The sequence below is a fragment of the Rattus norvegicus genome, chromosome 1 (genome assembly GCF_036323735.1).
Source record: "Rattus norvegicus strain BN/NHsdMcwi chromosome 1, GRCr8, whole genome shotgun sequence".
Taxonomy (NCBI): Eukaryota; Metazoa; Chordata; class Mammalia; order Rodentia; family Muridae; genus Rattus; species Rattus norvegicus.
Window position 1 is genome coordinate 214,197,566 of NC_086019.1, and position 288,358 is coordinate 214,485,923.

Genomic DNA, 288,358 nt, shown 5'->3' on the forward strand with positions numbered 1-288,358 from the left:
CCTGCTGACAGGAACCGGATATAGATCTCTCCTGAGAGACACAGCTGGAGCATGTCAAATACAGAGGTGAATCCTAGCATTGAACTGAGAATGGGACCTCCGTTGGAGGAATTAGAGGAAGGATTGAAAGAGCTGAAGGGGCTTGCAACCCCATAAGAACAACAATGCCAACCAACCAGAGCTCCCAGGGACTAAACCACTACTCAAAGGCTATACATGAACTGACCCATGGCTCCAGGTGCATATGTCGCCAAGCATGGCCTTGTTGGGCACCAATGGAAGGAGAAGCCCTTGGTCCTGACAAGGCTGGGCTCCCCAGTGTAGGGGAGTGTGGGGGCGGGGGGAGAAAGGGGGTGTGGATAGGGAGGAGGAACACCCTTTTAGAAGAAGGGGAGGGGGGATGGGATAGGGTGCTTTTCTCTGGGAAACCAGGAATGGGAATAACATTTGAAATGTAAATAAAAAAAATCCAATTAAAAAAAAAAAGAATGATGTAGGCAAACTAAAAAAAAACAACAACAACAAAAAAACCCCAAAAAACAAAAAAAAACCCCAAAAAACAAACACAAAAAACCAAACCAAAACAAAAGTAGATTCGATAATCTACCCTTTATTCCTGTTGTTCCTGTATCCCCCATCTTTCTTTTCATCCCTTCTCCCTGTCCTCTAACACTAGATAGGAGAGAAAGAGGATAGAGAAAAGAAAAAGAGAAGGAAATTCCTGAGTCTAACCTCCTATATTTTGTTTTTCCCTGATCCAAGACCATTACAATTTGTGAACACCCCCACTTCAATGATGATAAACATTAGTCATCCATTGAATGACCTAAAATCACTCCCCCTGCCTCTTGCAAGTGGGGCCTCACTCTCTTAAAATTGCTTCCTGTTGACTTAGGCCTCACTTTTCTTTTGCTTGCCCCCTCCCGCCCCCGCAAACATTTTTTGGGATAATGGTCAGTCTTAAGAAAGCTAGCTGTAGTTTCTTGATTTCTTTCCTCCTGTCTGCAGCCAAGATCTTTAGGGAGGTCTTCCCCAGTCATATCAGATTTTTATCAAATTGGAAGGAGTCTATAGCTTCTTTATTCTTGTGGAAACATGCATAACCAGTCCTCCGGCATGGCATGTTTCCTACTTTCCGTTCTGAGGTTGAGACATCCTGATATTAAACAGGCTGATTTAGTGCAGCAGTGTTTCCCATAATCTATTATCTTACAGCAGCTGCTTTTGTTTCTTTGTTAGCGTTTACGACTTTGAAGCCAATAAAGCGCTGTGTAATCTGTCTCTGGGGTCTTTGTTACCCCTTCCTGCTGGTTAGGCATCTCCTTTAAAGTATGATTGGATCTCTATATTTGCGCGTCCTGTGGGATTGTGTGATATGTCTGTAATATGCTTTATCTTATAATACACGAAAAGTTGCTTCACCTTAATAGAGACATATGCTGAAGCGTTGTCAGTCTTAATTTGTACAAGTATTCCCATAATTGTTACAGCTTCTAATAAATGTGTACTCACTGAATCAGCCTTATCAGAATTTAAAGCCCTTGCCCACTGAAATCCTGAATATGCATCTATGGTACGGTGCATGTGCTTAATTTTCTACTCTGCAAAGTAAAACACATTCATTAGCCAAATTTCATTTCTTTGGGTACCTTTTGGGCTAGTCCCTGCAGGTAATGGAGTTTGGTTATATAGAGAACAAGTAGAACTTTTAAAATAATTTCCTTGGCTTGTTGCCAAGTGATAGAAAAATCCCTTTTTAAACCATTGTTGTTATTATGGTGTTTCTTATGAAATTCTGAGGCTTCTATAACATTTCCTATTAGTAGTTGGTCAATTTCATCATTACTTTGTGTCAGAGGGACTAGTAGGCCCATATAGAATCTGATATGTGCTATGTGCAATGAATGATTTCTCTTGCTGATACTTGTAGTTGAGTACATAGTGAAGTTAATTCTGAATCATTCTGAATAAGTTCAGTGGTTTCTATAAACAAAACAAATCTTTGTGCATATTGAGAGTCAGTTACTGTGATGGTTTGTACATGCTTGGCCCAGGGAATGGCATTATTAGGAGGTTTGGCCCTGTTGGAGTAGGTGTGGCACTGTGGGTGTGGGCTTTAAGACCCTCATCCTAGCTGCCTGGAAGCCAGTATTCTGCTAGCAGCCTTCAGATGAAGATGTAAAACTCTCAGCTCCTCCTGCACCATGTCTGCCTGGATGCTGCCATGTTCCTGCCTTGATAATAATGGACCAAACCTGTAAGCCAGCCCCAATTAAATGTTGTCCTTTATAAAACTTGCCTTAGTCATGGTGTCTGTTCTCAGTAGTAAAACCCTTACTAAGACAGTTACTGGGGCTGGGGATTTAGCTCAGTGGTAGAGCGCTTACCTAGGAAGCGCAAGGCCCTGGGTTCGATCCCCAGCTCTGAAAAAAAGAACCAAAAAAAAAAAAAAGACAGTTATTATATAAAAAGATTCTGAAAAATCTTACAATATGATAAGAATTGCATATAATCTAAAATTTTAACTGAATCATAAGGATTCTGAGTCACTTTACTTGTCTTTTCTGCCTTATATTCTGCATTTCCTGATTTATTTGTATCAGTGTAAAACACAGAGGCTTCAAGAAATTGGAGTCTCTTTTACTATATGAGGGAGAATCTTTATATAAAATGGAGTCACTTGCTTTTGGAGTATTGTTAATCCCCCACCCCCAAATTTCTGCAGTCTCTTTGCCAATATTCACTTTCTTCCCATAATGAGGCAATCTCAGCATTAGTAAAATGTACCATAATCTCTGCTGGGTCTGTTCCTGCTAATTGACAAAGTCTCATATTTCCTTTCAGGATCAATTTAGAAACCTTTTTTTAATAGGTCTTTATTTACTCTGTTTTTTGGTAAAAATATCCATTCTAAGATATAATCTTCCTTCTGCATTAGAATTCCTGTGTGAGAATGGGTAAAGGTAACTAAAATACAGGCCATTTTTGGAGCAAGACAAGCTATATGTGCTTCTTGTAGTTTCTTTTCTACCAGAGCCAATTCTTTTTTCCAGCTGATAATTTCTTGGACTATTTAAGCCTTTATCGCCTTCTACGGTTTGAAATAAGTTACTTAGCTCTTGATTAGCTAACCTAATTATGGCCTTAGCCAATTTGTGTCTCCCAAAAATTTTGAAAATCATCAAGAGTTCTTAATTGGTCTCTTTTAATTTGTATTTTCTGTGGTTGAGTTTTTTGCAGACTTATCTTATTTCCTAGATAATTAATAAAATCACCTTTTAAAATTATTTAGGAGAAATTTGTAATCCCCAGCAAGGGAAAGATTCTTTACTTCATCAAACGTTTTTCCTAAAATATTTGTATCTGAGTCATCCAGTAAGATACAATTCGGATAATGGTAACTTATAGATGAGGAAATTGCTTCCAAATTATTTCTATTGGCTGCAGTATAAAATATTGGCATAAGATAGGACTATTCAACATTTCTGCGTCAAGACTTTCCAGTGACACCTTTTTATTGCTTTTTATTGATGACATTTTTTATTATACTTATAATAAGTATTAAGAAAGCAAACCTTTCACTATTTTGTTCTTGTAAAGGAATTGTGAAAAAGGAATCTTTTAGATCAATCACGTGAGAAGCCATTCCTAAGGTAACAAGGAAAACAATGGGATTCCAGGTTGTAAAGATACCATTGGCTGAATAATTTTATTAATTGCTCTCAGATCTGTCAACACCCTTCATTTGCCAGATTTCCTTTTGTGTGACAAATACAGGAGAATTCCAATGGTTAGTGGACTCCTCTATGTGTTGAGCCTACAGCTGCTCTTGGACTAGCTGTTCTAGTGCTTGTAATTTTTCTTTTGTCACAGGCCACTTTTCTATCCAAATAGGTTGGTCAGTCAATCACCTTAGTGGTAAGTCTGTTGGTATTCTGTTAGTAGTGTCTCCCCCATACATAGTTGGAAAACCAGCTTCTGTTGTGACCTGTTTATGGACAACATGGATAGTTCATGACTGACCTTGATAAGACTTTTTGATACCTTCATCAGGAACATCTCTTATTTTATGGCTTGTTCCTTGAGTTGGAGGAATGTTAATCTGTGCCACACATTGTTGCAACAGATCTGTTCTCCATAAATATATCAGCCACACATGGCTTTAATTTTTCTGTTTGATCTTCTGGCCATTTTACATTAAAGCCGTTTTAGATTTTGTTTTACCTGGGATAAAGTCCTAACTTCTGGAAACTGGAAACTATCTCCTGAAGAAGTTAATCTGGAGACCAAGATCTTGGTGAGGTTATGGTTACTTCTGCTCCAGTGTCCACCATTTCTCCAATTTCAATATTATCTATAAACACCGTCAGTTTCGGCTTCTGATCATCTACAGAAGTTTGCCAAAATATTTGTTTCTTGGCCCCTTCTGTTTTTTTTTAAATCTGCTGAAGTTGCTTTGACATTGATATCTGTTTTTAATGTCTGTCTTCAGAGCAGTGTTTGTTTTGCAGATGAATATCTTTGCTGTTGTCCTAAATTGGCTGATTTGAGTTTGGTATCGGGGTCTGCAACAGGCTTCCCCGGCAGGCATTTTTTGACAAGAGGTTGCCCCATTTGTCTTTTGTTGGTCTACATTGATTAGTTCAGTGATGGCCTTTGTCACACCTTTTGCATATTCAGGAAAGCATAGGGCCTCTTTCAAAATTAGTTTGGTCCTCTTTATAATTCTTTTTGAAATGATCTTGTTCACCACAATTTAGACATTTTCTCGTAGCCTTCAGAGATCTCTTATCCTATTAAGTTCATAGCATATGAATGAGATCCAATGCCAACTGTACTTCTAATTCATTCATATATTGGGGCTGATCTTGTCTTTAAAGGTCTGATCACCTAAAGATTCCCTTAGTGCTTTCCTATCTAGTGTCTCTGATACATTTCTATCTGAAGCTGAAGTCAACCTTGGTAAAAAGTCAGTGACCATTTCTTTTGGGCCTTGCATAACTGGAGTAAAAGTTCAAGTCTTTTTCCTGATTCTTCGACCTTGTTCCAAGCATTCAAGGCTGCCATATGACATGATGCCAAGGCTGGCCCGTCATATACCAACCACTTGCTTCAGTACCTCAGCATATGGGCCTCCCCCTCATAGCTGAGAGACATTGACACCTCTGGCCCTATCTCCCTGTTCTAGCTCCTTAGTCTTTGCTTTCCACCAGGAAAGCAATCATGATTGGAGACCAGGTTCTAATATTTCTCTTGTCTTATCTCTCCAGACTTGGGGGATTATACTGTTTTGAATTACCCAAGAATTTAATGTTTGTTTCATGAATGGTGAATGCATCCCATACTCTGTGACACTTTCTTTAAATTTTCTCAATACAGCATATCTATGGGTTACCTCCCATATTGTTAATAAATTGTTGATTTTTCAGCATCTGCTGGTATCTGCTGTATATTAACCAGACAAGCTAAGATTTGTTTTCTAACAACCCTTGGCTGATTTTCCTGAATTTTATAATGTGGTGGTGCACCAGGCTCTGGCTTTCTTTCTTCTGTCTCTATTTTAGCATCTTTTTAAAAAATTCAAATTGTTCTTTTAATGTTTGCCTGTATATCTTTATTATTGTAGTATCTTCCTTATTTCTAGTTATACATTTTTCTAATTTTTTTCTGTTTGTCTCCATATGTCATTTTTTGTGTCTTTATTATTTTAGTATTTTCATTTTTATTTATAATGTATTTTTAAAAAAGATTTATTTATTTTATGTACATAAGTACACTGTAGCTATCTTCACACACACCAGAGAGGGCATCAAATCCCATTACAGATGGTTGTGAGCCACCATGTGGTTGCTGGGAATTGAACTCAGGACCTCTGGAAGAACAGTCAGTGCTCTTAACCACTGAGCCATTTCTCCAGCTTATAATGTATTTTTAAACTTTTCTTCTTAGGCCTATATTAATTGTTCATATTTCTCTTCTTATATCTCTATTAGTATTTTCCTTATTTTGATTCATAAAATTAATTTTTTTCTTCTAAGGCCTGTGTTCAGTTTTCATTATTTCTTTTTATATTTCTAAATTTCTCTTCTTTGCAGAAGTATAAAAAGCCATTATGATTATTATGGCTAGGATAATATATTCCAGCATAGTAATAATCATAATTGGTAATACATCAATTTCAATTAGCTCTATTATCTCATTCTCTTTTGTTCCTATCTTTACACTACTTCAAATGGCATTATATAAAGTCCAAAAGTTCTGTGTTTTTTTTTTTTTTTTTTTGTTCTTTTTTTGGAGCTGGGGACCGAACCCAGGGCCTTGCGCTTGCTAGGCAAGCGCTCTACAACTGAGCTAAATCCCCAACCCTAAGTTCTGTGTTATTGTGCCTTTCATCTTTATATGCCTTATTTCTTTAAATGTATCAATTTCAAATTATTTGTATTTATTTGTGAAATTCTACATCCAGATTCATTTCCTCTTAAACGTTAAGACATAATTTCAGACCCTTTTTGATGGGTCAGAAGTTTTGGTGCGTTTGGTTTTGTGTGTGTGTTTTTTGTCTTTCTCTGCCATTCAGCTCGGGGCATTGCAGCAGTTAGTCCTGTCCCAGCTGTCCAGCTAGCTCCTCAGATTGGCTGCTGGCTCTGCCTGCCTGGGGCCAGTCCAGCAGCTAACTGGAAATTCCCTGAGTTCCCTGCTTTTAGACCTATCCTTAGGCTGGCGTGGCTTTTGCAACTGTCCTGGGCCCACCTGCCACCCTGGGTCGGGCCATTCTTCTTCATCCTGTGGGTCAGGCCTCTGCACACTTGCAGGCTTTTCCTGCTGGGCTAAATGACCTGAGTGGGACGTACCCCAGGCTTTGGTTGGTGACTGCCACCTCTTAACTGGATCATGCTCTGAGACTAAGTAATGTGGATTGATCCCCAGAATAGCCATTTAGCAAACATGAGATTGAGACACCAGCCTGGTACGCTGACGAGGGTAAATGTTGTACAATGCTCTTCTGAGGGGGGTTTGTGCTGCACATTTATGCATCGATGGGGCATTGACCTCTCTCATGGGTCCAGCAGCTGCAGGAAGTGTATGTTTGCTAGGGAACCATCACTTCTCCCAAACTGTGGCTTCCTGCCTAGCTTTTTGTCAGACTCCCGTGTGTCCCCCAGCCATGCGTCTCAGTCACCCCCATCCTGGCTAGGGGAACCCGGGCTGAGATTCTGGCACTCACAGGAGTGCAGGGCTGACCCAGCATTGTAGTTTGGTCAGTTAAGGAGACTGTGAAATACATCTGGCTTTGGTTTCCAGTATTTATCTAGGAACCTGTGCAAAAAATCAGCATTTGAATAATAGAAGGATAATCTTCCCACAGTACACAATAAACATTATGCCTTCACACAGTGGCGGGGTGGGGGTGGGGTGAACAAAGGTCTAACACTTGGGGGTTGTTGTCACTGCCTTAACTAGTGTTAGGTCCTGAGTAAGGTGTGAGGGCCAAATTGTGACTTCCCTTTACTGCTGACAATAAAACAAATCCATTTGAATGGGTGCCTAAGTACAAAACTGACACCAGGCACTGGAGCAAAACCTCCTCAGGCCTCTTATCACTGTGCAATTACCTTCTGTGGCAGTTTTCCTATATCCCTTTAGGGAGGCTGTCACAAATGGCTCTAGTTGTATGTCATCATATTAAATGTCGCCAGAGGACATTTAAAACAATTTTAAAGCCCCTGTTTATTAAAAAAAAACATGTTTATCTCCATTCCAGAGAAGGCTTTCAGTTGCTGTGGCTTGAGTCACACTCTTTGCAGTCGACACTAGCCCAGAGGCTAAGGCTTAGGAGAGTCAGACCCAGGTCACGGATGATAACTTGTAGGCTGCTCCAATTAGGGTCATCAAAGGAAGGACTGGTGGCCGGCCCAGCACAAGAACCCATTTCATTCCTTAGATCCCCAGAGTAGCCGTTTAGCAAACATGAGATTGAGACACTTCAGCCTGGCACGCTGACGAGGGTAAGCGTTGCACAATGCTCTTCTGGGGAGGTTTGTGCATCGATGGGGCTGTGCTTCACGCTCTCTCACCAGGGATTTGTTCTTTGGTCTCCTCAGCAATACTTTGGGGGTTTCAGAAGGAAGGAGTCTGGAAGGGACACTTCACTGTTGTGTATCAGAAAAGCCCAGCAAACGTAGAATTGGCATATTCACTGAGCATTACCACACATGTAAAAACCCTGTATTCAGTTGGCTAAAGGATCTAATCCTCGGAGACTGTCTGTGAAGCAACACAGTCCCTCGTGCCATCCGGGAGTCTCTGAGACCTCACGCATAGCCCCGCTAGCTCGACCCCTTCTCTTATTCTATGGTAGCCCCTTCTTTATCTGTTCAGCCTCCGTCTGGGCTCTGCGAATCCTGCTCAAAGCTGGAACCATTTCCTCAGAAGGCAGAATGAAAAGACAGCAAATTCTTAGAAAGTTGCATTGCTCTCTGCTTTGTCAGAAGCCGAATGGGTTTGCAGAAAGGCCTGGCAACCAGTCAAGGTACAAGTTGGACCTCGTCTACCTTGTCAGGTGCTACGGTTTAAATGTTCCCTAGAGTTCATGTGCTGGAAACGGAATCCCTAGTGCTAGATTCTGAGGGCATTTAAAGGTGGGAGGTGACTGGGGCAGAGCCCACACTAATGGATCAATCCCTTCCTGATTAGTGGGTAGTGGAAGAAGAAAGGTCCATCAAAAAAGCTCTGTCTACCGGGATAAGAGAGCTGTCCAAGAATCAGCAGGGGTGACCTTAGCTGTAACTCACGGCATTGGGGATAGGAACCTGAAGAGACCACCTCCTGTAGCCAGGCAGGAACCCCAGTGGAACAATAGGGGCACCAACCCACCCATAAAACTTTCAACCTAAAATTTATCCTGCCTACAAGAAATGCAGGCACAGGGGACGGAGCAGAGACAACCAATAACTGGCTCAACTTGAGACCCATTCCATGGGCAAGCACCAATTCCTAACACTATTAGTGATACTTTGTTATGCTTGCAGACAGGAACATGTCCTCTGAGGGGCTCCACCCAGCAGCTGACTCAGACAGATACAGACACTCACAGTCAAACAGTAGATGGAGCTTGGAGACTCATGGAAGAATAGGAGAAAAGATTGCAGGCCCCAAAGGGATAGGAACTCCACAGAAAGACTAACAGAGTTAACTAGCCTGAACCCTTGGGGCTCTCAGAGTCTGAACCACCAACCAAAGAGCATACATGGGGTGGACTTAGGCCTCTCTGCACATCTGTAGCAGATGTGCAGCTTGACCTTCATGTGGGTCCTGAACAACTGGAACGGGGCCTATCCCAAAAGCTGTTGCCTGTCTGTTGGATATGTTCTTCTAGCTGGGCTGCCTTGTCTGGCCTCAGTGGGAGAGGATGCTCATAGCCTCCTAGAGACTTGAAGTACCAGGGTCGAGGGATACCCAGGTGGGCCCATACCTGCTCAGAGGAGAAGGAGGGTTGGGGATGGGGGAAGGATTGTGGGTGGGGCGGTGACTGAGAAGGAATACCAGTGAGCAGGATATAAAGTGAATAAAAAGAAATACAATTAAATTTTGAAAAAAGAAGGCTGTGTCTAGCATCCTGGTTCTGTGTTGCTATGCAGTGCTGCTGTCACATTATGGTGCAGCCCAAGTACCTTACCAGATGTTGAACAGTTTCCGGAGTTGTGAACCAGATAGAGCCTTCCTGTGTCAGTTGCCCTGTCTCTGACATCAAAACAGTTTCTTATTGAATATCACAGACTAGCACGAAAGGTAAAAATTTGAAGCTCTCTGACTAGACTAGACTGTTTCCATACTATTTGTTTTGTGTCTGGCACAGTATTAGGAATGATAGGCAAGGGGGTAACATCTGGGCCCATCTAGAAGAAGAGGATGAGGAGAAGCAGAGGCCAATGTGGGCTCCCCTAAATATTCTTGGGCTGGGGATACAGATAGTTTCAGTGTTAGAGCACTTGCCTAACCCAGAGTCACTACTACACAAATATCCTCTGTCTTTGGTTTGTTTTGTTTGAGAGAGAGAGAGAGAGAGAGAGAGAGAGAGAGAGAGAGAGAGAGAGCACATTTGTGCAGGTGTGCAATTGAGAGGACAGCTCGCAGGAGGCAGTTCTTCCCCACCATGTGCCCTGAGGCTCTACCTCAGGTTGAGGCTGGTGGCAAATGTTTTTACCCACTGAGCCATCTCGCCCCATTCTGGGTGTAGATGGCCTTCCAGTCACTGGCCCAGTGCGCTCAGCCGTGGATTGGTTGGGTGACAGAGCACACGAGACAATGGCATTTATTAATGCTGACTGTCCTTATCAAGAAGCAGCTGAGTATCCTGTGATGTGGACGGCCATGTGCCTCTCATGTTACTAACGCCTAATGCATCCTGAGCAGAGACTCACCATGTGGCAGACAGTGCTCAATAGGTTAATGAGCTCTTCCTTTGGGAAATGTATTCTTGTACATTGTCTGATGAATGAACAATCCATTTTACAGATGAGCAGAATGAGGCTCAGGGGAGCTACACATTGTGGACGATTTTTTTTTTTTTTGCTTTTTTTCCAAGACAGAGTTTCTCTGTTCTCTGGCTGTCCTGGAACTCACTCTGATGACCAGGCTGTCCTCAAACTCACAGAGATCCACCTGCTTCTGCCATCCAAGTGTATCTGGCCTACACTGTAAACTTTTAAAGTAGCAAGGGCAAGGTTAGAGTTTAGCCTGAGCAGCCTCACTTCAAAGGCTTCATTTTGGCAGGGAGTGGAGGAAACGGATATGATTTAGAATTCACTTTAGCCTTTCCTTAGCTGCTACCAATGTGCTTAGTCCTTCTGAGGAAGCCAAGGCCACATTCTGGTAAGGGCCTTACTTCATCAGGTGACTAGTACCAAGCTGGCAGTCCTAGACGTGCCCTCCATCTCACCAGTATGGACTCTACTGGCCACAGAAGGTCAGTTGAATGCCCTCATTAAAGCAGCTGGGGTCAGTGTCAAACCTCTCTGGTCTGGTTTGTTAGGAAAGGCCTGGGCCAATCTCAACATTAGGAGCCTTATTTGCAATATAGGAACTGGTGGGCCGGGTCCAGTAGTGGGAGCCACACCAGGTGGTCTTGCCCCATCATCCACTGCTGCTGCCCCAGCTGAGAGAAGAAAGCAAAAAAGGAAGAATCTGAGGGTGACATGGGCTTTGGTCTTTTTGACTAAACCTCTTTTGTTAACATGTCCAATGAAAAGCTGAATGTGTTTTGTTTTGTTTTAAAGAAAGGAAGAAAGAAAGAAGGAAAAAAAATAATTCATTGTATTTCTGTTGAGTCAGAGCCCCGCACAGAGCAAGGGACTGTGTCCAGGCATTTATTCACTCCTAAAATGCTAACTGGGGATATATATGAAGGCATGGGGATATATTATGACTTAAGGGACAATAGTTAAAAGCCCTTTCTGCTCTACAATTCCTAGCTGTACCCACCATTCCCATGTGTACTGAGTTGAGCAGGCTGGTCTAGAACGGTTGGGCTCAAGTGATCTTCTGTCTTAGACTACAGTTGGATGCCACCAAACCTGTCCCTTGGCTGGCTTGTTTGTAAACACAAGAAGATTCACATAGATTCGTAGGGAGAAGCAAAAATCCAACTCTACCGATCTGATCCTGGTTGGCTTTCAGAATTAAATCGACTTGAAATAGATGAACAGGAGGAGAAGCACACAAATGTCTCTGATACGAGTCTTGCATATCATAGGGGGCTGCATGGAGATATGAAGACTATGGACCTGTGGCCCCGTTTCAATGGCTAGTGTCCATGAGGCCCTAAGTCTCACTCCCAGGATCAGAAAGAAATAGGGAGTGTGAGGAAGAGGAGGGGACAAGGACCGCAGAAGCAGGTAGGGAGGAGAGTCAGTTACATATATACTGTGGACAAAGGATACTTAAGCTTTGCAGAAGTGCTTATGCTAAGTGTGAAATCTGAAAAGACAAACTATTGCTATCTTTTTTGGGATGGTGGACTTCAGGACCTCTGGGTGGTGGTTTCTTTTTTGTTACAGTGAGAGAAGCCATCACATGGGAATTTCGATTCCTGGTTTGTTTGTTGTTGTTGTTTTGTTTTGTTTTTGAGACAGGTTTTACTGTGTAGCCCTGGCTGGCCTTGAAGTCATAGAGATCTTCCTGCCTCTAACTCCTAAGTGCTAAGTTTAAGGGTATGTGCCACCATGCAGAGCCTCATCTCCTGCCTTTTTTTTTTTTTAAAGTAAAGTTATTTATGTCTGTGTTTGTTTATTGTGTCTGCAAGTGTTCGTACTGAGATTGGAAAACAAGCTCCAGGAGTCACCAGTGGGTCCCAGGGATTGAACTTGGGTGGCCTTCACAGCACTGCTACCCACTGAGCCACCTCTGGCTCCGTTCATCTCCTGCTTTTAAGAAACAGAAAAGGGCACTGCACAGAAGTGACCAGTAGCCATGTTGGTCCACAATGCTTCTTTTTCTTTTTTCATTTGTGCTATGATCATACCCTGTTTTAAACACCTAAGCTTTTATTGCTCGTGGATTTGATTACAGAAACTAATAAAGTATTCTCTGAATATTGAAAAGAAAACCAAAAGAGGTTACATATTTCATGTTCCTTAATCAAAATGCCAGGGAGTGTATTTTTTAACTCCTTCCATTACAAAAATGTTTTGAGATTTATTTTATGAGTGTAACAGGGCCCCAAGACTTCAGCACAACTGAGCCCACGATGGACGTATCATTTTGACTACAAAACTCGGCATGCAGACAGCACCGCCTACCAAAGCTAAGGCAGAGGCCAGGTATATTATTAACATTCCTTCCTTTTGGCTTCTGTCAGCCTGCTTTTGGCTAACTGTTCTTAACTAAAGTATGGCAATCCAGAACATGGTTTTCGTGTTTAAAAGCTCACCCTGAGAAAAGGTAAGTGCTACACTGGAATCCTGAACACCCACTGTAGTTGACAGCCAGGCAAAGAAAGACTTTCTATTGGCTTAAACCCAAGTCTGAGCAGTCTTCTCTGGTGACTATCCCGAAGTGACAAATATGTGTGCTTTGTCAGCATGTATGCATATGGTATGTGCCTCACGGGTAACGTTGTCAAAAGAAGGTATCAGATCCCCTGGAACTGAGTTACTCATGGTTGTGAGCCACCACGTGGATACTGGGAACCAACTGAGGTCCCTTGCAAGAGTAGCAAGTACTTTTTTTCCCCCTTGCGATCACATTGTCCTGTTTTTGGTTTTTTTTTTTTTGTTTTGTTTTGTTTTGTTTTGTTTTTATTATATATATTTCTTTACTTACATTTCAAATGTTATTCCCTTTCCTGGTTTCCTATCCATAAATCCTCACCTCCTTCCCCTCCCCCATACGGGTATTCCCCCCATCCATCCCCCTTACTGCACCCCCCATATTTCCCTGCACTGGGGGTCCAAACTTGGCAGGACCAAGGGCTTCCCCTCCCACTGGCGCCCCAACAAGGCTATTCCCTGCTACCTATGCAGTTGGAGCCCTGGGTCAGCCTTTCAGTAGTGGTTTAGTCCCTGGAAGCTCTGGTTGGTTGGCATTATTGTTCTTATGGGGTAGTAGCAAGTACTCTTAACCTCTGAGCCATCTCCTCATTTACCGTTGTTGTTCTTATTTTTATTTTTATTATTATATTCTGGATTTTTGAGGTAAGGTCTCTCTCTACATAGCTCTGGCACTCCTGGAACTCACTACATAGAGCTAGCCTCACAGAGATGAGCCTGCCTCTGTCTCCTGAGCGCAGGAAACAAAGGCATAAACAACTATACCTGGCTATTATTATTATTGTTGCTATTATTATTGTTGTTGTTATTGTTGTTGTTGTTACTACTACTATTATTATTTTGGAGACAAGATCTCCAACCGTAGCTCAGGCTAACTTTAAACTCATGGCAATCCTCCTGCTTCAGCTTCTCAAATGCTAGATTTCAAGCATGTGCCACTCTTGACAAATAGCCCTTTGCTGTCACTCATGAAAAAAGATTAAATGTAACTCCATGTGACATGTTCTTATATGTTACAAACTGACCGAGGGTTGTGTATGAGCTGTCAAGGGCCTGGGAATCTGGGGCAGAGGAGCAGAGAGGCCAGGAACGCAGCGGGAGGGAGGCATCTAAATGAGAACAGAGTAGCAGGCCCTTGGCGCTGCTCTCATTAGCCAGTTACGGGAGGAGGGGCGGGGTGACCTGGCGCGGCCTGGACTCTGGGGCCATTAAGCCGGCCCCCAATGCGCCGGCCTCCACTTGCCTACTTGGGGCGTGAGGAGGTTGGAGAGTTTTTTCTGGGACCTAAACAAAGGTGAGAAGCCCGGGTGCCTCTGCGGGTCCCCGAGGGCTGTCTGGGAGGTGGAGAGCGATTCGGCAGGCGTAAACAAGTCGGGCATAAACAAGTCAGGCGAGTAGCTGTCACCCGCCTGGCATCCGCCGTGCGCGGAAAAAAGGAGCCAGGGGCGCGCGAGTGCCTGGCCAGGGACCCTGCGGGAGCCCAGGGAGCCCAGGGATCTTGTGAGCCGCTTCTGCCCTACAGCGAGGGATTTGTCGATTCAAGGGCAAGCGCAGGGCAGAGCGGAGGAGAGCGAGAAAGTTTGGTGGGCGTTTCTGGAGAGCCCTGCTAAAAGCGTTTCAGCTCCTGGAGACTTGGGGACCCTGCTTCTTTAGTTAGAGACATAATGAGCTCTGATCCTCTGTTCCTTAGGCATCCACGGCGCTGCTAAGCTGAAGTTGAGCCTCACATATCCTGGAAAGGAAAATGCCCATAGTAAGTACAGGGTGAGAGGACAGGGAGAGGAGAGAGGGTGGGTTAGGGATGGAGGTAGTGTTTTAATGGTGACTCTTGTCTTCTCGGGGTCTGACTTGCTGTTTTGAAGAGAAGAGCTTTGTAATGAGGGAGCTATACTTTCAACCCTTCGGGGATCCTGTATGAGCTGCGGGGTCAGTTGCCACCTGTTGAGCGTCAGTGCTTGTTGAAGTGGGCAGGTTGGAAGCCACCCTTGTAACAGGCTCAATAGGAGACTGAAGAGGGAGGGAAGTTGGGGGTTGGTCTTCCTGTCAAACCAGGACCCTGGGCAGGTTCCTGGGTCGAATGTCTGAAGTTGAATCTGCTGGATTTTTGTCTTGTCAGCTGACTCACAGCCATCCCTGCTGCCAGCAAATACTCAGCTCTGGCCGTTCCTTCTTTCTTCCCTCCATCCCCCCTTCTCTTAACTTTCTGATTTTTGTTTTGCTTTTGCTTTTGTGGCCCAGGCTGGGCCTCAAACTTGCTATTTAGTGAGGACAGTTTTTTACTTCTGGTTTCCCGGCCTCCACCTCTTGAGTGCTAGAATTATAGATGTGAGGCACCATACCCAGTTTTGTGAAGCCCTTCTGCATGCTGGGCAAACACTCTACCGACCAAGCCACACCCCAGCCCAGGACTCTGTTTGTTAACCCTTGATGTCTTGAGATGTAACCAGGCAAATGTCTTCTTCACTTTAACAGGGCTCTGTTGACTTGGTTCAGGTTGTAGGTTTTTGCAGACTGGGGCTTGTGCTCCAGCTAAGTACCTGTTTAATCAAGTTCAAATTTATTCTGTTCCCACGTGAAAACACCACTTAGCAGTTCTCATAACAGCCCAAGGGTCTAGCTCTAGGCTGCACTTTCTGTTTCTGGTATTGTGAGGCCAGGCTGTTTTGTTTTCTGTTTGAACCCAGGAAAACCCAAGACCACAGAAGTTAGCACTGTAAACTGTGTCTAAAGCTTGAACTCTGCGGAGCCATGAGGAACTGACTCTTAGCAAAATACATGCGTGTCTCAGTTGTGTGTTTTGATTGTGCAACTGTGTGTTCTTTGATTTAACTTTCTTGTAGTAGACAGTTTAAAAAGCATATTTGTATATATGTATGTGTGTGTGACATTTGAGTGTGTGTGTGTGTGTGTGTGTGTGTGTGTGTGTGTGTGTTTTGGGGGGGGCATGCATATGCCATGGCAAGCATGTGGAGGTCAGAGAGCTATTTGCAGGTCTTCACTATTTGGGTCTTGGGATTTGAACTCAGGTCATCAGGCTTAGCAGCAATCTCCTTTACTTGATAAGCCATATCAATGCCCCACCTTTTTTTTTAAATTAAAAGAGTAAGAAAAAATATGCACTAATTGCAGGCTTATATAGAAGTTATTAGATCTCATTGATGGTTCCTCTCTTCTCGGGCTAAGATGGAGACTCACCATCCTTTCTCCTGCCCTAGCTCAGTACGTATTGTCATTTCATCTACAGGGGTGTGAAGGAAGGTGGGCATAGTGGCACATACCTGTAACCCTGCCACTCGGGATGCAGAGTTGGAGGCTATCCTGGCTATGTAGAGAGACCTTGTTTCAAACAAAATAAAACATGACTGCTAGGTAGTGGTGGTACATGCTTTTAATCCCAGCACTAGGGAGGCAGAGGCAAATGGATCTCTGAGTTTGAGACTAGCCTGAAACCAGAATGAGTTCCAGGACAACCAAGGCTTTGCTGAGACACTTTGTCTCACAAAACCCTAAACAAACAAACAAGCAAATAAATAATAAATGTGGGGGGGGGGAGAAAACAGAGCTGAAGAGATGGTTCAGTGGTTAAGAGCACTGGATGCTTTTCCAGAGGACTGGATTAAATTTCCAGCACTCATATGTTAGCCCAGCTAAGAATGGGCTGTAATTCCCATCCCAAGTGACCTGACACCCTTTCCTGACATCCAAGGGTGCTGTACACATGGGATCCACAGACCTATGCAGTCAAAACACCCATACGCATAAAGTAGAGGAGGAAAAAAGTTTAAAAAACAAAGCCCTAATCCAAACTAAAAATGCACAGCTGGTGGTGGGAGGCAAGAGTGGCCCGCTGGGCAGGGCTTTATGGGAGGAGGTGGCAGGAAAAGTTCAGCCTAGTTCTCTCCTTGCCCTCAACTTTCTAACTGGCGAGGAGGTTTGGATGAAAGTTCCTTTCATCTCCGCCCACAGTAATGAGTGTTTCCTGGAAATGAGAACTAAAACTGAAACCTGAATTCTGAAAGGCCAGCGTGCCAATGGTATCCAGTGGTGACCCAGTGGGCCACTTGGGCCTCCCACCATGAGCCGTGCATTTTTAGTTTGGGTTAGGGCTTTGTATTTTATTTATTAGTTATATTATTATTATTATTATTATTATTATTATTTTGAGACAGCACCTCTGTGTAGTCCTGGCTGCCTCAGAATCTACTGTGTAGACCGAGTTGTTCTCAAACTCAAAGAGATCCTCATGTCTCTGCCTCCCAAGTACAGGCATTAAAGTCATGTGCCACCAAGCCAGGCCTTACTGCCTCTTGATCTGAGCTTGACAGCTGGGACTCTCTTAGGAGCTAGTTAGGGTGCAAAGAAAGGAGAGAGAGAAGAGGATGCTTCTCAAGCAAAAGATGCTTCTGGCCCTGCAGACTGCATCTTCACTCCTGAAGCTGAGAGGGGCTGGAGGAGTAGACAGTGTCCCTCTCCCCGGGCTGTCAACCTCTGATATGAGACTCTATAAGTGCCAGGCTGGATGCTGCTGGAGTTGCTCCACTCCCTGTCCATCAGCATGCTGGGCCAGCCTAGATGTCAGGGTAGGTGTGGAAACGGTCACTTTTATTTTGTTAAAGTCATTTTGTCTATGAGAACTGTAGAGCTAAGCACGGCCAAACATACTCTTGGAATTCTTCCACTGGGGAGGAACAAGACTCCCAGCTCAGAAATAAATAAGTGAAGTCCATTACTACCAGCCCTACCAATAACGGCAAAACAAAACAAACTACCACCGACAATGAGAACTAAATCAAATCCAAAACCCAAACAGAAACAGCTGGGCCGTGACCATGGAAAAGGGAACTGCTTGCTCTGCGGGTTGTGAGGGAGGAGGCCCGCAAGGTCTTTCTCTTCTACTTACCTTATCTATTACTAGACCTTGAAGCTGGTTTCAGTTTAGAAGAGGGAGCCAGTACTAAAGCCGAGGCTGGACTTTGCTGTGTGAGAGACTGGCAGGCTTTCTCTGGGCATCCCACAGGAAGTTCCTGTTCATGCCCCACTGTCTGTCTTACCATTGGGACACTCAGATCCAGGCAGGGCTGTGGCAGAGTGCTGTCATGGCTGCTGGACAACCTCTGAGGCCTTGGGTGAGTTCACTGCCACCTCGGGACTCATTTTTCTCATCTATAAAAAGATGCTGTTATAAGGATTCCAGGTAACTTGTGAATGCCCCAGTAAGGCTTGCTGTTGGTGTGTGAGTTGCGGGTGGTGGGGCTGTTCTGACTGCACGAAAGGGCAGGTTTACCCCGGAGGAGAATAGGCCTGGTTTGGTGCTGGTGAGCCTAGGCAGGCAGGGAAGTTTTCCTTCTTTCTCCAGGATGCTTGGGACATTGGTGCTTCTGAGGTGGGTGCATGCTGGAGTTGTCAATCTGACTGACTGGGCAGCCTGAGCTGGGGCATAAGGAAGGCTAATATGTCAGGCCAGGTCTTGTCTTCCTTTCTCCTTGCCCCGAGGCTGGGAAGTCAGGGCTTTCAGACTCTTCCTTATTCCTTGCACCCCTTCCCGGCACCCACCTAGGCTACAGCATAGGCTAGCGTTTCTCCTTATAGTTTAAGTGGTTTTACAGTACTCAGCCATTATCACAATTATTTCTTACAGAAACCCTACTTGGGTAGGTATTAATAGTCCTGATTAATCAGAAACTTCCCAGAGATCGATTCCGGAAGTTTCCCTGAGTTTCCACGGGTGCCTGGTGTGTTTCTGGGGGAGCCCTTAGCTCCTTGGATTTTCTTTTCTCAAAACCTTGTCACGTAAATTCTCCCACTTCTCACTGATGGTCCGTTCTTGGCGAGACCCAGACTTCTTTTGTTTCTCACAAGTTTCCAGACCTTTTTCTCAATATCAAAAGTGAGAGTCCTGGTCAGGAATTTTTTATATTTACTGGGTCTACAGGAACAGGGAAGAGAATTCTCCCAGGCTGGGTTTTGTAAGTACCACAGAGTCCTTGCAGTTTCTGCATGAAACAACCGCACAGCAAAGCTGCTGACTCCTAAGCATTTCCTCTGTGCAGGTCGTGTTTGTAAAACCAGTGCGCATGCGCACATTCATGCAGCGCGCATCCAGAGATCTTGTCCGGAGGCAAGAGGAGAGTTTTGCTGTCCCTCTTTCATTTTTTTTTAATTTAATTTAATTTTATTTTATTTTATTTGACTTGTGTGGGCGTTCTGACTGCATATATGTCTGTGTAATAGGTGCAAGAAATGTACACAGAACCAGAAGAGAGCTTCGGATCCCCTTGGGACTTGAGTTACAAACGGTTGTGAGCTGCCATGTGGGTGCTGGGAGTTAAGCCTGAGTCCTCCCTAAGAGCAGCCAGTAGTGTTCTTAACCACTGAGGCGTCTCTCCATTCCCTATGTCTTTTTTGGAGGTGGGGACTGGGATTTTTGCTGGTCTGGAAAACCCCAGTTAGGTATTCCTGGCTGGACACGTGGCACACGCACGGATGGAGATCAGAGACCTGCCTTTAGGCAGGACTTCCCACCTGCTACCTTGTTGAGGCAAACTCTCTCTTAGTTCCTCTCTCATGCAGAGTACTCCAGGGTAGCTGGCCTATAGGCTTGTGGCACAGTCTCCCTCTGCCTCCTTCTTGCTTCAAGAGTGCTGGGCTTCGATGTATGCTCGCTCTTCCAGCTTTTTGCATAGGCTCAGGTGAACTTGGTTCATTTGCATAGCAGGTGACTTACTCCAGTTTGCTCTGCTTTTCTGTATGGCTCTGGTTGGCCTGGAACCCACAGAGATCACTGTTTCCCTCTGTTCTAGAGAGATAGGATCAAAGGCATGTATTGCCACCACACCATACCACACCACACCACCACACTCTGGCTTCTATTTCTTTTTGCTTTTTAAAAACTGGGTTCTTGAGATCAAATTCAGACCTTTGTGCTTGTGTGGCAAACGCTATCAATTGAGCTATTTCCTCCTCCACCCAGTGTTTTTTTTATAGATTTGATCTATTTACTCTTTGGAATAAACCTTTGAATCAGGTTCTATATAACTGTGCTCTTTTTATGGCTGAAGAGAACGAGGCCTAGGGACAGTTTGGATAAAGTTGCCCGGGGCTCTGTGGTAAGTAGTTGAGCCTTGGTTTGAACACAGAGCCTTAAGCGTTACCACTGTGCTGTTTCTGAAAAATCAAATCCAGCTTAAGTTAAACAAACAGCCCCAACAGGTCTAGTAGCAGCTCGTGACTGTAATCTAGCGCTCAGGGAGCTGGGGGCACTCAAATGCCTGGCACATTTAAAAGCCATTATTGACTAAAAAGCTTGCAGTTGGTTGAGTGGAGGAAGAGAAATAGCCATACCAGTAAATCATAAAAAAGAATAAATGAACTGTTGCTAAACCAATCCCTCCTGACAATTTAAACATTATTCTCAGATATCCTGGAGGTTTTTCTGCCTCTTAAATTTCTAAATAGTTCAAACCAGTTGGTTTACTTCATATTGGTTTAGAGATGATAGTTTATATCTTGGGACTGGCATTACTGATGTAACTGTTTATTACACTGGCCACATGGCCACACTATTTAAATGCCATAACCTTTTGGAAAAGCCAGTTGGCTGTTTTCAATGGGTCCAGCCTGCATTTCTCACTGTCTGTTGTATCCTGCCTGGGCCATCGATGTCTCTCTTGCTTTCTCCAGTACCCTGTGTATGACCACTTCCTAGTGTAGCAGTTGGGGTATCTGCCCTAGAACAAGCCTCTTATGCACCCACATCTTAATCTTGGCTGCTGTCAGTCAAAGTCAGTGTCAAAGGCTTTCTGTTGTCTACAGGTGATAACCTGACTTCTTCCTCTCCTGCTGTGGCAGCTTTGACCTTCCAAACTACCATGATCTCCTCTCATGTGCTCTAAGTCACCACACCAGCTTTCTTTAAAAAATATTTAAAATATTTACCCTCCATCTCCCATATCCCACTTCTCTCTGAGCCTGTGTGCACACGTGTAGAGGTCAGACAGCCTTTGGGAGTTGGTCCTTTCCTTTTTTTTTTAAATTTATTTATTTATTATGTGTAAGTACACTGTAGCTGTTTTCAGACACATCAGAAGAGGGCATCAGATCCCATTACAGATGGTTGTGAGCCACCATATGGTTGCTGGGATTTGAACTCAGGACCTTTGGAGGAATAGTCAGTGCTCTTAACCACTGAACCGTCTTTCCAGCCCTCTTTCCTTCTATAATGGGGTCTGGGGATTGAACTCAGGTCATCCAGTTTGCATGACAAGTGTTTTTAGCCATTAAGTCATCTTTCAGGAATGTCAAGTCTCAAGGTGGTTTCTTTCTTCTCTGATTTTAAACTGAGTATCATTTATCCTCCTCTCATCCAAACAAAACCAAAATCAAAACAGATATGTATTTATTTAAATATTTTTTGAGTAGGTTTCTCTGTGTATCCCTGGCTGTTATGGAACTAGCTCTGTGGGCCAGACTGGCCTTGAACTCAGAGATTCTCCTGCCTCAGCCTCCCGAGTGCTGGGAGGTGTGTGCTACCACTGCCCAGCTATTTTAACAATTTTAAAAGCTAGAAAATCAATAAATTAAAAAAATGAATACCTCGAAAAAGGGTCTCATGAGGGGTTGGTAACAGATGGTATCTACGTTTTTCAGTTTAAAAATCTGAGTATTCAATATGTGAGCATTTTCTTCTCACTTAAATTTTCTTTCTTTCTTTCTTTCTTTCTTTCTTTCTTTCTTTCTTTCTTTCTTTTTTTAAATAATGGGATTGGAGAGATGGCACCGTCAGCAAAGCTCTTGCTGTGGAATCTGAAGGCCTGAGTTCAGATCCACAGAACCCACATAAAAATTGGTTCCTATGGCACATGCCTGCATCCAACACTGGGGAGGTGGGGAGAGAATTCCTGGGGCTTGCAGGCCTGCCAGCTAGGTAAATCAGTGAGCTCCAGGTTCAGTGAGAGGCCCTGTCTCAAAAGATGAGGTGAGGAAGATATCTGACAGTGACCTCTGGGCTCCATACACACATGAACACACACACACACACACACAAACACACACATAGACACACAGACATACATATAAGTATGAACACATACACAGACACACACAAACACATACATATATGAACATGCAGACACATACATATGAACACACGTAGGCACACACATGAACAAACACAGGAACACACACATGAAGATGCACATGAACATTCACAGAGACACACTCACACTCACACAGACACAGATACACAATACATATGTGGCCTCACACACACAAATCTTTAAAATTTTTATTTTCAAAATAATTTATACTAAGAAAATTTCAGAGTCAAATAATAGTTCCCACATTTCTCTCAGTCACTGTAGTGGCTAGCCCATACTTGGCGTATTTTCCTCGGATCATGCATAATATGTAATTAATTTTTTTCCATCTTTATTAAATTGGGTATTTCTTATTTACATTTCAAATGTTATTCCCTTTCCCAGTTTCCAGGCCAACATCCCCCTAACCCCTCCCACTCCCCTTCTACATGGATGTTCCCCTCCCCATCATCCCCCCATTACCGCCCTCCCCCTAAGAATACCGTTCACTGGGGGTCCAGCCTTGGCAGGACCAAGGGCTTCCCCTTCCACTGGTGACCCTACTAGGCTATTCATTGCTACTTATGCAGTTGGAGCCCAGGGTCAGTCCATGTATAGTCTTTGGGTAGTGGCTTAGTCCCTGGAAGCTCTGGTTGGTTGGCATTGTTGTTCATATGGGGTCTCAAGCCCCTTCAGCTCTTTCAGTCCTTTCTCTGAATCCTTCAATGGGTTTCCCGTTCTCAGTTCAGTAGTTTGCTGCTGGCATTCGCCTATGTATTTGCAGTATTCTGGCTGTGTTTCTCATGAGAGATCTACATCCTGTTCCTTTCAGCCTGCACTTCTTTGCTTCATCCATCTTATCTAGTTTGGTGACTGTATATGTATGGGCCACATGTGGGGCAGGCTCTGAATGGGTGTTCCTTCTGCCTCTGTTCTAAACTTTGCCTCCCTATTCCCTGCCAAGGGTATTCTTGTTCCCCTTTTAAAGAAGGAGTGAAGCATCTGCATTTTGGTCATCCTTCTTGAGTTTCATGTGTTCTGTGCATCTAGGATATAATTCATTTTTATTATAAGTGTATATAAAAGTGTACATTAAGCAGAAATAGAACAATAATGTCTTTTTAGGGGGAGATGGTGATTCTGGCACTCAAACCCAGGACCTTAGGCATGCTAAGCCAAGTGCCCTACCACTGAATTATACCCCCAACCTCATCATGTCTCGACTTACTTTTTTTTTTTTTTCTTTTCTTTTTTTTCGGAGCTGGGGACCGAACCCAGGGCCTTGCGCTTGCTAGGCAAGTGCTCTACCACTGAGCTAAATCCCCAACCCCTCGACTTACTTTTTAGTGAGAGGGGCATTTTTGAGATTGGGTCTCATAAAGCCCAAGCCGGCCTCCAAGGTACTGAGTATGACCTAGAACTTCTGCTCCCCCCGCCCTCATCTCTCAGATGCTGGGTTTATACGCTGAATCATCATACTTAGGTTTTATGCAGTGCAGAGGTTGAACCTATGACGTTGTACATGCTAGACAGGTGCCCTCCAATTGGGCCACATCCCTAGCCTTCAACTCTTTACCTTTCTTTTTTTTTCTCTTTTATTTTCTTCCCGCCTCCCTCTTTCTTTTTTGAGACAGTGTTTCTTTGTGTAGTCCTGGCTCTTCTGGACTTGCTTTGCAGACCGGGTTGGCCTTGAACACACAGAGATCCACCTGCCTTTGCCTCCCAGAATGCTGGGACCAAAGGCATGCACCACCACCACCCACCTCAACTTGCATTTTAACAGTGTCGCTCTGGCTGTCCTGGAACTCACATAGCAGACCAGGCTGGCCTCAAACTCATAGAGATCCACCTGCCTCTGCCTCCTGTGTGATGGTATTAAAAATTTACCACTTCTGGCTTCAGTTTGCTTTTTCGAAAGTAATTTTTTTTTTGTTTCTGTGCCTACTAACGTAAATTCATAGTGTTCTCTTCAAAGATCTGATGTACATTTATATATAGGATATGTTTAATCTGGTCCTACCAATGAGGTAATTGGAGTTGTTTTTCAAAACTAATTTCAGAGGCTAGAAATTCCGCAACTTGCTTGCTAAGGAAAACGGCTGCTTGCAGCTCTCTTTTGTGGGAAATAAAAGTGCTTTGTTCTGAAATCCTGTGGGCATATAGTATCAGCTTTGTCCGTGTTCCTGTTCTGTGCTGCGTAGGGTACTGTGATGGCTAGGGGTTTCCTGAGCCCCATTCTGGAAAAGGCAACCCTGTCCATGCATCTGAGCGGTCTCTGCTGATCCAATCCATGTTTCCTGCGTCGAATGCAACAGCATTCAGCTGGGTTCCTGGGATCACTGTGGTCGCTTTATAACGGAAATCTGTTGATCTCATTGAGCAAGAATCAGAACCACAATCTGTTTTGTAATCCGATTATGATTTTTAATTTCCCCTGTAGCTTCCTGAACTTCCATTGTTCTTTCATTAAGGGGTTCCAGGGACTTCCGTAATACAGAATAACGCTTCCTTCTACCAGGAGGTTTACAGTTCGCCTCTGATTGAGAAGGTTACCATAGGCTTCCAGAGGCCTAATTTGAAGGAGCCATGCCCGTCCTACTCTTCCAGAGTCAGGATGGGAACTGGCTGAGGGACGACCTGTTTCCGCTGGGGGCATTCATGTCTCCAGTGTCTCAATTCCTTGCAGCAAGCACGTGGGTCCGTTTGTAGGCTTGTCCAGGGCTGCCCGCAGCATGGAGTGCTGCCGCAGTGGCCTTATTTATTCATTTTTATTAGCAAGTCTTCCTTGTTGTCTCTCTTGATAAACACGTTTTGGGATATTTCTAATAATTCTGACCTATTTTTCCCTGAAAATCTGTTCATCTTTTGCATTTTCTTACACATGACTGTGGTCACCTGAGTTACAAAGGCCAACTTAGTCACCCCGAGGATTGGTGTGTCCCCTGGATCTATAGGGGTAGTATAGAAGTATGCCTTCAGGAGGAGCTCAAGAGCACTGAAGGCAGTTCATCTGGGCCCTGTTTTACATCAGCTATTTCGTACAGATTACAGTCTGCGAGCTGCCAGACTGAGCCTGGTGGTAGCCACGGAGTGACCTCCCACCTCCTTCTGTCACATAGTCCCAATATGCTTTCCTGGGGAAAGCCTTGTCAATCGCCATTCTCTGGTTGTTGTCAAGAGTGTCTAATCCAGGCAACACCACAGTTGCTTCTGCTAGGATTTTTCTCTCTCTTCCATCATGAAGAGAGCAGAGAATTTGCTGGCAGTGCCCCCAGGTTGGGAGACAGTTAAAGAAGACAGAATCAATCAGGGAAATCCGAAGACTACGGTCTGTGCCGAGAGTGGGATTCTGGTTCCCAGTTGTAAAGATCTGTGGTAGTAAGTGGAACAAACATGCAGGTATTGTCTTTCAGGGGCCTGGCATAGAGGAAGGACAGGGACTGGAGTCCTTCTGCTTCAGGGATCAAATGAAACAGAAGCCGCAGGTTGACCCGGAGACAGGGAGGTTGGATCTGCTTTGGGGATAGGAAACAAGCTGCAGGGTAGAGGAAGGAGGAAACTCAAGTCAGCCCCAGGCTGGCTGGGAGAAGAAACCAAATCTGGCTGTCGTTGTGACAACCCTAATGGTTATGGGGAGGAATATGACTGAAGCCAGCTCCACTGGAGAACTGAGGCAGAAGGAGTAGTTGAACGGGGTAGGCAGGAAAGGCTGAAGGGAGGGGGAGGCAGGAGGACGCAATGGACTCGGGAGAGGTGGGGGTAGTGGAGGGTAAAGAGGAGTGTATGGCAGAAGGCCCCCCAAGAGACCTATAGTACAGGAGTTTTGGAGGGCGTTTGGTCCCCAGCCTGGGGCCTCTAGGGAGTCTTTTTTGCTATGACCAGGGTGTGGCCACTTTGCCCATTCTGGACCATGCAAACCTTCATCCATGGAGGCAGATCAAGCGTTGCTTCTGTCCAGGTTAGAATATACCCAAACTGGTCTTGGTGGCCAGGAATATCAAGGGAGGTGTTGGTCACTTCCCAGGCTACCTGGGAGTTGAAGGTGCCCTTTGGGGGCCATTTAACTGTGAATATAAGCCACTCCAGTTCACAGGAAAATTGGAGGCCATTCTTGGTGATAAGAGACTATAATCCTGCTTAATGATAGGAGGGTAAATTTTGTCCAAGTTCCTCAAAACACAACTTACAGGAGAGTCAGGTTTATTAGTCTTGTTACCTATTCTATCTGTCTGTCCAGTTGCCCCAAGTTCAGACCACGGAAGACTTAGATAAAGAAGCAGAAAAGACAGGCAAAAATGCAGAACAAGATAGGGAACTAAGAACAAGGTGGCAAAAGCCCAGACAGGCAAAGAAATGTCTTGTTTGTGCCCTGAGCAGGAGTTCCACATCCACCTTGTTAGGCACCTTGCTGTCTCCAGATGGGATCCCACCAGACCCAGGACCAGACATCATAGAAGAGGATGCTTTTCTATGACCTACCAATGGCGGCCTCCTCAGACAAGTGCTTGCTGATTTCGTTTTGTCTCGGCCCCTCACCTCAGTGTTTATAGAACTGAAAGCATGTCCCTGGGCTTGGAACTTCATCAGGGTGTGCACCCCGAGGGAAAGCAGTCCTAGAGGACTGGAGGGAGGGGGTCTGTGGATTGGGTTTGGGGGCCTAATCTCGCTGGGGTCTCCAAGAACGTTGATTTCACCAAGTGAGAATAAAAACCTCCACCCAAATTAAAGCCAATAAAGGGAGCTTTGTTTACTATTCATAGGGCAGACTGACTCCAAAGAGGGATTTGAGAGAGAGGTGTGGGTTAACTTTTCAAGCCTCTTTTATAGGTAAGAAGTGTAAACTGGAGAATTTCAAAAGAATTTAGTGACATAAGGATGTGGCAAGCAAATTTTACAGAAGCTGACCGCAGATTAGATTGTTTGACAGATCAGCTCACAGATTTTTTTTTTTTTTTTTTTTTTAGACAAGGTTTTTCTGTGTAGCCCTGACTGTCCTGGAACTGTAGATCAGGCTGGCCTCAAACTTGAAGAATTCCTCCTGCTTCTGCCTCTCAAGTGCTGGGATTAAAAGTATATACCACCACCACTGGGCCATTTTAATTTATCAGGATAGACTGTGTCTGAGATGTGAGTAAACTCCATAGTGTGGGGAGCATGTCAAATTCCAGAAAGAAATGAACTTATTTTGACCTTGTAACAAAATGGCTTTTAACTTTAAGATGAAGGAAGGCTGGTCCATCAAATTGGCATTCTTTTTTTTTCTGTACAAGGCTAGATAAAAACACTTTAGGTTACTTTTTTTTTTTTTAAGATTTCTCTTATTTTTAATTGTGTGTGTGCATGTGATGTGAGCTGCCTGGTGTGGGTGCTTGGGACTGAACTTGGGTCACCTGCAGTAGCTGTATTCACTCTTAACTGCTGAGCCGTTTTGTCAGCCTCTTTATTTATCTTTTAGATGATTGTCTGTGTGTGTCTGTGTGTTTGTGTGTACAGTTCCCAGGCCAGAGGAGAACGTAATGTTTAAGAACTAGGTCCACTTGAAACTGGGTTTCAAACTAAGTTACTGTGTGCAAAATGAAAAACCTAGGGGTTGGGGGACCTTACGCCTAACCGAAGGACTGTTAACCACAGGATGTCTAGACCATGACCCATCGGCAGCTGAATCTTGATAGCAATCTAAGAGGAAACTGATACCAGAGACGCCTGATTCATAAATATTAACCAGACGACTCATTCTGTTTTTTTGTAATCTTGCTTAACTGCTGCTTGCTCAAACACACAGCAAACAAACAAACAAAAAAAACCAACCCAAACACCACCACCACCATGATAGAACTTCATGTAGTAAAAGAAATCCCTCAAGTTGAGACAATGGTGATTTGTGCCTTTAAAAACTCCACAGAACCTTGTAATAACTTTGGATATTGTTTCTTTGATGTCAAAAATTTTTTTCTTCTTGAGACAGCATCTCTCTGGCCTGGAGTGGGCTGCCAATTATGCTCCACTGCTTAGACAGCAAACCCAAAATTCTCCTGTCTCCTCCTCTCCGCCCAGAGCTGGTACTGTGAGCACACATTGTTGTGTTTTATAAAAAAGATAAGAAGGGGAATATGTTTGCTGGATGTGTGGCAAGGTATGGGGGAAGGGCGTACCTCCTTGGGCTCATGCTAAGGCATCCCTTCACCCCGAGAGACCAGCCCCACATTATTATATACAATAGAGTTTATTTAGGGCATGGGAAGAATTAAAAAGGTGGTAGAGAGAGAAAGGCAGAGAGAGAGGAAAGGAGTGGAGGAGTAGAGGCTGGCCTTGAGCATGTAGAGAGAAAGAGGGGAGGGGAATGGGGAGAGAGGAGAACGGGAGAGTGGAGGGGGCAAGCAGCCCCTTTTAAAGTGAGTCAGGGACAGCTGGCTATTGCCAGGTAGCTGTGGGGCGGGGCTTGGACAAAATGCTAACACACATTACCATGTCTGACTCTTTCCTGTGGATGCCGGGGATGAAGTGGATGAAGCAAAGCAAACACTTTACTTACTGAGATATCTTCTAGTCCCAACACTTTAGGATTTGCAGGCTACATAGTCTGTGCTGCAGCTCCTCAATTCTGTTGTGTCAGAGAGAGCACGATTATTTACCAAGTGTGCAAACTTGTTAACTTGCAGATTAGAGCCTGTGGAGTCAAGAACACTCTGCTCCCTGAAGCTGTAGTTACGGGCCACTGTGAGCTTCCTGATGTGGGTGCTGGGAACCAAAATTGGGTTATGTGCAAGAGCAGTGGGCGCCTTTAACCACTGGGCCATTTCTCCGGTTCCTTTTTATTACTATTTCTTTCTGTGTTTTGCTGTCTGTCTGCCTATCTATTCATTTTATACCTTGATCACAGCCCCCTCCTCTTCTCCCAGTCCCACCCTTATATACCCCTCTGCCCATCTTCCCCTCCTCTTTTCTTTAGAGAAGGGGAAGCCCCCAGTGGGCACTACCGTGTCCTGGCACATTGTTGGACTAAGCATATTCTCTCTCAGAGGCCAAACAAAACAGCCCAGCTAGGGGAAGGCGATCCAAGGGCAGGCAACAGAGTGAGACACCAATTGTTAGGGGACCCACATGAAGACCAAGCTGCACATCTGCTACATGTGTGGGCTCTTTTGTTGGTGGTTTAGTCTCTGTGAGCCCAGTGGGCCCAGGTTAGTTGACTCTGTAGGTATCCTTGTGTTGTCCTTGACCTCCCCAGCTCCCTCGATCCTTCCCCTACTCTTCCACAAGATTCCCACATTCTCTGCCTGAGGTGTGGCTGTCTCCATCCACTGCTGGATGAAGCCTCTCAGAAGACAGTTATGCTAGGCTCCTGTCTGCAAGCCCAGCAGAGTGTCATTAACAGTGTCAGGGGTTGGCTCTCTCCCATGGGGTGAGCCTTATTGAGGTTCAGGAATCGCCACACAAACCATATGAAAATTGACCTCAGTTAAGCAAGAATAGTTTAGTGAACACACACCCCAAGACTGATCAATCAGGGTCACAAAAAGAGACTCAGCCTAAATGTGGCACCAGTCTGTACACAGGGCAGGGTTTTTATATGAAAAGCCATGTTCAAGGCAAGAAGTGAGGTGCAGTGAAGTGGTACAAAGTTTTGGCTAACTAGGTGATCTTGGGTGAAGTAAGAGGGGAGACACAGGTAAAGTACCAGAGAGTTCCACTACTGAGATGACAGAGTAGGATTAATTCAACCATAACTTTTTGACTTATTAATAACATTCTTCAGTGTCAGTTAAAGTAATAAAAAGTGAATGAACTTAATTTCACTTTGTAAGTAACAGGGAGAAGGAGACTACTGAATACAAAATGGCTACAGTGTTTTTAAAAAGAGCAGGCTTCAACAGGTCTCAAGTTGGGCAGTCATTGGTTGGCCTTTTCCCTCCATCTCTGCTCTATTTTTATCCCTGCACATCTTGTAGGCAGGACAAATTTTGGGTTGAAGGTTTTGTGGGTGTGTTGATGTCCTCCTCCCTCCTCTGGAAGAAGGAGGTCACTTCAGACTCCATAATCCCAGCTGCTAGAAGTCGCTCCTAAAGTGTGTAGTTCCATTTTGATAAATGCATACAAGTGACCCATTGCCCCAGTCAAGGCCCAGCATATTCACAGCCTTAAGTCACAGGGTGACAAGCAAAGCAGAGACTCATAACTGGTCAAAGTGCTGAGGATAAGGGACTATTGCGTGCACAGTCCAAAGTGAGACATCTACATCACTCACTCCAAAGACCAGGGATCATTGAAGATGTAAAAGCCAGAGGATGGGGAGGAGTTCTGTGAAGCACTGCCTTTTAGACATGCCATGGCCACGACATCATGAACACAGAGCTGCCGCGTGACACCTGCACAAGACAAAGACATGAAGATAGGAAAGGACTAGCGAGGAGGGAAGGGAGTCATCGGGAAAGTGTGGGCGGGGGGCAAGAGACATCAGCGAATGTGACCACATTACATGTATATAAGAAAGAAACTAAAAGTCAGGAAACTACAGAACAGTTTAATGCCCTTAATGCCCCCATGTTCCTTGTAGTGCCCCGCCTCACTCCAGCCACCCAGGGTTGCTGATCGGTTTTCTGTCCTGTGTTTATGCTAACTTAGGAATGTCATACGAAGACGTGGAGCTTTGGGAGTATGACCTTTTATTATTTTGTAAATAACTAAGTATTTTGCAGGCAGGACTGTTATATTTATATGACTTTTTGCTGTTGTAATACATTTTATTTTGGCCGGTGGGTAGGGGTGAGGGTGAGGAAGGAAGTTTGAGACAGAGTCTCATTATCTGGTCAGGCTAGCATAGAAGTAATTAAAAATTATTTACTTATGTGTATTGGTGTTTTGACTGTATGCTTATCTGTGTACCATATGGCTGCCTACTGCTTGAGGAGGGTCAGGAAAGGGCATTAGGCCTCCCTGAACTCAGGTTACGAAGTTGTAAACATCTTTGTGGTTGCTGGGAATTGAACTGGGGTCCTCCAGAAGAGCTCAGTGTTCTTAACTACTGAGCTAATTTTTTTCTTTCTTTTTCTTCCTTCCTTGTCTTGTTCTCTCTCTCTCTCTCTCTCTCTCTCTCTCTCTCTCTCTCTCTCTCTCTGTGTGTGTGTGTGTGTATGTGTGTGTGTGTGTGTGTGTGTGTGTGTGTTTCCTGGCTTAGAACTGGCTCTGTAGATCAGGTTAGCCTCAAACTCAGAGATCCACCTGTTTCTGCCTCGGGAATGCAGGGAATAAAGGTGTGTGCCACCATTTCTTTAGTCCTAACCTGGAATTCTTGATCATCCTGGCTCAGCTCCTTGAGCAAGAACTCAGTAAGTAAGTTTTGTAGCAAGAGCACTAAATAGACAAAGCTAACTAAGAGACCTTGTAGGTTTGCAGTTTAAAAAAAAATCTTTAATAGTTTCATACCAATGTATCTTGATCATATCCAACTTCCACTCCCCCTGGACATTCCCCCAACATGACTCCTTCTCACGGTCATGTTCCTTCTCTCTGCCTCCTCTCTGTTTTTGCTAACCCACTAAATCCAGTTAGTGCTGCCTGCTGGAGTGCTGACTGATCTGCTTGCTCTGGTAAGTCTTACACAGGTGACCATAGCTGCAGTGCTTCTGAGTGCTGTGTGGCCATGTCATGTCCAGACGGCCTCTCACAACACTCTTCTCCATCCTCTGGTTCTACTGTCATATTCCCTGAGCCTTGGGTGGGTGGGCTGGTGATGACACAGATGTCCTATTAGGGATGGGCCCTCATAGCTACTTACCCTCAGCACTTTGTCAGTTTAGCAATCTCTTCATTAACTTTTGCCCACTGCAGAACAAGCTTCTATCTATGTGCACAAACATTAATTATTGGAAGGAAGTTGGACGACGTGTCTGTTTATTAACACTGTGGTAGTAGGTCCACTGCTAGAGCCAGTGGCCTTCTGAGCTGTGCAGTTTGACCAGGTTTACAGTATCATGCATGTCACAGGTTTCTTTTTTACAGTTATTTTATGTGCATTAGTGTTTTGCATGTACGTATGTACGTGTACCAGCTTCATGTATTACCCATGGAGATTAGGAGAGGGCATTGGGTGCTCTGAAACTGGAGTTTCAGATGGTTGTGTGCAGCTGTGTGGGTGCTGGGAACCTACCTAACCTGGCTCCCGGGCAAGAGCAGTAAGCACTCTTAACTGCTGAGGTGTCTCTTCAGCCCTTGTTTTGCAATCTTTAGTTATAGCACATACAGGGGTTGGGGTGAAGTTGGGAATGGGGTGGTGGCATGTTCCCTAAAGGCCTGGGTCGTGGCTTTGTGAGGTAAGCCAGCATCACCTGGATCCACAGAACCTGCATCCACATAGATCTGCCTACTGGAGCTGATGGTGTGTGTGTGTGTGTGTGTGTGTGTGTGTGTGTGTGTGTGTGTGTCTTCCGGCTGCACCTTCTCAACCCAGCCTGCCCTGGTCTCAAAGTTTCATGCCATCACTAATAGTTCTGTTCTTGGTTTTGCAGCCAGAACCCAAGCCTGGAGATCTGATTGAGATTTTCCGCCCTATGTACAGTCACTGGGCCATCTATGTTGGTGATGGATATGTGATCCACCTGGCTCCCCCAAGTAAGAACCCCAGTGTCTTCTTTGTGCTAGGCCTAGTGACTTGGAAAGGATGTGGGAGCTGTGGGCAACAGGGTGCCCCTGTGTTCTCCATACTTCTCAAGCGACCATTTGTTTCTGAGTGTATGTGAAGGCGGTCTGGTGTGTCATGGTGCTTTCTGCGCTTTATTCCTTAATGCCAGTGTGTGAGCCCCTCAAGGTGAGTGAGCATCCAGACCCTGCCCCTAAGCACCTTCAGCTTCCAGGCTCCACCCACAGAACGGTCTAACGCTGGATCCAGCGCATCTAGATGCAGATGGCCAAGCTCTGGCCCACAGAGTAAAAAGCCCGAGCCCAGAACTTGAAATCCTACCAATCCCCACCCTGGAAATCTCCATCCTAGAAAGCTACACCCCACAAGAAACCCTGTATAAAGCCTGCCTTCCCCTCCATTCCCTGCTGCTTCCAGCCTGAGTTTCCCCATCTTGTGTGAGGTTTGTTGTGCAGTGTGACTTTGTAGCATCCTTGGCTCCTGATTGCCAGGATACCTTTCCCAGCAGAGGTGTAACACTTTTGCTGAGGAAACTTTCCCTTACTGGAGCAGAGCTATTACACTTGCACTGGGTGAAAGACCCCTGAAGTAGGGAGACCCTCACTCAAGTCTTGGGATGATGCGACCCCCCAAGGACTCACGAGAGACTGATCTTGATGCAACCAACAAGAGGTTTATTGATAGGGATGACAGAAACCAGTGCAATGGGGTCGAGACTCATATCCCATGCAGGGGTAGAGGAGTTCGACCTCGAATGACTGGGAGAAGGGGTATTTAAAGGAAAAGGATTCCTCCGAATCACAAGGAAGAACTTCCTGTTTCTCATGATTGTTCTTTAAGATTTTAATCTAACTTTATGGTTAACCAGTTCCTGCTACTATGGTCAGCTGCTATTATGGTTAGCTAGTTCCTGGAACAAAGTGGCTGAACCAGCTGGTGCAATTACTCTTTCTGTGATCAGCTGTTTCTGGAACAGGCAGTTCCAGGGCTTGCTTTTGGCTTCAACTTTTGTCTGGGGGCAATTTTAAACTTTTTCCTTTCACTGGGGAAACCTTTCCCCGCTGGAGCAGAGCTGTTACACTTGCACTGGGGAAGCCTCCCTGCCTGAGCAGTGCTGGTAACACTTCCATTACAGAAGCCTTTCCCTCAGAGCCATAACACTTACATTTTGTGCCCTAACTCAGATAGGCTCTCCTGGTGTCTGTGCTCCCCACTGGGGTCTGAGCCGTACTGGGACCCTCTCCCTCATCTCCTTCCAGCTCACAAATCACCCAGCATCCCCATCCACCAGGAACAATGAGGTACGTTTCCTCTTTGGTCACCGCAAATGTTTTTCTGAGTCCAAGGAAGCGATCCACACCTCTTTGGTACTTTTGGAGGTGAAGGTACCCCAGACACAGAGGGCTACAGCTGGCCCTCTTCACCTGACCCCATTCCCTCATCCTTGGACATTTTCAGCCACAGTCCTCCCTAATCAAATCCTCCCGGCACTCACTTTCAGCCCATTAGCAGCCCTCAGTCCTCCCAGAACTCATTTCTCCTCCACTACAGAACTCCCTTCTATCTCCCACTACCTGGCTTAACTCGGCCCCAGTTCTCCCTTTACAGGACGTTGCTAGGGTGTAAGGCATAGTATGTTATGTGTCCCTTTCTTACTAAGTGATCTCTTTCAGATAGAAGAGAGGTTGGGGTCTCACATCACGAATTCCTCCACTTTCGGTAAAGAGTTCCAATGTATCACCTTCTATGACATTTACACGATCCTTAACCAGCAACCGCTATGAGGAGTGCAGATGAATCTGAGACCAAGCTAGGGCACATGTAGATGAAATCTACCAAACCAATGCTGCCCATCCAACTGGGGCAGAGGTGGCCCCCGACTGGGATCCTGAATAGAACTACAATACTGGGGGGTGGGTTTCTAACCAGAGACCAACTTATTACTTACCTCCTGGCCAGCCTGCGCAAGGCTGCCCTTAAAGTGATAAACTATTGAAAAATCCAAGAGGTTGTCCAGGACAAACATGAAAACCCATCTCAATCCCTAGACTGCCTTAACAATATACCAATCTGGATTCTAACCCCAAGATGGAGAACAACTCTTTATGACCCACTTCTTTGTCCTTGATATTAGGGCCAGACTTAAATGTCCTAGAGAAAGGATCCCCGACTCCAAAGGCAGCAGTCTTAGTGGTGGCCTTTAAGGTCTACAGTGGGAGAGATGAAAAATTCTGGAAACAAAACTACCTGATGCTTGCAAAGGCCTTTTGACTGGCTATACCAGTGGGCTCTCAGGCTCCCTGGTCTCCCAAAGCCTGAGAACCTCTGGGTCCTTGTTTCAGATGTTGTCAGGAGAATCACTGGGCCCTGGGCCTGTCTAAAGCCTTGTAAACTACCCAGAACATGCCCAAGGTGCCATCAAGAAGGGCAGTGTAGTTTTGACTGCACCTATGTCCCTCATAGCATGGGGACATCAAGTCCAAATCATCCTTCAGCAAATTTTCTAGGTATTGCATGGACAACTGAGGGGGTCTTGGGCTCTCTTGTCCTGACCACTGCCATCCCTAACAGGGAGCCTCAGGTAGACATCACAGTACCAGGGTGATCTATCTCCTTTCTGGACACCAGAGCCACCTACTTAGTCCTGAAGGAGTTTTAGGGACCCATATCCTTCTTGTTCCCCTACTGCCAGGGTAGGGGGCAGCCTTACTAACCTCACCAAACTCCTCATCTTGCTCACTCCTTCCTAGTGGTACCAACTGGTCCCATCCCTTTGCTGGGAAAGGACCTCCTAGTCAAAGTGGGAGTCTCTATTTCTTTTGCACTCCCCTGTAGTGAGACTTGTCAGCAGTATAAATAATGACACAGGCTTTAATATAGTTTAAAGCTTAGGCCTTTGCTTAGGCAGTCTGGTTAATTTAACTTAATCTAACTAGCCTATGACCCACCATGTGGCTAGCTCTATGACTTTCTCTGCTCTGCTGTGGTTCATGTATCTTTCCTCAGTGTCTGCTCTCGAGTTTCCTGCTTCTTCTCTCTTCTCTTGCATCGTTCTCTCTCTCTGGAAGTCCCGCCCTCCACTTCCTGCCCAGTGATTGGCTGTTACAACCAATCAGCAGTGAGATGACCTCTGATACAATTCTAGATTGTCTCTAGGTTTAGAGGGCTGCCTGACCTTCAAGTATTGAGTAGAAGGACAAATATTTACAAATATAAGGCTGGTGATGGGCCATTGAAATGACAATGCCAACACCATGCCAGCATTTAGTTCTCTGCTGGTACAGATTAACTATTGAAAATACAGAGGCACACCATCATAGTGTGTAAAAGAGGTTACCCAACACTCGGCATTCCTTGATCCTCGGTTCACTGACCATTCCCCTTCTCCTCCAAATCAGACAGTCTGATGTGCCTTTTCCCTTGCTGGCCTCCCAGTGCATCACAGAGTCTAGGCCAAATCTCTCTCCTTGTCATGTGGGCCACCTGACTTTAACAGAGAGAGTAGAGCAAAGCAAAACAAAAGGATTTAAAGGAACTTGCTTTGCAACGACTGCTCCTGGTAACAGCTACTCACATCCTTGGTAAATGGTTGGGTGGAGGATGTGAAAGCTTCAGAGAGTTCTAAAGGCAGAGGAAATGGATTTAAGGTGATAAAAAAATGCCAAGATTTGACAGCTCCAGACAGATCTCCAAAAACGTAACAGACAGCTCCATGCCTTTGGCCACTGACTGTCTAGTATGGAACACAATACTCTCTCTTTTAACCTCTCTTTTCCTCCTTTTTCTTAATCCTACTAATTGCACCCTGGCTCATAAATTTCTTGTCTAGATTTCTTCAACAACAGATCCAGAAGATTTCTGATCACTTTTAATCAGTTGTCACTACAGAAGTGTTAGCTAGAGAGCCAGAGGCCTGCAGCACCCAGTCACACCCAGATAGAAAAGCTCAAACGTGCTCCAAGGACTCACTGCCTAGTCAGCAGGAAGTAGTCTGATAACAACACTACCCCCTTTTCTGACCCCTGACTGGTTGTTAATAATATAAAAAGGGGGGGCATGTAGGGTAAAATGGCCAAGGAAAAACACCCTGACCCTGACTTTTGGCCCTGAGGCCAGGGCCAAAGGAAAGAATTGCTCCAAGACCAAGACCAGGACCAAGAAACAGAACACTACCAATTCCTGCGTTCACCTTAAGATCAGGCCACAGAATCCCATCAATCCCTCAGAATGAAATCCCACCAACCCCTGAGCTTTCCCCAGAGTCTAACTACACAATCCCACCAATCCCTAAACTTGCCCCAAGATCAGGTCACAAAAATTCCACCAATCCCAGGCTACCCTGGAAAGCTCTGCCCCACCCCAAGCCCTGTATAATAAAACCTCTTCTCCGTTCCCTGCTGCTTCTAGCTGAACGGAGGCAGCTGACCTTCTGGGCTTTCCCTTCCCAATAAGTCTCTTGTGTGAGGTTTGTTGTGTGGTGTGGCTTTATGGTATTGCTTGGTTCCCGATTGCCAGGAATTGCCAGGGTACCTTTCCCAGTAGAGCTGTAACAGTTGTATAGGGGGAAATCTTCCCCCACTGAGCAGAGTTGTAACACTTTCATTCGGGAAGCTTTCTCCCTCAGAATTGTAACACAATATTTATGTTTGTTTCCTTCTCCCTGTTCCCTCTTCCCCTCCCTCTTTCCTCTCCTTCTCCCCTCTCCTCTCGCCCCTTTCTTCCTCTCCCTCTCCCCCCTCCCCCTCCCTCTTCCCTTTTCCCTCTCCCTCTCCTCCCCTCCCCTCCCTCCTCCCTCTCCTTCTCCCCTCTCTCCTCTTCCCTTTTCCTTCTCCCTCCTTCCTCTCCCCTCCCTCTCCCCCCTCTCCCCCCTCTCCCCCTTCCTCTCCCCCTCCCTCTCCCTTTCCTTCTCTTCCTCTTCTTCTCCCCCTCCCTCTCTCTCTTTTTTTTTTCGGAGCTGGGGACCCAACCCAGGGCCTTGCGCTTGCTAGGCAAGTGCTCTACCACTGAGCTAAATCCCCAACCCCCCTCCCTCTCTCTCTCCCCCCCTCTCCTTCTTCCCTCTCCCCTCTTCCCTTTTCCTTCTCCCTCTCCTTCTCCCATCTCTCCTCTCCTCCCCTCCCCCTCCCTCTCCCTCTCCCTCTCCCTCCCCCCTCTCCCTCTTTCTGACCCATTGAGTTAGCCAAAGTCCTCTGTAACTATCTGATGGACCGATGGGCTCGTCAGTAGGTACACAACAGAAGACAATGACTGTCTTGCCCCTAGAATCCTTCAGTAGCCAATAGTTCAGGAGGAAGGGGGATGAGACTTGTGAGTCCTTCCCCAATCCATCAGTGACTGTTGCTAGGCAAATCTTATGTCAGGCCTGTGGTAGATGGCCATACATAGCTGTTTTCACTTTTTTTGTATTTTTAAGACAGGTCTCATGACTGGTTGGGTGTGGTGGTACACTCCTCTAATACCAGTACTCAGGAGGGGAGGCAGAGGCAGGCAGATCTCTGTGCTGTGAGTTCAAGGCCTGATCTATGTAGTGTCTCAGAACAGGCAGGGCTGCATGGATCCGGTCTGAAAACCGAACAGAACAAAAGACTGAGTCACTCTATCATTCTAGATGGTCTAGAACTCCTTATGTTAATTCCACTGAGTGAGAGTAAAGACCATTACCCACAATTCTTTGGTCAAATAAAGCCAGCCTTATTTTCTGTCAGGTAGGGCTATCTCCATAAAGTGGGGAGAAAATATCAAAATATCATGGAAGACAGGAAAAAGTAGGGTTTATATAGCCACAAAACTGCAGTGCTGGGGGGATTTCAAGGGTTGGGAGATTTTCAGAGGCATTTCGGTTACATAGGAACTTGGTTGAACATTTAAACATTATGTGGCAGAGTGTCCTATCGTATCATGGTGGATATCAGGGTATAGGGTGTGGAACATGTTGAATTCCAGAAAAATGGGTCAACACCTGGCCAAATCCATGTTTTGCAGAAAACAGGGATGAACTTAATTTTGATCTTATAACAAGATGGCTTTTAATCTTATTATGGAGTCAGGCTGGTCCATCACTTATGTAAACCAGGGTGGCCTTGAACTCACAAAGATCTGTCTGCCTGTCTCATGAATTCTGGGGTCAAGAGAGCATGCCACTATGCTGGGTTCAAACGTTTTATGTTCTGGAAGAGTTCAGCCTATTCTAGAACCTCACGGAAGGGAAGAGGGGTCACATGGCCTCTGCTCTTGTCCTTCCGGCTATTGCTTTTTGCTGTGCCAATGTTACACTGAAAGATTGGCCGTGTCCTGGTTACTGGGGTGCTGTTGCTGCTCCTGGCAGGGAACCAATCTTGTGATGCTCCCTGGGTTCCTGGGTCTCCTTCTTGGACTCATAGCTCCTTTCCAGCCTTCATATCCAGTGCATGCTCATTCCCTGTGGTATAGGTTAGGATGCCCTGGCTTTATGCTGTGTCAGCTGATGCTCACTGCCTTAGCCTGGATTTACAGAACCTAAGTTCCTCCACTTCTAGTCACTTCATTGTTGACTCTTCTTGCCTGTGGATCTTGCACAGGGCTGGCACTGCATCCCCTGGGTCTCCTTAGCATTATCTCTAGGGGAACAGCTCGAGGGTTGGTCTCTTTTTTCTGGAAGGAAGACCAGCCTCTCTCCTGAGATCATTGGCCTGGTGAGGTCAAGGAATTACCCAGATGGAGTCAGTAGTTAGACGCTGTCCCCAGAAAGATGAGAGAGCTCCTTACACATATCTGCAGAGTTAAGAAGCAGTTACAGTACAGAAGACAGCTTCTTCTGGTTAGAGAAACACTTGAATAGCCAGGGGTGGGGGTGTGTCCCCATCACCCAGTAGCCAGGGGTGGGGGTGTCCCCATCACCCAGTAGCCAGGGGTGGGGGTGTGTCCCCATCACTCAGTAGCCAGGGGTAGGGGTGTGTCCCCATCACCCAGTAGCCAGGGGTGGTGGTGTGTCCCCATCACTCAGTAGCCAGGGGTGGGGGTGTCCCCATCACTCAGTAGCCAGGGGTGGGGGTGTCCCCATCACCCAGTGGCCAGGGGTGGGGGTGCATGCTTGACATCACAGATAGTCGGGGTGGTGGTGAGCTCATCATCCCAGCGTATGGACGGCAGAGGCAGGAAGCTGTTGAAAGTTTGGCATCAGGCTGGACTACATAGTAGTTTCCAGATGAGATCATCCTGGATTACAGAGTGAGACCCCCATCTCATCCCTCAGCTGATCACCACCCTCGCCACCATGGCTGCCACTAAAGCATCATAGAAATCATGGTACTTTACTAGTCTCTATCTTGATAAGGATTCAAGGACCACAAGAACCTCACCGTGTGCATCTTCCCTGTTTCTCTCTTGCCCATCCCTTGTGCACCGTGCTGAGCCTGGATGCCCAGCTGTGGGCTAGCACCAAAGTCCTGTGGCCCCTCCCAGGATCAACTCCTCTGTTCTTTGTGGCTCCGTAGGTGAAATCCCAGGAGCTGGGGCAGCCAGCATCATGTCTGCTTTGACGGACAAGGCCATAGTGAAGAAAGAGCTGCTGCGTGATGTGGCTGGGAAGGACAAGTACCAGGTCAACAACAAGCACGACAAGGAGTACACTCCGCTGCCTCTGAACAAGATCATCCAGCGAGCTGAGGAGCTGGTGGGGCAGGAGGTGCTGTACAGGCTGACCAGTGAGAACTGTGAGCACTTCGTGAACGAACTGCGTTATGGAGTCCCTCGGAGTGACCAGGTGCGTCCTCAGTCCCTGTACCTGACCTCAGGTGCCAGGTCATTTTCCCAACTGCCAGTGGCTGGACTTCAGTGTGGCTGGAGACAGAATTACAAACCGGGTGATAATAGTCTAAGCATATGCTTCCTTGGCACGCTCAGAGGCGGGCGGGGATGGGGGAGCCAGGCAGGTGAGACGGCGGGTCAGATTCCCTTCCTTTTCGGTGGTAGGGATTGAACCCAGTACAGGTCATGATCATTCCACCCCTGTGATGATGCTCCCCGAGCCCTGGAGGCAAGCTCTGTGAGCCCCACTTTGTAGATGAGGAATCAGGAGCTTCTACAAGCCGTCTGACTATGGCCACTCGTTTCAGCCAACAAATCCTTCTGAGCCTTCAGGCCTGTGCCGTGTTTTTCTGGCAGTCAGTTGTAGCCGTGTGGGTGGGAGGCAGAGAGGAGGTTTGATGTGCAGGTCCATTGAACCACCCTCCCTTAGCAGGCTACAGATGGCAGGGCACTCATGCTGGAGGTGGGCCGGCCCTCTTCCCGCTTTCTTTTCTGAGATGGATCTCTGGGTAGCTCAGGCTGCTCTGGCCTTGGATCCCTAGTCTTCTTGCTTTAGCTTGCCAAGTGCTGTGACCACACTCGCTCCGCTTTGCATGGCGAGAGGTTAACTATTCACATTCGTGTTTTGAAATCCTTTCTCTTTCTCCCTGCCTAGTGATGGACAACAGGGACTCCCTTCTTTTCTAGTGCTAGGGATTCAATCCAGGGTCTTGCCTATCATAGGTAGGCGCTCTACCACTGAGCTAACCACTCCACTTCTAGCCCTTTGGGCCCTGTTTTGACCAGCTATGCGATCTTCAAGGATGTATTTAGTCAGGGCCCCCTGCCACTTGGTATAGTGCCTATGAGAACTGATCTTGGAGGATTTCATGTGAATTAGAGAGGAAAATTTCTATTTATTTATTATTTATTTATTTATTTATTTATTTATTTGTTATTTAACTACATTCACTATTCCCTATTTCCCCCTCACAAAGTCCCTCCCTCACACCCCTTCCCTTCCTTCCTGAGAGGGTGGGACACCCTCTCTGGGTATCTCTTCACACTGGCGCATCAAGTCTCTGAAGGGTTAGGCACTTGAGAGGAGTATTCTTGGGATCCTTACAGGGCTGACTGAGAACATGAAGCTGATAGATTACAGTGGCAGAGACAGTCTTCCAAAGCTTGTTCCTTGGTTCACCAGGGCTTTGACTGCTGGCCTCTCTGGGCCACCGTGATTTAGATGGGGAGACATGTATTGACAAGAACAGTCTCAAGTTCCTCTTACACTGCCTATGTTGACTGCTGTTTGGTTGTTTGGTCACTGTCTCCTCAGTGAGACATGAGGTGTCTTCCAATGGGCAGCATCTGGGTCCTTTCCTCCATTAGCTGATCAGTGCTCATCAGCTATGTAATATACCCCTGTCAGGGGCAAGGGACATAGAGACTAAGCAGGTGAGGAAGGCAGTATTACTAGTGTTTGCTAAACTCTCCTGAGGATCTGGGCCACAGTCTGGTTTTAGTGAGTATAGAACAGCTGCTCTCAGGAAGGAAGCAGGCAGAGATATGAGAGAATGTCATTAGCTCCTGGGTGACTGCAGTGACACTGGCAGCATACTTTTAATTCCAGCACTCTGTAGACAGAGGCAGAGTTCAAGCTAGTCTACAGAGTGAGTTCCAGGATAGCCAGGGCTACACGGAGAAACCATGTCTTGAAAAAACAGACAGACAGACAAACAAAACAAACAAAAAACCCAAACAAAGGATAGAAATTGAGTACTCAGAAAGTCTGTCTATTTGCACAAGGCTCAAGGCCCTGGATTCAATGACTGGCAACCCTACAATAGTTGTATTAACTGCTTTTCTCATCACCATGACCAAATACCCAGCAAGCTGCAAGTTAAGGAGGGACCTTTGTTTTGGCTGATGATTGGCGGCTGCCATTCCTCACAGTGGGAGAAGGTGTGGCAGTGGGAGGTGCTTGCTGGCACAGTGGCAGGTCAGGAAGTGGAGGAAGGGGAATGCTGGGGCACACTTCTTTTCTCCAGGACTCAGTTAATGCAATGGTACTGTTGACATTCAGGGTAATCTTCTCATGTTAGTCCTCTCTGGACATGCCCTCACAGCCATACCCAGAGGCGTGCCTCTTGAGTGCCTTAGGCATTTCTTTCTTTTTTTTTCTTTTTTAAAACATTTCTTTTTTTTTTTGGTTCTTTTTTTTTCGGAGCTGGGGACCGAACCCAGGGCCTTGCGCTTCCTAGGCAAGCGCTCTACCACTGAGCTAAATCCCCAACCCCCTTTTTTTTTCTTTTTTATTGTTTTTATTCTCTGTTTTGTTTTGGCAAGGCCCTACAATGTACCTTTATTTTATTTTATTTTTTTAAATTTGTTTTCCTCTTTTTTTTCCATCTTTATTAACTTGAGTATCTCTTATTTACATTTCAATTGTTATTCCCCTTTCTGGTTTCCGGGCCAACATCCCCCTAACCCCTTCCCTTCCCCTTCTATATGGGTGTTCCCCTCCCCATCATCCCCCCATTACTGCCCTCCCCCCAACAATCACGTTCACTGGGGGTTCAGTCTTGGCAGGACCAAGGGCTTCTTCCCCTTCCACTGGTGCTCTTACTAGGCTGTTCATTGCTACCTATGAGGTTGGAGCCCAGGGTCAGTCCATGTATAGTCTTTGGGAAGTGGCTTAGTCCCTGGAAGCTCTGGTTGCTTGGCATTGTTGTTCATATGGGGTCTCGAGCCCCTTCAAGCTCTTCCAGTCCTTTCTCTGATTCCTTCAATGGGGGTCCCATTCTCAGTTCAGTGGTTTGCTGCTGGCATTCACCTATGTATTTGCTGTATTCTGGCTGTGTCTCTCAGGAGATATCTACATCTGGTTGCCTTAGGCATTTCTTAATCTGAAATCAATCATAATAACAGTTCATTAAGAAATGTGGCCCTTAAAAAGATCGTTTATGTGTGAAATGTTACCTGCACATAGCATGATGCAGCAATAAACAGCTTTATAAGTCCTGACTTGTGGCCATCGGTTAGTGGCCCCTGGGCTCTCTAATCACTAAAGGGAATTTAGTTAGGTGTGTTTACAGGGATACAAATCACAGGAACAAAGAGATTTTTGGCAAAAATAAGGTTCAAACATTTGGCAGATAACAGACCTGTATGCCATGCAAATAGCAACAACTTTGGTCTGTGAAAACGTTCTTTCAACATATAGAAATAGAACCTGTAGCAGGATCTTGGTCTACTGTGATGCCCTTCCCTTCAGGCAGTTGTGAACAAGTGTTAATTTTCCCTGGTAACAGTAGGGACTTCTAACCAGCAGGAAGAACTCGGTCAACCTAAATAAAACCTCAATTTATTTGTATATAACCCGTCACCAAGCTAGCATAACATGTTCTTAAGTACATATAGGAAGTTGTATGTATGTATGTATGTATGTATGTATGTATGTATGTATGTATGTATGTTTGACCTGACTGTACCATTTTCTTAGCACCACCAGGACTATAAGATACTATATTCATATCCTAATCACTGTCTCTGTGCACAAAGTGTGACCACGAACAGTGGAGTCATTGTTGCATGCCTTGACAAAGTCTCTTCTGTCTGAACCAGCAGTGTTAGCATTTGTTCTCACTTTATGGGTTTCAGAAAAGAATAAGGGTCATGTTGTGCCTCCTCCATTACCCACATTTTACCCCTCCCGATACAGAACTCAGCAAGGAAAACACTGGATAGAAATGGTGTGTGTGTGTGTGTGTGTGTGTCTGTGTGTGTGTGTGTGTGTGTGTGTGTGTGTGTGTGTGTGTGTGTGTCTGTGTGTAGTCCTGTGTGTCTGGGTGTATGTAGAGGCAAAAGGTCAACTTCCAGTGTCATTTTGCAGGCACTGTCCCTATTTTTTAAATGAATGAACAATCAAACAAACAAAAACAGTATCTCTCATTGGCTTAGAATTTGTCAACTAGGATAAGCTGATTGACCAGTGGCCAAGGAAACTTTTTCTCATCTCCCAGCTCTTGGATTACAAATGCATGCACTCATACTTGGCTTTTTCTGGGAATTCTGGGGGGCCTGAACTCAGGTTTGTGTTTACACAAACAGTGAGGCAAGCACTTACTCACTGTTCCACATCCTCAGTTCCAGATGCTTAGCAAGGTGACCCCATAACACCATGGCTTAAGGCCAGCCAACAGTCAGACCTCTCTGGTTGATAGTACCATTCGAACTTCCATCCAAACTAGGTTAACAGTGAGGGAAAACAGCGGGTACAGAAGATAGGCACTAGGTAAGGAGCCAATGGGGTTCATTAATGTTAGTTTCACTGTGAGATGAGCCCAGTGGGTTGTTTGAGAGTCTTCAGTACCCATATCTTCTACTTGGCGTGGTCAGATTCTCCAGAAAGGCCTTCCAGACTTGAGTGGAGGGTGACATTCTGGGAACAGCAGAGGGATCTTGGAGGCTCACACTGAGCATGCTCATAGTCACTCAGTGTCCTGTTCGTGGTCATGGTACACCCTAAAATACATGTCTAGACTTGTAGACCCAGAGAGTTTCTGTTTTACTCTATCCAGAGAACATTCACGCCTCTGCTGGGCTGAGGGGGGAGGTCCAGGGAACTGGAGGAAGTGCTCTCTTTCCATTCACTCCCAGAGGAACCTGGGTGTGTCTATCTGACCCTTTCAGGAGTTTCCTTCACTAACTAGGGTTACTTCTCAGCTTCTTTGTCCTCATTGAATTATGTTTAAAACAAATGTTCTGAGGGCTGGAGAGATGGCTAGGCCATAAAAGCTAGGTTCACACAACAACAACAACAACAACAACAACAACAACAACAACAACAACGAACGTCCCTAATTAGAAAGAAAAATCGCTGTGGTGCTGTGTAGTGAACTCAGGGTACTCCCCACAGTAGGCCATTGCTCAACCACAGCTATCTCCTATCTTGAACAAACAATGTCTTTTATTTCAGTTGGCTTTTAGGAGGGAGTGGAATTTGACATGTTTAGCTTTTCCCTGCACCCCTCTCTTTTGCAATGCTTCCTTCCCCCACCCCACCCCGAGAGCAGCACAAATCAGATAGTCTCAGATCTGCATTATATGACTACCATTCCTAGTGGAATTTATTTAAGAATAGACTGATGGAAACAGGTGCAGAGACCCACAGCCAAACATTAGGAGGAACTTGGGGAATCTTGTGGAAGAGGGCAGGAAGGATTATGGGAGCCAGAGAGGTCAAGGACACCACAAGAAAACCCACAGAATTAACTAACCTGGGTCCATAGGGGCTCACAGAGACTGAAGTGCAACCAGGGAGACTACCTAGGACTGACCAAGGCCCTTTGCACATATGTTACCATTGAGTAGCTTGGTCTTCACTTGGGACTCCTAACAGTAAGAGCAGGAGCTGTCTAATCTACCTCAATAGGAGAGGAGTCTTACTGCAACTCAATATGCCAGGGCTGGTTGATATCCATGGGAGGCCTCCTCTTTTCTGAAGAGAAAGGGAAGAGAAGTGTGTCCAGGGGGTGGGGTGGGGGACAAGAACTAGGAGATGAAGGAGGGGAAACGATGGCTGAGGGGTTAAATAAATAGATAAATACATACGAATAGAGAGGTTCAGTGGCTCACACCTCTCCTGGAACCCCAGTGCATGGTGGGTGGAGGCAAGAGGACCAGGAGTTAAGGCCCAAAGATGCTGGCATCTTTTGTGAATCAACTTGGCACAAGCTAGAATAATTTTGGAATGAGAGAACCTCAACTGAGAAAAGGTCCCCACCAGATTGGCCTGGGAGCAAGATGCGTTTTCTTGATTGATAATTGGTATGGAAAGGCCTGTTTCACCCTAGGCATTAACACTCCTGGGCTGGTGGCCCGGGTGTTAAGAAGGCAGGAGAAAGCTATGACAAGCAAGCCGGAAAGCAATGTTTCTCCATGGCCTCTGCATAGACTCCTGCCCTGCCTTCCCTCAGTGATGGCGCATTACCTGGAAGTGTAAGATAAAACAAACCCTTCCTCTGTAAGTTGCTTTTGGTCATGGTGTTTTATCACAGCAATAGACACTGTGACTGTGACTGTAACTGTAACTGTAACTGTGACTGTAACTGTGACTGTGACTGTGACTGTGACTGTAACTGTAACTGTAACTATAACTATAGCTATAACTGTAGCTGTAACTGTAACTGTAACTGTAACTATAGCTATAACTATAGCTATAACTATAACTATAGCTATAACTATAACTATAACTATAGCTATAACTATAACTATAGCTATAACTATAACTATAGCTATAACTATAGCTATAACTATAACTATAACTATAACTATAACTATAACTATAACTATAGCTATAACTAAGTAGCTAAAACTATAACTAAGACACTTGGCTACATAGTGAGCTCAATTTGAGGCCAGCCTGGGCTACATGCAACCTTTTCTGAAAAAATAAAAATAGACCTGGAATAGGGGCAACTATACTTTGCCTCTGGTCTCTCAGTGGACACCAGAGTCCATTCAAAGAAAGAGCTGGCTGTGGTGTCATGCCTTTCACCCTGGCACTCAGGAGGTCAAGGCAGGAGGTCTTGAGATCAAGGCACTAAACAGCAAGATCATGACTCCAAAAGAGAAAAACAAGCAAACAGCAACCCAGCCCTTTAAAGGGAACACCTCCAAGCCTGGCAGGCCAGACACTGGAAACATGGCATGAGGTGAGGCCCTTGCTCTCGTGGAGGTCAGATTGTTTTGAGTTCTCAATTGCAATTCCTTCCTACACTTGCCCATTGGCTGGCCATCTTGACTATCCTGCTGTCATCCCTCTGTTCTTTCCATGGATACCTTACAAAGATTTACAGGCTTTAAATAGTCCAGGGCCGCATTCAGGTTACCACATTGGGTCCATGTTAGATCCAGGTCAGCTGGTTCTGCCCACTCCTTTCCTCACCCATCCCTCTCCTTCCCACAGCCAGTATTTGTTGACTCTCCAGTTTGGGCTTGGAAGCGAAGGGGGCATGTGAGGTGCCATGAGCAGAGTGACCCTAGTCAATGAACAGCCTGTTCCCACACTCTTTTCTTATTCTTTTTTTTTTTCCTTTTTTTTTCTCAGAGCTGGGGACCGAACCCAGGGCCTTGCGCTTGCTAGGCAAGCGCTCTACCACTGAGCTAAATCCCCAACCTGTCCCCACACTCTTGACACAGAGCCTGACTCACCCCCTTTTCTGTTGCAGGTCAGAGATGCCGTCAAGGTGGCGACCGTCACTGGAGTGGGCTTGGCGGCCTTGGGCCTCATTGGAGTCATGCTCTCAAGAAACAAGAAACAGAAGCAGTGAGCTGAATGACTATCCAGCTTTAGGGCTCTTCTTTTGCTAGAGGGTTGGAGTTTGATTTATAGATTCTACTGCTTTATAATTAGGTATATTTTCACAATATACAATAAACCACAAGAAGGGAATTTTCATGGAGGATGCTGCAGTAACTACCTGGTGTGACGTCTCTGGAGGGAAGCTCTGGGCTCCGTTCTGAGTAACACCCTTTCCTGGTTGGTCTTGGTCTTTGCTGTGGTACCCTTTCTATTGCAGAAAACAGAGTCCAGCACTGTTATCTCAAGTGAAGCGCATTGCTGTGTGTCAGATACTGTGGAATGCCAAAGTACACAAAGTGTGCCCGGGTACACAGAAATAGAAACCTCAGATAGCTAGGGATCTTGGCTTAGAACTTGATCAAACATGGCCCTTTGAGACTCAGGAGCTGGAGTTTATGGATATTCAGTGGAGTGTGAAAGACAAATCCTTTAGGGTTGGGGCTTTAGCCCAGTGATAGAGTGCTTTCCTGGACTGCATGAAGTTTTAGGTTCAATCCCTAGTATAATCCCTTTCCACAGAGAAACCCAGGATATACTTGGCTGGCCTTCCGATTTCCTTCTGCATTACTGGTCTGCTCTAATTAGGTTTCTATTGCTATGATAAAGATCTGAAACAACTTGGGAAAGGAAATGGCTTATTGGCTTACATATCCCTGGTCACAGTCCACTGAGAGAAGCTGAAAGAGGAACTCAAGGCAGGAACCGAAGTAGAAACCATGAAGGGTGCTGCTTATTGACTTGCTCTCCGTGGCATACATCTTGTCCATTGGAGCCCTGGTCAGGATTGACACCTTGCTCTGTGACAGCTTTCTCCTGCCTTATATACATCTTGCATAGCATACACATGTGATGTCTGAGTTCTAGCATTGAGAGAATAGTTTTCTTCAGCACAAGCTCCTTAGTGTTTCATGTCAGTGCTCAAGCTTCTCAAACACAAGGGACCCAAGTTCAAAGCATCAGTATCTTGATGCTTCCACCCCCCCAAATGTGGCAAAGGTGAAGGGGATGCACAGTACCTATGATATTTAGATAATATTAATTTATTACCCAAACTAATAATGGGTGGGATAAAGAAAAGAAGGGGAAGAGAACTAAACAAATACGTCGCTGTCAAATGAGGAAAAGCAATCCGGGGCCATGGAGAGGGCTCAGAAAGTAGAGGGGCTTGTGGCCAATTTTGTGGACTTGAGTTTGATCCATGGGATGCACATGGTGGAAGGAACAAGCCTACCCCTAAAAGTTGTCTCCTGACCTCCACTCATGTATGTATTGGTGCACACGTGTCTGCATGCAGTACATATGTAAACATGACAAAAAAGTTAAAGAAAGAAGAAAATACAGACTTTAAGGCAAACATGACTTACTATACAGAGCTTGTGTGTAGCAGATGATTATACAAAATGATTACGACACCAAGAGAATAGATCAGTCTTGATTAATGCTTCAAGTCAGTGAAGTATATACTAATTCTAAGTTAATTTGCGTTTAATAGCCTCAAAGTAGATCATGAATTCTTGGCCAGTTAGTTGACAATTTACCATTGTAGTGGGAGGTCAAAATGTTATGGGGGTCTGCTTAGATCTAACGTGGCTCAAACACCAGGCCAATGCAAATGACAAAAATTTGTTGTGATCAAGCTGCTACTGATTGATCAGGGCTGCGCAGAACAGGTCGAGAGCTGAGCTGCGACCTGGAGCCAGAATGTTATGGACCTTTAAAGCCACAAACCACAAACATCTGTGCCAAGTTACAGTTACATTTTCCCCCCAGTCAGGAATTAGGGACAGGATTTTCTTAGGAACATGTCTTTGTGATACACTTATCCTGTTCCCATCGGTTATTCAACTGTGGCAGGGTCCCTTACCTAACATTCATGTCTGAACTTGTCAACCAGATGTCAGTTACCTATTACATCTCTCTGCCAAATTGGATGACAGTTACCCAGGGAGGTCTTGGGAACTTAAACTTTATTTTACCCCTATTTCAAATGAAAGTGTTATTTAAAATGGCTTCATTTTGCTTCCTTCTTACAAATGTACATATTTTTGAGGCTGGAAAGATGGCTAAGTGGTTACAAGCACTGGCTGCTTTTCCAGGGAGCCTGAGTTTTGTTCCCACACACACATGGCTGTTCAAAACCATCTGTAACTTCAGCTCCAGAGGATCCAATATCCTTTTCTATCCTCCATGGGCACCATACACACAAACATACATGCAGGCAAGACACCCACACACATATAAAACCTAAAAAAAATTATATCTTCTAGGACCTAGTAAAGCAATATAAAGATGTAGAAAATTTAAAAAGTTGTCAAGAAGCAGTTTCAATAGACATGTAGTATAACCATGGAACACAAAGTCTAACTACACATATAGGCACATTTATAAAAAATCGATGATACACTGGTGCAGTGTTAGAATAAGAATGGCCCTCATAGGTTCAGACAGGGTCTCTCTGTGTAGCCCTGGCTGTCCTGGAGCTTGCTCTGTAGACTAGGCTAGCTTTGAACTCCCAGAGATCTGCCTGCTTCTGCCTTCCGAGTGCTAGGATTAAAGGGATGTGCCACTACCACCTGGCTAGGTTCTTACATTTTAATGCTTGGTTATCAGAGAGTGGCACTACTTGAGAGGGATTGGGAGGTGTGGCCTTGTTGGAGGAAGTGTGTCACTGGGGGTGGGCTTTGAAGGTTCAAAAACTCAACCAAGCTCAGTGTTGAAATTTGAAGGTTCAAAAACTCAACTAAGCAAGATATAGAACCCTCAGCTACCTCTCCTGCACCATGTCTGCCTATATGCTGCCATGTTTGGGTGAGGATAACAATGGACTGAACCTTCAAACTGTAAGCCAGCCCCAATTAAATGCTTTCCTTTATAAGAGTTGCCATAGCCATGGTGTCTCTTCACAGAGTGCCTGGTGACTTGGTGTTACCAGTGGCTGGCAGGGGTGAGGTGGGATGGGGGTGGTTCTTTTCTTCTTTTCTGAAGGCAAGATCTAACTCTTGATGTTGGGGATCCCCAGATTCGGAGGCTCATAGGCTGAGTTTTCAAGCCTAGAGGCAGATAGTTCTAACCTCTGGGAATCAGAAGCTTATGACTGCAAGCTTCCAGAGCCAGAGACTTGCTGTTCTCAGAGAGGGTCACTGCTGTGCTCTCAGTGGGCCACAGCCAGCGGCTAGTGCTACAGCTTCTGAGTGTTAGTACTTGTGGCTCCACTGAACTCTCTAGCAGTTAAGAAAGATCTCGAAGGCGCAGCTTCCACAAATGACTCATCAAAACCACCCATCTTTCCAGTAGCTTCAGCTTCTCTGATGCCTCGTGCCCTTTCAACACTTCTAACATCTGTAGCCATATTTTTTTGTTTTTTGAGACAGAGTCTCACTATATAGCCCTGGCTGGCTTTGAACTCACAGAGAGCTGCCCTCCTCTACCTCCTGAGTGCTGGGATTAAAGGTGTGCACCACCCTGACCAGCTGTCTCTGGCATTTTGAAGTTTCTGTCTTCACTGGAACTCTTCAAATTCTTCTGCCCACTGGTGTCAGATCTCAGGACTTTGTGTGTCAGGGCCCTAAGGTCAGTCTCCTGGTGTAGAGCTCTGAGCCACAGGTGTAAGAGATCTCTATTCCTGGTGACTCCACAGAGTTCTTCAGCGGCCTCCACACTCTGGTAGCTTTTGGTGTCACTGGAAACCCCAGTGTTCTGCTTGTTTTTGTAGCCAGCCCAGCTTTCATTCCCTGTATTAAAGACCACAAGTAGACAAAAAGTCTTATCTGGGAGACTTATTATGGAAAGAGGAAAGGCCTCCCAACTATCCTGAAAAGACAGGGAGAAGCCATTTTTGTAGCCAGAAAAGGGGCAAGGCACATTTGTGGATGCTTCAAAATTCCCATCCATCACTGAATGGTACCTAGTCCCAGTCACTGGTCCTGCATAAGGACCAGTCACAAGATTTCTGGAAGATCCCTGGGGCAAGGCCTGCAGTGGCAACTGTACCTCCAGCAGCCAAGGTTGCTGGAGTGTAGTTTCTTCAAGTCGCCATAAGCCTGGGCTGCCATATTGTGGTGACTAGTCAGTCACCCAGAGAGATGTTGCTCAACATGCCACCCAAAGTAGCTGGTACACGGAAGTATCTGACATTTGCTGATTAAAGGCTAAAATATGACAGGCTGCCAACAGCCTAGCTTATCTGAGAGAAGTAGATGTGAATGGTGCGCATAATAGCAGCTTATGACTAGCAACATTCCTAGCAATAGTTGACAGTGTCTTAGCTCATAGTTGAATAACCTTATAAAGTACAAGTTTATCCTGTCTGTCTTGGATTGGTAACATGGTTTAGAAGTTAAAGGCACCTGCTCCCAAGCCTGCTGACTTGAATTCAGTCCCTGGGACTGTTGCGTAACAGTCTTCTTTGAAACTGGAATACTCCATCCTGCAGGAAAACTTTTTAAGCAGGGAGGTCAACTATTTAAAATAGCTTCAGGAAGTCCCTGAAACTGATCAGACTCACTAGGCCCCTTCCTCCAAGAGTAAGCAATAAAACTGCTGAGAGTGACTCTCAAACAAGTCAAGGTGCAAAGAGGAGTCTGACAAGCAAAGCTAAAAAGAAGACTCAGATCAGAGCAGCTGCCTGGAAGGAGCAGAAACCAACTGAGCTGCCTGGAAGAGGTTAGACAAACGGAGTCACTTGGAAAGGACACTTTACAACCTGGTAAGATGATTGCAGGCTGTGGAGTGAGCTCCAGGTTCCCAGCTTTTGTGAGCTATCACCAATGCTGGGATGGGCCTTAGTGATATGGCTGAGTCATTTCTGCTTCTTTAAGTAACCTTTTACTCATATTCCTGTAATCGGTTCACCAAGTTGGACTTCAGTGGTATCTGTATTTCGGTCTGCTGTGGTCTCCCTAAATGGGATAAATGGACATGTGTATAGCATCTCCCCAGAAAAAAAAACATGATGCATGTAGGAGCCTACAGGATGAGAGGAGAGACTGACTCCCAAAAGTTGTCCTCTGACTTGCCCTTGTGTGTCATGGCAATATACCCACAGATTGTCAGAAGCCCCAGAACTGTAGTCACAGACAGTTGTGACACTTCCTCCAACACACATGGGTTCTGGGAAACAAGAACTGCAAGAGCGGTAAGTGTTCCTAACCACCAAGCCATCTCTCTATTCCCTGTACACGGCATTTTATTTCATAAAGTCATTGTTTTTGATAGCTGAGTAATATTCCATTGTGTAGATGTACCACATTTTCTGTGTCCATTCCTCTGTTGAAGGGCATCTGGGTTCTTTCCAGCTTCTGGCTATTATAAATAAGGCTGCGATGAACATAGTGGAACACGTGTCTTTTTTATATGTTGGGGCATCTTTTGGGTATATGCCCAAGAGAGGTATAGCTGGATCCTCAAGGCAGTTCAATGTCCAATTTTCTGAGGAACCTCCAGACTAATTTCCAGAATGGTTGTACCAGTCTGCAATCCCACCAACAATGGAGGAGTGTTCCTCTTTCTCCGCACCCTCACCAGCATCTGCTGTCACCTGAGTTTTTGATCTTAGCCATTCTCACTGGTGTGAGGTGAAATCTCAGGGTTGTTTTGATTTGCATTTCCCTTATGACTAAAGATGTTGAACATTTCTTTAGGTGTTTCTCAGTCATTCGGCATTCCTCAGCTGTGAATTCTTTGTTTAGCTCTGACCCCCATTTTTTAATAGGGTTATTTGTCTCCCTGCGGTCTAACTTCTTGAGTTCTTTGTATATTTTGGATATAAGGCCTCTATCTGTTGTAGGATTGGTAAAGATCTTTTCCCAATCTGTTGGTTGCCGTTTTGTCCTAACCACAGTGTCCTTTGCCTTACAGAAGCTTTGCAGTTTTATGAGATCCCATTTGTCGATTCTTGATCTTAGAGCATAAACCACTGGTGTTTTGTTCAGGAAATTTTTTCCAGTGCCCATGTGTTCCAGATGCTTCCCTAGTTTTTCTTCTATTAGTTTGAGTGTATCTGGTTTGATGTGGAGGTCCTTGATCCACTTGGACTTAAGCTTTCTACACGGTGATAAGCATGGATCGATCTGCATTCTTCTACATGTTGACCTCCAGTTGAACCAGCACCATTTGCTGAAAATGCTATCTTTTTTCCATTGGATGGTTTTGGCTCCTTTGTCAAAAATCAAGTGCCCATAGGTGTGTGGGTTCATTTCTGGGTCTTCAATTCTATTCCATTGGTCTATCTGTCTGTCTCTGTACCAATACCATGCAGTTTTTATCACTATTGCTCTGTAATACTGCTTGAGTTCAGGGATAGTGATTCCCCCTGAAGTCCTTTTATTGTTGAGGATAGTTTTAGCTATCCTGGGTTTTTTGTTATTCCAGATGAATTTGCAAATTGTTCTGTCTAACTCTTTGAAGAATTGGATTGGTATTTTGATGGGGATTGCATTGAATCTGTAGATCGCTTTTGGTAAAATGGCCATTTTTACTATATTAATCCTGCCAATCCATGAGCATAGGAGATCTTTCCATCTCTGAGGTCTTCTTCAACTTCTTTCTTCAGAGTCTTGAAGTTCTTATTGTACAAATCTTTTACTTGCTTGGTTAAAGTCACACCGAGGTACTTTATATTATTTGGGTCTATTATGAAGGGTGTTGTTTCCCTAATTTCTTTCTCGGCTTGTTTCTCTTTTGTGTAGAGGAAGGCAACTGATTTATTTGAGTTAATTTTATACCCAGCCACTTTGCTGAAGTTGTTTATCAGCTTTAGTAGTTCTCTGGTGGAACTTTTGGGATCACTTAAATATACTATCATATCATCTGCAAATAGTGATATTTTGACTTCTTCTTTTCCAATCTGTATCCCCTTGACCTCCTTTTGTTCTCTGATTGCTCTGGCTAGAACTTCAAGAACTATATTGAATAAGTAGGGAGAGAGTGGGCAGCCTTGTCTAGTCCCTGATTTTAGTGGGATTGGTTCAAGTTTCTCTCCATTTAGTTTAATGTTAGCAACTGGTTTTCTGTATATGGCTTTTACTATGTTTAGGTATGGGCCTTGAATTCCTATTCTTTCCAGGACTTTTATCATGAAGGGGTGTTGAATTTTGTCAAATGCTTTCTCAGCATCTAATGAAATGATCATGTGGTTTTGTTCTTTCAGTTTGTTTATATAATGGATCACGTTGATGGTTTTCCATATATTAAACCATCCCTGCATGCCTGGGATGAAGCCTACTTGATCATGGTGGATGATTGTTTTGATGTGCTCTTGGATTCGGTTTGCCAGAATTTTATTGAGTATTTTTGGGTCGATATTCATAAGGGAAATTGGTCTGAAGTTCTCTTTCTTTGTTGGGTCTTTGTGTGGTTTAGGTATAAGAGTAATTGTGGCTTCATAGAAGGAATTCGGTAGCGCTCCATCTGTTTCAATTTTGTGGAATAGTTTGGACAATATTGGTGCAAGGTCGTCTATGAAGGTTTGATAGAATTCTGCACTAAACCCATCTGGACCTGGGCTCTTTTTGGTTGGGAGACCTTTAATGACTGCTTCTATTTCCTTAGGAGTTATGGGGTTGTTTAACTGGTTTATCTGTTCCTGATTTAACTTTGGTACCTGGTATCTGTCTAGGAAATTGTCCATTTCCTGCAGATTTTCAAGTTTTGTTGAATATAGGCTTTTATAGTAAGATCTGATGATTTTTTGAATTTCCTCTGAATCTGTAGTTATGTCTCCCTTTTCATTTCTGATTTTGTTAATTTGGACACACTCTCTGTGTCCTCTCGTTAGTCTGGCTAAGGGTTTATCTATCTTGTTGATTTTCTCAAAGAACCAACTTTTGGTTCTGTTGATTCTTTCTATGGTCCTTTTTGTTTCTACTTGGTTGATTTCAGCTCTGAGTTTGATTTTTCCTGCCTTCTACTCCTCCTGGGTGTATTTGCTTCTTTTTGTTCTAGAGCTTTTAGGTGTGCTGTCAAGCTGCTGACATATGCTCTTTCCTGTTTCTTTCTGCAGGCACTCAGCGCTATGAGTTTTCCTCTTAGCACAGCTTTCATTGTGTCCCATAAGTTTGGGTATGTTGTATCTTCATTTTCATTAAACTCTAAAAAGTTTTTAATTTCTTTCTTTATTTCTTCCTTGACCAGGTTATCATTGAGTAGAGCATTGTTCAATTTCCACGTATATGTGGGCATTCTTCCCTTACTGTTATTAAAGACCAGTTTTAGGCCGTGGTGGTCCGATAGCACGCATGGGATTATTTCTATCTTTCTGTACCTGTTGAGGCCCGTTTTTTGACCAATTATATGGTCAATTTTGGAGAAAGTACCATGAGGAGCTGAGAAGAAGGTATATCCTTTTGCTTTAGGATAGAATGTTCTATAAATATCTGTTAAGTCCATTTGGCTCATGACTTCTCTTAGTCTGTCTACATCTCTGTTTAATTTGTGTTTCCATGATCTGTCCATTGATGAGAGTGGGGTGTTGAAATCTCCTACTATTATTGTGTGAGGTGCAATATGTGTTTTGAGCTTTAGTAAGGTTTCTTTTACGTATGTAGGTGCCCTTGTATTTGGGGCATAGATATTTAGGATTGAGAGTTCATCTTGGTGGATTTTTCCTTTGATGAATATGAAGTGTCCTTCCTTATCTTTTTTGATGAATTTTAGTTGAAAATTGATTTTATTTGATATTAGAATGGCTACTCCAGCTTGCTTCTTCCGACCAGTTGCTTGGAAAGTTGTTTTCCAGCCTTTCACTCTGAGGTAGTGTCTGTCTTTGTCTCTGAGGTGTGTTTCCTGTAGGCAGCAGAATGCAGGGTCCTCGTTGCGTATCCAGTTTGTTAATCTATGTCTTTTTATTGGGGAGTTGAGGTCATTGATGTTGAGAGATATTAAGGAATAGTGATTATTGCTTCCTGTTATATTCATATTTGGATATGAGGTTATGTTTGTGTGCTTTTCTTCTCTTTGTTTTGTTGCCAAGACGATTAGTTTCTTGCTTCTTCTAGGGTATAGCTTGCCTCCTTATGTTGGGCTTTACCATTTATTATCCTTTGTAGCACTGGATTTGTAGAAAGATATTGTGTAAATTTGGTTTTGTCATGGAATATGTTGGTTTCTCCATCTATGTTAATTGAGAGTTTTGCAGGATACAGTAACCTGGGCTGGCATTTGTGTTCTCTTAGGGTCTGTATGACATCTATCCAGGATCTTCTGGTCTTCATAGTTTCTGGTGAAAAGTCTGGTGTGATTCTGATAGGTCTGCCTTTATATGTTACTTGACCTTTTTCCCTTACTGCTTTTAATATTCTGTCTTTATTTTGTGCGTTTGGTGTTTTGACTATTATGTGACGGGAGTTGTTTCTTTTCTGGTCCAATCTATTTGGAGTTCTGTAGGCTTCTTGTATGCCTATGGGTATCTCTTTTTTTAGGTTAGGGAAGTTTTCTTCTATGATTTTGTTGAAGATATTTACTGGTCCTTTGAGCTGGGAGTCTTCACTCTCTTCTATACCTATTATCCTTAGGTTTGATCTTCTCATTGAGTCCTGGATTTCCTGTATGTTTTGGACCAGTAGCTTTTTCCACTTTACATTATCTTTGACAGTTGAGTCAATGATTTCTATGGAATCTTCTGCTCCTGAGATTCTCTCTTCCATCTCTTGTATTCTGTTGGTGAAGCTCGTGTCTACAGCTCCTTGTCTCTTCTTTTGGTTTTCTATATCCAGGGTTGTTTCCATGTGTTCTTTCTTGATTGCTTCTATTTCCATTTTTAATTCCTTCAACTGTTTGATTGTGTACACAGCATTTTAAAGGGGGGTGCATTTGAGTTTCTTTTGGGAATAGCTCATATGTGGGCCAAAGATTTTTTCTTGTTTTAGATAGACTTTCATGTAGTCCAGGCTGGCCTCCAACTCATTGTGTAGCTGAGAATGATCTTTAACCGCTTCTGAGCCTCCTATCTCTACTTCTCAAACACTGGGATTATAGTATATGCCACTATGCTTTGTTTTGGGGGGTCTAAGGGATGGATCCAGGGCTTCAAACATGTTATGCAAGCACTCTACCAACAACGTGACACCCCTGACCCAATAAACTTGTTTTCAATCAGATGCACAAGACTACTTTCTATATCCATTCAATTATTTATCTTTACACTTATTTACGTTTGTGTTTACCTCTCTCTCTCTCTCTCTCTCTCTCTCTGTGTGTGTGTGTGTGTGTGTGTGTGTGTGTGTGTGTGTGTGTGTGTAACTTCTTGGGGCTCCTGTGGATGTCCAAGGACAATTTTTGAGAGTTACTTTTCTAACTGTGTAATTCGTCTTGATGCTGGGACAAAGTACTTGACAGAAACAACTGGGAATTCAGTACACAGTTGCTGAAGGTGTGGCGGTTAGAGCAGGAACATCGTCCCATTCTGTCCACACTGAGAAGCTAAATTGAGAAGTCTCATTGCTTTAGCTCTCATTTCCTCATTTTAATCCAGTCTGGGACCTTGTCCATGGAATGGTGCCCGCTACATTTAGGGTTGGTTTTCTTACTTCAATTAACCTAATCTAGGTAATTCCTCACACACATGCTCAGAGACCTGTTTCCATGGTGATGCTATATTCTATCCATCAAATCCCCCAATCAAGACTAACCACTGTATCAACAAAACGCTGCTATTTATAAGATAAAATGTTTCAATCCAAGTTTTTAAAATTTGTTTGTTTGTTTGTGTGGTTGTGGGAGCAAACCCAGGGCAAGCACCTGAGCAAGGTAAGTGCTCTACCACTGAGCTACATCCCTGGCCCAGCCTGTTTCTTTCATGCCTCAAATGCTCATGTCACTGGAAACAGAACCAAACCTGCCTCTCAGCCCCGCACAGGGCCTGTAGTGGGGAGTGGGAAGACAGCTGCCCCTGGGATGGCAGAACTGAATTTGACCTCTGCAGTCTGAGCCGTCGCAGTCAGAGCTCTTGAGTTTCTATTTGGTCATAATGACAGTTGGTGGCATTTCTGAGGTAGTCTAGCTTAGCTGCCCTGCAGGTAGCAGTGGACGTCCATTTCAGAGTGATTTCTGACACATGCAGAGAACCCATAAATAAGTGATTGCCATTGGGACACAGAACTGAGTGTGTCACTGTGTTCTGGATGCAGAATGAGGACACAATCCTCAGTCTTTTTGAATGCTCCACAAAAGGTTTGCTCAAGGCAGGGCTCTATTGCTCATATGGTAGCACCTTGAAACTCGAAATCCAATGCAGAGGCTGGCCTCTGTTAGAATCCGGACCAGAACGCTGCTTGGGCTGTGGAAACCAGCAGCCTGCCCTTTCCCCAGTCTTACAGGATCTGGCAGGCATCCTTCTCAGGACACTGTCTGCAAATCTAATAGGCTGTCCATGGCACGAATAGTTCTTGAAATAAACTTCGGATTCCCAACATTCCAGCTCAGAGTCCTCCTGGAGCCTCATTCAAGTGAGTCTGTAAAGACACAGCCCCTCATTCCCACACAATCTGTTCCCACAGGGGTGGAAAGGTTCGTTATTATTTTAGCCAATCCCCCTGGGTCGTCTTCATTTCACCAGCAGAGTTCATTTCTAGGCTCCAATTGGGAAGATTATCAAGGCCTTAATTTTTCTTAGGAAAATCCGTCTCTAGCATTCAGTGTACTAATTAGAAAAATGTCTGTGACCAGAGATAAAGATTTGCTTTCTAGTCTCTACCTCTGTTAGCGGTGGCAGCTGTTTGCCCCTCTCACCCTCCTCCCCCACCCCATGTCTGTGTGGAATCTTCTCTGCAGGCACCTGGGAGTTCTCAGGGACCCATGGAAATGCTGCACATCTGTGCATCAGGCAGCAGGGGACGTAAGTTCTGAAACGTTCCAAGGAAGGAGGCCAGCTGAGTCTATCCAAAGAACAAAGTAAACAGGGAGGGTGAAAATTGTTCTGTGCGTACAGAATTATAAAATTACTTGTTTTAGCTGCTCAATTACGTAAGCCAAAATCTCTCCCTACATTCTTCCCTCTTCTGTTGGCATCTGAACAATTTCCACCATCACAAGCAACCATGGTTAAAACACACCACTTGCTCACCATTCCACACCACATGTGTGTTTTGATTTTGGTATTCATTATTTTTTAGATGTCACCTAATTGAAGCTCCTTTGCAAGGAAAAAAAAGCAGGACTAACATTATTTATGTGTATGTTTGTGTGTGCTTGTAACAGAGTTTATATGCACCACATGTGTGTGGGTGTCTGCTGAGGTTAGAGGTCATCAGAGTCCCTTGAACTGGAGTTGTGGGCTGCCTGATGTGGGCTCTGGGAAACGAATCTAGGTCCTCTGAAAAAGTGTTTCGTGACTTTAACTGTTGAGCCTTCTCTCCAGCCTATCCTTCTCAATTTTTAAAAAACACAGTTTAGCAACCAGTACTAGGCTTACAAAAACATTATCAGACTTTTCTATGCTCTGAAATGTCGTACACCTAGGTTGTGAAATTGTGTCTCTCTGCCCTAGACTGCAGGCTCCTCATATCGCTTTGAGTTGAACCTGAGTGAATCCTTTATTAGTGTCTTTCATTTAGTGACCCAGCACAGCTCTGGGCGTGTTGTCGGGATTACAGAAGCATTATCAAGAGCGTTTACGTTTGACACGGTGTGGTGTGGGTATGGGAGGGATGCCTTCCCCTCGCCTACATCACCTGACACAGGCAGGAGAGCTAGTCCTGAGGTCGTGAGAGCAGGAGGGCTTGTCCCACTCCTTGCCCTTGGCTGCAGCACTAAGGAGAGTGGGCCCTGCACTTCACCACGGCAGCAGAGTGGGCTGGTCCTGGTAGCATGGGCAAGGGTGAGCTGGACCCCAGGGATGAGAGTGGGAGAGCTGGCCCTGCCCCTTGTCAGCTGCAGGACTGGATTGGGTAAGCTCGCCCTGGTGGTGTGGGTGCAGGAGAGTGGGCAGCTGACTAAGCTTCTGCTCAGGCCAGATCTAAGACGCTGAGTTGGCTCACCCCAAAATCTACCCCACCTATGAACTGCTGGACTGTATGAAAGGGCTTGTCCTGCAGATCAAAAGCTGGAGGATCTTCATGACATAGGGCTACAACAGGATATCCCAGAGGAGTTCCTGTGAGGATCCAGTGTTGACAGTGTAGCAGAAGCCAGATGCCTCCATTGCAACAAACATTTGCAAACAAAGAAGTGTGGACAAAGGATCTATTGTGGGACACACTGTGACACCCTGCAGCTTTCACTGCAAGATTTTTTTTTATATTTTTGGTTTCCTTTGGGGTGTGTTACAGGGGTGGAGGGTGGATATGAAAGGAAGGAGAGATGAGTAGGATTGGGTACATGATGTGAAAGTCATAAAGAATCAATAAAAATTTTTAAAAAGGGGATAGAGTCCAAAGTCCATCTTAAGGTAAATCCAGAGGTTTATCTCCAGCCCTAGTACAGCTGATGGGGTGTTGAGCTGCATCCCTCAGATCCTGCATCCCTCAGATCCTGGACCCCTCAGATCCTGCATCCCTCAGATCCTGGACCCCTCAGATCCTGCATCCCTCAGATCCTGCATCCCTCAGATTCTGCTCATCCTTGGAGCAAGAGTGTAGACTGATAGAAGAGGAATTTCAGAGTTCAGAGAGCGAAAGTTGCACTGCATTTTTATTTCCTAAAGATGTCTTTTTATATTATGCATATGTGTGTGCACCTGTCATGGTTATGTGCACATTTGTGCACTTGTTCATGGAGGCCAGAGGCATTAGATCTTCCGGGGCTTGTGTTACAGGTGGCTGTGAGCTGCCTCACATGGGTGCTAGGAACTGAGCTAGGATCGTCTGCAGGAGCAGGAGCCCCCTTTGACCAGAGCCACCCCCTTTAGCCCTAGAGTTCACTTTTAGTGATTTTTAAAATTATTTTTTTTGAGATAGGGTCTCTCTCTCTCTCTCTCTCTCTCTCTCTCTCTCTCTCTCTCTCTTTCTCTCTCTCTCTCTGTGTGTGTGTTTGCAGCCATGGTTGTTCTGGAACTATGTAGACCAGGCTGGCTTCAAACAGCCAGAGATCTATTCGCCTCTGCCTCCTGAATACTGGGATCCTGGGATTAAAGGTGTGCACCACTATGTCTGGCTACTATGAACTTTTACTGGAGGTCAAATGTGTTGGGAAGAAATAGGAGACAGACAGGATCACAGAGCTGAGCAAGCCTGGAACTCTAGCTAGCAGGGTTACCTGAGTCTGTGTACCCCATAGTTCACTACCATGTGCAGGTCCCAAGTACCTCTGCCTTACCAGCCACAGGGGTAAGCCTGACTCTGCAAACACCAGTCCAGCAGCAAAAACAAACTTCTCTGAAACAAGTGCGGTTTTCTACGAATGTCTTCTAGAGACAAACTCTGGAGCTAGGTGTGCCCAGAGGCATTTATAGAAGGAGCTGTGTCCGAGTACTGTAGATGCTAGCCTGGAACAGATCGGATGACTTAACGCCTCCATCCAAGGCAAAGCAGTGTTTATGAGCCGCTGTTCTTTTGTGGCAACTTCTGAGCATTCAGTTTCAGCTTCCTCCGTGCTCTGTTAGGATGCATCTGGAAGATAACTAAAGCATGCTTCCCGCTGTGTCTGTGAGGATTTACTAAGCGGGAAAGACCTGACCTGGATGTAGGCACAACCGTCTGATCGGCTGAAAGCTACAGGAAAAAAAAGCAAGAGTGAGAGAGAGAGAGCGAGAGAGAGAGAGAGAGAGAGAGAGAGAGAGAGAGAGAGAGAGAGCGAGAGAGAGCGAGAGAGAGAGCGCGAGAGAGAGCGAGAGAGAGTGAGAGAGAGCGAGAGAGTGTGAGAGAGAGAGCGCGAGAGAGAGAGAGAGAGAGTGAGAGAGAGAGAGAGCGAGAGAGAGAGAGAGCGCGAGAGAGAGCGAGAGAGAGAGTGAGAGAGAGAGAGAGAGCGCGCGAGAGAGAGCGAGAGAGTGAGAGAGAGAGAGAGCGAGAGAGAGAGCGAGAGAGAGCGAGAAAGTGAGAGAGAGAGCGAGAGAGAGAGCGAGAGAGAGAGCGAGAGAGAGAGCGAGAGAGAGCGAGAAAGTGAGAGAGAGAGAGCGAGAGAGAGAGAGAGAGAGAGAGAGAGAGAGAGAGAGAGAGAGAGCAAGAGAGAGCGAGAGAGCGCGCACAAGAGAGCGCCAGCGCTTGCTTCCTGGCTGTCATGATATGAACAGCTGTCCCGTGTGCTGTCTACCATGATGTTTGTAAAGCTCTAAAATCGTGAGCAACAAATTCTTCTCTCCCTAAATTGCTTATGTCACGAAGCAGGGGCAGGTAGATCTCTGAGTTTGAAGCCAGCCTCTCTACAGAGTGAGTTCCAGGACAGCCAGGAAACAAGGTGCTACAGAAACAAACAAACAGCCTACACAGAAAAATCCTGTCTTGAAAAAACAAACAAAATTATGGTAAATTGTTTAAGCCATGAAAGACTAACTTGTGCATGATTTGGTGGCTGGAATGTGCATGTCGCCCATAGTTCAGATGTTTGAGTACTTACCTGTGGGTGGAGGCTTAGGAGGTGTGACCTTGTTGGAGGAAGTGTGTCACTGGGGAACAGCTTTGAGATTATAAAGGCTCCTGCCATTTGGTTTGCTCTCCCTGCTTTCCCTTGCACAGTTCAAGATGTGAGCTCTCTCTCTCTCGTCTTGCCTTCTATTTCCTTGCGGTGAGACTTGCCTCTAGAATTATAAACCTAGATAAACCCTGCCTTCTCTAAGCTGTCTTGGTCACAGTGTTTATCACAGCAACAGAAAAGCAACTAACATAATATGAGTAAGTAAAATGACAAGCCAACTTAATTTATGAACATAATGCAAAATAATACATAATGCATTTTTATTAAGATTCATCAACAGCAAATACATTTTACTCCCCAAACTTTAAGGCAGTATATTAGCATTCTCTCAGAACAGTTGATTTCATTAGAAGGTTAAATGAGCAGATGTGACTATGTCAGTGAGTGCCGAGGTGTGCAAGCTTCACACTCTCCACCTCAGCACACCGACCTGCCACCTCCTCTTTGACACAGATCCTCCCCAGAACTCTGGGCCTTGCTATCTAGGGGATGCCTCTCAGCCATCTTTTTTTTCTGAATTCTAGCTTCCCTAGATTACAATAGAGACATATATTTGCAGTAAAAGCTTTCCTCTTGGATATTTGAGGTTTTTTTTTTCCCTTCATGAAAGGCACATGATTAATCTTAGTAAATGGACAGGGGAAGAAAAATGGCTCTTTGCATAGAACATAACATTCTAACATAGCAAATCCTTCTACCAGTGACCTGGCACAGCTCTGGGCATGTGGATGGGATTGCAGAAGCATTCCCAAGAGCCAGAGTCTTAAGTCCATTCGAAGGTGAGCCCAGGTTTTGTTTCCAGGAATAGTCCAAATCGAACACTCTACAGCGTCCTTCTTACTGGTCTACCTAGATATAGTCACGTATCACTTCCTGTCAAGGACAAATTCTGAGAAATGCATTATTCAACCATTGCCATTGTGTGAACATTACAGGGCATGTTACAGAAACATAGATTGGATAATCTCTGGCCCGCCCAGACTATATCATAATCTTATGCAAGATTATTGTTAGGTGACCAGAATGTGGCCTCATTATCAGTGTGTTTTTCTGGGATGTGGCTGGTTCCCTTTGACCAAAACCATGAAAGCAGCTGTGATATTTGTTCACTTTGGGCAAAGGCTCCACAATCTAGTTGAGTGACTGTAGATAACATGAGTGCAGACGAAAAGGTGGGTGTGATGGTGTGTGTTGATCACAGATTTGGGGCACATCTTATTCACATTCTATTTGCCTTCTCAGTGGCTGGGCCCAGATAGAGTTTCAGCTCCATGTCACCACAGAGTGTTGGAATGAAGACCAAGACAGAATTTGAATGTGGAAGACGGGTGCAGAGACACATTGACCTGGGCCCTTATTTTCAGAATTGGTAGATTAAAATGCAATAAGTGTGTGTGTGTGTGTGTGTGTGTGTGTGTGTGTGTGTGTGTGTCCTTTTAGATTCAGGCCCGTGACCCAGATGTGAACTAGGCCTGAAACAGTGATGCCAGGGCAAGTTCTCCAGTGAGAAAGGCAGGGTGGGGCTGTAACTGTGGAGCCCTGGTCGCAGCTGTCTTTCCCCTTCTCTGGCTGAGGTGCTCAGAGCCCTTAGCAGTGGACACAGTAGAGATGGACACTTCCACTGATCCTGAGGTCCCGCAGCTGCTCCAGGGCTTTCTGATCCAGGCTGGTGGCCCCCAGCCCATGCCCATTGAGTGCCAGCTTCAGCCCTCCCTCTTGGCACAAAAGCAGAACCTGGTAAGAATAGCTTGACTGGGTGGTGGGCTTCCCGACAGACTTTTCCTGGTGTACTACCACTGGGTTCCTCCTTCACTGAAGGGGACACAATTATAAGAAATAGACGGGTCTAGGAGTTAAAGTTCACCATCTGCAACATGCTTTCCACTGGGAAATATTCTCAACCACAGCTACATACTGGAGCCATAGAGAGAGCTTGAGACTGGATCTCATGTAGCTCAGGCTGGCCTCAAGGTTCCTATACAGCTGAGACTGGCCTTGAACTCCTGCTCCTTCTGCCTCTGCTTTCCAAGGGCTAGATTATCGATGTAGATAGTGCTGGTGACATCACTCCTGGTCTTTAGAAGTTTAGGGGAGCATTTAAAGACAATGCCTCATCTGCATTCATTATGCCTGTATTTCTGGGTACAGGATCTCTGGCGTTAGCCTAGAGGGCTGAAGGCTAATATCTGAACATTCTCTCTGCAGAGCTGGCTCTGGCTTCCTAGCCCTGGGCTATTGGCCTGCTCACTGTTCCCAGGATCTAGCCCATAGTCTCCCGATTGTTATGAAATGGGCTCAAGGAGAGTTGCGACTACTTGGCTCAGACCTACCTCGAAGAATCGCTGGGGATAAAAGAGGAAGGGGGCTGAGATCAGCTTCTTTCGTCCCCAGGAGGAGACCCAGGCCAGTGTTCTGTCTGTGAAGGAAGCCCTGAGTGTCACAGGAACATGGGTGGCCCCATCCCTCAGGCTCAGGGTGAAACTATAGGAAGCAGGCAGAGAAGTGGATCAGGCTCTGTCACCTTCAGGCCATGGTATCTCTGAAGAGGAAGGGTTGAGGCAGGAGAGACACTGGGAGACTGGATAGCTTCTAAGAGTTAAGTTTGTTTGGCAGGCTCTGGGCAGAACACTTGGACATAGAACAGTACAGAGGTATAGACAGCACACGAGAATCATACTTGAATCCCTGACTGGAAGACTATGCAGGTAGAATAATTGCCTATCCCAAGCCTCAGTTTATTCCCCTGAAAATGGGGATGCTGTGACTGTAACAGCAATTAACATTTATTGTTATGTGTCAGACTGTGGCTTTGCAAAGAGCTGGTGGTCAGGGTCAGGCTGCAGGGGCTTATGCTCTGTCGCTTTCTAGTCCCATGGCCTCGGGCAAGTCACTGAATCCCTGTGTGCTTCCTCAACTGCAAATTAGGGAGGAAGAGCACTGTTCTCATCTCACAGGGCTGTTAGAATGAAATGAAAGAATAGGTAAAGTGTGTGTGTGTGTGTGTGTGTGTGTGTGTGTGTGTAAAACAGTAAATAAATATAGAAACGATACTCTGCTTAGACGGTATTAGTACAGAACACAGCATCTATGTCTTTTTAATTACCTGTGTGTATGTGTGAGCATGTGTGTATGCTTGTGTACTTGTGTGAGTGTGTGTTTGTGCATGTATATAAATGTGTGTGCATGTGTGTTAGTGTGTGTGCGTATTTGTGTTTGAGTATATGTGAAGGTATGGGTGTGTGAATATGAGTGTGTGTTTGTGTGTCTGTGAATGTGTGTGCACATGAAAGTGAGTGTGTGCAAGTGCAAGTATGTGTGTGTGCATTTGTGAGAGCATGTGTGTACCAGTGTGTGTGTATTTGTGTTTGTGTGTGAATGTGTATGAGTGTGTTTTTGTGTGGATGTAAATGTGTGTGTGTGTGTTTGTGAGTGTAAGCATGTGTGTGTGAGAGAGAGAGACATGTGCACCAGGGACTAGAGGAGCGTGCCCTGTAGTCAGCTGTCCTCCTCTATTTCTGCTATTTCTTTGAAACTCCCTGAGCTTGGAGCTGGAGCTTCTCAGTGAGGCCAGAGGCCAGCAAGCCCCAGCTCCTCCTGCCTCTGTGTCCAGGGCTGCTGAGTCCTATGAGCGTACGCAAACGCCTGGCCTGTTACCTGGCTGCTAGGATCTGAACTCCAGCCCCCTAGCATTCGTATTAGGAGCACTTTTAAATGCTGGCCCACCTCTTCAGCCCCAGAGTTTTGATGGACATTTAGAGAGAACTTCTCATCAAGTGTAGGGCTCTGTTGGATGGGGTCAGAGTGACATGAGGGAACACTGGAACATCTGGTCTAAACAAATTTAAGCTGCAGGTCTTGGTTTGAGTGAGCACTGGAGGAGAAGCCAGATTCTGGCACCCAAGCATTTTGTTTCTAGGCAGCTTGACTATTTACTGAACCTAGCATTGTGATAGCCTAGGGAGCCATTTCACCTCTCAGCTGTAAAGGCTCTTTTCTAGGACTTGTGATGTGAAGCTAGTTTACCTGACAGGGAAGCAGCGCCCACAACTGGGGCTGCTGTGCCCAACCCCAACCCTATTCATAAGCTCTGAAACCTGGGTTAACTAACTTACTTCTCTTTGCTCTGCTGCAAGAGGGGGCTAAATGGCAGTGTTGCCCCCCACCCTCTCAAACTAAATACTTACTCTTTTGGCTCTTTCAAGACCAGTCCTCGAACTACAATGACTTGCCCAGGCCAGAGACCCCGAGGAAGAGCTCGAGAGCAGGGCACCTCCTGATAGAAATGGGAGAGGAAGGGATGGTGACCATTGTGGTGTCAGGGTCCCTCACAAGCAGGATACCCCCCAGGGACCCAGGGACCCAGAGTAGGTGAGTTTCTCTGTAGGCTTGAAGCCAGGAGACTTGGCCCTGCCCATGTGTTAAGCACCCACTGTAAGCCTGCTGAGAGCTTCTTCAGGCTCTCTGGGCTGTGCACAGGTCCTTGTTCCAGAGTGTGCTCTGAACTGTATGTAGCAGGTATACAGTGGTTTGTCATTCTGCCACCGATGAGCAGCTGGAGGTCTGGGGCTGGATGGTTTTCCTGGCCTGATGCTTGGTACTGGGTCAGTCATGGAATGTATTAAATACCCATTTGCAGAGCAGGTGAAGAGGATGAGATGGAATGGTAATTCAGCCAGGGGCTGCTTTGCCCTCCCATTGCTGCAGTTTTCCACAGAGGAATCGAGGTGGAACTACACCTTCAGGAGCAAGGGTCACTTACCAGCCTGGGGCTATACAGCAGGAGGGGCTGAAGGAAAGAAAGAGGCAGGGGGAGGCTGTTGGTATTTGCTTGGGCAAAGAGAAGGTCTTCCTACTTGGCTTGCATCTGGGAGACACAAGGAGTTTGTGCCTCTCCCAGCAGTAGGTGAGTGATTGGGCTCCCAGTGGGGGATCCTTTGAGTCCTGAGATATCCCCCATCTCTGAGTAGTTGGGAGGAGCTGGAAGGACAGTGGAGCTGTCATTCTTCACCCCCAGCAAGATCGTGGGTCTCATCTTCCTTTTTTGTCCTGTGGCATCAACCATAACCATCTTGTAGGACTGATCTGAGGACCTAAAACTCAGCAGAAATTATCTCCGGATGGGAATCATGGGCCCTTCCAGGGAGTCAGTTACCTCCACCTATCTTCCCAAGCTTGCCTTGGAGATAGGAGGGGAGAGGCAAATCCAGCCTCCCCATCCTGGCAACTGCAGCAGGGAGGAGGGGTCGGCTGAGCCTTGTACAGTCATATGCAGGGAGGAGGGGCCAGCTGGCTTCTAAGCAAGATTGCCCAGCCTCGCTCCCAAGAGATTGAGACATCTGGGCTGAGGAGCCATCAACTTTGATGACTAAGTTCTGTCCCTGACTCACTTAGTGGAAGGAAACTCCTGCAGACTGTCCTCTGATCCCCCACACAGACATGCTCCCCCACTGTGTACGCACAGACACACACTGTGCATTCACACACAACAAATAAATAAAATTAAATTAAAAAATCAAAGAAAGGGGGTTGGGGATTTAGCTCAGTGGTAGAGCGCTTGCCTAGGAAGCGCAAGGCCCTGGGTTCAGTCCCCAGCTCCGAAAAAAAGAAAAAAAAATCAAAGAAAGAAACTCACATATCCAACTGGATACTCTCTGCTACCCTCCACGAATGGCTGTTAAGAAAGAAAGAAAAAAGAGCTGGAGAGATGTTTCAGTGGTTGTTCCTCTAAACCACCCAGGTTTGGTTCTCAGCACCCACAGTTTCAGTGAGCTGGATGCCTTCTGGCTTCCATGAGCACCAGATAGCACACAGTGCACACACGGGCAAAACCACTCATACATATAACATAGAAGGAGAGAAAGAGAGAGAACGAGCTGCCAGCCTTTGGGACCGCTGTAAGCCCCTGACTGCTTCCCACACAACTTTTTAAAGCTGGTGTGTTGAACATCCCTGCTGTAGGCCCCACCTCAGGTTTACTGAGTCAAGCCAGGAGTTTGCCAGGGCAGTGTGCTACCACTGAGTCCCATATTTAGCTGTATTTTAAATAAGTTAATTAGGTAGCTATGATTCATCTACCAAACTACGTGCTAAGTCCTTTGCTCCTCAGTGCCAAGCAGACTCCACCACCAGGAAAGGTTCCTGTCCACGGCTTCTGGGCTTCCTAACTGTGGTCACCTTGTCTTCTTCCTGACCCCACTCATTTCTGACACATCTTTGCACTTCTCTCTCTTGGTCATCCCAGGCATATAGGCATCCTCTATCACCCAATCTGGGGTGAGTGAGTGAGCCCCAGACCTGTCCAGATCAGGGGATGTCAGAGGCCACTACTAACCCAGCCTTGGCTCCAAGAGAACTTACACTGATGTTCAGGAATCCAACAGCCTTTACCAAGATGTCGCCAGATATATCAAGAGTATCCACCCGTGACAGTGGGAGCCGATAGCGGTAGTGAAGAAAGTGCTGTCCGTTCACACTCACCTGGGGAAGCAAACAGCATGCTGAGGAGCAAGGGCACGGACTGTATGCACAAGCCATCCCGGGCACCAGCAGGCCAGCCTCCCAAGGCCTTGCTTATTCTTTTCTAGACTTTGCAAGGCAGGTGCACTGTACAGATAAACTCATGTAATCTGTCCAACGCCGTGGAGCTGACAGGTGGCAGAGATGATCCTGGGACCAGAGCACTGTCCATGTTCTCTTTCCCTATGATGAAACTCTCCCTATCTTAGCCAGTCTGAGTTGTTGCCATTGTATTGCCATTGCAACTACCACTGACAGCATCATTACTACCATCACCACCACTACCATCATCACCACCATCACCCCCCCACCAACCACCACCACCATCATCATCACCACCACCACCATCATCATCACCACCACCACCATCACCACCTCCACCACCATCATCATCACCAGCAGCAGCAGCAGCAGCAGCAGCAGCAGCAGCAGCAGCAGAAGCAGCATCCTTCCCCTCCTCCTATCTATACCAAGGAAACCAAGGCTCAGGAAGTTGGGGATAATTTTTGTCCATTAGGGCTTCCTTCCACCAGCTGCTTTGTCCAGTGGAGCCAACTGAATATCTCATTATTATCTTTCTGTTAGGATCATATTGGAGGTCAAAGCCTGGATATTAAGTTCTCTCTCCCTGTCCCCTGCTGCCCCAGCTGTAAGGGGATTGTGACAATATCCACCTCAGACCTCATGTGGAGGATTTAATGGTCACATTCACAAAAAGGGTTTAGCATACTGCCTGCCACCCAGCATGGGTCTTCTAAATGCTTGCTCTGACCTCGCATACTGGATCCCTCTCCCTACTAGATCAAAGGACTTTTGCACTTTCTTATTGCTATACAGGCCCAGAGAGTCTTACTCCCCTCTCCATAGGCAGTTTATCACAGTGCAATGGAAAATTGGACAAGAGAAGGAGTCATGTGGGGTGCCAGCACCAGACTGCTTGATGCGCAACCTTTCCACTCACCTTCACCTCTTCATTGTCAAAGAGAAAGAGGATGAGGAAGCTAGCCCCTTTCTGCAGGGCGATTCCTGGCCACCGGACCTCTTTCTGCCAGAGTCCACCTTGGAGGGTGTTGCAGATGACATGGGGCTTGACAGTGTAGAAGCGAGGGCTGAAGTGGAAGGCAACATCTGGCCGAGGATGCAGGCAGCACCCACACTGGAAGTCCACCTGAAACCTGGTAGGGGTGTTGTGAGGTTCTGAGTGCCCACAGAAATCCTAAGGTAGAGAGGAACTCCAGATCGATGTCCCTAATTTTGGGCTCTACTGAGAGTCCTAGCCAGTTCCCCTTACCTCCGTGCATGGCGAGGGACCACACCCTGCAGCATGATCATCTTGCCTGCATACAGGCCACCGAAAATTGTTGTGACATAAGGAATCACCTGAACAAGGGAGAGAAATCAGTTATGCCAACCAGATGTGGAAACAAGGACTCCTATGGGTAGGGGTGGCTGTGGATAGAGAGGAAAGACCAGGAAAACATCTTCCCCACTGTGAAGTTGATCTTGACTATTAGCTTGGTGAAATTTGCAAATATCATGGGAATGCACCTTGGGGAACATCTGTGAAGGCTTTTCTAGAGAAGGTTAGTTGAAGTTGCAACACCCCATCCTAAATGTGAGCAGACAGTACCTTTTTATAGGCTGGATTCCAGACTGAATAAAAAGATGATTCATGTCCCCTTCTTACCCCAGCAGAGACAGGGTGTCTCTGTGTAGCCAAAGCTATCTCAGAATTCAATCTGTAGAGGAGGCTGGCCTCGAACTCAGAGAGCTGCCTGCCTTTGTCTGTCTCTGTCTGCTTCTGGGTTGCGATTAAGAGTGTGTGCCATCACATGTCAGGCCTTTGATTCTTTTTTTTTTTTTTTTCTTTTTTTCGGAGCTGGGGACCGAACCCAGGGCCTTGCGATTGCTAGGCAAGCGTTCTACCACTGAGCTAAATCCCCAACCCCAGGCCTTTGATTCTTGATCGTGGAGCTGTGAGAGTGGTCTCCTGCTACCATCTTCCCTGCCATGGTGGAGCCATGGTGGAGCCATGGTGGAGCCATGGTGGAGGGATTTCCTATGGCTGTGAGCCAAAATAACCGTTCCTTGCCTTAAGTTGCTTTTGCTGAGTAATTTTTCTTTTCACAGCAATAAGAAAAAATAACTAATACACCCTCAAGAGAAAATGTCCTTGTAGGGAAGGACCAGTTTTCTTTCCAATATTCCTGGATTAGTTACATTTCTTACTGCTGTAACAAGACACTAGACAAAAGCAACTGAGGGAAGGAAGGGTTTGTTTTGCCTCATGGTTCCTGGGCATCAAGGCAGAAGGCATGGCGACAGGAGCTTGAAGCAGCTGGTCACATTGTATCCACAGTCAGGAAGCAGGCTGCAGTGGAAGCTGGCGCTTATCCTGATTCAGCTCCTGGAGTGGTGCCACCCCACATTTAGAGTGACTCTCATTACCTTGATTAATGGGATCTAGATAATACCTCACAGACTTGACTGAGGCTGGTTTCCATGGCAATTCTACATCCCATCAAGTTCTTACTCCAATGACCCATCACAGTTCTCCCCAAAGCTCTCCTTTCTTGGGCAGACAAGCCTAAACCATATGGCCCAGGAAATCCTAATTCAGCTACACTGCCCTGTCAGAGCTGAGGTACAACAGGTCGCTGTGTCCCAACTGAGATTTGTCACCCCACTGGATGTCACCTGGGAAGGAAGCTGCTGAGGACTGGTGAATGTCCAGGGTTTAGGAGCTAAGAGGAAAAGAATGGAGAAGTTGGGAGTGGGTTGACCCTGATGTGGACTCTCTTGGGAGATACCTAACAGTGACTAGATACCTAACAGGGTCATCTCCTGGAGCCCATCTTTCCTCACACAGAGGTTATCTGGCCTTCCTAAAGTATGCATACACTTTCAACTCTACTTTTGCTGGGTCTGCTGCTCCCTTCCACTTTTTCCTGTTCCCCATCTTGACACCTTTTTGCTTTCCCTCTTCTGAGTTCTCAGAGCCTTAGCTCACAATGCTTGCTCGGTCCATGGCCCCAGTATAGAGGATCTGCCCGGCTGTTTTTCCATTCTGATCACTGTATAAGAAAACTGGAGCCATGTCTTTCCCTTCAGCAAGCTCAGCACCCACCTGGGCACAGTGGGAGCTCCACAGAGGGCAGGCCTATAAGCTGGCAGGTGAACCTGGGGCAGTGTCACAGGTCAGCCTTTACATGTTGCTTGGCAATCAGAGAGCCCAGATCACTCTAAGGAGCCCTTCCGGTGACAGTTCTTAGTTTGTGAAGAAACAGGCTGTGGGGGACCTAGGTTTCAGGTGCTTCAGCCCCATTACTCAGTCATGGGAGGAGGTGCCAGAGGCCAGGATCTCTATAGGTCCTGGCAGCTTGGCAGGCAGCCTTCCAGTTCCCAGGCTCTTGACAGAATGTGTTAATTAATTGAGCTGATGGAAACCTCTAAGGAGGAGAGGGCCAAGCAGGGGAAAGTAATAATTAGTGCTCGTTAGTAGTAGTGCCTGCTGGGAGTTTGGCTTTCTGCAGAGCATGGTGAGGCTTCAGAAAGTCTCCTGGGCACTAAACGGGGGTTGGGGAGTGGGGTGGGGGGAGATCCACACAATCCCTGACTGGGAGGGCTCCCCTCCCCCCAGGCCCTTCCCTCAGGCTCAGAGAAGGGGCTGCCCTTAGTCATTAGTGTCCCTCACTGCAATCTCCATTCTTCTAGCCACCCATCCCAGAAGAGGTGAATTGAATAGGCAAGGACCCTGGAAACCTGACCAATCACTTGCAAGTTGGGATTTAGCTGATTAGTCGTGTTTGTTTGTTTGTTTGTTTGTTTGTTTTTGTTAACCTTACTCACAGGGTGGAAGACTGGCGGCTGCAGGATGAAGCTGTCAGGGATCGGGTCCAGGTGTTCGTCAGTTGACATGGGGAAGAGCAACTCCAACTGGGCCTGATCCTGATTCCAGCCGCGCGATTCCCCACTGAATTGACTCACGTTTCCCAGCCAGGGTCTTCAGCTTCTGCAACAGCTGTCCAAACTGTTAGTCTTACTTGCTCCCTATGGAGTCCTAATGCTTCTAGGAGCTGACCTGGGAAGGGCACTGGCCACCTCTAGGACCCTCACTAACCCCGCTCTGGTCGTTCACAGCAGCAGCTTTGCTGGACTGGGTTTGCTAGCAGAAACTCCTGCGTTCAGGGACCGGTAGCTGGCACTCACTCCCGGACCTGTTAACTAGCCCATCTGTGTCAGAAGCATTTAGCCATTTCAAAGGCAAGCCTGGGGCCGGCTCATTTCAGCAAGGGCTTTAGTTTCCTGGGGGCTCACCTGGGCCTTCAGCCAATAGCAGGAAGAGAAGGTGGTGCTGCTGCTGGTGGTGGTACACGTGTGCAGGTTCCTTGAGAGGCCCCGCCCCCAGGTTCCTGGCTCCTCCTGCCTTCATTCCCTGGTCTCTTTCCCCTCACTTCCCTTTACCCCTAAGTTGCACAGTCCCTTGAGACCATTTCAACATTAGCTGCAGATGTCAGGGACCAGCTGGGGTCACAAGAAAGTGGAGTGAGTAAAGGTCAGGGAGAGGAGGGTTCCCTTGGACTCAGAGGAAGCAGCATGGGCTAGAGGGAACTCAGCTTCTGCTCTGATGTGTTCTGTCCTTCCACAAACCATTCTCCCTGAGCCTCCCTTTGTTCACCTGGGTGTCAAGAGGGAGACCACAGCAGGGCCTTGTGTTTGAGCATGGGCCTGTATGGCCTGGCCCAGATTCTAGTATAAAGTTCCCCTTTCAAAACAGCGTAACTTCTCAACTTTAGCCTAAGTTGGGAGGCTTCCTGTTCTAACATGGGGTCAGACTTGGCAGCAGGGAGCTCCTGGCAGGACCAGGAATGTTAACTACACAGGGTGTTGGTACTGTCTTTCCTGGGACAAGAGCACCCGTGAGGGCTCTGACTGAGGGATGTTGCAGGGTTACCTCACCTGATCTCCCCACCTAGAAGTTTGCCAGAAAGGTGACTTGTGGGGTCTCCACTCCGGGGCCTAATGAAGAAAACTCTTTGGGAGTGAAGTCCAGGAAGTGGCCTTGCAGGCAGTTCCACTGAGCATATATGTTTGAGAAACCCTGACTTGGGTCATAACTAAAAGCACTTTGGGTGCCAAGCCAAGGAGTTTGTTCAGCTGCTGCTGGGTGGGTGGAGCAAGGGAGCTGAAGGTATCGCTGGGAAACCCAAACCTGGGTGTGTCCAGAAGGACAAATATTACCCACAGTGGGGAGGAGAAATGGCAGGTGGAGAGACCAGTCGAGCCAGGATATAATAATGTAGTAGATGGGTCCCCAAGGTCAGCGGTGCCCTTCCCCCACTCCACACTCAGCCCTACTAGGAAATCAGGAGGGAGGAGGATGTACTCATTCACTTGGGTTGCCACAACAAAAAACAACAGACTGGGTGGGGGTGTAACTTGTTTCTGTTCTGGAAGTTCAAGATCAAAGTGCTGTCTGGTTTGTCCTGGGGCCTCTGTTCTGGGTTGGCAGACAGCCTCCTCTCATATAGTTCTCGTATAGTTATGTCTGCTGGGAAGGTCTTGGATGATCGGAAACACCCCAATGAGTCCATTCCCCAGAACAAGAAAGGGACCCTTCTTCACCTGGAAGTCAGATTACCACATCTGGAAACCTGATGGAATAATTAGAGGGTGTGAACATTAGGAGAAAAACTAGTCAGGACAAACGGACAGGACTCGGCAGCTGGCCCCCCACCATTTAGCTTAGCGGGAATTATTTGTAGGTATGTGCGAGTTGGGTGGTCCAGTTTCATTTTTCTCACTATGAATAGTAATTTCTCTCATTACGTCCTTTTCCTTTACAGTGATGAACAAAGCCGTCCACGTCTTATGTTGGGTTTTCATGATGAACAGGAATGTTACCAACTGCATTCCATCCCACTGTTCTTGTGGTATTCATTTATTATCATTTTTATTTATGTGCAGTGCATGCTGTGTATTCCACTTGAGTGCAGATACCCACAAAGGCCGGAGGAGGAGGGCATCGGATTCCCTGGAACTGGTATATTGCCAGTTGTGAGCTGCCCAGTGTGGATGCTGGGAGTCAAGTCTGGGCCCCTTCTATTAATAGCTGAGCCACCTCTCCAGTCCCATAGCAAAATACCTTAACAAAAATATTTTACAGTCTTTTATCTGGAAAAATAAACTGTGAAAGTATTAACCATCCATGAAAACACAAATCAATAAGATCTCTAACATATTGTTGGTAGAAATGAAATTGATACTGTCAGTTAGAAGAGGTCCCAGGTTTTTAAATGAAAGCTGAACATTTTATGCACCCCTGGGTATTAAATCTCATGGATCCTCATGTATGAACATACCAAGACACAATGGACCCTCATGTATGAGTGTACCAAGACACAATGTAAGCTCATGTATGAACATACCAAGACACAATGGACCCTCATGTATGAATGTACCAAGACACAATGGACCCTCATGTATGAGTGTACCAAGACACAATGAACCCTCATGTATGAACATACCAAGACACAATTCAGGTTCCTTTCCCATTGCTTCAATCAAGGGCAGAAAAGCATACAATCAAATCTATCCGCCCATTATTTTTATCACTGGCTCAATAAATCACGGTCTGAGCACACAGTTTACAGTCTCTACCATAATATTAGGGTGTGTATGGGTCTTGGTAACCACCACAGACAGTGGAGTAACGATCCTTAGGAAGCAAGAAGGCAATTTGGTTCAATACTACTAAGTAGCTGGTGTTGGTTCAAACTTTGTGAGTCTGACTCTGAGTAGTTTATTTTTAGGCAAATTTAAGCACAATTTGGTAAAAACGTCCCTAGTGATAATTAACTCAATCCTGTATGCACAATAAAATACAACGTAAGCCAAATAAAGATCGGATGGGACCACATTGAAAGTCTTTGTAAGGTACATGTGATACCTTGCTGCTTTCTAGAGCTTGATTGAGAAAAACAAGCTCATTAGATAAGAGTCTGGAGAGAGGATCTGATATGGTCTCAGCCACACCTCGCAAATGTCACCAGGCTATCAATCACGGTGGATAACAGGTTATAAATCTCTTCCTTTGAAGAAACAATCCTGTGTGTCTAACATTAAAGGTCCCCTAGTATTTACCTAGAACCTCCTTGTCTCCTACATATGAGCATGTCCTAGAAAAATGCTGGAAGAAAATGACAGTGGCGTTTGTCTCAGTGTCTTTGCTAAGTGTATTAGTTGCTTTTCTTCTGTTGCCGTGACCAAAACACCACGGCAGCTCATAGAAGTTGCATCTTATTTGGCCTTGTGTTCTAGAGGAATGAGGGTTCATGATGCTGAGAGAGCCTAGAAGCCAGGAGCAAGTGTGGAGGCAGGAGCTGGACACTGAGAGCTTGTACCCCAACCATGCCCTCAAAGCAGGGCGCATATTGGAAGTGGTGCAAGGATTTTCTCTCTCAAAGCCCATCACCATCAGCAAGTCCACACACTCCCTAAACCTCCCTACACTAGTCAGGGTACTCTAAAGGAACAGAACTGATGGAATGGATGAATAAACGCCATGGGTTGTCCTACAATGGCTGTCTCATGATGGAAAGGCCAAGTCTCCAGTAGTCAGTTAGTCCTCCAGAGTAGATATTTCTGCAGTCCTGACCTGGTGCTGGAGTCTGGAAGGAGCTCTGAAGAGCTGCCGGTCTTTAGTCATGAATCTTGAAGAATCAGGTTCTAATATTATGGAAGGAATACTGCAATAGCAGGATAGATGAACTTGCCAGCAAGAGTAAGGGCAAGTAGGCAAAAAGCAGAAGCTTCCTTCCATGTTTTGTGTGTGTGTGTGTGTGTGTGTGTGTGTGTGTGTGTGTGTGTTACCAGAAAGTCTGTTCCAGAGTTAAGGTGGAACCTCAAAAAAAAAAAAATCCCTCACAGGTGAGCCAGCTGCCTGTGTTTTAGCTGATTTCAGATGTAGTCAAGTCAGCAACGGAGATCAGCCATCGTATTCCCCAAGGAGAACCATGAACCAGGGACTAAAGTGGTCAAATATCTGACCCTATGGAACATTCATTCAAGCCATTATAGCATTCTCTAACAAAGACCCTCGTAGATAATAAAAATGTCTCAAAGTTCTCCAGGCTGAGATGTTCAGGACTTGTGCCAACAGATTCAGGGTCTGATGACAGCTGTTTTCAGGGTCATAGAGGGCAATGCCATGGTGAAGGGGACTTCTAGCTCTGTAGGGGCTTTTTAAAAATAAAAACACAGGTCCCATTCATAAGGAGATTGCCTTTGGGGTCAAAGTTCTCAAAGTCTTTCACCTACTCAGGGTTAGAGTTTCACTGTATGAATTTTGAAAGGACACAGATATCCAGGCCAGACACCATTTTAAAAATAAAGCTTCAAGCATGAAAACCAGACAAGGTATTAGGTATGCAAAAGGGTTTGGAAAAAACAACTTAAGAGGCAAGAGGAATTCAATGGATAAAGAAAATATTTTATTCAACCACAAAGAATGACTTTTCATTGTTTGCAGGACCATGGAAGGAACGAGGGATCAAGTTAAAGAAATTAAGCCAGACCCAGAAAGACAGGCAGCCTGCACGTTCTCATGCGTGGACTTTAGGAATAATAAGAGTCAGGCCATGAATGTCCAAGGGGCACTGTGAAGGATGTGGAGAGAAAGTGACATGAGGTGCTCTCGAGGGAAGGAGACTTGAATAGTGAATTTGACCAAAGCACGTTAAACACATGGATGAAAATATCACATGACTTTGTAGAGGGCAAATCTGGGTTGGCAGAGTCACTCACTGTATGCATGAAGTCCTGAGGCCGAAAAAGAAGATCGTTTGAGGCCAAGGAGTTCAAGGCCTGCCTGTTCAGCAAAGCGAGGTCCCATGGTAAAAATCTAAGCAAAGGACAAAAGGATACCTTAGCCGCCTCAGAACGCAGGGTGAAGGCGAAGAGGGATGGAAGGCAGGGGATGCAGGTGGAGCTTATGTACTGGGTGTGTTCCGAGGGTTCATCTCTGTTTATTACATTATATATTTATTTTACTTTAATTTCAAAAAAGCTTTATTTGATGTGTATATGTGTTGTGCACCTATGTCTGTGAACTATGTACATGCCTACTTCTAGTGGAGGTAGACGCCAGAAGAGGGCGTCAGATTCTCTGGAACCTTTGTGCGTTGCCAGGTGAGCGCTGGAAGCTTAATCCGGGTTTTCTGCGAGAGCAACTGGTGCTCCTAACCCTCGCCATCACTCCAGCTCCCATATTTAGCTTTTGTGTCTCCTGCTAGCGCAGGCTTGCCTAGATTCTACTGTGCTGGGAAACGGAAGTGTGTTCCCCAGCCTTTATAATCCAGTCTCAAAGCCCTCTGTGTAACTCTGGACTCCTCCGGCGGCCTCCGGTGCTCCTCCCAGACTTTGAAACCGGGTCTCTGTGTGACTCATGAATGACCTAACTCCTGCGTGGACCGCCTGCCTTTCTGCTGAGTTGCTGGCGCGCCTTCCTTCGCGCCAGTGTCCACGCATACGCTTACTGAAGAGGTGCAGCGGGCCGGCACCCCACCCGCTTCCCCGCGCGCCCTCATTCCGCGTGTCCCGCCCCACGCGCTCTCGCCGCCGTTTGACGCGCGCTCCCTGGAGGCGAAGCCCCGCCTCGCTCACCTCCTATTCTAGCCCCGCTGGCCCCGGCGCCCATGATCCCGGGGCACCGCGGACCCTGGTCCGCGCCTCTCTGTCGGCGCCTTGTCCCGGCTGGCCACAGCGGGATGGGCCTGAGCCCAGCAGCCAGCGGGGAGTACGGGATCCGCCTTTTCAGGGTCCCATGGCCATCACGCCCCAAGCAGATCTCGAGGACCGCAAGTACTGAGTCAAGTGACACCCAACCTACAAATGGTCAGTCAACTTTACCCCACTCAGGTCTGTCCCAGGAGTGGGGTCTCTTCCTCCGGGTGGTTCTCAGCGATTGGCCACCAGAAATGGCTTGGCAGTTGCTTGTGTCTAGACAGCCCCCATACAAATTTTATGGAGGGCAAAGCAAAACTGAAACAGTTCTAATTCTTATTTATTTAACACACACATCTGTATATATGTATATGTGTGTATATACACATACATACATACATAGTTCTGGCTGGCCTCGAACTCTAATATATAGATCAGGTTGTCCTGGAACCCACAGAAATGCATCTGCCTCTCTGCCTTCAGATTAGTGGGATTAGAGGCATTCACCACCACCCCTGGCTTTAAACACCATTTTAAATCAACAGGCAGCCCACTTTTGGCTCCAGTTGGTCTTTCATGGGTCTCACTTCTTCCCCCATAGAAGGCAGTTGTATATTAAATCACACCCCTTCCCTCCTGAATTAGACTCAGCGAGTTCTCAAGCGCTGGTGGTCCAGTTCTTGCCGAAGCTACCCAAGCAAGACCGCGGATTAGAACAGGCCCGAAGTTTGCGGCAGGGGTAAGATTCTTACTATGAGGAATGAGGCTTTGAGTGCCAGAAGCCTTTTTGAAGCTCTGACTTAGATGTTAGTTTTGCAGAACACTGTCCACCCCCGCCTCCCCGCCCCGCCCCCGCCCCCTCCCCCCCCCCCCCCCCCCCCGCCTCCTTCAGGTGGGTTCTGTTTTAATCTGCCAACAATAGAGCCGGTGAGTAGCATCTGCTGGGTAGGACTGATGGCTGTTTGTTGGCAAATCTTGTTGAAGTTTTTACCCATAAGGCTACTCTCCAGACTCATGAAAGTTGAGTGGGTTTGTAGGAGTACAAACCAATGAAAAATTTAGTAGGCTTGTGCCTGGGCCTTAGGTTGGGGCAAGGAGAGGAGGTTCGAGTCTTTTTGCATTTTTACTATAATCTATTAGGCACTGCCTTCGCTCCTTTTAGAATCAGTGTGTATCACTCACTGATAGAGATTTAAAAAGAATAATGTACAAACTAGAAAACAATCAGAAAGCTCTGACCAGAAGGGGAAGGGAGAATGAATAATAGAATTTATTTGGGAATAAGTTCACAGTGCAGTGCAAAAGGTACATACCTCGTGGAAATCGACAGCGCAGTCCAAGGAATAGGGGGAGAAAAGAGAGAAACATTCAGAGTTGAAACCAGGAGAATGGAAATTGCTGTGGGTATGCCAATCCACGATGAATTGTTGCCGGACAGGTGTGTCCCTGAGAAGCAACTTTGTGTAAAATTATGGCTTCCTGGGATTTCTCAGGGTAGCTCTTGCCAGCACTGCATGCCAGCACTCCCTCTGGCTTCATTTTGTCTGAATTTGAGACCAGGGACTCCATTTTGAATGTGACACCTCTCACCTACACACTCACTCTTAAGCAACTGGAGAAAACCAGGGCGAGGCAGTCGTACTGCATGAAGGTGAGTGTCTTCCTGGAGTCAAGTTTGCAGGTGTGTGAGGGATATCTCTTTCAATGACAAAAACTGAAAGGTGTCTTAAGAGCATAGATCTGATTGGTCATGCAGCCTTTCAGATCAACAGCCGTGGAATGACGTTTATAATGTGATTACAAAATCACTTTATAGACAGAAGCCAGAAATTAATTTGGAGCTCATACCCAGCAAGAAGAGGACAGAGATGATTCCATCATCAGATTCAGAGATCGAAGGCAACCTAAAGAACCAAGCAGCGGAGGTGCGTATCCTAGGAGCTGATAGGATGAGTGTTTTCGTTTCTCGGTCAGCTCACTGCATTGTTCTCCACTTTAGGTTTGTCTAATACATATCTGCACCGACAGGAGACATTGGTTATGAGCGTCTCAAGTAGCTTTCCTGGGGCACTTTTAGCACATATTTACATTCTAGATGTTCAAAATCTGCAATTAGACATGTTTTGATATTGTTAGAGCGGAAAAGAGAAAAATGGCAGGTTCTTGGGAAGGAGCTAACATGAGCTTACCTTACCCCCCCCCCCCCAGAAGATCTTTATTAGGAGAGAGAGAGAGAGAGAGAGAGAGAGAGAGAGAGAGAGAGAGAGAGAGAGAGAGAGAGAGAGAGAGAGAGCGCGAGAGAGAGCGCTTCACAACATGGGGGAGCATCAGGTCTTAGAATCAGAGAGTGAGAGAAAGAGTATCTTAACAACCACAGGTCTCAGAGGGAGGGAGAGTGCTGCCCCTTCAAATCCTGAGAACAAAGGGGCTTCTAACTCTCACAGGTTTTGGAGGTGTGTGTGTGTGTGTGTGTGTGTGTGTGTGTGTGTGTGTGTGTGAGCTTCATAACACATGATCTATCTTGGCCATGTCACTGTGCCAAACAAAGGGTACAGTGACAGGCACTAGGTAGGACCATAAATATATCCTGCAGCTCCAGGGGACGGGGCTGGTGAAGCATGGTCTGATTTCTGAGAGGGGTGAGGGAGAACAAACACAGGTGAGGCAGCAAGAAGGTCTGTGATCTCATAGAGACCCATATTGGACTGTGGCATAGCCACGGCAGAGACAACATAACCATCAAGCATGTTTTTAGAGCCTGCCTGTTTGTGATCTCTTCCCCGTTGCCACCCATGCCGCTGTCTCCAGGCAGTAGCCAATCTGCTTTCTGGCAGCTTTAGATTGGTTTGCGTTTTGTCGAGATGGGTGCGTTTACCGAGTTTTAAGACATTTTACTACACTGATTGATTGTGGATGGATGGGCATGTGTGTAGGCCAGAGGACAACTTGAAGGAGTTGGTCCTCTCCTATCACGTGGATCAAACCCCAGTTGTCAGATTTGTTTGCAGCATCCTTTACTGCCTGAGTCATCTCTTTTCTTTTCTTTTCTTTTCTTTTTTTTCAGAGCTGGGGACCAAACCCAGGGCCTTGCACTTGCTAGGCAAGTGCTCTACCACTGAGCTAAATCCCCAACCCCCTGAGTCATCTTTCTGGCTACCCAGCCATCGTTTTAGTGAGATGTTCAGGGTCTGCTGGAGACCTCGGCTGTAAGCTGCCACTGGCTTTCACTATGACCTTGTGATCCTGTTCATTTGAATGATCTCTTTAGCAGAAGAATCTTGATAGCCATGGGTTTTACTTTCTTATTACCCAGCAGAAAAGTGCTTGTTGAGCCTGTACGTCAATTACTTAGGGTTACAGAGATGTCAGCCATCCTGACATTTTTACAGGACTAATGCAAGTGTCTCTAGTGCTGCAACCAAAGAGAATTTCTGGCTTTCCTTAAAGGAAAGGGACTGCAAACATTTCTGTCCGTGTCAGAGGTCTGTTCAAATGATACTTCCAAGGAATAATTTATATGAGCACTATATAAACAATTCTATAAACACTAGAACTAGTTGGCAATAGTTATGAACATTTATAAGACCTTCATACTGCACAATTCTCAGTGGATGCTTAACCAGTCAGATTTGTTTTTCAGTGAGTTTTGCAGGGCAGGAAGATGCTGCTGCCTCTGTAGCTACAGGACAGCCATTGCTTTTAACACGTAAGACCCTTCTGAAACAATAACCAAGACAAACAATAACAAAGATCTGTGCTGTGAAAGGTGAGCTCTGAGAATTTCATGTGGCGATATGTCAGGGCCTTGGCATTCCATATGGTCGACAGAACTGGAGTCAGAGCAGGGGACGGCTAAGTGGACACTGTGGTAAGGAGGTCACAGCCTTGCTTGTCTGCAGTGCTTTGCCCAACAGAGTCCAAAAGAGTTGCCTTGTTCTTTCCCTGATGCTACTTAGCGGAACCATTGGTTAAGCTGTATGATGTCGGCTCTCCATGTAGCTTTTATAAGTTCATATACAGTTCTACTCAGGTTCCTATGTTTAGAGAACTATGAGCATGTGAGGAACACCAGATTCTTCACTTTTTCTTTAAAAAAAAAGTCTCTGTTCTTGAGAATTTAACTGTCTTTTGGCAATATCTGCATTCATTTTTTTTTCATAAACGCACTGAACCTAGTTAGTACTGCTTCGTGGGGCCATCCACTGTAGCATGGGCAGCCTGCTAGGGGCCGTGTCCCTGACTCGTGGGTTCTGGTGGAGGGAGAATTGGTTCTTTTCCTGAAACAAGGTCTTGAGATTTGCTGGACACATATGTCTTCCTGCCTCTACCTGCAACCCCACTTTTCTCTTTCCATTTCCTGTCTCTGTATGTCCATTCTATGTTTACCCCTGCTCACTCTGCACAGGGATGGATGCAATCCCTCCAAAGTCACAGGCTGAAGCCCTAACCCTTAGTGTTTGGAATAAGAGAATAGTTAGGGTTAAATGAGGTCATGGGATGAGGCCCTGAGTTGCTATGATTGGTGTCTTTGTGAGAAGAAACCCCAGGGAATCATCTTCCTCTTTATCCTCACCCCTGTTCTCTGGGAGAGCACAGAGTGGGGAAGTCAAGTGAGGTGACAGCCATCATACCCTGAAGAAAGGGACTTCAGCACGACACCTGCCTTGCTGACGGTCTGGAGAATGCTGTGGAGGTTAGCAAGTTTGTTTAAGGCATCCAGTCAGCTCTGCAGACAAATGCAAACAAACAGTTAACAGTTCTTCCCTTGAGAGAGGCCCTCTCTCATCTGTCCCAAGTGTTATTCCTAGGTGCACTCATCACGGAGCGTCTGAAGGACCCCATCTGGAGTCAGTCAAGCTTCGACCCAACAGAGACAGGCTAGAATCTCACACCAGACACACGACCAACAGTAGAAGTTCACATGCTCAGGTCACGTAACAAATAGTACAAAAGCCTTCACCCTCTCGCCCAAATCCTCTAGTCCCATAGAAGAAATATCCTCCCACGAGAGTTATTGAGCTGAACCCCACAGCACAGAATGAGTGTAATCTAAGAATCTACAGAGTTTAGGCCAGACCTCAGTGCCTCAGTGAACTTGAAACAGCTAGGGGTAAACAGAGTGATGCCCAGGAAAACAGACAAACAGCTGAACGAGGCAAAGACCACAAGGCAAAGATTCAGGATCTAAAACCAGAATTCATCAGAGAGAGAAACATGCAAAAGGAAACTCAAGCTGAAACAAAGATGTGATTGAAAACCCAAAGGCTCTACCCCCTCCTCCCCGTGCGCTTCATCTTGAGCCCTCCTGCCATCATTTCTGGGACTACCTGGCTGGTGATTAACCACCACTGACTGAGAGCTGAGAACCTCTGTGAGAACTTCACCGTGAGAACTTCCGTGTTGCCGTTGTCCTTCCTTCTGAGGAAAGTCCTTTTGAGCCCCCTGCCTTTTGTAACCTGTATCTTGAGCCATGTCTGCCTACCTTGTCTCTGGTTTCTCACATTCCATGAAAGGTCTCCACCTTTACCCACCTTCTGGGTAATCTTCTCCCAGATTGCCCCATGATGTTGTTCTTGCCTTTGAGATCTCAATCTGTATCTCGTAAGAGATCTCTCCTCACCTAGAATGACAAATGGTCACTGTCTGCTGCATCGCAGTGGGATTACCAAACTTCTTCATGACTGCTGTTAGGTGAGAGCTGAGGGGCATTCTCCAGAGCTGGGCAGTGCTGGGCCCTTTTGGGGCGTATGTCTGTTGTATATACATGTGTATCTATACAGAGGTACACTGTCTTGTTTCAAGGCCTCTGCCCATCACTCTACAGCAGTTCCTGTTTGATTTTCCTATCGAGTTATTAACAGGCAGGCAGCATACATAGCATGGACATATGAGCAAGTATGCATCCCAGGTGGGGCAGAACAAGAAGGTACAAGACTTCACCACAGTCCTCAAATCAGCAAGAAATACAAAGTTTAGGAGTTGTTCATTTCTAGCATTTTTTACTTAATATTTTTGTACCACAGTAGATGGTTGTAGATAATTGAAACTGCAGAAGGTAAAGTGAAGACAAGAGATATAGGCCTTGCCTCAGAGGAAAGGAGAGTTTATTCTGACCCAGGAGCACAGAGGCGGGATCCCCAAATCCTGTGCTATACGGTGGAAGTGCTCACATGACACTTTATTAGTTGCAGAACAAAGAAGAGGATGAATTTACCACATACAGTGGTAGGATCTATGGGCTAGTGGTTATAGCCGCTCTGGGGACATCCTGCTAGAGGCTTTGGATGCTGTCTGACAACAGTCTCAGCATTTGAATGGGTAAAAGCTATAGTTCTGTTAGGAGTGCATTGTAAGGTTTTGATGGCCACAAGGGCATTAGATCAGACACGGGCTGGCTTTCCAAAGGGACTAAAAGTATTCTGGTTTGCATTTTAACTCCCTGTAACCATGGAATTTCCTCATTCGCCTTATAGAATCTTAGCACAGGTGCAGCTCCCTTCCCTCCTCCATCTCTCTGTTTTTCTTTTGGAAGCTTCCTCTCACATTCCTAAGTGATGATGCCCCTCTCCCAGCTCCTCATGACTACTCTGATGTCTGGTTATATACCAGCTATAGCATTAGCATGCTTTATAAATGGACCAAGCCCCTTGCATTTGGTTCTCCTAGAGTTGAAAGTGACACTCTTACTTTGTGACCCAAGGCAAGAACAAAACCTTCTACCCACTTCCTTGTTCTGTGCCCACTTGATTTGATTTATGATGCCTTTAGAATCTGTTTTTTTTTTTTTTTTTTTTTTTTTTTTTTTTTTTTTTTTTTTGCTTTGGTGCCTGCTTCTGCTTCTGGGTTGCCAGCCTAAGCCAAGAAAATAGGCAGCAGATGCCTGAAAGGCTTTGCAATGACAGTGTATTCCAGAGCCTGGTGGAATCAGACAAAGGGTTGGGGGGAAAGTACTCATAAATTTAACACTGGCGTATTGGTTGTGGTTGTAGGCCACTGGGATGGTAGATATAAGTTCCTGCTAGTCAGAAAATTTTGAGGAATGAGAGAGCTTAAGGAGAGGAACCTTGAATTTAGCATCAATAACTCCGCTTTACTAGACTTTACTTTCCATTTTACTAAACTGTTTAGTGACAAAGTTGCAAATGCATATTCATATATATACACATATGAACTAACATATCTTAAACTAAAAGCAATTCAGTTTTTAACCTGCATCAGTATATGAAAGTGTTCAACTTGTGTTGATTTTTAAGAGACAAATAAAAAATCAGAAATATAGACTTCCTTATAGACATTTAAAAATATTGCTGTTGGGGCTGGAAAGTTGGCTCAGTGGTTAAGAGCACACGTTACTCTTGCAGGGGATCCAGGTTCAGTTCCTAGAATCCATACTAGGTGACTCATAACTGCCTGTTCCGGTTCCAGGAGACAGTTCCCTCTTGTGGCTGTTTCAGGCACTGCATGCACACGGTGCACATTTCTTACTGGCCTGTATCGTTCTTTGCCTGGGTTGAGGTCTCCTGGACTTTTCTTTTTGCCCATTAGTTTGCCTATTGGGGACCCCTTGTTCAGGTCATGTTTCAGCAGCCATGTTGGTGAGACCATGATTCTGAGCATTAGGTGCAGAACTTGTGTTGCAGACGTATCTGTTGTAGATGTATCTGTTGTAGATGTATCTGTTGCAGACGTATCTGTTGCAGACGGATCTGTTGTAGATGTATCTGTTGTAGATGTATCTATTGTAGACGTATCTGTTGCAGACGTATCTGTTGCAGACATATCTGTTGCAGACATATCTGTTGCAGACGTATCTGTTGTAGACTTATCTGTTGTAGATGTATCTGTTGTAGATGTATCTATTGTAGATGTATCTGTTGTAGACATATCTGTTGTAGATGTATCTGTTGTAGATGTATCTGTTGTAGATGTATCTCTACAATGTTACATTTTGATCATCAGTTTTCTGTTGAAAAGAGACACTTCCTTGGTGATGGATGAGAACACTTGTCTGGGTATAATTACATTTAAAATGCGATTAGTGATTGTGCTGGTTTAGGAAAGTGACAGTTGTAGCTTTTGGTTCAAGATCTGATCTGAAAGCCTCCCCCTGAAAAGGATTTCTTTTCGTGGTACCAGAAGGCACTGTGCAAGCTTTTAAATGAAGTAAAGAACCAACAGTCCTATCCAGCTCGATGCCCATGAGTCACAGTGAGCTGTATGGTGTACTAATCCTAAGGGTGAGGTAATGGCACTCATACTTTGGAGATAACCAACAGCTCTACTTAAAGGGAGGTAATGGAGCATGAAATCCACATTTTTAAATGTTTTCTTTAAAAAAGTTTTTCTTTTATCAAAACTAGAGCCTTTTCTCTTACACTATATGCTGGTTATGGTTTCCCTCACTCTACTTCCAGTTCCTTCTCCCTTCCCCTCTCCTCCCATCTGGATCCACTCCCTCTCTGTATTTCATTATAAAAGAAACAGGCTTCTAAGAGATAACAACAAAACATAACACAGTACAATATAGGATAAAACAAAACCCAACCCTGTCAAGTCTAAAGTTGCACAACTGAAGACAAGCCAACAGAGGGAAAGAGCCCAAGAGAAGGCATAAGAATCGGAGGCCTACTCTTTCACACACTCAGGAGTCTCATGAACACACGAAACTAGAAAACGTAATATATATTCTGAGGATCTGGCGCAGACCTGTGTTGTCCCTGCTTACTGCTCCAGTCTCTGTGAGTTCATATGGCCTTTGCTCCTTGTCCTCCTGTTGTGCTCCGTACTCTGACTCTTACACTCCCTCCTCCTCCTCCTCTTCCTCCTCCTCCTCCCCCCTCCCCTCCCCCTCCCCTCCCTCCTCCTCCTCCCCCCCTCACTCCCCTCCCCCCCCTCCTCCTCCTCCTCTCCCTCTTCCTCCTCCTCCTCTTTCATGGGGTTCCCTTAGCTCTGAGGGAGGGGATTTGATGGAGACATTGAAAACCATTTTTAATTTTACAATAGGAATCTGCTTTCTGGATGCGAAGCCTGGTTTTGGCTGCCCTCTAGTGGCCAGTCATTTGTCACTGCATTTCCTCTGCAGGCAGAAAAGGAGAGCAGGTTCTACTGGGAACTAACTGGTCCTGTCTGGGACTTGTTGGTGAGGAACCTTGTAAAGCTCTTTGAATCCCTCAGCTCTGGTTCCTTCAGTGAAGAATTGCTGTGTAGACTGTTTGCCTTGTGCCTAGAAAAAAGCATTGTTCCAGTGAACAGTGTTTGTGAAACAGATGTGTAGGCCTTCATATAGTCTCTTCTGCCAAAGTCAAGGAGGGACTGCCCAGATAGCACATTAAAGTGTCTGAAAATCTGATCAAAAACATGCAAAACACTGTGGAGGATCTCTTTTTAATTAAACATTATTTTATTTTATTTTACATATATGGTTGTTTTGTCTGCTTATATGTTCATGTACCATGCATGTGCCTGGAACTCGAGGAGGTCAGCAGAGGGCATTGGATCCCCTGGAAGTGGAGATATGGATAGTTATGAGTCTCTGTGTGGGTGCTGGGAATTGAACCTGGGTCTTCTGTGAGAACCAAGCGCTCTTAACCTCTGAGCCATTTCTCCAACCCTGTGAACAAAGTATTTTTTTAAAATTTTATTTTATTTATGTATATGATTCTTTGCATTTATGTCTGTATATCACGTGTGTGCCTGGTGTCCTCATAAGTACTTTAGCCACAGGATGCCAGAAGAGGGTACTGGAGTTATAGACAGTTGTGGGGCTACTCTGTGGATGCTGTCAGCAGAACCTGGATCCTTCGATCCAGTGCTCTTAACTGCTGAGCCATCTCTCTGGTTCCCACAGTGAGAAATATTAAAGCTCAAGATGGACACTGGATGGCAGGCTCACTGTGGACATCCATTGTGCTTCAGAGTGCCCTAGGTGTATGGGACTCACTAGAGGATCTGTTGACCATGGCATCAGAGGGGCTTATTTGGAGCACAGCGTGGATAGTTCTATTCCCAGGGATGTTTCTGAAGGCAATGGTTATTTCAGTGGCACAGAGGCATGGCCCAAGGCTGCAATACTGACTGGGATGGGCAGTGGCTCAACCAGTCAGCCAGGAATGTATACTGAGAGATAGCTAAAGAGGACCTTAAGAAGGCCATACATCTCAGCTGCACTGGGTGGTGTATACGAGGCCGGCACACACATTCAGGAGGTTCCCAGGTACCCTAATGCATCTCTTACTTCTGGGTGAATGGTAAGGCTTTTGAGTATAGATAATGTGTTGGCACACTTAGAGCTGAGTCAGTACGCTGGTCACCAACACTGACACCCCAATATTGGGACATCCTGTGGCATTCTGGTGGTGAGGGTTCAGATTTCTTTTTGTCAAGTGATGGGCCGCAGAGAAAGGATCTACATACAGGCTGAGCTGTGGCTTGGGTGTTCCTAGGACACGTGCAGTTTATCTGTCTCTCTCTTTCTTCCCGTCACAGAGCAATCAAAAACCCAGACCTGGAGACCTGATTGAGATTTTTCGAATTGGCTATGAACATTGGGCCATCTATGTGGAAGATGACTGCGTGGTCCACCTGGCTCCCCCAAGTAAGAGTGGATGGATACACTTCTGAAATAGTGATTAGAAATCGGCAGAGTAAACGGAAGGATGGTCAACCACTGCTGTCCTCAGCCACCATCCTTTAGAAGAAAACATTCCTGGGCCTTTATTTGTTTATTAGCAAGCACCAAGTGTCCAGCGTTTTAAGAATGATGGGAATTTAGAGTATCCCTAAAATCCCTTTCAGCATCTGTGTCTGATGCAAATCCTTTAGCGTCCTTCATCACCTGAAGACACCGAGGAATGATGCTCACGCTACCTGGTTCATACAGTTCTCATGTTATGCTTCTCACTTCCTTATTGTCACCTCCCTGCCCAAAGTGAAAGCCATTGTCTTCCACATATCTCAGTGTGCTCTAGGCTGCCTTTTCATAAATCAGTTGTTCTAACTGCCTTTATGAGGGCATTTTCCCACTCACCTTCCCACTCCTGCCTCATCTACCTAGTGTTCCCCTATCTTGGGTCATCAAACCTCCTCAACACCAAGGCGCTCCACTCCCTGTGATGCCAGATAAGGTAATCCTTTGCTACATATCTGGCTGGAGCCAGGGGTATCCCTTGTGTACTCTTTGGTTGGTGGTTTAGTCCCTGGGAGCTTTGGGGGGGGGGTCTGGTTGGTTGATATTGTTGATCTTCCTATGCGTTTACAAACCCCTTCAAACCTCTTCAGCTCCTACAGTTCTTGCCCTAACTTCCCCATTGCGGTCCCCATGCTCAATCCAATATTTGGCTGTGTACATCTACATCTGTACTGGTCCAGCTCTGGCAGAGCCTCTTGGAGGACAGCTATACGAGGCTCCTGTCAGTAAGCACTTCTTGGCCAACGTCAGCAATAGTGTCTGGATTTGGTGTCAGCAGATGGGATGGATCCCTAGGTGGGGCAATCTCTGGATGGCCTTTCCTTCAGTTTCTGCTCCACTCTTTGTCCCTGCATTTCCTTTTGACAAGAGGAATTCTGGATTAATGTTTTTTGGTGGGTGGGTAACTCCATGCCTCAACCGAGGGCTGTGCCTGTCCACTGGATATGGCCTCTATGGGTTCTCTTTGTTGGGTATTTTGGCTAAAGTCCTCCCTGTTGGGTCCTGGGAACCTCCTTTTATTTTATTTATTTACATTTCAAATGTTATCCCCTTTCCCTGTTTCCCCTCAGGAAACCCCCTATCCCATCCTCCTTCCCCTTGCTTCTATGATGGTGCTCCCCCACCCACCCACCCACTCACACCTCTCTGCCCTGGCATGTCTCTATACTGGGGCATCAAGCCTTCCGAGGACCAAGGGCTTCTCCTTCCATTGATGTCTGACAAGGCCATCCTCTGCTACATAGGTAGCTGGAGCTATGGGTCCCTCGATGTGTGATGTGTACTCTTTGGTTGGTGCTGGGTCCCTGACATCTGGAACTTTCTAGTGGCTACTCCCAGTTCCCCCTCCCCCACCACTACACACCTACTTTCAAATCCCCGATACTCTGTACTTCTCCTCCATCTCCTCCCATATCTGAATTGGCCACCCTTTTCCCTCCCCCTCCTCTCTCCTCAGATCTCTTTCTCCCTCTACTTTCCAGAGATTATTCTCTTCCCCCTATTGAGTAGTACTATATTATCCACACTGTGGTGTGATCTTCTTTTTTCTTGAGTTTCATATGGTCTGTGTGTTGTATCGTAAGTATTCTGAGCTTCTTTTTGGCTAATTTCCACCTATCAGTGAATACATACCATGTGTGTTCTTTTGTGACTGGGTTACTTTACTCAGGATATTTTCAAGTTCCATCCATTGGTCTGTGAATTTCATGAAATCATTGTTTTTAATAGCTGAGTAATACTCCACTGTATAAATGTACCACATTTTCTTTTTCCATTTCTCTGTTGAAGGACATCTGGGTTGTTTCCAGCTTCTGGCTATTATAAATAAGGCTGCTATGAACATAGTGGAGCATGTGTCCTTGTTATATGTTGGAGCATCTTTTTGGGTATATGCCAGGGGTGGTATATCTGGGTCCTCAGGTAGAACTATTTCTAATTTTTGGAGGAACCTCCAGACTTATTTCCAGAGTGGTTGTGCCAGGTTGCAGTCCCACCAGCAATGGAGGAGTATTCCTCTTTCTCTACATCCTCGCCAGCATTTGCTGTCACCTGAGTATTTGATCTTAGCCATTCTGACTGGTGTGAAGTAGCATCTCAGGTGTTTTTGATTTGCATTTCCCTGATGACTAAGGATGTTGAACATTTCTTTAAGTGCTTCTCATCCATTTGAGATTCCTCAGTTGTGAATTTTTTTAACTCTGTACCCCATTTTTAATAGGGTTATTTGGTTCTCTGGAGTCTGACTTCTTGAGTTCTTTGTATATATTGGGTATTAGCCCTCTATCAGGTGTAGAATTGGTAAAGACCTTTTCCCAACCTGTTTGTTGCCATTTTGTCCTATTGACAGTGTCCTTCACCTTACAGAAGCATTGCAATTTTATGAGGTCCCATTTGTTGATTCTTGATCTTGAAGCATAGCCATTGGTTCAGGAAATTTTCCCCCGTGCCAATGTGTTTGAGGATCTTTCCCACTTTCTCATCTATATGATTCATCGTATCTGGTTTTATGTGGAGGTCCTTGAACCAGTTGGACTTGAGCTTTGTACAAGGAGATAAGAATGGGTCGATCTGCATTCTTCTACATGCTGACCACCAGTTGAACCAGCACCATTTGTTGAAAATGTTTTTGGTTCCTTTTTCAAAGATCAAGTGACCATAGCTGTGTGGGTTCATTACTAGGTCTTCAATTCTATTCTATTGATCTATCTGCCTGTCTCTGTACCACTACCATGTGGGCTTTTTTTTTTTTTTTATCACTGTTGCTCCATAGTATAGCATGAGGTCAGGGATGGTGATTCCCCCAGAAGTTCTTTTATTGTTGAGAATGGTTTTTGATATCCTGGGTTTTTTTGTCATTCCAGATAAATTTGAGAATTTCTCTTTCTATCTCTGTGAAGAATTGTGTTGGAATTTTTATGGGGATTGCATTGAATCTGTAGATTGCTTTAGGTAAGATGACCATTTTTACTATATTAATCCTGCCAATCCCTGAGCATGGGAGATCTTTCCACCTTGTGAGATCTTTTTTGATTTATTTCTTCAGAAATTTGAAGTTCTTGTCATATAGATATTTCACTCGCTTGGTTAGAGTTACACCAAGATATTTCATATTATTTGTCACTATTGTAAAGGGTGTCATTTCCCTAATTTCTTTTTCAGCCCATTTATCCTTTGAGTAGAGGAAAGCTACTGATTTGTTTGAGTCAATTTTATATCCAGCCACTTGCTGAAGTTGTTTATCAGCAGTAGAAGTTCTCTCCTAGATTTTTTTGGAGTCACTTTATACTATCATATTATCTGCAAATAGTGATATCTTCATTTCCTCCTTTCCAATTTATATCCCTTTGATCTTTTATTAGCCAATTACTATGGCTAGACCTTCAAGTACTATATTTAATAGATAGGGGGAGAGTGGGCAGCCTTGTACTTGATTTTAGTGGGATTCCTTCAAGTTTCTCTCCACTTAGTTTAATGTTGGTTACTGGTTTGCTGTATATTGCTTTTATTATATTTAGGTATGGACCTTGAATTCCTCTTCTCTCCAATACTTTTAGCATGAAGGGGTGTTGTATTTTGTCAGTCTTTTTCAACACCTAACAAGATGATCATATGGTTTTTCTCTTTGAGTTTATTTATATAGTGGATTACATTGATGGATTTCTGTATATTGAACCATCCCTGCATCCCTGGGATGAAGCCTACTTGCTCATGATCGATGATCATTTTGATGTGTTCTTGGATTCGATTTGTGAGAATTTTATTGAATATTTTTGCATGGATATTCATAAAGGAAATTGGTCTGAAATTTTCTTTGCTGGGTCTTTGTGTGGTTTAGGTATCAGTGTAACTGTGACTTTATAGGATGTATTAGGTAGTGCTCCTTCTCTTTCTATTTTATGAAATACCTTGAGAAGTATTGGTATTAGGTCTTCTTTGAAGGTCTTATAGAATTCTGCACTAAATCTATCTGGTTCTGGGGATTTTTTGGTTGGGAGACTTTTAATGACTGTTTCTATTTCCTTAGGGGTTGTGGGACTGTTTAAATGGTTTATCCAATCCTGATTTAACTTTGATACTTGGTATTTGTCTAGAAAATCATCAATTTCATCTAGATTTTCCAGTTTTGTTGAGTATAGGCTTTTGTAGTAGGATCTGATAATTTGTTGATTTTCTTCAGTTTCTGTTAAGTCTCCATTTTCATTTCTGACTTTGTTAATTTGGATACTGTCTCTGTGCTCTCTGTTTAGTCTGGTTAAGGGTTTACCTATATTGTTGATTTTTCTCAAAGAACCAGGTCCTGGTTTTGTTGATTCTTTGTATAGTCCTTTTTGTTTCTCCTTGGTTGATTTCAGCCCTGAGTTTGATTATTTCCTGCCTTCTACTCCTCTTGGTGTATTTGTTCTTTTTGTTCTATAGCTTTCAGGTGCGCTGTTAATGTGCTAGTATATGTTCTCTCCAATTTCTTTCTGAAATCACTCAAGACTTGTGAGTTTTCTTCTTACTGCTGCTTTCATTGTGTTCCCTGATTTTGGGTATGTTGTGCCTTCATTTTCATTAAATTCTAAAAAGTCTTCAAATGCTTTATTTCTTTGTTGACCAAGTTATCATTGAGTAGAGTGTTGTTCAGCTTCCATATGTATGAGGACTTCCTGTTGTTTTTGTTGTTATTGAAGACCAGCCTTAGTCCATGGTGAAATGATAGGATACATTGTATTATTTCAGTCTTCTTGTATCTATTGAGGCTTGTTTTGTGTCTGATTATATGGTCAATTTGGAGATGTTACTGTGAGGTGCTCAGAAGAAGGTATATTCTTTTGTTTCAGGATGAATGTTCTGTAGATATTTGTAAAGTCCATTTGTTTCCTAACTCTTGTTAATTTCACTGTGTCTCTGTTTAATTGTTCCCACGATCTGTCCATTGGTGAGAGTGGGGTGTTAAAGTCTCCCATTATTATTATTTAAGGTTCAATGTGTGCTTTGGGCTTCAGTAATGTTTCATTTATGTATGTGGGTGCCCTTGGATTTGGGGCATAGATGTTCAGAATTGAGAGTTTATCTTGGTGGTTTTTTCCTTTGATGAATATGAAGTGTCCTTCCTTATCTTATTTAATAACTTTTTGTTGAAAGTTGATTTTATTAGATATTAGAATGGCTACTCCAGCTTGTTTCTTGGGACCATTTGCTTGGAAATTTTTTTCCAGCCTTTTATTTTGAGGTAATGTCTGTCTTTGTCACTGATATATGTTTTCCTGTATGCAGCAATAAGGTGGGTTCTGTTTTTGTATCTAGCCTGCTAGTTTATGCCTTTTTATTGGGGGAATTGAGTCCATTGATGTTGAGAGATATTAAATTCCAATGATTGTTGCTTCCTGTTATTTTTGTTGTTAGATGTGGAATTATGCTTGTGTGATTTTCTTTAGGGTTTGTTGTGAGACGATTAGTTTCTTGCTTTTTCTTTAGTGTAGTTTCCCTCCTTGTGTTGGGGTTTTCCTTCCAATTATCATCTGTAGGGCTGGATTGGTGGAAAGATATTGTTTAAATTTGGTTTTGTCATGGAATATCTTGATTTCTCCCTTTATGGTAATTGAGAGTTTTGCTGGATATAGTAGCTTGGACTGGCATTTTTGTTCTCTTAGGGTCTGCATGACATCTGCCCAGGATCTTCTGGCTTCTATAGTCTCTGTTGAGATGTCTGGTGTAATTCTGATGGGTCTCCCTTTATTTGGGTCTCCCAAAATATATTGAAATATATTTTGTTCTGTGTATTTGGTGTTTTAATTAATATGTGATGGGAGGAACTTTTCTGGTTCCATCTGTTTGGTGTTCTGTAGCTTGTTGTATGTTTATAGGCTTCTCTTTCTTTAGGTTAGGAAAGTTTTCTTCTATAACTTTGTTGAAAACGCTAGCTGGCCCTTAGAGTTGGGACTCTTCACTTTCTTCTATATCTATTATTCTTAGGCTCAGTCTTTTCATTGTATCCTGGATTTCTTGAATATTTTGAGTTAATAGCTTTTTGTTTTTTTGTATTTTCTTTGACTGTTGTGTCAATGTCTTCTAGTGTATCTTCTATGCTTGAGATTCTCTCTTCTATCTCTTGTATTCTGTTGGAAATGCTTGCACTTGTGACTCCTGATCTTTTTCCTAGGTTTTTGATCTCCAGGGTTGTCTCCCTTTGTGTTTTCTTTAATGTTTCTATTTTCATTTTTAGATCCTGGACAGTTTTGTTGAATTCCTTTACCTGTTTGATTGTGTTTTCCTGTATTTCTTTAAAAGATTTCTTTGTTTCCTCTTTAAGGTCTTCTACTTTTTTACCTGTGTTCTCCTGTAATTCTTTATGTGAGTTATTTATGTCCTTCTTCAACTCTTGTATCATATTCATGAGATTGGATTTTAGGTCTGAATCTTGCTTTGCAGGTGTTAGAATATTCAGGGTTGGTGTGGTGGCAGGACTGGGTTCTGATGTTGTCAAGTAGCCTTGTTTGTTGTTGCACATGTTCCTGCATTTGCCTCTTGCCAAACACTTATCTCTAGTGCTAACTGCCTTTGCTGACTTTGACTAGAGCCTGTCCCTCCTATGATCCTAGTTGTGTCAGAACCCCTTGGAGTACAGCTGTCTCTGTGATTCTAGGATCCTTTGATCCTGAGATCCTGTTGTGTCAGAGTTCCTGAGAGTCAAGCTTTCTCTGAGTGTTGTAGTAATCAGTGATGAGCCAGAGCACTGGGTCTATAAGGGCAACAGGTGCAAGCCAAAAGGAACCTGTGCCTATGGCAAGGCGGGGTTTTGTGTTTCTCTGGTTCCTGGGGGGCCCCCAGTTACACCAGGTGTTGGGAAAGATGTTGTGCCCTCAATGGTGATCTTGAGTGTGTCAGAACTCCAGTGATCCTGGGTGTGTCCAATCTCCTGGGAGTTGAGAGCTTCTTCTGTGATGCTGTGGTCCTGGGCATTTCAGAGCACCTGGGAGTCGGGATCTCTCTGGGAGTTGTAGGAGTGAGTGCAGAGCCAGCACACTAAGTCTCCTCTGGGTACAGGTTCAAATCAGATGGCTTTACAAATATTTATATAAGATATAAATAAATATCAATAATATAATCAATATAACATTAACATAAAATATAAAAAATACAATATGTAACATTATCTAATATATGTAACTCATATTCACTAAGATTTCAACTGCAGATATTTATCTATAGTATAGATTAGAAAATTAGTTTTGAAGCTGTGGCCATCTTGTGTGCACATTGCATTATAGGAAATGGCACATGCAAATTTTACCTGTAAATATTCCTGGTCATAGATGGAAATGTATTAGTGGTATATTAAATATAATATAAATGTTATATTACTATGCATTAGCATATTTCATATATGAATAAATAACATAATATTATATCATAATGATTATGATGTAATATAATAATATTAATACTGTACATTACATTAAATATATATGTACTGTGTACCATTATATATTATATATAAAAACTTATCCCTATAATATTTCTGTGTTGTTTAAAGAAACCAAAAGTTTAACTGTACCGACATATTGGTTGGATTACTTTCTCCATTTTACTGATTTCTTTTCTTCCTTCTCCTTCTTTCCCTCTTCTTCCTCTTCCTCCTCCTAACAAATACATGGCAAATTCCATGGGCTGGTAGGCTATTCATATGTTGAGCCTCCAGCTGCTCCTGTGCCAGCTGTTCAAGTACCTGTGATTTTTTTTTTTAGTCAAGGGATTTCTAAGTCAACCACTTTAAGGGAAGTGTCATTGGTACTTCAGCAGTGGCCTGCCTTTTAAATTTGGAAACTCAATCCCTGTAATGTCCTATTGAAGTGGACAGTTCTTTGGAAAGTCAGTTGGATGGTGTTTTGCTGGGGCAAAACATGTGAAGGAACATTTTGCTGAAGTGAAGAGAGGATGTCCTGCTAAAGCAAACACGTGAAAGGGCACATGATGATTCTTTGATAACAACGCTCCTGTGTTGGTCGGCATTACGTTGTATAGTTGAGCTGCATTTGTTGGGATTCCATAGAGAGAGATGCACCAAAAGACTTATGGTCATATGCTGCAGTTTGTTGCTGCTTCCATGGACTCGGGCTGATTGGATGCATGTGCTGAGGCAAGATCCATACTGAGGCGAGGCACATGGAGGACAGGTGACATTTGGAGGGTATAAATAAGACTCCATGGGGTGATGGAGACAGAGCTCGGCTTGCTGGTACAGCTAGCTTTGTAGTGCTTGTGGGTCTTGTGTCTTTGCTGATCTTTGCTTCCATGAGGGAGGCACAGCTGAGAACTTCTTGTGTTCCTGTTGGTTCATCTTGCTGACTAGAGCTAAGGCTGAAGCCTGGCTGTCTCTGCTAGGTCGTGTCACTGCTGTTGCTAACCCTACTAAACTGGACGGCTGGTGTATCCGTGAAATGTTTGCAAGTGGATTGAGCCACCACTGCCTGCTGACCTGTAAACGGAACTGCAGATTTCCAGACAACACAGATGGGAGCTGCTCCAAAGAATCTTTCTAAACAGGCCCGCTTCCCCCATATCCTTTCTATTCCACTACCTCTGCTGCTGGTGGGTTACAAGGAAGGTTAAAGAGTTTAAGAACCATCACCAAAAAGTAGAATTTGAAAAAAATTAGTTATATCCTTATGTTGTTTTTAAAACAAAATCCCAAATGTTCTATTTTACTAAGTGAAGACTCAGGAGCCATACACTGTGATAAAAGCCTGTTAGCTCAGAGAGGCAGAGAAAGCACCTAGATGACCTTCCTCCTCATCCAATATTTCAGAAGGAGAAAAACCATTTCTCTTTCTCTACTCAGTCTTAAAAGCCCTCCAAATGGAATGTCCTTTCTTTCTACTTCCTGTGCATCTTTTTATCTATCCTCCGGACTTTCTCTCACTCTCTATGGATTGTTTCCTAGGATCACTCCCTGTCAACTGGTTGCCTGCTCCATCTGCCTCTTGACCTATAGTTGACTTTATTCACTCTTGTTTACAATAAACAGAAAGCTCTTACATTAAAGGTGTATGCTAGGCCTGAGCCACATCACAATTAGGAACAGATTTTCCAGTAAACAATCTCAGAGTTCATAGTGTGGTCAAATATTCTGCAACATTCCCTCCCCGTTTTTTGTCTTAAGTAAAAGACTTTCTCTAACATCAATGAGCTATATACTATCTGGTATAAGAACTGCATTCACACTTTCTGGTCTATTGACTCTTTATAATACCAGTGAACTACATACTATCTGGTGGTATAAGAACACAGTCACAATGTCTAGTCCATTTGCATTTGGCAACTTTGGAGAAAGTACTCTACTGTCCTATCTTGGTGAGTCCAAAAGTTCTGTACCCAACTTTCTATCATAACTTGCATTTATAGACATAAAAAGATCTTTTTAGACCTAAAAACAGTTTCTTAAATCCTAAACAATGTAAGCTTAGTTGGGAGACCATAACTATCTAACCTTCAACCTCATCAAAGACCTGAGAAGCATAAATATTACCTGAGTAAACAGGAAGTAGAGAGCAAAGTTCCAAAACTATAGAAATGACAGAGACTGTTGCTTCCTGGACAGTCACCCAAGATTCCTCTGCAACGTTGGAGCATACATCTTCTCAGCTTATTGCCCAGAATATCTGACAGATTTTTCTGTGAAGCAGGAATTATAAAGGACTTGCCTACCCTGTTCTGGCAGAGTTCAGCAGTCAACTTTCTTTGTGTCCTGCTTGTCTACAGCTTGGAGAGCAGCATACTGTCAGCAGTTGAGCCAAGGGTAGTCCCCACCCCCAACCCCCAACCTCAGTGGCTAGCTTTGCCACATTTGAAGCAAAGTTCAAGACTCTAGAAGCTGAATATTTACTTCCTGAAGAGGCCAAGCTGGGTGCCGATATTTTGGTGAAATCATTGTTACATCTGCTCCTGTGTCTATTAGCCCTCAATTTCAACGTCATTCATTTGTATAAATGTGACCATTCACATCAGTTTGACAAAATACCTATTTTTGGTCTCTTCTGAATGTTTTGTTTTATCTACTAAAGCTGTTCTTTCCTTGATTACATCTATAGCACTGTTGCTTTTAACAGCAGACATTAAATCTTTTAATTGCTCTATGGTTAAGTTTCTCTGACAGGGAACGATTGGATTGGATTGGATATCCAGGTCTGCAGGAGTCCCCCCCCCCAGTGCATTTCCTTGCCTATTCTTCATTGATCTGCAAATGTTTCTGTCGTGTCAGTCTCCTACAAACTCAGCAGTTGACTGCGCTGAGCTGTTTGCAGTTGGAAGCTGATCTTTAGGTGACATTTTTCAACTTGGTGACAATCATGGCGACAATCATGGTGACAATCATGGCTAGGTAGAATACTTGCTTCTTTTTTTGTTTGTTTTTTTTTTCTTTTTAATTTTAAATTTTTTATAAAGAAAAAATTAATTGGGACTGGCTTACAGTTCCAAGGTTTAGTCCATTATCATGGTGGGAAGCATGACAGCATGCAGGCAGATATGCTGCTGGAGGAGCCAAGAGTTCTACATCTTGATGGAAGGCAGCTAGGAGTCTGTCCAACTGGTCAGAGCTTGAGCGTAGAGTCCTCAAAGCCCACCGCCACAGTGACGTACTTCTTTCAGTAAGGCCACACCTACTCCAACAGGGCCTCACCTCCTAATGTGCCATTCCCTGTGGGTCAAACATTCAGACACATGAGTCTACGAGGGCCAAAGCTATTTAAACCACCACAATGTACTGCCTGGCCCCCAAAGGCTTGTAGATATAACACAATGCAGAATGCGTTAGTCTGACTTCAGAAGTCCCCATAGTCTATAATAGTCTCAACAATGTTTAAATGTCCAAAGTTCAGAGATCCATGCAATCTCTTAACTGTAATCCTCTATGAAACCAAAATAAAAGAGCAGATCACATACGTCCAACATCACAGGATATATATTACCATTCTGAGACATCATAGTGAGGAAATACTGGGCTGCAAACTCTGTATCTCCATGTCTGATGTCCAATTCCTTTCAGCTTTGTAAACTGCAACACATTTTTTTTCTTGGTCTGGTTCCACTCTCTGCTTGCAGCTTTCCTCCATAGGTATCCCCTGGCTCTGGGATCTCTAACATCTTAGGGTCTCCAAGACAACCTCAACGTCACAGCTTCTTGTTCCAATATCTGGGATCCAAATATGATCTTCTGTGCTCCTCCAAATGGCTTTGGTCATTTCTGCAGCACTGCCCTCTGTAGCACTCTGGGTTCTGATTGACTCCACTCCACTGCTGCTGCTCTTTGTAGTGATCATTCCACGGTACTGGTATCTCCAGTACACTGGGGTCTTCCACTGCAAGTAGGCTTTACTTTCACCAATAGCCTCTCATAGGCTTTCTTCATGGTGCCAAGCCTCAACTTCTTTGTATAACCACTTCTGTTCTGGGCCTTCAAGTGCCACTGAGGCTGTTCCTTCACCAATAACCTTCCCTGGCCTCTCACAATGCCAAGGCTCAGCTGCTCTCCATGGGTTCTTCATGACTTCAAATCCAGTATGGCCTGGGTGATTCTTACACATTGCAAGTATGGTTGCCAGCACGATGTCTCTCTCTGGAACACAGCTTCTTCGTTCTCCCTGAATACACTTCCTAGATTTGACTTTAGAGATGCTGGTCTCTCCTTAATCATTACTAATTTCTTAACTCCAGCTAATCAGCATCATCAATAATCCTGTAATCCCTTCTATTCTGGACTCTAAAGCTAGAGCCACATGGCCAGAGCTGCCAAGTTTGACTGCTTGCTGGGGCTGGAACCTGGTTCCCTCGTTCTATTACATCTTGACCAGCTTTCTGTTCTCAGTGGTTTAGCTTATTGTCTAAGCTTTGCTGTCTTGGAACTTGCTTTACAGACTTGACTGACTTTGAACTCAGATATGCAGACCTCTGTCTCCTGAGTCCTGGGACTAAAGGCATGTACTACAATGCTTGGACCTAAGCTTCTCTTAATTCCTTCTCATTACAGATCTTTATAAGCATAGCCACTATGCATCAAGTCCTGGATTAAAGGCAGTCTTGTATTTGGACAATTGGCTCTGTCTGGGGTTGTTTTTGATGACATATATCAATACCTTCCCTAGGAGAATCTACCATTTCACCCCTTCTTTCATCATGGACTGTGTCTGTGATTGCAGGAATATTAATCTGAGTACCCCACTGTTGTAAAAGATCCCTTCCCCATAAATTTATGGAAATGTCATCTGCATAAGGTCTTAACTTTCCTATTTGACTTTCTGGTCCCACACATTTAACCCACCACACACTGTCTACAGCAGCATTAAATCTCCAATGCTGAGTGGACATTTTTTGGTCTACATGTTATTCCTTGGCCCACAAGAGGCAAACAGCTCATACATTTTGCTGTGGGGCCTCGAGCTAGGCGCCCCCCCCCATTTCATTTCCTGATGGCAAGAAATTGCCTTAGATATCTTTTTCAGACCTACACTCCTAGTCCAATGGAAACCTTGACACATCATCTGCATACCCTTGGAAAGCCTAGGCCTTCTTCCTGGTTTATATTTAGAAAAAAAAAACTTTGCCCCTAGAGCTGCCTTGTTCACAATTTTGTTGCAAATGATGGTGTTTCCCACAATTAAAGTACAGGGCATTTTGAGATCTGAGATCTTTGGTGGTTTTGTCACAGTCTATTTGCAATGAGCATATTTCCTGCAATTGAAGAACCAGACATTTTGATATCAGAGACTTGTAGCCATAGCTTGACCTATGATATTAGTATGGGACCCATTAGACCAAATATTGGTCGTATCCCTTATCTACTCATCTAGGTGCTGCTTATGCCTTTAATTGTCTAATAACTTTTTACATTTAGCTTTAATATTTTATACTCTGATGTCTCTATTAACACTTTTCTTTCATCAGGATCCCATACAGTTTTGTTTACAGCTAAAACTCATCTCTGTAAAAAAAAAAATCAGTGAAGACTTCTCCAGAGCCTTGTATAATCTTTGTAAATGAGGTGGATCTTTTCTCAGCCTCCTCAACTTTGTCTGAAGCTCTTAGAGCTGCTAAAGGACATTGTTCTATAGTAGTATCATCAATTTGAATCTGCTCTTGTAGATCACAGTCCTGCCCTTCACCTAGCAGCTGGCCTTTGACTATATTCATTCCCCTTGCTCTACTGTTCAATATTCACAGTTTCTTCCCTCCACCATGTTAACCACTGTAACTGTGGACTGGCCTCTAGTACAGCTATCACCAATCCCTTCCAGCCTTGAGGAATAATTCTGTTTTGAGTAGCCCAATTATCTAGAACTTGTTTCACATAAGTCTTGTGCATCCCATATAAGACCAAGGCCCTTTTAAAACACCTTAGATTTATCATTTGTAGAGGACTCCATCCTATTTCATCATAACCTTGTTCCACACCATTAGCAGGCACATGGTGTGTGACCACTGGGAAAGCTGATAGTGTTTTAGTAACCCAGGGCCACCCCTTCTCCCACTCTGGCAGCATGGTTGGTTTGATATTAACTCTGTTTTGAAACATTCTCCCACTGTTTCAGCTTTTTTTCCTGATCTGATTGCTCTTACAGTTACAGTTTCTTTCCCTCTAGCCTTCTGTGGGGAACTGTGTTTTCCCTTCTGTTTGTTTTTTTACTCAGTTTTGTTCTCTTCAGATTCTCCCGAGTGCTTCCACGTTCATCCAAAATTTCTCCATTTGCACAGTCAACTCTGTAACCTTTTCAGAAAGGAGAAAGCAGAGTGAACTCCTTTGTTTTCCCATTTCAGCCTTTTATCCCCCTCTCAGGTCCCTACATTTCCACCTGCAATTTTTCCAATTGCATAACCATTGTCTGTGTCTTTTTTGAAACAGAATATAGGAAGAAGAAAAAGAAGAAAAATCAGAAAATCCTAACTGGGAGGAATCCAGGGGATATTCTAGCAGTAGCACCCACATTAAAAAATTTGCTGGTCTCTTGAAAAGAAATATCCATTCCTTATCCCCTGCTATCTCCTCTATGGTATTTTAAATCAAATCTTCTGTCCTTCCTAGCCCCACGTCTGGGCATCACTTATAGCATTCTTTTGCTACTTTGTGGGTTCTTCTTTCTTCTACCCTTCTCCACCATTTTTCTATTCTTTCAGCCTCTTAATATTAGATAAGAGAGAAAAAAAGGATAGAAAGGAAAGGGAAGGAAAGAGATCCTTGAATAAAGTCAGGGACCAGAAAGGGATGACATTATTGTTAAACTATTTCCTGCTGATTAGGGCCACGGAGTTCCTTGGGGCAAGTTTGATTTTTGCTGTCAGGATATTCAATTTCTTCTTTGCACACAATTACTTAATAAATCACAACCAACAACCTTGCTTTAAGCTCCAGGTGGATTGCACTACTAGCCCTTTCCACATTCCCTCAGATCTGAGGATGAAAGACACACACACACACACACACACACACACACACACACACACACCCTTGTCTTGATATGCTTTAGCTCAATGGCTTGGCTTTTCTAAGCCTCTCTTGGCTGCCAGCCCTTCTCTTCACTCCCAGCTCAACACCTCTACCTTTTCCCTCAGCTCAGTTGCTCAGTTACCCTTAGTCCTAGGTCAAAACCCTAAATCTCCCCTCAGCTTAATTATGTTTCTAATCTCCTGTCTGCTACCCCAGGCCCAGTCAGAGAAGTGGCCAATGGCTACTCCACCATAGATCTCACATGGCAGGTGCCTCCTTCTCTCTCCAAAGCATGGCAAACCTTTTTCTCCTTTCCTGTGTCTGCTAGTCTGCCTATGGGGAAAACTGGAAGTCCTGCCTATTCTGCCCAGATCATTGGCCACTAGCATCTTTATTGATCTATCAAGAACCATTTGGGAAACAGGACCTTCAGTGTTCACATGCAGATTCCTAATCAAAACATCGGAATTTTCCCCTACATTCAGGGGCCAAGCATTTATGTACCCTCTAAAAAGTCCCCAGAGTTCCAAACGTCACATAATCACAGAAACTATCTGCAGCTGGCAAAATCACGCCCCTGCTAGAGAACGAGGCAAATCGTAGTCAGTTGCTGTGGACAATCTGAAGCAGCCCCATGTCCCACACCTGGGTTTAAAAAGAAAGTTAGTTTTATAATATTTCTGTTTTTTTTAAAAAGAGAAACCAAAACTCCAAAGTTGTCACTACAAATCCTACTTGTATAACTAAAGAGATGGCTAGCAGTGATCCCCTCCCTATCATCTTTAAATGTCAAGTAGGCCATCTCTGTGCCCATTCATGATGACAGTGGTTCCATAATGTACCATCTGTGTGTGTGGCCATTGCAGGGGCAGAGTAGGGTCACTAGAGCAGCCAACTAGATTTTGTGAAACCAGTAGATTTTCTTGGAACACATGGGAATAGAATAAGAGACCTTTTTTTCTTTTCTTTTCTTTTTCTTTCTTTTTTTCTTTTTTTTGTTCTTGAGCAGCTTAGAAAGAAACCTATGTACTGTGTGCAGCCATCCAGCTGGCTCCCGATGAGACAGAAATAATAAAACATTCTGTTCTTAATTGATATGATGGTAGCTATTTGTGGGATACAGTGCAGCAGCTTTGCAAAATTTTAATAACAATATACAAGTTATTGGCATATCCATGTCCTCCAATATTGGTTTTTCTTTTCCTGTGTAAGAACATGTAATGGTCTTGGTATGTATGCATGTTTTTATACACTCACAGGTGTGGAGGCTTGAAGTTGACATCATGCGTCTTTCTTGATCAATCTCTGAACCTTACAGCTTACCAATTCTGTCTAATCTAGCCAGCTGATGTCTAGTCCTGGGGGTCTCCATCTCTTCCTCCCAAGTACTGGGATTATGGTTGGTTACCTTTCTTGCCTGACTTGTTGCTGTTGTTATTGTTGTTGTTTTTAGATAGGTTTTCTCTGTGTATCCCTGGCTGTCCTGGAATTCTAGAACTCACTCTGTAGATTAAGCTGACTTTGAACTCAGAGATCCACCTGCCTCTGTTTCCTGAGTTCTGGGAACTTTGATCTTCATGCTTGTTGAGCGAATTCTCTATCTATTGAGCTTCACCCAGTCCTATCATTTATTTTTAATGAGATATTGGAAATCAACCCTCATAGCTGGTTTTTAGTGACTACCCATGTGACCTCAGACAGGTTCCTGACCCTCTTGGAACTTCCATGTTTTCTAAACATTGATTGTGAGCCAATACAGTGGCTTTCAAATGTTTCTTTTTCCCATTCTTGGTGGTAAGCCTTAATGAAAAAATCCCCAATATATGAATAATCACAAACAGCAAGGGTCTCTGAGTAGATGGTGGTAGAAGTGACAAATACTAGTTCTACTATCCCCGGCAGTGGCCAAGAGGGAAGCATGATACGGAGCCATTTTATGCACAAGACAGAGCCTTACCAGGGGGTGACCCACAGACATTGGATATTAGTGAAATCTGCTTACAAAATAAGACTCAGCTTCTAAGACAGAATCAGGCCAATGTAGTGTAGTCCTGGGCCACGTGATAAGTTATTTCTATAGTTACTAACAAAAGATGCTTATGGAGGCAAACAGATCATGTAACTCAGGGCAAAAGTTACCCTTGCCACGAGGTGAGGTAGTGGTGGTGGTGCCTTAGTTGGTAATGTGTTTTCCGTACAAACATGAGGTTCTGAGTTCAGATCCTCAGCACTCATGTAAAAAAATCTGTGTATGCCCCGGTAACTCCCAGAGCCCACGGGCCAGCCTATCTAGCCAATAAATGGGTGATATGTTGATTCAGTGAGAGACCAGGTCTCAAAGAAATACAATGGGAGAAAGTGATTAAGGGATGTTATTTTGACATTGATGTCTGGCCTCCACGCATGCATGTGTATTCACACGTGCATTCCCTACTTCCACCCCCAAGAAAAGTATCTCTCTGGAAAGTTGGTTCTCCATGGTACAACTAATACAACACTCTCTCCTCCAACACACTCTACATTGACGTGCAATCGAGAATCTCACAGAAAGAGGCTTTACAAAGGTCTTGGGCAGAGCCAGCGTATCCCATCCCTTGGCTCCCTGAGCATTTCCAATGCTTGTTCTTGTTCCCAGGTGAGTTTGAGGCGGGCAGCATAACTTCTATCTTCAGCAACCGAGCTGTGGTGAAGTATAGCCGGCTGCAGGATGTGCTGCATGGCTGCTCCTGGAAGATCAATAACAAGTTGGACGGGACATACCTGCCGCTGCCGGTAGACAAGATCATCCAGCGCACAAAAAACATGATAAACAAGATAGTTCAGTACAGCCTGATCGAGGGGAACTGTGAGCACTTCGTCAATGACCTCAGATACGGTGTGCCCAGGAGCCAACAGGTATGTCCCCGAGTGTCCCCAGGGGCTCCTCACTGCCTGCCAAGCTTATCCAAGATGGCCAGACAAAGCTTGGTAGGCACAGGTTCCAGATGCTGTTCGTTGTGCTGTGCTAATGATGTGAAGAAGCACTACACCATCAGGAACATCACCCACTGGCAGCTCAGCTCTTGACCAGGGGTAGCCTCCTTCAGTTGCTTTCCTCCGAAGCTCCTCCTTGCTTTACAAAATGGGTATAGGCCAGGGTAGATACTTGGCTGTCAGAGCTGAGAAGCTGTAACCTGTGGACCATGATGGGTGTGAAGACAGAGTTTTTCCTCCCTGGCCCCAGGCTCCCAGAATAACAACTCGAGACTTATATTTATCTACAGATCCTTAGGCCATAAGCTTTAGCTGTTGTTCCCTGGTTAGATCACAACTTAATATCTCATTTATTCTAATCTAACTTCTGCCACGTGGCTGGTGGTCTCTGCTCAGCTCCCATGCTCCTGACTTCCCTCATCCATCCTTCTGAATCCTCCCATCTTGGCTATGTCCCAGAATTCAGTCTCCCTACCAACCCCACCTTCTCTTTCCTGCCTAAGCTTATAGGCCAATCAGCATTTTATTGGCAGGTGCTGTATCCATATAGTACAAAAGAGATGATTCTGTACAATCAGTGCTATGTATTATTATTTTAAAAGTTGAATTAGTATCTGACTCTGCTAAGGTTCTTAGTCTTTCTCAAAGCCATTAATCAGATCACTGAGCTGGCAATTCCTGTCCACCGATCCTCTGTTGGGCCAACTGGTGGCTGTGTTCTATGTGTTGAGCATAGATGTGCCACTTGCCAACTCTTGTCTCATCTCCTGCCTGGTTCACACTGTGCTGGGCACAGATATGCCATGTTCCAACTCTTGTCACATTACCTTCCTGGCTCACCCTGAATTTGGCTCTGTAACCCTCCTCCTGCCCCACTGGCCCCAGACAGGGCAATGATAAATATATAACACATGTGAAAGAGCCCTGAAGCCTAAATATTGTAGCATTTTAAACTGTTCTCATTAATAGTTGACCCTTAATAAAAAACATTATGAATAGAAGAAATGTGCAATATATATATATATATATATATATATATATATATTCCCCAAGTTATAAAGGTGAGACATCATTTTGTGTTTTTGCCTGTCCTGAGATTTTTATCTTATCTGCAGACAGTGGGGCCCAATCTCCCTATTATTCACCTCTCAGCAGCAAGCCCTTCCCCCGGACTCCCTTTATCCACTCTGTTTTCCACACCCTCCTCCTCTCTACTTTGTACCTTCTGCTTGCCTGTGCTCTGTTCTTGTGAGGCTTTGTGCTAGAAGCTTGGTGGGCTCCAGTATGAAAGATCTCCCAATCCCATGAGTGCTTGTTGAGGAGTCATAAGACATGAGCTGAGCATGAATATTAATTTATGTGCAGTTGTGCCCAAGTGAGTTCCACTCCCTGGCTCTCAGAATCCCTTTTTGTTCAATGGCTGCAGCCTATCCCATGGGGCCTTTGCCTCATATATAGTACGTGTGAGGCAGACCTTATGATGAATAGCTTCCAGGAAAGAAAAGCTAGAGGCTTCATGACCTGGGGAAAGAAAGACTGTCCTTCTTTGGGTGCCTGTCTTCAGATGCCCCTTTGCTGAAAGCTTTAGAGATTTGGTAGATGTAGGATAATACAGGTCATCTCCTTCCTTAGGAACCTACTCCAGTTAGATTGGATCCTGAAAAGGAAGAGAGGGGAAAGGAGCAAGAAGAGTGCCAGCCTGCAACTGGTACCTACTATATCATGAACCACTGTGCTTTGCAGGTGGAGCACGTCCTGGTGGAGGGAGCGAAGGCTGCAGGAGCTGTCCTCTCAGCAGTAGTAGATAGCATAAGACCCAAACCCATAACTGCTTGAAGGTGCTGCGAATTCCAAGCGGAGGAAGAGCTACCAGCAGCTGCGGAGCGAAGACTGCCTTTCTTCCTCCTTGCCTTTCTCACTCAGTGGCCCTGTTAAACAAGATTGTGAGTTTCTGGAAAACTGGAATGTGTTTTGTTACTTCCTCTGGCATCCGTCTACTGTGGCTGATGTGGACCCTGACACCATCAGCATGGGAGGACCTGATATCTGCTATGAGTCTTGTATGTGTCAGGCCCTGTTGGAGCCGTTTCATGTATTTATTTAATTTTAATCCTTTGCTTGTTCCTCAGGCCAGCTTTACTCTGTGGAACTGGGAAACCATCAGAAACATTCAACATTCTGGAAACCTCCTTAGAACATTTCCAGTAATGAAGAGCTCCCCCCAGGAACCCTTCCTATTGTTCTCAATTGTCTCTACCTTCTTCCGTTTATCTCAGTCTTGCCTTTTCAGACTCACTGTGTGGTTAGGGGGAGGAGGGGTGGAGAGGGCATCAAGGAAAGCTGCTGCTTTAGGGCCAGCTGTACCTTGATCTGGCTGGAGGGGTGGCTCAGTGGTTATGTGCACTTGCTACTCTTTAGAGGACCTAGGTTTGGTTCCCGGGACCCGTGTTGGTAACTCACAACAGCTTGTAGCTCTAATGTTATCCTCTGGCCTCTGTGAGCACAGCACTCATGTGCACATACCCACATACAGACACACATACATATACATGCTTAAAGATGGGAAAAAATTGCCAGGTGGTGGTGGTGCTGGCATTGGTGCACATCTTTAATCCCAGCACTTGGGAGGCTGAGGCAGGCAGATCTCTGAGTCTGAGGCCAGCTTTGTCTGTAGAGTGTGTTCCAGAACAGTCAGGGTAGCACAGAAAACCCTGTCTTGACAAAAAACAAAAAGAATCTAACAAACCAATTTTTATTATACGTCACTTCTTTAACAACCACAGCTGGACTCAGCATCATCCTGGACATACTTCTGTGCCAGACAAACCACTCCATAATCTTTTAATTCAGCTTCACCCAGCTTCTCAGGACATGGTCAGAATGAAGCCAGATCCTTGTTCCAAATAACACACAAATGGCCCCCAGCTCAGTTCCTGATCAAGTCCTTCTTTCTCTTTGAAACCCCAGGGACTGGGCATTTCTCTCCGTATTCTTTTCCACGATCCCACAAGAATTGTCCACTAGGCTCTACTTTCTAACCCCAACTTCCAGCTCTTCCACATTCCAGCCTCAAAACAGTACCAGAAGAGGAAAAAAACCACATGGGTGAGGCTCATTACAGCAGTGACCTCATGTCTTAGAACCGATTTTTGTCTTAGGGTCTGTCTTTGTTGCTATGATAAAATACTCAGACGAAAGCAACTCAGAGGAGAAAGGATTTATTTACTTAGTTCACAATTCAGGGTTGTGGTCCATCAGGGCGAGGAAGCCATGTGGCAGGAACTGGAGGAGGTGGGCACATTATGTCTGTGGCCAGAATAAAGGAGCAGTGAGTGAGTGCATGGCTGCTGCTGGAAAGTTCCCCTTTCTTTATTCAGCCCAAGGCCAGACCATGAAATGGTGCTATCAGAATGAAGTCAGAATGAAACCAACCAGGGTTCGCTTCAGTGAACCCAGCTAAGAACATCTAGCCATGCTTGGAGGCCCGTCTCCTAGGTGATTCTAGAGTTTAAGTTGACAATTGACCCTGACTATCACATGTATCAATGTCATTCTTTACTGTTTAAAATTTTTGAATTTATGCTGGGTGTTGGTGGCATGTGCCCCTAATCCCAGCACTTTGGAGGCAGAGGCAGGCAGATCTCTGAACTATAGAGCAAGTTCCAGGATAGCCAAGGGTACGTAACACAGAAAAATCTGAAATTTCCATTCTGACTGATTTAAGATGAATACTTAAATCAATATAAGTCAAGTGTGTGGATGAAGGGATGATTTTGATGGAAGGTCTGAAACTGTTTCCATGGATCTTACTCTGTGGAGAGCTGAAGTCACCCCAAGGAACTAGAGATGGTTTCTCCCATGGCTCTGGAAATGCCTGGGAATATGGAGGAAGTGGAAGGCATGCATTATGAGCAAGATGGAAGCCTCAAGGTGTTTAGATTGCTTGCTTAGGGGCTGTTTTTCCTGTTGGGAGGAAACAGACACAATGAACCACCTTGGTTTTTATCCTTTAACCCTTTCTCAATAACCCAAACTTGATGTCTCACTCTTTGTTGGAATTTCCTTTCCCCAACAACCTATGCATTCTGTGCATAGCCTTTCTGGATGTTTGTAGTCAGGCAAACCCGCATTTCTGCTCATCATGACTGCCATGAAGCCAGTATACCTGGTTCCCTTTCCCTGTCTCCCTGACACCTGGAAGATCAGCTGAACTCCCAATAATTCTCATTTTAGTCTCTTAGCTCAAAATATTGTCTGTGTCAAGACTTCCTTTGAGGCAGAGCCTAAACACCAGGCCTTTATGAGCACACTTCCTTTAGCTTTAAATGAACAGTCATGTTTTAGTGGACTCTTTAATGATTCTGAACTCTTGGACCATTTGATATCTAGCAAGCAAACAGCTCCCCTACAGTAGTTTAGTAACTCTTAATAGTGAACTCACCTACCTCTCGCTCACTGGTTCTCTGGTATGAACTCCATGGGTAAAATATATCAGAAATTATGTTCCCTCATCCATTAAAACCATTTTTGAGGTGTGTCAAATTCCATGTGCTGGCTAATTGCATATTTGTCAGCCTTTAAGGATCAAAAAACTTGTAGCAATTTCTATATCATAGACTAGAAGTTGAGATGTCTGCTTTGAGTGAGTCCTGTCATGGCACCACTCTGAGTGGGCAAGTGTCCTCTGTTAACAGCAGGAGGGCAAGGGGAGTAGGAGGGTCTAAGGGAAAGAGAACTGAATTCGATCTGAGATTCTGAATTCGCTTCTGAGATTCAACATTGGAGGGTGAGGAGGGTACAGTGGTGGTGATGGTTTACTTGGCATGGCCTGTGAGAGTGATAACATGGGTCAACCTAGATGTTTTACCTAATGTAGACAGGCTGACTTTAGGAGGCAATGTTGCAGAGGTTGTTATAGCCATGGGGATGTGGTTTTGCTAGAAGAAGGAGAAAGGTACTAGAGAATGTCAGGCATGCCATGTGCGAATGTGTGTGTGTGTGTGTGTGTGTGTGTGTGTGTGTGTGTGTGTCTGTGTACATGTGTCTACTTCTATGAGCACTGAAGCCAGAGGAGGACTTTGAGTGTCCTACTTTATCACTTTGTTCAGACAATCTCTTGGTGGATTTGGAGCTGGGCTGGCAGTCAGCTGGCCTCAGCAAGTCTCCTGTCTCCACCCCTGATATTCAAGGATGGGATTACAGGTGTGTAGGACCAACTTTTTACATGGGTGCTGGGGATTTGAACTCAGGACCTCAAGCAGGCACAGCAAACACTATCACCTACTCAACCCTTAGTCTCAGGCATGCTGATTGCTAGAGGGGAAGACCACAGAATAAAGGGCCAGAGAGGACCCTTTGTGAAAATAGGAACAGAGACAAGCTGTCCTCTCAGTTTATTTCTCTCATAACTATGCCTTGATATTGTAAAGCTTTGTTATCAGTTGTGCTTGGGGAGTAAAGGGGGAGGAGTCAGGATCCATAATTTATAGACACCAAGAAGTTGTAGGCTCGGGGCACAAGCAATGCTGTTTATGTAGAATGTTCCTAGGGAGATGTACAAACCACCTATAGAGGGACACATTGACAGATCAAAGTGAAGTTCTATCACATTCCAACCAGGATTTCCTTATAGGGTTTCCTTACAGAGCATAGATGAGAGGACACTTACAGGAGTATGGGTCACCATGAAGCAGCTGTATCACCAAAGTCAGCTTCTTCCCCACAACAGCGTAGATAGAGCCCTCCCTTCAGTTCACTTTCCACACTCTGTATTTTCCAGTGCCTCCTGAGAGGCCATACCATACCCCATGCATCTGGGACCAAATTATATATAGCCTGGAGAGAGAGAGAGAGAGAGAGAGAGAGAGAGAGAGAGAGAGAGAGAGAGAGAGAGAGAGCGCTTTGGCTCTACTTACAGGAGAGAGCAGTTGAGATCTCTGGTGAAGTCTGATGATTTTCCTCCCCATACATCAGTAAGCTGGATCTTGAGGTTGCCTGCAGATACAGTCAAGGCTATTTTGCTTAAGCTGATAATGACTGTATGCTCACAGGAGAGAGTTCTAGAAGGAACAGCCCATGGGAAACAGGAAGAACACAGAGGTTCCATGCGAGTCTAAAAGTGACCTCTTGGAGTCCTCTGTATATGTGTGTCTGTGTATGGACATATATGTGCCACATGTGGAAATCAGAGGATACCCGTTGAGAGTCAACTCTCCTTCTGCCACGTGGCTTCTAGGGAGTAAACACAGGACATTTAAGCTTGGAGGTGGAGGTGGGTGATTTTAATATGACCCAGCCCTGAGATATTTCACTGGAATTCTTTTTTTGAGAGTGAACTGACTGAGAAGAAAGTTTTCTTTCTTTTCTTCTTTTTCTTTTTCTTTTTTAAGGGAAGGATGATTCTGAAATCTTGTCTACACATAAACAAGAGTTAGGGGAGTAAAGACTGAACTCAGGGCATTTTAGTGGTCAGAAAGCATTCCTCATACCCCTCATACCATTCCCATGGAAATACTTTGTTATATTAGCAGAACAAGCTTTGGTCGTTTGGACTCTAGGGGAATCAGAGCCACTGAAGGTTTTGCCCTAGGGGATCTCTTAAAAGGCTTCCAGCTGGGAAAGACCTATGAGCTGGACAAACTGCCTAGATGTTTTTCTTTGCTTTTTTTATGGTAGGTTTTATATTGTGTTTCAAAAATAGTTTTATTTTCTCAAGTAACTCAGATTTTTAGGAGAAACATGAAAAGATGAATTCCTTTCATTTTTTTGCTGTATATATTTGTAATGACTATGTGTGAGTGTGGATACACCCTCATTATGTGAGAACACACGTGGAGGCTAGGAGTCAACACTGAGTGTCTTCCTCAGTCATTCTCTATGTTATCTTTAAGGCAAGGTATCTCATTGAACCTGGTCCTGGACTGGCTAGACTTGCTGATCTGTGAGCTCCTGGGATCCACCTGTCTCTGTCCCCATGCACTAAGGTCACAGCTGTGTGTGACCTTGCCTGGCATTTTTACATAGGTGCTGGGAGGCTCAAACTCAGGGTCTCTTGCTTGTCCAGCAGGCACTTTCCCAACTGAGAAACCCTTCAGCCCCTAATGTTTTTGAAGCAGGAGCTTGCTCTATAGGCAGGCTGGCCTTCAACAAGACATCTTCTTTCTCAACCTCCATAATTCTGGGGTTACAGGTGTGTGTCACCACACCTGACAAATGATTCATTTTCTCACTTAACCTTTGGAATGATCGTTTAAAGTTCAACTTCAAAGTTAAAGCATCTCTGAGTTTATAGTGATGCAGGAGGTGTGTTATAAGTGGTTAATTTTTCCTATTTCCAGTTCTGTCCACAAGCTACCCTGTCTTTTTCTAAATCCACCAGCAAAAGGTCAGAGAAACTCTGTCACAAACATGAGAGACCCTGGCCTTGACTGATTTCCCAGAGCAATGACACCTATACTTCCTTTCCTTTCCTTTCCTTTCCTTTCCTTTCCTTTCCTTTCCTTTCCTTTCCTTTCCTTTCCTTTCCTTTCCTTTCCTTTCCTCTCCTCTCCTCTCCTCTCCTCTCCTCTCCTCTCCTCTCCTCTCCTTTCCTTTCCTTTCCTTTTCTCTTCTTTTCTCCTTTCCTTTCTTTTCTCTTTCTTTGTTTCTTTGTTTCTTTCTTTCTCCAATGTTTTTCTTCAGTAGCAGGCACAGTATCATTGAGTTAATTAATGGAAAAGAGGAATTAACCACGATTCATGAAGGTAGCTAGAGGTATCTGCTAGGCCAGAAGCCTTTGATGACAGTATCTTCCAACAGTTGATGGGAATAAAACAACAAAGACAATAACATTAGCTAAGCATTCTTGTTGTTCCAGGTACTGCAGATTGTGCTCCCCTTGCCCCATGGTTGTGTGCTCAACTCTATTACTTCTACCACAGACACAATGGCCCCTTTAGACATATTGGCCCACTCCACCAGCTTTATTCAGTGCTTTCCCTGAGAAAAAAAATGATTGTGGTCATGTTTCCATGTGATGGAGTAAGGAAATTGAAGTAAAGATCTGATTTATAATAAACCCAGAGATAAATGGGCAGAGGTATTAAAGATCAAAGATGCATCAGTTGGGGGGAAATGTGGGTACTGGCAAATGGCTGTGCAAGTGGTAACACTAAGTTGCAGGGGCAGAATCAATGTCACATGATCTTACTATCTAAGATCGACTGTTAGGTGAGCAGTAAGAAACAGTGTGCAGGCCTAGGTATGTGGTGAGAGCATAGCCTCAGCACCTTGACTTGAGATCTCGGCCTTCATATCTGGTGGGCTGACAATACTTTCAAAACAAAGCATGCCCCCTTTGGGATTGTCTTTATGGTTTCTATAAATGTTGCTGTGGTTTGGGGAAATGCCTCCTCTAAAGGTCCATGGTTGCCAGTCTCTGGCTGGAGATGGTGGTACCGTGTTTAAGAAGTCTAGAAATGAATGAGATGTTGGGACCTGGTACCTCCCTGTTGTTTTTGTTTTCTGGTTGCTGTGAAGTGGGTAGGTACCCCTGCTAGGTGTTCCTATTTTGATGCTCTGCCTCCCCATAGGCCCTAACACAATGGAGCTAGGCAACCAACAACTGAATCCTCTGAAATAATGATTCCCTCCAGATTTCCTTCTATTTTTTCCCCAAATTTCCTTTTATAAGTGGATTCTGCCAGGTATTTCATCTCTGATACTGAGGTGAAGTGATGCCCGCTCAGTATCAGTTCACAAGAGCCAGAGCAACAAGGTGCATAGTCTTTATGAAAATGAGATCTTAGTGCAGGGAGTAGCCAGGGGTCCCCGGGAGGGATGGTCAGCTCAGGAGTGATACAGTAGTGAGAACACCAATGCCTTGGCTATGGCAGAGTCAACATACCAGGAGGACAGCTTTGGTATTTCAGGGAACTGAGTTTGGTCTCACTGTAGTATGTGGAGGAACTGGTATAATTTCAGGTCAGGGGTATACAAGAAGTGTCTCTATGCCTTTCTCAAATATCAACACTCAGGCTCTACTCTACACTTCTATCTATGGGTGAGTGTCCAAGGCAGTTGAGAAACAGTCCTCCTCCTACCCCAGATTCCTCGCACTTCACAGGAATAAGGAAACAATAATCTAGCAAGTGCTTGTAGGTAATTGATGGAACAGCCATCTGAGGCACACAGGCTGGGCTTGGGAGGTGTGGACTGAGAAAACTGCTTAAGGCTTGTGCATGAAGATTGTATACCCAGACTCCTCATGGTGGGAGCTCAGCAGATGCATGCTATTAAGAAGTGTATAGAGAGATGGGCTGGAGAATTGCTCAGTCAACAAAGTACTTGCCTTGTGAGTATGAGGACTTGAGTTTAACCCCAGGAACCTAGGTAAAAAATTATGAGCATGGTGTTAGTGTGTGTGTAATCCTAGTGCTGGGGGAGTAGCAACAGGGGGATCCCTGAAGCTCAGTGGCCAGATCGTCTAGACAGATTAGTAAGCTCTCAGTCAATGAGAGACCCTGCTTTGAAGGAGATGATCCCTGAGGATAAAATCTGAGGTTGTCCTTTGACCCTCATATACATATGCACACACATGTATGCACAACCCTTCCATACAGGGAACACACACGTGTATACTCATGCATTAAAAATGAGAAATATATGGTTATAAACACCATACATGGCATTGTTGATCTGTCAATCTTTAAGTATGGGAAGAAATCACAAGTAGACTTGGGTTAGGACTCTGAGTTGCTCAGAAAACTCAGCAAACTAGATTAATCAATAAGAGGAATTTACTGGTTTAAGTGACTGTCAAATCCTGTATGGCAGTGTGTCTGGGTGTTAGTGGTTATTGTGGCTAAGGAGAGGCCTAGGTGTGTGGTGAGAGCATGGCCTTAGCATCTTGACTTGAGATCTCGGCCTTCATATCTGGTGGGCTGACAATAGACTATGATGCGCTAAGCTCTTATTCTGTCCAGATTAGCACCAGAGAAGCTTCACAGTTGTTGAGGCCCATGGGTAGTACTCAGAAACAGATGTCACTTCTCTGGTTATTCCATAAGAAGTATGTATCCTGGGGTTTATGGGATCTGTAGTTCTGCTCCATTCCAGCATTATGGCCTGCCATTGTAGGCCAGGCTCCTTGAGAAACAGGTACTGAAACTAAAGCTTTTGGGCAGAAAGTTTACTGGGGGATGGGGAGGAAGCAAGATTGGCCGAGGGAGAAGCCGAATGATGAGGCAGGCACAGGAAAGACATGAGCCATCCTATTGGGAGCTCTGGAGCTGAGTGTTGCCAGGAAGTGGTAAGAAGACCACTTCCCCTCACACCCTCCATGTTTGTTGATAAGGAAGATGAAGCCACTCTCCCAGAGAAGACTCAGTTGAGAACTCTGTCATCTTACTTTACCTTTCAGTGTTGTAGGTGTGAAGGGTGTGGGGGTAGGTAGCACACAATGCAGTTCACTATGCCTACCATTCTCTAGGTGGCGTTAGTTTTGGGGAATTTGTTTATTAAAAAGACTTTCACTTGAAGGACACAATATTGCCTGTCTTTCATTGATGTTATCAGTACCACCCTACAGGCAAATCTGATATCAATTTCCCTTTTCCAATGTTATGTGTAAATATAATGGATAGAATTGTGTTTAAAACCAAGTAACTGGGATGTGGAAAAGATAACTTAGAAAAAAAGAAAACCCAGAATTCTGCCTGATGTAAGGCAGACAAATCCAGTCATTTCAGATTTCAAGCGAATGTACCTATTTCAGAGAAATTTCTTTTCCTTAACATTGGTGCTGACTGGTAATGAGAAAAGCCAACTTTGGCCTACTATTTCTCTTGGTCTTTGTCCATGTCTATCCCAGGACAGCCAGCTCATCTTCTCATGTCTATAACTGTGTGGTCTGCCACCTCACACAGGTACCCAAAGACACCTTTGCTACAACATCCCTCTAGGATCTGGAGACTTTGAAAGCTGTTATCTTTAGTGCTTCTCCAGGCTGGAGAAGTTTGCTTAGGCATGTGACCAGAGGTGTAAGCCAATAGCTTCAAACTGGCAGAATCCCTGTTGGGAATATGTCTAGTTTCCCAGTTAATTAGTTTATAGAAGTAATACCTAAACCTATCTGTCATGGATGGGTCATATTTTAATTCTGCACATGACACTATTATTTTCAGTAATAGTTATGACATGAACGGAATCAGCAGCAGACAGTTTTATTTGAATCTCGTAGACACGATGATACAAAGCACAGTGGTTTAATTCTACTTAGGTTTTGATTTATCCCCTGAATAAGACTGCAAATGCGTATCTGTGATGATAAAATGAAGCATGAGTCCTCTTAAGTCTTTAAATGTGGTGCCAAGGGCCCAGGATAGCTCAGTGGTTAAGAGTGCTTGCTGCATTTTCAGAGGACCACACTACAGTCCCCGGCAACTCTTTTGAGTGGGTGACTCACTAATATTGCCTTTAACTCCAGCTCCAAGGGGATCTAATCAATGCCCTCTTCTTGCCCACTTGGGCAGGTATTCGAGTGCTTGCACACACATACACGTGTGTGTGTGTGTGTGTGTGTGTGTGTGTGTGTGTGTGTGTGTGTGTGTGTGCATACACACTTTGTTTTCAAATTCACTGTATAAACGCACATCTTCATGTCCTTAGGGCATGAGTGGGTGGGTCTGTTCTGAATGTCCAGGTACTTTCATGACCAAAGTTCTTGAGACATGTTAGTAAATTTTTGTAATACCTGAACATTTTTTAATTTGAGTCCGGAGTCAAACATTGTCCTGTTTCACTTGGATAGTTTCCTTCTCATGGCCCGTTGACTCCTGGTGAGGAGGTGTAACCATTCACTTCTAAATGTGTTGTCTGGAAAGAAAAGCTTTGTCAGGATAATTCTTACAATCTGGAGGAAATTGATATAATTAAGCCTAGGTCACAGGTACAAATCAGGTGAGATGAAAATGGCATATTATTAAAATATTATCTTATTCTATGTAAAAATTAACAACACTGCTTAATGCTCCAGATTTTTTACTTGTTAATGGCATGATGTTTTTGTTTAATGTAGTTTCAAAAACATTGCTTTAACACTCTGGATATCATTTAAAATTAAGCTCTTTATTTAAAAAGCCCTCCTCTTTTTTGAGTATATTAGCTTTATTTTTTTATATTGTGTGGCAGAGCACCAGATAAGAACACACCAGAAGGATTTATTCCGGCTCATGGTTAAACATGGCAGGAAGTCTGTGCTAGCAATAAGAGAATGAAGCCATCACAAGGCAGAGTCAGGTAGGGCCGGACCCATAACCCCTGGCCAGTGACCTGCTTCCTCTCACTAGGTCCCACCCCTTATAGGCTCTGCGGTCCTCCAAGACAGTGCTAAAGCTGGCACACCAAAGGCATGAATCTATAGGGGATTCACTGTGCATTGTTGACTAAGTTACTAGACTGATTTTTTTTGTAACTTTTACCTTAAAACCCACTGGTGAATTTAAAAAGTCTCTAGACTTTAAAAAATGAAATGAAGAGAAAAGTAAGATTTGAAAGGAATGGAAAAAAGAGGAATAGAGAAGAAAGAATAGTATTAGGCCTAGTGTTACCCAACCGAAATCCCAGCACTTGGTAGGCTGAGGCAGGAAAATTCTGGTCCTTCCTGGGATATATACCTAGACAGACTGATTTAACCCCCACTGAGGGGAAAGGGAACTAAGAAAGGTTTGAACTAGGAAGGGAGCAAACAAAGGGAATCGGGAGACCTGCAGGTTTGGGGCTAACAAGATGTGACGTATGAAAGGATGGGAGAGAAGTAAGGCCAACCAATGTGAAGTAACCAAACAAGCACTATTCTGAAGACTGAGCATATGGCCAGACAGAACCCAGAACTTTATTTCCAGCAACATCGTAGAGTGATCCCTCTGGACATTGATAGACTATTAAATAATTTAAAAAAACCTTTATGTTAGTTCTCTGTGAGTTTCACATCATGCACTCCAGTCCCACTCCTCTCCCTGTCCTCTCCTATCTGCCTTCTGCCCTTACAACCTCACCCAGCCCCAAATAAACACAGAAACAAAATAACACATAGAAAACGTCGTCGTGGAAACTGAAGTGAGTCACAGTGTGTCCCACAGTGTGCCCCTCTGTCTACACATCTTCACTTGCAAAGGTTCATTGCAAAAGTCACTGGTCTGGTTTGAGGTCTCTCGGCTTCTGTGGATGCTCACTGGGACTCCTCTGGGTAATCCTGCAGCTTTGCATCTATAGGACCCGCTCTTTCATGCACCCCAGAAAGTTCACAGATGGTGTAGATTTTGGGGTGGGCCAACTCAAAACCGTGGATCTGTGCCTGGGTGGTCATCCTGCTGGCTGTCCCCTTACCGGAACCACCAGGACAAGCTCCCCAGTGCTGCTCCAGCTGGCCTACCCAGTGCCACCATCAGCAGGTGACAGGGTCAGCCCTCCTGCTCTTGTGCCCCAGTGCTGGCTCACCTGTACCCATACCTCCAGAGCCAGCTCCACTGTGTTGCTCAAGTGAGGCATGGAGTTCAAGTGCTGCAGCTGGCAGGGGCTGGGCCAGCTCTCATGCTCTCACACCCTTGGGACTGGCTCACCATCAGGGCTAGCTCCCACTGTGTTGCCCAGGAGAGGTTCAGGGCCTGCTCTCTCAAGGACTACAGCCAGTGAGTAGTAGGAGTAACTCTTTTGACCCCCAAGGTCTGCTCCCTAGACTGCCCCAGGGGATAAGGGGTGAGGGAGTGGAGGCCATCACTCCTGTGCCCAAGCCAGATTCGTGGCAGACGAGTGGTGGAGTCAAGTTCTCCAATGCTCATGCCCTCAGGGCTGACCCATCTGAGTCTCTACCATCAAGATCAGCTCCACAATGCTGCCTGGTGGATGAGCAGGGTCTGCTCTCCTGAATGCTGCCACAGGTAAGGGGTGGGGCTACCTCCAGAGCACCAGAGACCATTCTGCACATCCCTGCACATCCATGTGGTCCCTGGCTGCTGCCCAGACCAGAGATGGCCTCATGGCCTCTAGTAGTAATATAAGCCACAGACAGCAACACTGACCCCTGCTACTGCATGCCATGAACATGGCCTTCAATGACAGCACAGGCTGGGACTTCGCCATGGCCTCAGGTGACTGGACTGGTTACTCACAGCAGGTGGTTCTTTTCCACCTTTGAGTCTCCAGTTCCATCTCTCTTCTTAATGGCCAAATGGGTCTGCCGCTTTTCTCTTCCATCAGTCCACCACATAACTTGTACATTGTAGTGGCCTCTGCTGCAAGAGGGTCACATGGCTGGTGGGCCTCTGGGCAACCTCTCAGTGCTGCATCGCATGGAGTGTCAGCAAGCAGCAAGCAGCAGGCCTCTAGGTGTTCTATAGCCCAGTTGTGTGTGTTATGGAGGAGGGAGGGTCTCTGGATGTCTTGTTCCTCCTGTGCTATGCTGGGTGGCATCTGGAGGGGCTCTGTACGTTGACGGCCTACCCTGGCCATGTAGTAGAGGGCAGGTCTGTGGGTGTGTCTCCCCACCGGAGCTGCATCTTTTCTCTTAAAAATTTTTTAAGCATCGGGACAGCAGTTTTTCTTTCCAGCTCTTCACCAAGCCCCCCTCCCCTACCCTGCAACTCCCCTCTGCCCCATGCCACTCCCTACTCTCCCACTGTTTCTCTTTAGAAATGGGTAGGCCTTCCATGGTTATCAATGAAATATGGCATATCAAGTTATGGTAAGACTAGGCACCACCTCTAGTATTAGGGCTAGATGAAGCAACCCAGTAGGAGGACAAAGGTTCCCAAACCAGGCAAAAGTATCAGAAAAAACTCCTGCTTCCTCTGTAAGGAGTCCCAGAAAACCACCAAGCTACACAATTGTAACATATACAGAGGACCTACGTTAGACTCAGGAAGGATCACTGATTGACAGTCCAGTCTCAGTGAGCCTGTATGTGTGTCCTTGACCCCCTTGGCTTCTATAATTCTTTCTCCCTGTCTACAGCAGGATTCCCCAAGTTCTACCTAATATTAGCTGTGGGTCTCTGCATCTGTTTCCATCAGTTGCTGGGTGAAGCCTCTCTGATGACAATTGGACTAGGCACCAATTTTTGAGTATAGCAGAATATCATTAGGCATAATTTTATTGATATTTTTGCCAGTCATGCTTGGTTCTATCCTAGGTCTCTGGGCCATCCCACCTCTGGTTTCTGGTCCTGCAGGCAGTGTCAGGGGTGGACTCTCATGGCATGGTTCTCAAGCTGGACCAGTCAGTCATTGGTTGGCCACTCCCACAATTCCTTTGCCACCTTTACCTCAGCACATCTTGGAGGCAAGGCAGACTGTAGGTTGAAGGTTTTGTGCCTGGATAGGTGTCCCAAACTCCACTGGAAAATTGTCTGATTATAGGAGATGGCCAGTTCAGGCTCGGTATCTCCCATTACTAGGAGTAATTAGTAGCTAGGGACATCTTAATAGATTTCTGGGAGCTTTCCATTTGTACCAGGTTTCTATCTTACCCCTGAAATGTCCCCCTAAGCCCCAGTCTGTCCCAGTGCTCAGCACCACTCTCCCCTCTCCCCACCTAATCACATCTGTTCCTGTACTCATCCACACCCAGTCTACCTGTAATATCTGTTCTATTTCCTCTTCTCAGGGAGATTCATGTGACCCCCAACCCCTCCCCCGCCTACCAAGCCTTACTTATGACTTAGCCTCTCTGGGTCTGTGAATTAGAGTATGATTATTCTTTACTTTACGTACTGTGTCTTTCTGGGTTTGGGTTAACTCACTCAGGATGTGTTTTTTTTCTAGTTCCATCCGTCTGCTTACAAATTTCATAATATAATTGCTTTTAAAGCTGAGTAATACTCCATTGTGTAAATGTATCAGATTTCCTTTATCTGTTCTTTAGTTGAGGGACATTTGATTGTTCCTAGTTCCTGGCTATTAGGAATAAAGCTGCTGCGATCACAGTTGAGCAAGTGTCCTTGTGGTGGGTTGGAACTTCCTTTGGGTATGTGCCCAGGAGTGGCATAGCTGGGTCTCAAGGTAGATCAGAATCCAATTTTCTGAGAGACTGCCATATTGATCTTTACAGTAGTGAGCAAGTTTGCAACCTCACTAACAATGAAGAAGTGTTCCCTGTGCTCCACATCCTTACCAGCATGAGGGGTCACTAGTGGTTTTGATCTTAGATATTATGACAGGTGTTAGGATGGAATCTCAGAGTCATTTTGATTTGCATTTCCCTGATGTCTAGAGATGTTGCACATTTCTCCAAGTCCCTCTTGGCCATTCGAGATCCCTCTGTTGAGAATTCTGTTTAGATATGTACCACATTTTTTAATCGGATTATTTGGTTAATGTCTAGTTTCTTGAGCACTTTATATATTTTGGAAATTAGCCCTCTGCCAGAGTTGGTGAAAATCTTTTTCCATTCTGTAGGCTGCTATTTTGTCAAATTGATGTAGGTTTTCAGTTTGATGAGATCCCATTTATTAGCTGTTGATCTTAGTACCTGTGCTATCAGTGTTCTGTTCAGGGAGTTGTCTCCTGGGCCGATGCATTCAAGTCTATCTCTCATCTTCTCTTCTTTCAGGTCCAGTGTACCTAGTTTTATGTTGAAATCCTTGATTCACTTGGACTTGAGTTTTGTGCAGGGTGATAGATACGGATCTGCTTGCATTCTTTTACATGCAAACATTCAGCTAGTTCAGCACCATTGGTTGAAGATGTTTTCTATTTCCCGTCATATATTTCTGACTTCTTTATAAAAAGAACAGGTGTCCATATGTGTGTGGACTTATGTCTAGATATTTCATTCAATTCCATTAATCAACTTGTCTGTTTTTATGACAATACCATGCAGTTTTTATTACTATATAGCTCTGTAGTAGGACTTGAAATCAGGAAGTTCTTTTACTGGACAATTGTTTGAGCTATTTTTGGCTTCTTGTTTTTCTATGTGAAATTGAGTATTGGTCTTTTAAGGTCTATAAAGTTTGTATTAGAATTCTGGTGGGGATCAGGTTCAATCTGTAGATTTCTCTTGGTTAAGATGGCCATTTTTATTTACTATGTTAATCCTACCAATTTATGAGCATGGGAGATCTTTATATTTTCTGATCTTTTCCTCAATTTTTTTATTCAAACACTTGAAGTTCTTGTCACACAAGTCTTTCGTTTGCTTGGTTAGAGTTACATGAAGATATTTTATATTATTTGTGGTTACTGGGAAGACTGTTATTTTCCTGGTTTCTTTTTCAGCCTGTTTATCCTTTGTATAAAGGATGGACACTGATTTTTTTAGTTAATCTTATATCTATCCACTTTGCTGAAGATGCTTATCAGCTGTAGGAATTCCTTGGTATAATTTTTGGGGTTGCTTATGTATACTATCATACTATCTGCAAATAATTATACTTTGCCTTCTTCCTTTTCAATTTGTATCCCCTTGATCATCTTTAGCTGTCTTTTGCTCTAGCTTGAACTTCAAGCAGTATATTGAATAGATATTTTTGTTTTGGATTTTAGTGGAATTGCTTTATATTTCTCTCCATTTAATTTGATATTGGCTATTGGCTTGCTGTAAATTACCTTGTTATGTTTAGGTATGCCCCTTGTCTCTTGTATTCTTGATCTCTTCAAGACTTTATCGTGAAGGAGTATTGGATTTTGTCAAAGACTTTTTCAGCATATAATGAGATGATCATGTAGTTTTCTTTCTTCCAGTTTGTTTGTATAATGGATTCCTGCATTATAAAGCCTACTTGATCATGGTAGATGATATTTATGGTCTGTACTTGAATTCAGTTTGTGAGTATTTTATTAATTTTTTCTGCATAAAGCTTCATGAGGGAAATTGGTCTGTAATTCTCTTTGTTGAATCTTTATGCAGTTTGGGTATCAGAGCTAATAAAATAAATTTGGTAATGTTCTTTCTGTTTTTATTTTTGTGGAATAATTTGAGGAGTATTGGCATTAGAAAGTCTGGTAGAATTCTGTGGTAAAACAGTCTTGACTTGGGATTTTTGGTTGGGAAAGTTTTAGTAACTGCTATATTTCCTTAGCTGTTATAGGTCTATTTAAATGGTTTATTTGACCTTGATTTAACTTTGGTAAGGGGTATCTATCTAGAATATTTTCCATTTCTTAGGTTTTCCAATTTTATACAGTATATATTTTTGGAGTATGATCTAATGATTCTTTGGATTTTCTCAGTATCTGTTGTTATGTCCCATTTTTCTTTTCTGATCTTGTTAATTTTGATATTTTATCTCTGCCTTTTAGTTAGTTTTGATAAGTGTTTGTCTATCTCGTTGATTTTATTAAAGAACCAATTCTTTGTTTCATTGATTCTTTGTATCGTTCTCTTTGTTTCTATTTTATTGGTTTCAGCCCTGATTTTGATTATTTTCTGCTATAAGATCTCTCTTATTTTCTTATTTTCTGTATGAGATCTCTCTAGGTACCAAGAGGTGCTGAGAAGAATATATATATTCTTTTATGAATATATATTCTTTTATGAATATATATTCTTTTATGAATATATATATTCTTTTATGAATATATATATTCTTTTTTATGAATGTGGGTGCCCTTGCATTTGGAGCATAAATGTTGAGAATTGAGAGTTCATCTTGGTAGATTTTTACTTTGATGAGTACAAAGTGTCCTTCCTTGTCTTTTTGATAACTTTTGGTTGAAAGCCAATATTATTTGATATTAGAATGGCTACTCCAGCTTGTTTCTTGGGACCATTTACTTGGAAAATTGTTTTCCAGCCTTTTACTCCAAGGTAGTGTCTGTCTTTGTCACTGAGGTGCATTTCTTGTATGCAGCAAACTGCTGAGTTCTGTTTACATATTCAATCAGTTAGTCTATGTATTTTTATTGCGGGAATTGAGTCCATTGATATTAAGAGATACTAAGGAAAAGTGATTATTGCTTCCTGTTATTTTTGTTGTTAGAGGTGGAATTATGTGTGTGTGGCTATCTTCTTTTTGGTTTGTTGTAAGGAGATTACTTTTTTGCTTTTTCTAAGGTGTAGTTTCTCTCCTTGTGTTGGAGTTTTCCATCTATTATCCTTTTTAGGGCTGGATTTGTGGAAAGATATTGTGTAAATTTGGTTTTGTCGTGGAATATCTTGGTTTCCCCATCTATGTTAATTGAGTGTTTTACTGGATATTGTACATTGATGTCATTAGGCAGGTAAAGGCAGGTACAGGATAGAACAATGCCTGTCATTGGATGAGAAGGAAGGATGGGCAGGAGAAATGTTTTAGAGAGGTGGAGGAGGCCAGAGTGAGGAAAAGGCAGCTAAGAGAACATGGTGGCCAACATTATGATTCTCCTCTGTGCATAGTTACAGTTGTTATGACTATTCTTTTTTTTTTAAAAAGATTTATTCATTTATTATATATAAGTACACTGTAGCTGTCTTCAGATACACCAGAAGAGGGCATCGGATTTCTTTACAGATGGTTGTGAGTCACCATGTGGTTGCTGGGAATTGAACTCAGGACCTCTGGAAGAGCAGTCGGGGCTCTTAACCACTGAGTCATCTCTCCAACCCCCGACTATTCTTTTGCTTTTCAGAGCTGAGGACCGAACCCAGGGACTTGCGCTTGCTAGGCAAGCACTCTACCACTGAGTTAAATCCCCAACCCCTGTTATGACTATTCTTAAGGCATGGGTGTGTACAGGACTTTGCGTTATCTAGATGGGTAAATTATATTTTATCAATTGGATCAGAGGATATTGTGTGATGTGTTCTTTCATGTGTTGACTTAATTGAGTTCAAGAGAGTATATGGTGGTAGGATGCACCAGGCCTGTCGTGGAATTGGGATGTGTAAACCTGGCATGGTGGGAGAACTGGGTTCTGATGATGCTAAGTTGTCTTCATTTCTGTTGCTTAGGTTCTTGTGCTTGCCTCTTGCCATCTGCTTATCTCTGATATTGGTTGGTCTTGCTGTGTCTGACTGGAGCTTGTCCCTCTTGTAGGCCTACAAGCCTGTGAGCCTGTGATCTTAGGAGTGAGAGTGTTCCCGGGAGACCATCTCTTTCTGGGCAGGTTTTGGGTCTGAGGGGCGAGGGACAGCCACAGCTCTGGGCACAGATGGAGACCAGAAGTGTCCTTTCCTAGTCCACCTTGAGGCTTCTGCACCTGTGTACTCTTGGTAGGTCTCTCCTTGGGGAAGACATTTTTCTTGCTCTCAGCATTTCTTAGTCACCTGTAGTTCTCTGTTTAGGGTTGAGGCCCCATGAGATATCCCTTTTTCATGTGTAGAAGGATTGTAAAGTCAAACTAAGTTAAAAACTTCCTTAGATTGTAAAGTCAGACTAAGTTAAAAACTTTCTTATTCCATGAGGGAATAAATAACCAGGGGCACAGTTAGTCACAAATCTGAACAAAGCAAAACCAAACTTCAACAGTGTAAAAAGTTCAGTTACTATCTCATGATCCTCTGGGCTACAAAGGGCTCCATTTCTCTAGTCCTGCTGTTCATAGCACACGAGGAAGCCCAAGCCTGCTTCACTGTATAGCTGCTGTTGCTCTTGGCAGTCTTTTGATGGTCCTGACATCTTCAAAATGCTGTGGTCTCCACTGCAGCTGGACCGCACCTTTACCTGTTGCCTCTACTAGGTTTTCTTTAGGGTCTTAGTCCCTGTCATGTGGTGCCATGCCTCAAGTTCTCTCCATGATCCCTTTATTCCTAGGACTTCTGCTTCAACTGTAAGTACACACTAATATCCTCTCCTAACTCTCATGGTACCAAGCCTCAGCTGCTGAACATGACCCCTCTATACCTTCAAAGCCAGTAACCCTCAGGAAATGCTTATATATTACCAAGTTCAGGTGGCAGCACAAAGTAGATCCTTGGTCCCTTCTGACTACAGGTTTTGTGTGCTGACTCTGAGAAAACATTTCCTAGGATTTCCTTTCAGTGGTCCTGGTACCTTTTCCATTACAACTGACTCTTTAGCTTCATTGACCAGCATTGATTGCCCCAGAAAAGCAGAGGTTGCATTTTAGTGGTTCTTAACCCAAAGTATCAGTGGCCCGGTTAGAGTCTTTAAGACATTTTCAAAACTTTCCTCTCAAATTTCACAAGCAAGGCCTCCATTAATCTGTACAGATCTCAGCATTATTATCTAAGTTCTCACAATTGTTCACTAAACTCTCAGTGGCTTTTCCAGCCAGAGATTCAAATATCAGCATAACTTTCTTCAAAACATATGGTCAGATCTGTCACAGTGATGCCCCACAACTTGGTACCAATTTCCATTTTAGTTAGCTTTCTATTGCTTTCACAAAATGTTATGACCAAAAGCATGTTGGGGAGTGTCTTAGTTAGGGTTTCCATTGCTATGAACAGACACCACAATGAAGGCAACTCTCAATTTAATTGGGGCTAGGTTATAATTTCAGAGGTTGCCAGGAGCCATCCCCGGCGGGGGTCTTCTTTCTTGTCAGTTCTTCTTGAGGCAGCAGAGAGCATCGACAGAGGGTAAGACTTTGTTTTATGAGATATTTAGGGTTGCTGTATAATAAAAAATGTTTACCTTTTACTGTATAATAAAAAGTCTAGAGCTTCCTCTCCTTTCCTGGCTGGAACCATGGAGACTGTACCAGAAAAGAAAAAGAGGGCTGCTGCTGTGCCAGGAACCCTTAAGCAAAAGGTTCCCGCTGAGCTAGAAACCCTTAAGAAAAAGTCAAGGAATTTCGAAGTGTTGAAGGTGAAGCACCTGAGGAAGAAGTTTGCCCTGAAGACATTGCAAAAGGCAAGGAGGAAGCTCATCTATGAGAAGGCAAAGCACTATCACAAGGAGTACAGACAGATGTACTGGACTGAGATTCACATGGCGAGGATGGCAAGGAAAGCTGAGAACTTCTATGTGCCAGCAGAACCAAAATTGGCCTTTGTCATCAGAATCTGAGGTATATCAGTGGAGTTAGCCCAAAAGGTGCACAAGGTATTGCAGCTGCTTCGTCTTCGGCAGATCCTCAATAGCACCTTTGTTAAGCTCAACAAGGCTTCAATTAACATGCTGAGGACTGTGGAACCATACATTGCATGGGGGTACCCCAACCTGAAGTCAGTAAATGAGCTCATCTACAAGTGAGGCTCTGGCAAAATCAATAAAAAGCAGATTGCCTTGACAGATAATTCCTTGATTGCTTGATCTCTTGGTAAATTTGGCATCATCTGCATGGAGGATCTAATTATATACACTTGGGACAAGCTTCAAAGAAGCAAATAACTTCCTATGGCCCTTCAAACTATCTTCCCCATGAGGTGGAATGAAGAAAAAGACAACTCACTTTGTAGAAGGTGGAAATGTTGGTAACAGGGAAGACCAGATAAACAGGCTTATTAGACAGATGAACTAAGGTATTGTTTGTGGTATTTTTACAGTCTGGTCAGTTAATAAACAGTCACAGCTTGGCAAATTGAAAAAAAAGTCTTAAGTTACTATGCTACTGTAGCTGACGTACTTATCTAAGTTACTATGCTACCATAGCTGACCTGCCTTTTGTGTTCCTCTGAGGCCAGGAACTGCAGTCTCTGGCACTTAGCACCTCATTCTTGAACAGCTGGAGATAAAGTAAAGGGTTAATTGCTAGAGCCTTTTCCCTTTTGCCCAGATGTCTCTTGTTTGTGGGGCTAGGGGGAAGTTTGGAACAATAAACTTCTATTGAATCAAGAGAAGTGAATAGCACTTGCAGAAGGAAAAAAATTTACATAGGCAAGTATGCATAAACGCATGTAAGTTCCTATACAGATTCATGAATGTGCATTTATGCATTTCCACTCACAGCAGTTGGGTCCAGCTTGCATGCATTCTCACAATTACATTTGTATACACACACACACACACACACACACACACACACGCGCGCGCGCGCGCGCACACACATTCTCACAATTACATACTTATACACACACACATCCATACTTACATATGCATATGGAGCAAAAGACCAAGCACCAGTGCAGAAAGAACTCACTCATTCTGGATGAAAAATGAGCTCCAATCTTTGTTGCATAGAGAAAGAAAAAGCTTCTACCCTTTTAATGCTAAATGAATTAAACTCAAGTTTGTAAGAAAAAAGCTTGTTCCTTTTAATAAAATTAAGCCTGCCTTGTTATTAAGAGGGGACCTGTTCTGTTCCATGGTAAGGAGAAGCCTGCCTGCTCCTTCTGCTCTCTGCAGCTGCTTCTTTCCTCTCCCTCTGCATTCTGCACATTGCTCTCTTTGTACTTTCCACTCTGTATTCTCTTCCTAACCTTGCTCTCTCCTCCTGCTCTGAGGCCACAGTAATGCTTTCACTCTCAATGCCTTTTCTCCCAACACCGTGCTTATACTTCTAAGTTCTTCTTGAGTTCAGTTCTGTCTAAAAGGTGTTCCATCTAAAAACTCAGCTCAGTTCCTCTCTCAGCTTGGCTCTTCTCAGCTCAGTTCTGACTCTTCTCTTTGTCCTTAGCATTTAAACATCTTTCAGAATACATGATCACATGTTAAAAAGTTTATCACAAGTTTACACGAAGAATCAAATCACAAATTGAAATAGAAGTTTACAACAGAGAATGTTTACATGCATATCCATCAGGAGTAATTATCTGGCAAAACATCTATCACCTGTCACAGCTCCACAGGTTCACTGAAGGTTTAAAACCATAACTAAGTTATTAGTGAAATTTTGTATAGATAAACCCAATCAATATTTTATCCTCTGTCTTAGCACCTATAACAAATCATTAGTTCTCTTCTTATGCCCTATGGTTAATTGTTTTACAGCCTCTTGGGATGTGCTCTGAGTAGGAGAAAGTAGGATACTATCTAAGAGCAGTTAACTGGTGACACTTGGGAGACTGGCAGAGTTCTCATTGCAGTTTTGACTGTCAGAAAAGGACCTAATAGCAGTCCCACTATAAAAGAGCTTAATAATCACTGTTATAATTTTAGGAATTCTTATAGGATCATCTTAAAGACTTAAGAAGTCATCTGTGTAGCATCACTACAAGACAGTACATCTTGTAGATCTGCAGAGATCTTCTCCAAAGGGTTGGGCTATTTATGATCGTTACATATGTTTAATAATAACAGGAAAAGCATATTAATAGCAGAAATCGTTCCTAAAATGAATTCCCTTACAGCCATGCTGAATAAGGGTGAACCTGTCGCAGATTATATAATAATCTGAAGCAGGCCATCTCAGTGAGATCACCTGCTAGTTTTTATCTTGTCCCATTATGGCTCCTGACAAGAGGTTTAGTCCATTATTGTCATGGGGGATGGTGATGGTGGCAACATGGCAGCATCTAGGCGGACATGGCACTGGAGCAGGACCTGAGAGTTCTACATCTTAATCAGAAGGCAGCCAGGAGAAGATTCAGACAACAAAAGGAGGTAAAAATGTTACAAATTGGAAAGAAGTCAAAATATCACTATTTGCAGATGATATGATAGTATACTTAAGTGACCTCAAAAGTTCCACCAGAGAGCTACCAAGCCTGGTAAACAACTTCAGCAAAGTGGCTGGGTATAAAATTAACTCAAAGAAATCAGTAGCTTTCCTCTACACAAAAGATAAACAAGCTGAGAAAGAAATTAGGATAACAACACCCTTTATAATAGCCCCAAATAATATAAAATACCTCGCTGTGACTTTAACCAAGCAAGTGAAAGGTCTGTATCATAAGAACTTCAAGTCTCTGAAGAAAGAAATTGAAGAAGATCTCAGAAGATGGAAAGATCTCCCATGCTCATGGATTGGCAGGATTAATATAGTGAAAATGGCCATTTTACCAAAAGTGGTCTACAGATTCAATGCAATCCCCATCAAAATTCCAATCCAATTCTTCATAGAGTTATTCAGAACAACTTGCAAATTCATCTGGAATAACAAAAAACCCAGGATACCTAAAACTATCCCCAACAATAAAAAAACTTCTGGGGGAATTACCATCCCTGAACTCAAGCAGTATTACAGAGTAACAGTGTTAAAAACTGTATGGTATTGGTTCAGAGACAGGCAGATAGACCAGTGGAATAGAATTGAAGAACCAGAAATGAACCCACACACATATGGTCACTTGATTTTTGACAAAGGAGCCAAAACTATCTAATGGAAAAAAAATAGCATTTTCAGCAAATGGTGCTGGTTCAACTGGAAGGGCAGCATGTAGAAGAATGCAAATCAATACATTCTTATTGCCCTGTACAAAGTCCAAGGGGATCAAGAACATTCACATCAAACCAGATATACTCAAACTAATAGAAGAAAAAGTGTGGAAGAATCTCAAACACATGGGCACTGGAGAAAATTTCCTGAACAAAACACCAATGGCTTATGCTCTAAGATCAAGAATCGACAAATGGGATTTCATAAACCTGCAAAGCTTCTGTAAGGCAAAGGACACTGTTGTAAGGACAAAACAACAACCAACAGATTGGGAAAAGATCTTTACCAATCCTACAACAGATAGAGGGTTTATATCTAAAATATACAAAGAACTCATGAATTAGACCGCAGGGAGACAAATAACCCTATTAAAAATGGGATTCAGATCTAAACATAGAATTCACAGCTGAAGAATATCGAATGCCTGAGAAGCACCTAAAGAAATGTTCAATATCTTTAGTTATAAGGGAAATGCAAATCAAAACCCTGAGATTCCACCTCACACCAGTGAGAATGGCTAAGATCAAAAACTCAGGTGACAGCTGGCGAGGATGTGGAGAAAGAGGAACACTCCTCCATTTTCTGTGGGATTGCAGGCTGGTATAACCATTCTGGAAATTAGTCTGGAGGTTCCTCAGAAAATTGGACATTGAACTACCTGAGGACCTAGCTTTACCTCTCTTGGGCATATACCTAAAAGATGCTCCAACATATAACAAAGACACATGCTCCACTATGTTCATAGCAGCCTTATTTATAATAGCCAGAAGCTGGAAAGAACCCAGAAGCCCTTCAACAGAGGAATGTATACAGAAAATGTGGTACATCTACACAATGGAGTAGTACTACTCTGCTATCAAAAATAATGGCTTTATGAAATTCATAGGCAAATGGATGGAACTGGAAAATATCATCCTGAGTGAGGTAACCCAATCACAGAAAAACACACATGGTTTGCACTCATCGATAAGTGGCTATTAGCCCAAATGCTTGAATTACCCTAGATGCACAGAACACATGAAATTCAAGAAGGATGACCAAAATGCGGATGCTTCATTCCTTCTTTAAAAGGAGGAGATAGGGAAGCAAAGTTTAGAATAAAGACTGATGGAACACCCATTCAGAGCCTGCCCCACATGTGGCTCATACATATACAGCCATCAAACTAGATAAGATGGATGAAGCTAAGAAGTTCAGGCTGACAGAAATCAGATGTACATCTCTCCTGAGAGACACAGCCAGAATATGTCAAATAGAGAAGTGAATGCCAGCAGCAAACCCCTGAACTGAGAACAGGACTCTCGTTGAAGGAATCAGAGAAAGGACTGAAAGAGCTGAAGAAGCTTGAGACCCCATATGAACAACAATGCCAACCAACCAGAACTTCCAGGGACTAAGCCACTACCCAAAGACTATACATGGACTGACCCTGGGCTCCACATTCATAGGTAGGAATGAATAGCCTAGTAGGGGCGCCAGTGGAAGGGGAAGCCCTGGGTCCTGCCAAGGCTGGACCCCCAGTGTACGGGGTTGTTGGGAGTGGTAATGGGGGGTGGATGGGGAGGGAAACACCCATATAGAAGGGTAGGGGGAGGGGTTGGGGGATATTGACCTAGAAACTAGGAAAGAGAATAACATTTGAAATATAAACAAGAAATACCCATTTAATAAAGATGGAAGAAAAAAAGAGATGGATGTGTATAGGGCTTTGTGTGTCTAGGTAGGCAATTATATATTATCAATTGGCTGTAAGTTAATTGTGTGGATGTATTGTACATTGAGCATTTAACAAATAAATCTGGTTGTTCGGTTCCAAAAAAAAAAAAATGACCCAGAACGTTGCCTCTCCAGTGGTGGTGGATCTTGTCATATTTGTTATAATTGATCCTAATAGTTTATACCAGCTTAACCAGAGCACCCTTGTCTTCTGAGTTAACCTGTGTGAAGGCAACAGTGGTGCATGTCTTCTTGTGGACCAGGTGCTCCAGCCTGGCCTTTCCCTTGATGATGCAATAGGGCACCCCCATCTTTCGACACAGAGCAGGCAGGAAAACCCCAACTCAATGGGGTCCACATCATGGGCAATCACCAACAGCTGAGCCTTCTTGTTCTCCACCAAGGTGGTGACTGTATTGACCCCTGCTCAGAGGACAGGTGGTCTCTTAGTTGGGACGTCCCCTTTGCCTGTAGCTTTCTTCTCAGCATGGGCCAGCAGCCTTTGCTTCTTCTCTTGCTTTGTCTCTGGCCTGTACTTGTGGGCAAGCTTAAGCAGCTCAGTCGCTGTTTGCCTGTCCAGGGCCTGGGCAAACTGGTTAATGACAAGAGATATTTTGAGCGGCTTATAGAGGATGGGATGGCTGTGGCCTGATGTAGCGGGGTCATTTGACGAAGTGCATTAGATCTCTTTGGGGCTGGATGTCCTGCCAAGTGCTGAAGTTCTTGGGCCTTTTCTCAAAACAGAGGATAGACCACCTTTTTGGCCTCCTGTTTCTTGATGGCAGTGGGGGCTGGAGCCACCTTCTTCCCCTTGGCCTTCTTTCCTTTTGCATCTTGCTCGTCTGGAGGAGCCTGAAACTTCTTCAGATAATTTCTTTGGTCATCTTTGAGAGGTTTCACTGTGTAGCTCTGTTCGGGAACCATGTAGGCTAGGCTGACCTGGAACTCCCAGAGATCCACTTCCCTTTCAAGTGCTGTATTAAAGGTGTGTGCTACATCTGATCCAAAAATTTTTTTGACAAATTTTTTAAGAGTTTGTTAAAGAGCTTACTCTCTTGTTAATCCAAACAAATTATTTAGACTCTCCTTGCTCTCTTATAGTTCCCCCATCTATCATTAAGAAAACAAATGATATTAAAACAGAGACTGAAGGAACACCCATTCAGAGCCTGCCCCACATGTGGCCCATACATATACAGCCACCCAATTAGACAAGATGGATGAAGCAAAGAAGTGCAGACCGACAGGAGCCGGATGTAGATCGCTCCTGAGAGGCATAGCCAGAATACAGCAAATACAGAGGCGAATGCCAGCAGTAAACCACTGAACTGAGAATAGGACCCCCGTTGAAGGAATCAGAGAAAGAACTGGAAGAGCTTGAAGGGGCTCGAGACCCCATATGTACAACAATGCCAAGCAACCAGAGCTTCCAGGGACTAAGCCACTACCTAAAGACTATACATGGACTGACCCTGGACTCTGACCTCATAGGTAGCAATGAATATCCTAGTAAGAGCACCAGTGGAAGGGGAAGCCCTGGGTCCTGCTAAGACTGAACCCCCAGTGAACTAGACTGTTGGGGGGAGGGCGGCAATGGGGGGAGGGTTGGGAGGGCAACACCCATAAGGAAGGGGAGGGGGGAGGGGGATGTTTGCCCGGATACCGGGAAAGGGAATAACACTCGAAATGTATATAAGAAATACTCAAGTTAATAAAAAAAAAACAAAAAAAACCTCTAAAAATTCTCTATAGAATAAAACCCATTTCTTATCTAAAAAAAAAAGAAAAGAAAACAAATGATAACACTGGCAGTGATGTAGAGCCCTTATAATCTGGTGGTTTGATTATAAGATGGTGCAGCCAGTATGGTGAGATTCTTCAAAAATAAACCAAAAGAAAGAACCTTTAGCTATTTATTCTCCGACCTAACTATACTACTTTTGGGTATACACCCGAATGAATCTATATCAGCATGCCAGAGAAAAACTTATATATCCCTATCAATGGAGACCATATGCACAATCCCCCAATATAACCAACCCATGTACTAGTTCACAGCTCAATATATAAAGAACACATGGGGCCGAAGAGGTGGCTCAGTGGTTGGTCACTTGCTGATTTTCCAGGGGTCCAGACTTGGTTCCCAGCACCTACATGGTGGTTTACAATCAACTATAACTCCAGTTACAGGGGATCTGATGCCCTCTTCTGACCTCCAAAGACATCAGGCACACTTGAAGTACACACACATACATTCAGGAAAAATACTCACACATAAAACAAATAAACCTAGAAAAAAGAAAATGTGGCAGCTAAATACACAATGAATATTTATTCAGCTGTGAAAAAATGAAATTATGTCACCTGCAGGAGAACAATCACATTTATTTTATTAGTTGCACAGAGGAATGTATCTAGAGTTTACACTGTATTTCAGAGAGGTCTTTAGAATTGAGCCTTAGAGAAATGGGGGAAAACTTAGGGGCTGTGGTGATCCTGTATTAGAACAAGGACATTTAGTTCCTGTGAGATTGGCTAAAGGGACAGACTGTTATACTTTGATGTCCTAAGCGGACGGCACTCTTTGGAGGTGTTGGAAACTGGACAGCTGTGAAATCGATGTTGAGAGGTTCCTGGTAACCTGTCTTCTTCCTCTTTTTTGTTTTCCCATCATGACACCAGCAACTTATCCACAGCATGGGTGGTTGCCCATTGTGGTGCTCTGCTCCACCACAGGACAAGGCAAGAGACAACACAGCCTGTGGTGGTTTGTATATGCTCACCCAGGGAACCACACTATTAGGAGGTGTGGCCTTATTGGAGTAGATGTGTACTGTGGGAGTGGACTTTGAGACCCTCCTCCTAGCCATGTGGAAGCCACTCTTCTCCTGTCTGCTTTTGGATCAAGATGTGGAACTTCTCTGGCTCCTCCAGCCCCACATCTGCCTGGATAGTGCCATGTTCCAGCCTTGCCAATAATGGAATAAACCTCTGAACCTGTAAGCCAGTCCCAATTAAATGTCCTTATAAGAATTACCTAGATAATGATGTCTCTCCATAGAAATGGAATCCCTAAGACTCAGCCATACCTGGAATCCTCTGAAACCATCAGTAAAATCCACAGTTCTCACTTTTAGCTTTTAAACTATACATTTTTTTCAGTACAGCACTTAGCAGGTGTCTACACTATTATTTTTAATCTTCATATAATGTTAAACTAGTTTTTAAGGCATTTCACAAATCTGGTGTCATCTGTTACACTATTCCACCAATTATTTTCTCCATGAAGTCTGAGAGAAGCCGTGTTGTAATCTAGTCTATCCTCCTGTTGTAACTTAGCTCTAGAATGTCTCCCACAGTCTCATCAGTTGAAAAAGTTAATACTATTTCAAAAGAACTGGTAATTTTCAGGGGCTCGTCACAGAGGTAGTAGACTCACAGGCGTGATTTGCAGGGTATTTTATTTTTGGATCTATCTCTCTTCTCTTCTCTTCCTCTTTTCTTTCTCTTCCTCATCCTGTACCCTCTTCCCCCCGATGTGTTTCTCTCTGCTTCTGTCACTCTCTGTATTTCTTTATTTCTCTGTGTCTCTGTCTCTTTGTCTGTTTGCCCACTCCTGTCTTTTTAGCTGCTATGAAATGAGTAGCTCCCCTTCAGCACGATCTTCTCTTTCACATCATGTGCTACCTCACACAGTCACTGAAACAGAGGACTAAAGTAGCCATGGAATTGAAGTCAAAGGAACAGGAACCTGTCAGGAACCATCTGGGAAAGAATAAAGGCTAACAGATTTCACCATGGACTATAGACGGCGGTACCTTGCAGGCAAGTTGAAAGGACAACATTTTTAGGATTTGATTCCTGCTATTGACATGCCTTTCTTGTCATTATTAGATTAAATTAATATATAATCTCCAGACAGTAACCCACCCTATTGGGCAGATTTTCTACAGATCAATAAAGATGTACTGTCTTGTAGTGGTTCTACACAGATAAACAGATGATTTTTAAATTCCTTACGATGATTCTATAAGAATTCCTGCAATTATACTAGTAATTTTTAAGCCCTTTATAATAGAACTGCCATTGAAGCCTTCTCTGATATGAAATCTGAAAATGGAACTCTGCCAGTCTTCCCATGTCAGGAGTTAATTACTTCTGAGATAGAAAGAAGGCATTTATAACAGAATACATTCCTTAGAGCTGTAAAATGGTTAACCAAAGGTCATAAAAGGGAATGAACAATATGTTGTAGGTACAAGAACAGAAGATAAATTATCGACTAGGTTTATTTATACAAAACTTCAATGCTAACTTAGACACAAAACTTATAGTTTTAGACTTCTCAAGAAGCTGTGGAGCAACTGATCGATAATGTCTAGCTAAATAACTAGTCTTAATGGAAACACATGTAAACATCTCTACTGTAAACTTCAATGTATGACTTGAATTTATGTTTGAACTTTAGTGAATTTTTGTTAAAAAAAAGGATGTTTATTTTCCTAAAAATGTACAAAAACTATAAACATTAAGTAGCAGAAGGAGAGAGCAAACTTAGAGGAAGAAGGAGATGACAGTAGAGTAACTTAGAAATTAAGAGAACACATAGTCTGACAGGTTCACCCCTTTTACTTTCACTTAGAAATAAAGAATAGAATCCCTTTTATTTATTTTTTAGTGGTTATTTTTTATTTACATTTCAAATATTATTCCCTTTCCCAGTTTCCTGTCCATAAGCCCCCTATCTTATCCCCCTCCCCCTTCTTCTATGAGGGTGTTCCCCCACCCAACCCCCGACTCCTTCTTGCCTCCCTGCCCTAACATTCCTCTACACTGGGTGATCCAGCCTTGGCAGGACCAAGGGCTTCTCCTTCCATTGGTGCCCAACAAAGTCATCCTCTGCTACATATGCAGCTGGAGCTATGGGTCTGTCCATGTGTACTCTTTGGATGGTGGTTTAGTCCCTGGAAACTCTAGTTGGTTTGTATTGTTCTTATGGGGTTGCAAACCCCTTCAGCTCCTTCAATCCTTTTGCTAGCTCCTCCAATGGGGACCCCATTCTCAGTTCAATGGTTGGCTGCGAGCATTCGCCTCTGTATTTGTCATGCTCTGGCACAGCCTCTCAGAAGACACCTATATCAGGCTCCTGTCAGCATGCACTTCTTGGCATCAGCAATATTGTCTGGGTTTGGTGGCTGTATGTATATGGCCTGTATCCTTAGGTAGGGCATGCTTTTAATGGCCATTCTTTCTGTCTCTGCTCCAAACTCTGTCTCCATATCTCCTCTTATGAATATTTTTGTTCCCCCTTTTAAGAAGGACTGAAGCATGCACACTTTGGTCGTCCTTCTTGAACTTCATGTGGTCTGTGGATTATATCTTGGGTAATCTGAGATTTTGGGCTAATATCCACTTATCAGTTAGTGCATACCATGTGTGTTTTTTTGTGATTGGGTTACCTCACAAGTGTCTCCTTTTTGTCTCTCCTCCTGAGACCAACTTTCCCTAGCTGACAAGGAGTTAAATGAACTCTCAGCCTTAGGATCTGTCATGCAGAGGTGCCATAGAGAAAAGAACAAAGGATCTCTTAATCTCCCATCCCCACCATTAAGCCACTGGCATCAATTTGCCAGGAGGCCTGAAGCTTGATCTCCTGTACTCATTCAAAATGCCAAGCACAGTGGTGAACACCTCTATTCTCTAGAGCTGGGGAGACAGGAAGGAGGGTGGTTGCAGCAAATTCACCAGCCAGCATAGCCTAATCAGCAATTTCCAAATCCCAGTGAGACTCCATCTCATAAACCAAGGCGTATAGGAACTGAGAATGAGACTTGTGATCTAACCCCCAAACATGCACACATACTCCACTCAGCTGCCCACACCAACACATAGGTATACAAACAAATAAGAAAAGTTTTTTAAGTTAGGAAGCTAGAAAAAATGTTCAAACATTAAGCAGGGTATTAATTTTATAAAATAAATTAAAGATATTTCATGTGTCAACATGATTAGGCCCTAGGGTACCCAGATATCTTAGCATTCTGGCAGCATTTATGAGGAATTTTTTGTGTATATTAATATACACAAATTTTAAGTAGATTTTCTTCTGTAAAGTAAATAGCCTAAAATAAAAAAGAAGGCACTATACTACTGGATATGCTATACCCATCTGTAGAATGTCAACTTACCATGCAGAAAGAGGCAAGTCTCAGCCTCCATAATTTCAAGAAACAAATTAAATTCTCTCTTTCCATCTCCCTCTCCCTCTTCCCCTCCCTCTCTTCCCCCTCCCCCTCCCTTCTTCTGTCCCTCCTTCTGTCCTTCCATCTGTCCCTTCATCTGTGTTTCTCTCTCTCTCTCTCTCTCTCTCTCTCTCTCTCTCTCTCTCTCTCTCTCTCTCTCTCTCTCCCCCTGTGTGTATGTTGTATGTTTCTGAGACTCCAAACAGCTTTTACGCCTCAATACAGACTTAAAGATATGGTTCTAAAGAATTTTTAGCCAGGTAGTGTTGGCACATGCCCTTAATTTAGGAAGCAGAGGCAGGCAGATCTAAAAAAAACAAAAGAGTAACTTAAAGTGAAGATAGGTAAATGTTACTGTAGAAAGTAACCCTAATTTCTAGCAAGACCAAGTCTTGCCCCACCAATGTTCTTTCCCATAGACTGCCCTCAAGAGAGGATCAGAGCTCCAGAGTTAGTTTCTGTCAGGAGCCACCACAAATCTTTTTTCCTTTAAGTTAATCTTCTTAGATATCACAGTATAACAATGGGGAGATGACTGACTGTTGTAGGACAGACTTTTCTGGGGAGACATACCACACAGTGTACTCACCCCAGAAGGATAACCCATGAAGAACACAGTAGTTGCAAAGATTGTCTTGGTGATTTATTGGGGCTACTAATGGGAATTTGGGTGAAAGGTTACTTATGGGGACAGGGATGACTCAAAAGAGCAGCTACATCACTGAAAAGGCCCTCAACACCTTATGAAAGTTGCCACCATGGGGCTTTCTGAACAGTTCCCGGGCAGTTCAGTAGTCAAATATCTGCTCTGAAGCTTGGCTGCTCAGTCTCCTTCCACAATACTATTTACTTCTTTACAAAAGCTAAATAAGGACCTTCCAGAACCTTCCAAGTTTTGATCTTAACTAGACATGCGACCTTTTCTTTACCTTCTGAATCTCATGAAACATCCCCCCCCCCTCTCTAAGACTTAGAAGGGACGGTTTCAGTTCCATTGAACTGCCATACATCACAAACATGCATTCTATACTGAAACTTGACCAGTATCACTGACTATAGACATTTGGGTTAGTGTTTCTTCAATATTTGTGATTTTCTTCAAATTTCTTTATTATAGTTATTTTATACATGGCAAACTGGTATAATTTTAATTTAACTTTATTTACACATATCACTTATATGGAAAAATTCTGCTAACATGTAGGTATGATTCTGGACCACCATATTCTGAACAATATGTACTTTTTATCTTTCTCCTTGATCAGAGCTCAGTTGGAATTCTTTAAAATGGTGTCACTTTGGCAACCGCATCTTTCTTTACCTCTCTTGAGCTTTTCCTCCTGGAACAAATACAGCAAACATGATAAACAAAAACAAAATGGGAAAGGACACAGGGAAGAGGGATATTCCTGTATTCTTTAGAGCGAGCTTATTCTTTACCCATCAGCTTTGGGAAATTCATGGTTCTTCATAAAAGGTTGAAATAAATCTTGTGAATAAAAGACTGAAGTCCCTGGAAACCTCTGTGAGGCAGCTCTGATTCTTTCTACTTTGGTTGTGATGGAATTCTCAAATGGGTTTTGGGAGAAAGCATGGGAAAGACATCAAAATTTTAAAATTTTCTCATTTCCCTTTTATGGTCATTTTATAGACTATCCAATTCTTCACTAACATGAACGCTTCATTCCTAGTGGAGCCAATATTGTCTGAATCACATGGCCAACACAAGAGTCCTTCCCTGAGATACATTCTTATGAGTGGCAGGCTCTTCAGTCTTGTATATAATCTGTAAGTTAGGTACTGACTGTCACATCCTATGCGTATAGAGACTGTTTCTGAAAGCTTACCAGCATTCATCTGGCTGAGGGGGCCTTGGTCTAAGGGATGAAATGGTATTTATATTTATGTGCGATTGTGAAGTATTGTCAAGGAGGTGTGTTCAATAATGGGCCAAAATAGAGAGAAGGCACACAACCTTGTCAGGATATGTGTTTCATAATGGGTCAGAGTAAATCAGAGGACATAAAACTTGTATTTATCATTGAATCTTCTATCACCACATGTTCAGAGCTGGCCCTTGTGATGTAGAGTTTCCAGACACCCAAGAAACCCATACAGAAAGGGATGTACAAAAGATCCCTATGCCAGCACCAAGGACTATATGTTAAAAAGCCTAATTGTCAACCTGCCATTGAGAATATGACCCTGAATTCTCATTCACCTTCCTTATCACAGACCACTGGCATAAAGTCCTCTAAGTGGAAGATAGAGGTTTTACTCACTTATTTTCTACATCTTGGATGGAGTCAGGCAGAGGCTGATTCCTCGTCTCAGGAAGAAGAAGGACAACAAGGCTACTAAGGATGGGAAGAACCCCATAGATGATCCAGGGCAAGGAAGCAGAATATGTCATGAGAATCATCAACAGAGGAGACAGGGCTGCTCCAGCACTACCAAAAATTCCAATGACTCCTAAAGCAGTTGCCCTTAGAACATAAAATATTAATCAGAAGTAATCTAGCAAGTTCACACACATAGTATTTGTGACTTTATATCTCACATTAATTGCAAGTCAATGAACTGTGCAATTGAATTTAAGGATCCTGGTGACTTATTTTTACCAAATATAACAAGTTCCTGTTATATTTGTTGTTACCTTTTTGTCAAGGACAGAGCATTAAGACACTTGTTTATTACTTACAATAAAATATGGTATGGAGGATAAGTTCTACATGTTTTCGGTCATATTCATATGCTACATTTTAGCCTTCATGTATGCATACATGTGTAGAGGGCCATGGGTATAGATTATGAAACTAGAAAAAGTAATGAGAGGGGAAGATAAGGTCTTAAGTAGTAGGAGGAATTTGATATATATATATATGCATAAAGTTAGATGGATAAAAAGATAGTTAAATGGATAAAAAGACAGTATCTGAAAATGTTACATTGAAGCCCAAATTTTCTATGGTAGTTTAAAGGCTTGCAGCAGCAGCAGCAGCAGCAGCAGCAGCAGCAGCAGCAGCAGCAGCAGCAGCAGTACCCAACAAAAGACCAAAACAAAACAAAACATTAAAAAGCTATACTTTAGACACCTACCTTCTTATAGATTGTATAGGAGAGCTGACTAGTGGCACATTGGTCTTAAACCTATCTGGCAAAAGGTAACCTTACAGAATATTGAAACCATTCCCATTAGCACCACATTTAATTGATTAACTAACTCAGCATTTTTGCTCTTGTCCTTCCAGTAAAAGGGAATGAACTGAGAAAAGTCTGCTCTGACCTTGAGTCATACCTGATTACAGTGGGGACTAGCTCATTTGAAAGCACAGCAGTACTTGTCAAAGAGGCAGAAGAAATTGCTCCTCCTAATGATGCCAAAACTAAACGCGGGATCTGCATTTCTGGAGAGAGGAAGAACAGTGAGAGGCAAGTGAGACAGACAGATAAATCTGAGTATAGAAATGTGCACTTCTCCAACCCCAAATGGAATAGAATTTTGTTGGGAGTCTGTATAGATCAAACAAATAGTGAAGGGAGACTTCAGAAAGGTAGAAATTACCCAGGAATTACAAGATGAGAAAGGGAGCTATCTATACTGATTGATTTATGATGAAGAAAAACTTATGAAAAAAAAAACTTGGACATTGCATCTCTGATATTTGCTCATGCTATGGAGATCATGGTGAATGCGGAAAATCATATCCACCTTTTTCTCTCTAGGGTCTCAGAAATCCTTCATGTAGAATGTAGGACTGTCATGGGGAAGATTACAGAGGACCATCACCTCATTCAGATGCATGCAGCATTTAAATCTATGTGCAGTATTACAGAATGGAAGGACAGAAGGTCTACAGTGGTGAAAACTGTGAACTGACTTGATTTGGAATATGTCTGAAGATTCAAGGACAAGGACTGCTGCTTATAAAGCTGTCAGTTGGAAAAGCACTCATCGGGTCAATTTCTACTTAATTAAGAAAGCCTCTTAAGTCCCAGCACCCACATGCTATGTCACAACCACTTGTATTCCACTTTCCAATGGACCTGATGCCTTCTTCTGGCCTCTGTGTATATTGGTACACATGTAGTACATGCCCATAGATGTAGGCAAAGCACTCACATGCATAAAAGAATCCATTTTTTAGTATATATGCTGCTGAAGCTGGCACAAGAATCCAATTTTTAAAAAGGCTCATGAAAGCTTTACACATTGGAGTGTTTCTTGACTTCAAAAAGTCACCACTGCTATTTTGGAATTTTATGAGAATGCACAAAGCTTGGTGGCCACTTCCTCCTGACACACATCCGTTTGACTCAGTGAAGTCAATTTTAACACTCCTGTGGCTTACTCCATTCTTACTTCTTTGCCGCCCTTTTTGAGCTTCAGCACAAGTGACGTTTCTTTTCTTGAGACAACTCTCCAATCTAGGGTTGGACTCATGGTATACAATGTGAGAACCATGAGTAGATACACACAGTTCAGAAAATAAACTGTCATCGAAGCTAACGTAATGGGACCCTATGGGACAGAGGAAGTAACAGTGTGTTTTGGTCAGAATTATAAGGCCTTAACCTATATAATTGCTATGAACATTTATAATTAATCAATAACTGATCCACTGTTAATCTAAAACTATTTGAGAATAACTGCAGCTAATTCCCAGGTACTTTTTTGCAAGCAATAAAGACAAATGTCTGAACAAAAATTTACTGAAAATTTGACGGTTATCTCAATATTCTCATGGAATAATGTGCTCTAAATGCCTAGACTGCTTACAGAAATCCATAGGATATCTTTCCCATGATTTCTTACAGATAGGATCTGAAAAATTCTGAGAAAAAGGATGAATGCATTTTCTTTGCTCATCCTGTGTTCTTTTCTCACCTTGAGTCAAAAATGTGATAGACAGAATGGAGATTCCCATCACAGACATGAAAATGATTTGGGTTGTTCTGCGGCCCATGTAATTCATTGAAAAATTTCCAAGAAGATTGGCTGGAGTGCACACCACACCATAGAGACACTGCAGCAGGAACACTTTATTGCTCAGATATTGGAGGTTGATAAGCAGGCCTACAGTTGATATCAATGACACACATCTGTAGGGAACAAAGAAGAGAGTCCTATCATAAGGCTTGGAATGTTTGCCCCACACATGCAGTTAGCTTAGGCAGCTCATTTTAGTTAAAATATTGAGGCATGTTTTCTGGAAAACATGTGGGAGAAAATTTTGTAATCACAAAGATATTCTATGATAATGAATGTATCATCACTGCTATTTTTTCAAAGTTTAAAAATTGCTTTATAGGTCTGATTCTGTAAAAATAATGAAAACTACATGAGATGATAACTAACATTATATGATACTTATGGGAAAATCAGTTCTATTTCTCTATCCCAGCCACAGACAATTAAAATTTAAATAAAAACTAATATCATTTACTATAAGCACAAAAGCCATGTGATGTGACCTGATGCCTAATTTAGCTTAACAAAGTATATATAAGACTCATATTTAAAGTTCTGCAAACCTTAGGTAAAGGAATATGAAGCAAAAAAAATTGCTTTATTTATTTGAAGCACCAAATTTATAAAGATTAACATGTTGACCTATTCAAAATTAATAATTTACATTAACATGATAGACGAGTGTATTCAGTTCATATACTACCCTCATACTGTGTTCTAAAAGCGTGGGATTCTCTAAGAGTCAAGATTAAACAGTGCTTAACATAGCATGATTACAAATAGGTACTATCTAAAAACTGCAAATGTGTACATTTAAAAAAAAAAACCCTTTCTCGTTGTCTATTCCAAAATTTCATTAACAACTGTTTAGAGTTTTATATGGGGTTAGAGAATTCCTGGGATACAAGCTGGGTATATATAATATATATTTTATTTATATATATATTATTGCTTATTTTTTTATTTCAAATGTCCCCTTCTCAGTTTCCCCTCCAAAAACCCCATCCCACCCCCTTACCCCTGCTTCTATGAGCACCCCATCCACCCTATATCTTGATCTTAATGAAAGTTATAACTTTATATTTGTATATATCTATTGATATGCATATACTTATGTAGTTGATGTTTGAAGTTTTATTGCCTTTGAAATGGAAACAGACAAATGAGGAAGCTTAGATTCCAAGTTTTCCTATGGCTGAAGTTCTAAGCAATAGTTTCTGGTAATGAACCTTCGGAGTGATTAGACAAACCCCATCATACTTTGCTTGCTATTATAGTTCAAAACCTTTGGATTCCTCGGGCTGTAGAAAGTCCTAATCACTTATCTCAAAATTTGTTAATGGAAAAAATAATGTCTATACTGTTTTTTGAGACAGGGACTCAATATATAGCTTTGACTGGTCTCAAACTCCATAGGTAGACCAGGCTAGCCTCAAATTCACAAAGATCTTCCTGCCTTTGTCTCCTGGGTGTTGGATTAAAAGAATGAGCCATTACTACACCATTTTAAGAGGCTCAGTGTGAAGCCTACCTCACAAAGGATAGAAGACAGATCCGCTTGCGAAGGTTGGGTGTACGGAACAGCACCAGTGGGGAGGGTTTTGTCTCTGCTGCCTCCAGTTCATCCTTCATGGTAGTTTTCACAACCTTCAACAGCATTGACAAACTGTTGTCACAAAATACTAAACATTGTGATGCATGCTGGTAACATAGAGGACTAGATCTCTCTCTCTCTCTCTCTCACACATACACACATACACACTCATGCACACATGTATGCACACACAGAGAGTCTCCTAAATATGTGAATTTAATCTGCTCATGGATAACCATGGAAATATGCAACTTTTGGGGGTGAGTGGTTGGAAGACTCTCTAGAAAGTACCAGAGATCTGAGAGATGAGAGACTCTCAGGACTCAAAGGGAGGAACTTTAGATGAAATGCCCAACAGTGGGGAGAGGGAACTTGTAGATTCTATTTCCAGTAGAAAGACAGGGCATCAAGTAGAGGGATGGGGTTTCCATCCCACAGCCAAAAACTCTGGTCCAGAATTGTTCCTGTCTGAAGTAATTGCAGGGATGAAAATGGAGAAGAGACTGAGTGAAAGGAGGTCCAGTGATCAGTTCAAATTGGCATCCATCTCAAGGGGAGGCTCCAAGGCCTGACACTACTACTAATGCTATGGGTTGCTTACAGACAGGAGGCTAGAATGGCTGTCCTCTGAAAGGCCATTCAAATAGCTGCAGATGCTTACACCCAACCAATAGACTGAAGTTGAGGACTCCTGTGGTTGAATTAGGGAAAGGCTAGAAGAAGTTAAGGAGGAGGGCGACTCCATAGGAAGACCAGCAGTCTCAACTAACCTGGACCCCTGACATCTCTCAGACACTGGGCCACCAACCAGGCAGCATATACTAGCTTGTATGAGACACCATACACATATACAGCAGAGGATTGACAGGTCTGGCTACAGTGAGAGAAGATGCACCTAACTCCTGAGAAACTTGAGGTCCCAGGGAGTGGGAAGGGCAGGTAGGGTAGGGAGTGGGAGCATCCTCTTGGAGACAGGGCGTAGGAATGATAGGATGAGGAACTGTTTGAGGGTAGACAGGGAGGAGGATAACAATTGGACTGCAAAAAAGATTAAAGATAATTAAAAAGTAGAGATAAAGGAGAGACCTCACCGCCTGGTCAGGTGGGCACTCCTGAGGCTGCAGAGTGGAGGAGACCACCAACACTGCCCACCCCTGCCCACATCCCTGGCCCAAGAGGAAACTGTATAAGGCCTCTGGGTTCCCGTAGGGGAGGGCCCAGGAGGGGCAGGACCCCTGCACCTGAGACACCGCCAGAACCTGAAGGAAACAGACCGGATAAACAGTTCTCTGCACCCAAATCCCATGGGAGGGAGAGCTAAGCCTACAGAGAGGCAGACACGCCTGGGAAACCAGAAGAGACTGCACTCTGCGCACATCCAGATGCCAGAGGAAAACACCAAATGCCATCTGGAACCCTGGTGCACGGAGGCTCCCGGAAAGAGTGGCGCAGATCTTCTCGGTTGCTGCCGCCGAGGAGAGGACTTAGGCAGTACCCCACGAGCACACTTGAGCCTCGCAACGTCAGGTAGGACCAACTTTTCTCCTGCAAGAGACCTGCCTGGTGAACTCAAGACACAGGCCCACAGGAACAGCTGAAGACCTGTAGAGAGGAAAAACTACACGCCCGAAAGCAGAACACTCTGACCCATAACTGGCTGAAAGAAAACAGGAAAACAGGTCTACAGCACTCCTGATGCACAGGCTTATAGGACAGTCTAGCCACTGTCAGAAATAGCAGAACAAAGCAACACTAGAGATAATCTGATGGCAAGAGGCAAGCGCAGGAACCCAAGCAACAGAAACCAAGACTACATGGCATCATCGGAGCCCAATTCTCCCACCAAAAAAAAAAAAAAAAAAAAAAAAAAAAGAAAAAAAATGGAATATCCAAACACACCAGAAAAGCAAGATCTAGTTTCAAAATCATATTTGATCATGATGCTGGAGGACTTCAAGAAAGACGTGAAGAACTCCCTTAGAGAACAAGTAGAAGCCTACAGAGAGGAATCGCAAAAATGCCTGAAAGAATTCCAGGAAAACATAAATAAACAAGTAGAAACCCATAGAGAGGAGACACAAAAATCCCTGAAAGAATTCCAGGAAAACACAATCAAACAGTTGAAGGAATTAAAAATGGAAATAGAAGCAATCAAGAAAGAACACATGGAAACAACCCTGGATATAGAAAATCAAAAGAAGAGACAAGGAGCTGTAGATAGAAGCTTCACCAACAGAATACAAGAGATGGAAGAGAGAATCTCGGGAGCAGAAGATTCCATAGAAATCATTGACTCAACTGTCAAAGATAATGTAAAGCAGAAAAAGCTACTGGTCCAAAACATACAGGAAATCCAGGACTCAATGAGAAGATCAAACCTAAGGATAATAGGTATAGAAGAGAGTGAAGACTCCCAGCTCAAAGGACCAGTAAATATCTTCAACAAAATCATAGAAGAAAACTTCCCTAACCTAAAAAAAGAGATACCCATAAGCATACAAGAAGCCTACAGAACTCCAAATAGATTGGACCAGAAAAGAAACACCTCCCGTCACATAATAGTCAAAACAACAAACACACAAAATAAAGAAAGAATATTAAAAGCAGTAAGGGAAAAAGGTCAAGTAACATATAAAGGCAGACCTATCAGAATCACACCAGACTTTTTGTCAGGAACTATGAAGGCCAGAAGATCCTGGACAGATGTCATACAGACCCTAAGAGAACACAAGTGCCAGCCCAGGTTACTGTATCCTGCAAAACTCTCAATTAACATAGATGGAGAAACCAAGATATTCCATGACAAAACCAAATTTACACAATATCTTTCTACAAATCCAGCACTACAAAGGATAATAAAGGGTAAAGCCCAACATAAGGAGGCAAGCTATACCCTAGAAGAAGCAAGAAACTAATCGTCTTGGCAACAAAACAAAGAGAAGAAAAGCACACAAACATAACCTCACATCCAAATGTGAATATAACAGGAAGCAATAATCACTATTCCTTAATATCTCTCAATATCAATGGCCTCAACTCCCCAATAAAAAGACATAGATTAACAAACTGGATATGCAACGAGGACCCTGCATTCTGCTGGAAACACACCTCAGAGACAAAGACAGACACTACCTCAGAGTGAAAGGCTGGAAATCAACTTTCCAAGCAAATGGTCAGAAGAAGCAAGCTGGAGTAGCCATTCTAATATCAAATAAAATCAATTTTCAACTAAAAGTCATCAAAAAAGATAAGGAAGGACACTTCATATTCATCAAAGGAAAAATCCACCAAGATGAACTCTCAATCCTAAATATCTATGCCCCAAATACAAGGGCACCTACATACGTAAAAGAAACCTTACTAAAGCTCAAAACACACATTGCACCTCACACAATAATAGTGGGAGATTTCAACACCCCACTCTCATCAATGGACAGATCATGGAAACAGAAATTACACAGAGACGTAGACAGACTAAGAGAAGTCATGAGCCAAATGGACTTAACAGATATTTATAGAACATTCTATCCTAAAGCAAAAGGATATACCTTCTTCTCAGCTCCTCATAGTACTTTCTCCAAAATTGACCATATAGTTGGTCAAAAAACGGGCCTCAACAGGTACAGAAAGATAGAAATGATCCCATGCGTGCTATCAGACCACCACGGCCTAAAACTGGTCTTCAATAACAATAAGGGAAGAATGACCACATATACGTGGAAATTGAACAATGCTCTACTCAATGATAACCTAGTCAAGGAAGAAATAAAGAAAGAAATTAAAAACTTTTTAGAATTTAATGAAAATGAAGGTACAACATACCCAAACTTATGGGACACAATGAAAGCTGTGCTAAGAGGAAAACTCATAGCGCTGTGTGCCTGCAGAAAGAAACAGGAAAGAGCATATGTCAGCAGCTTGACAGCACACCTAAAAGCTCTAGAGCAAAAAGGAGCAAATACACCCAGGAGGAGTAGAAGGCAGGAAATAATCAAACTCAGAGCTGAAATCAACCAAGTAGAAACAAAAAGGACCATAGAAAGAATCAACAGAACCAAAAGTTGGTTCTTTGAGAAAATCAACAAGATAGATAAACCCTTAGCCAGACTAACGAGAGGACACAGAGAGTGTGTCCAAATTAACAAAATCAGAAATGAAAAGGGAGAAATAACTACAGATTCAGAGGAAATTCAAAAAATCATCAGATCTTACTATAAAAGCCTATATTCAACAAAACTTGAAAATCTACAAGAAATGGACAATTTCCTAGACAAATATCAGGTACCGAAGTTAAATCAGGAACAGATAAACCAGTTAAACAACCCCATAACTCCTAAGGAAATAGAAGCAGTCATTAAAGGTCTCCCAACAAAAAAGAGCCCAGGTCCAGATGGGTTTAGTGCAGAATTCTATCAAATCTTCATAGAAGACCTCATACCAATATTATCCAAACTATTCCACAAAATTGAAACAGATGGATCACTCCCGAATTCCTTCTATGAAGCCACAATTACTCTTATACCTAAAGCACACAAAGACACAACAAAGAAAGAGAACTTCAGACCAATTTCCCTTATGAATATCGATGCAAAAATACTCAATAAAATTCTGGCAAACCAAATCCAAGAGCACATCAAAACAATCATCCACTATGATCAAGTAGGCTTCATCCCAGGCATGCAGGGATGGTTTAATATACGGAAAACCATCAATGTAATCCATTACATAAACAAACTGAAAGAACAAAACCACATGATCATTTCATAAGATGCTGAGAAAGCATTTGACAAAATTCTACACCCCTTCATGATAAAAGTCCTGGAAAGAATAGGAATTCAAGGCCCAGACCTAAACATAGTAAAAGCCATATACAGCAAACCAGTTGCTAACATTAAACTAAATGGAGAGAAACTTGAAGCAATCCCACTAAAATCAGGGACTAGACAAGGCTGCCCACTCTCTGCCTACTTGTTCAATATAGTTCTTGAAGTCCTAGCCAGAGCAATCAGACAACAAAAGGAGGTCAAGGGGATACAGATCGGACAAGAATAAGTCAAAATATCACTATTTGCAGATGATATGATAGTTTATTTAAGTGATCCCAAAAGTTCCACCAGAGAACTACTAAAGCTGATAAACAACTTCAGCAAAGTGGCTGGGTATAAAATTAACTCAAATAAATCAGTAGCCTTCCTCTACACAAAAGAGAAACAAGCCGAGAAAGAAATTAGGGAAACAACACCCTTCATAATAGACCCAAATAATATAAAGTACCTCGGTGTGACTTTAACCAAGCAAGTAAAAGATCTGTACAATAAGAACTTCAAGACACTGAAGAAAGAAACTGAAGAAGACCTCAGAAGATGGAAAGATCTCCCATGCTCATGTATTGGCAGGATTAATATAGTAAAAATGGCCATTTTACCAAAAGCGATCTACAGATTCAATGCAATCCCCATCAAATACCAATCCAATTCTTCAAAGAGTTAGACAGAATAATTTGCAAATTCATCTGGAATAAAAAAAAACCCAAGATAGCTAAAACTATCCTCAACAATAAAAGGACTTCAGGGGGAATCACTATCCCTGAACTCAAGCAGTATTACAGAGCAATAGTGATAAAAACTGGATGGTATTGGTACAGAGACAGACAGATAGACCAATGGAACAGAATTGAAGACCCAGAAATGAACCCACACACCTATGGTCACTTGATTTTTGACAAAGGAGCCAAAACCATCCAATGGAAAACAGATAGCATTTTCAGCAAATGGTGCTGGTTCAACTGGAGGTCACCATGTAGAAGAATGCAGATTGATCCATGCTTATCATCCTGTACAAAGCTTAAGTCCAAGTGGATCAAGGACCTCCACATCAAACCTGATACACTCAAACTAATAGAAGAAAAACTAGGGAAGCATCTGGAACACATGGGCACTGGAAAAAATTTCCTGAACAAAACACCAATGGCTTATGCTCTAAGATCAAGAATAGACAAATGGGATCTCATAAAACTGCAAAGCTTCTGTAAGGCAAAGGACACTGTGGTTAGGACAAATCGGCAACCAACAGATTGGGAGAAGATCTTTACCAATCCTACAACAGATAGAGGCCTTATATCCAAAATATACAAAGAACACAAGAAGTAGGACCGCAGGGAGACAAATAACCCTAAAAAATGGGGTTCAGAGCTAAACAAAGAATTCACAGCTGAGGAATGCTGAATGGCTGAGAAACACCTAAAGAAATGTTCAAAATCTTTAGTCATAAGGGAAATGCAAATCAAAACAACCCTGAGATTTTACCTCACACAGGTGAGAATGGCTAAGATCAAAAATTCAGGGGACAACAATGCTGGCGAGGATGTGGAGGAAGAGGAACACTCCTCCATTGTTGGTGGGATTGCAAACTGGTACAACCATTCTGGAAATCAGTCTGGAGAATCCTCAGAAAATTGGACATTGAACTGCCTGAGGACCCAGCTATACCTGTCTTGGGCATATATCCAAAAGATTCCCCAACATATAAAAAAGACACGTGCTCCACTTTGTTCATCGCAGCCTTATTTATAATAGCCAGAAGCTGGAAAGAACCCAGATGCCCTTCAACAGAGGAATGGATACAGAAAATGTGGTACATCTACACAATGGAATATTACTCAGCTATCAAAAACAACGACTTTATGAAATTCGTAGGCAAATGGTTGGAACTGGAAAAAATCATCCTGAGTGAGGTAACCCAATCACAGAAAGACATACATGGTATGCACTCATTGATAAGTGGCTATTAGCCCAAATGCTTGAATTACCCTAGATGCCTAGAACACATGAAACTCAAGACGGATGATCAAAATGTGAATGCTTCACTCCTTCTCTAAAAGGGGAACAAGAATACCCTTGGCAGGGAAGAGAGAGGCAAAGATTAAAACAGAGACTGAAGGAACACCCATTCAGAGTCTGCCCCACATGTGGCCCATACATATACAGCCACCCAATTAGACAAGATGGATGAAGCAAAGAAGTGCAGACCGACAGGAGCCGGATGTAGATCGCTCCTGAGAGACACAGCCAGAATACAGCAAATACAGAGGCGAATGCCAGCAGCAAACCACTGAACTGAGAATAGGACCCCCGTTGAAGGAATCAGAGAAAGAAGTGGAAGAGCTTGAAGGGGCTCGAGACTCCATATGTACAACAAGGCCAAGCAACCAGAGCTTCCAGGGACTAAGCCCCTACCCAAAGACTATACATGGACTGACCCTGGACTCTGACCTCATAGGTAGCAATGCATATCCTAGTAAGAGCACCAGTGGAAGGGGAAGCCTTGGGTCCTGCTAAGACTGAACCCCCAGTGAACTAGACTGGTGGGGAAAGGGCGGCAATGGGGGGAGGGTTGGGAGGGGAACACCCATAAGGAAGGGGAGGGGGGAGGGGGATGTTTGCCCGGATACCGGGAAAGGGAATAACACTTGAAATGTATATAAGAAATACTCAAGTTAATAAAAAAAAAAAACAACCCTGAGATTTCACCTCACACCAGTGAGAATGGCTAAGATCAAAAACTCAGGTGACAGCAGATGCTGGCGAGGATGCGGAGAAAGAGGAATACTCCTCCATTGTTGGTGGGATTGCAGACTGGTACAACCATTCTGGAAATCAGTCTGGAGATTCCTCAGAAAATTGGACATTGAACTGCCTGAGGATCCAGCTATACCTCTCTTGGGCATATACCCAACAGATGTCCCAACATATAAAAAAGACACGTGCTCCACTATGTTCATCGCAGCCTTATTTATAATAGCCAGAAGCTGGAAAGAACCCAGATGCCCTTCAACAGAGGAATGGATACAGAAAATGTGGTACATCTACACAATGGAATATTACTCAGCTATCAAAAACAACGACTTTATGAAATTCGTAGGCAAATGGTTGGAACTGGAAAACATCATCCTGAGTGAGGTAACCCAGTCACAGAAAGACATACATGGTATGCACTCATTGATAAGTGGCTATTAGCCCAAATGCTTGAATCACCCTAGATGCCTAGAACACATGAAACTCAAGACGGATGATCAAAATTGAATGCTTCACTCCTTCTCTAAAAGGGGAACAAGAATACCCTTGGCAGGGAAGAGAGAGGCAAAGATTAAAACAGAGACTGAAGGAACACCCATTCAGACTCTGCCCCACATGTGGCCCATACATATACAGCCACCCAATTAGACAAGATGGATGAAGCAAAGAAGTGCAGACCGACAGGCGCCGGATGTAGATCGCTCCTGAGAGACACAGCCAGAATACAGCAAATACAGAGGCGAATGCCAGCAGCAAAGCACTGAACTGAGAATAGGACCCCCGTTGAAGAAATCAGAGAAAGAAGTGGAAGAGGTTGAAGGGGCTCGAGACTCCATATGTACAACAATGCCAAGCAACCAGAGCTTCCAGGGACTAAGCCCCTACCCAAAGACTATACATGGACTGACCCTGGACTCTGACCTCATAGGTAGCAATGCATATCCTAGTAAGAGCACCAGTGGAAGGGGAAGCCCTGGGTCCTGCTAAGACTGAACCCCCAGTGAACTAGACTGGTGGGGGGTGGGCGGCAATGGGGGGAGGGTTGGGAGGGGAACACCCATAAGGAAGGGGAGGGGGGAGGGGGATGTTTGCCCGGATACCGGGAAAGGGAATAACACTTGAAATGTATATAAGAAATACTCAAGTTAATAAAAAAAAAAAAAAAAACAAACCTGAGATTTTACCTCACACCAGTGAGAATGGCTAAGATCAAAAACTCAGGTGACAGCAGATGCTGGCGAGGATGCGGAGAAAGAGGAATACTCCTCCATTGTTGGTGGGATTGCAGACTGGTACAACCATTCTGGAAATCAGTCTGGAGATTCCTCAGAAAATTGGACATTGAACTGCCTGAGGATCCAGCTATACCTCTCTTGGGCATATACCCAACAGATGTCCCAACATATAAAAAAGACACGTGCTCCACTATGTTCATCGCAGCCTTATTTATAATAGCCAGAAGCTAGAAAGAACCCAGATGCCCTTCAAGAGAGGAATGGATACAGAAAATGTGGTACATCTACACAATGGAATATTACACAGCTATCAAAAACAACGACTTTATGAAATTCGTAGGCAAATGGTTGGAACTGGAAAACATCATCCTGAGTGAGGTAACCCAGTCACAGAAAGACATACATGGTATGCACTCATTGATAAGTGGCTATTAGCCCAAATGCTTGAATTACCAAGATGCCTAGAACACATGAAACTCAAGACGGATGATCAAAATGTGAATGCTTCACTCCTTCTCTAAAAGGGGAACAAGAATACCCTTGGCAGGGAAGAGAGAGGCAAAGATTAAAACAGAGACTTAAGGAACACCCATTCAGACTCTGCCCCACATGTGGCCCATACATATACAGCCACCCAATTAGACAAGATGGATGAAGCAAAGAAGTGCAGACCGACAGGAGCCGGATGTAGATCGCTCCTGAGAGACACAGCCAGAATACAGCAAATACAGAGGCGAATGCCAGCAGCAAAGCACTGAACTGAGAATAGGACCCCCGTTGAAGGAATCAGAGAAAGAAGTGGAAGAGCTTGAAGGGGCTCGAGACTCCATATGTACAACAATGCCAAGGAACCAGAGCTTCCAGGGACTAAGCCCCTACCCAAAGACTATACATGGACTGACCCTGGACTCTGACCTCATAGGTAGCAATGCATATCCTAGTAAGAGCACCAGTGGAAGGGGAAGCCTTGGGTCCTGCTAAGACTGAACCCCCAGTGAACTAGACTGGTGGGGGGAGGGTGGCAATGGGGGGAGGGTTGGGAGGGGAACACCCATAAGGAAGGGGAGGAGGGAGGGGGATGTTTGCCCGGATACCGGGAAAGGGAATAACACTTGAAATGTATATAAGAAATACTCAAGTTAATAAAAAAAAAAAAAACCAACCCTGAGATTTCACCTCACACCAGTGAGAATGGCTAAGATCAAAAATTCAGTTGACAGCAGATGCTGGCGAGGATGCGGAGAAAGAGGAATACTCCTCCATTGTTGGTGGGATTGCAGACTGGTACAACCATTCTGAAAATCAGTCTGGAGATTCCTCAGAAAATTGGACATTGAACTGCCTGAGGATCCAGCTATACCTCTCTTGGGCATATACCCAACAGATGTCCCAACATATAAAAAAGACACGTGCTCCACTATGTTCATCGCAGCCTTATTTATAATAGCCAGAAGCTGGAAAGAACCCAGATGCCCTTCAACAGAGGAATGGATACAGAAAATGTGGTACATCTACACAATGGAATATTACTCAGCTATCAAAAACAACGACTTTATGAAATTCGTAGGCAAATGGTTGGAACTGGAAAACATCATCCTGAGTGAGGTAACCCAGTCACAGAAAGACATACATGGTATGCACTCATTGATAAGTGGCTATTAGCCCAAATGCTTGAATTACCCTAGATGCCTAGAACACATGAAACTCAAGACGGATGATCAAAATGTGAATGCTTCACTCCTTCTCTAAAAGGGGAACAAGAATACCCTTGGCAGGGAAGAGAGAGGCAAAGATTAAAACAGAGACTGAAGGAACACCCATTCAGACTCTGCCCCACATGTGGCCCATACATATACAGCCACCCAATTAGACAAGATGGATGAAGCAAAGAAGTGCAGACCGACAGGAGCCGGATGTAGATCGCTCCTGAGAGACACAGCCAGAATACAGCAAATACAGAGGCGAATGCCAGCAGCAAACCACTGAACTGAGAATAGGACCCCCGTTGAAGGAATCAGAGAAAGAAGTGGAAGAGCTTGAAGGGGCTCGAGACTCCATATGTACAACAATGCCAAGCAACCAGAGCTTCCAGGGACTAAGCCCCTACCCAAAGACTATACATGGACTGACCCTGGACTCTGACCTCATAGGTAGCAATGCATATCCTAGTAAGAGCACCAGTGGAAGGGGAAGCCTTGGGTCCTGCTAAGACTGAACCCCCAGTGAAATAGACTGGTGGGGGGTGGGCGGCAATGGGGGGAGGGTTGGGAGGGGAACACCCATAAGGAAGGGGAGGGGGGAGGGGGATGTTTGCCCCGATACCGGGAAAGGGAATAACACTTGAAATGTATATAAGAAATACTCAAGTTAATAAAAAAAAAAAAAACCCTGAGATTTTACCTCACACCAGTGAGAATGGCTAAGATCAAAAACTCAGGTGACAGCAGATGCTGGCGAGGATGCGGAGAAAGAGGAATACTCCTCCATTGTTGGTGGGATTGCAGACTGGTACAACCATTCTGGAAATCAGTCTGGAGATTCCTCAGAAAATTGGACATTGAACTGCCTGAGGATCCAGCTATACCTCTCTTGGGCATATACCCAACAGATGTCCCAACATATAAAAAAGACACGTGCTCCACTATGTTCATCGCAGCCTTATTTATAATAGCCAGAAGCTGGAAAGAACCCAGATGCCCTTCAACAGAGGAATGGATACAGAAAATGTGGTACATCTACACAATGGAATATTACTCAGCTATCAAAAACAACGACTTTATGAAATTCGTAGGCAAATGGTTGGAACTGGAAAACATCATCCTGAGTGAGGTAACCCAATCACAGACAGACATACATGGTATGCACTCATTGATAAGTGGCTATTAGCCCAAATGCTTGAATTACCCTAGATGCCTAGAACACATGAAACTCAAGACGGATGATCAAAATGTGAATGCTTCACTCCTTCTCTAAAAGGGGAACAAGAATACCCTTGGCAGGGAAGAGAGAGGCAAAGATTAAAACAGAGACTGAAGGAACACCCATTCAGAGTCTGCCCCACATGTGGCCCATACATATACAGCCACCCAATTAGACAAGATGGATGAAGCAAAGAAGTGCAGACCGACAGGAGCCGGATGTAGATCGGTCCTGAGAGACACAGCCAGAATACAGCAAATACAGAGGCGAATGCCAGCAGCAAACCACTGAACTGAGAATAGGACCCCCGTTGAAGGAATCAGAGAAAGAAGTGGAAGAGCTTGAAGGGGCTCGAGACTCCATATGTACAACAATGCCAAGCAACCAGAGCTTCCAGGGACTAAGCCCCTACCCAAAGACTATACATGGACTGACCCTGGACTCTGACCTCATAGGTAGCAATGCATATCCTAGTAAGAGCACCAGTGGAAGGGGAAGCCCTGGGTCCTGCTAAGACTGAACCCCCAGTGAACTAGACTGGTGGGGGGAGGGCGGCAATGGGGAGACGGTTGGGAGGGGAACACCCATAAGGAAGGGGAGGGGGGAGGGGGATGTTTGCCCGGATACCGGGAAAGGGAATAACACTTGAAATGTATATAAGAAATACTCAAGTTAATAAAAAAAAAAAAAAAACAACCCTGAGATTTCACCTCACACCAGTGAGAATGGCTAAGATCAAAAACTCAGGTGACAGCAGATGCTGGCGAGGATGCGGAGAAAGAGGAATACTCCTCCATTGTTGGTGGGATTGCAGACTGGTACAACCATTCTGGAAATCAGTCTGGAGATTCCTCAGAAAATTGGACATTGAACTGCCTGAGGATCCAGCTATACCTCTCTTGGGCATATACCCAACAGATGTCCCAACATATAAAAAAGACACGTGCTCCACTATGTTCATCGCAGCCTTATTTATAATAGCCAGAAGCTGGAAAGAACCCAGATGCCCTTCAACAGAGGAATGGATACAGAAAATGTGGAACATCTACACAATGGAATATTACTCAGCTATCAAAAACAACGACTTTATGAAATTCGTAGGCAAATGGTTGGAACTGGAAAACATCATCCTGAGTGAGGTAACGCAATCACAGAAAGACATACATGGTATGCACTCATTGATAAGTGGCTATTAGCCCAAATGCTTGAATTACCCTAGATGCCTAGAACACATGAAACTCAAGACGGATGATCAAAATGTGAATGCTTCACTCCTTCTCTAAAAGGGGAACAAGAATACCCTTGGCAGGGAAGAGAGAGGCAAAGATTAAAACAGAGACTGAAGGAACACCCATTCAGACTCTGCCCCACATGTGGCCCATACATATACAGCCACCCAATTAGACAAGATGGATGAAGCAAAGAAGTGCAGACCGACAGGAGCCGGATGTAGATCGCTCCTGAGAGACACAGCCAGAATACAGCAAATACAGAGGCGAATGCCAGCAGCAAACCACTGAACTGAGAATAGGACCCCCGTTGAAGGAATCAGAGAAAGAAGTGGAAGAGCTTGAAGGGGCTCGAGACTCCATATGTACAACAATGCCAAGCAACCAGAGCTTCCAGGGACTAAGCCCCTACCCAAAGACTATACATGGACTGACCCTGGACTCTGTCCTCATAGGTAGCAATGCATATCCTAGTAAGAGCACCAGTGGAAGGGGAAGCCCTGGGTCCTGCTAAGACTGAACCCCCAGTGAACTAGACTGGTGGGGGGAGGGCGGCAATGGGGGGAGGGTTGGGAGGGGAACACCCATAAGGAAGGGGAGGTGGGAGGTGGATGTTTGCCCGGATACCGGGAAAGGGAATAACACTTGAAATGTATATAAGAAATACTCAAGTTAATAAAAAAAAAAAAAAAAACAACCCTGAGATTTTACCTCACACCAGTGAGAATGGCTAAGATCAAAAACTCAGGTGACAGCAGATGCTGGCGAGGATGCGGAGAAAGAGGAACACTCCTCCATTGTTGGTGGGATTGCAGACTGGTACAACCATTCTGGAAATCAGTCTGGAGATTCCTCAGAAAATTGGACATTGAACTCCCTGAGGATCCAGCTATACCTCTCTTGGGCGTATACCCAACAGATGTCCCAACATATAAAAAAGACACGTGCTCCACTATGTTCATCGCAGCTTTATTTATAATAGCCAGAAGCTGGAAAGAACCCAGATGCCCTTCAACAGAGGAATGGATACAGAAAATGTGGTACATCTACACAATGGAATGTTACTCAGCTATCAAAAACAACGGCTTCATGAAATTCGTAGGCAAATTGTTCGAACTGGAAAATATCATCCTGAGTGAGCTAACCCAATCACAGAAAGACATACATGGTATGCACTCACTGATAAGTGGCTATTAGCCCAAATGCTTGAATTACCCTAGATGCCTAGAACAAATGAAACTCAAGACGGATGATCAAAATGTGAATGCTTCACTCCTTCTCTAAAAGGGGAACAAGAATACCCTTGGCAGGGAAGAGAGAGGCAAAGATTAAAACAGAGACTGAAGGAACTCCCATTCAGAGCCTGCCCCACATGTGGCCCATACATATACAGCCACCCAATTAGACAAGATGGATGAAGCAAAGAAGTGCAGACCGACAGGAGCCGGATGTAGATCGCTCCTGAGAGACACAGCCAGAATACAGCAAATACAGAGGCGAATGCCAGCAGCAAAGCACTGAACTGAGAATAGGACCCCCGTTGAAGGAATCAGAGAAAGAACTGGAACGGCTTGACGGGGCTCTGACCCCATATGTACAACAATGCCAAGCAACCAGAGCTTCCAGGGACTAAGCCACTACCTAAAGACTATACATGGACTGACTCTGGACTCTGACCTCATAGGTAGCAATGCATATCCTAGTAAGAGCACCAGTGGAAGGGGAAGCCCTGGGTCCTGCTAAGACTGAACCCCCAGTGAACTAGACTGTTGGGGGGAGGGCGGCAATGGGGGGAGGGTTGGGAGGGGGACACCCATAAGGAAGGGGAGGGGGGAGAGGGATGTTTGCCCGGAAACCAAAGAATTATTTTTAAGTATTAAATAAATAAAAAAAACTAAAAAAAATAGAGATAAAGAGAAATAGAAACAAAAATATTTTAAAATGAAATACAATTAAATAATTTGTATCATTTCCTTTTCTCCCTTTATCCAAATTTTTTGCCCCGCACTTGCCCACTTATTCTTTCTCAAATACATGGCTTCTAACTCTTTTTTTTAATTTTTATTTACTTACATTTCAAATGTTATCCCCTTTCCTGGTTTCCCATCCTATCCCCTCCACCTCCTAGTGTGAGTGTGTCCCCTCACCCAACTACCTACCACTTCCTGCCTCCCCGCCCTAACATTCCCCTACACTGGGGCATCCAGCCTTGGCAGAACCAATGGCTTTTCATCCCACTGATGCCCAACAAGGCCATCCTCTGCTCCATATGCAGGTGTAGCCATGGTTCTGTCCATGTGTACCCTTTGAATGGTGGTTTAGTCCCTGGGAGCTCTGATTGGTTGATATTGTTGTTCTTATTGGGTTGAAGCCCCTTAAGCTCTTTCAATCCTTTCTCTAACTCCTCCAGTGAGAATCCCATTCTCAGTTCAATGGTTGGCTATGAACATTCAACATCTTTAGTCATAAGGGAAATGCAAATCAAAACAACCCTGAGATTTCACCTCACACCAGTGAGAATGGTTAATATCAAAAACTCAGGTGACAGCAAATGATGGTGAGGATGTGGAGAAAGAGGAACACTCCTCCATTTTCTGTGGGATTGTAGGCTGGTACAACTGTTCTGGAAATCAGTCTGGAGGTTCCTCAGAAAATTGGACATTGAACTACCTGAGGACCCAGCTATAACTCTCTTGGGCATATACCCAAAAGATGCCAAACATATAACAAAGACACATGATCCACTATGTTCATAGCAGCCTTATTTATAATAGCCAGAACGTGGAAAGAACCCAGATACCCTTCAACAAAGGAATGGATACAGAAAATATGGTACATCTACACAATGGAATACTACTCAGCTGTCAAAAACAATGACTTTATGAAATTCATAGGCAAATGGATGGAACTGGAAAATATCATCCTGAGTAAGGTAACCCAATCACAGAAAAACACACATGGTATGCACTCATTGGTAAGTGGCTACTATCAATAGTAGCCCAAATTCTTGAATTACCCTAGATGCACAGAACACATGGAACTCAAGAAGGATGACCAAAATGCGAATGCTTCTCTCCTTCTTCAAGAGGGGAACAAGAATACCCTTGGGAGGGGATAGAGAGGCAAAGATTAAAACAGAGACAGAAGGAACACCCATTCAGAGCCTGCCCCACATGTGGCCCATACATATACAGCCACCCAATTAGATAAGATGGATGAAGCAAAGAAGTGCAGGCTGACAGGAACCGGATGTAGATCTCTCCTGTGAGACACAACCAGAATAAGCAAATACATAGGCGAATGCCAGCAGCAAACCACTGAACTGAGAATGGGACCCTCGTTAAAGGAATCTTAGAAAGGACTGAAAGAGCTTGAAGGGGCTTGAGACCCCATATGAACAACAATGGTGGGATGTTGGCCCAGAAATCGGGAAAGGGAATAACAATTGAAGTGTAAATAAGAAATACCCAATTTAATAAAGATGGAAGGAAAAAAAAGAAATGCAGCAAAGAAATATATCTAATAAAAAATTAAAAAATTGGCCTCCAGCTCACTGCTCCCAAACCCCGTGGGAGAGAGAGCTCACTGACAGGACAAGTGGGCACTCCTGAGACTGCAGAGCAGAAGAGACCTCCAACACTGCCCACTCTTGCCCACATCCCTGGCCCAAGAGGGTTCACTTGGATAAGGGCACAGGAGCAGCAAGTCTGCTGTATCTGAGACACCGCCAGAACCTGAAGGGACCAACCAGATAAACAGGTCTCTGTACCCAAATCCCGTGGGAGGGAGAGCTAAACCTTCAGAGAGGCAGACACACCTGGGAAACCAGAAGAGACTACACTCTGCCCACAACTCTGACTCCAGAGGAAAACACCAAATGCCATCTAGAACCCTGGTGCCCGGAAAGGGTGGCGCAGATCTTGCTGGTTGCTGCCCCCGCGGAGAGCTCATAAGCAACACCCCACGAGCAAACTTGGGCCTCGGGACCACAGGTAAGACAAACCTTCCTGCTCCAAGCGATCTGCCTGGTGAACTCAAGACACAGGCCCACAGGAACAGCTGAAGACCTGTAGATAGGAAAAACTTCACGCCCGAAAGCAGAACACTCTGTTCCCATAACTGGCTGAAAGAAAACAGGAAAACAGGTCTACAGCACTCCTGACACACAGGCTTATAGGACAGTCTAGCCACTGTCAGAAATAGCAGAACAAAGTAACACTAGAGATAATCTGATGGCGAGAGGCAAGCGCAGGAACCCAAGCAACAGAAACCAAGACTACATGGCATCATCGGAGCCCAATTCTCCCACCAAACAAACACAGAATATTGACACACACCAGAAAAGCAAGATCTAGTTTCAAAATCATATTTGATCATGATGCTGGAGGACTTCAAGAAAGATGTGAAGAACTCCCTTAGAGAAACACAGGAAAACAAAAATAAACAAGTAGAAGCCTACAGAGAGGAATCACAAAAATCCCTGAAAGAATTCCAGGGAAACATGAATAAACAAGTAGAAGCCTGTAGAGAGGAATCACAAAAATCCCTGAAAGAATTCCAGGAAAACACAATCAAACAATTGAAGGAATTAAAAATGGAAATAAGAGCAATCAAGGAAGAACACATGGAAACAACCCTGGATATAGAAAACCAAAGGAAGAGACAAGGAGCCGTAGATACAAGCATCACCAACAGAATACAAGAGATGGAAGAGAGAATCTCAGGAGCAGATGATTCCATAGAAATCATCGACACAACTGTCAAAGATAATGTAAAGTGGAAAAAGCTACTGGTCCAAAACATAAAGGAAATCCAGGACTCAATGAGAAGATCAAAACTAAGGATAATAGGAATAGAAGAGAGTGAAGACTCCCAGATCAAAGGACCAGTAAATATCTTCAAAAAATCATAGAAGAAGACTTCCCTAACCTAAAGAAAGAGATACCCATAAGCATACAAGAAGCCTACAGAACTCCAAATAGATTGGACCAGAAAAGAAACACCTCCCGTCACATAATAGTCAAAACACCGAATGCAAAAAATAAAGAATACTAAAAGCAGTAAGGGAAAAAGGTCAAGTAACATATAAAGGCAGACCTATCAGAATCACACCAGACTTTTTGCCAGAGACTATGAAAGCCAGAAGATCCTGGACAGATGTCATACAGACCCTAAGAGAACACAAATGCCAGCCCAGGTTACTGTATCCTGCAAAACTCTCAATTAACATAGATGGAGAAATCAAGATATTCCATGACAAAACCAAATTTACACAATATCTTTCTACCAATCCAGTGCTATAAAGGATAATAAATGGTAAAGCCCAACATAATGAGGCAAGCTACACCCTAGAAGAAGCAAGAAACTAATCGTCTTGGCAACAAAACAAAGAGAAGAAAAGCACACAAACATAAATTCATATCCAAATATAAATATAACAGGAAGCAATAATCACTATTCCTTAATATCTCTCAACATGAATGGTCTCAACTCCCCAATAAAAAGACATAGATTAACAAACTGGATACACAATGAGGACCATGCATTCTGCTGCCTACAGGAAACACACCTCAGAGACAAAGACAGATACTACCTCAGAGTGAAAGGCTGGAAATCAACTTTCCAAGCAAATGATCGGAAGAAGCAAGCTGGAGTAGGATTCTAATATCAAATAAAATCAATTTTCAACTAAAAGTCACCAAAAAAGATAAGGAAGGACACTTCATATTCATCAAAGGAAAAATCCACCAAGATGAACTCGCAATCCTAAATATCTATGCCCCAAACACAAGGGCACCTACATACGTAAAAGAAACCTTACTAAAACTCAAAACACATATTGAACCTCACACAATAATAGTAGGAGATTTCAACACCCCACTCTCATCAATGGACAGATCATGGAAACAGAAATTAAACACAGATGTAGACAGTCTAAGAGAAGTCATGAACCAAATGGACTTAACAGATATTTATAGAACATTCTATCCTAAAACAAAAGGATATACATTCTTCTCAGCTCCTCATAGTACTTTCTCCAAAATTGACCATATAATTGGTCAAAAAGCGGGCCTCAACAGGTACAGAAAGATAGAAATAATCCCATGTGTGCTATCAGACGACCACGGCCTAAAGCTGGTCTACAATAACAATAAGGGAAGAACGCCCACATATACATGGAACATGAACAATGCCTTACTCAATGATAACCTGGTCAAGGAAGAAATAAAGAAAGAAATTAAAAACTTCTTAGAATTTAATGAAAATGAAGGTACAACATACCCAAACTTATGGGACACAATGAAAGCTGTGCTAAGAGGAAAACTCATGGCTCTGAGTGCCTGCAGAAAGAAACAGGAGAGAGCATATATTAGCTGCTTGACAGCACACTTAAAAGCTCTAGAACAAAAAGAAGCAAATACACCCAGGAGGAGTAGAAGGCAGGAAATAATCAAACTCAGAGCTGAAATCAACCAAGTAGAAACAAAAAGGACCATAGAAAGAATCAACAGAACCAAAAGTTGGTTCTTTGAGAAAATCAACAAGATAGATAAACCCTTAGCCAGACTAACGAGAGGACACAGAGAGTGTGTCCAAATTAACAAAATCAGAAATGATAAGGGAGACATAACTACGGAATCCGAGGAAATTAAAAAAATCATCAGATCCTACTACAAAAGCCTATATTCAACAAAACTTGAAAATCTGCAGGAAATGGACAATTTCCTAGACAGACACCAGGTACCAAAGTTAAATCAGGAACAGATAAACCATTTAAACAACCCCATAACTCCTAAACAAATAGAAGCAGTCATTAAAGGTCTCCCAACCAAAAAGGGACCAGGTCCAGATGGGTTCAGTGCAGAATTCTATCAGACCTTCATAGAAGACCTCATACCAATACTATCCAAACTATTCCACAAAATTGAAACAGATGGAGCACTACCGAATTCCTTCTATGAAGCCACAATTACTCTTATACCTAAACCACACAAAGACCCAACAAAGAAAGAGAACTTCAGACCAATTTCCCTTATGAATATCGATGCAAAAATACTCAATAAAATTCTGGCAAACCGAATCCAAGAGCACATCAAAACAATCATCCACCATGATCAAGTAGGTTTCATCCCAGGCATGCAGGGATGGTTTAATATACGGAAAACCATCAATGTAATCCATTATATAAAAAAATTGAAAGAATAAAACCACATGATCATTTCATTAGATGCTGAGAAAGCCTTTGACAAAATTCAACACCCGTTCATGATAAAGTTCTGGAAAGAATAGGAATTCAAGGCCCATACCTAAACATAGTAAAAGCCATATACAGCAAACCACTTGCTAACATTAAATTAAATGGAGAGAAACTTGAAGCAATCCCACTAAAATTAGGGACTAGAGAAAGCTGCCCACTCTCTCCCTACTTGTTCAATATAGTTCTTGAAGTTCTAGCCAGAGCAATCAGACAACAAAAGGAGAACAAGGGGATACAGATCGGAAAAGAAGAAGTCAAAATATCACTTTTTGCAGATGATATGATAGTATATTTAAGTGAGCCCAAAAGTTCCACCAGAGAACTTCTAAGCTGATAGACAACTTCAGCAAAGTGGCTGGGTATAAAATTAAATCAAATAAATCAGTAGCCTTCCTCTACACAAAAGAGAAACAAGCCAAGAAAGAAATTAGGGAAACAACACCCTTCATAATAGACCCAAATAATATAAAGTACCTCGGTGTGACTTTAACCAAGCAAGTAAAAGATCTGTACAATAAGAACGTCAAGACTCTGAAGAAAGAAATTGAAGAAGACCTCAGAAGATGGAAAGATCTCCCATGCTCATGGATTGACAGGATTAATATAGTGAAAAAGGCCATTTTACCAAAAGTGATCTACAGATTCAATGCAATCCCCATCAAAATACCAATCCATTTCTTCAAAGAGTTAGACAGAACAATTTGCAAATTCATCTGGAATAACAAAAAACCCAGGATAGCTAAAACTATCCTCAACAATAAAAGGACTTCAGGGGGAATCACTATCCCTGAACTCAAGCAGTATTACAGAGCAATAGTGATAAAAACTGCATGGTATTGGTACAGAGACAGACGGATAGACCAATGGAACAGAATTGAAGACCCAAAAATGAACCCACACACCTATGGGCACCTGATATTTGAAAAAGGAGCCAAAACCATTCAATGGAAAAAAGGTAGCATTTTCAGCAAATGGTGCTGGTTCAACTGGAGGTCAACATGTAGAAGAATGCAGATCGATCCATGCTTATCACCCTGTACAAAGCTTAAGTCCAAGTGGATCAAGGACCTCCACATCAAACCAGATACACTCAAACTAATAGAAGAAAAAGTGGGGAAGAGTCTTGAACACATGGGCACTGGAGAAAAGTTCTTGAACAAAACACCAGTGGCTTATGCTCTAAGATCAAGAATCGACAAATGGGATCTCATAAAACTGCAAAGCTTCTGTAAGGCAAAGGACACTGTGGTTAGGACAAAACGGCAACCAACAGATTGGGAAAAGATCTTTACCAATCCTACAACAGATAGAGGGTTTATATCCAAAATATACAAAGAACTCAAGAAGTTAGACCGCAGGGAGACAAATAACCCTATTAAAAATGGGGTTCAGAGCTAAACAAAGGATTCATAGCTGAGGAATGCCGAATGGCTGAGAAACACCTAAAGAAATGTTCAACATCTTTAGTCATAAGGGAAATGCAAATCAAAACAACCCTAAGATTTCACCTCACACCAGTGAGAATGGCTAAGATCAAAAACTCATGTGACAGCAGATGCTGGCGAGGATGTGGAGAAAGAGGAACACTCCTCCATTGTTGGTGGGATTGCAGACTAGTACAATCATCCTGGAAATCAGTCTGGAAGTTCCTCAGAAAATTGGACATTGATTTGCCTGAGGACCCAGCTATACCTCTCTTGGGCATATACCCAAAAGATTCCCCAACATATAACAAAGACACGTGCTCCACTATGTTCATAGTAGCCTTTTTTATAATAGCCAGAAGCTGGAAAGAACCCAGATGCCCTTCAACAGAGGAATGGATACAGAAAATGTGGTACATCTACACAACGGAATATTACTCAACTATCAAAAACAGTGCCTTTATGAAATTCATAGGCAAATGGATGGAACTGGAAAATATCATCCTGAGTGAGGTAACCCAATCACAGAAAAACACACATGGTATGCACTCATTGATAAGTGGATATTAGCCCAAATTCTTGAATTAACCTAGATGCCTAGAACACAGGAAACTCAAGACAGATGATCAAATGTGAATGCTTCACTCCTTCTCTAAAAGGGGAACAAGAATACCCTTGGCAGGGAATAGGAAGACAAAGATTAAAACAGACACAGAAGGAACACCCATTCAGAGCCTGCCCCACATGTGGCCCATACATATACAGCCATCCAATTAGACGAGATGGATGAAGCAAAGAAGTGCAGGCCGACAGGAGCCGGATGTAGATCACTCCTGAGAGACACAGCCAGAATACAGCAAATACAGAGGCAAATGCCAGCAGCAAAGCACTGAACTGAGAATAGGACCCCCGTTGAAGGAATCAGAGAAAGAAGTGGAAGAGCTTGAAGGGGCTCGAGACTCCATATGTACAACAATGCCAAGCAACCAGAGCTTCCAGGGACTAAGCCACTACCTAAAGACTATACATGGACTGACCCTGGACTCTGACCTCATAGGTAGCAATGAATATCCTAGTAAGAGGACCAGTGTAAGGGGAAACCCTGGGTCCTGCTAAGACTGAACCCCCAGTGAACGTGCTTGTTGCAGTAATGGGGGGAGGATGGGGAGGGGAACACCCATAAAGAAGGGGAAGGGTACGGGTTAGGGGCATGTTGGTCCAGAAACCGGGAAAGGGAATAACACTCGAAATGTAAATAAGAAATACTCAAGTTAATAATAATAAAAAAAACTCAAAATAATGTCAAAAAAATTAAAAAATTCAAATTAAGTTTATCAGCACATAAATAGGGTAGTATTGTTAATCAAATACCATTTATGACAGCAATGAAATATTGATCAGCACCAAGGTAAAAAATCTTTTATTTTTACTCACTAATTTATAATAGCTTCTTGCATATAATGTTGTTCATTAAATGGTAAATATACTAGATTCTTTACATTGTTTTGCTATATTAAAGGGAAACATCTACATTGTATCTAAGTAAAACAACTATTTGATCAATTCCATGCCCCGGTCTCCTTTTGTCCAGGTTCCGTGATTGGCTTTTTTTTTTAATGAGAATATATCATTAATTGATTAGTTAAAAAAAGAAAATAAGGATTTATCTTGGTTCATATTTTCAGAATAAAGTCTTTTATGATGGGGAAACTATGGCAGCAGGAGATTGATGAGGCATCTGATCACACTGTATTTGCATATGAGAAGCAGAGCGCAGTGAATGCTGGTCCTCATCTAGCTTTCTCCTTTTTATGTAATTGGGGACCCAAGCCCAAGAATGCTGTTGTAATTTTTTGGAGTTTTCTATTACTTCAGTTAACCTAATCAAGACAATCCCAAAATCAGTCCCAAGAGGCCAACCTAATCAAAATGTTCACACAAGTGTGCCTGGAACTTATCTCTTATGATACTCTAGATATTTTAAAGTTTACAATCCAAATCACTATCATCTAATCTCATTTAGATTTCCTAACAGAATTAATGCTAAAAACCCATCTAAACAAGCTATGTATTCTGGTTGCAGGACATAGAAAAATCCAGCTAGAATTCATTTGGAAACTTTGTCCCTGCTGGCTAGCTTTTGCAGTGCTGGAAGGTGCTATGTGGACTACTCTAGATGACAACAAATTCACCATTGTAATTTTAGTCAGCCGTGGATAGTTAGGCTATATGACTGATCATCTTTTTTGGCAAGATGTACTCGCTGGTATATCAATGATATTACCATCACAATGGTAATCAGATACTTTGTAATTGTATTTGAGGCCTTCTAATGGGAGTTTTTTTTTATTTACTTATTTTATTATTTACACCCCAAATGTTGCCTCCTCCTGGTCTCCCTTCACAGTTCTTCCTTCAATCGCGCCTCCCTTTCTCTTCTGAGAGGGTGAGTCCCCAGGTATCCTCCCTCCCTGCGGCATCAACTCTCTACAGGATTAGGGGCATCCTCTCCCTCTGCTGATATATGCTAGGGGTCTTGGACCAGCAGTGTATGTTTTGGTTGGTGGCTCAGTCTCGGGGGCTCCTAGGGGTCTGGTTAGTTGACCCCATTGGTCTCTCTATGGGGTTGCCATTGCCTTCGGTTTCTTAAATCCTTCCCCTAACTCTTCCATAGAGGTCCTAACAGGAGGGAATCTATATTGGTGCTTTAAACCCTGTCAAAAGCCCATAATTATCAATGTCACAGACCTTAGTGGGGGTCCTATTATAGGTATCGGGCTCATAGAAATGAAATGTCAGTTGAATTGCCTTCCAAATGTCTTTGTTCATTTCTATAGATTAATTATTTGGACAGAGAAGCTTCTTTTTCTATAGTTGGTGACAGTTACTGCAGGGTCATAACTGGTCAATGTGCTGAGAATAAGCTACTGTTCAATATTCAGTCATAAATGGGATGTCTCCATTACCCCTTCCAAGTTCAAGGGACACTCTGAGAGTGGGAGCAGAGAAAAGGTAAAAGGCAGCGGACGATGGAAGGTGATGGGTTGCGCTGTCTTCCTGACCTAGCATGGCTACTGCATTTTAAATTCTCAGCATCCATGGAGAAGACCTGCACGACAGTGGACTATTAACTTCTGTTATGAAGAGTGGAGAAGTTCATGAAGCCCTGCCTCTCCCTGAGGATTTACAGGTAGTTAGAGCTATTGCTAATGAGGAAGGGTTCCTACATTTCTCCTGAGTATGTATAGGGAGTTTATCAGTTAATGGTTGCTTGGAGACATGAGATAGCCATGTGTTAAGTTGCCTAAGCTACAGTAATTAAATCTTCACAATTGGTAATGATTCTGAGAGAAAGTTTAATTAAAGTTACTTGATAAAAGAGACAGATAATAGATATTAAAGTAGAATTAAAGTAGGAATGTGATACCACCCACAGAGGGTTAAGCCTTTTCACACCAATCCTGGATCAAGAAAAGACCCTTTATACTTGCCTACAGGTCAGTCTAAGAGAGGCATTTTCTGAGTCCCTCTTCCCAGATGACCTTAGCTTGTACCAATTTAACAATCTGAACATCAACAACAAAGTAATCAGCATAGAATTCAAGAAACAAAATGAAGAAAAACAGAAGTGATTTTAATCTTTCGAATGAAACATCCTTACACAGTATTTTCAGTCACTGTACCTTGCATCTTGGGCACTAACTTCTACATACTTATGGAATTTGTGTTTCCTTTGTATCATAACCAGTTCTCATAGCTCACCTCCAAGGTTAGGACATCTCTTGAATTCTTTATTCCATTTATGTGTGCAACTTTTATAAGTTCCTTTAAGCCCTCCTGGGGTTTGTTGGTTATAATCAGCCATCGAGCTGACTCTGACAACCACCTGCCCAAGACATTGAATGTAAGATAATTCTCAATTTCTTTATACTTTTAAAAAATATGTATATCATTTTAAAAGTGACATGTATCCTTGAACAATCATATTCTTTAATCTAATACCTCTTACTCATTCAATTATATTAATCCATATAATCTAATATTCTTAAACCCTCACTAGGAAAACAGGAAATAACTCATGCATGACTTACACTTGTGATCCCACAATGCATAGTTGAAGTCACGTTGGTCTGCCCACTCTTACTTGAATATATATTTACATAGGGTTCACAGAACAGCAACATGAGGAACACTTGAAAAGACATTTTCCAAATTCTTTGTTAAGGTAAACATTTATACCTAATTTGTTGTTATACTTCATTGCTACTCCTAGCAATCAATTCTTTCGTGCCACAGAAGCAAGCTAACACTATCTTCACTTCTACTCTATAAAATGGGGATGGCAGACTTCATAATTTTGATGGGTTGTGAAGATAAAGTAATATGAAAGAACCTGCCAGAGGGTTCTTCCTGTTTTGTGTATGACCTCATCTCAATATATTAAGCATATGTAAGCATTTTCTAGTCCTTCCCTCTAGTGATATAGGACATCTTAAGTCCTTTATTTTTCATCTTTATTAACTTGAGTATTTCTTATTTACATTTCAACTGTTATTCCCCTTACCGGTTTCCGGGCCAACATTCCCCTAACCCCTTCCCCTTCCCTCCACATCCGCACACCATTACCTCCCTCCCGCCAACAATCACATTCACTGGGGGTTCAGTCTTGGCAGGACCAATGGCTTCCCCTTCCACTGGTGATCTTACTAGGCTATTCATTGCTACTTCCGAGGTTGAAGCCAGGGTCCGTCCATGTATAGTCTTTGGGTAGTGGCTTAGTCACTGGAAGCTCTGGTTGCTTGGCATTGTTGTTCATATGGGGTCTCAAGCCCCTTCAAGCTCTTCCAGTCCTTTCTCTGATTCCTTCAACGGGGGTCCCATTCTCAGTTCAGTGGTTTGCTGCTGGCATTCGCCTATGTATTTGCTTATTCTGGCTTTGTCTCTCAGGAGATATCTACATCTGGTTCCTGTCGGCCTGCACTTCTTTGCTTCATCCATCTTATCTAGTTTGGTGGCTGTATATGTATGGGCCACATGTGGGGCAGGCTCTGAATGGGTGTTCCTTCTGTCTCTGTTTTAATCTTTGCCTCCTTATCCCCTCCCAAGGGTATTCTTGTTCCCCTCTTAAAGAAGGAGAGAAGCATTCGCATTTTGGTCATCCTTCTTGAGTTTCATGTGTTCTGTGCATCTAGATGAATTCAAGCATTTGGGCTAATATCCACTTATCAATGAGTGCAAACCATGTGTGTTTTTCTGTGATTGGGTTACCTCACTCAGGATGATATTTTCCAGTTCCATCCATTTGCCTATGAATTTCATAAAGTCATTGTTTTTTGATAGCTGAGTAATATTCCGTTGTGTAGATGTACCACATTTTCTGTATCCATTCCTCTGTTGAAGGGCATCTGGGTTCTTTCCAGCTTCTGGCTATTATAAAAAAGGCTGCTATGAACATAGTGGAGCACGTGTCTTTGTTATATGTTGGGGAATCTTTTGGGTATATGCCCAAGAGAGGTATAGCTGGGTCCTCAGGTAGCTCAATGTCCAATATTTTGAGGAACCTCCAGACTGATTTCCAGAATGGTTGTACCAGTCTGCAATCCCACCAACAATGGAGGAGTGTTCCTCTTTCTCCGCATCCTCGCCAGCATTTGCTGTCACCTGAGTTTTTGATCTTAGCCATTCTCACTGGTGTGAGGTGAAATCTCAGGGTTGTTTTGATTTGCATTTCCCTTATGACTAAAGATGTTGAACATTTCTTTAGGTGTTTCTCAGCCATTCGGCATTCCTCAGCTGTGAATTCTTTGTTTAGCTCTGAACCCTATGTTTTAAAAAATATTTATTTATTTAATGAATATGAGCAAACTGTAGCTGTCTTCAGACACACCAGACCCCATTTACAGATGGTTGTGAGCCACCATGTGGTTGCTGGGAATTGAACTCAGGATCTCTGGAAAAGCAGTCAATGCTCTTAACTGCTGAGCCATTTCTCCGGCCCCCTCTTATTTCCATTTTTTTTATTAACTTGAGTATTTCTTATTTACATTTCTAATGTTATTCCCTTTCCCAGTTTCCGGGCCAACATTCCTCTAACCCCTTCCCCTCCCCTTATTTATGGGTGTTGCCCTCCCCATCCTCCCCCCATTGCCGCCCTCCCCCAACAATCATTGAACCCCATTTTTAAATAGGGTTATTTGTCTCCCTAGGGTCTAACTTCTTGAGTTCTTTGTATATTTTGGATATAAGGCCTCTATTTGTTATAGGATTGGTAAAGATCTTTTCCCAATCTGTTGGTTGCCGTTTTGTCCTAACCAGAGTGTCCTTTGCCTTACAGAAGCTTTGCAGTTTTATGAGATCCCATTTGTTGATTCTTGATCTTAGAGCATAAGCCATTGGTGTTTTGTTCAGGAACTTTTCTCCAGTGCCCATGTGTTTGAGATGCTTCCCCACTTTTTCTTCTATGAGTTTGAGTGTATCTGGTTTGATGTGGAGGTCCTTGATCCATTTGAACTTAAGCTTTGTACAGGGTGATAAGCATGGATCGATCTGCATTCTTCTACATGCTGACCTCCAGTTGAACCAGCACCATTTGCTGAAAGTGCTATCTTTTTTCCATTTGATGGTTTTGGCTCCTTTGTCAAAAATCAAGCGCCCATAGGTGTGTGGGTTCATTTCTGGGTCTTCAATTCTATTCCATTGGTCTATCTGTCTGTCTCTGTACCAATACCATGCAGTTTTTATCACTATTGCTCTGTAATACTGCTTGAGTTCAGGGATAGTGATTCCCGCAGAAGTCCTTTTATTGTTGAGGATAGTTTAGCTATCCTGGGTTTTTTGTTATTCCAGATGAATTTGCAAATTGTTCTGTCTAACTCTCTGAAGAATTGGATTGGTATTTTGATGGGAATTGCATTGAATCTGTAGATCGCTTTTGGTAAAATGGCCATTTTTACTATATTAATCTTCCCAAACCATGAGTATGGGAGATCTTTCCATCTTCTGAGATCTTCCTCAATTTCTTTTTTCAGAGGCTTGAAGTTCTTATCATACAGATCTTTCACTTGCTTGGTTAAAGTCACACCGAGGTACTTTATATTATTTGGGACTATTATGAAGGTTGTCGTTTCCCTAATTTCTTTCTCGGCTTGTTTCTCTTTTGTGTAGAGGAAGACTACTGATTTATGTGAGTTAATTTTATACCCAGCCACTTTGCTGAAGTTGTTTATCAGCTTTAGTAGTTCTGTGGTGGAACTTTTGGGATCACTTAAATATACTATCATATCATCTGCAAATAGTGATATTTTGACTTCTTCTTTTCCAATCTTTATCCCTTTGATCTCCTTTTGTTGTCTGATTGCTCTGGCTAGAACTTCAAGAACTATATTGAATAATTAGGGAGAGAGTGGGCAGGCTTGTCTATTCCCCGATTTTAGTGGGATTGCTTCAAGTTTCTCTCCATTTAGTTTAATGTTAGCAACTGGTTTGCTGTATATGGCTTTTACTATGTTTAGGTATGGGCCTTGAATTCCTATTCTTTCCAGGACTTTTATCATGAAGGGGTGTTGAATTTTGTCAAATGCTTTCTCAGCATCTTATGAAATGATCATGTGGTTTTGTTCTTTCAGTTTGTTTATGTAATGGATTACATTGATGGTTTTCCGTATATTAAACCATCCCTGCATGCCTGGGATGAAGCCTACTTGATCATGGTGGATGATTGTTTTGATGTGCTCTTGGATTCGGTTTGCCAGAATTTTATTGAGTATTTTTGCATCGATATTCATAAGGGAAATTGGTCTGAAGTTCTCTTTCTTTGTTGGGTCTTTGTGTGGTTTAGATATAAGAGTACTTGTGGATTCATAGTAGGAATTTGGTAGCACTCCATCTGTTTCAATTTTGTGGAATATTTTGGATAGTATTGGTATGAGGTCTTCTATGAAGGTCTGATAGAATTATGCACTAAACCCGTCTGGAACTGGGCTCTTTTTGGTTGGGAGACCTTTAATGACTGCTTCTATTTGTTTAGGAGTTATGGGGTTGTTCAAATGGTTTATCTGTTCCTGATTTAAATTCGGTACCTGGTATCTATCTAGGAAATTGTCTATTTATTCCAGATTTTCACTTTTTGTTGAATATAGGCTTTTGTCGTAGGATCTGATGATTTTTTGAATTTCCTTTGATTCTGTACTTATGTCTCCCTTTTCATTTCTGATTTTGTTAATTTGGACACACTCTCTGTGTCCTCTTGTAGTCTCGCTTAGGGTTTATCTATCTTGTTGATTTTCTCAAAGAACCAGTTCCTGGTTTTGTTGATTCTTTGTATAGTCCTTTTTGTTTCTACTTGGTTGATTTCAGCTCTGAATTTGATTATTTCCTGCCTTCTACTCCTCCTGGGTGTATTTGCTTCTTTTGTTCTAGATCTTTTAGGTGTGCTGTCAAGCTGCTGACATATGCTCTTTCCTGTTTCTTTCTGCAGGCACTCAGAGCTATGAGTTTCCCTCTTAGCACAGCTTTTATTGTGTCCCATAAGTTTGGGTATGTTGTACCTTCATTTTCATTAAATTCTAAGAAGTCTTTAACTTCTTCCTTATTTCTTCCTTGACCAGGTTATCATTGAGTAGATCATTGTTCAACTTCCATGTATATGTGGCCGTTCTTCTCTTATTGTTATTGAAGACCAGCTTTAGGCCGTGGTGGTCTGATAGGGCGCATGGGATTATTTCTATCTTTCTATATCTATTGAGGCCTCTTTTATGACTAATTATATGATCAATTTTGTAGGAAGTACCATAAGGTGGTCAGAAGAAGGTATATCCTTTTGTTTTATGATAGAATATTTTATAAATATCTGTTAAGTCCATTTGGTTCATGACTTCTCTTAGTCTGTCTATGTCTCTGTTTCATTTCTGTTTCCATGATCCATTGATGAGAGTGGGCCGTTGAAATCTCCTACTATTATTGCGTTAGGTGTAATGTGTTTTTTGAGCTTTAATAAGATTTCCTTTATTTATGTAGGTGCCCTTGTATTTGGAGCATAGATATTTAGGATTGAGAGTTCATCTTGGTGGATTTTTCCTTTGATGAATATGAAATGTCCTTCTTATCTTTTTAATGACTTTTAGTTGAAAATCGATTTTATTCGATATTAGAATGGGTACTCCAGCTTGCTTCTTCAGACAATTTGCTTGGAAATTTGTTTTCCAGCCTTTCACTCTGAGGTAGTGTCTGTCTTTGTCTCTGAGGTGTGTTTCCTGTAGGCAGCAGCATGCAGGTTCTTCATTGAGTATCCAGTTTGTTAATCTATGTCTTTTTATTGGGGAGTTGAGACCATTGATGTTGAGAGATATTAAGGAGTAGTGATTATTGCTTCCTGTTCTAATTGTATTTGGATGTGAGATTATGTTTGTGTGACTTTCTTCTGTTTGTTTTGTTGCCAAGATGATTAGTTTCTTGCTTTTTCTAGGGTGTAGCTTGCCTCCCTATGTTGGGCTTTGCCATTTATTATCCTTTGTAGGGCTGGATCTTTCGAAAGATATTGTGTAAATTTGGTTTTGTCATGGAATATCTTGGTTTCTCCATCTACGTTAATTGAGAGTTTTTTGGGATACAGTAATCTGGGCTGGCATTTGTGTTGTCTTAGGGTCTGTCCAGGATCTTCTGGCTTTAATAGTCTCTGGTGAGAAGTCCGGTGTGTTTCTGATAGGTCTGCCTTTATATGTTACTTGATAATTTTCCCTTAATGCTTTTAATATTCTTTCTTATTTTGTGCATTTGGTGTTTTGACCATTATGTGACTGGAGGAGTTTCTTTTCTGGTCCAATCTATTTGGAGTTCTGTAGGCTTCTTGTATGCTTATGGGTATCTCTTTCTTTAGGTTAGGGAAATTTTCTTCTATGATTTTGCTGAAGATATTTACTGGTCCTTTGAGCTGGGAGTCTTCACTTTCTTCTATACCTATTATCCTTAGGTTTGATCTTCTCATTGAGTCCTGGATTTCCTGTATGTTTTGGACCAGTAGCTTTTTCTGCTTTACATTATCTTTGACAATTGAGTCGATGATTTCTATAGAATCTTCTGAACCACAGGGGACCTGCCTCTTGAGTGCCAAGTCCTTTTTTTTTAAAGTGAAAGGCAAGGGAATCCAAAGTGGGAGAAGTGTGGGCCATTCTGTCTACCACTGTAAACTAGAGAAGTCATGATTTTCTTTCATTAAACAGTTATGAATATAAATTTAATTTGCCTTTTATTTAATATCAAAGTCACCAAAATTTTTAATACATTTCTTTTTGTTTGCAAACTCACTCCTAGAAATATAAATCACAATGAAGGCAAAATGAATACTCATCAGGAAATGCAGGTCTTTTTCTCAACATATTTATGATTATGATTTTTTATAAAACTTCTTATTGATTATCTTAAATTCCACTTGAATCTGACCTTCTCAGTCTTATATGACAGAGGTATAAGACTGTCCTCCTGCCACAAGGAGGAGTGAACAGTGTCCTGTGTGGACAATGGACAAATGTATTTCTCATGTTCTGTTTCCATGGTCATTGTCACCCGTGGATTGCATAACACAGAGGAGGAATGATGGCTCATACCTTGTGGGAATAAGGAGGAAGAACACTGGTACAGACATCGCCAGCTGGAGGTGTTGCCAGTTCCGAATACCAAAAGCCAGGACTCCCAGTAGAACCTGTCCAATTCCCCCAGCAGAAAATATCAGTGCCATTACCATAGCTTGGAATTTAGGACTTGTCCATTCTAATACTGAAAGAAAAGAAAATGAAGTTTGACTTCTAAAAAAAGGTGGGAAGGACACCCAGGTCCAACCCAAAGCTTATACAATGCTTATTAAAAGCTTTGACTTACTGAGCAAAGCACTGTTTGTCCTAATGCATGAGGAAGAAATCCCTGTGAGGAATCGAAGTGAGCAGTAGATGAGGAAGGTGGGAGCAAAAGCGACAGAAGTTTCAGTGACAGCCAGTGTCAGTAAACCACATGTCACAATGAACTTCCTCCCAAACCTGAGGAAAAGGGAAGGTTTGATTATAGGGGCAGTAACAGTTTGTATAAACAACAAAGGCAAGAAGCTAAAAAGAGTAGACCTCTTCTGAAGCAAAAAGCTTCTTCCCACCCAATTTTCTTTTTTTTAACATAGTCCTTGTTAGCTTACTTACTATGTAGTGAAACTTACTAGTGGCCACAGTATGGAACTTACTATGTAGTCAAAGCTGGCTTCAAACTCTCAGAGACGTGCTTGCCTCTGCCTTCCTTCCAAGAGCTAGGGTTTAATGTGTGTGCCACCACATCTGCTCTTCTCAATTTTTTACCACTATCTAGCTTTCCATATGAGTTATGCCATATATGACAGATTACAAACCTGAAATTTTAATACAAATATGTTGTATTAAATTATGCACTTAGCATATCTGTTAGCTATTAAATTCATTGCGGTGACAAAGTATCTGACAGAAGCTACTTAAAGGAAAGACTGCCTTAGACTCACAGTTTCTGAGGATGCCATCCACCACAGTGAGGGTGTATAGTGTCAGGAGCATGTGACAGAGTTCTTTTCTTGGAGTAGAGTTCACACAGAAAGCAAAGTATCTCCTTCAACATCAACCTCAAGCCTTGCAATTCTGCCAATCATTTTTCACATCCCAAAGTTCCATAACCTTCTAATACTCCTCCCTCAGCCAAGGAACAAAATATCCAAATACACAAACCTCTGGTGTCTAAAGATTTAAATTCAAAAGAGAAATCTGAAATGAGAAAGAATCACTTTTATATAATCACTTATATCAATCTTTTGATTATTGATTCTATAGAATCTATTATTTCTGTGAACAAAGGACTTTGCATTCACTATCTTAGATTTTACCTTCTTGAAATTGTATATTGATATATCAAAGATAACACTATATCTTCAAAAAAAGATGTCCCTTTGCTATTCTCTCCTCTTTATACTCCTATATCTCATACGGGAGCTTGTGGCTGTCCCGCAAGTCCACTGAGAGCTACTTACTTGTAAATCTATCTTTTGGTTTGTGTGTGTGTGTGTGTGTGTGTGTGTGTGTGTGTGTGTGTGTGTGTGTGTGTGCTGTCTTCAGACACACCAGAAGAGGACATCAGATCCCATTACAGATGGTTGTGAGCCACCATGTGGGTACTGGGATTGAACTCAGGACCTCTTGAAGAGCAGTCAGTGCTCTTAACTGCTGAGTGGTCTCTCCAGCCCCTCTTTTTGTTTTTTAATCTTGATGGTTTCTATTTCTGTTTTCTAATTCTATTTCTCTTCTCTAATTCATTATTGTATTTGGGTCATTTCCCACTAAATGTCTCTAGAGAAAATTTTAATTGATTGTATTTTTAAATCCAGGTGTCTGTTTTATTCTTCTTTTCAATTACTGATGTTCCCATACACACGTTTCCTAGTTGTCCTTAGCACTTTGTCCATGTTCAATTTCATCCTTTTACATATATTTAAGATATATATTTTAAAGTATTTTTCTAGTAAATCTCCCACAGAGACCATTCTTAGTACGTTTCATTTTGAATAGTGGTGGATGTTCCGCCTCAGTTTACCTTGATCTCAGAGTTGGCCTTCAATTGAATAGGCCATACTTCTTTTTTCTTTTGTCATATTTATTATTTAATTATTCTTGTAAAAATTTGTATTTGATTGCTATAATGTCAAAATTTGGAATTCAGATTCTTATTGTCACAAAAATGTTATTCATGTATTTTGTTTTTGAAATATAATGGCCTATAACTTTTATGAATTTATCAAACTTGCAAAGAGCATCTTTGTCCTATGTTGTCATTGAAGTCTTAAATTTCTTTATATTATATGGTCTAAAATTTTTATGCATATTTCTTAGAATGTCAAGATAGCTTCTATTTTTGGTGGCAGACTGCATTTGGTTACTTTAATATTAGAACTAGTTTGATGTGTAAGCTTAAGATCTCTATGTTGTTTGAGGATAGGTGTCACTTCTAGTTACATGATAATGATCTATATTCACATACATGTTTTCTTGGTTAAAAATAAGATGGCAGTAAATGCATACTTGTATTAAAATGGTAAATATGGCAAGTAAAACCTCCAATAAAAATAGAGGTAATGAGAATAAATTGAAGATAAAGACCTAAATGCCAACTAGTTCTTTGACTAGATGAAATAATGTCATCAATTAACAGACTCTATGTAAGAAAAATGGTTGAAGAGACTATATTAATATTGGATAGAATTATGTTTTTAGAAAAAATATTTATCTCAGTTCACTGGATCTACCTGTAATTCCATAATTTGGTAAATTGAGGTAGATGGATCATGATTTCAATACTCCTCTAGTACACAAAGAATTCAAGGCCAGCGTGGGCCACAGTAAGACACTAATAGGAATTCTGTTTGCAGAAGTCTTTCTTTCTTATGCTGCAAAGGTATAGGAATTCATATCAGTTCAGGCAGAACAAGCAGTCATAGTTTATCTGTATTAGGAGAGTGAGAAGAGCACGAAGTCCACTCCAGCGTCCGTGCCACACAAGGCAAGCGATAACAGCAGAGCTCTCCGCTAATACCTGAGCTTGCAAGGCTGTACCTACTAGATGTCTTCCCTTTGTTACTTCCTAGAATGGTCTGGGATTTTCTCCTCATTGAAAGAGAAAGAAGCTTCTTAGAAACTGTTGTTTTTATCTGCAGTTGAGACTGTTAAAATCAAGGGGGGGGGGAGGGAGAGAGTGATAGAGAAGGTAAGGGGAATGGGGGCCGGGGGAGAGGGGAACATGATTTGGTATTGGGTGGGGGAAAAGGACTGAAGCCCTGAGGGCCAGCAGAAAGAATGGAAATGGGCGACCTTGGGAGGAAGGAGGTTGAGAAGACCCTCCAGAATGTACCAGAGATCTGAGGTGAGAGACTTACAGGACTCGAAGAGGGAGGGGACACTAGATGAAATCCTCTACAGTGGGGAGAGGGAACTTGTCGAGCCCACCTCCGACAGAAAGACAGGGCATCAAGTGAGGGATAGGGTTGCTATCTCACAGTCAAAGCTCTGACCCATAATTCTTCCTGTCTGAAAGAATTTCAGGGATAAAAATGGAAAAAAAGCCTGAAGAAAAGAAGGTCCAATGACAGGCTCAAAGTGGGATCCAGCTCAATGGGAGGCCCTGAGGCCTGAAACCATTACTGAAGCTACAGAGTGGTCATGAAAGTTACCTATCATGACTGCCCTCCCAAAGACCCAACAAGCAGCTCAAAGAGTCAGATGCAGATATGCGTACCCAACCAATGAACAGAAGCTGCTGACCCCTCTGGTTGAACTAGGGAAAAACTGGAGGAAGGTGAGTAGGAGGACAACCCTGTAGAAGGACCAGCAGACTCAAGTAACCTGGACCCCTGAGATCTCTCAGACACTGGATGATACACCAGATAAAATGCGGCCTCCAGACATATATAGCAGAGGACTTCCAGGTCTGAGAAGATTCAGAGAAGATTCACCTAACCTTGAAGAGACTGGAGGCCCCAGGGAGTGGGGAGGTAGGAACATTTTCGTGGAGACAGGGGAAGGAGGTATGGGATGTGGAACAGTCAGAGGGTGGATCAGGAGAGGGATAAAATCTGAAGTGTAAAAAATAAATAAAAAAATCTGTTTCAATGCTAATCATCTTAAAAATTGGCAATTTGAGGCAAAAAGATTACAATTTTAGCATTACCTTAGAATACAGGGAAAACTAACATGTTCTACATAATGAGACACTGTCTTTAAAAATCAAACAATAAATATATAAACAAGCTGAACGATCAATACTTTAATGTGTATTCATTGAGATATAGAGAAACATGTTAAAACAGTAATTTTATGGTTATATAAACATAATATTTTCAATGCACAAAAAATGAAAACACACATATACACAAATTAATTCACAGAGTGAGAGATTTTTATCATCACTACCTCAGTAATAGAAAAAAGGTAGGTAGTGAGTATCCCAAGATTTAGAATATAAGGATGGATCTATCCCACCGACATGACCTTATTCTTTTTTTTTTATATCTTTATTAACTTGAGTATTTCTTATTTACATTTCGATTGTTAGTCCCCTTCCCGGTTTCCGGGCCAACATCCCCCTCCCACCTCCCCTTCCTTATGGGTGTTCCCCTCCCAACCCTCCCCCCATTGCCGCCCTCCCCCCACCAGTCTAGTTCACTGGGGGTTCAGTCTTGGCAGGACCAAGGGCTTCCCCTTCCACTGGTGCTCTTACTAGGCTATTCATTGCTACCTATGAGGTCAGAGTCCAGGGTCAGTCCATGTATAGTCTTTGGGTTGTGGCTTAGTCCCTGGAAGCTCTGGTTGCTTGGCATTGTTGTTCATATGGGGTCTCGAGCCTCTTCAAGCTCTTCCAGTTCTTTCTCTGATTCCTTCAACTGGGGTTCCATTCTCAGTTCAGTGGTTTGCTGTTGGCATTCGCCTCTGTATTTGCTGTATTCTGGCTGCGTCTCTCAGGAAAGATCTACATCCAGTTCCTGTCAGCCTGCACTTCTTTGCTTCATCCATCTTATCTAATTGGGTGGCTGTATATGTATGGGCCACATGTGGGGCAGGCTCTGAATGGGTGTTCCTTATGCCTCTGTTCTAAACTTTGCCTCACTATTTCCTGCCAAGGGTATTCTTGTTCCCCCTTTAAAGAAGGAGTGAAGCATTCGCATTTTGGTCATCCTTCTTGAGTTTCATGTGTTCTGTGCATCTAGGTGAATTCAAGCATTTGGGCTAACAGCCACTTATCAATGAGTGCATACCATGTGTGTTTTTCTGTGATTGGGTTACCTCACTCAGGATGATATTTTCCAGTTCCAACCATTTGTCTATGAATTTCATAAAGTCATTGTTTTTGATAGCTGAGTAGTATTCCATTGTGTAGATGTACCACATTTTCTGTATACATTCCTCCTGTTGAAGGGCATCTGGGTTCTTTCCAGTTTCTGGCTATTATAAATAAGGCTGCTATGAACATAGAGGAGCATGTGTCTTTGTTATATGTTGGGGCATCTTTTGGGTATATGCCCAAGAGAGCTAAAGCTGGGTCCACAGGTAGTTCAATGTCCAATTTTCTGAGGAACCTCCAGACTGATTTCCAGAACGGTTGTACCAGTCTGCAATCCCACCAACAATGGAGGAGTGTTCCGCTTTCTCCACATCCTCGCCAGCATTTGCTGTCACCTGAGTTTTTGATCTTAGCCATTCTCACTGGTGGGAGGTGAAATCCCAGGGTTGTTTTGATTTGCATTTCCCTTATGACTAAAGATGTTGAATATTTCTTTAGGTGTTTCTCAGCCATTCAACATTCCTCAGCTGTGAATTCTTTGTTTAGCTCTGAACCCCATTTTTTCTTTTTTCTTTTTTTTTCAGAGCTGGGGACCGAACCCAGGGCCTTGTGCTTGCTAGGCAAGTGCTCTACCACTGAGCTAAATCCCCAACCCCCTGAACCCCATTTTTTAATAGGGTTATTTGTTTCCCTGCGGTCTAACTTCTTGAGTTCTTTGTATATTTTGGATATAAGGCCTGTTTCTGTTGTAGGATTGGTAAAGATCTTTTCCCAATCTGTTCGTTGCTGTTTTGTCCTATCAACAATGTCCTTTGCCTTACAGAAGCTTTGCAGTTTTATGAGATCCCATTTGTCGATTCTTGATCTTAGAGCTTATGCCATTGGTGTTTTGTTCAGGAAATTTTCTCCAGTGCCCATGTGTTTGAGATGCTTCCCCACTTTTTCTTCTATTAGTTTGAGTGTATCTGGTTTGATGTGGAGGTCCTTGATCCACTTGGACTTAAGCTTTGTACAGGGTGATAAGCATGGATCGATCTGCATTCTTCTACATGCTGACCTCCAGTTGAACCAGCACCATTTGCTGAAAGTGCTATCTTTTTTCCATTTGATGGTTTTGGCTCCTTTGTCAAAAATCAAGCGCCCATAGGTGTGTGGGTTCATTTCTGGGTCTTCAATTCTATTCCATTGGTCTATCTGTCTGTCTCTGTACCAATACCATGTAGTTTTTATCACTATTGCTCTGTAATACTGCTTGAGTTCAGGGATAATGATTCCCGCAGAAGTCCTTTTATTGTTGAGGATAGTTTAGCTATCCTGGGTTTTTTGTTATTCCAGATGAATTTGCAAATTGTTCTGTCTAACTATCTGAAGAATTGGATTGGTAGTTTGATTGGAATTGCATTGAATCTGTAGATCGCTTTTGGTAAAATGGCCATTTTCACTATATTAATCCTGCCAGTCCATGAGCATGGGAGATCTTTCCATCTTCTGAGGTCTTCTTCAATTTCTTTTTTCAGAGGCTTGAAGTTCTTATCATACAGATCTTTCAGTTGCTTGGTTAAAGTCACACCGAGGTATTTTATATTATTTGGGACTATTATGCAGGGTGTCGTTTCCCTAATTTCTTTCTCGGCTTGTTTCTCTTTTGTGTAGAGGAAGACTACTGATTTATTTGAGTTAATTTTATACCCAGCCACTTTGCTGAAGTTGTTTATCAGCTTTAGTAGTTCTCTGGTGGAACTTTTGGGATCACTTAAATATACTATCATATCATCTGCAAATAGTGATATTTTGACTTCTTCTTTTCTAATCTGTATCCTTTTGATCTCCTTTTGTTGTCTGATTGCTCTGGCTAGAACTTCAAGAACTATATTGAATAAGTAAGGAGAGAGTGGGCAGCCTTGTCTAGTCCCTGATTTTAGTGGGATTGCTTCCAGTTTCTCTCCATTTAGTTTAATGTTAGCAACTGGTTTGCTGTATATGGCTTTTACCATGTTTAGGTATGAGCCTTGAATTCCTATTATTTGCAGCACGTTTATCATGAAGGGGTGTTGATTCAGCATCTTTTTTTTTTTCAGAGCTGGGGACCGAACCCAGGGCCTTGTGCTTGCTAGGCAAGTGCTCTACCACTGAGCTAAATCCCCAACCCCCTGAACCCCATTTTTTAATAGGGTTATTTGTCTCCCTGCGGTCTAACTTCTTGAGTTCTTTGTATATTTTGGATATAAGCCCTCTTTCTGTTGTAGGATTAGTAAAGATCTTTTCCCAATCTGTTGGTTGCCATTTTGTCCTATCAACAATATCCTTTGCCTTACAGAAGCTTTGCAGTTTTATGAGAACCCATTTGTTGATTCTTGATCTTAGAGCATAAACCATTGGTGTTTTGTTCAGAATGCAGGGTCCTCATTGCATACCCAGTTTGTTAATCTATGTCTTTTTATTGGGGAGTTGAGACCATTGATATTGAGAGATATTAAGGAATAGTGATTTTTGCTGCCTGTTATATTCATATTCGGATGTGAGTTTATGTTTGTGTGCTTTTCTTCTCTCTGTTTTGTTGCCAAGATGATTAGTTTCTTGCTTTTTCTAGGGTGTAGCTTGCCTCCTTATGTTGGGCATTATCATTTATTATCCCTTGTGCTGGATTTGTCGAAAGATATTGTGTAAATTTGGTTTTGTCATGGAATATCTTGGTTTCTCCATCTATGTTAATTGAGTTTTTCTGGATACAGTAACCTGGGCTGGCATTTGTGTTCTCTTAGGGTCTGTATGACATCTCTCCAGGATCTTCTGGCTTTAATAGTCTCTGGCGAGAAGTCTGGTGTGATTCTGATAGGTCTGCCTTTATATGTTACTTGACTTTTCCCCCTTACTTCTTTTAATATTCTTTCTTTATTTTGTGCATTTGGTGTTTTGACTATTATGTGACAGGAGGTGTTTCTTTTCTGGTCCAATCTATTTGGAGTTCTCCAGGCTTCTTGTATGTTTCTTTAGGTTAGGGAAGTTTTCTTCCACGATTTGTTGAAGATATTTACTGGTCCTTTGAGCTGAGAGTCTTCATTCTCCTTTATACCTATTATCCTTAGGTTTGATCTTCTCATTGAGTCCTGGATTTCCTGTATGTTTTGGACCAGTAAGCTTTTTCCCTTTTACATTATCTTGGACAGTTGTATCAATGATTTCTATGGAATCTTCTGCTCCTGAGATTCTCTCTTCTATCTTTTGTATTCTGTTGGTGATTCTTGTATCTACGGCTCCTTGTCTCTTCCTTTGGTTTTCTATATCCAGGGTTGTTTCCCTGTGTTCTTTCTTGATTGCTTCTATTTTCATTTTCAATTCCTTCAACTGTTTGATTGTGTTTTCCTGGAATTCTTTTAGGGATTTTTGTGATTCCTCTCTATAGGCTTCTACTTGTTTATGTTTTCCTGCATTTCTCTAAGGGAGTTCTTCATGTCTTTCTTGAAGTCCTCCAGCATTATGATCAAATATGATTTTAAATCTAGATCTTGCTTTTCTTGTGTGTTTGGATATTCAGTGTTTGCTTTGGTGGGAGAATTGGGCTCCGATGATGCCATGTAGTCTTGGTTTCTGTTGCTTGGGTTCCTGTGCTTGCCTCTCGCCATCAGATTGTCTCTGGTGTCACCTTGTTCTGCTATTTCTGACAGTGGCTAGACTGTCGTATAGGCCTGTGTGTCAGGAGTGCTGAATACCTGTTTTCTTGTTTTCATTCAGCCAGTTATGGGAACAGAGTGTTCTGTTTTGAGCGGGTAGTCTTTCCTGTCTACTGGTCTTCAGCTGTTCCTGTGGGCCTGTGTCCTGATTCCACCAGGCAAGTCGCTTGGAGCAGAAAAGTTTGTCTTACCTGTGGTCCCACGGCTCATGTTTGCTTGTGGGGGGTTGCTTTTGAGCTGTCCGTGAGAGCCTGCGCTGCCTTTTCCGGGAGCCCCTGTGCACCGGGGTCCCAGATGGCATTAGGTGTTTTCCTCTGGAGTCAGAAATGTCGGCAGAGTGTAGTCTCTTCTGGCTTTCCAGGCATGTGTGCCCCTCTGAATGTTTAGCTCTCCCTCCCACGGGATTTGGGTGCAGAGAATTGTTGATATGGTCCCTTCAGGTCTGGGCGGTGCATGACCTTATTCTTATAGATACCACCCTATTCTCATGAGTTGTAGAAGACACATTGCTGTAATATGAATGTCTTCCTCCAAGATTCATAATTTGAAACTTATGGGCCAGAATGATCATACTAAGAAATTGGAACTTTGAGATTTCATTAATTTTGAGAGTGGTGCTTTCACTTATGAGAATAGTACCCTTATGAAAGAGGGCTGAGGGAACTCTATGACTGACCTACCATATGAGGGCACTGTGTTGGCCTCTTCTGCTGTGTGATAATGTAGCTACTTGCATGACAGAAATGGTGTCTATGTAAAAATCATGTTTTCAAGCACATATACCAAATATTTATACCACAAGTTGTGATGACCACTGTCATTAGATGAATTACTTTATGTGGCTGAAAGTATAGGCTTTAGAAATCTGCTTTGGGGCACTTAGTTCTTTTCTACCCACATTCTTAGCCCGCCAATTCTTTCTATTACCTACCAATCTTCAGAATCAGTCTATACCAGGGACCTCACAGCTTCACACTTGCATATCATCCATGGAAGGCAATAGCAACCAAAGAACAGAACACCCACCCCACAAATAAAAACACAACCATGAATTATCAAGGCAATAGGCCTTCAAAAGAACACTATTACAATTAGGCTCTGACAAAAGCAATACAGCTGACACACAAATCAAGGACTTCAAAATAGCAATTATGAAGACATTATAGGACATTAAAGAAGATATGAATAAATATCAAAATTAAATCTGTAAAGGTATGAATAGTTACATAAAATAATGAAAACAGAATAAGACACAAGAGTAGAATTTAACAAATAAATAAAATTACTAAAGAAAACCAAAATTGAAATAAACTGGAAATTAAAAATTTAGGATGTCAAATAAAAACCACAGATGCAAATTTATAGATTACAAGACATGGAAGAGAGAAACTCAGGTTCAATGCAAGGTAGAAGAAATGGATAGCCCAGTCAAAGGAAATGTTAAATATAAAAATACCCAGCCAATCTTGGATAAAACATCTAGGAAATCTGGGAAACGAGACTAAATCTATGAATAATAGGTATAGAGAAAGGAGAGGAATCCCAAGTTGAAGGCACAGAAAACGATTCTAACAAAATCATAGAAAATGTCCCCAACTTAAAGAAGAAGTTGCCAGGTAAGGTACAAGAAGTATACAGTACAATAAATACAGAGGACAAGTAAAGAAATTCCCCATAGTACTTAATAATCAAAACACTAAATGTACAAAATTTTAAAAGGATATTAAAGTTGGCTAAGGAAAAAGATTAAGTAACATAAGAAGATGGGCCAATTGAAACAACACCTGACTTCTCAATGGAGAATCTAAAAGCCAGAAAGGCCTGTGTGAATTTTTACATTTTTTAAACTCTGAGCAACCTCATATTACTATACCTAGCCTAGATTACTATAACCAGCAACATTGTTAATCACAATTGACAATCACTATCAATTGGCAAAACTATCAATTTCAGATTGAAGAAGAAAAACATTCTATAATAAAATCAAATTCAAACAATGTCTGTCTACCAATCCTGCTCCACCAAAGGTTCTAGAAAGGAAACTTCAATATGAAGATGTTATCTACCCACAAGAAGACACTAGGAATAACTAATCCTAGAATAGTAAACCAAAATATGGAAAAATACACACACTGTAACAAAGTAACAGGAACCAGAAAATAGTACTCATTGATAATCCTTAATATTAGTGGTCTCAAGTCCCTAATAAAAAGACACAGTTGTGGGGTTGGGGATTTAGCTCAGTGGTAGAGCACTTGCCTAGCAAGCTCAAGGCCCCGGGTTCGGTCCCCAGCTCCGGAAAAAAAAAAAAAGACCAAAAGTAATAAAAAGACACAGTTTAACATACTTGGTTAGAAAACAGATACCAGCCTTTGGATCCTGTTTCACTAACTGAGATGCCTTGTTCGACTTCAGTGGGAGAGGATGTGCCTAGTCCTGCAGTGACTTGATGTGTCAAAGTGGGTTGGTACCCAGAGGTTTTACAGAGAAAAAGGGGAAGGGGTTGGGGGGAGGACCGTGTGAGGGGGGACTATGATTGGGATGAATAAATAAATAAATGAAAAAAAGAAAACAGAATTTCTGATGTATCCAAGAAACACATCTTAACCATTAAGATAAATATCATCTCATGGTAAAGGGATGAAAAGTGGTATTACAAACAAATGGACCTAAGAAACAAGCAGGTGTAGCAATATCTCACCAAATAGATTTCAAACAAAAATTATTCAGAAGGGCTAAGGAAGAACACTACATATTCACTAGAGGAAAACCATCCACCAAGAGAATATTGCAATTATAAACATTTATCTCCAAACACAGGGATACTCTAGTTCATAAAAGAAATACTACTTAGTTAAAACTGTATGTTGACCCTCACAAACTGATAGTTTATGACCTCAATAACACACCAATAAACAGGAAATAGGAAATTAAAAATTAAACAGAGAAATGTTGTAGCTAAAAGTTGTAATTACTCAATTACAAAATAATATACTTTCTTTTCAGTTTTTTTTAATGGATATTCCACAAGATAGCCCATACACTCAGACACAAAGCAAGTTTCAATAGGCACAAGAAAATAACACCCCGAATACTACCTGACTACTCTGGATTAAAGCTGGATGTCAACAACAGAAGCAACAGGAATTTTACATACTCATGGACGCTGACTGAACAAGTCACCACTGAATGAAAAAATGCGTGAAGACAGAGGTCAACAAGGCCATGGATAGCACAGGCGCTGAGACCAACAATTACTAAAAGGACTTCATGAAACTAAAAGGATTCTGTATAGCAAAGGATGCCATCTTTTAGGCAATGTAGGAACCTACATAATGGGAAAAGATCTCTACCAATTCCACATCTGATAGGGGGTTAATATAAAAATATATAAAGAACTAAAAAAAAAACCTTAATATCTACAAAACAAATAACCCATTTAAAATAGGGTATAGAACTCAGCGAAGAGTTCTCAAAAGACAAATCACATATGGGTGAGAAACAAAGAAATGTTCAACATCCTTGGCCACCATAGAAGTGCAAATCAAAATTACTTTGAAACTTCATCTTATACCATTCAGAATGGCTAGGACCAAAACAAGTGGCAGCTCATGCTGGTAAGGATGTGGAGTGAGGGAAACACTCACCCATTGCCAGTGAAACTGAAAACGTGTACGGCTGCTATGGAAATCAATGTGGTGGCTCATTAGGAAGCTTGGAATAGAACTACCACAAGATCTGGCTATACCCAAACGACTATATCCTACTACAGAGATACTTGCTTATCCATGTTCATTGCTGCTGTTCATAATAGCCAGAAATTGGAAACAGACTAGATGCCTATCAACTAATGAATAGATAAAGATAATGTGGTACATTTATGCAATGAAATGTTATTTAGCTGTTGAGAAAAATGAAATTATGAGATTTATAGGTAAATGGATGGAGCTAGAAAAAAATCACCCAGAGTGAAATACCCAAGATCTAAAGAGATAAATAGTATATGTTTTCTTTTAATGTTTGCCTTAGTTAATGTTCTGTTGCTGCAAAGAGACACCATGACAACAATAACTCTTATAAATGAACACATCTCATTGAAGCTGTCTTATAGGTTCAGAGGTTTAGTCCATTATCATCATGGTGGGAAGCATGGCGGCATCCAGACACACATGGTGCTGGAGAGGAAGCTGAATGCTCTACATCTTGTTTGGCAGGGAGCAGGAAGAGTTGTGCCTGGCCTGAGCATTTGAAACCTCAAAGCCTAGCTCCAGGGACACACTTCCCCCAACAATGCCACACCTACTCCAACAAGGTGACTAAGTTTTCATATTTATGAGCTTATGAGGGGCATTTTTATTCAAATTAGTTTTCAAGCTTTCCAAATGCATACTACAATCTCAATAATCATAGAGTACAGAGTAAGGACTGGGGAGGAAGAGAGCATGTTCAAGGAAGGGGACATAGAACATACTGTAATGAAGAGACAAAGAGAACACTATAATAAGAGGATTAAATAGAGAAGGTGATAAAAGAGAAAGGTAAAGGAGGGACTATGGGGAAAGAGAAACAACATTGAAGGACATTAAAAAAAATGTAACCCTACTACTGTAAAAGCTCCCTAAAAACACATAAACATATGAAAGGAATCTAGATGGGGTTATCAAATAACAGGGAGACAATGTCCCAGTAAGGCATCTCATGCCACCAAGGTCCACTGCCAAGAATGGGTTGCCTTTCATTGAGTTGTCAGCAAACATCACAGAATTGAGAAAGAATAGAGAAAGCTATCAGTTTGTCAATCTTGTCCATGTCCAGGTTAGAGAGAGGTTTCCTGTGTTGTCAAGGTTATTGGTCACTCTTCACAACCTGATGGTAAGACCCCATTTCTGAAGACTACACTTGCATATATCAGGGAACATGGAGACATCAATCTGGTGCCTAACCAGAAGGTTCATCCCTAAGGATTAGCACTCAGGGTATTAGAAACTTCTCTGTATGCTACCCAAAGAGAGAAGTAATCATCAATAGCTCCTAGCTCGAAACCCTGTGATCTCTGACAGGGACCTGGCTGCAAGGTGTGCAGTACAACAGAGACACATACATTAAGGGAGTAACCGGCTTCCTTTTGATTGAATTTAAGGCCCAATGGAGTACGAAGTTGAACTCATAGCTATGACTAGCTAAAGTAGCCCAGTACCTTGATACTAGGTAGGTAGGTCACAGGGGCATACCTACTACTCTTCTTCTACAAACGGAACATAGCAATTACAGGATGCCTACTGACATATTGGAAACCCATAGATCAGTACCTTGCTCAGTCATCAGCGTAGAAGCTGCTTCTTATAATAGATAGGAATTAATACAGGGACCCACAACTGGATAATAAGCAGAGTGAGAGGCTTTAGAGCACTCATTGCTAAATGGGATGTTTTCATCAGACTTCTACCCTTACGGAGCAAGGAACTACATGGAAGGGGATGCAAAGATTGTAAGATCCAGAGGGGTGGATGACTGCAAGGAAACTGTCTTCCAGACACAACAGGATATATATATATATATATATATATGTATATGTATATGTGTATATATATGTATATGTGTATATGTGTATATATATGTATATGTGTATATGTATATGTATACATACACACACACACACACACACACACACACACACACACACACACACACATATATATATATATACAGAGACTATGGCAGCATGCACAATACCTTCAATAAATTCAAGCCAGATAAGGTGGTTCAGGTACTAAGAAAGGCAACAGGGACACAGACCCCTAACCCTAATCAAGATGTTAACTGCAATTTATAATCATTGGCGAGGGAAAAATAGGTTTTCTCCAATGGAGTCTCACTGAGTATATTGACCACACTTCCGGGTTGGTTCCATGCCTACGCATAGTTGGCTAACACAAAATGAACTCAATAGTATTTAAAAAAGAAAAAAAAAGACTTTGATTTCGTTTTGCTTTGCTTGGGCCTTTTTTTTTTTGGTCTCATTGGTCTTATGTTTGTTTATTTTATTTCTATTTTTTGTGTGTTTTGTGAATTTTGTTTGTGTTTCTTTTTTATTTTTTTATTCTTGTTTAAGAAAAACAACATCAAGGTGGATAGGTAGGGAGTTGAGGAACATCTGGGAGAAATTAGGGGAGTATAGTGCATGAAAAAATTCTTTTCAATTAAAAGAAAAACATTTACTTCGGCAGAAAAAAAATAAAACCAACAGGCACGTCGTCACAGTATACCCATTGCACCTTGCCCCGTATGCCACAGGTATCAAAGGACACCACACTGTCATGCTTGAGCAATTAAAGCTGTTTCTCTTCTCTTTTCACTATGACTAGTTAGGGCAATTTCTGAGAAGCATGGGACCTAGTGTCCCAGATCAAGAGTAATTATATTTCACACTAAGTGTTTTTCTAAAATATTCAAATAGGGTGAGTTCTATATGGTGAAACACATTTGTCTCATTCCTACAGTGAACTCTTCTTATCTTTCTATATCATGCTGTTTCACTTCTCTAAGCTACGTCTGTGTCTGAAGTACAGTTTAAACATGTAAAACACAGTGCATGGACTTTTAAACACTTAACATTGCCATTTGTGTCCAGTGATCTCTAGGCTCAAAGGTACACATGCAGGAATATAATCTTCAATCACTACTTCTTAATGAATAAACAATTTACATGATAAAAAATCCTTGTATGTAGAGAGAGCTGTAAAGCATAGACACTTACTTGTCTGATAAATGGCCACCCATGAGATGCCCTATAAAGATACCAGTCATGTAGATAAATTTAGCCACTGAATTCAGTGTTTGAGATCCACACACCAGGTCCCACTGGAAGAGAGGGAAATCAGCATGGCAGTCTGTCAGTGAAATTTGTTCAATGTATTCAACATGAGCTTCCAGTTCCACTGTGCCAGCCCCCATCTTCCTCTCTAGCTTCATCACCATCTGATTTCTATCATCCAGTCTCAGCTTAAACAAACCTGTTTCCAGGAATCTTCCTGTAATTCTGTAAGTGACTTTTAACCTGTACTAAAAAGTTCTTGAATAGCCAGGAGGTGGTAGCACACGCCTTTAATATTAGCATTTGGGGGTCAGAGGCAGGCAGATTTCTGAGTTCGAGGCCAGCCTAGTCTACAGAGTGAGTTCTAGAACAGCCAGGGCCACACATAGAAACTATGCCCCCCAAACCAAACTAAACCAAACCCCCCAAAATCAAAAGAGAAGTTCTCAAATATGGCAGTATCATGCAGCTATTTGAGACCATTGAAGAATTTTGTGTGTCAGAGAACAATCTCTCATGACTACTTTAGGCATGGAGACTGGGCACTGACTTTATTTTTCTATGTTTTGTGATGTATTGGTGGTGGAACGTAGGGCTTTTAACACTTGGGCAAGTGTGCTAAACAGTAATCACTTCTAGTCATAAAAGAAGGTAATACATATTGTTCTTTTTTGGGGGTGGGGAGACAGTGGTAAGATTCGAATCCTGAAACTAACACATTGTACATGGTCACTATAGCCCCGAACCACATTCCTACTCAGCTACTGTAGTTTAGTATGGTCTTCCAAATATTTAAAAATTGATATCAAAGCTCAATGATACTGACTTGTCATACTGTTTATGAGACTGCATATGAATTATTTGCTTAAACTTACGTGGCACAAAAGTTGCTTCCTAAATAATGGTCATCCCTATAATGAAAAGGACAAGAAGAATAAATTCCTATCTTAATTTATCTTAATTAAATTTTCAAAAAATTACTACATGCATTAAATATGTGTCTCATAGTAAATGGAGAAATAACTACACCTACACTGGCTAAAAAAAAGTAAAGTCTATTCTTACAATATGTGCTCCATTTAGGTTATTGGCAAAGTGCCATCATAATGTCTTGTTGGGGAAAGGAATTGACTCACCTGGGTCACTGTGGTGGAGAGGAAGGTGCTTTGGTCATACACCCAACCATCCACACAGGGCTCTGTGTCTGGCTCTGTTACAGTGGAGAAGGTGCCATTCAGATGAAGGAGATCCCACTGTGGTTGGATATAGCGACGGCATTTCTCTGGCCTCAGGTTGGAGTCCATTGGGATGGAGATCCTTAGGAGGTCATCTTGGCTCAGGATCCTACTGTTATTATCAGACATAGTGTTATTGTCGAGGATGGGGACCCAACAGCGATGACTAGGAATGGCTGCAGTGAAGTTCTCCAAAACAGTGTGAGGAACTACCAGGATAAAGCAGATCAGTACAAAAATCAAGTGAAGGATCTGGAACCTCCCCAGGCAGCCAATTTGAGTTATAAGGTCCTGAAAGGCCATCTTGGTTGATCTCTATCTCTAGTGGGAGGCAAGATGACTATATCTAGGTTTCTAAAAGATTTTTTTTTACCAAGACACACTAAATAGGGCTGATCCAGAGCTGTACTTAGTAAGTCCCTGTTTTAAGTAGGTGTTAGGTAGGAAGCTGGCTGCTTTAGAATCACCAAGAGGAATAGTGAATAGTCTGATGACTGGCTTTCTGTAGTAGGGCCTGTTAAAGATCTACTTTGTGAGAAAGTTAATCAGAGGACAGCCCCAAGATCGCCTGTGGACATTGATCTGCAAATTCCTGGAAAGTAGTCAGGAGTTAAATTACTATGTTTCATGCAATCCTTAACAGAAAATGTAGTTTTATAGGATCCAAAGTGAAGTGGTTTTCATTTTTCTACTTCATGAAAGTAAGTATTTTGTTTAGTACTGAATTTGTGTAAAAGAATTAATGAAAACCTTTAGAAGTTAAAATTTGGAAGTGAAGTATAGTGGTTTGAATGATACTTGGTCCCCAGAAGGTTAGTATTTAGGAATGATTAGGAGGTCAGGCCTTCAGGGAGAGGTCACTACTGGTGGGTTTAAGGCTTCGGAGGCTGGATGCAATCCCCTTGCTCTCTTTCTGTTTCCTCTTTGTGGATGAGGTGTGAGCTCTCGGATGCTGCTCCAGTGCCATGCTTTCTTACCCACTGCCATGCTCCCCAGTGTGATGGTGATAGACTCTTATTCCTCTGGAAGCCCCCCATTAACCATGCTTCCTATGACTTGCTGTGGTCACCGTGTGTTATCACAATAGAAAAGTAGCTCAGACATAGAATGTGCGAGTCTTCATCCTTCCTTCAGGTCACTTCATGCCATTCATTCCCAATCCTCACAGTGATAGAAGGATGGCCACAGAAGAGGGCGAAAGTATAACTTTAACTTTTTCAAATCCTATTTTTAATAATGGTTCTTAAACGCTTTAACATCCCTTGTAACCCACCACACACCAGAGGTAGCGGAAAAGAAAGGATACAGGGTTAGGGGAGTGGACCTGTCTAGAAAAGTTCTTTGGAACAACTTTCGTCTGTGTTGTTTGGACATCAGCAGTTCAGTTCACAGGTTAGCAGGCGGCGGCAGCTTGATTCATTTGCAAACACTTCATGAATACACCAGCAGTCCAGTTTCATAGAGTTGGGTTAGCAAGAGTGGTGGCATAACCTAGCACAGACAGCCAGGCCTCAGCCTCAGCTCAAGTCAGCAAGAGGGACCAATAGGAACAGCATGAGAAGTTCTCGACTGTGCCTCTCTCAGGGAAGCGAAGATCAGTGACTATGTGAGACTTAAAAGCATTACAGCTAGCTGTAGCAGCAAGCCAAGCTCTGTTTCCATCACTCCATATCATAGGTCCTCCATATGCCTTGCCTCAGCATATGCACCCAATCAGCCCAAGTCTGCAGAAGCCACAACAAACTTCAGCACACCCCCAGAAGTTTTTGGTGTGTTTCTCTCTATGGAGTCCTAAAAAAATGCAGCTCAACTATACAATCTAAGGTGGACCAATACATGTGTGTTGCTAGCAAAGAATCTTTCATCAGCAGAACATTCTCTCCCCTGTGTCTACTTCAGTGAAACGTTCCTTCATGAGTCTGCCTTAACACCTGAGTCCACTTTAACAAAAAATTCCTTCAAGTGTTTGCCCCAACAGAACACCATCCAACCAACTTTTCAAACAACCCTTAAGTTTCTACTTCATGGAAGTTATCCAGGGCTAAGATAACATGGAAATAGACTGATTCAGGTAATAATTATGTTTTGGTTTGATTTCTACTGCTGTGATAAAACACCATGACCAAAAGTTACTTGGGAAGGAAAGGTTTATTTGTCTTTAATTTCCACATTACAGGCTGTTATTCAAGGATGTCAGGGCAGGATCTCAAGACAGGAATGTAGAAGTAGAAACTAAAGCCGAAGAGTTGTCTCTTACTGGCTTGTTCCTCATGACTTACTCAGTCGGCTTTGTCATACATCCCAGGACTACCTTTCTTTGGGAGGTATTGAGAGACAAAATTCTGGACTCAGACTTCATCTTAGAAAATCTGACCTAAGTTTAAACTCAAGTAAACTACCAGGCGGCTTCCCAAGTTACTATTCTGCAAAACCCGAGCCTAGACCCAGTTTCTAAGCTACCCCCAACAAGACCTGTCTCTTATATTTTTGGTTTGTGAGCCTAGCCTTTAACGGCTGAGCCATCTCTATACATGGACTGATCCAGGGCTCCAACTGTATATATAGCAGAGAATAGCCTTGATGGAGCACCAGTGGAAGGGGAAGCCCTTGGTCCTGCCAAGGTTGGACTACCAGTGCAGGGGAATATGGGGGGCGGTAAGGGTATGGGGAATACCCATATTGGGGAGGTGGAGAGGGAGGGGATGGTGGCTTATAGACAGGAAACTGGGAAAGGGAATGACATTTGAAATGTAAGTAAAGTAATATATCTAATAAAAAATTTAAAAAAAGAGGAGAGAAAAAAAAAGACCTGTGTCTCCAGGCTATTCTCTCCCAACAAATCCAGTGTTTAGCACTAGTTTCCAGGTTAACCCCCAACAAATCTGCATTTCCACCTTATAAGCCCACCCCCTGTCTACCAACCACCAATTAGGAAGAAAGCAATAGGTAAGTTTATGGTTTGGCTCCCAGAACCAGCTAATTATTCTAAAGGCCACAATAGTACCCTACTTAGTAGCCAGGCTAGAAACACTCATCCATTTCTTGTTGATTTCTAGAAAACTTTGTCCTGTGGATCTTCAGTGAATTAAGCCCAAACTCGAGCTAGAACGAAGACTTTGGTGTCGATGCGTTGAATCAGCTCCTGACAGGTCTTTCTGGGTTCATGAACACTTCCTTGGTACTACAGTATTGATCTTTAGGGAGCTAGGGTTTCCTACATCAGTCATAAAGAAAATACTCTACAGATTTTCCAACCACCATTTTTTTAAAATATATTTTTTACTTACTCACTTTACATTCTACTCACTGCTCCCTCCCAGATACTCCCTCCCACAATCCTTTCCCCATTCCCTTCACCTCTGAGAGGGTGGAGGCCCCCTGGGATCCACCTACTCTGGCACTTTATGACTCGGCGAATCTAGGCGCTTCTTTTCCTGCTGAGGCCAGACAAGGCAGCCAAGCTAGAAGAATATATCGCACATGGAGGCCACAGCTTTTGGGATAGCCCTTGCTCCAGTTCTTCAGGACCCACATGAAGACAAAGCTGCTACATATGAGAGGGGAGACCTAGGTCCAGTCAATGTATGTTCTCTAGTTAGTCAACAGCCCAATCATATGGAAGCATTTTCTCAATTAAGTTTACTCCCAGTAATTAAGATTATTCTAGGAATAATTAGGTTTATGATAAATTGACAAAAAAGCACAAAAATTGAGGATTATTTTGTTTTGATAGCAGAAACACTGTAATTATAAAAGTTTTCAGAATTTTTTAATTGAATATTTTTTATTTACATTTCAAATTTATCCCCTTCCCCCGTTTCCCATCCATAAACTGCCATCCCCCTCCCCCTTCTTTCTATGAAGGTGTTCCCCTTCCCCAACCACTCACCACTTCCAGGCTCCTGGCCCTGACATTCCTCTACACTGGGTCCAGCCTTGGCAAGACCAAGGGCTTCTCCTCCCATTGGTGCCCAACAAGGCCATCCTCTGCTACATATGCAGCTGGAGCCATGGGTTTGCCCATGTGTACTCTTTGGATAGTGGTTTACTCCCTGAGAGCTCTGGTGAGTTGGTTTTGTTGTTCTTATGGGGAGCCCTCCAGCTCCTTTAATCCTTTCTCTAACTCCTCCAATGGGGACCCCATTCTCAGTTCAATGGTTGACTGTGAGCATTCACCTCTATATTTGTCATGCTCTGGCAGAGCCTCTCAGGAGACAGCTATATCAGGCTCCTATCAGCATGCACTTCTTGGCATCAGCAATATTGTCTAGATTTGGTAGCTGTATGCATATGGACTGGATCCCCAGGTGGGGCAGGCTCTAAATGGCCATTCTTTCAGTTTCTGCTCCAAACTTTGTCTCCATATCTCCTCCTATGAATATTATTGTCCCCCCTTTTGGATATTTTTATTTACATTTTTTATTAGATATATTACTTTACTTACATTTCAAATGTTATTCCCTTTTCCAGTTTCCTGTCTATAAACCCCCATCCCTTCCCCCTCCCCCATACAGGTATTCCCCCCATATTCCTCTTCACTGGGGGTCTAACCTTGGCAGAACCAAGGGCTTCCCCTTCCACTGGTGCCCCAACAAGGTTATTCTCTGCTACATATGCAGTTGGAGCTCTGAGTCAGTCCACGTATAGTCTTTCAGTAGTGGTTTAGTCCCTGGAAGCTCTGGATGGTTGGCTGGCATTTTTGTTCTTATGGGATTGCAAGCTCCTTTAATTCTTTCAGTTCTTCCTCTAGATACCCCCAAGGGGGTCTTGTTCTCAGTTCAGTGGTTTGCTGCTAGAATTGACCTCTGCATTGAATATGCTCTGGATGTGTCTCTCAGGAGAGATCTATATCCGGTCCCTTTCAGCATGCGTTTTTTAGCTTCATAAATCTTATCTAGTTTTGGTGACTGTATAATATGGGCTCCATGTGGGGCAGGCTCTGAATGGCTGTTCCTTCAGTTGCTGCTCTGAACTTTGCTTCCATATCCCCTCCTATGGATATTTTTTTCCCCTTTTAAGAAGGAGTTGGGGCATCCACATTTTGGTTATTCTTCTTCTTGAGCTTCCTGTGGACTGTGGATTGCATCTTGGGTAGTTCCAGCTTTTGGGATAATATGCACTTATCAATGAGTGCATACCAAGTGTGTTTTTTTGTGACTGGGTTACCTCACTCAGGATGATATTTTCCAGTTCATTCCATTTGCCTATGAATTTCTTGAAGTCATTGTTTTTGATAGCTGAGTAGTACTCCATTGTGTAGATGTACTACATTTTTTTGAATCCATTCCTCTGTGGAAGGGCATCTGGGTTCTTTCCAGCTTCTGGTTATTATAAATAAGGCTGCTATGAACATAGTGGAACATGTGTCTTTGTTGTATGTTGGTGGATCTTTTGGGTATATGCCCAGGAGATATGGGTCCTCAGGTAGTGCAATGTCCAATTTTCTGAGGAACCTCCAGACTGATTTCCAAAGTGGTTGTACCAGTTTGCAATCCCACCGACAATGGAGGAGTGTTCCTCTTTCTCCACATCCTCACCAGTATCTGTTATCACTTGAGTTTTTGATCTTAGACATTCTGACTGGTGTGAGGTGGAATTTCAGGGTTGCTTTGACTGGCATTTCCCTGATGACTAAGGATGTTGAACATTTCTTTAGGTGATTTTTGGCCATTCAATAATCCCCAACTGAGAACATTTTGTTTAGCTCTGTACCCCATTTTTTAAATAGGGTTATTTAACTCTCTGGAGTCAAACTTCTTGAGTTTTTTTTTTTTTTTTGTATATTTTGGGTATTAGCCCTCTATCAGATGTAGGATTGGTAAAGATCTTTTCCTAATCTGTTGGTTCCCATTTTTTCCTAATGACAGTGTCTTTTGCCTTACAGAAGCTGTGAAGTTTTATGAGGTCCTATTAGTCGATTCTTGATCTTAGAGCATAAACCATTGGTTTTTTGTTCAGGAAATTTTCCCCAGTGCCCATGTGTTCGAGACTCTTCCCCAACTTTCTTCTATTAGTTTGAATTGCATCTGGTTTGATGTGGAGGTCCTTGACCCACTTGGACTTAAGCTTTGTACAGGGTGATAAGAATGGATTGATTTACATTCTTCTACATGCTGACCTCCAGTTGAACTAGCAGCATTTGTTGAAAATGCTATTTTTCTTCCATTGGATGGTTTTAGCTTCTTTGTCAAAGATCAAGTGACCATAGGTGTGTGGGTTCATTTCTGGGTCTTCAATTCTGTTCCACTGGTCTATCTGTCTGTCTCTATACCAATACCATACAGTTTTTATGACTATTGCTCTGTAATACTGCTTGAAGTCAGGGATGGTGATTCCCCCAGAAGTTCTTTTATTGTTGAGTATATCTTGTTTGCAAGAATTTTATTAAGTATTTTTGCATCAATATTCATAAGGGAAATTGGTCTGAAGTTCGCTTTCTTTGTTGGGTCTTTGTGTGGTTTAGGTATAAGGGTAATTGTGGCTTCATAGAAGGAATTTGGTAGTGCTTCGTCTGTTTCTATTTTGTGGAATAGTTTGGACAGTACTGGTATGAGGTCTACTATGAAGGTCTGATAGAATTCTGCACTGAACCCATCTGGTCCTGGGCTCTTTTTGGTTGGGAGACTTCTAATAACTGCTTCTATTTCTTTAGGAGTTATGGGATTGTTTAGATGATTTATTTGTTCCTGATTTAACTTTGGTATCTGGTATCTGTCTAGAAAATTGTCCATTTCCTCCAAATTTTCCAGTTTTGTTGAATATAGGCTTTTGTAGTAGGGTCTGATGATTTTTTTCAATTTCTTCAGATTCTGTTGCTATGTCTCCCTTTTCATTTCTGATTTTGTTAATTTGGACACACTCTCTGTGTCCTCTCGTTAGTCTGGCTTAGGGTTTATCTATCTTGTTGATTTTCTCAAAGAACCAGCTCCTGGTTTTGTTGATTCTTTGTATAGTCCTTTTTGTTTCTTCTTGGTTGATATCAGCTCTGAATTTGATTATTTCCTGCCTTCTACTCCTCTTGGGTATATTTATTTCTTTTTGTTCTAGAACTTTTAGGTGTGCTGTCAAGCTGCTGACATATGCTCTCTCCTCTTTCTCTTTGCAGGCACTCAGAGCTATAAGTTTTCCTCCTAGCACCACTTTCATTGTATCCCATATGTTTGGGAATGTTGTATCTTCATTTTCATTAAATTCTAAGGAGTCTTTAATTTCTTTCTTTATTTCTTCCTTGACCAAGTTGTTATTGAGCAGAGTATTGTTCAACTTCTATGCATATGTGGGCTTTCTGTCATTATTGTTGTTATTGAAGACTAGCCTTAGTCCGTGGTGATTTGATAGGGTGCATGGGACTATTCTATCTTTCTGTATCTGTTGAGGCCTGTTTTGTGACCGATTATATGGTCAGTTTTGGAGAAGGTACCATGAGGTGGTGAGAAGAAGGTATATCCTTTTGTTTTAGGATGGAATATTTTATAAATATCTGTTAATCCATTTGGTTCATAACTTCTATTAGTTTCTGTATGTCTTGGTTTAATTTCTGTGTCTATGATCTGTCCATTGATGAGAGTGGGGTGGTGAAATCTACTATTCTCCTGTGAGGTGCAATGTGTGCTTTGAGCTTTAGTCAGGTTTCTTTTATGAATGTAGGTGTCATTACATTTGGAGCATAGATATTTAGGATTGAGAGTTCATCTTGGTGGATTTTTCCTTTGATGAATATTTTTCCTTAACCTTTTTATGGATTTTGGTTGAAAGTCAATTTTATTTGATATTAGAATGGCAACTCCAGCTTGTTTCTTTGGGCCATTTGCTTCAAAAGTTGTTTTCCAGCCATTTACTCTGAGGTAGTGTCTGTCTTTGTCTCTTGGGCATGTATCCTGTATGCAGCAAAATGCTGGGTCCTCTTTACATATCCAGTGTGTTAGTCTATGTCATTTTATTGGGGAATTGAGTCCATTGATCTTGAGAGATATTAAAGAATAGTGATTGTCACTTCCTGTTATTTTCTTTGTTATCGGTGGAATTATGTTTGTTTGTCTCTCTTTAGCTTTCACTGCAAAGAAATTATATTCTTGCTTTCTGTATGGTGTAGTTTCTCTCGTGTTGGAGTTTTCCATCTATTATCCTTTGTAGGGCTGGATTTGTAGAAAGATATTGTGTAAATTTGTTTTTTTCATGGAATATCTTGTTTTCTCCACCTACATTAATTGAGAGTTTTGCTGGATATAGTACCTTGGACTGGCATTTGTGTTCTCTTAGGGTCTGTATGACATCTGTCCAGGATCTTCTGGCTTTCATAGTCTCTGGTGAGAAGTCTGGTGTAATTCTTATAGGTCTGCCTTTACATGTTACTTGATCTTCTTCCCTTACTGCTTTTAGTATTCTTTCTTTGTTTTGTGCATTTTGGTGTTTTAATTATTGTATGATGGGAGGAATTTCTCTTCTTGTCCAATCTATTTGGAGTTCTGTAGGTTTTCTGTATGTTTTTGGGCATCTCTTTCTTTAAGTTAGGTAAGTTTTCTTCTATAATTTTGTTGAATATATTTATTGGCCCTTTAAGTTGGTAGTTTTCACTTTTTTCTATACCTATTATCCTTAGGCTTGATGTTCTCATTGTATCCTGGATTTCCTGTATGTTTTGGGCTAGGAGCTTTTTGCATTTTACATTATCTTTGACAGTTGTGTCAATGTTTTCTATGGTATCCTCTGCCTCTGAGATTCTCTCTTCTATCTCTTGTAATCTTTTAGTGATTCGTGTATCTATGGCTTTGTGTTTCTTCCTTAGGTTTTCTATATCCAGAGTTGTCTCCCTTTGTGCCTTCTTTATTGCTTCTATTTCCATTTTCAATTCCTTCACTTGTTTGGTTGTGTTTTCCTGAAATTCTTTCAGGCAGTTTTGTGTTTCCTCTCTAAGGGCTTCTACTTGTTTACTTGTGTTTTCCTGCATTTCTTTGAGGGAGTTCTTTATGTCTTTTTTTTAAAAGATTTATTCATTTATTATATATAAGTACACTGTAGCTGTCTTCAGACACACCAGAAGAGGGCATCGGATCTCTTTACAGATGGTTGTGAGCCACCATGTGGTTGCTGGGAATTGAACTCAGGACCTCTGGAAGAGTAGTCGGGTGCTCTTAACCACTGAGCCATCTCTCCATCCCTCTTTATGTCTTTCTTAAAGTCCTCCATCCTTGTCAAAATTGTGATTTTTAAATCTAAATTTTGCTTTTCTGGTGTGTTTGGATATTCAGTATTTGCTTTGTTGGGAGAACTGGGCTCTGATTATGCCAAGTAGTCTTGGTTTCTGTTGCTTAGGTTCCTGCGCTTGCCTCTAGCGATTGGGTTGTCTCTGTTGTTTGCTTGTCATGCCGTTTCTGAAAGTGACTTTACCCTATTGTAGGCCTCTGTGTCAGTACTCTTGTAGAACTGTTTTCCTGTTTTCTTTCAGGCTTTCTGAGAACAGGTGCTCTGGTTTAAGGTGTGTCGGAGCTCCTGGAGACTCTCTTTCAGCTCTAAGCATGGGCAGGAATCAAAGATCCTGCCCCTGATTGCTCCTAGGTCTTTGACTAGGGAGCACAGTTGGCACTAGGCGATTCCCTCTTGGGTCTGGACTGTGGGCAGAGTGTCGTCTCTTCTGACTTCTCAGGAGTGTCCACATTTCTAAGGGTCTAGCTCTCTCCCCCACAGGATTTGGGTGCAGGGAGCTGTTTGGCTGGATCATTTCGGTCCTGGGAGCAGACCAGAACCGCGGGTACTGGTGGTTGACTGTTCCTATATTCCTGTGTTCAGAGGCACTATGCAGTTTCCCCTTGAACTGGGGTTGTGGGAAGAGGTGTGCAGAAGTGGCAGTCTGCCCTGCAGTCTCAGAATGTCTGTACTGCTAGGTGTTCATCTATCTTCCCCACAGGATTTTCTTGTTCCTCTTTTTAAGAAGGAGTATAGCATCCACACTTTGGTCATTCTTCTTGAGCTTCATGTGGTCAGTGGATAGTATCTTGGGAAATTTGAGCTTTAGGGATTATATCCACTTATCAGTGAGTACATACCATGTGTGGTTTTTCGTGATTGGGTTACCTCACTCAGGATGATATTTTCTAGTTCCATTCATTAGCCTATGATTCTCATGAAGTTATTGTTTTTGATAGCTGAGTAGTATTGTGTAGATGTACTACATTTTCTGTATCCATTCCTCTGTTGAAGGGCATCTGGGTTTTTTACAGCTTCTGGCTATTATAAATAAGGTTGCTATGAACATAGTGGAGCATGTGTCTTTGTTAAATGATGGAGCATCATTTGGGTATATAGTCAGGAGTGGTATAGCTAGATCCTCAGGTAGTACATGCCCAATTTTCTGAGGAACCTCCAGACTGATTTCCAGAGTGGTTGTACCAGCTTGCAATCCCACCAACAATGGAGGAATGATCCTTTTTCTTCACATCTGTACCAGCATCTGTTGTCACCTGAGTTTTTGATCTTAGCCATTCTGACTGGTGTGAGGTGGAATTTCAGGGTTGCTTTGACTGGCATTTCCCTGATGACTAAGGATGTTGAACATTTCTTTAGGTGATTTTTGGCCATTCAATAATCCTCAACTGAGAACATTTTGTTTAGCTCTGTACCCCATTTTTTAAATAGGGTTATTTAACTCTCTGGAGTCAAACTTCTTGAGTTTTTTTTTTTTTTTGTATATTTTGGGTATTAGCCCTCTATCAGATGTAGGATTGGTAAAGATCTTTTCCTAATCTGTTGGTTCCCATTTTTTCCTAATGACAGTGTCTTTTGCCTTACAGAAGCTGTGAAGTTTTATGAGGTCCTATTAGTCGATTCTTGATCTTAGAGCATAAGCCATTGGTATTTTGTTCAGCAAATTTTCCCCAGTGCCCATGTGTTTGAGACTCTTCCCCACTTTTTCTTCTATTAGTTTGAGTGTGTCTTGTTTTATGTGGAGGTGCTTGACCCACTTGGACTTAAACTTTGTACAGGGTGATAAGAATGGATCGATTTGTATTCTTCTACATGCTGACCTCTACTTGAACCAGCATCATTGGTTTAAATTGCTCTCTATTTTTCATTGAATGGTTTTAGTTCCTTTGTCAAAGATCAAGTGATCATAGGTATGTGGGTTCATTTCTGGGTCTTCAGTTCTATTCCACTGATCTATCTGCCTGTCTCTGTACCAATACCATACAGTTTTTATCACTAATACTTTGTAATACTGCTTGAAGTCAGGGATGGTGATTCATACTTTTATTGTCAAGTACAGTTTTAGCTATTCTAGGTTTTTTTGTTATTCCAAATGGATTTGCAAATTGTTCTTTCTAACTCTATGAAGAATTGAGTTGGAATTTGATGGAGATTGCATTGAACCTGTAGATTGCTTTTGGCAAAAAGGCCATTTTTACTATAGTAATCCTGCCAATCCATGAGCATGGGAGGTCTTTCCATCTTCTGAGATCTTCTTCAATTTTTTTCTTCAGAGACTTGAAGTTCTTGTCATACAGATCTTTCACTTGCTTGGTTAAAGACACACTGAGGTATTTTGTATTATTTGGGACTCTTGTGAAGGGTGACATTTCCTAATTTCTTTCTCAGCCAGTTTATCCTTTGGGTAGAGGAAGACTAATGATTTATTTGAGTTAATTTTATTCACAGCCACTTTGCTGAAGTTGTTTATCAGACTTAGTGGTTCTCTGGTGGAACTTTTGGGGTCACTTAAGTATACTATCTGCAAGTAGTGATATTTTGACTTCTTCCTTTCCAATCTGTATCCCTTTGACCTCCCTTTGTTGTCTGATTTTTCTGGCTAAGACTTCCAATACTATATGAATAAGTAGGGAGAGAGTGAGCAGCTTTGTCTGGTCCCTGATTTTAGTGGGATTGCTTCAAGTTTCTCTCTATTTAGTTTGATGTTAGCCATTGGTTTGCTGTATATTGCTTTTACTATGTTTAGTTATGGGTCCTGAAACCCTGATCTTTCCAGGACTTTTAGCATGAAGGGGTGTTGAATTTTGTCAAAGGCTTTCTCGGCATCTAATGAAATGATCATGTGGTTTTTTTTATCTTTGACTTTGTTTATATAGTGGATTATGTTGATGGATTTTCATATATTGAACCTACCTGCATCCCTGGGATGACACCTACTTGAACATGATGGATTATTGTTTTGATGTGTTCTTGGATTAAGTATGCAGAAATTTTATTGAGCATTTTCAAATTATATAGTCAAATTTAGAGATGGGGCCATGAGGTGCTCCGAAGAAGATATATCCTTTTGTTTTAGGATGGAATGTTTTATAAATATGTTAAGTACATTTGGTTCATAATTTCTGTTAGTTTTTCTATGTCTCTGTTTGTCTTTAATTTTTATTCTGCTTTGCTGTTTCTGTCATTAATATTGGTCATAATAATCTTGATCACAGCAATGCAAAATTGAATAACACTATTGGAGCCATGAGTGAATTTATTCTTATATGTATGACCTTGCTGTAGACCATGTGTTGTGTTTTGTGGTGGATTTTGGTTGGGTTTGCAGAGGTAGGATACAGAGGATGGTCCTTGTGAGAGTTCAGTATACTGAAATGCAGATACAAACCTGAACAGTGAAGGCGTCTATGAGATTTCAGATGGAAATGGTCCTTCCTTGGGAATTGGGGAGAAAAATTCATCTTTCCTTTTTGAGGAACAACAAAAAATTCTGGCAACATTCTGACCATGTTCTGAAATTTTGAGTGGGGTAAAGTGAAATCAGTGGAGTAATTTATTTGTCAGAGGAAATTTCAAGACTGCATTTAGTCTGTGACATGGTAAATGGGGGTGATGAATGCCTGGGCTGGGCTATGTCTGTACTCTAAGACTCAATCCCTGGGCTGATTCTGCTGTCCTTAAGGTGGATGTTCCTTCCTCAGTGAATGCAATGACGATAATCCCACAGAGGAATGCACGGAGGCTAAACTAAAGTAAATAATCCTTCACAGATGTTCTGGGAAGTTGTCTCCCAGGTGATTCTTGATCCTGTTAAATGGACAATCAAAACTAAATGCCATAGATCTACTCCTGGTCAACTTGACACCCAAATACATCTCCTTTCATCCATAACCTTCTACTTGTTATCTTCTTGTTCTCATAGGAAGTAAGTCCATGGAGAAATTCAAATCATTTAAAAGTCCAAAGTCTCTTTAATTTCATTGCCTTTACAAATAGTACTTAATTCCAAAAACCAATAAAACCTCAACAAGGTTTTAGATACTAAACTAGATGATGTACTGCCAGTATTCAAGAGAACAGAGTTGATATAACAAAATGACTTGACTAGTGCAAAACATTAAATATTGCATGTCCATTTCTGGTATCTAGGGCTCATAATGGGATCTTCTGAGTACTAAAGAAATTAAGTAGCCTTTAAATATTCTTGTTGATGGCCATACAGTAGTGCTCATGTCAGCCTTATTAAAAAAGATTTTGTATTTAGTAGGTGACAGTCACTGAGGTTTGACAAGTATGTCAAAGTAATGAAAGTGAAGGAGAGGGCATTGTGGTTGGACAAAGCAACAGCAAGTGTCTGGTCTCGAGTTGCAGTCCAGTGGGATAGAAAACCTCAGTAGGTCATCTTGGCTAAGATTCCATTCTGGTCAGAGACAGTTTCATTGTCAAGAATGTGGACCCAGCAGCATTGATTAGGGATGACTTAAGTGAAGTTCTCTAAAAAAAGTCCATCTTAAGGAACTGGAATCTTCTCCAGGTTTCTAATTAGATCCAAGACATTCTGAAATGCTATTGAGGTGCCAATGAGAAGCAGAAATTCTTATACTTATGCAAGTATAAACATTTAAACAAATTCTGTTTTATAGTAGCACACTACATAGGGTTGATTTTGAACTCTTCTTCTTCTTTTTTTTTAAGAGTTGCACTGTCTTTATTGTAAACTTGCATAGTACATTGATTGTGTACACTTTTAAATAGAGCAGGGCAGCCCCTATGGAACCACCCTCTTGTGTGGGGCATTTAAGGCTGGTTTACTATGAGTAGGGAGCCGGGACCAAAGTGCTGCCTGGGAATTAAAAAGAACCGTTATCTGATTAAGCAGAAGTCAGGGAGCTGAGGGATTTGAGTCCATCTGAGAATACTGACAGGAGAGACTTTAACTGGGCTCAAAGGAAGCATAGGGAGAGGGTAGAGGGGACTCGTTGATGTCAGGAGACAGGAATCAGGAGCAGCTTGTGGAGGGAGAATAAGGAGAAAGGAGACAAGACTCATGCCTAGTGCCCAAAACCAAGATGAATGACACCTGCCGCAATTGTTCCTTGGGAACTCTGTAATTCATATAGGCAAAGATTCCGCACATGGTGGCTCCGATAGCTCCAGACGTCCAGACGACTCGCTGCGCCTCGCGCTCCCTGGCTCAGGCTCTTGAGCTCTTCTTAATGAGCCCTCCTTACTTCATATCAGGGCCATTGACTGCAATTTGTAGCATTGTTGGCATAATGGCAGGGACCTGTTTTCTACCAAGAAACCCAAAAGAAAAATCTGCTTACATTTTTCCCCCAGTCTGTAAAACATTTGCTTTCTGAGAAACTTTGTGAACAGTGCCCCATTGTCAGTTCTGGAAAATTATCTGCAAACTCCCTGAAAATTATCCAGAGTGAATCTGTCCCATGGCATGTTGACATTTGTACAATGAAGAGTTTATCAGGAACTACATTGAAGTTCCTTGTTCACTGAATACTTACTTATTCTTGTGAGTATTTTGTTTGATCTTGGATTTGTTAAGTAGAGTTAATGAAAATAATCTGGCAGTTAATGCAAATGGATTATGGCACAATTCTCCACCTTTGCTACCTAACCTGGTGTAGATCAGTTAATTTCTACTGTAATCGTATTATTTAAAGTTGTGGGAGAATGGACATATACAGGGCTTTAAAGGCTTTCCCATGCAAAGCTCCTGTATGATTCTGAGGCTTCAGATGGCAAGTGTGAGGGTTTCTTGTGGTCTAAATACCAGTTCAGTGACTAACAGAGAAGTACATAAAGAGTTGCATTCAGCTATTTTAAATTTATCTCTCTGTGTACAAAATTTATACATACATATGTTAATACATTTTCTGGAAAGGAGCTGTTACTGCAAAGGGAAGTTGACTCTTTAGAATGTCAATGATATGGAGGCGAAGGGATGTTGCAGGTAGAGAGCTAAATTACTCCAGGCCATCTCTAGCCCCTCTTCTAAGCATTTGTTGTCCTTACTATATGTGACCAAACAGCTCTGTCACGATTAGTCAAAGCATTTGGAATAAAGAAACCGAGCCTTATTTTCTAACAACCAAAAGGCTGAGACTGTCATCAGGTATCATCTGAGGCCAAGAGCTAAGATTTCCCCACATTTCTGTGACCTGCCTATCTGATGCAAAGTTTCCTGATTTGTGATTTTTCTTCTTTTTGTTACTATAAAAGCCCAGGAAACTGTTACTAGATATTAACATCAGATTTAGCTTAAGATCTATGGTCCTGGCCTCTTGTCACTCATATTTGTGTTCAGTGTCTGTGGATTTATTTTAATGCTTCTTATGTTAATTTTGTCCCCAAAATTGCACAGGAATCTGCACAACCACATGCAAGATGCTGAGGGATTTTGGCCTCAGTTGGTTTTAAATAAAGTTGCCCAAATGGCTGGGCATGGAGACAGAGGTGGGACTTTAGGATTTCTGGACAAGAGACTGAGGAAGAAGCAGGAAGAGAGATAGCTGCCATGCCAGGAAAGGTGTAGATGCCATGCCTGAGACGTGCCAGACAGAGAACATAGCCTTCATGTAATTGCTGGGGAACTCAGCTGGAGAGGGCTGACAGTCTGGGTCTGGGGCAGCCAAGAAGGAATATAGGTTTTAGTAAGTAATAACTCAGGAATACCGGAGGGGAGTGTGTTAGCCATGTGGAGGTTTGGAAACGGTCCAACCATTGAACTGTTAAAGGCATATTAAAATATAAGGCTATGTGTGTCTTTTATTCAAGAACCCAGGACAACGTATGTCTTTTACTGGAGAACTGAGAATAATGGGATGGGTACCGAGGGCACTGCCACTATCACAGGAGTTGATTTGAATAGTATCAATTGGGTTCTGCTACACAGTGCTTCTCCCTTTATCCCCCAGAAACGAGATGTGTTTTTGCATTTGCACATGAATAATATTTATAATACAGTACATATACTGACATAATATTACTTTGTTTCCATGATCCTGTTGGATGTGCTTTATCTCTTTCTTAACTCTGAAGTAATCCTACCAATACCCTCTATGAGCCTGCTTTTTAAAATTAATTTTTCATAGAGTATATTTTGATCATATTTCTCATTCTCTTATACCCTTCTTACCTCCCAATCCACCCAACATCATCTTTCCTTCTTAAAAACAAAACAAACAAACCAAATAAAAACTAACTCCTCCCCCCTAAAATTTTGAACAGTGGCTAGAGAGTTGGCTCAGTGGTCGAGAACACGGTTTGCTTTTCCAGAGGACATGGATTCTATTCCCATCCCTACATGGTTTCACACAACTGTGTAACATCAGTTCCCAGGTATCTGATGCTCGTTTCTGTCTCCCATAGCACCAGATACATAGGTAACAAAAAGACCTCATACATACAAAATACTCATACATATAAAATAAGAATCTTAAAAATTTTTTTCAAATCAAAACAAAAAATGCAACAAGGTTACCATTACCACCACCACCACCACCACCACCACCACCACCACCAACAACAACAACAATAACAAAAAGCCAAATGAAAGAAAATAAAACAAATCCTGCCTTCATCACAAGCACACAAGTTTGTGTTGAGACCACGTTTTTAAAAAATAAATTCTTGGTGGTAGTAGCATATGACTTATTTTCTTACTTTGTTGCCTAATCACTTAGTATTACTTAGGAATGAGACCCCCAAAAGGTTACTCAATCCCAAGTGTTCAGCCCTATGCACATATGAGTAGCTGAAAATGGCCTCAATAGTTTTCACATATGTACATGCATGTGCGTATGTATGTGTTTGTATGTATGTAAATATATATTAATATGAGTGTATGAAACAACAATAATTAAGGAAGAGTCCATGGATTTGAGAAGGAGTTCAGGTCATGGGAAGTATTGTTTGGAAGCAGAATACTTAGATATTATCATTGTATTGTACAATGAGTATTATACAATATTGTGTGAAATTCTAAAAACATTTAAATTAAGAATAATTATTAGGAGAGTCTGGGTATAGTGATGCAATGCCTTCAATTCCAATACATGGCAGGTAGAGGCAGGTAGATCTCTGCGAGTTCAAGGCCATGCTGATTTACACAATAAGTTCTAGGCTAGCAAGGGCTATATACTAGAGACCTCTCTAAAAATACAAAAACAAAACAAAACAACAACAATAAAATTCATTGGGTGATTTAGTGCATGGGTGTTCACTGTGTCCTTAGTAGTCCATTCATTCCTTTTGGATAAATGATTCTGATGAACTGAATAAAGACTTACCATAGAATCCTGTCTTTGTGTACTATATGGCAGTTAAGTGTGGGATACCCTGCATACTGATCAGAAATAGTTTTAGCTTTGCTATGCTATTTTGACAAGATGTTATAATTAATTTATCATTTTATCTTTTGATTTTCCCCTTTAGTTTAACAGCTCTGACTTTATTGGCCCAGAAATTAAATTTGGCTTCATGTTGAATCTTGTTATCAATATATGAACTGGTTAAACAATCGTTTTAACATCTGTGGAACTTATGACCTAATGTAAATCAGGCCTTACATACATGATCTGGCATTCTCTATTTCCACAATATATTTACATTAAAAAGTTTTATCTAGAGTATTATATTACTATTTTCATGAACTAAGTGTCCAACTGTGATTAAAAGGTCCCATCATACTGTTTTGTAATTTGTTTTGTAATTGTCTTAGAGTTTTCATTGCTGTGAAGAGCTACCATGACAAAGGCAACTCCTATAAAAAACACTGGGGCTGACTTACAAATTTCAGTGGTTCAGTTCATTATCATCATGATGGGAAGCATGGTATCATGAAGGCAGATTTTGTGATGGAGGAGCCAAGATTTATATATCTCAATCCAATTGCAGCCCAGAAGAGACTTCTGTGTTTCATCCTAAGCACAGCTTAAGTTTGTATATGAGACCTCCAAGCCCACCTATACAGAGATACACTTTCTCCAATAACAACATACCTACTGCAACAGAACATCACCTCCTAATAATGCCACTCCACATAGGATAAACATTCAAACACATGAATCTATGAGGGAACAAATCCTATTCAAACAGCCACATTCCACTCCCTAGCCTTCATAGGCTTATAGTCATAACATAATGCAAAATACATTTAGTCCAATTTCAAAAGTCCCCATAGTTTATCATAGTCTCAACAACGTTTAAAAGACCAAAATTCAAAGTTTCTTCTGAGATTCATGAAATCTCCTATAAAATCAAAATCAGAAAGCAAATCACACACTTCCATTATCAAAGGACATACATTTCCATTCCAAAAGACAGAAGGGGGCATAGTGAGACAATAGTGGATTAAACCAAGACCAAAATCCAATGGCCAAACTCCAAATTCTGCATCTCCATGTCTGATATCAAAATGCTTCTCATATTTCCAACTTCTTTAACCTCTTTAGACAGCAATACACTTCTTTCTTTTAGGGTAGTTTCTGTTACCAGCTTTCCTTGGCAGATATCCTAAATCCTTGGCATCTCTAATATCTTAGAGTCTTTAGAGCAACTTCAACTTCACAGCCCCATTTAATGGCTTCTCTGAGATGTAGGGATATTCCTGCCACACAAACAGACTCAGCAACTTTCCTAAGTTGGCAGAGGGAGATTCCTTAACCCCTTCTTTTAATCATGACTCCAAATTCAGAGCCACATTGCACGACCTACAAAGTTCTACTGCTTTCTAGGGCATGAACTGAGTTCCCTTGTTTTATTACATCATCACTAGCTTTTTGTTCTCTATGGTCTCCTTCACTGTCTAAGCTGGAATGTCTTGAAAGTTGCTCTGTAGACCACGCTGACCTTACCTGCTGATGCTTCTGTTCTCTCAGTGCTGGGGTTAAAGGTTTGTACCACCAAACCTGGACTTAAGCTTTTCTTTATGTGGAACTGTCTTTGTAACTGCCCTTTAACTTGGCTCTATTCCGAGGTAATGGGATTAAGGTGTGTCAGACCATGCTTGGACCTGAGCTTTTCTTTAATTCCTTTTCAACAGATGGAAGCTTAGGTGGGTTGGATTGTGTTCAGAGGTCACTCGTCCTTTAATTAAATTTCATATCTCTAACAGGATCATCTTATTCAACGTAGAATTTAGTTCCATTCCACTTCCTGGTGCCCCTTTAATACTTGAACCAAAAATTTGTATTTTTTCTTTCTAATCTTGTTATATTTGATCAAGACACTCTTTGTAAAAGTAAACCACTGGTCAGAGTCTATGCTATGCTGTTTGAGATTTCCTTTGTCAATGCATTGAATCTGATTTCTTCTTTTTTAGCCTCTATTAGATTCCAGATAAGTACAAAAGCAACCACGTTCTTTACTAAACTATCACAAGAACAATCTCTAGGAAACATGATAAATTCTTCTCCTGTGAAACCACTTGAACCAGGTCTCCACAGTTCAAATCACCCTCAGCCCAACTGTTTTCCTTATTCCTCCTAGGATGGCCCATTAAGTCACATTTAAATGGTTCAACTTTTCTTTTTTTTTTATTTTTTTATTAACTTGAGTATTTCTTATATACATTTCAAGTGTTATTCCCTTTCCCGGTATCCGGGCAAACATCCCCCTTCCCCCTCCCCTTCCTTATGGGTGTCCCCCTCCCAACCCTCCCCCCATTGCCGCCCTCCCCCCACCAGTCTAGTTCACTGGGGGTTCAGTCTTAGCAGGACCCAGGGCTTCCCCTTCCACTGGTGCTCTTACTCTCGCGGGGTGCTGCCCAAGAGCTCTCCGAGGCAGCAGCAACCAGGAAGATCTGTGCAGCCATTTCCGGGAGCTTCAGTGCACCAGGGTTCCAGATGGCGTTTGGTGTTTTCCTCTGGCGTCCGAGATGTGTATGCAGAGTGCAGTCTCTTCTGGTTTCCCAGGCGTGTCTGCCTCTCTGAGGGTTTAGCTCTCCCTCCCACGGGATTTGGGTGCAGAGAACTGTTTATCCGGTCTGTTTTCCTTCAGGTTCCGGCGGTGTCTCAGGCAGGGGTCCTGCCGCTCCTGGGCCCTCCCCCACGGGAACCCAAAGGCCTTATACAGTTTCCTCTTGGGCCAAGGATGTGGGTAGGGGTGGGCAGTGTTGGTGGTCTCTTCCGCTCTGCAACCTCAGGAGTGCCCACCTGACCAGGCGGTCGGGTCTCTCTCCCACGGTGTCTGGGAGCAGAGAGCTGCTGCGGGCCGGGATCCAGCTTGTTTCTTAGGACCATTTGTTTGGAAACATTTTCCCAGTCTTTTACTCTTAGGTCATATCTGTCTTTGTCACTGAGGTATGTTTCCCGTATGCAACAAAATGCTCGGTCCTCTTTCTGTATCCATTCTGTTAGCCTATGTCTTTTTATTGGGTATTGACGCTATTGATGGTAAGAGATATTAGGAAATAGTGATTTTTGTTTCCTGTTATTCTTGTTGTTAGAGGTGGAATGATGTTTCCGTGGCTCTCTTCTTTTGGGTTTGTTTGAAGAAGATTACTTCCTTCCTTTCTGTATGGCGTAGTTTCTCTCCTTGTGTTGGAGTTTTTTGTTTTGTTTTGTTTTTTGTTTTTTTTTAATATCCATTATCCTTTGTAGATCTGGATTTGTGGAAAGATATTATGTAAATCTGGTTTTGGCATGGAATTTCTTGGTTTCTCCATCTATGTTAATTGAGTTTTGTTAATATAGTAACCAGGGCTGGCATTTGTGTTCTCTTAGGGTCTGTATGACATCTGTCCAGGATATTCTGGCTTTCATAATCTCTGTTGAGAAATCTTGTGTAATTCTGATAGCTCTGCCTTTATATGTTATTTGATATTTTTCCCTTACTGCTTTTAACATTCTTTTTTTGTTTGTTCATTTGATGTTTTGACTGTTACGTGATAGGAGGAATTTCTTTTCTGTTCTTCTCTAATCTATTTGGAGTTCTGTAGGCTTCTTGTATGTTCATGGGAATCTCTTTCTTTATGTTAGGGAAGTTTTCTTCTATAATTTTGTTAAAGATGTTTACTGGCCCTTTAAGTTGAGAATCTTCATTCTCTTCTACACCTATCATTTTTAGGTTTGATCTTCTCATTGTGTCCTGGATTTTCTGGATGTTTTAGGTTAGGAGGATTTTTGCATTTTCTTTGACTATTGTGTCAATGTTTTCTATGGTATCTTCTGCCCCTGAGATTCTCTCTCTCTCTTTCTTTTTTTCAAGATGCTTGAAGATGGTGTCAGTGAAAATCCCCTGGAATGTTGGCCACAGAGGTGACACAGACATGGCTTAGTTTGATTGTGATTAACCCGCTCCCAAACCCCGTGGGAGAGAGCTCACTACCCGGACAGCTGGGCATTCCTGAGACTGCAGAGTGGGAGAGACCACAAATACTGTCCACCCCTGCCCACATCCGTTTTGTTCTAACGACAGTGTCCTTTGCCTTGCAGAACCTTTTTAGCTTTATGAGATCCCATTTGTTGATTCTTGATCTTAGAGCATAAACCATTGGTGTTTTGTTCAGGAAAATTTCTCCAGAGCTCATGTGTTCGTGATTCTTCCCCACTTTTAATTCTATTCGTTTGAGTGTATCTGGCTTGATGTGGAGGTCCTTAATCCACTTGGACTTAAGCTTTATACAGGGTGATAAGAATGGATCAATCTGCATTCTTCTACATGCTGAGCTCCAGTTGAACCAGCACCATTTGCTGAAAATGCTATCTTTTTTTCCCCATTTGATGGTTTTGGCTCCTTTGTCAAAAATCAAGTGATCATAGGTGTGTGGGTTCATTTCTGGGTCTTTAATTCTATTCCACTGGTCTATCTGCCTGTTTCTGAAGCAATACCATGCAGTTTTTATCACTATTGTTCTGTAATACTGCTTGAGTTCAGGGATAGTGATTTCCCTGGAAGTCCTTTTATTGTTGGCAAGAGTTTTAGCTATCCTGGGTTTTTTGTTATTCCAGATGAATTTGCAAATTGTTCTGTCTAACTCTATGAAGAATTGGATTAGAATTTTGATGGGAATTGCACTGAATCTGTAGATCGCTTTTGGTAAAATGGCCATTTTGACTATATTAATCCTGCCAATCCATGAGCATGGGAGATCTTTCCATCTTCTGAGGTCTTCTTCAATTCTTAGACTTGAAGTTCTTATCATACAGATCTTTCACTTGCTTGGTTAAAGTCACACCGAGGTACTTTATATTATTTGGAACGATTATCAAGGGTGTTGTTTCCCTGATTTCTTTCTCAGCATGTTTGTCTTTTGTGTAGAGGAAGGCTACTGATTTATTTGAGTTAATTTTATACCCATTCACTTTGCTGAAGGTGTTTATCAGCTTTAGTAGTTCTCTGGTGGAACTTTTGGGGTCATTTAAATATACTATCATATCATCTGCAAATAGTGATATTTTGACTTCTTTTCCAATCTGTATTCCCTTGATCTCCTTTTGTTGTCTGATTGCTCTGGCTAGAACTTCAAGAACTATATTGAATAAGTAGGGAGAGAGTGGGCAGCCTTGTCTAGTCCCTGATTTTAGTGGGATTACTTCAAGTTTCTCTCCATTTAGTTTAATGTTAGCTACTGGTTTGCTGTATATGACTTTCACTATATTTAGGTATGGGCCTTGAGTTCCAGTTCTTTCCAGCACTTTTATTATGATGGGGTGTTGAATTTTGTCAAATGCTTTCTCAGCATCTAATGAAATGATCATGTGGTTTTTATCTTTCAGTTTGTTTATATAGTTGATTTCGTTGCTAGTTTTCTGTATATTAAACTATCTCTGCATACCTGGGATGAATCCTATTTGATCATGATGGATGATTGTTTTGATGTGTTCTTGGATTCAGTTTGCAAGAATTTTATTGTGTATTTTTGCATCAATATTTATAAGGGAAATTTGTCTGAAGTTCTCTTTCTTTGTTGAATCTTTGTGTGGTTTAGGTATAAGAGTAATTGTGGCTTCATAGAAGGAATTTGTTAGCACTCTGTCTGTTTCAATTTTGTGGAATAGTTTGGATAGTAGTGGTATTAGGTCTTCTATGAAGGTCTGATAGAATTCTGCACTGTACTCATCTGGACCTGGGCTCTTTTTGGTTGGGAGAATTTTAATGACTGTTTCTATTTCTTTAGGAGTTATGGGGTTGTTTAAATGCTTTATCTGTTCCTGATTTAACTTTGGTACCTGGTATCTGTCTAGGAAATTGTCCATTTCCTTCAGATTTTCAAGTTTTGTGGAATATAGGCCTTTGTAGTAGGATATGATGATTTTTTAATTTCTTCCGATTCTATTGTTATGTCTCCCTTTTCCCTTTTAATTTTATTTATTTGGACACTCTCTGTGTCCTCTGGTTAGTCTGGTTAAGGGTTTATCTATCTTGTTGATTTCTCAAAGAAACAGCTTTTTGTTTTGTTGATGCTTTTTATAGTCCTTTTTGTTTCTACTTGGTTGATTTCAGCTCTGAGGTCGATTATTTCTTGCCTTCTACTCCTCCTGTGTGTATTTGCTTCTTTTTGTTGTAGAGCTTTTAGGCGTGCTGTCAAGCTGCTTGTATATACTCTCTCCTATTTCTTTCTGCAGGCACTCAGAGCTCTGAGTGTTCCTCTTACCACAGCTTTCTTTGTACCCCATAAGTTTGGTTATGTTGTACCTTCATTTTCATTAAATTCTAAGAAGTTTTTAATATCTTTATTTCTTCCTTGACCAGGTTTTTTTTTCAATAGAGTATTGTTCAACTTCCATGTATATGTGGGCGTTCTTTCCTTATTGTTATTGAAGACCAGCTTTCACCCACGGTGGTTTGATAGGTCACATGGGACTATTTTTATCTTTCTTTATCTGTTGAGGCCTGTTTTGTACCCGATTATATGATCAATTTTAGAGAAAGTACCATGGGGTGGTGAGAAGAAGGTATATGCTTTTGTTTTAGGATAGAACATTCTATAAGTATCCATTAAGTGCATTTGGTTCATAACTTCTTTTAGTTCATGTCTCTGTTTAATTTCTGTTTCCATGATCTGTCCATTGATGAGAGTGGTGTATTGAAATCTCCTACTATTATTGTTTGAGGAGCAATGTGTGCTTTGAGCTTTAGTAAGGTTTCTTTTATGTATGTAGGTGCCCTTGTATTTGGAGCACAGATATTTAGGATTGAGAGTTCATCTTGGTGGATTTTTCCTTTGAAGAATATGAAGTGTCCTTCCTTATCTTTTGTGATGACTTTTGGTTGAAAATCAATTTTGTTCCATATTATGATGGCTACTCCAGCTTGCTTCTTTAGACCATTTGCTTGTAAAATTGTTTTCCAGCCTTTTACTCTGAGGTAGTGTCTGTCTTTGTCTCTGAGGTATGTTTTTGGTAGGCAGCAAAATGCTGGGTCCTCGTTATGTATCCAGTTTGTTAATCTGTGTCTTTTTATTGGGGAATTGAGGCCACTGATGTTGAGAGATATTAAGGAATAGTGATTGTTGCTTCCTCTTGTGTTCGTATTTGGAGGTGAGATTATGTTTGTGTGCTTTTCTTCTCTTTGTTTTGTTGAAAAATAGTAGTTTCTTGCTTTTTCTAGAGTGTAACTTTCTTCCTTGTGTTGGGTTTTACCATTTATTAACTTTTGTAATGTTGTATTTGTAGAAAGTTATTGTGTAAATTTGGTTTTGTCATGGAATATCTTGGTTTCTCCATCTATGTTAATTGAGAGTTTTGCAGGATACCGTAACCTGGGCTGGCATTTGTGTTCTCTTAGGGTCTGTATGACATCTGCCCAGGATCTTCTGGCTTTCAAAATCTCTGGCGAGAAGTCTGGTGCTATTCTGATAGGTCTGCCTTTATATGTTACTTGACCTTTTTCCCTTACTGCTTTTAATATTCTTTCTTTGTTTTGTGCATTTGGTGTTTTGACTATTATGTGACGGGAGAAGTTTCTTTTCTGGTCCAATCTATTTGGAGTTCTGTAGGCTTCTTGTATGTTTATGGGCATCTCTTTCTTTAGGTTCGGGAAGTTTTCTTCTATGATTTTGTATTTACTGGTCCTTTGAGCTGGGAGTCTTCACTCTCTTCTATACCTATTATCCTTAGGTTTGATCTTCTCATTGTGTACTGGATTTCCTGTGTGTTTTGGGCAGTAGCCTTTTCCATTTTCCATTATTTTTGACAGTTGAGTCGATGATTTTTATGGAATCTTCTGTTCCTGAGATTCTCTCTTCTTTTTTTTTTCCCCCGCTCATGAAAGAATGCACCAAACACATTCACATTTATTTTTTTTAAAGCAAATAACAAAAACCCAAATTACCAGCTTTTTTTTTAAACCTAAGCTTAACATTACATATTTAAACAATAGTCAAACTGACGAGGTTGCCAGCATCCATGCACAACTAGAAAACATCCTTAATTTACACTAAACTAGAAGTATTACCATTGATGCAGTAATAGCTTACATCACTAAATACTGAAAATAAAGTTGAAATATTTCTGTAGACATTCATCTGGCAATGGTAACTTCACAGCAGGCTGACACTACTCACAATTCAACACAGTGGGAAGCAGATCCATGCTGGTGTTAAAGACAATCTCGTCCTAGCACTACTCAGGAGTCACAGAGCTCACCTCAGATCACGTTTTGTTTAAAGCAAAGTGTATACAGAGATTATAACAATTTTAAAGACAAAAAAAAAGAAAAGAAAAGAAAAAAGAAAAAGAAAGGTCCTATTTTGTGGTCCCAACAACAAGCTCAAAAATCTGACAAATGGGGGATCCGATGATCTGTATTATAAATACTTTAGATTAGGTACAGTTATACAGAAAGTCGAGTTCGTTTGAAATCTTAAAAAAAAAAGTTTCTGTTATTCCTCAAATGGTGCTTGTTATAGTTTAGCATTTCTGTTACATGCGCGCGTTGAATTACTTGTTATCCAAGCGTAGCAGGTGCTCCTTACCATTTATCGTCAGGGACTTTAACTGTCCGTCTTCTTCAACTTCTACTCTTTCCTGACCGTTCTCCACAGTTCTCTTTGTAGTGATTTTTTTGCCATTAACTATTTTAGTTGAAGTTGATATTGATTTGAAGTTGCCCATTCCACTGCCGCCAAATGACGCTGAAGAAAATGAAGTGAGACCCCCATGACCTAGTGACCCGAATGGAGTAAAGCCTGTATCAAAAGCAGGAAATCCACTTCCAAAAGAAGGAAATACACTGAAGGCAGAGAAAAAGGAGCCAGCACCTCGGCTTCTACTTCCTCGGGGACCCCTTCGGTTTCCAAAAAAGTCATCAAATGGATCTTCAAAGAAGTCAAATGAAAATGGGTCCCTTCCACCAAAAAATTCCCTGAAGACATCATCTGGGTTCCGGAATGTGAAGTCAAACTCAAATGGACTGTCAAAATGACTTCCACCTCCTCCTCCACCACCATTTAATCCTTCTTTGCTGTATTTGTCATAGATGTCCCGCTTTTTAGCATCCGATAACACTTCATATGCCTCAGCTACTTGTTTGAATTTCCGCTCCGCTTCTTCCTTATTTTCAGGATTTTTGTCTGGGTGCCATTTGAGTGCCTGTTTTCGATACGCCTTTTTAATGTCCTCAGGTGAGGCATGTCTCTGCATCCCCAGCACCTCATAGTAATCCACCATGTTTTAACAGACTGTTGGAACAAATCCGAGGACGCGGCGGCCAGCGAGGGAGGAAGTCAGACAGCCGGTCTCCTCAAGGCTCTGGCACAGTGCGCTGGTGGCGGTGGTGGCTTCTCGAGATTCTCTCTTCTATCTCTTGTATTCGGTTGGTGAGGCTTGTATCTATGGCTTCTTGTCTCTTCCTTTGGTTTTCTATATTCAGGGTTGTCTCCCTTTGTGCTTTCTTTATTGTTTCTAGTTCCATTTTCAATTCCTTCACCATTTTGAATGTGTTTTCCTGTAATTCTTTCAGGAATTTTTGTGTTTCCTCTCTAAGGGCTTCTATTTGTTTACTTGTGTTTTCCTGCATTTCTCTAAGGGAGTTCTTTATGTCTTTCTTAAAGTCCTCCATCATCATGATCAAATGTGATTTTAAATCTAGATCCTGCTTTTCTGGTGTGTTTGGTTATTCAGTGTTTACTTTGGTGGGAGAATTGGGCTCTGATGATGCCATGTAGTCTTGGTTTCTGTTGCTTGGGTTCCTGCCCTTGCCTTCCACCATCATGTTGTCTCTGGTATTACCTTGTTGTGCTATTTGTGACAGTGGCTTGACCATCCTAAAGGCCTGTGCATCAGGAGTGCTTTAGACCTGTTTTCCTGTTTTCTTTCAGCCAGTTATGGGAACAGAGTGTTCTGCTTTCATGTGCTTAGTTGTTCCTGTCCACTGGCTTTCAGGTATTCCTGTGGGTGTGTGTCCTGAGTCCACCAGGCTGGTCACTTGGGGTAGAAAAGTTGGTCTTACCTTTGGTCTTGGGCCTGAAGTTGCTCTTCGGGTATGGCTTTCAGCTCTTCATGATGGCAGCAACCAGAATGGCCTGCCCCTACTTCTCCTGGGTCCCTGTCAAGATTCTCTCTTTAATCTCTTGTATTCTGTTGGTGATTCTTGCATCTATGACTCCTAGTCTCTTTTCTAGGTTTTCTATCTCTAGGGTTCTCTCCCTTTGTACTTTCTTCATATTTCTATTTCTAGTTCCTGGATGGTTTTGTTGAAGTCCTTTACCTGTTAATTATGTTTTCTTGTAATTCTTTAAGTGATTTTTTTTGTTTCCTCTTTAATGGCTTCTACTTCTTTTTTATTATTATTATTTTTTTTATTTTTTATTAACTTGAGTATTTCTTATAGACATTTCGAGTGTTATTCCCTTTCCCGGTTTCCGGGCAAACATCCCCCTCCCCCCTCCCCTTCCTTATGGGTGTTCCCCTCCCAACCCTCCCCCCATTGCCGCCCTCCCCCAATAGACTAGTTCACTGGGGGTTCAGTCTTAGCAGGACCCAGGGCTTCCCCTTCCACTGGTGCTCTTACTAGGATATTCATTGCTACCTATGGGGTCAGAGTCCAGGGTCAGTCCATGTATAGTCTTTAGGTAGTGGCTTAGTCCCTGGAAGCTCTGGTTGCTTGGCATTGTTGTACTTTTGGGGTCTCGAGCCCCTTCAAGCTCTTCCAGTTCTTTCTCTGATTCCTTCAACAGGGGACCTATTCTCAGTTCAGTGGTTTGCTGCTGGCATTCGCCTCTGTATTTGCTGTATTCTGGCTGTGTCTCTCAGGAGCGATCTACATCCGGCTCCTGTTGGTCTGCACTTCTTTGCTTCATCCATCTTGTCCAATTGGGTGGCTGTATATGTATGGGCCACATGTGGGGCAGGCTCTGAATGGGTGTTCCTTCAGTCTCTGTTTTAATCTTTGCCTCTCCCTTCCCTGCCAAGGGTATTCTTTTTCCTCATTTAAAGAAGGAGTGAAGCATTCACATTTTGATCATCCGTCTTGAGTTTCGTTTGTTCTAGGGATCAAGCATTTGGGCCAATAGCCACTTATCAATGAGTGCATACCATGTATGTCTTTCTGTGATTGGGTTAGCTCACTCAGGATGATATTTTCCAGTTCCAACCATTTGCCTACGAATTTCATAAACTCGTTGTTTTTGATAGCTGAGTAATATTCCATTGTGTAGATGTACCACATTTTCTGTATCCATTCCTCTGTTGAAGGGCATCTGGGTTCTTTCCAGCTTCTGGCTATTATAAATAAGGCTGCGATGAACATAGTGGAGCACGTGTCTCTTTTATATGTTGAGGCATCTTTTGGGTATATGCCCAAGAGAGGTATAGCTGGATCCTCAGGCAGTTCAATGTCCAATTTTCTGAGGAACCTCCAGACTGATTTCCAGAATGGTTTTACCAGTCTGCAATCCCACCAACAATGGAGGAGTGTTCCTCTTTCTCCACATCCTCGCCAGCATCTGCTGTCACCTGAGTTTTTGATCTTAGCCATTCTCACTGGTGTGAGGTGAAATCTCAGGGTTGTTTTGATTTGCATTTCCCTTATGACTAAAGATATTGAACATTTCTTTAGGTGTTTCTCAGCCATTCGGCATTCCTCATACTGTGAATTCTTTGTTTAGCTCTGAACCCCATTTTTTAATAGGGTTATTTGTTTCCCTGCGGTCTAACTTCTTGAGTTCTTTGTATATTTTGGATATAAGGCCTCTATCTGTTGTAGGATTGGTAAAGATCTTTTCCCAATCTGTTGGTTGCCGTTTTGTCCTAACCACAGTGTCCTTTGCCTTACAGAAGCTTTGCAGTTTTATGAGATCCCATTTGTCGATTCTTGATCTTAGAGCATAAGCCATTGGTGTTTTGTTCAGGAAATTTTTTCCAGTGCCTATGTGTTCCAGATGCTTCCCTAGTTTTTCTTCTATTAGTTTGAGTGTGTCTGGTTTGATGTGGAGGTCCTTGATCCACTTGGACTTAAGCTTTGTACAGGGTGATAAGCATGGATCGATCTGCATTCTTCTACATGTTGACCTCCAGTTGAACCAGCACCATTTGCTGAAAATGCTATCTTTTTTCCATTTGATGGTTTTGGCTCCTTTGTCAAAAATCAAGTGACCATAGGTGTGTGGGTTCATTTCTGGGTCTTCAATTCTATTCCATTGGTCTATCTGTCTGTCTCTGTACCAATACCATGCAGTTTTTATCACTATTGCTCTGTAATACTGCTTGAGTTCAGGGATAGTGATTCCCCCTGAAGTCCTTTTATTGTTGAGGATAGCTTTAGCTATCCTGGGTTTTTTGTTATTCCAGATGAATTTGCAAATTGTTCTGTCTAACTCTTTGAAGAATTGGATTGGTATTTTGATGGGGATTGCATTGAATCTGTAGATTGCTTTTGGTAAAATGGCCATTTTTACTATATTAATCCTGCCAATCCATGAGCATGGGAGATCTTTCCATCTTCTGAGGTCTTCTTCAATTTCTTTCCTCAGTGTCTTGAATTTCTTATTGTACAGATCTTTTACTTGCTTGGTTAAAGTCACACCGAGGTACTTTATATTATTTGGGTCTATTATGAAGGGTGTCGTTTCCCTAATTTCTTTCTCGGCTTGTTTCTCTTTTGTATAGAGGAAGGCAACTGATTTATTTGAGTTAATTTTATACCCAGCCACTTTGCTGAAGTTGTTTATCAGCTTTAGTAGTTCTCTGGTGGAACTTTTGGGATCACTTAAATATACTATCATATCATCTGCAAATAGTGATATTTTGACCTCTTCTTTTCCGATCTGTATCCCCTTGACCTCCTTTTGTTGTCTGATTGCTCTGGCTAGAACTTCAAGAACTATATTGAATAAGTAGGGAGAGAGTGGGCAGCCTTGTCTAGTCCCCGATTTTAGTGGGATTGCTTCAAGTTTCTCTCCATTTAGTTTAATGTTAGCAACTGGTTTGCTGTATATGGCTTTTACTATGTTTAGGTATGGGCCTTGAATTCCTATTCTTTCCAGGACTTTTATCATGAAGGGGTGTTGAATTTTGTCAAATGCTTTCTCAGCATCTAATGAAATGATCATGTGGTTTTGTTCTTTCAGTTTGTTTATATAATGGATCACGTTGATGGTTTTCCGTATATTAAGCCATCCCTGCATGCCTGGGATGAAGCCTACTTGATCATGGTGGATGATTGTTTTGATGTGCTCTTGAATTCGGTTTGCCAGAATTTTATTGAGTATTTTTGCGTCGATATTCATAAGGGAAATTGGTCTGAAGTTCTCTTTCTTTGTTGTGTCTTTGTGTGGTTTAGGTATAAGAGTAATTGTGGCTTCGTAGAAAGAATTCGGTAGTGCTCCATCTGTTTCAATTTTGTGGAATAGTTTGGATAATATTGGTATGAGGTCTTCTATGAAGGTTTGATAGAATTCTGCACTAAACCCGTCTGGACCTGGGCTCTTTTTGGTTGGGAGAACTTTAATGACTGCTTCTATTTCCTTAGGAGTTATGGGGTTGTTTAACTGGTTTATCTGTTCCTGATTTAACTTCGATACCTGGTATCTGTCTAGGAAATTGTCCATTTCCTGAAGATTTTCAAATTTTGTTGAATATAGGTTTTTATAGTAAGATCTGATGATTTCTTGAATTTCCTCTGAATCTGTAGTTATGTCTCCCTTTTCATTTCTGATTTTGTTAATTTGGACGCACTCTCTGTGTCCTCTCATTAGTCTGGCTAAGGGTTTATCTATCTTGTTGACTTTCTCAAAGAACCAACTTTTGGTTCTGTTGATTCTTTCTATGGTCCTTTTTGTTTCTACTTGGTTGATTTCAGCTCTGAGTTTGATTATTTCCTGCCTTCTACTCCTCCTGGGTGTATTTGCTTCTTTTTGTTCTAGAGCTTTTAGGTGTGCTGTCAAGCTGCTGACATATGCTCTTTCCTGTTTCTTTCTGCAGGCACTCAGCGCTATGAGTTTTTCTCTTAGCACAGCTTTCATTGTGTCCCATAAGTTTGGGTATGTTGTATCTTCATTTTCATTAAATTCTAAAAAGTTTTTAATTTCTTTCTTTATTTCTTCCTTGACCAGGTTATGGCTTCTACTTCTATACTTCTCTTGTTCTGTATTTCTTTTTCTTTCTTTCTTTTTTTTATGAACTTGAGTATTTCTTATTTACATTTCGAGTGTTATTCCCTTTCCCGGTTTCCAGGCCAACATCCCCCACCCCCTCCCCCTCCCCTTCTTTATGTGTGTTCCCCTCCCCATCTTCCCCCCATTGCCACCCTACCCCCAACAATCACGTTCACTGGGGGTTCAGTTTTAGCAGGACCCAGGGCTTCCCCTTCCACTGGTGATCTTACTAAGATATTCAATGCTACCTATGAGGTCAGAGTCCAGGATCAGTCCATGTATAGTCTTTAGGTAGTGGCTTAGTCCCTGGAAGCTCTAGTTGCTTGGTATTGTTGTTCATATGGGGTCTCGAGCCCTTTCAAGCTCTTCCAGTTCTTTCTCTGATTCCTTCAACGAGGGTCCTGTTCTCAGTTCAGTGGTTTGCTGCTGGCATTCGCCTCTGTATTTGCTGTATTCTGGCTGTGTCTCTCAGGAGAGATCTACATCCGGCTCCTGTCTGGCCTGCACTTCTTTGCTTCATCCATATTGTCTAATTGGGTGGCTGTATATGTACGGGCCACATGTGGGGCAGGCTCTGAATGGGTGTTCCTTCTGTGTCTGTTTTAATCTTTGCCTCTCTATTCCCTGCCAAGGGTATTCTTGTTCCCCTTTTAAAGAAGGAGTGAAGCATTCACATTTTGATCATCCTTCTTGAGTTTCATGTGTTCTATGCATCTAGGGTAATTCAAGCATTTGGGCTAATAGCCACTTATCAATGAGTGCATACCATGTGTGTTTTTCTTTGATTGGGTTACCTCACTCAGGATGATATTTTCCAGTTCCAACCATTTGCCTATGAATTTCATAAAGTCATTGTTCTTGATAGCTGAGTAATATTCCATTGTGTAGATGTACCACATTTTCTGTATCCATTCCTCTGTTGGAGGGCATCTAGGTTCTTTCCAGCTTCTGGCTATTATAAATGAGGCTGCTATGAACATAGTGGAGCACGTGTCTTTTTTATATGTTGGGGCATCTTTTGGGTATATGCCCAAGAGAGGTATAGTTGGATCCTCAGGCAGTTCAATGTCCAAGTTTCTGAGGAACCTCCAGACTGATTTCCAGAATGGTTGTACCAGTCTTCAATCCCACCAACAATGTAGGAGTGTTCCTCTTTCTCCACATCCTCGCCAGCATTTGCTGTCACCTGAGTTTTTGATCTTAGCCATTCTCACTGGTGTGAGGTGAAATCTCAGGGTTGTTTTGATTTGCATTTCCCTTATGACTAAAGATGTTGAACATTTCTTTAGGTGTTTCTCAGCCATTCGGCATTCCTCAGCTGTGAATTCTTTGTTTAGCTCTGAACCCCATTTTTTTTCACTCACTCCTTTGAATCTTTTTATTGTGGTTAAAAAATAGCACAGAATACAAGATTTATCGTGTTGGTTGTTGTTATTATTATTATTATTATTATTATTATTATTATTAAGCTGAATATAGTTGCATTGTTGTAGAGAATACAGAAATTCATATTGCAAATCTGTATCTTTGTGCTCCTTAAACAGTAACTTCCCACTTGCTTTTCTCTGGATCCTGGCAAGTACCACCCCACTTTCTGTTTCTACAAACTTGATTGCTTAAGCAATACCTCAGAGAAGTTGAATCACAATATTTGTATTTTTTGTGACTAGCTTCTTTTACGTAGCTCAGTGGCTTCAGAAGTCATCTTTGCTATAGTACAGGAGAGAGCTTACTTCCCTTTCAAAATAAATTCTATTCCATTTTTTATTGTTTCAAAATGGCATGAAATTTAAATTAAATTTTTGTCTCATATTACATTTTTATTGAATGGTAAGAGCCTAATATCTCTGATTATCCATCCTATAAATCCCAATCCTCCTGTATAATTCATTTTTTTATTATTAACTTGAGTACTTCTTGCTTCTTCTAGGGTGTAGCTTGCCTCCTTATGTTGGGCTTTACCATTTATTATCCTTTGTAGCGCTGGATTTGTAGAAAGATATTGTGTAAATTTGGTTTTGTCATGGAATATCTTGGTTTCTCCATCTATGTTAATTGAGAGTTTTGTAGGGTACAGTATCCTGGGCTCGCATTTGTGTTCTCTTAGGGTCTGTATGACATCTGTCCAGGATTTTCTGGCTTTCATAGTCTCTGGCGAAAAGTCTGGTGTGATTCTGATAGGTCTGTCTGTATATGTTACGTGACCTTTTCCCCTTACTGCTGTTAATATTCTTTCTTCATTTTGTGCATTTGGTGTTTTGACTATTATGTGACAGGAGGTGTTTCTTTTCTGGTCCAATCTATTTGGAGTTCTGTATGCTTCTTGTATACTTATGGGTATCTCTTTCTTTAGGTTAGGGAAGTTTTCTTTTATGATTTTGTTGAAGATATTTACTGGTCCTTTGAGCTGGGAGTCTTCACTCTCTTCTATACCTATTATCCTTAGCTTTGATGTTCTCATTGAGTCCTGTATTTCCTGTATGTTTGGGACCAGTGGCTTTTCCCACTTTACATTATCTTTGACAGTTGAGTCAATGATTTCTATGGAATCTTCTGCTCCTGAGATTCTCTCTTCCATCTCTTGTATTCTGTTGGTGAAGCTTGTATCTATGGCTCCTTGTCTCTTCTTTTGGTTTTCTATATCCAGGGTTGTTTCCATGTGTTCTTCCTTGCTTGCTTCTATTTCCATTTTTAATTACTTCAACTGTTTGATTGTGTTTTCCTGGAATTCTTTCAGGGATTTTTGTGATTCCTCTCTGTAGGCTTCTACTTGTTTATTTATGTTTTCCTGTGTTTCTCTAAGGGAGTTCTTCATGTCTTTCTTGAAGTCCTCCAGCATCATGATCAAATATGATTTTGAAATTAGATCTTGCTTTTCTGGTGTGTTTGGATATTCTGTGTTAGCTTTGGTGGGAGAATTGGGCTCCGATGATGCCATGTAGTCTTGGTTTCTGTTGCTTTGGTTCCTGTGCTTGCCTCTCGCCATCAGATTATCTCTAGTGTTACTTTGTTCTGCTATTTCTGACAGTGGCTAGACTGTCCTATAAGCCTGTGTGTCAGGAGCGCTGTAGACCTGTTTTCCTGTTTTCTTTCAGTCAGTTATGGGGACAGAGTGTTCTGCTTTCGGGCGTGTAGTTTTTCTTATCTACAGGTCTGCAGCTGTTCCTGTGGGCCTGTGTCTTGAGTTCACCCAGCAGGTCGCTTGGAGCAGGAAGGTTTGTCTTACCTGTGGTCCCAAGGCTCAAGTTTGCTCGTGGGGTGTTGCTTATGAGCTCTCTGAGGGGCAGCAACCAGAAAGATCTGCACCGCCCTTTCCGGGAGCTTCCGTGTACCAGGGTTCCAGATAGCATTTGGTGTTTTCCTCTGGAATCAGTAATGTGGGCAGAGTGTAGTCTCTTCTGGTTTCCCATGCATGTCTGCCTCTATAAGTTTAGCTCTCCGTCCCTTGGGATTTGGTTGCAGAGAACTGTTTATCTGGTCGGTCCCTTCAGGTTCCGTTGGTGTCTCAGATGCAGGGTACCTGCTGCTCCTGTGCCCTTATCTCCAGGAACCCAGAGGCGGTATACAGTTTCCTCTTGGGCCAGGGATGTGGGCAGGGGTAGGCAGTGTTGGTGACCTCTTCCTCTCTGCAGTCTCAGGAGTGCCCACCTGTCTGGGCGGTGAGCTCTCTCTCCCACGGGGTTTGGAAGCAGTGAGCTGCTGGGGGCAGGGATCCGAGAGCTTGGGAATACCGCTAAAAACCGGAAGTGTCCGGTCCTAGAGCTTGTTCTGTATTTCTTTAAGGGTGTTATTTATGTCCTTCTTAAATTCCTCTATCATCATCATGAGATGTGGTTTTAAATCCATCTTGCCTTTCTGGTGTGTTGGAATATCCAGTATTTGCTGTGTCAGGACAACTGGGTTCTGATGATGCCATGTATGCTTGGTTTCTGTTTGTTAGGTTTCTGCACTTGATTCTTGACATCTGGTTATCTCTGATATTAGTTTGTCTTGCTGTCTCTCCTTTGGGCCTGTGAGTCTGTGAGTCTGTGAGCCTTTAAGCCTGTGAGCTTGTGATCTTTGGAGTGAGAGTGCTCCTGGCAGACCAGCTCTTTGTGGGCAGGTTTTGGGTCTGAGAGCTGTGGGAGAATCCCTGCTCTGGGCACAGATGGAGACTAGAAGGGTCCTTCCTAGGCTGCCCTGAGACTCCTGTGCTCCAGGGGTGTCTGTCCTTGGACAGTCAATGGGGGAGAAAGTGGGGTATCTTTTGTGGGCTGTGGGCTTATGAGGGAGAGTGCTCCTGGCAGACCAGCTCTCTGCAGGGTAGGTTTTGTGTCCAAGGGCTATGGGTGCTGATGGAGAATGGAAGGGCCCCCTGTAGCAGGTAGTTTTAAAAGGAAGACATTACTAAATCTGGCTATCTTTCCTGCATCCAAGGTTGTGCTCAGCCCCTATGGTTAGCTTGGCACGAAGTTGGCTAGCTCTCTCTGTCACCACTTGTTAAGCTGAGCAAACCGGTTTTTCCTGTAAATGCCTGGAGCATTTACACCCCTGGAACACCTCCTGTCACTGGTCTGCAGAAACTAGCTACTGCACACTCAGCTCCCCTTAGTCCTGTGAAATAAAAACACTTGAGACTTATACCAACCAGATATATAATGGTAAATCACCAACCCCAAAATGCCCATGGAAAGAGCAAAAGACTCAATTGGTAGAAATACAAGTTGCCCTAGATTGGGCAAATATATCCTACACTACTCTATTGCCCATCTATGAAATCCCTAGCTACTTGAAGCTCCTCCAGGCCATATGGGGTCTGCTCCACCTTCAATCTCTTCTTCTATCTTCTTGCTCTGTTCTCTCTCTTCTCTTCTTCTCCTCCTTCTCTAAAACTTTCAGCTCCACCCTTTTCTTCCACTGCCCAATCACAGGCTCTAGCCTTATCTGACAAAGGAGCTAAAACCATTCAGTGGAAAAAAGACAGCATTTTCAACAAATGGTGCTGGTTCAACTGGAAGTCAGCAAGTAGGAGAATGTAAATCAACCTATTTTTATCTTCTTGTAGAAAGCTCAAGTCCAAGTGGATCAAGGAACTCCACATAAAACCAGATACACTCAAACTTATAGAAGAGAAAGTGGGGAGGAGACTTGAACACATAGACACAGGGGAAATTTTCCTGAACAGAACACCAATGGCTTATGCTTTAAGATCAACAATCAACAAATGGGACCTCATATAATCAAAAAGCTTCTGTAAGACAAAGGACACTGTCAATAGGATAAAATGGCAACCAACAAATTGGGAAAAGATCTTTACCAATCCTACATCTGATAGAGGGCTAATATCCAATATATACAAAGAACTCAAGAAGTTAGATTCCAGAGAATCAAATTAACACTATTAAAAATGGAGTACAGAGCTAAACAAAGAATTCTCATAGGAGGAATATCTAATATCCAAGAAGCACCTAAAGAAATGTTCAATATCCTTAATCATCAGGGAAATGCAAATCAAAGCAACCCTGAGATTCTATCTCATATCAGTCAGAATGGCTAAGATCAAAAACTCAGGTGACAGCAGGTGCTGGCAAGACTGTGGAGAAAGAGGAACATTCCCCCACTGGTGGTGGGATGACAAGCTGGTACAACTGCTCTGGAAATCAGTCTGGAGGTTCCTCAGAAAGTTGGGCATAGTACTCTGTCCCTAGCAGATTTATTTATAATAATAACCAGAAGCTGGAAAGAACCCAGATGTCCTTCAACAGAGGAATGGACACAGAAAATGTGGTACATTTATATAATGGAATACTACTCAGCTATTAAAGACAATGGCTTCATGAAATTCTTAGGCAAATGAATGAAGCTAGAAACTATCATCCTGAGTGAGATAACCCAATCACAAAAAAGCACACATGGTATGCAATCACTGATAATGGATATTAGCCTAAAAGCTTGGAATACCCAAGATACAGACCATATGAAGCTCAAGAAGGAAGACCAACATGTGGATGCTTCAGTTCTTCTTAGAAGGAGGAACAAAATACAGGAGGAAATATGGATACAAAGCATGGAGACTGAAGGAACAGCCATCAAAAGACTGCTACACAGGATCCATCCCATATACAGTTACCAAACTGGGACACTATTCCAGATACCAAGAAGTAAATTCGGAAAGGAGCCTAATATAGGTGTCTCCTGAGAGGCTCTACCAGAACCTGACAAAAATAGAGGTGGATTTTTGCATCCATGTGTTGGACTGAGAACAGGGTCCCCAATGGAGTTAGAGAAAGGACTGAAGTAGCTGAAGGGGTTAGCAATCCCATAGGAAGGACAACAATATCAATCAACTAGACACCCCAAATCTCCCAGGGACTAAACCACCAACCAAAGAGTACACTTGGAGGGACCCATGGCTTCAGCTGTATATGTAGCAGAGGATGACTTTGTTGGGTATCCATGGAAGGAGAGGCCTTAATTCTTTGAAGGCTTGATGCCCTAGTGTAGGGGAATGATAGAATAGGGAGGAGGGAGAGTTTGTGGTTGGGTGGACAGGTGGGAGAGCACCCTCATAGAAGCAGGGGGAGGGTGGATGTGATAAGGGGTTTCCAGAAGGGGACCTGAAAAGGGATTAACATTTGAAATGTAAATAAAGAAAATATCCAATAAAAATACATGTTTCACCACCACCACCACCACCACCACCACCACCACCACCACCACCACCACCACCACCACCACCACCACCACCACCACCACAACAACAACAGTGTTTTCACCTGACATCACTTGAGTACATGTTCTACTCCTTGTTAGGGCACCCTCTTGAGAGTGTAGAAAATATAGTAATCACAATTTAGATTGTTTATCAAATTCCTTATTACGTCTGTCAATGTGAATTCCAATCAATGGAGGTTAAGTATCTGAAGGAGGATCTAGTAAAGGGTCTGAGGAAGTTGTCACCAGGATAGTTGGTGCTAGCTTTTACTTTTCATTTTGCCTTAACAAGTAAAATCTTCTCTTTTTTTTGCCTCTTACCAATCTCAAGGTTTGTATTCATGCAAGGGATTAGGCATGTCTTTCTCATGATTATTATCCTCTTTGTCTTCCTTAAGCATTTTAACCACAGTCTAAATTAATGCCCAAGTTACCCAAAATTGAGTGTGGTCCTTTCCCCCTTGTTTATATGACTTTTAATATTCTTTTAGAGTCTCATGCTACTGGAATAAAAGTTCCAAAGTTTCTTTTTCTGGAAACCAGGGATTATAATCATAAATACCTTGAAAGTAATCTAATACATGTGATTTTAATAGTGGTGCTCCATTTTCCTTTGAGAAATAATACACAAACTCAATATAAGGCAAAGCCTCTGTCCCATTATTATCACTCATCTCAGCTGTAAGGGTCTCCACTCTCCTATCTCATAGTCACTTCACATTCCCGATTCATGATGCCAAGTGTTTTCCTCTCTAGAGGCAGTGAGACCATGGGAGAAAGGAGCAGATAAATGAGGCCAACTGACGTCTTATGCAATAGCCAAATTTATTCAGAGTACCAATTTACATTGTTAGGGTTAAGAGGAGTCACAGGAGGAAAATGTACAATCAAACAGGCAAAGCCACATGTGACAGGTGAGCCACACACAGGAGAAAGACCATACTTGGCAGAACCATGTTTTCCGTATGTGCATGTCAAAAAATGATGATAGCAAGTTGCAATGAATAATGAGAGGTAAGTCACTCCTAGTCACCACACCTGTGAGAGGCATGAAATCATGCCAGGAAAAATTCTGTGTTTTTGAGGAAACTGAAATCAAAAGAGCTCTGCATGGTGTCTTGGAGTTTTCTCATAAGCACACAGAAGTCTCAAATGAATCCATTCTTGGGCCCTGTTCTGGCAAACTGGTAAAGAGAACTTAGGTGAATCTTCCATGTGGAGATTTGATAGGCGGTCCATCTAGAATCATCATTTAGAAACACAAATGTGTCTCTGAATTATTAAGAAAAGATTGTTAACTTGTGCTGTAGTATTTTTCAGCAAAAAGTTCTTAAAAATTTCTGATAACCATACCTTTAAGAAATAAATAATATTTTTTTCTACCATTTGTATTTAGAATTCATACAGGCACACTTTAACCAACACACCCACCATCAAAAGTCATAGCTTGTGATTTAGATCTCAGGTCACAAACAAACTATGACTACTGTCTTGTCATATTTTTTCTAAGCTTACTCAAGGTGAATAAATGTAGGATGATGTCGTACAGGTGAGACAAGTACAAGATAGAATGAGGCCTGTCATTGGTTGAGAAGGAAGGATGGGCAGGAGAAAAGTTTGAGGGAAGAGGAGGAGACTGGAACAGAGATGACTGGAGGAGAAGCTGCCGAGAGAACATGGAGGCTGATGTTATGATTCCATGCTGTACCTTTACAGGTTGTTATGAATGATCTTAAGGGATGGATGTGTACATGTCTTTGTATGTTTAGGTGTGCAACTATATCTTATCAATTGGATCAGAGGTTATTGGGTTGCGTGTTCTTTCTTGTGGCAATTTGACTTTGGGAGAGTGTGTGGTGGCAGAGACAATGGGCCGCCACAGAGTTGGGATGTGTGTTTCTGGCAAGATATCTACCAGATATCTGGGGCACTGTGGTGCCAGATCTAGTGGGGGTAAAAGAAAACCATTAATATAATTTCACAAGAACAAATAAATAGATATCATATAGTAATACAAGTTTCTGCAGAGTCCCAAGATAAACCAAGTACTTTGCTAGTATTTCATCATCTTGAATATAACCATAACATTGGCCAAGTCTTTACAGTACTGCATTTACTGTTGACAGTTTGAGTCCTACTGCATACAAGTACATAAGTCAAAAGTTCTAGGCTACTATAGAATTGTACACCCTCAGAAACCATTTTTGATGAATGATTGCCATGAAAAAGTTTGCTAGGTTTCAAGTGGTTTCTGTGGTACCAGTGAATAAGTAATATAGACATTGGTCACTGCAGTTAGATGTCATTATACTAAATTTATATAAATGTGTCAGAGCCTGCCCGACATGTGTCCCATATATATACAGCCACCAAAACTAGATAAGATTGATGAAGTTAAAAAGTGCATGCTGTGGTATTGGTACAGAGACAGACAGATAGACCAATGGAACAGAATTGAAGACCCAGAAATGAACCCATACACCTATGGGCACTTGATTTTTGACAAAGGAGACAAAACCATCAAATGGAAAAAAGATAGCATTTTCAGCAAATGGTGCTGGTTCAACTGGAGGGCAACATGTAGAAGAATGCAGATCGATCCATGCTTATCACCCTGTACAAAGCTTAAGTCCAAGTGGATCAAGGACCTCCACATCAAACCAGACACACTCAAACTAATAGAAGAAAAACTAGGGAAGCATCTGGAACACATGGGGACTGGAAAAAATTTCCTGAACAAAACACCAATGGCTTATGCTCTAAGATCAAGAATCGACAAATGGGATCTCATAAAACTGCAAAGCTTCTGTAAGGCAAAGGACACTGTGGTTAGGACAAAATGGCAACCAACAGATTGGGAAAAGATCTTTACCAATCCTACAACAGATAGAGGCCTTATATCCAAAATATACAAAGAACTCAAGAAGTTAGACCGCAGGGAGACAACCCTATTAAAATATGGGGTTCAGAGCTAAACAAAGAATTCACAGCTGAGGAATGCCGAATGGCTGAGAAACACCTAAAGAAATGTTCAACATCTTTAGTCATAAGGGAAATGCAAATCAAAACAACCCTGAGATTTCACCTCACACCAGTGAGAATGGCTAAGATCAAAAACTCAGGTGACAGCAGACGCTGGCGAGGATGCGGAGAAAGAGGAACACTCCTCCATTGTTGGTAGGATTGCAGACTGGTACAACCACTCTGGAAATCAGTCTGGAGGTTCCTCAGAAACTTGGACATTGAACTGCCTGAGGATCCAGCTATACCTCTCTTGGGCATATACCCAAAAGATGCCCCAACATATAAAAAAGACACGTGCTCCACTATGTTCATAGCAGCCTCATTTATAATAGCCAGAAGCTGGAAAGAACCCAGATGCCCTGCAACAGAGGAATGGATACAGAAAATGTGGTACATCTACACAATGGAATATTACTCAGCTATCAAGAACAATGACTTTATGAAATTCATAGGCAAATGGTTGGAACTGGAAAATATCATCCTGAGTGAGGTAATCCAATCAAAGAAAAACACACATGGTATGCACTCATTGATAAGTGGCTATTAGCCCAAATGCTTGAATTACCCTAGATGCCTAGAACACATGAAACTCAAGACGGATGATCAAAATGTGAATGCTTCACTCCTTCTTTAAAAGGGGAACAAGAATACCCTTGGGAGGGAATAGGAAGGCAAAGATTAAAACAGAGACAGAAGGAACACCCATTCAGAGCCTGCCCCACATGTGGCCCATACATATACAGCCACCCAATTAGACAATATGGATGAAGCAAAGAAGTGCAGGCCAGACAGGAGCCGGATGTAGATCTCTCCTGAGAGACACAGCCAGAATACAGCAAACACAGAGGCGAATGCCAGCAGCAAACCACTGAACTGAGAACAGGACCCTCGTTGAAGGAATCAGAGAAAGAACTGGAAGATCTTGAAGGGGCTCGAGACCCCATATGTACAACAATGCCAAGCAACCAGAGCTTCCAGGGACTAAGCCACTACCTAAAGACTATACATGGACTGACCCTGGACTCTGACCTCATAGGTAGCAATGAATATCCTAGTAAGAGCACCAGTGGAAGGGGAAGCCCTGGGTCCTGCTAAGACTGAACCCCCAGTGAACTAGATTGTTGGGGGGAGGGTGGCAATGGGGGGAGGATGGGGAGGGGAACACCATAAGGGAGGGGAGGGGGGGATATTTGCTCCGAAACCGGGAAAGGGAATAACACTTGAAATGTATATAAGAAATACTCAAGTTAATAAAAAAAAAGTGCATGGTGAAAAGGACTGGATATAGATCTCTCCTGAGAGGCATTTCCAGGTCATGTCCAATACAGAGGTCAGTGTTAGCAGCAAATCACTGAACTGAGAACAGGACCCCATTTAGGGGATTTAGAAGAAGGATTGAAAGAGCTGAAGGGGCTTGCAAGCCCATAAGACCAAGAATGCCAACCAACCAGAGCTTCCAGGGACTAAATCACTACCGAAAGACTATACATGGACTGACCCAGGGCTCCAACTGCATATGTAGCAGAGAATAGCCTTGTTGGGGCACCAGTGGAAGGGGAAGCCCTTGGTCCTGCCAAGGTTGGGCTCCCAGTGCAGGGGAATATGGGGGGGAGAGTAAAGGGGATGGATGGGGGAATACACGTATGGGAGAGGGGGAGTGGAGGGAATAGGGGCTTATGGACAGGAAACTGGGAAGGGGAATAACATTTGAAATGCAAGTAAAGAAATATATCTAATAAAAATTAAAAAAGAAAATATCAGAGCTTTTATTCTCATAAGAACAAAACTCCCATATATAGTCACAGAATAGTATCTTGTGCAGTAACTCATACACATGTCAAAGTTGTATTTCTCTTATGTCATAACCAACTCCCATTATGATCACATCCACAGGTAGAGTGTCTCTAGGATTCTTCAGTCCATTTATGTGTGCAATTTTTATAAGTTCCTTTGAGCCTTTCTGAGGTCTGTTGCTCACAATCAGTCATGAGCTGACTCTGACAGCCACCTGTCAAGGGAGGTGTTGGAGGTAGAAACAAGTTTAGTCATTTTCCATACAAAATTTACCAATTGGGCTGGTGAGATGACTCAGCAGTTAAGAGCACCGGTTGCTCTTCCAGAGGTCCTGAATCAATTCCTAAATGTCACATGATTGTTAACAATCATCTATAAAAGGATCTGATATTCTTTCTGACCTGCAGATGTATATGTAACAGAGCACTTATTCATTAAATAAATAAAATTGAAAAGCCACAAACAAACAAACAAAAGCAGAAAGCAAAGAAACAAAATTAACATACAAAACTTTTTTCTTTAATTGAACACCTACCACACATTCTGATATATCAATCTATATATTCTTGTGTTATGTAATACCTACAGTAATGAAGTAGGGACTGATTTAGCCACAAAGTACACTATACTTCTGCAACATGGATCCACAACCATGTGTTTCCCTCTATCTGAATATACATTTGTAGTATGTCTCATGGAACTAGACTATGAAGGATGCTTCCAGAGGCATATACCAACTTTCTTGTTAGGGTATAGGAAATATTATTTAATAATGTATTCTTTTCTCTAAGTGATACATTTTGTATACTAATTATAGCATCTAAATTGGATTCATAGCTGCGTCTAATCAGCTGTTGACATCTGGACACACTAGCAGGGTAAACTTGCTCCTGATTCTCAATTCCATGATGGAAACAGCTGCATAACCATAGTGATATACCTGTTGGGGTGATGAAATCGTGTGGCAGATGAGTCTGCAAGATGGGTTTTGCACCTGCATTAACACATTAATTTCTTAGAGTCACTTCTGGTCAAATGTGCCCATCCTGATGGCCCTGTGGTAGCATTTGTTAAATATTTTTTTTCTAAGAGGAAAGGAAAGGGATCCAGACATTAAATAAGAGATATGGGCACTTCTGTATACATTTATCTAGCTAAGTTTTTCCTACATTAATAGTTGTGGAGAAAAATTTGCTGTTTATGTCCTTCATCCATATCACACGCAAAGATGAAAGTCACCAAATTATCCAAAACATTTTCCCTTCCAACTGTATTTGTACAAATGCCACCACAATGGAAGACTTCTGGCTTTAAAGATTTTCCTGTTTGGAGGAAATGCTTTTTGTAAAACTGTATTACCAACTTGTCAATTAAGGCTTCACAACCAAGTATGATAGTCAGGGTTCTCAAGAGGCACAGAACTTATGACATGAATCTCTCTCTCTCTCTCTCTCTCTCTCTCTCTCTGTCTCTCTCTCTCTCTCTCTTTCTGTCCCCCCTATATATAAAGGGGGAGAGAGGGAGATATATAGATAGAGATAGAAGTATAGAGATTGAGGTTCATATACAGAGAAATATAGATATATAGATACAGATATCTAGATACTATAGATATATGCATATGGTATTTATTGGAATGACTTATAGACTGCATTTCTGCTAATGCATCAGTGACTAGCTGTGAATGGAAACTCCAAGAATTGAGTACGTGCTCAGTCCTAAAAGACTGGATATCTCAGGTGGTCTTCTGTACTTCTAGAATCCAAAAAACATGAGCTCTAATATCAGTGAAAGTATACATATTCAATATTTTTAATATACATTCTTTGAAATTATTTGTTTATTCATAATATAAACAAAATGAGATGTTATACATGTCTTCCCATTACAGTGAAGTAACAAAAGCCACAGTTATACATAACTTTTATATAAAGAGTGAATTTTCTTCAATATACCAGTAACTCTTGTCATGCTTTGGTGTGACTTTACAATATTATTTAATGATTATCTTAAGCTTAGGGTGAACTCGGGTCCCTCAGTTTTATCAGACAGTGCTGCTTGTCTTCCTGTTCCATGGATATGAAGAGGAGCACACATTGTCAGCAGTAGACCAAGGAGAAATGCATTTCTTACATCCTGAGTCCATGTTCATTCACAGAATTCCATAACACGGAAAAGAAAAGACAGCTCATACCTTGTAAGTATAGGGAAGAAGAACATTGGCACAGACATTGCCAGCTGGAAGTGGTGCCAGTTTTTAAATGAAAGAGCCTGGCCTGGCAATATCACGTTTCTAAAACCAAGACATAAACACAAGACATAAACAATGCCATCATGGCTAGGAATTTGGAGCTTGTCCATTCTAACACAGAAAGAAAAAGATAAATTGACTTGAAAGGGATTTGCAGGGTCAAAAACAAAGTTTGAACAAGGTCCCATTTCAAAAGCTTTGACTTACTGAGCAAGTTACTATTTACTGTTATGGGTTCCACACACAGTCCTGCCAGGAATCTTAGGGAGCAGTAGATGAGAAAGGTGGGAGCAAAAGCTGCACAGGTTTCAGTGACGGCCATTTGTAATAAAGCACATGTTAAAATGCACTTCCTCCCAAACCTGAGGAAACGGGAGAAATTAGCCTGTGGGAACAACGCAGTTTGCTTGAAACTTCGAAACAACTATAATTAATAAATGAGAAGTAATAAAAAGTGTCTAAGTGTGCGATCTCAAAATATTTTTCATTTTATGAATAAATACATTGTGATACAAGCTTCCCCTCTATTTCTCATCAGCAATTTCATTAATTCAAGCCATGCAAGACAGTATTATATTGAAATTAATATACCATAAAGATCCCACACTAAATCATATACTTAACATATTTTTTCACTATTTTCAATTTTTCTTTTTTAAATTTTTTAAAATATTTTTTTACACTCCAGATTTTGTCTACCCTCTGACGGCTCCACATCCCATATCTCCTCCCTCCCCACTCTGTTTCCACAAGAATATTGCCATTTCCCTACCCCATACCCCCAAACCACCAGACCACCCCCCCAATACCTGGGCCCTCCAGTCTCTTGAGGGTTAGGTGCATCTTCTCTGACTGACCCCAGGCCCTGGCAGTCCTATTCTGTATATGTGTTCAGGGCTTCATCTCAGTTGGTGTATCCTTCCTGGTTGGTGATCCAGGTTCTGAGAGATCTCAAGAGTCCAAGTTAGTTGAGACTGCTGGTTCTCCTATAGGGTCACTCTCCTCAGCTTCTCTCAATGTTTTCCTAACTGAACTACAGGGAGCAGCTTCTGTTCACTGCTTAGGTATAAATATCTGCATCTGACTCTCTCAGCAGCTTGTTGGGTCTTTCGGAGAACAGTCATGATAGACCCCTTTTTGTGAGCTTGCCATAACCTCAGTGCTAGTGTCAGGCTTTGGGGCCTCCCCGTGAGCTGGATCCCACTTCGGGCCTGTCACTGCACCTCCATTTCCGCAAGCTCTTCTCTATTTTTGTCCCTGCAGTTTTTTGAGACAGGAACAATTATGAGTCAGAATTTTTGACTGTCAGATGGCATGCGCATCCCTGATTTGATGCCCTCTCTTTCTGCTGGAGGTGCACTCTATAAATTCCACTTCCCCACTGTAGCGCATTTCATCCAGGGGGCCTCCCTTTGTGTCCCGAGAGTCTCTCACCTCCCAGGTCTCTGGTGCATTGTGTAGGGTCTCACCACCTCCTACCTCCTGAGACTGCCTGTTATTTTACATTTATTACTACTTTGTTACATTGATATGACAAGATACTTCCAGAGCTACTTAAGGGAGAAAAGATTTACCTTGGTAGAGAGTACAAGCAGATACACTCACCTGCCTGACAGATGGCTACATACAATAACTCATATAAATATGCCAGACATGAATAAAAATTTAGTGATAGAATTAATAGCCTGAGATCCACATACCAGGCCTCACTAGAAAAGAGAAAAAGAACCAAATCAGAGATTTGAGCTACTAAACCATAACTCCCAATTTTACTCTATAGCCCTATCTTACTCTTCAACATTGCTTTTGAATTCAATGTGGTTTCTAATATCAGCTAAAATTAACTGTAAGTGTCCTTACTGTAGCTTAGGTTAATTATTTAGAAACATGCTAAGAAGTACCACTCCTGTGCATATATCCAAAAGATGCTCCAACATAAAACAAGGACACATAATCCATTGTGTTCACAGCAGCCTCATTTAGAATAGCCAGAAGCTGGAAACAACCTCAATGTCCCTGAACAGAGGAATGGGTACAGAAAATGTGGTACATCTATGCAATGGAGTACTACTCAGCTATTAAAAACAATGACTACATGAAATTCTTAGGCAAATGGATGGAACTAGAAAATATCATTCTAAGGTAAGTAACCCAATCACAAAAGAACACACAAGGTGAGTACTCACTGATAAGTCAATATTAGGCAAAAAAGCTCAGAATACCCAGGATACAACTTATAGACCATATGAAGCTCAACAAGAATGAAGACTGAAGAGTGGATGCTTCAGTCCTTCTTAGAAGGGGGAACCAAATACTCACAGGAGGTAGAGGATGGGAGGGACTTAGGAGGAAGAGGAGGGGGAAGGGGGGAAGGGGGACATGATTGTGGGATAGTGAAAGGGACCCTGGTTCCCAAGGAGGTATGAAACCCTGGTGACCCTGAAGGGATGGTAGGCATTTCACCTGACTCCTAGGAAACCAGGGCAGTAACTATGTCACTAGTACACAGCTCTCCATAGGTTTGTGACCCTCAGTCATGTAAGGGCAATGCCCCAAGCCCCTTCACAGGTAGAGGACGTGATTGCAGGTCACATTCACTCAAGACAGATCTCCATTATAATGAGGTACCTAAAGGCCTGGAGGCTTAGCAAATGAATTTTCCTTCCCAGACACTCCACCTGGCAAAAGGTACTTAATCTCAGGCCCACTCTTTAGAAGTGGGGTATGGTTTTACTCATCCACTTTTTGCTATGGTAATAAATGCCTTGAAACCATGGACTGACTTTTTTTATCAGGATCGGTTGTGGGGAGCCACAGAGAAGCGCCTTCTAATCTCTGAAGAATGCCTCCCTGAGATCTGCAGGTGCAGCCACTAAGCCCAAGACCACCACCACCTTCCAGCCAAAGACTCTCCCCCAGCGGGACTGGTTCAAGTTCCTTCCTTTCCCCTTTGGCCCCGGCTAAATCCAGCCCCGCAAGCCCCGCAAGCCCCGCAAGCCCCCCATTCCATTCTCAGGTCTTCTGTGGCATCCCAGTGGCACCTGAGCCTGAGAACCAGAAAGCCCTGGCCTTCTTTCAGGCCCAGGTACCCCTGAGCCAGCTCCCATTCTGTCCAGTGCTCAGACCACAGTTCCCCAAACCCGGAGTGATGATGTGAGGCTTCTCACAGCCCTACACCCGCCTGATATAGCTGTCTCCTGAAAGGCTCTGAAAGAGCCTGACCAAAACAGATGTAGATGCTTGCAGTCAACCATCAGACTGAGCAAGTGAACCCCAGTGGAAGAGTTAGGTTAAGGACTGGAGGAGCTAAAAGGGTTTGCAACCACATAGGAAGAACAAAATATCAACCAATCAACTCCCCTCCCCGCAGAGCTCCCAGGGACTATCCCACCAACCAAAGAGGGCCCATGTTTCCAGCTGAATATTTAGCAGAGGTTTGCCTTATCTGGGATCAATGAGATGAGGCTCTTGGCCATGTGAAGGATCAATGCCTCAGTGTAGAAGAATGGTAGGGTGGTGAGGTGGGAGTACTTGGACACATGGGCAGACATCCTCATAAAAGCAGGGGGAAGAGGGATGGGATAGTGTGGTTGCAGAGGGGAAACCAGGAAAGGGGATAACTGTTGAAATGCAAATAAATAAAATATCCAATAATCTTTTTTTTAAAGTTCTCTTAAACAGGTCATAAAGTACAATTATTTGAGATACTTAAAGAATTTTCTGGATCAAATATATTAGTGTATAAATTCTAATATCGTTCCACTAGGTATAGATAGAGCCTAGAAATGACTTCATTCTACTCCCCCCTTCTTTCCTACTTTCTTTTCTTATTTTTGGTAAAAGTGAGTTTTTCACTAAGTGGTACAGTATTCTAATAAGGAGAAAGAGTCTAGCTTGTTACAGAGATAAAATATAATGTCTTTTTTTAGGGAATGATGAGATTGAATCCTGGATCACACACATGAAACATAGTCATTCTACCATTGAGTCTTAGATGGCCTTGTGGTTTTATATAATCACCTAGTTCTTTTTAACATTTAAATCAAGGGTGAATAACACTGTCTTGTTATAACATGTCTAAGAAGGCACATAAGTATTAGCTTAAAGTGAATTAGTGCATGGGTTTGAAGAGATAGATATCTAAGCAATAGAGAGTACTTATTTCTGAAGCCAAAAACCTGAGTTCAGGTCTTAACATACACATAGTGGCTCACAAACACCTGTCATTTCAGATTCTTGGGATACAACACCCACTTATTACTTCTTTGTACACCAAGCACCCATGTGATACACATACATATATCCTAGAAAATAGGATAAATAAATTCCTAAACTATGGTCATCCTTAGAATAAAATACTAGAAGGATGAGAACTGTTTCTCATTTAATATATCAGTAATTAATATTGGCTAAAAGTTGAAGACTGGGTTAAATGACTATCCACTATTTGTGCCATTGGTAAATCTACATCATAAATTCATTTTAGGGAATGGCGTACCTCAGTCACAGTGGTGGAAAGGAAGTTGCTCTTGTCATATACCCAGCCATCCACACAGGGCTCAGTGTCTGGCTTTGTCACACTGGAGAAAGTGCCATTCAAATGAAGAAGATGACACTGTGGTTGGGCAAAACGATGACACTTATCCAGTCTCAGGTTGGAGTCCAAGGGGATGGAGATTCTTAGGAGGTCATCATGACTCAGGACCTCAGTGTCATTGTCAAGGATGGGGACCCAGCAGTGATGACTAGGATGACTGTAAAGTTTTCCAAGATAATATTAGGCATCACAATAGAAATGAGGATGAAAAACAAAACCATCTGAAGGTTCTGGAATCTCCCTGGGCTTCCTACTTGATTCAGGAGTTCCTGAAAGGACATTGAGGCTGAATAACTATCTCCAAAAGGAGACAAATAATACTTTACTGTAGAAGAGTATTAGGAAAAACCACTAAAATTATATTTCACAAAGACACCCTAAATAGATCCTGACCCGTTCTTCATGTGTCCCTAGTCACTTCTGCATTGCTGTCATGGAACAATTCCCCTCTAGTGAGCTAATGGAGGTTTACAGTGCCCATGACATTTGCAATGACCTTTTCTCTCTCTAGCTTCTTCTTTTAAAGTCACCAAGTGCTCTACCACTGTTTTTATTTCTGCAATTGAATTTGTTAAAGATTTATTTTTAAAGGTATTTTGTTTCCACAATGCCCCATGGTCAAATATGGACATTGATCTGCAAACATTAGAAAATAAAGAAGTTAAAGCATAACATTTTATGCACTGCAGAGCATGCGATTCAAAAGGCTACAATGTGACACATTTCTTTTTAAAAATTCAATGTGTTGTGTTTAATATTGAAGCTTGTTAAAAGAACTAAAAGTTAAAAAAGTTTAAAAGAATTAAAGTTAAATTAGTTAGGGTAAACACGGTCTGAAACCTGCAGTTTCAAATAAGAACGCCCCCTCCCAGACTCATATGTTTGAATGCTTGTTTCTCAGTAGAGGGAACTTGTTGATGAGAGTAAGAGGTGTGACCTTGGAGGAGGACATTTGTCACTAGGGGTAGGCTTAGAGGTTTAAAATGTCCATGCCATTCCTAATGAGCTTTCCTCTCTCTTTGCCTCCACCTTGCCTATAATGCTATTGGCTCTTAATTATTGCTTCAGTGCTTTGCCTGCCGCTCTGTTGCCAAGCTCCCCTCTATAATGAACATGGACTCTTGCCCTGACACTGTAAGCTAGCCCTAAATTAAGTATGTTGTTTTTTAAGTTGTCTTTGTTCTAGTGTCTTTTCACAGGGATAGAAAATTAACTAAGACAAAGTTGGCAGCAGAGGGTGGTGTGTTTCTGTCACAGGCCTGGCTATGCAGGTTTTTCAAGAAATGTTGAAATTTGGGGGACTTTGGACTAGAAAAGTAGTACAACAGCATATCTACAAAGCTCCCCTTAGTATTTGCTCCTTTTTAAGCTTGGAAGTCATCAGTGCCGATAGGAATGTGAACTATTAAGCAATGAGACTCAGCTCGAGAGGCTACAAATGGGAACAATATTAGCAACTGGGATAGCTACTATTGTGACATTTTTGCTGAGAATGTACTGGCTTCCTGCCTTTGTCCTAGAAATCTGCCCGAGGCTAAATTCAAAGGAGTTGCATTAATTTCATTGGCAGAGATTTCAAGACAGCCTAATATTGATTCTATTGCATGATTGTTGTGAAATATAATACACCAGGGGTATCTTTGGCAGGTGTACCCCTGAAAAAATTCACTATACGAAAGATATTTATTGACGGAGGAGATGGAAGTGAGAACCTGGGAAAAGAACAGAGGCAGACAAGTGTAGACAGGCAAACAGACAGACAGAGAGACCGACAGACAAGGGAGCAGTGAGAAAGCCATGAGAACAGAGAGAGGGGACCATAGATGGTCACACAGTGAGAACAGAGAGAGGGAAGACAAAGCAATAAAGCTAGTATGGCCGAAGGTAGTTTTACCTGCAGAACACACCTGGCGCACCTGGTGTCCCTGGCGCACCTGGTGCACCTGGCATACTTGCAGTAGGGGCAGGTGAACCAATGGCTAGGTCCTTGAGAGGAGGCCAGAAGAATCGCTTCTACCCTAACAATGGTTATTTGTCACCACACTTGCAAAGTTTTAACGTGAAAAAAGCAAGCAAAAGGAGATGCAGAATGTGCAATTAGCATATGAAAGAACACCAGTAAAATCTAATATTGCAGCTGAGTCTTGTTCTCAAAGATATAAGAAGATTAAAAATAAGCCTGATGCAAAACGGAATAGAGTGTTACCATTGGGGCAAGTATCCCCATCCCACAAGTTCCCAAATTGTAAATATACTGTTGATTGATCTGCGTTTATTTGGTTTAACAGGTATATTTCCTGGAGTGCCAATAAGCACTATAGGGAGGCATTTTGTCCCTTATTCCTAAGTGAGTTTCCTTACAAACCGACATTTCAGGGATAAAGGGTGATGTACTCTCTTCTGTAGCTACTTGCTGCTGAAATTGCAAGGGCCCGAGAAGACTGAAAAGTTAGTCAAAGGCTGAGAGGGGATTCGGGCAATCAAGCACTCATCCAAAGCTTCTGGTTCAATAATCCAGATGAAGAAATAGTGAGCAAACACATCAGCTGCACTGGTTTACCTCAGCTGTCACAAAATTCAGGGATCAAAGCCATTTGAGGCAGTTTTTACTGATTCCTGGATAGTCTTTCAATCAAGTTGAAATCTGCTTAGATAGATACTGAAGAGGGACAGAAGTTAAAGTTTAGGAACTTAAAGGAAAATCTTATATTTCGAGCTTTCAGGTTTACAGTTCTGGTAGTTTGGGGGAGGGGAGGACTTCCAAGACCAGGGGAATGAGAGAGAGATTACAACCTCAGGAATAGGCAGGTGGGGAAACAGAATGTACTGACCTGGAGTCCATTTGATCTTTGAGAGGTGGATCCAAATCTAATGACTCCCTGGAGTCCAAAGTTTACATGATTGTTTTGGTTTTAGTTTACAAAATAGAAGATTTAGGTATGTTAAGTACTGAAATCCACATTGTAGAAAAAGCAGCTAAGGACTTTCTATAAGAATATAGAATAGAGTTGGGAATTTAGCTTAGTGGTAGAGCGCTTGCCTAGCAAGCACAAGACCCTGGGTTCGGTCCCCAGCTCTGAAAAAACGAAAAGAAAAAAGAATACAGAATAAACTCATGCCTTCCAGTTATTTAAAGAGCTAAGGCTTTGGATTACAAAGAATGAATTTAGTTTTCTCTGTACTGAGAGATGGCTATACATAAATTGGAAAAAATGTTTTTAGCACAATGAAAAGCACCTTTAAGTCCACGATTGGAAGACGATTGTTATTCTTCATTACGTGGGAGAATTGATTGTGCGGTTGCTTGGTTGATTGGTTGATGGAAGCTGAGTTTAGCTTTCTCAAGCAGCAGGGCATCAGCCTCTCACAGATTGAACACCAAATCCTTTCTGCAGAGCCTCTTCATTGTTACACAGAAGGCACCTTAGGAAGTCAATTTCTCCATATCAAAACTTCTTAACTGATCTAGGTGTTGTCCCAAAAGAACCATCATCTTAAGCAATTCTCAGACTTTCTGCTTTGCCAGGTAACTAAAGATTAAGTTATGCAAAGGCTGTGAGAATCCTTCAAAAGAATAGCTCTATATAATCTGACACTATTACTGATGTTACAGACATCAGACAGGAACCTAGCTAGCATGGCTGTCCTCTGAGTGGCCCAACAAGCAGTTGACTGAGACAGAATTAAACACTTACACCATCATTGGACCGAAGTCGGGAACTACTATGGTTGAAGTAGGGGAAGGATTGAAGAAGCTGAAGTGTAGGGTGACCCAATATGAAGACCGGCGGTCAACTAACCCAGAATCCCAGGAGCTCACAGATACTGAGCCACCAACCAGGCAGCAAATATGGACTAGTCTGGACCTGCAGCACATTTATAAAAGAAGACTGCCTGGACTAGTCTCAGTGGAAGAAGATGCACCTAATCCCTAAGAGACTTGAGGCCCCAGGGAAGGAGGAACGGTATGGGGGGAGCACCTTCTCAGAGGCAATGGGGAGAAGGAACAGGATGAGGAACTGTTGGAGGGGGGACTGGGAGATGTGCAACATCTGGAATGTAAATATATAAAATGATTTTTAAAATCTCAGATAACAGTCACTGAAAAAAAGTCTATTTTCAAAGCCTACATGCCATCACTGTGGAATTCATACCAGGTACATTGGTTCTGATAAATTCTGTCACAGAACACTACCAGAGGAAATTAAAACCTTAATTTTGTGACTGATAACAGTAATCAGTGCTTTTCCAGTTTATCAGAACTCCATTGACCAATGTTAAAACTCTGAATTCTTGAAATCTTAGTATAACGATAGCATAAAGGGGGAGTAAACCTGAAATTTCTTATTCCCGTTAATCACTTTCTTATACCTTTAAAATTTGCATTTACATTCCTTAAAACACTTTCTTAGACCCTCTGTAGTTACGAAAACTTAAAATAGTTTAAACCACTTTCCTGAGACACAAGTAGAGCAGTCATTGCAAAGTTCTTTTAAATAAACAAATAGTAAAAAGTTACATCAGAAACCTGTTTATCACCTTTAATATCAAGCCTGTTAGCAAGGCAAACCTGTCTGCTTTACTCAACAGGAAGCACAGTAACTCCAGAAAGAGCAAGACCTAAAGTTACATATGAAATGAAGTAACAAGGTAGCTGCAGCTTTGGAGAAAAGAGCTGGTTTCTTGGTGCTGTTAACTCACAAAGTTAGTTAGGCTAGCCACAATGCTGTCAGAGATCTGATAAGGATAACATAGCAGGAAGAATAATCCAAAAAGCCTGTGTATCAGTTACAATGACAGAGACTTATCCAGTATCTAGAGGGTTGCCTTAGATTACCATGGTCTCTATGGTTATGTCAAGAGCAGTGGTCAGTCTTTTACTGTTATACAAAACAGAATTTCATCTTCAGCTGCCACTGAGAGTAGCTGCCAGATCCAGGTCTGAGAGATTTTCCTATAGAGGAGAAAGTGGGGAAATTGACCTTACACCGATCAAGCAGGTAGAGCAATCAACTCAATTGGGCAGAGCCCTGGTGACAGGTGAGGAGGATTTTCCCAGTAGTTTGTAATGCCACAATCTAGGTGTAGTAGTCAGTGTCCCATTGTCTGCTTGGGTAATCTTAGGGTTCCCGTAGAATCTGACATTTCTCTCTATCTCAGGAAGCTTCTTGCATTTAACAGTATAAATGTCACAATCAGCAAATCTCTGAAGAATTTGAGAAGCATTATCTATTAGGTATATCTGATTTTGTACAAATTTTACTACTTTCTTTTTAAATTTTCGTTTCAAATGTTATTCTCTTTCCCAGTTTCCCAGAAATAACCCCCTATACAATCCCCCTCCCCTTCCTATAAGGTTGTTCCCCTCCCAATCCATACCTCTCCCCTCCCCCAACATTCCCCTACACTGGGGGTCCAACCTTCGCAGGGCCAAGGTCTTTTCCTTATATTGGTGCCCAACAAGGCCATCCTCTGCTACAAAGGCTATAGCCTTTGCGCAGTGGTTTAGTCCCTGGGAGCTCTGGTTGGTTGGCATTGCTGCAATACCCTTCAGTTCTTTCAGTCCTTTCTCTCATTCCTCCAATGGGGAGTCCTGTTCTCAGTTCAATGGTTTGCTGCTAGCATTTTCCTCAGTATTTGACATGCTCTGGCTGTGTCTCTCAGGAGAGATCTATATCTGGTTTCTGTCAGCCTGCGCTTCTTAGCTTCATCAATATTATCTAGTTTTGGAGGCTGTATATATAAGTTTTTGTAACTACAGAGGGTCTAAGAAAGTATTATAAGGAATGTAAATGCAAAATTTAAAGGCATAAGAAAGTGATTAACGGAAATAAGAAATTACAGATTTACTCCCCCTTTATGCTATCGTTATACTAAGATTTCAAGAATTCAGAGTTTTAACATTGGTCAATGGAGTTCTGATAAACTGGAAAAGCACTGATTACTGTTATCAGTCACAAAATTAAGATTTTAATTTCCTCTGGTAGTGTTCTGTGACAGAATTTATCAGAACCAATGTACCTGGTATGAATTCCACAGTGATGGCATGTAGGCTTTGAAAATAGACTTTTTTCAGTGACTGTTATCTGAGATTTTAAAAATTATTTTATATATTTACATTCCAGATGATGTCCATCTCCCGGTACCCCCTCCAACAGTTCCTGTGGGGCAGACTCTATATGGCCTTTCCTTCAGGCTCTTCTCCAAACTTTGCCTCTATGTCCCCTCCTATGAATATTTTTGTTCCCCCTTTTAAGAAGGAGTGAAGCATCTACACTTTGGTCATCCTTCTTCTTGAGCTTCATGTGGATTGTATCTTGGGTAATTTGAGTTTTGGGGCTAATGTCCACTTATCAGAGAGTGCACACCTGTGTGTTTTTCTATGATTGGGTTATCTCTCTCAGGATGATATTTTCTTTTTTTTTTAATTTTTTTCTTCCATCTTTATTAAATTGGGTATTTCTTATTTACATTTCGATTGTTATTCCCCTTCCCGGTTTCCAGGCCAACATTGCCCAAACTCCTTCCCCTCCCATTCTATATGGACTTCCCCTCCCCATCCTCCCTCCATTAGCGCCCTCACCCCAACAATCACATTCACTGGGGGTTCAGTCTTGGCAGGACCAAGGGCTTCCCCTTCCACTGGTGTCCCTACTAGGCTATTCATTGCTATCTATGAGGTCAGAGTCCAGGGTCAGTCCATGTATAGTCTTTAGGTAGTGGCTTAGTCCCTGGAAGCTCTGGTTGGTTGGCATTGTTGTTCATATGGGGTCTCGAGCCTCTTCTGTTGATTCTTTGTATAGTCCATTTTGCTTCTACTTGGTTGATTTCACCTCTAAGTTTGATTATTTCCTGCCTTCTACTCCTCATGGGTGTATTTGCTTTTTTTTTTTGTTCTAGAGCTTTTAGGTGTGCCGTCGAGTTGCCGATATATGCTCTGTCCTGTTTCTTTCTGCAGGCACTCAGAGCTATGAGCTTTCATTGTGTCCCATAAGTTTGGGTATGTTGTACCTTCATTTTCATTAAATTCTAAAACGTCTTTAATTTCTTTCTTTATTTCTTCCTTGACCAGGTTATCATTGAGTAGAGCATTGTTCAACTTCCATGTACATGTGGGCGTTCTTCCTTGATTGTTATTGAAGACCAGCTTTAGCTCGTGGTCTGATAGGATGCATGGGATTATTTCTATCTTTCTATATCTGTTGAGGCCTGCTTTTTCACCAATTGTATGGTCAATTTTGGAGAAAGTACCATGAGGAGCTGAGAAGAATGTATATCCTTTTGTTTTAGGATAGAATGTTCTATAAATATCTGTTAAGTCCATTTGGTTCATGACTTCTCTTAGTCTGTCTATGTCTCTGTTTCATTTCTGTTTCCATGATCTGTCCATTGATGAGAGTGGGGTGTTGAAATCTCCTACTATTATTGTGTGAGGTGCAATGTGTGCTTTGAGCTTTAGGTGCTCTTGTATTTGGAGCACAGATATTTAGGATTGAGAGTTCATCTTGGTGGATTTTTCCTTTAATGAATATGAAATGTCCTTCCTTATCTTTTTTGATGACTTTTGGTTGAAAAACGTTTTTATTCTATATTAAAGTGGCTAATCCAGCTTGCTGCTTCAGACCATTTGCTTGGAAATTTGTTTTCCAGCCTTTCACTCTGAGGTAGTGTCTGTCTTTGTCTCTGAGGTGTGTTTCCTGTAGGCAGCAGAATGCAGGGTCCTCACTGTGTATCCAGTTTGTTAATCTATGTCTTTTTATTGGAGAGTTGAGACCATTGATATTGAGAGATATTAAGGAATAGTGATTGTTGCTTCCTGTTATATAAGTGTTTGGATGTGAGATTATGTTTGTGTGCTTTTCTTCTCTTTGTTTTGTTGCCAAGACATTTAGTTTCTTGCTTTTTCTAGGGTGTAGCTTGCCTCCTTATGTTGGGCTTTACCATTTATTATCCTTTATAGGGTTGGGTTTTTAGAAAAATATTGTGTAAATTTGGTTTTGTCATGGAATATCTTGGTTTCTCCATCTACGTTAATTCAGAGTTTTGCTGGATACAGTAACCTGGGCTGGCATTTGTGTTCTCTTAGGGTCTGTATGACATCTGTCCAGGATCTTCTGGCTTTCATAGTCTCTGGTGAGAAGTCTGGTGTAATTCTGATAGGTCTGCCTTTATTTGTCACTTGACCTTTTCCCTTACTGCTTTTAATATTCTTTCTTTGTTTTGTGCATGTGGTGTTTTGACTATTATGTGACGGGAGGACTTCCTTTTCTGGTCCAATCTATTTGGAGTTTTATAGGCTTCTTGTATTTTTATGGACATCTCTTTCTTTATGTTAGGGAAGTTTTCTTCTATGATTTTATTGAAGATATTTACTGGTCCTTTGAGTTGGGAGCCTTCACTCTCTTCTATACCTATTATCCTTAGGTTTGATCTTCTCATTCTGTCCTGGATTTTCCTGTATGTTTTGGGCCAGTAGCCTTTTCCATTTTTCATTATCTTTGACAGTTGTGTTGATGATTTCTATAGAATCATCTGCTCCTGAGATTCTCTCTTCTATCTCTTGTATTCTGTTGGTGATGCTTGTATCTATGGCTCCTTGTCTTTTCCTTTGGTTTTTTATATCCAGGGTTGTCTCCCTTTGTGATTTCTTTATTGCTTCTATTTCCACTTTTAATTCCTACACCTGTTTGATTGTGTTTTTCTGTAATTTTTCAGGGATTTTTGTGTTTCCTCTCTATAGGCTTCTGCTTGTTCATTTGTGTTTTCCTGCATTATCTGAGGGAGTTCTTAATGCCTTTCTTGAAGTCCTCCATCATCATGATCAAATGTGATTTTAAATCTAGATTTTGCTTTTCTTGTGTGTTTGGACATTCAGTGTTTGCTTTGGTGGGAGAATTGGGCTCTGATGATGCCATGTAGTCTTGGTTTCTGTTGCTTGGGTTCCTGTGCTTGCCTCTTGCCATCAGGTTGTCTCTGGTGTTACCTTGTTATGCTATTTCTAACAGTGGCTAGACCATCCTGTAGGTTTGTGTGTCAGGAGTGCTGTAGACCTGTTTTCCTATTTTCTCTCAACCAGTTATGGGAACAGAGTATTCTGCTTTCAGGCGTGTAATCTTTTCTGTCTACTGGTCTTCAGTTGTTCCTGTCAGCGTGTGTTCTGAGTCCACCAGGCAGTCACTTGGAGCAGAAAAGTTGGTCTTACATCTGGTCTCTAGCCTGAAGTCTCTCCTCAGGGACTGCGTTTCAGCTCTCTGTGAGGGCAACAACCAGAAGGGCCTGCCCAGCCTTTTCTCGGGTCCCTGTGCACAGGGGGCCCAGATGGTGCTAGGCATTTTCCTCTCTATTTTCTAGTTCCATCCATTTGCCTATGAATTTCATGAAGTCATTGCTTTTGACAGCTGTGTAGTACCCGATTGTATAGATGAATCACATTTTCTGTATCCATTTGTCTGTGGAAGGCCATCTGGGTTCATTCCAGCTTCTGGCTATTATAAATAGGGCTGCTATGAACATAGTGGAGCATGTGTCTTTGTTGTATGTTGGAACATTTTTGGGTATATGCTTAGCAGAGGTAGCGGTGGGTCCTCAGGTAGTATAATGTCCAATTTTCTGAGGACCTTCTAGACAGATTTCTAGAGTGGTTGTACCAGTCTGCAATCCCACCAACAATGGAGGAGTGTTCCTCTTTCTCCACATCCTCACCAGCATCTGCTGTCACCTGAGTTTTTCATCTTAGCCATTCTGGCTGGTGTGAGGTGGAATCTCAGGGTTGTTTTGATTTGCATTTCCCTGAAGACTAAGGATGTTGAACATTTCTTTGGGTACTTTTCAGCCATCTGATATTCCTCAGCTGAGAAGTCTTTGTTAAGCTCTGTACCTCATTTTTTTTTAATAGGGTTATTTGACTCTCTGGAGTCTTACTTTTTGAGCTCCTTGTATATTTTGGATACGAGCCCTCCATCAGTTTTAGGATTGGTAAAGAACTCTTTCCAATCTGTTGGTTGCCATTTTGTCCTAATGACAGTGTCCTTTGTCTTACAGAATCTTTGCAGTTTTATGAGGTCCCATTTGTCGATTCTTGATCTTAGAGCATAATCTGCTATTATTTTATGCAGCAAAATTTCCCCAGTTCCCATGTGATTGCGACTCTTCCCTACTTTTTCTTCTATTAGTTTTAGTGTATCTGGTTTGATGTGGAAGTCCTTGATCCACTTAGACAAGCTTTGAACAAGGTGATAAAAATGGAACAATTTGCATTCTTTTCTATGCTGACTTCCAGTTGAACCAGCACAATTTGTTGAAAATGCTGTCTTTTTTTCATTGGATGATTTTAGCTCCTTTCTCAAAATCAAGTGACCACAGTTGTGTGGGTTCATTTTTTGGTCTTCAATTCTATTCCACTGATCTATCTGCCTGTCTCTGTATCAATATCGAAAAGTTTTTATGACTATTTCTCTGTAATAGTGCTTGAGGTCAGGGATGGTGATTCCCCCAGAAGTTCTCTTATTGTTGAGTATAATTTTCACTCTCCTGGGTTTTTTGTTATTCCAAATGAATTTGCAAATTGCTCTTTCTAACTCTATGAAGAGTTGAATTGAAATTTTGATAGGGATTGCATTGAATCTGCAGATTGCTTTTGGCAAAATGGCCATTTTTCAGATCAGTTGCTTGGAAAGTTGGAAAGTTGTTTCCAGCCTTTAACTCTGAGGTAGTGTTTGTCTTTGTCTCTGTGATGTGTTTCTTGAATGCAGCAAAATGGTTGGTCCTCTTTACATATCCAGTATGTTAGTCTATGTCTTTTTATTGGGGGAATTGAGTCTATTGATGTTAGCAGTTATTAAGGAATAATGATTGTTGCTTCTTGTTATTTTCGTCGTTAGAGGTGGAATTATGTTTTTGTCTTTCTCTTCTTTTGGTTTTGTTGCAAGGAGATTACTTTCTTGCTTTTTCTGTGGTGCAGTTTCCCTCTTTGTGTTGTAGTTTTCCATCTATTATCCTTTGAAAGGTTGGATTTGTAGAATGATATTGCACAAATTTGGTTTTGTCATGGAATATCTTTGTTTCTCCATTTATGTTAATTGAGACTTTTGCTGGATCTAGATGCCTGGGCTGGCATTTGTGTTCTCTTAGGGTGTATATGACATCATCCAGAATCTTCTGGCTTTCATAGTCTCTGTTGAGAAGTCTTGTATAATTCTGATAGGTTTGCCTTTATTTGTTACTTGACATTTTTCCCTTACTGCTTTTAATATTCTTTCTTTGGTTTGTGCATTTTATATTTTGACTATTATGTGTTGGGAGGAATTTCTTTTTTGGTCCAGTCTATTCAGAGTTCTGAATGCTTCTTGTATGTTTATGGGGATCTCTTTCTTTGGTTTAAGGAAGTTTTCTTCTATAATTTTGTTGAAGATATTTACTGGCCCTTTAATTTGGGAGTCTCTTCTATACCTATTATCCTTAGATTTGATCTTCTCATTGTGTCCTGGATTTCCTGGATATTTTGGCCTAGGAGCTTTTTGTGTTTTACATAATTGATATTTTTTAAGGTATCTACTGCCCCTAAGATTCTCTCTTCTGTCTCTCATATTCTCTTGGTGATCCTTGCATCTATGACTCCTGATCTCTTCCCTAGGTTTTCTACCTCCAGTGTTGTGTCCCTTTGTGCTTTTCTTATTGTTTCTGTTTCCCTTTTTAATTTCTGAATGGTTTTTTTCAATTCCTTCACCTGCTTGGTTGTGTTTTCCTGTAATTCTTTAAGGAATTTTTATGTTTCCTCTTTAAGGGCTTCTGCTTGTTTACTTGTGTTGTCCTGTATTTCTTTTTGGGAGTTATTTATGTCTTTCTTAAAGTTCTCAATCACAATGAAATGTTATTTTAAATCTAAATCTTGCTTTTCCTGTGTGTTTGGATATCCAGTATTTGCTGTGGTAAATAACTGGTCTGCGATGATGCCAAGTTGTCTTGGTTTCTGTTTCTTAGGTTCTGGAGTTTGCCTCTTGCCATCAGGTTGCCTCTGGTTTTAGCTTGTCTTGCTGTTTCTGACAGTGGCTTGACCCTCCTGTAGGCCTTTGTATCAGCATTTCTGTAGACCTGTTTTCTTTCAGCCAGATCTGGGATCAGCGAGCTCTGCTCTCAGGTGTGTAGGTGTTCCTGGTAACTGGCTTTCAGCTCTCAGTGCAGGCAGAAACCTGAAGGGTTCTGCCTCTTACTGCTTCTATGTCCCTGTGCCCAGGGGCCACAGATAGCACTAGGTCATTTCCTTCTGTGTCAGTACTGTGGGCAGAAAGTAGATGTCTCCTCTGAGTTCTCAGGAGCACTTCTGAGGGTCCATCTCTCTCCCCCATGGATTTGAGTGCATGGAGCTGTGTGACTGGTTCAGTTTAGTTCCAGGCACAGGCAGAAACCAGCAGCTTCCTGCCCCTGACTTCTCCTATATGCCTGTAGTAAGAGCCACTATGCAGTTTCACAAATTTTACATCTTTTTGTTGCTTACTTTCAGCTTCACCTTGAAAACATATATATTAGGCTAAATAAAACTTATTTCTGTGATTAGATAAAGTTGAAGATAGCTTTACTACTATAGTTCTGAACACAATAAATAATTTAATAATTTATAAGGTGACTATTAAGTTGCATGTCTTAAGCATCTTTAACAATTTATAATGAGTTAGTAGCTTTTACAAGAACGTGATTTGCACATTTATTTCTCTCAAGTTTGAACCTTAAATAATAACAATTTCTGAACTGAAGCTCTTTTAATATCAAAATAAAAGTTCAAGTGATAATAAATCCAGTCCATGGGGAAACTGACAAGTTTACTCTCCTGATCCTTCTATAGTGTTTCAGAACAGAATACTAGAGTTTTTAATATGACTTGTTTATAAAAGAGCTAAAACTTAACAAAGTTAGCAAAGATGGGGAGGATAGACATAGATTCTCAAGTCAGCCTCTGTTACCCTGAATAGACCTTTGGTGAGGAGAGACATTCTATAGACACTTTGCCATACTGCCTAGGTGAATGTCTTGCTGCATCATAAGATAGAAAGATCCCAGTTTCTGCTGTTTATTATTTGATACTCGTATCAAGATTGCATATTGATAAAGGCATTGAAATATGAATCATTTTATAAATTTGAAGTGTCCCATAGCCTTTAAATGTATGTATAGTACATTAAAATATCCTGTTTTTATATTTAAATTTTCTGTAAAGCTCAAAAATTCCTGTTTAAAGAAAAATTTTAAATAAAAGAATGTAGTTATTTAGGCTAGCAACTTCAACTATCTGTACCATCCCTAATGATGAGTATAGTTACACAATCAAATTTCAGGACTGTGATTAGATAGGGAAGATCACGCAAAGTGACTAGAATAGTAGAATTTGTAACTTATATAGGAAAGGAACCTGACTCATGGAATTCAATAAAAATCATTGCTTCATTTTGAACATCAGATCTAAGCACTGTCAGGCTTTCCTCACCCACTCATATTTTGGTCTGTTTGACCAAAAATAATTTGAAAGAATGAGGATTCCTGGATTGGAAAATGTACTACCGACTTAGAGAGTAACATGTATGAAAACTATGAATGGAGAAGCTAGACAAAATTGACAAGTTATGGTGGGGAATGAGAAGTATCTGTACCCACTTCTCTGTGACTTGCAACTTTCCAAAACAAAGTTTGATTAGAAAAATCAGATATTCACTTAGGGACCTTATCTCAGAGAGCCAAAGTATCCACATACTATGTGTTGTATGAACTTTCAGAAATTTGAGTGAAGTGTTGGTCAGGGCAGTAATAAACAGAAGTGTAGGCAAGTCCATGAAGTCATGATGAGAGAGATGTAGCCACGGATGCTTCAATGTATCAGACAAATGTCCATGGGAAAGAGTTTGCTAACTCCATTAGCCAAGTTCAAGTAACAAGTTGACAAGAAACCAAAAATCGATGTTTTTACTTCTGAATTTAATCATAAAAATTGAAGATTATTGGTGAGCAGATAAAATAGTAGAGAGGGAAGAAAATGGGACCAAGGGAGAAAGTTTAGGTAAATCATTACATTTTTCTAGACATCTAAGTTACTCAACTTAGTGAGAGGGATGGGTAGAGAGGTCTTATTACTGAATGAAACTAGCATTTTAATATTTATATATACACATGTTGAATTGTATATTCACTGTGTCGGAGCCTGTGCTGCCAGTGTGTGAATATCGGGTGTAGGTCTGCGGGATTGAAAGAAAACACGTACACGGGTCACCCGTTTCCAGCGAGTGCCACCAAGGCTTTACTGAGATCTCCTTATATAACCAAGGCAAAAGCCATGGAAAACAACAAGGCAGGTGAAAATCCCCAACCAGGAAAACAGGAAAAGTCTGTGTGATGGAAAGTTCCGGCCCAATCAGGGGCATAAACAACTTCTTAACAACAACAAGCAGGAAGGCTCGGTGGGGAGGAAGGGTGCCATGGAAAATCCCAGCCCCAAATCAGGGGCTAAGAGCAGCTGCCAAGGGTGTAAACAATTTCCTGCTATAGCAGGCTAAAAGGCTTAGTGAGAGGGGAGGGAAACACCAAGGTAGGGCCCAACATCACTGGATATTTTTGTTATGCATTTTTGAAAGATAAAATGAGCTGATGGTTGCTTATTAGTAATCATGTCTAGATTACAGTCTGCCAACAATTTCCAGAAGAAGGTTGGGCAACTGATCTCAGAAATTAAAGAAGTTTAAGACTGTAGGCTATTGTAATATCAAAAATAAATTAATCTTTAAAAAGTACACCCCTCCTTTTTTTTTTTTTACTTTAAGAGGGATGAAATAGGGCATAACTACAATAAGGCAAAATGAAATTCCAACAGTGCAAACAAATCAAAGGCTCAATATCTGGGATTTATTCATAATCCTCTGTGCTTCCCCAAGGGACCCACCTCTGGCCACAGCCTCAGAAGCATATATTGTCTGTCTTCTAGGCTCCAGAGGGCTCATTTCATCACAACTGCTGTTCCTATTCGCCACCACATTGTATCAGCATTTCCAAAATATCAAGGGTCCTTCTAGGCTCTCTTTTGAAACCCTTGCCCTGACAGATAATGCCAAGCCTCAGATGCTTTTCATGACCCCCCCTTCATGCATTTAAAACAAACACTACCAGGGTTACTGTTGCATTGCAAACTTCAGTTGCCAGCACAAGGTACAGTCTTAATAGGAGAACGCATGGAGGATCAGCTTTATTAACTTACATTATTGTGATGTAAACTGTAACAAAAAGCAACTTTGGGAGGAAATAATTAATTATATGTTACATGTCTGTGTCCCAGTTCATTACAGAGCCACAGGAAGAACTCAATGTAAGAACCTGGAGGCAGGAAGTGAAGCAGATTCCAGGAAGAAATGCTGGTAATTGCCTAGATTTCCAGTCTGTAGCTGCTACTCTTATACCTTCTAGGACCACTTGTCCAGAAATGGCACCACCCAAGATGGGCTTGACCCACATCAACCATGAATTAGGAAAGTGTCCCTGGGACTTGTCCACAGGACAATATGACAGACATTTTTCTCAACTGAGGTCTTCTCTTGCTAGATGATGCTAGTTTATGTCAAGTCATCACAAAATCCAAATAATCCCAACTGTGCTTTTCAACATGACGCACAAAATGATATCAAAAAATGCCTTTTCCTCCCTGATTCATCTACAAGAATGCATCCTAAAAATGTTCCAAAATAAAACCCACAAGACTTTAAAAAATCCCATAGTCTGAAGGGGAAGCTTCCACTTTCTTTAGAAAGATAGATATGTCAAATGATGTTTTGCCTAGGCACACATATGAAAGGATGTTTTCCTGAAGCAGACACAGGTGAAAGGTTGTTTTCCTAAAGTAAAGACGTGAAGGACTTACGATGTTAAGAAGGAATATAAACATAACCCAATAGATGATGGATGATGCTGGACAGTATTGGTACATCTTGCCCTTCCTTATTCATCATTATTTGTCATGACTTTGTAGGAAGAAATAGACCAAAAACCTTTTGGTGGTGTTCTGGAGGCTCTTGTCACTTCTGACTCAGTCCTTTTGGCAGAGTGAAGTAGAAGTTTTTGATAAAGGTGTACATGGTGTTTTGCTGAGTCAAGACCCATGTGAGGACATGTGTCATTTGAAGGGAGTATAAATAGAATTCAATGGACAGTGAGAGCTAGATTGCATAGCTAGCTTTGCCACACTTTGTTGTTCTTCGCTGATCTTCATTTCATGGAGAGAAGCAGAGTAGAGAACTTGTGGTGTCTCTGAAAGTCCTGGTTGATCCTTCTGACTCGTGTCAATTCATTGCTGGCTGGTCTGTTTGTGCTGGTTCATGCCACTGCTCCTGATTTGTGTTTGATGTCCTGTCACTACTAAACATGTGTACTGGTATCCTGACATTGGACATTTAAATCTCACTTGAGGTACTACTTTTTTAAAATTTTCTTTTCTTGGATATTTTCTTTATTTGCGTTTCAAGTGTTATCCCATTTTCCAGTTTCCCCTCCAGAAACTCCTATCCCATTCCCCCATTCGCTACCACTGTGAGGTGCTCCCCCATCCACCCATGCACTCACTCCTGCCTCTCCTTCCTGGTATTCCTTACACGGTGTCATTAACCTTTTACAAGACCAAGGGACTCTCCTCTCATTGATGCCAGACAATTTTATGTACATTTCAATTGTTTTCCTCTTCCCCAGTTACCCCTCCAGAACCCTTACCCCATCCCCTCTCCATGCATCTATGAGGATGCCCCTCACCTATCAAATCACTCCCACCTCCCAGCCTGACATCCCTCTACACTAAGGCATCAAGCCTTCACATGTCCAAAGGCCTCTCTTCTCATTGATGTCCAACAAGGCTTCATATGCAGCTGGAACTATGGGTTGCTCCGTGTGTATTCTTTGATTGGTGGTTTAGTCCCTGGGAGCTCTGGGAGGGGCGGTTCTGGTTGGTTGATATTGTTCTTCCTGTGGGGTTCAAACCGCTTCAGCTCCTGTAGTCATTTCCCTAACTCCTCCATTAGGAACCCTATTCTCAGTGAAATGGTTGGCTGCAAGCATCCACCACTGTATTTGTCAGAGCCTCTCAAAAGAGAGTTATATTGGGCTTCTGTAAGCATGCACTTCTTGGCATCCACAATAGTGTCTGGGTTTGGTAACTGTATATGGGACGAATCCTGGGTGTGGTAGTCTCTGGATGCTTTTCCTTGTGTCTCAAAACCCCACTTTGTCTCCATATTTCCTCCTGTGAGTATTTTGTTCCCGTTCTAAGAAGGACTGAAGCATCCACACGTTGATCTTCCTTCTTCTTGAGCTTTAGGTGGTCTGTGAACTTTATCCTGGGTATTCTGAGATTTTGGACTAATATCCACCTATCAGTGAGTGCATATCATGTATGTTCTTTTGTGATTGGGTTACCTCACTCAGATGACATTTTCTAGTTCCATCCATTTGTCTATGAATTTCACAAAGTCATTGTTTTTGATAGGTGAGTAGTACTCCATTGGGTAGATATAGCACATTTTCTGTATCCATTCCTCTGTTGAAGGGCATCTCGGTTCTTTCCAGCTTCTGGCTACTATAAATGAGGTTGCTATGAACATATTGGGGCATGCGTTCTTGTTATATGTTGGAGCATCTTTTGGGTATATGCCCAGGAGTTGTATAGCTGGATCCTCAGGTAGGACTATGTCCACTTTTCTGAGGAACCACCAGATTGATTTCTAGAATGGTTGTACCAGCTTGCAATCACATCAACAATGGAGGAGTGTTCTCTTTCTCCACATTCTCATCAGCATTTGCTGTCACCTGAGTTGTTGATCTTATCCATTCTGACTGATGTGAGGTGAAATCTCAGGGTTGTTTTGATTTTTATTTCCCTGATGACCAAGAAGCTGAAATTTTCTTTAGGTGCTTTGTGGCCATTTGTTATTCCTCAGTTGAGCATTCTTTGTTTAGCCCTGTACCCCATGTTTTAATAGGGTTATTTGATTCTCTGGTGTCTAATTTCTTGAGTTTTTTTATATATATTGGATATTAGACCTTTATAGGATTGGTAAAGATCTTTTCCCAATCTCTTGGTTGCTCTTTTGTTCTATTGACAATGTCCTTTGCATTACCAAAGCTTTGCAATTTTACGAGGGGCTGTTTGTCTATTGATCTTAGAACATAAGCCATTGTTGTACTGTTCAGGTAAGTTTCCCCTGCGCCATGTGTTCAAGGTTCTTCCCCACTTTCTCTTCTTTTTTTTTTCCATTAATAACATGTCAACTTAATTAGTGTGTTATTTCAGTGGGGGATTATAATACAATGTTTAACTCCCAACCTGAGCTCTCAGGGAAGATTGGTAAAACTGTTCCCCTGCAGCCAGGCCTGCACTCCCATTGAGCTGTGACAAACATGTTTCATTTTGGTAGAGGATAAGGCCCAAGATGTTTTCCTGAAGAAAAAACAAACCAGGAGATTGAATTTAGTAATGTGGGTATTTGTTTCTCTCTTCTCTGTAGCAAGCTGAAGAACTGCTTTTTAATCAAAGGGTAGAATTCAGGAAAGTGTACAGTGTTATAGGACTATTAACAGAAAGAGAGTTGGACTCCACATATCAGTGCCATTGAAACGTTGTTCCAGATTCTCCATCAGCCTTTCTCCATGGCTCTTAGTTGGAACTTGTTAGAAAGGTTGTGAACACAAATGCAAACTCAACCTGGTATTTCTAGGTATTCCATTCCAATACTGTACTTCACACTTTACATTTACGAATTAATTGTACTTTTACTACAGCTCAGGAGAAAATACAGTGTGCAGGGAAGAAAGTTAGTGTTGTAAAAGGGATAGGCAGAAAATAGCAATATACAGAGTCTTATCAATATCTGGGAATGAGATATCAAGTAAAATGGGACTGATAAATCTGAATGCAGAAACAAAGCAGCAATGATACATCCAAATGTTAGAGAATGAGCAGAAAGTTCCTTTTCTTTTTCTTTTTCTCTTAATCTTTATTAACTTGAGTATTTCTTATTTACATTTCAATTCTTACTCCCTTTCCTGGTTTCTGGGCCAACAATCCCCTAACCCTTCCCCCTCCCCTTCCGTATGGGCTTCACATCCCCATCCTCCCCCATTACCACCCTACCCCCAACAATCATATTCATTGGGGGTTCAGTCTTGGCAGGACCAAGGGCTTCCCCTTCCACTGGTGCTCTTACTAGACTACTCATTGCTACCTATGAGGTTGGAGCTCAGGGTCAGTCCATATATAGTCTTTAGGTAGTGGCTTAGTCCCTGGAAGCTCTGGTTGGTTGGCATTGTTGTTCATATGGGGTCTCAAGCCCCTTCAAGCTCTTCCAGTCTTTTCTCTGATTCCTTCAACTGGGGGGTCCCGGTCTCAGTTCAGTGGTTTGCTGCTGGCATTTGCGTATGTTTTTGCTGTAATCTGGGTGTGTCTCTCAGGAGAGATCTACATCTGGTTGCTGTTGGTCTGCAATTCTTTGCTTCATCCATCTTATCTAGTTTGGTGGCTGTATATATATATGGGCCACATGTGGGGCAGGCTCTGAATGGGTGTTCCTTCTACCTCTGTTCTACACTTTGCCTCCCTATTCCCTCCCAAGGGTATTCTTGTTCCCCTTTAAAGAAGGAGTGAAGCATTCACATTTTGGTCATCCTTCTTGAATTTCATGTGTTCTGTGCATCTAGGGTAATTCAAGCATTTGGGCTAATAGCCATTTATCAATGAGTGCATACCATGTGTGTTTTTCTGTGATTGGGTTACCTCACTCAGGATGATATTTTCCAGTTCCATCCATTTGCCTATGAATTTCATAAAGTCATTGTTCTTGATAGCTGAGTAATATTCCATTGTGTAGATGTACCACATTTTCTGTATCCATTCCTCTGTTGAATGGCATCTGGGTTCTTTCCAGCTTCTGCCTGTTATAAATAAGGCTGCTATGAACATAGTGGAGCATGTGTCTTTGTTATATGTTGGGGCATCTTTTGGGTATATGCCCAAGAGAGGTATAGCTGGATCCTCAGGCAGTTCAATGTCCAATTTTCTGAGGAACCTCCTGACTGATTTCCAGAGTGGTTGTACCAGTCTGCAATCCTACCAACAATGGAGGAGTGTTCCTCTTTCTCCACATCCTCACCAGCATTTGTTGTCACCTGAGTTTTTGATCTTAGCCATTCTCACTGGTGTGAGGTGAAATCTCAGGGTTGTTTTGATTTGCATTTCCCTTATGACTAAAGATGTTGAACATTTCTTTAGGTGTTTCTCAGCCATTCAGCATTCCTCAGATGTGAATTAGTTGTTTAGCTCTGAAACCCATTTTTTTTTTCTTTTTTTTTTTTTTTTAAATTTTTTTTTTTATTAACTTGAGTATTTCTTATATACATTTCGAGTGTTATTCCCTTTCCCGGTTTCCGGGCAAACATCCCCCTCCCCCCTCCCCTTCCTTATGGGTGTTCCCCTCCCAACCCTCCCCCCATTGCCGCCCTCCCCCCATAGACTAGTTCACTGTGGGTTCAGTCTTAGCAGGACCCAGGGCTTCCCCTTCCACTGGTGCTCTTACTAGGATATTCATTGCTACCTATGGGGTCAGAGTCCAGGGTCAGTCCATGTATAGTCTTTAGGTAGTGGCTTAGTCCCTGGAAGCTCTGGTTGCTTGGCATTGTTGTACTTTTGGGGTCTCGAGCCCCTTCAAGCTCTTCCAGTTCTTTCTCTGATTCCTTCAATAGGGGACCTATTCTCAGTTCAGTGGTTTGCTGCTGGCATTCGCCTCTATATTTGCTGTATTCTGGCTGTGTCTCTCAGGAGCGATCTACATCCGGCTCCTGTCGGTCTGCACTTCTTTGCTTCATCCATCTTGTCTAATTGGGTGGCTGTATATGTATGGGCCACATGTGGGGCAGGCTCTGAATGGGTGTTCCTTCAGTCTCTGTTTTAATCTTTGCCTCTCCCTTCCCTGCCAAGGGTATTCTTTTTCCTCATTTAAAGAAGGAGTGAAGCATTCACATTTTGATCATCCGTCTTGAGTTTCGTTTGTTCTAGGGATCTAGGGTAATTCAAGCATTTGGGCTAATAGCCACTTATCAATGAGTGCATACCATGTATGTCTTTCTGTGATTGGGTTAGCTCACTCAGGATGATATTTTCCAGTTCCAACCATTTGCCTACGAATTTCATAAACTCGTTGTTTTTGATAGCTGAGTAATATTCCATTGTGTAGATGTACCACATTTTCTGTATCCATTCCTCTGTTGAAGGGCATCTGGGTTCTTTCCAGCTTCTGGCTATTATAAATAAGGCTGCGATGAACATAGTGGAGCACGTGTCTCTTTTATATGTTGAGGCATCTTTTGGGTATATGCCCAAGAGAGGTATAGCTGGATCATCAGGCAGTTCAATGTCCAATTTTCTGAGGAACCTCCAGACTGATTTCCAGAATGGTTTTACCAGTCTGCAATCCCACCAACAATGGAGGAGTGTTCCTCTTTCTCCACATCCTCGCCAGCATCTGCTGTCACCTGAGTTTTTGATCTTAGCCAATCGCACTGGTGTGAGGTGAAATCTCAGGGTTGTTTTGATTTGCATTTCCCTTATGACTAAAGATGTTGAACATTTCTTTAGGTGTTTCTCAGCCATTCGGCATTCCTCAGCTGTGAATTCTTTGTTTAGCTCTGAACCCCATTTTTTAATAGGGTTATTTGTTTCCCTGCGGTCTAACTTCTTGAGTTCTTTGTATATTTTGGAAATAAGGCCTCTATCTGTTGTAGGATTGGTAAAGATCTTTTCCCAATCTGTTGGTTGCCGTTTTGTCCTAACCACAGTGTCCTTTGCCTTACAGAAGCTTTGCAGTTTTATGAGATCCCATTTGTCGATTCTTGATCTTAGAGCATAAGCCATTGGTGTTTTGTTCAGGAAATTTTTTCCAGTGCCCATGTGTTCCAGATGCTTCCCTAGTTTTTCTTCTATTAGTTTGAGTGTGTCTGGTTTGATGTGGAGGTCCTTGATCCACTTGGACTTAAGCTTTGTACAGGGTGATAAGGATGGATCGATCTGCATTCTTCTACATGTTGCCCTCCAGTTGAACCAGCACCATTTGCTGAAAATACTATCTTTTTTCCATTGGATGGTTTTGGCTCCTTTGTCAAAAATCAAGTGACCATAGGTGTGTGGGTGAAACCCATTTTTTAATGGGTTATTTGTCTCCCTAAGGTCTAACTTCTTGAGTTCTTTGTATATTTTGGATATAAGCCCTCTATCAGTTGTAGGATTGGAAAAGATCTTCTCTTAATCTGTTGGTTGTCATTTTGTCCTAACAACAGTGTCCTTTGCCTTACAGAAGCTTTGCAGTTTTATGAGATCCCATTTGTCGATTCTTGACCTTAAAGCATAAGCCATTGGTGTTTTGTTCAGGAAATTTTCTCCAGTGCTCATGTGTTCAGGATGCTTCCCCAATTTTTCTTCTATTAGTTTGAGTGTATCTGGTTTGATGGGGAGGTCCTTGATCCATTTGGACTTAAGCTTTGTACAGGGTGATAAGCGTGGATTCTTCTACATGATGACCTCCAGTTGAACCAGCACCATTTGCTGAAAATGCTATCTTTTTTCCATTTGATGGTTTTGGCTCCTTTGTCAAGAATTAAGTGACCATAGGTGTGTGGGTTCATTTCTGGGTCTTCAATTCTATTCCACTGGTCTATCTGTCTGTCTCTGTACCAATACCATGCAGTTTTTATCACTATTGCTCTGTAATACTGCTTGAGCCAGGGACAGTGATTCCCCCAGAAATCCTTTTAATGTTGGGGATAGTTTTAGCTATCCTGGGTTTTTTTTTTGTTATTTCAGATGAATTTGTAAATTGTTCTGTCTAACTCTCTGTAGATTTGGATTGGTATTTTGATGGGGATTGCATTGAATCTGTAGATCACTTTTGGTAAAATGGCCATTTTTACTATATTAATCCTGCCAATCCATGAGCATGGGGGATCTTTCCATCTTCTGAGGCCTTCATCAATTTCTTTCTCAGAGGCTTGAAGTTCTTATCATACAGACCTTTTATTTGCTTGGTTAAAGTCACATCGAGTTATTTTTTATTATTTGGGACTATTATGAAGGGTGTCATTTCCCTAATTTCTTTCTTCGCTTGTTTGTCTTTTGTGTAGGGGAAGACGACTGATTTATTTTAGTTCATTTTATACCCAGCCACTTTGCTAAAGGTGTTTATCAGCTTTAGTAGTTCTCTGGTGGAACTTTTGGGATCACTTAAATATACTATCATATCATCTGCAAATAGTGATATTTTGACTTCTTCTTTTCCAAACTGTATTCCCTTGATCTCCTTTTGTTGTCTGATTGCTCTGGCTAGAACTTCAAGAACTATATTGAATAAGTAGGGAGAGAGTGGGCAGCCTTGTCTAGTCCCTGATTTTAGTGGGATTGCTTCAAATTTCTCTCCATTTAGTTTAACGTTAGCTACTCATTTGCTGTATGTGGCTTTTACTATGTTAAAGTATGGGCCTTGAAATCCTATTCTGTCCAGGACTTTTATCATGAAGGGGTGTTGAATTTTGTCAAAGGCTTTCTCAGCATCTAATGAAATGATCATGTGGTTTTGTTCTTTCAGTTTGTTTATATACTGGATTACATTGATGGTTTTCTGTATATTAAACCATGCCTGCATGCGTGGGATGAAGCTTACTTGATCGTGGTGGATGATTGTTTTGATGTACTCTTGGATTCGGTTTGCCAGAATTTTATTTCGTATGTTTGCGTCGATATTCATAAGGGAAATTGGTCTGAAGTTCTCTTTCTTTGTTGGGTCTTTGTGTGGTTTAGTTATAAGAGTAATTGTGGCTTCATAGAAGGAATTCAGTAGCGCTCTATCTGTTTCAATTTTGTGGAATAGTTTGGATAGTATTGGTATGAGGTCTTCAATGAAGGTTTGATAGAATTCTGCACTGAACCCATCTGGACCTGGGCTCTTTTTGGTTGGGAGACCTTTAATGACTGCTTCTATTTCCTTAGGAGTTATGGGGTTCTTTAAATTTTTCATCTGTTCCTGATTTAACTTAGGTACCTGGTATCTGTCTAGGAAATTGTTCATGTATTCCAGATTTTCACGTTTTGTTGAATATAGGCTTTTGTAGTAGGATCTGATGATTTTTTGAATTTTCTCTGATTCTGTAGTTATGTCTCCCTTTTCATTTCTGATTTTGTTAATTTGGACACACTCTCTGTGTCCTCTTGTTAGTCTGGCTAAGCGTTCATCTATCCTGTTAATTTTCTCAAAGAACCAGCTTTTGGTTCTGTTGATTCTTTATATAGTCCTTTTTGTTTCTACTTGGTTGATTTCAGCTCTGAGTTTGATTATTTCCTGCCTTCTACTCCTCCTGGGTGTATTTGCTTCTTTTTGTTCTAGAGCTTTTAAGTGTGCTGTCAAGGGGCTGATATATGCTTTCTCCTGTTTCTTTCTGCAGGCACTCAGAGCTATGAGTTTTCCTCTTAGCACAGCTTTCATCGTGTGCCATAAGTTTGGGTATGTTGTACCTTCATTTTCATTAAATTCTAAGAAGCCTTTAATTTCTTTCTTTATTACTTCCTTGACCAGGTTATCATTGAGTAGAGCATTGTTCAACTTCCATGTATATGTGGGCGTTCTCTTATTGTTATTGAAGACAAGCTTTAGCCCGTGGTAGTCTGATAGGACACATGGGATTATTTCTATCTTTCTGTATCTGTTGAGGCCTGTTTTATGACCTATTATATGGTTAATTTTGGAGAAAGTACCACGACGTGGTGAGAAGAAGGTATATCCTTTAGTTTTAGGATAGAATGTTCTATAAATATCTGTGAAGTCCATTTGGTTGATGACTTCTCTTATTCTGTCTAGGACTCTGTTTCATTTCTGTTTCCATGATCTGTCCATTGATGAGAGTCGGGTGTTGAAATCTCCTACTATTATTGTGTGAGGTGCAATGTGTGCTTTGAGCTTTAGTAAGGTTTCTTTTATGTATGTACATGCCCTTTATTTGGAGTACAGAGATTGAGGATTGAGAGTTCATCTTGGTGGACTTTTTCTGTGATGATTATGAAGTGTCCTTCCTTATCTTTCTTGATGACTTTTAGTTGAAAATAGATTTTATTTGATATTAGAATGGCTACTTCAGCTTGCTTCTTCAGGCCATTTGCTTCGAAAGTTTTTTTCCAGCCTTTCACTCTGAGATAGTGTCTGTCTTTGCCTCTGAGCTGTGTTTCCTGTAGGCAGCAAAATGCTTGATCCTCATTGCGTAGGCAGTTTGTTAATCTATGTCTTTTTATTTGGGAATTGAGTCCATTGATGTTGAGAGATATTAAGGAATAGTGATTGTTGCTTCCTGTTATATTCGTGTTTGGATGTGAGATTATGTTTGTGCTTGTCTTCTCTTTGTTTTGTTGCAAAACAATTAGTTCCTTGCTTTTTCTAGGGTGTAGCTTGCCTCCTTGTGTTGGGCTTTACTATTTATTATCCTTTGTAGGGCTGGGTTTTTAGAAAGATTTAGATGGAATATCTTGGTTTCTCCATCTATGTTAATGGAGAGTTTTGTTGTATACAGTAACCTGTGCTAGCAGTTGTGTTCTCTTAGGGTCTGTATGACATCTATCCATGATCTTCTGGCATTCATAGTCTCTGGTGAGAAGTCTGGTGTGATTCTGATAGGTCTCCCTTTATATGTTACTTGGCCATTTTGCCTTACTGCTTTTAATATTCTTTCTGTATTTTGTGTTTGGTGTTTGACTATTATGTGACGGGAGGATTTTCTTTTCTGATCCAATCTATTTGGAGTTCACTAGGCTTCTTGTTTGTTTATGGGCATCTCTTTCTTTAGGTTCGGGAAGTTTTCTTCTTTGATTTTATTGAAGATATTTACTGGTCCTTTGAGCTGGTAGTCTTCTCTCTCTTCTATACCTATTATCCTTAGGTTTGATCTTCTCATTCTGTCCTGGATTTCCTGTATGTTTTTGGCCAGTAGCTTTTTCCATTTTACATTATCTTTGACAATTTTTCAATGATTTCTATGGAATCATCTGCTCCTGAGATTCTCTCTTCTATCTCTTGCATTCTTTGGTGATGCTTTTATACGGCTCTTTGTCTCTTCCTTTAGTTTTCTATATCCAGGATAGTCTCCCTTTGTGCTTTCTTTATTGCTTCTATTTCCACATTTAATTCTTTCACCAGTTTGATTGTGTTTTCCTGGAATTCTTTCAGGGATTTTTGCATTTCCTCTCTATGTGTTTCTGTCTGTTTATTTGTGTTTACCTGCATTTCTCTAAGGGAATTCTTTATGTCTTTCTTGAAGTTCTTCATCATCATGATCAAATGTGATTTTAAATCTAGGTCTTCCTTTTCTGGTGTGTTTGGATATTCAGTGTTTTCTTTGGTGGGAGAATTGGGCTCTGATGATGCCATGTAGTCTTGGTTTCTGTTGCTTGGGTTTCTGTGCTTGCCTCTTGCCATCATGTTTTCTCTGGTGTTACCTTGTTCTGCTATTTCTGACAGTGGCTAGACCGTCCTATAGGCCTGTGTGTCAGGAGTGCTGTAGACCTGTTTTCCTGTTCTCTTTCAGCCAGTTATGGGAACAGAGTGTTCTGCTTTCAGGAGTGTAGTCATTCCTGTCTACTGGTCTACAGGTGTTCCTGTGTGCGTGTGTCTTGAGTCCACCCGGCAGGTCACTTGGAGCAGAAAAGTTGGTCTTACCTCTTGTTCAGAGCCTGGAGTCGCTTCTCAGATTCGGCTTTCAACTCTCTGTGAGGGCAGCAACCAGAAAGGCCTGCCCTGCCTTCACTCAGGACTCTGTGCACAGGGGGCCCAGATGGCACTAGGCATTTTCCTCTAGAGTCAGAGATGTGGGCAGAGAGTTGTCTCCTCTGGCTTCCCATGTGTGTCTGCCCCTTGGAATGTCTAAATCTCCCACCCATGGGATTTGGGTGCAGGGAGCTGTTTGACCGGTCCCTTCAGGTTCGGGCGGTGTGTGGATTGCAGTGTTGAGTGCCCCTATCTTCCTGTTCCCAGAGGCCCTATATAGTTTCCTCTTGGGCCAGGTATGTGGGCAGGGGTAGGCAGTGCTGGCGGTCTCTCCTGCCCTGCAGTTCCAGGCGTGTCCACCATGATTGTTTTAAAGACTATTATGAGACTTTTGGCCCTGAAAAAATTCCAGTTGTTGCTTTTAGTTACTGGTCTCTTATTAATGATATCCCTAGGAGTATCCTGCCCCTGTGATCAAAATGCCCCAAGACGGGGTTCAGGAGAGCCCCTAAAGTAGTTCTACAAAGAGTCTGCAGCAAACTGAGAGGAACTTTGTTTTGCCAGACAGAATTCGGAAGAGGCTTTGGCTGTGTTTACCCTAGGATGATATCAGAAGGAAGTCTTGGCACAGGCTCTTCAGCCTACTCCAATGGAGGATGTGGCCAATGTCAAAATCAATGTTTTCTTTTCCATGGGCCTCTAACCCAGTGAGACAGCTTGGTGAGGGGCTGGGGACTGCTACTGGAGTCCTGGAATTCAGAGGCCCAGGGAGGGCTATAGTTCTATTAAAGGTCAGTACTCCAGTGTTAGCAATCTCTTTATTGGATCTAAGAGGCAGGAAGCCCAGCTCAACTGTGACTCCTGCCTCAGGAATGGCAGCAGAAAGAGTCTTATAGCCCCAGGTGAGCCAGTTTTCTCTGACTATAGCTTACTCTCTGATACCCAAGGCTTCAATCAGATGACCCCACCCCCCGGGCAAGCCTCCCTTCAACACTCTAGAGGCCCAAATGCTTTTCTCTTCTGGTCTCTTGGCGGAGAGAGTTTATTTGGTGTCCAAGAACCTGAAATCCCCTTTATTAAACATCTAGTTGTTCAAAATGCCAACCCCCCCTAGGGCATTCTTCCTTTCAGAAGCTGGGCTCCCTAGGCTCCAAGCATACCCAGTGCTCTCCCCACCAGTCTGACTAGAGCTGCCCTAGCACCAGAGCTCCGGTTTTTGCATGCAATCCTAGGCGAGGCCAAGACACTGCAGTCCCTAGGACTCCTGGGTCTGTTGAGATTCCCTACACTCAACCTCATCTACAGCCCGCACTCCACCAAAAGGGGCTGCTTGCTCAAAGAGCTGTACTGCTTTGAGTCCATTGTCATCACACAAGAAAAATTGGAAGTTCTACCACCCACTCCAGGACAGCAGAGATATATATTCTTCCACAATGTGATACCTTTTATACGGTTTGGCTTTTTGAATAATACAACTATGATTGTTGCAGGAACCTAAATTGAATTGTCTATTGGAATTATTCTGGGAATTTCAACAATGACAGTCAACACGTTATCTTTTCCTTCTATGTATCAACATATTATTTAACTTTCAGTCATTGATACTGTACTGTACTGACTTGGGGTTTCTTTATTTCTTACATAACATGCATGGGATACCTATTTATGTTTTTATTAATTTTGCTGATGGTTATAATTCAATGCTGAGGTTTTTCCAAATTATTTAAGATGTTTCATATCAGTTAAAATTGTAATTCCCTGCCTGCTGGCATCCCTTCTGTGATACTTCACAGTAAACATTTACAATAAGACATTTACAATTTTTAAACTTTCACATTTATCCAAACTGGAGCAGTGTTTTAAGTATATCTATTTTTGTTTTGTTTTGTTTTGTTTTTAAATATATTTTTTAATTTTTATTAGATATATTCCTTTACTTACATTTTAAATGTTATTCCCTTTCCCAGTTTACTGTCTATAGTTCCTATCCCCTCCTCTCCCCCTCCCCCATACGTGTATTCCCCTCATACTTCCCCCTTACTGCCTCCCCATATTCTCCTGCACCGGGGATCCACCTTGTCAGGATCAAGGACTTCCCCTTCCACTGGAGCCCCAACAAGGCGATTCTCTGCTACATGTGCAGTTGGAGCCCTGGGTCAGTCCATGTATAGTCTTTCAGTGGTGGTTTAGTCCCTGTAAACTCTGGTTGGTTGGCATTGTTGTTTTTATGGGATTGCAAGCTCCTTCAACTCGTTCAATACTTACTCTAATTCCTCCCAAGGGTGTCCTGTTCTCAGTTCGGTGGTTTTCAGCTAGCATTGACCTCTATATTGGACATGCTCTGGATATGTCTCTCAGGAGAGATCTATATCCAGTCCCTTTCAGCATGCATATTTTAGCTTCATCAAGCTTATCTAGTTTTGGTGGCTGTATATATATGGGCCACATGTGGGGCAGGTTCTGAATGGCTGTTCCTTGAGTCTCTGCTCTAAACTTTGCTTCCATATCCTCTCCTATGTATATTTTTCCCCTTTTAAGAAGGAATGGGAGCATCTGCATTTTGGTCATCCTTCTTCTTGAGCTTCCTGTGGTCTGTGGGTTGCATCTTGGGTAATTCAAGCTTTTTAGCTAATATCCACTTATTAATGAGTGCATACCAAGTGTGTTTTTCTGTGATTGAATTACCTCATTCAGGATGATATTTCTAGTTCCATGCATTTGCCTATGAATTTCATAAAGTCATTGCTTTTGATAGCTGAGTAGTACCCCATTGTGTAGATGTACCACATTTTTTTAATTAAATTGAGTATTTCTTATTTACATTTCGAATGTTATTCCCTTTCCCGGTTTCCGGGCAAACATCCCCCTAATCCCTCCCCTCCCCTTCTTTATGGGTGTTCCCCTCCCCACCCTCCCCCATTGCTGCCCCCCCCCCACAATCATGTTCACTAGGGGTTCAGTCTTAGCAGGACCAAGGGCTTTCTCTTACACTGGTGATCTTACTAGGATATTCATTGCTACCTATGAGGTCAGAGTCCAGGGTCAGTCCATGTATCTAGTCTTTGGGTAGTAGCTTAGTCCTGGAAGCTCTGGTTGGTTTGCATTGTTGTTCATATGGGGTCTCAAGCTCCTACAAGCTCTTCCAGTTCTTTCTCTGATTCCTTCAACAGGGATCCTATTCTCAGTTCAGTGGTTTGCTGCTGGCATTCGCCTCTGTATTTGCTGTATTCTGGATGTGTCTCTCAGGAGAGATCTACATCCGGCTCCTGTAGGCCTGCACTTCTTTGCTTCATCCAGCTTGTCTAATTGGGTGGCTGTATATGTATGGGCCACATGTGGGGCAGGCTCTGAATGGGTGTTCCTTCTGTCTCTGTTTTAATCTTTGCCTCTCTATTCCCTCCCAAGGGTATTCTTGTTCCCCCTTTTAAAGAAGGAGTGAAGCATTCACATTTTGATCATCCTTCTTGAGTTTCATGTGTTCTATGCATCTAGGGTAATTCAAGCATTTGGGCTAATAGCCATTTATCAATGAGTGCATACCATGTGTGTTTTTCTGTGATTGGGTTACCTCACTCAGGATGATATTTTCTAGTTCCATCCATTTGCCTATGAATTGCACAAAGTCATTGTTTTTGGTGGCAGAGTAGTATTCCATTGTGTAGATGTACCACGTTTTCTGTATCCATTCCTCTGTTGAAGGGCATCTGGGTTCTTTCCAGCTTCTGGCTATTATAAACAAGGCTGCTATGAACATAGTGGAGCACGTGTCTTTTTTATATGTTGGGGCACCTTGTGGGTATATGCCCAAGAGAGGTATAGCTGGATCCTCAGGCAGTTCAATGTCCAATTTTCTGAGGAACCTCCAGACTGATTTCCAGAATGGTTGTACCAGTCTGCAATCCCACCAACAATGTAGGAGTGTTCCTCTTTCTCTACATCCTCGCCAGCATTTGCTGTCACCTGAGTTTTTGATCTTAGCCATTCTCACTGGTGTGAGGTGAAATCTCAGGGTTGTTTTGATTTGCATTTCCCTTATGACTAAAGATGTTGAACATTTCTTTAGGTGTTTCTCAGCCATTCAGCATTCCTCAGCTGTGAATTCTTTGTTTAGTTCTGAACCCCATTTTTTAATAGGGTTATTTGTCTCCCTGCGGTCTAACTTCTTGAGTTCTTTGTATATTTTGGATATAAGCCCTCTATCTGTCGTAGGATTGGTAAAGATCTTTTCCCGATCTGTTGGTTGCCGTTTTGGCCTAACCACAGTGTTCTTTGCCTTACAGAAGCTTTGCAGTTTTATGAGATCCCATTTGTTGATTCTTGATCTTAGAGCATAAGCCATTGGTGTTTTGTTCAGGAAATTTTCTCCAGTGCCCATGTGTTTGAGAGGCTGCCCTAGTTTTTCTTCTATTAGTTTGAGTGTATCTCGTTTGAGTGGACGTCCTTGATCCACTTGGACTTAAGCTTTGTACAGGGTGATAAGCATGGATCGATCTGCATTCTTCTACATGTTGACCTCCAGTTGAACCAGCACCATTTGCTGAAAATGCTATCTTTTTTCCATTTGATGGTTTTGGCTCCTTTGTCAAAAATCAGGTGCCCATAGGTGTGTGGGTTCATTTCTGGGTCTTCGATTCTGTTCCATTGGTCTATCTGTCTGTCTCTGTACCAATACCATGCAGTTTTTATCACTATTGCTCTGTAATACTGCTTGGGTTCAGGGATAGTGATTCCCCCTGAAGTCCTTTTATTGTTGAGAATAATTTTAGCTATCCTGGGTTTTTTGTTATTCCAGATGAATTTGCAAATTGTTCTGTCTAACTCTTTGAAGAATTGGATTGGTATTTTGATGGGGATTGCATTGAATCTGTAGATCGCTTTTGGTAAAATGGCCATTTTTACTATATTAATCCTGCCAATCCATGAGCATGGGAGATCTTTCCATCTTCTGAGGTCTTCTTCAATTTCTTTCTTCAGAGTCTTGAAGTTCTTATTGTACAGATCATTTACTTGCTTGGTTAAAGTCACACCGAGGTACTTTATATTATTTGGGTCTATTATGAAGGGTGTCGTTTCCCTAATTTCTTTCTCGGCTTGTTTCTCCTTTGTGTAGAGGAAGGCTACTGATTTATTTGAGTTAATTTTATACCCAGCCACTTTGCTGAAGGTGTTTAACAGCTTTAGTAGTTCTCTGCTGGAACTTTTGGGATCACTTAAATATACTAGCATATCATCTGCAAATAGTGATATTTTGACTTCTTCTTTTCCGATCTGTATCCCTTTGATCTCCTTTTGTTGTCTGATTGCTCTGGCTAGAACTTCAAGAACTATATTGAATAAGTAGGGAGAGAGTGGGCAGCCTTGTCTAGTCCCTGATTTTAGTGGGATTGCTTCAAGTTTCTCTCCATTTAGTTTAATGTTAGCAACTGGTTTGCTGTATATGGCTTTTACTATGTTTAGGTATGGGCCTTGAATTCCTATTCTTTCCAGGACTTTTATCATGAAGGGGTGTTGAATTTTTTAAATGCTTTCTCAGCAACTAATGAAATGATAATGTGGTTTTTATCTTTTAGTTTGTTTATATAATGGATCATGTTGATGGTTTTCCATATATTAAACCATGCCTGCATGCATGGGATGAAGCCTACTTGATCATGGTGGATGATTGTTTTGATGTGCTCTTGGATTCGGTTTGCCAGAATTTTATTGAGTATTTTTGCGTCAATATTCATAAGGGAAATTGGTCTGAAGTTCTCTTTCTTTGTTGGGTCTTTGTGTGGTTTAGGTATAAGAGTAATTGTGGCTTCATAGAAGGAGTTCGGTAGTGCTCCATCTGTTTCCATTTTTGGAATAGTTTGGATAGTATTGGTATGAGGTCTTCAATGAAGGTCTGATAGAATTCTGCACTAAACCCGTCTGTACCTGGGCTCTTTTTGGTTCGGATACCTTTAATGACTGCTTCTATTTCCTTAGGAGTTATGGGTTGTTTATTTGGTTTATCTGTTCCTGATTTAACTTCAGTACCTGGTATCTGTCTAGGAAGTTGTCCATTTCCTGCAGATTTTCAAGTTTTGTTGAATGTAGGCTTTTATAGTAAGATCTGATGATTTTTTTTGAATTTCCTCTGAATCTGTAGTTATGTCTCCCTTTTCATTTCTGATTTTGTTAATTTGGACACACTCTCTGTGTCCTCTCATTAGTCTGGCGAAGGGTTTATCTATCTTGTTGATTTTCTCAAAGAACCAACTTTTGGTTCTGTTGATTCTTTCTATGGTCCTTTTTGTTTCTACCTGGCTGATTTCAGCTCTGAGTTTGATTATTTCCTGCCTTCTACTCCTCCTGGGTGTATTTTCTTCTTTTTGTTCTAGAGCTTTTAGGTGTGCTGTCAAGCTGCTGACATATGCTCTCTCCTGTTTCTTTCTGCAGGCACTTAGAGCTATGAGTTTTCCTCTTAGCACAGCTTTCATTGTGTCCCATAAGTTTGGGTATGTTGTACCTTCATTTTCATTAAATTCTAAAACGTCTTTAATTTCTTTCTTTATTTCTTCCTTGACCAGGTTATCGTTGAGTAGAGCATTATTCAACTTCCACGTATATGTGGGCATTCTTCCCTTATTGTTATTAAAGACCAGCTTTAGGCCGTGGTGGTCTGATAGCACGCATGGGATCATTTCTATCTTTCTGTACCTGTTGAGGCCCGTTTTTTGACCAATTATATGGTCAATTTTGGAGGAAGTACCATGAGGAGCTGAGAAGAATGTATATCCTTTTGTTTTAGGATAGAATGTTCAATAAGTATCTGTTAAGTCCATTTGGTTGATGACTTCTCTTATTCTGTCTAGGACTCTGTTTCATTTCTGTTTCCATGATCTGTCCATTGATGAGAGTGGGGTGTTGAAATCTCCTACTATTATTGTGTGAGGTGCAATGTGTCCTTTGAGCTTTAGTAAGGTTTCTTTTACGTATGTAGGTGCCCTTGTATTTGGGGCATAGATATTTAGGATTGAGAGTTCATCTTGGTGGATTTTTCCTTTGATGAATATGAAGTGTCCTTCCTTACCTTTTTTGATGACTTTTACTTGAAAATTGATATTATTTGATATTAGAATGGCTACTTCAGCTTGCTTCTTCCGACCATTTCCTTGGAAAGTTGTTTTCCAGCCTTTCACTCTGAGGTAGTGTCTGACTTTGTCTCTGAGGTGTGTTTCCTGTAGGCAGCAGAATGCAGGGTCCTCGTTGCATATCCAGTTTGTTAATCTATGTCTTTTTATTGGGGAGTTGAGGCCATTGATGTTGAGAGATATTAAGGAATAGTGATTATTGCTTCCTGTTATATTCATATTTGATTATGAGGTTATGTTTGTGTGCTTTTCTTCTCTTTGTTTTGTTGCCAAGACGATTAATTTCTTGCTTTTTCTAGGGTGTAGCTTGTCTCCTTATGTTGGGCTTTACCATTTATTGTCCTTTGTAGTGCTGGATTTGTAGAAAGATATTGTGGGGTTGGGGATTTAGCTCAGTGGTAGAGCGCTTCCCTAGGAAGCGCAAGACCCTGGGTTCAGTCCCCAGCTCCAAAAAAAAAGAACAACAACAACAACAAAAAGATATTGTGTAAATTTGGTTTTGTCATGGAATATCTTGGTTTCTCCATCTATGTTAATTGAGAGTTTTGCAGGATACAGTAACCTGGACTGGCATTTGTGTTTTCTTAGGGTCTGTATGACATCTGTCCAGGATCTTCTGGCTTTCATAGTCTCTGGCGAATAGTCTGGTGTGATTCTGATAGGTCTGCCTTTATATGTTACTTGACCTTTTTCCTTTATGCTTTTAATATTCTTTCTTTATTTTTTGCATTTGGTGTTTTGACTATTATGTGTCAGGAGGTGTTTCTTTTCTGGTCCAATCCATTTGGAGTTCTGTAGGCTTCTTGTATGCCTATGGGTATCTCTTTTTTTAGGTTAGGGAAGTTTTCTTCTATGATTTTGTTGAAGATATTTACTTGTCCTTTGAGCTGGGAGTCTTCACTCTCTTCTATACCTATTATCCTTAGGTTTGATCTTCTCATTGAGTCCTGGATTTCCTGTATGTTTTGGACCAGTAGCTTTTTCTGCTTTACATTATCTTTGACTGTTGAGTCAATGATTTCTATGGAATCTTCTGCTCCTGAGATTCTCTCTTCCATCTCTTGTATTCTGTTGGTGAAGCTTGTATCTACAGCTCCTTGTCTCTTGTTTTGGTTTTCTATATCCAGGGTTGTTTCCATGTGATCTTTCTTGATTGCTTCTATTTCCATTTTTAATTCCTTCAACTGTTTGATTGTGTTTTCCTGGAATTCTTTCAGGGATTTTTGTGACTCCTCTCTATGGGCTTCTGCTTATTTATTTATGTTTTCCTGGAATTCTTTCAGGGATTTTTGTGATTCCTCTCTGAAGGCTTCTACTTGTTTATTTATGTTTTTCTGTGTTTCTCTAAGTGAGTTTTTCATGTCTTTCTTGAAGTCCTCCAGCATCATGATCAAATATGGTTTTGAAACTAGATCTTGCTTTTCTGGTGTGTTTGGATATTCTGTGTTTGCTTTGGTGGGAGAATTGGGCTCCGATGTTGCCATGTAGTCTTGGTTTCTGTTGCTTGGATTCCTGTGCTTGCCCCTCGCCATCAAATTATCTCTAGTGTTACTTTGTTCTGCTATTTCTGACAGTGGCTAGACTGTCCTATAAGCCTGTGTGTCAGGAGTGCTGTAGACCTATTTTCCTGTTTTCTTTCAGCCAGTTATGGGGACAGAGTGTTCTGCTTTCGGGCGTGTAGTTTTTCCTCTCTACAGGTCTTCAGCTGTTCCTGTGGGCCTGTGTCTTGAGTTCGCCAGGCAGGTCACTTGGAGCTGGAAGGTTTGTCTTACCTGTGGTCCCAAGGCTCAAGTTTGCTTATGAGCTCTCAGCGGCGGCAGCAACCAGGAAGATCTGCACCGCCCTTTCCAGGAGCTTCCATGCACCAGGGTTCCAGATGGCGTTTGGTGTTTTCCTCTGGAGTCAGAGATGTGGGCCGAGTGTAGACTCTTCTGGTTTCCCAGGTGTGTCTGCCTCTCTGAAGGTTTAGCTCTCCCTCCCACGGGATTTGGGTGCAGAGAACTGTTTATCTGGTCGGTCCCTTCAGGTTCTGGCGGTGTCTGAGAGGCAGCGGATTTCCTGCTCCTGTGCCCTTACCCAAGGGAACCCAGAGGCCATATACAGTTTCCTGTTGGGCCAGGGATGTGGGCAGGGGTGGGCAGTGTTGGTGGTCTCTTCCACTCTGCAGTCTCAGGAGTGCCCACCTGTCTCGGCGGTGAGCTTTCTCTCCCACGGGGTTTGGGAGCAGGGAGCTGGAGACAGGGAGCCCGAGATTGGGACTCCTGCTAGAAACCGGAAATGTCCAGTCCTAGAGGAATTTTGCCTCTGTGAGTCCCAAGGCCACCAGTCAGGTTGATTGCAGCAGGAAAGTTGGTCTTACCTGCGGTCCCGAGGCTCAAGTTTGCTCGTGGGGTGTTGCTTATGAGCTCTCCACGGTGGCAGCTGTACCACATTTTTTAAAATCCATTCCTCTGTTGAAGGGCATCTGGGTTCTTTCCAGCTTTTTGCTATTATAAATAAAGCTGTTAATAACATAGTGGAGCATGTGTCTTTGTTGTATGTTGGAACATCTTTGGGGTATATGCCCAGGAGAGGTATAGCTGGGTCCTCAGGTAGTGCAATGTCCAATTTTCTGAGGATCTCCAGACTGATTTCCACAGTAGTTGTACCAATTTGCAATCCCACAAACAATGGAGGAGTGTTACTCTTTCTCCACATCCTTGCCAGCATCTGCTGTCACCTGAGTTTTTTATCTTAGCCATTCTGACTGGTATGAGGTAAAATCTCAGGGTTGTTTTGATTTGCATTTCCCTGACGACTAAAGATATTGAACATTTCTTTAAATATTTTTTGGCCATTCAATAATCCTCAGCTGAGAATGTTTTGTTTAGCTCTGTACCCCATTTTTAATAGGGTTATTTGACTCTCTTGATCTTCCATGCTCATGGATTGACAGGATTAACATAGTAAAAATGGCCAGTTTGACAAAAGCAATCTACAGATTCAATGCAATCCCTATCAAAATTCCTACTCAATTCTTTATAGAGATAGAAAGAGCAATTAGCAAATTCGGTTGGAATAACAAAAACCCAGGATAGCAAAAACTATAATCAACAATAAAAGGACTTCCAGGGGAATCACTATCACTGAAGTCAAGCAACATTACAGAGCAATAGTGATAAAAACTACATGGTATTGGTACAGAGACAGGCAGCTACAGCAGTGGAACATAAACAGAATTGAAGACCCAGAAATGAACCCACACACCTATGGTCACTTGATCTTTGACAAAGAAGCTAAAGCCATCCAATGGAAGAAAAATAGCATTGTCAACAAATGCTGCTGGTTTATCTGGAGGTCAGCATGTAGAAGAATGTAAATCAATCCATTCTTATTACCATGTACAAAGCTTAAGTTCAAGTGGATCAAGGACCTCCACATCAAACCAGATACACTCAAACTAATAGAAGAAAAACGGGGAAGAGTCTCAAACACGTGGGCACTGGGGAAATTTTCCTGAACAAAACATCAATGGATTATGCTCCAAGATCAAGAATCGACAAATTGGACCTCATAAAACTGCAAGGCTTCTGTAAGGCAAAAAACACTGTCATTAGGACAAAACAGCAACCAACAGATTGGGAAAAGATCTTTACCAATCCTACATCTGATAGAGGGCTAATATTCAAAATATACAAAGATATCTGACTATTTTAAATTTGAGCTACACTTTCTTTATGAGTCAAAGATTAATCAGAAAGAGCAGTTGTTTGGCTCCCCTTTTACATAAACCATACCTGCTAACAAATGTACTTACTTCTGATTGGCTTTTTACCTTTAATTTCCCAACTGTGAGCAATCACAGTGAATTCTGGTTTGGGAGAGAAAAGCAGTGCTTAAACACTTAGAATAGGGTGAAAGAGAGCATGAAAAATGTCAGAGAAGGCTTAGAAAAGAAAAAACAAGAAAGAGAAAAAGCTGAGAGCTGGTATCAAAATTGGTTGTCCACCTCCCCTTTGTTGTCCACCCTGCTTCCATCCATATTGGGCCCCCTAGTAGGCCTTCTTTTGTTTACATCTTTTGGCCCTTGGGCATTTAATCATTTAACCAGCTTTGTTAATACCTAGTTAATAGCTTTGTTAATAATATGGCAGCAAATCCTATTCAGGTATATTATCGTAGGCTGGCTATGGAGGATGCCATTGATGAGGGCCAAGCTCACCTACACATCTACACCCAGCCCAGGCAAAGACCTTTTTGTCCTTGAGCCAAATGAGGCCAATATTTCTTTCTTGCCTGCTGTCCTGATGCCTTTGCTGAAACATCAACAAATTGTCATCCTTGCATGCTGAGCTGGACAGTCAATGACAGGTAAGAGAGCGAAATACTCACGAATAAAGGGCCTAAGACAGGAGGGCTGCCATTAGCTGCTGCCTTATCCCATGACGGACCCTAACCATGAGATTCTCTTGGTTATGTGACAAATATTGCTCCAACCTAAAGCAGACACAGTGCCCGAGGGACTCATTCCAGGACAGAACAGCCATTGGTCACACTTTCATTTGATTATAAGGAAGGGGGAGATGATGGGAGTGATTCCCTTAAAACACTCAATTATAGATGTTAATGTTATAGTTAGAATTAAATATGACTGGGTTCATGGAAAATCCCCAGCCAGCTTCAGAAGACTAATACACATGGTGGTCAGGATGCCTAATGATATGACAAACTTGTGACCTTTCTGACATCCTGTTGATGTCAGCCAATTGCCTGACCACAGGAGCCAGTGTCCTTGGCCTGTGAAATTGTTTCCAACTTCCCCCTTCCTCTGTTACCCTTGCTACAGTATAAATTCAGCCTTGGGAAAAAATAAAATTTGTTGTCTTGATCAGACTCTTGTCTTGGAGCCCTTTTTCATGTCTCTTGTCCCCCATTCTCTCCTAGGTGGTCCCCAACCTCTGCTGAATGCCCTGCAGGCCATGGCACTGTTCTCCCAAAGTAGCAATCCCTGGATACCCTACAAAACTTGAAAAGCAAGAAAGAGAGAAACTTGAAGCAATCCCATTAATATCAGGGACTAGACAAGGTTGCCACTCTCCCCACTTATTCAATACGAAAATAAGAGGAAGAAACAATCACTATTCCTTAATATCTGTCAACATCAATAGACTCAGTACCCCAATAAAATGATACAGATTAACAGACTGGATACATAAAGAGGACCCAGCATTTTGCTGCCTACAGGAAGAACACCTGAGAGACAAAGACAGACACCACTTCAGAGTAAAAGACTGTTAACCACTTTCCAATCAAATGGTCTGAAGAAGCAAGCTGGAGGAGCCATCCTAATACCGAATAAAATCAACCTTCAACAAAAGTCATCAAAAAGGATAAGGAAGGATACTTTATATTCATCAAAGGAAAAATCTACCAAGATGAACTCTCAATCCTAAGTATCTATGCTCTAAATATAATGGCAACTTTATACATAAAAGAAACCTTACTAAAGCTCAAAGCACACATTGAACCTCACATAATAATAGTAGGAGTTTTACCACTGCACTCTCATCAAAGGACAGATTATGGAAACAGAGACGTGAAGAGACTAACGAAAGTTATGAACCAAATGAACATAATGGATATTTATATAACATTCCATCCTAAACCAAAAGGATATACTTTCTTCTCAGCACCTCATGGTATCTTCTCTAAAATTAACCATACAACTGGTCACAAAACAGGCCTTAACATATACAGAAATATAGAAATAATCCCATGCATCCTATCAGACCACCATGGACTAAGGCTGGTCTGCAATAAAAACAATGAAAGAATGCTCACATATACATGGAAATTGAAAAATGTTCTACTCAACAATAACTTTGTCAAGAAAGAGATAAAGAAAGAAATTAAAGTTTTCTTAGAATTTAATGAAAATGTAGGTACAACATACCCAAACTTATGGGACATTATGAAAGCAGTGCTAAGAGGAAAACTCATAGCTCTGAGTGCCTGCAGAAAGAAACAGGAGAGAGCATATGTCAGCAGCTTGACAGCACACTTAAAATCTCTAGAACAAAAAGAAGCAAATACACCCAGGAGGAGTAGAAGGCAGGAAATAATCAAACTCAGAGCTGAAATCAATCAAGTAGAAACAAAGAGGACTAGAGAAAAAAAAATCAACAGAAGAAAAAGCTGGTTCTTTTAGCAAATCAACAAGATAGATAAACCCTTAGCCAGACTAACCAGAGGGTGAAGAGCATATGTCCAAATTAACAAAATCAGAAATGGAAAGGGAGACATAACAACAGAATCAGAGGAAATTCAAAAAAATCATCGGATCATACTATAAAAGCCTATATTCAACCAAACGCAAAAGTCTGGAGGAAATGGACAATTTTCTAGACAAATACAAGGTATCAAAGTTAAATCAGGAACAAATAAACCATTTAAACAACCCTATAACTCCTAAAGCTATAGAAGCAGTCATTAAAGGTCTCCCAACCAAAACGAGCCCAGGACCAGATGGGTTCAGTGCAGAATTCTATCAAATCATCATAGAAGACTTCGTACCAATACTGTCCAAACTATTCCACAAAATTGAAACAGACAGAGCACTACCTGAACTATGAAGCCCTCCTGGTTGCTGCCGACATGGAGAGCTCAAAAGCAGACCCCCCACGAGCAACTTGAGCCCCAGGACCACAGGTAAGACCAACTTTTCTGCTCCAAGAGACCTGCCTGGTGGACTCAGGACACACAGAGGCAAAATTCCTCTGGGACAGGACACTTCCGGTTTTTAGCTAGAGCCCGAACCTCACTGATCCCGGCCCACAGCTCCCCGCTTCCAAACTCCATGGGAGAGATAGCTCACTGCCCAGACAGGTGGGCACTCCTGAGACTGCAGAGCGGGAGAGACCACAAATAGTGCCCATGCCTGCCCACATCCCTGGCCCAAGAGAAAACTGTATAAGGCCTCTGGGACCGGAGGACAGAGGCACTGGATCAGCAGGTCCCCCATGGTCCAGACACCTCCCGGACCTGAAGGGACCTATCAAATGCTCTCTGCACCCAAATCCCTTGGAAGGGAGAGCTAAACCTTCAGAGGGACAGACATGCCTGCGAGTCCAGAAGAGACTACACTCTGCCCACATTTCTGACTCCAGAGGAAAACACCTAACACCATCTGGGACCCCGGTATACTGGAGCTCCTGGAAAAGGCAGCACAGGCCCTCCTGGTTGCCACCCTCCTGGAGAGCTCAAAAGCAGCAACCCCACAAGCAACTTGAGCCACAGGACAACAGGTAAGACCAACTTTTCTGCTCCAAGTGACCTGCCTGGTGGACTCAGGACACAGTCCCACAGGAACAGCTGAAGATCAGTAGTCAGGAAAGACTACACACCCAAAAGCAGAACACTCTGTTCCCACAACTGGCGGAAAGAAAACAGGAAAACAGGTCTACAGCACTCCTGACACACAGGCCTATAGGAAGCTCTAGCCACGGTCAGAAATAGCATAACAAGGTAACACCAGAGACAACCTGATGGCAAGAGGCAAGCACAGGAACACAAGCAACAGAAACCAAGACTACAAGGCATCATCGGAGCCCAATTCTCCCACCAAAGCAATCACTGAATATCAAAACACACCA

General features: G+C 42.3%; 4 protein-coding genes and 4 pseudogenes across 17 annotated transcripts; 3 read left to right on the plus strand and 5 right to left on the minus strand.

The window, feature by feature from the left end:
- Nucleotides 1-14,189: 14,189 nt before the first annotated feature.
- On the plus strand, nucleotides 14,190-47,986 carry Plaat3 (phospholipase A and acyltransferase 3). Of its 4 annotated transcripts, none has more exons than NM_017060.2 (5): nucleotides 14,314-14,340; nucleotides 14,737-14,799; nucleotides 32,626-32,728; nucleotides 40,229-40,497; nucleotides 47,753-47,986. In NM_017060.2, the coding sequence occupies exons 2-5, from the start codon at nucleotides 14,791-14,793 to the stop codon at nucleotides 47,852-47,854; spliced, it is 483 nt and encodes a 160-aa protein (NP_058756.2). In that variant the 5' UTR covers nucleotides 14,314-14,340; nucleotides 14,737-14,790; the 3' UTR covers nucleotides 47,855-47,986. The 4 variants fall into 4 exon arrangements, with proteins under 4 accessions (XP_038957036.1, NP_058756.2, XP_038957032.1 ...); XM_039101104.2 differs by having other exon boundaries at nucleotides 14,333-14,436; XM_039101108.2 differs by lacking the exon at nucleotides 32,626-32,728 and having other exon boundaries at nucleotides 14,190-14,340.
- Nucleotides 47,987-63,650: 15,664 nt separating this feature from the next.
- Nucleotides 63,651-75,260, minus strand: Lgals12 (galectin 12). Of its 8 annotated transcripts, none has more exons than XM_063286896.1 (10): nucleotides 74,281-74,678; nucleotides 73,813-73,984; nucleotides 71,255-71,343; nucleotides 70,925-71,138; nucleotides 69,805-69,924; nucleotides 69,080-69,118; nucleotides 68,207-68,233; nucleotides 67,632-67,720; nucleotides 65,778-65,928; nucleotides 63,667-65,162 (listed from the first exon to the last, which is right to left on the minus strand). In XM_063286896.1, the coding sequence occupies exons 2-10, from the start codon at nucleotides 73,879-73,881 to the stop codon at nucleotides 65,151-65,153; spliced, it is 810 nt and encodes a 269-aa protein (XP_063142966.1). In that variant the 5' UTR covers nucleotides 73,882-73,984; nucleotides 74,281-74,678; the 3' UTR covers nucleotides 63,667-65,150. The 8 variants fall into 8 exon arrangements, with proteins under 8 accessions (NP_001099803.1, XP_063142966.1, XP_063142964.1 ...); XM_063286894.1 differs by having other exon boundaries at nucleotides 63,667-65,181; XM_063286903.1 differs by having other exon boundaries at nucleotides 63,667-65,259.
- A 3,727-nt stretch (nucleotides 75,261-78,987) lies between these two features.
- Plaat5 (phospholipase A and acyltransferase 5) lies at nucleotides 78,988-110,035 on the plus strand. 4 transcript variants are annotated; one of them, XR_005503405.2, is made up of 7 exons: nucleotides 78,988-79,881; nucleotides 80,332-80,425; nucleotides 81,503-81,611; nucleotides 90,172-90,280; nucleotides 107,470-107,729; nucleotides 109,551-109,750; nucleotides 109,937-110,035. XR_005503405.2 is itself a non-coding variant. In XM_006230768.5 (6 exons), the coding sequence occupies exons 1-6, from the start codon at nucleotides 79,659-79,661 to the stop codon at nucleotides 109,641-109,643; spliced, it is 888 nt and encodes a 295-aa protein (XP_006230830.1). In that variant the 5' UTR covers nucleotides 78,988-79,658; the 3' UTR covers nucleotides 109,644-109,766. The 4 variants fall into 4 exon arrangements, 2 of the variants coding, with proteins under 2 accessions (XP_006230830.1, NP_001034096.1); XR_010066088.1 differs by having other exon boundaries at nucleotides 78,988-79,857; XM_006230768.5 differs by lacking the exon at nucleotides 109,937-110,035 and having other exon boundaries at nucleotides 109,551-109,766.
- A 16,362-nt stretch (nucleotides 110,036-126,397) lies between these two features.
- On the plus strand, nucleotides 126,398-132,434 carry Rpl7-ps13 (ribosomal protein L7, pseudogene 13; annotated as a pseudogene).
- Nucleotides 132,435-134,720: 2,286 nt separating this feature from the next.
- Rpl7a-ps4 (ribosomal protein L7a, pseudogene 4) lies at nucleotides 134,721-135,625 on the minus strand (annotated as a pseudogene).
- A 6,403-nt stretch (nucleotides 135,626-142,028) lies between these two features.
- Nucleotides 142,029-197,116, minus strand: Slc22a24 (solute carrier family 22, member 24). Its single transcript, NM_173302.1, has 10 exons — nucleotides 196,595-197,116; nucleotides 195,402-195,505; nucleotides 180,021-180,175; nucleotides 179,750-179,918; nucleotides 172,911-173,034; nucleotides 147,447-147,562; nucleotides 145,832-146,046; nucleotides 144,242-144,350; nucleotides 143,226-143,429; nucleotides 142,029-142,283 (listed from the first exon to the last, which is right to left on the minus strand). The coding sequence occupies exons 1-10, from the start codon at nucleotides 196,994-196,996 to the stop codon at nucleotides 142,226-142,228; spliced, it is 1,656 nt and encodes a 551-aa protein (NP_775424.1). The 5' UTR covers nucleotides 196,997-197,116; the 3' UTR covers nucleotides 142,029-142,225.
- Dnajb6-ps10 (DnaJ heat shock protein family (Hsp40) member B6, pseudogene 10) lies at nucleotides 222,204-223,643 on the minus strand (annotated as a pseudogene).
- Slc22a27l-ps1 (solute carrier family 22, member 27 like, pseudogene 1) lies at nucleotides 240,007-247,092 on the minus strand (annotated as a pseudogene).
- Between the last annotated feature and the right edge of the window lie 41,266 nt (nucleotides 247,093-288,358).

What these genes read in the sequence shown, in the direction of transcription:
- Plaat3 (XM_006230687.5), top strand. Translation starts at nt 18,077, where the DNA reads ATGCCCCACTGTCTGTCTTACCATTGGGACACTCAGATCCAGGCAGGG. An exon ending in GATCCACCTGGCTCCCCCAA is followed by an intron (nt 32,729 to 40,228) that starts GTAAGAACCCCA and finishes GTGGCTCCGTAG; the next exon opens with GTGAAATCCCAGGAGCTGGG. An exon ending in GAGTCCCTCGGAGTGACCAG is followed by an intron (nt 40,498 to 47,752) that starts GTGCGTCCTCAG and finishes TTTCTGTTGCAG; the next exon opens with GTCAGAGATGCCGTCAAGGT.
- Lgals12 (NM_001106333.1), bottom strand. Translation starts at nt 73,881, where the DNA reads ATGTCAACTGACGAACACCTGGACCCGATCCCTGACAGCTTCATCCTG. An exon ending in GAGAGTATCCAGTTGGATAT is followed by an intron (nt 68,234 to 69,079) that starts GTGAGTTTCTTT and finishes TCTTTCCTTCAG; the next exon opens with CCCCTCCTGCTGTATAGCCC. An exon ending in TGCTGTATAGCCCCAGGCTG is followed by an intron (nt 67,721 to 68,206) that starts GTAAGTGACCCT and finishes CATTTCTATCAG; the next exon opens with GAGGTGCCCTGCTCTCGAGC.
- Plaat5 (XM_006230768.5), top strand. Translation starts at nt 79,659, where the DNA reads ATGATCCCGGGGCACCGCGGACCCTGGTCCGCGCCTCTCTGTCGGCGC. An exon ending in GCCCGAAGTTTGCGGCAGGG is followed by an intron (nt 80,426 to 81,502) that starts GTAAGATTCTTA and finishes ATCACTTTATAG; the next exon opens with ACAGAAGCCAGAAATTAATT. An exon ending in TAAAGAACCAAGCAGCGGAG is followed by an intron (nt 81,612 to 90,171) that starts GTGCGTATCCTA and finishes TTCCCGTCACAG; the next exon opens with AGCAATCAAAAACCCAGACC.
- Slc22a24 (NM_173302.1), bottom strand. Translation starts at nt 196,996, where the DNA reads ATGGCCTTTCAGGACCTTATAACTCAAATTGGCTGCCTGGGGAGGTTC. An exon ending in TTCCTCCTTATTCCCACAAG is followed by an intron (nt 173,035 to 179,749) that starts GTATGAGCCATC and finishes TGTCTTGGGCAG; the next exon opens with GTGGTTGTCAGAGTCAGCTC. An exon ending in CTAGTCCCCACTGTAATCAG is followed by an intron (nt 143,430 to 144,241) that starts GTATGACTCAAG and finishes TTATGTTCTAAG; the next exon opens with GGCAACTGCTTTAGGAGTCA.